The 288,358-nt window shown below is 38.7% G+C and overlaps 1 protein-coding gene across 1 annotated transcript; it reads left to right on the top strand.

Annotated features, from left to right (window-relative positions):
- The first annotated feature begins 69,329 nt into the window (after positions 1-69,329).
- XKR6 (XK related 6) lies at positions 69,330-241,989 on the top strand. Its single transcript, XM_026715947.2, has 3 exons — positions 69,330-70,051; positions 233,658-233,854; positions 239,397-241,989. The coding sequence occupies exons 1-3, from the start codon at positions 69,339-69,341 to the stop codon at positions 240,359-240,361; spliced, it is 1,875 nt and encodes a 624-aa protein (XP_026571732.1). The 5' UTR covers positions 69,330-69,338; the 3' UTR covers positions 240,362-241,989.
- The last annotated feature ends 46,369 nt before the right edge of the window (positions 241,990-288,358 follow it).

Below are 288,358 nucleotides of genomic sequence, written 5' to 3'. Positions count from 1 at the left end.
CCAGGTGGCTGGTGTGCATCCATGCACTGGGAGCTGCTCTTCCAGTTTCTGGTGCTCCCACATAGTCAAAGACCAGTTGGCCAGCGCGCTGGAACCCCAAAAAGCAATGGGCAATGGTTGGTGAGCCTGGAGAGATGACTCTGCATGCCATTTCTGGCACGCATGGCATAGGTTCACCATAACGGGTATAGTGTCTCCTGCTTGGGTGGAGGGTTGGACTAGATGACCTACAAGGTCCCTTCCAATTCTAGTAATCTGTTAAATCTGTTGTGATGTTTGTAAAGTGAGTTATCACATGAGCAACCCAATTTTATGACCTTTTTTGGTGGCATTAAGCAAATGCTGCAGTTGTTTAGCGGACCAATTGTAAATGCTGGTTTTCAACAAAAAATTATTGTAAAATATAAACATGCAAACAGCTGTCGATGTGAGCCAATTTCCAAATACCCCAAAATACAGTCATGTGACCACAGGGAGGGGAGGCATGAGAACTTTGGAACCAGATCGTAGGTAGCTTTTGTGTGTGTGTGTGTGGGGGGGGGTGTCTATGGTAACTTTGAACATTTTCTAAGTAACCATTTCAAAGTCAAGGACTACCTATGTACAGTTGAAACATGTATTGACTAAACATGTCATGAGGCCTTAACACTTCAGAATTACCTGCTATACTAGAATATTAGGAGATAGAGCTCTTTCATTCTCTCTCAGCCCAAAGAAGCAGGCAATGACAATCCACTTCCAAAAAAACCTTGTTGAAAAGCCTACAGAAAGTAACCCAAGCATTCATCAGGAGCCAAAGTGGACTTGAAGGCACACACATATAGACAAAAGACAAATGAGTAGGCTTTGAGAAAATTTTTTCCTTAGTATACAGAAGATCAGGATCTCTTCTCTATTTCCAGAGAGTACAAGGCAGATTTAAGAGAGAATTTTGAGAGAATTTTTAAAGAAATCAATGTAGTTTGCTAAAAAAAAATTCCTCTACTCACTCTTGAATCTGAGACAAGAATGATAGCCGAAGGAATAAAGGACAGAGGTAGAACTGACTGACAGATCCCTGACAAGACTTTTTAAAGATGATAATGGAGATAATTGCTCTGGACTAACTACATGGTATTCAGCGGAGACCCCACTCAAATTGTGGCCCGGGTTTTAAAGATAGCAGATGGATAGCAACTTTTCATCTGAGTCAGTAAAATTAGTAAGTTAAAAATGGTAAGAATTTTGTAGGTTTCCTCATATATTCCTAGTACCAGGACATTACATCAATGGGCAAAATAAGTGGAGAAAAAACACTTGATTCCCAGAAATCACAACCAGAGGTGGTATTCAGCAGGTTCTGACCAGTTCTGGAGAACCAGTAGCAGAAATTTTGAGTAGTTCGGAGAACCAGCGAATGCCATCTGTCTGGCCCCATCCCCATCTATTCTGGAAATTTTGCAGTAACCTTCCCCTGGCATGCCCACCAAGCCATGCCCACCAAGTCAAGACATGCCCACCAAGCCATGCCCATAGAACCGGTAGTAAAAAAAAATTGTATCCCACCACTGATCACAACCCTAATATTGACTATCCTTAAAAAAAGGATGACAGGCCCAGATCTGGAATACCCCAATTTCAGCAAAGTTTTTAACAGAGTTCCACATCACAGTCTCATTGTCATGTTGTTAAAGTATGGTTTGGACAATATTGCAGTATGTTCAGTCCACAACTCTAAGTGCACACAGATTCAGCATTAATGGTCCTACATTGAGTTGGAGAGTAGCAACCAGATGCATTCTATCAAGATCTGTCTTCAGGCCAATGTTATTCAATATTTCTATCAATGATTTCAAGAATGGATTGATGGTGTACCTATCAAAGTTGTGGATAAAACTAAATTGATAGCACTGACCAATACGCAAGATGACCGAACAAGATTTCAGTCTAATTTTGATAGGCTGGAGAGGTGACCTCAAATGAATGAAATACTGTATTCCTCAAGAGGGAGAAATGTAAGGTATTACTTTATTTTTTGTGCCTTCAAATCAGAGTTGATTCCTGGTTACTCCCTTGGCTAGTTCCAACAATTTCCTTGACAAGATTTTGAAAGTAGCCTGTCATTCATTCCTAGGGTTGAAAAAGAGACGGATGGAACCAAGATCACTGAACTGGGTTCATGCCTAAAGCAGGACTAGAACTGTCAGTCCCCACATTTCTAGCCTGGTGCATTAATCACTAATCACTACGCCAAACTAGCTTTCAAGTTTAGGGAAGAAAATTACAGGGCACATATATAAAATGGGTGATTCACGGCTCTAGCTCAGAAAAGAACAAGGGTTCAAGTCACTAGCAACAAGCTGAATATAAGCCAACAATATTTGCCAATATTTGCCAAAAGGGCCAATACAATTCTAAATTAGAAGAGGTATTTTATCAAAGATATACAGGTGACCTTTGACATAGCCAGAGTTGGAACTTTGGTCATTAAGTGATGTGGTCATTGAGTCATCATGTGAAGGGAACCAATTTTATGACCATTTTTACCAAGGTGATTAAGTGAATCATGTTTGTTAAGCAAATCACATGATTATTAAGTGAATCCAACTTCCTCAATTTACTTTGCTTGTCAGAAGCCAGGTAGCAAGCTTGCATATTGCAATCACATGACTGCAAAATTCTGCACCTGTTGTAAATGTGAATCAGTCGCCAAGCATCTGAATTGCAATCATTAAATGTGGAAATGATACGATGGTTGTGACATCATGGATGGGTCATAAGTCACTTTTTCTGAGACCATCATTACTTTGAATAATGTTAAAGAAATGTTTGTAAGTTGAGGACAACCTGGAATGAAGTTCATATGGTCCTTTACTCTGCACTCCTAAGATCACACCTGGAGTATGGTGGATGATATTGGGTGTTATATTTCTAAAAGCCCATGATAAATTAGATCAGGTTCAAAGGAAAGCAAAAAAATTGGTACAGAGATGTAAGGATATGCTGTCTATAGTTCGAGCTACAAAATGGATCATGGAACATTAAGTTGCTGCTTGTGGTCCTTCAGCCATGCATGATAGATTTATGACTTAGATTCACCGTTTGATCAGAACAGATCAACTGTAAATGGCACTGATTTATATCATAAAGAAAATGAACAAAAACTTCAGAAGGAGCCTACGAAAGTGAACTAATCTTTACAATGTAAAGGCGACATTGAAGGGTACTTTGACTAAGTGGTTCATCTGGCAATTGTCAAGCAGATACAGAACGTAGCATACAACCTGAAAGAAATGTATCAGCATTGATGAACTGTTTAGTGTAATGGAACAGATTGTCTATTAAAACAAGAAAGTTTATGTTGGCACCTGATCTCATTGTTATATTTGGATATTCAGAATGCACAAAGAGAGATGTATTATTCTGAAACTATACAATATGCATATTAAGGGATTTTAATATGTTCTCTCTAGGCTGGGAGACATGAGGCTGGATATTATCAATTTTCCTTGGATTTGTTTTCCTTGGGAAAAACTATTTCATAAAAATTGCATTCAGAAATGTGCATGATTCAAAATATAAATGACAGCAGCACATAATATCAGCATAGATTCAAAGTTTGGTATTTCAATTGCTGCATGGCTTCATAGAACTGGAAAGAGAAATTTCAGACACTCAAGTCAATCCCCTTCTCAGGGCAAAATCTTAATTAAAGTATTCATGAAAGATGGTTGTCTAACTCCTCCCATCTGAATACATCCAGTGAAGGGGAGGCCATCTAATTAGATAATTGGGTCCACTGTTAAAATACTCTGATTACTAGAAAGATTTTTTTTATACATTCAGTTAGAATTTACCTTCCTGTAACTTATAATCATTATTGTTTGTCCTGCTTTGTGGAATGAAAGACATCCTGTCTTTCTATGATGATGCAACTCAAAATTATATCTGCCTTTTTTGCAACCGTGGCTTATTGCTAATCAATTCTCAGTTTATGATCAGCAGTAATTTCAAAACAATTTAATTAATTGTCAAGCTAGATCTTTCCTATTCTAAACTTCTGCATTTCATTAATTTTTCTCTAAGTGAAGGACCGCATTTGTCCCTTTCAAATAGTTGTTTCCAGTTTTTAAAAACATTGTTATTTTTAGCCCGTGATCAAACTTCCATTTTGATTTTGTTTCTGTTGTCTAGATACACAAAATCTAGCAATAATCTAGATATAAATAATATGCTGATTATCTATTTGCTGTTATGCTGTTTAGGTTGTATTTTTAAATTGTTGTTGGCTGTTTATAGCCATAACAATGCAGCCATATACATTTAAATAAATAAACCCCTTCGATTTTATTTCACCTGCAAATTTCATAAGCAGATCCTCCAACTTATCATCCAAATTATTAAGAAAAAAATGTTAATAAGTAGAAAGGCAGGTAAAAGCACCTTCAAATTAGAGAATCTTATTTCAAGTACCAAGAATGCAATTTTTTCCCCCAATGCTTTGACTGAAGTTCTGTGCATGTGTATTTGAGAAATCCTGGAGAAAGTGAAGTAGTACATGACTAAATGATCAGAAACACTGTCCCTATTTTCAGGAAGGGGAACTACTGACAAATGAGTCTAATATTTATGAATGTGAAGATTCTGAAGAATACCATAAAGGAGTTGATCTGACACCCTGAAGATAAAGTGATAAATAGCAAATAGTTCTATAGATACAATTCATTTCCACTAACTTGAACCTGCAGCCCTACACTTTCAAATTACTCTTCGCAATGGTGGTGGGACATATATGCTACTATTGGCAGAGAGAATAGAATAGAATTTAAGTAGGTTTGAGCTTTCTTTGCTTTCGGTTAGTATTTGGTAATTTTCATTAATTACATTGATGATTCTTTCCCTTTTATTTTGAATATATATAAAGAAGTCCTGTGCTTATTGTTAGAATCCTTCATGAAACTCTGATTTTAAACCTTTTTGACACAATTTCTACACGTCTGAACTCTACCTGTAGGCATTATGCTTACTGAACTGTCTCTCTTTCTATATCTTGTATGTGCCCTTTTTTGATTTTAATATTCATTAAGCTTTTTGTGTAGCCATACTGTTTTTTTTGCTTCTGTCCTCCATTTTTCTGTTCATTGGAATTGTTTAGAATTGTGTTTTAAATATGTCCCTTTAAATAATTTATTTGAATTCATTTTTCTTTACATGATACGGAACTTTTTGAAGTCAAAGATAATATTTGACTTTAGTTTTAGTTTCCCTTAAAAAAGGATTCTAGCATTAAGTGCTCCAATGCTCCTGCTATTTCCATTTAACAGATAATGTCTTTCTTATTGGTTAGCAACAAGTCAAAGACAGCCGATGTTCCTGATCTTCCTTTCTGAAGGACAGTGTTGTCATCTACCCAGGTCAAGAATGTTCTTGAAGGAGCAACTGCTTGGCAGATCTCAGGCTAATTAATGTCTCCTATCACTATTACTCTTTGCCTCTCTGAAAGATGTACCCACTGCTCCATACCAACAGTGTAATATGTGTAGATTTATATATTTATTTAATTAATTGTTTAATTGTTTATTTAATTTTTATTAAATTTATTGGCCACCCATCTTACCACCTATCTTACCATCCTATGAATTCAGAATTCAAATATGCAAATTTCAGCTTTGGACATGAATATATAAAATATATTTATTTTTTTATAAGCATCCATTTGCAACTTTTACAAAAGTTACTTCAGAACAACACTTTCTACTGATGAGGAAATTAATTGTAAGATAATACCAAACAAAACATGAAGTGAAGGTCTAAAAAATATAGACTGAGTGACAAACCTTTGAACAAAATATCCATAGACCTTGAGTGATTACCTACCATCAGAGGCCTTCATTGTTACAGGGACTGAACTTCACAAGATGTAAGCTACCTGAGAATGTACTAGTCTTCTCTTTAGAGATCTTAATCTTGATAGGTCTACATTTTATTATTCTCTTCTGAGGTGTGTTTGACATGTTTGATTGCAAAAGTTGTAAGTGTGTCACTTATCAACCACATCTCTTTGTATCCACAGACCCGGATCTGGAAAGAGATCCAGCCTCTTGTACCAAATAATTACTACATGGAAAATGACAAGAACCAATGAACAGTTCTTGTTGGGTCAGGATGACACAATGGTGTTCAAAGACAATAGATGTACATCACACCTAGCAATCTCCTCCCAGTCAATTTATTGAACCTTCTATAAATACTGAGCTTCAGACCACACTCCTCATCTGATCTTCCAAGGATCTTTCCATTCATTGGAACATCTGATCCCAGGACTCACTAAGTGAGATCCAGACCAAGCTCATCATGAGGCTTGTGTTCCTTGCCTTGGCAGTGCTTCTTCTGGCTGCTGTGGTCTCTGCAGGTAACAGTGAATGGGAAGTTACTGACATGGTTGGGGAATTAGGGTTGAGAGCTTGATCGGTTTATCCTAAATTGATTTCTGATTTAAAAATGATATCACTGCAATTATTTTCTTGAGGAATAGTGGTTGGTTCTCCCATGGTGATATAGCCATATAGAAATGTAATGAAGGGAAGATAAAGTCCTTCTAAAATTATGGAGGAGGCAGCCTTGTTATTATATTAATGCTTTTGTGAATAGGGAAACTGTTTACAACACTGCTTGTAGATTAGAAATAGTGCTTTAAATTAACTAATGAGAAAGAACATGAAATATCAGGGTACCAGGGTGGGAATGGGTTGGCACAGCTTGCTAGATTAGAATATTATAAAATTGGAAGTTGGGTTTAATATATTGTAGAAAATCCAGCTATTATTTATTTTATTGTAAAAATCAGACCATCACGTTAAACCACACTTTGGTGCATATATAGTTGGGCCTAGCATTCTATGGGAACATAGAATTGTGCTTTGTTAACTAAAGTTTGGAGAGTGTGTGATCACAGCTTGTGTGCTTATGATTATTAACAACCAGCCTTTACCAACACCCTTAGCAAATGAATAGCTTTCTAAAATAATTTGAAGCCATATGAGGTAAAGATAGCTGAATGCTATGTTTCATTGTTCTACTTAATGGAAGTTTGTAACTGAAGAGCAAAGGCAAATCACATACATAATGTATATACTGAATAACTTTGGATGTGATGTTTACTAAAGATTGTAATTAGATTGGGGTTTCCCCCTGCAATTTAGCAAACTTTGGAATACTGAATACTAAATATGTGAAATAAATACCAGAATCACTGAGAGGTCTCAGCTATTTTCCTACATTAAGTTTGGAGGGAAAAGAAGACTTACCCTTCCCCCAGAGAGGTTCTGGCCAATAATGGAATACTGGAGACAAAGAAACTTTTCTAAGGATGTTTCTTTTTCACTTAATAGTTGAGGTGTGGAAAGGTTTTAGGCATAGTTAAAGCCAAAGGGTGACCTTCTCTGCCTTTATTTTCTCCTTACAAATTGGACTACAATTTCCATTATTTCTTGGAGGGATTGTATATGCTAACAAGGGAAACCAAAAATTGGTGCTCCATTACTCAGAAAGCAACAAATGATGAAGTTCCAAGTAGTTGGATATAAAGAATGGAGAAATGTGGAATTGTATATGGCTGGCAGAATTCTGGACATTGAATGTTGTCTTGAAGTGCTAGGGCAGTGGTGCCAATAGATTAGTTTAGCTCTGAATCCATGGGAGGTAGTTATTTGTAGCCTTAGATGCCCAAGACCCATCTAACAGAGCTCAGCTGGTGATCAAGTGGAAGAAGGAACCCCGACATCAAGGTAACACAGAGCATCAGGGATGAACTTTAGGTGAACCTGTTCATAGTTTCATCCAGGAGGAGGGACTAAAAGAGATGAGAGCCTTGAACATTGACAGTGTGCTCAAGTCTTTGCTGGAAGAATTTAGGGAGGATTTAACCACCAGATTCTCTTCCTTGACTGGCCAAGAGAGGAGAACAACTGCAAGTTTTTTGAAAATTTGAGACATCTGGGGTTTCTGTCTAGAGGCTGTGATATAAATCACTTGAAGCCAGTTTACAGATTAAAAAGAATTACCCATATTTCTTCTTGCAAGTCTTTCATAAGATTTATCACTAGCTAACTCTAGAATTTCTCTTCTACAGGCTATAAAAGCCATTGCGGCCATTGCAGTGGTGGCTGTGCAAAGCAGTGCAGATATGGTGTGGACCACGCTTCAAACTGTGCCTGTAGTGGTTCATATGGATATGTTTGCTGCTATTCACCTCCTGTACTACTGCCTCCTCCACCACCACCGCCGCCTCCTCCACCACCACCACCTCCACCTCCTCCACCACCACCTCCTCCACCTCCACCACCACCACCACCAAAATACTGGAGACCACACCACAAAAAAGGCTGAATGTCCAGAGAATTGAAGAAGAGGAGCTTCAAATGTACAACCTTTTCTTTAGATCTTGAGAAGCAAAAATCACTGGTCTCCTCTTACTAAATAAAAAAAATTGTTGAAATTTCAATCTTTGGAATGCAGTGTTGTTTTTTAAAACATACTTAATGTTATTCCTCCAAAGTTTTATACTTTGGAAATGTTGGAGTACAAGTCTTAGTATTTCCTTTCAGCGTGGCCAATAGCTAGCCTAGCTAGAATAAGTGGAGGTAGGGTCACTCATATTTAGAAACTATCCAGTTGAAAAAGTGTGATCTACATAGAACTAAGTAACCAGGGACTATATTAATGCCTTTGGGGTATCTGCGAGTTGCCTGAGCAGAATGGTAATCTACAGTCATGTGAAAAAAGGAGTACACCCTCTTTTGAGTTCCATGGTTTTAAGTATCAGGACATAATAAAAATCATCTGGTCCTTAGCAGTTCTTAAAAGTAGGTAAATACCACCTCAGATGAACAACAACACACGACATTTTACACTCTGTCACCATTTATTTTACAACAAGGTCAAAATGGAAAACCCATGTGAAACAAACTAAATACATCTTATGATTTGATAGCTTGTAGGTCCACCTTTTTGCAGCAATAATTTGAAGTAATCATTTTATTTATTTTGTATTTATTTTGTCAAGCTATTATTAGATAACAGGTATAAGCATAAACATGATTATGAATACATGAAATGAATACGAATAAGAAAAAAAAGAAACAACAGGACAGGGATGATAGGCATGTTGGTGCGCTTATGCATACCCGCTATAGACCTCTTAGGAAAGGGGTGAGGTCAATAGTAGCTAGTCTAAGGTTAAAGTTTTTGGGGTTTGGGGAAGAAACCACAGAGTCAGGTAGAGTATTCCAGACATTGACCACTCTGTTGCTGAAGTCGTATTTCCTGCAATCAAGTTTTTTGTCCTATTGTTTCCTGCAATCAAGTTTTCTGTAGGACTTTCAGTCTCTGACATTGTTGTTGAGGAATTTTGGCCCACTACTCTTTACAAAGTTGCTTCAGTTCATTGAGGTTTGTGGACATTTGTTTATGCACAGCTCTCTTGAGATTTCACCACAGCATTTCAACCAGGTTGAGGTCTGGACTTTGACTGGACCATTGCAACACCTTGATTCTTTCCTTTTTCAGCCATTCTGTTATAGATTTGCTAGTGTGCTTGGTATCGTTGTCCTATTGCATGACCCAATGTTGGCCAAGTTTTAGCTGTTGCACAGATGACTTCACACTTGACTCTAGAATACTTTGCTATACAGAGAAATCTATGGTCAACTGAATGTGAAGTGCTCAGATCCCGTGGTTGCAAAACCAGCCCAATTCATCACTCCTCCACCACCACGCTTGACAGTTAGTATGAGATGCTTGTGCTGATCTGCAGTGTTTGGTTTTCACCAAAAGTGGCACTGTACATTATGGCCAAACATCTCTACTTTGGTCTCCTCTATCCAAAAGACAATGTTCCAGAAGTCTTGTGCTTTGTTCAGATGCAACTTTGCAAACCTAATATGTGCTGCCATGTTCTTTTTAGAGAAAAGCAGCTTTTATGGCAACCCTTCCATACAAACCACATGCTACAAACCACAATCTTTTTCTAATTTTACTATCATAAACTTTAACATTTAACATTGGAGCTGAGTCTTTTTTTGCAATTTCTCTGAGCATTGCATGGTCTGACTTTGGGGTGAATTTGCTGGAACTTCCACCCTTGGGAAGATTAGCAACTGTCCTGAATATTTTCCACTTATGAATAATCTTCCTCACTGTAGAATGATGGACTTTAAATTGTTTGGAAATGACCTTACAAGCCTTCCCAAACTGATGGGCAGCAACAATTGCTACTCTAAGATCAGTGCTGAAGTCTTTACTCTTTGGCATTGTCTTAACTCATACCTCAGTGCCGGACACTAGTAGATTCCTAAAACTTTGACTTTTATAGAGGTAATCATACTTGCTGATGATCAATTGATCAAGGGCACTTGATTAGCAGCACCTGACTGCCACTTAGTATCTTCATACCTATTGATGTAGTAAGAGAGTACTTAGTTTTCACATATGGCTTCTTGTTTTTTTTTTTTTTTTGTAAAATAGATGATGACATTGTAGCAGTGTTCCAATATTTGAGGGACTGCCACAGAGAGGAAGTGGTCAAGCTATTATCTAAATCACCTGTAGGCCAGACAAGAAACAATGGATGGAAGCTGAACAAGGAGAAATTTAATTTGGAAACAAGGAGAAACTTTCTGACAGTGAGAACAATCAGCCAATGGAACAGCTTGCCCTCGGAAGTTGTGGGAGCATCATCACCTGAGAATTTCAAGAAGAAATTGGATTGCCATTTGTCAGAAATGGTGTAGGGTTTCCTACTTGGGCAGAGGTTTGGACTAGATGACTTACAAGGTCCTTTCCAACTCTGATTATCTGTTATCTGTTAATGCATCATGTGTTGTTATTCATTTGATGTGTTTACCTACTTTTATGAACTTCCAAGGACCAAATTATTTTACTATACCCTGATACACAAATCCATAAAACTCAAAGAAGATATACTTACTTTTTTGCCATGACTGTAAATGGGTGGGACTGGCCTGTTTTTTTCAGTTTCTTTCTACTTTGGGCAGAGGGCAGAAAGAAATTGAAGACAACCTACCTACTCCCATATTTAAACCTGCCTTACTGAAGGACCAGGAGGGCAATGCTGGCAGCCATGGGACATGGGACATAGTTGAAAACAATTGCCTGGGCAAATTAATGTTGTGATTAGGTGTAAATAAAGATACATCCTGAGAGTTTGGTCATGCTTGCTGGTCATAGTTACCCTGATCCTAGGCAACATTTTTCAGTTAGACTTTGCTTCCCAGCATCAGCATTCCAGAAAAACAAACTCCAACACCAAAACTCCGAGACAGGCATTTCCTCAAAGTTCCATTTTATTTGAGTTGTTATACTGGCACATCTGGGAAAACCCGAATCTGAGAGTTCCGGATTTTTCCTCAATAATTGAAAATCAAAAACCCATCCCCTGCACCCCTCAGTCCATCACATGGCCCAATCACCATCCGTCCCAACTTGAGACTTCTCTAACCACTCCTCAACCAGGTGCAGGATGACATGACCTTGACTGAAAAGAAGAATGCTATTATGTTTAACTACATCCACTCTATGAAGTCCCCCTCCCAATTTCCCAGGCACAGGAATATGGCAGTGTGGAAGCTTCTGGTGATAATATGGCTTCCAAGACTGGCACCCAGCAATGCTCTGATGGTGCTCTTTTTTAAGGAAGGGAAAAGTCTTTTCTTGCAGTGCAAAGAGGAAGACAAGTCTTCCTGACCTTCATTTTCAATTTGAAAGTATAATTTCTTCCTGGAATTTGTAGTGGTTTGTATTCCATGTTTCAAACAGTAGGAGGCTTTTTGTTTTTATTTTGTTTTGAGACTGGCTTGGGAAGGAAGGAGAAAAACATATAGGATTTATATAAACCCAGTTGGACCCAAACTCCTTGATTGTCTTCCCCACAATATTAGAAATTTTTAAGTATATGTATCTGTGTGTGGTAGATCATAGTTTTGTAAATGAATTATTTCCACCCCACTGTGTGTGTCTTAATCATGTTAAGGAAATCAACATTTCCTAATTAGGCAATAGCTTTAAGAGAATAAACTTAATTGACACAAAAGAGTGTCTTACTTCCCAGAAAGATTGTTACCTAAGTTTATTGGAGAAAAAAAAATGAAAGGAGTTTACTGTTAGTAAAGATATGCCATAAAGTATGCCATAAAAGATTTTTAAAGTATTTAAGATATAGCTTGCCAGTTCATACACTTAGTAGTGGATTAAGGCTCACTGGTGCTCTAAACACTGACAAATCTTGGTGCCCCCTCCTTTGCACACACAGTACAAATGAAGCCATGTTTTCAATTTTGGGCCTGGTGCCCTAAGCACATGCTTAGTCTGCTTAATGGTTAATACACCACTGCATGCACTCATGCATACATAAACATATCCCAATAATAAAATATAACCAAAAATCACCTACAGTTATACCCTAAAACTGCAAGACAATTTTTGAACTGAAAAATTTAGAATTTTAAACTCCTGGGGGATGATGGAAGATTTCATATAAAACTGGAAAGACCATTAAGATAAGACTGGAAAAGGTTTTTTTGCTGGGTTATTCCACTACCAACAAGCCTTCTCATTAATAGCTGTATATGTCTTTGATTTATGAATTTGATGATTGAAAAATATTTAAACAAGGGGCTGAAGAGATTCTTTTGTAACATTAAGAAGGGAGTATTAGTACTCTGTGACTTTAGAAATTTCTATTGCAAGGAAGATCAGAACTCATTTATTTCTGATTTTTGTTTCTTTTCTTTTTCTTCTTTTTCTTTCTTTTTGCACTTCTTTCTTTCTTTCTTTCTTTCTTTCTTTCTTTCTTTCTTTCTTTCTTTCTTTCTTTCTTTCTTTCTTTCTTTCTTTCTTTCTCTTTTAAAAAGTTATATATGTCTCACATGTGCCTTAAAAAGCTCCCCCCACCCCAAAAGTCACACATTTTTAGGAAGATATATCAATAATCCATTCAATCCATCCATCCAATCCCTATTTCAAATTCTCAGAAACAAAGGGGAAGGAGCACTCCTTGCGGTCAGATTGAAGCAGTCTTCATGAGCCTTTTTAAGCCATTGTTGATCTGATAGAAAACCTGTCTGTATTATACTGTAACTTTGGGGCAGCAAAGATTGGATGACTCTAGATGATGCCAAAAATCACTGGTATAGGAATGAGTAAGGACAGTCAGAAGGGTCATCTCCACAGCCACATGAATATGCTGTGCTTTGGTGCAGAAGCATTAAAAATAGGCTGCTCATACTTCCCAGCAGATGATCTGCTTTCCCCATTTTCTCTTCCCACCGTTTCTTTTTGACATAGGTGGCAGCAGAAGACAAGCAGGGGACCATAGTTCTGAGGGTCTTTGCTACTCTCTGAGCTTGGATGTTTTCTTGCAGACATTTCATTATCCAAACTAGAATAACAGCATCATGCTAGCATTGATTATGTTACTTCGTTTGGGTAATGAAACCTCTGCAAGAAAACAACCAAACTCAGAGAGCACCAAGGACCCCTTGTTCCAACCATGAGCTACAAATATTCTTCTCTATCAGAATATGAATCTTTTGTTGTCAGTTCTTCCATCTGATGGAGCCATCACCTCTGGGCCTTCTGCTACAAATAACTGGCACCAAACCAGTCATTCCCTACTGTGCATCTCTTTCTCCTGACACTTCTCATAAGGACAAAACATTTCTATTTTGATGGGCTCTCAAGAAAGAAGAGGAATCAAAAGGATGAGTAGCACATTTTATGTCACCGTTCTTTCCTGCTTGCTCCTGTACCAGAAGATAGCATTTTTAATACTGCTGGGCAGAAAATCCCCCTAATCAAAAGTAAAAATGAAGAAAGCTGCTGCCCTGCTCCACATCAATTCATACTCCTTTATACCCTCTCCCAATCTCATTTTAAAGCAACAATGCCTTGTTTGTTCTCCTGTGTAATATATGCAGGACTTGTTGAAGCCTAGGGGCAATTAGGTTTAAACTGGGGCTTGAACAATATACCTACACTATGTACTGGAGCAGCTAAAACAGCAATTAAAGATAGGAACAAGTAAGCACAATTAAAGTGAATCTTCCCTCAAACCATAGTTGTAGGTGGCGGTTTAGGTTATATGTTATTCATCTGGGCTCTATTCTCTGTCTCACACACCAAAAACTCATTCAGATTCATTGCACCCTCTCAACATCAGTCTAGAGCTCTCCCTATTGTAGATGATTGTTCCCCTCTTCTCCCTCTTGCCTCTTAATCAGGTTTCTTTTTGCCAGCTCCTATGTTTGTTTGTTTAATTCATATTGCCACCTATTCGCACATGGCAACTCAAGGCTCCTTACAGAATATAAAACTTCATTTAAAACAAAAGAACTAATAAAAAAGAATCAAATAAATTAATGATATTTTATTTATTTATTTGTTTGTTTGTTTGTCAAAAGCTTACAATACAACAGAAACAAGAATAAACATTAAGTTTAAATACAAGAAAGAGGAACTAATAATTGGGGACAAAAGGACAGGGACGGTAGGCATGATTATTTTATTTATTTATTTTATTTTTATTTATTTGATTTGTCAATTGCTTACAAGATAATAGGTATAAGTATATACATAGTTATGAATACATGAAATGGGTACATATAAGAAAAATAAAAGAAACAATAGGACAGGGACGGTAGGCACGTTGGTGTGCTTATGCACGCCTCTTAGGAATGGGGTGAGGTCAATAGAGGTTAGTTTGAGGGTAAAGGAGTCGGGGTTTGAGCAGGTGACAACAGAATCAGGTAATGAGTTCCAGACATTGACCACTCTGTTGCTGAAATCGTACTTCCTGCAACTGAGTTTGGAGTGGTTTACATTTAGTTTATATCTGTTGTGTGCTCTTGTGTTGTTGTTAACGCTGAAATATTCATTATCTGGTAAGACATTGTAACATATGATTTTATGTACTATGCTTAAGTCCAGTCTTAGTTGGCATAGTTCGAGGTTGTCTAAGCCTTTAATCTCAAGTCTGGTGCTGTAGGGTATTCTGTTGGGAACAGAGGAATGTAGTACTCATCTGATATAATACTTCTGGACTCACTCAATTGTATTTATGTCTGATATACTGTGCAGATTCCAGACAGCAGAGCTGAATTTAAGTATTGGTCTAGCAAAGGTTTTGAAGCTATGATATGATATAATAAAATCACCCCACACACCAAAGACAGCAGATCACACGAGCCATTTAATGGGCTCCATCCCATTCTGGGTTCCCCAGGCCCGCTGGCAGAACCAGGTCTTCAGTGCCTTCTGGAAGAATGTTAGAATGGGGGCCATTCTAATCTCTGGGGGAATGATGTTCCAGAGAGAGGGAGCCACCACAGAGAAGGCCCTATGGGAGCTACCATGGAGAAGGCGCAAATAGGAATGTTCCTATTTTTGCTTAACCAATTTCCAGATTTGTATAGGAATTTAAGAGCAATGCGCCCAGGTGTTTCACTCACCTGGGATGAGCCTCCCATCAAGTCAATCTTTTCCCATGATTTCAGTTGAGGAATACTGTGGTTCAATACATTTGTCAGCCCTCCATGGCTGACCATACATGGAAACCACACAAACTACTTTCATTATAAGATTACAATGACAAAACTTTGGAAGTGTACTTTCCCCATCCCTCCCTTTCTCTTAATGAGAACTAGGGAGGGTAATGCCTGAGATGCTTTCTCAAATTACGTTTCTGTTCTGCTAGGCTGTTGGTGCACATGAAAATAGAATGTTACTATCAGTAAAGTTACTGATAGTTATATATACCAGTGCTGAGTTAGAAACAGCTTATGGTAAAATGAATAGGATTAAATTGTGGGATGCCTTGTGCAAATATGGAGCTGAAGTGTGTAAAAGCAATATATAAGTTAAGCGTACATGAGAATAGAATATTGAGCAGGGAGTAGATTTATGTATATGAAATCCCTTTAATTATTTGATGCAATATTGGAGAAATATATAAGACATATTTGTTATGGTTGGAGATGCAAATGCGCATGTACTCCTTATATGCATATGAAACCTTGTTGGTTAAGCACCCAAATGATTGACATATAATGTTCATTTATATGGTCCAATGAAGAATAAGGCAAAGGGAACATTTAAAAATGGAGTGAAGAATGACAAACAGCATAGATGGCAAAAAAAACCCCACCCCTCTATAGCAAGTATATATATGTATAGTGCAGTATTGGTGCGGTGTTGGGGGGTTTTGGTTCAATTTGTGGAGGGTGAAGGATGTGTGTTTGTGTTTATTTTCATGGTCATGGTCATGATGTGCACTGAAGATAGTGTTTGATTTCATTGTATGAGGTGCAATAATAAAGTAAACTAAACTAAACTAAGTAGATAAGTTGTTGCAACTTGTTAGAACATTTACTAAGGATGGGAAAATAGACAAGAAAGATAGCAGGTAGTACTGTATATGGTTTGATGTGAGGACCTGAATGTCAAATGAATGTCAAATGAAGCTGGATTCATTTTATTATACAAAGCTACAGATAATCCTTGCTTAACGACCACAATTGGATCCAGAAAATTGGTTCATAAGTGATGTAGTTATTAAACAAGACATCAATGACCATAATGTATTAATTCACTGCCAGCTTCTCCATTAACTCTGATAGTTGGAAACTGGCTGTGAAACACAAATAGCGATCCTATAGCTATAGGATGCTATGATAGTTGTAAACGCCGGCTGGTTGCAAAATGCCCAAATGTTGATCACATGCTATGGCAATTGTAAGTATAAAGATTAGTCATCTTCTTCTTGTGCTATATCCATCATTGGATATTGGCAATCATGCTGGCGAACCTATTTTTATCAACAGTCACACAAAATAGTTCTGCTGAGTTTTGTCCAGACCAATCCCTTAGATTTTGAAGCCATGATGTTCTTCTTCTGCACGGACCTTGTTTGCTTCAATCTGGAGGATTAAGTGAAGTATGCTGTATTTTTCCAGGTGTCGCATCACATGTCCAAAATATTATAACTTTCACTTTTTAATGGTTTTGATTATTTCTCTTGGCTTTCTCAGGTGGCTTATCACCTCCTCATTTCTGATTTTGTCAACCCAACTTATATGTAACAGCTACATGTAAATCCACATTTCAAATGCTTCAGGATTAGTCATAAAGTAACTTTTTTCATGCCATCATAACTTTGAACGGTTCCTAACCAGGGCAGTTGTTAAGTAAGCTCTACCTGCATTGAGAATTTGAAAAACCAGGACAAAATGTATCCAGTAGGTTACTTAAGAAGTGAGTGCGGTGTCCAATCTTTGTTGTGATCTGACAAGGGGTTACTGCAATAAAAATAGAAATAATTAAAATTAACTTTAAAAGCATATGTGGAGGTTGAACAGTTTATAAGCAACTTTCAGCTCAATTTTTGGTGCTTAGGATGACAGAAAGCTATTGAGCACCACACAGTGGCACAAAAATGTATTTAAAAATTAAAGCAAGAACAATCACATCCCATGCCTCTTTTGTTATTTTTATAAAAGATAATGGAAAAGTCCTTTTCTGCAAATAATTTTAAAGGAATCCCTCCCATAAATATGATGATGGTAAATCATGATTGGTCACAAAGTCACCTGTTTAGATTGGATTTGGCATTTTTGTTGATCCTTTCCAAGGACCTGGGATAGGTAAAAGTTATTTGATGATGTTAAAGATTTATTACAAATAATCACTGCAACAGTGAGATGATTGGTATATAAATTTAATAAATACATAAATATTAAAACTATGAAGTCACAGCTGCCAGTTCTTTAATTACTGCTGGCCTTCACATGCATCAATTTCTTCCCAAGAAGCCATGATATCATAATGTTTCTGAATAGTATATATGTGCAGTGTGGCTTTATTGATGTGCATATTTTCTAAGCGTATCATTTTTATGTGTGGGTAATCTACAATTAAATTCATAATCTAAAACTGGTGAAAATTTAATTCAAATTCTAAGGACCTAAGAATTATTAAGGCTGCATCTAAGAATATATACAGTTCCAAGCAAGGTGGTTTTTGGTTCTTCTTAGTTTGGCTCTTTAGGTCCAATAAATTTAGCATTTTCATATATCAAGCAAGTCCTTTATGAATCACTCTGATTCCAATCCCAACTGATATAAAAAGAGATTTATTTTTCCATAAGCATTCAATTTTGATCTGCAAGTCCCAGTATTTCATTTTTTTCCAATTGTTTTTCCTCAATTCTAGCATCACCCAGAATAGCAATATCAACAACTTCCTTCTTTTCAGAAGTTATATCACTGTTATATCAGGTATATTATGAACAAGATGTCTGTCTGTTTGGATCTTAAAGTCCCATAAGATCTTAACCGGTTCATTTTCCAAAAGCTTCTCAACTTCATGGTTTCAAATCCAAACCTCTTATTCAAGTTTCCAATGAATAATTGTGGGAACTTAGTTATGGTGCTGCTTGTAATCTGTTTCTGAAATTCTACAGGAAAAAAAATGTATATTTGATTTGCAATTTGTTCCGAACTAGCAGGCTCGTAGCCTGCAAATCTGATTGGCCCGCTGATAACCGATCGTGATTGGTCACCATAGACTGATGCGATTGGCCAGTAAACAGGCTGCCGCGACTGGCCCTGCCAAGAGCGGCAAACTCAAATCGCCTTCATTGGCTGCCTAGCCGCAGCCAGCCCTATATAAGGGGCTGCTGTGGCTGGGGTTAGTTTCTCAGATCTGAAGTCACAAATAAAGAGCTGTTGTTGCTATCTGAGTCTTGCCTCCGTTCTTGAACCGTCCTCCCAGATCTAACACTGGCGACGAGGATGGGATGCGGAGGCAACGAAATCTATTGAATTGAGCTAGCCAAAGGAGCACGTGGCTGACAGAGCGCAACGATGGCGACATGGCCAGCAGAGCTATACCACCCGCACCATTCGATCCAGCTAACGAAGACTGGGACTCGTACATGGACAGATTTCAAAAGTTCCTGGAGTCCAACAACCTCAAAGATGCCACGCCCAGCAAGAAACGAGCTGTTTTTCTAACCCATTGTGGGCCAGCCGTTTTTAAGATGGCTAAAGCCTTAACAAAGCCAGCTGAAGTTAAAACCATGGATTGGGACACCCTTGCTCCCATCCTGCGCAACCATTACGCCCCAGCTGTGCCAACTCTCATTCACAGACATGAGTTCTACCAGAGGGACCAACGTGAAGGTGAGAGCGGTGGGGATTTTGTGGCAGACCTGAGGAACCTGGGCGGTTTGTGTGGCTTCGCCAACCTCGAAGAAGCCATGAGAGATCGCATCATCCTTGGCCTCAGAGACCCAACCGTCCAGAGCAAGATCATGGCCAAGGGAGACATCTCGCTTGCAGAAGCCATAGCAGACGCCACAGCAGCCGAAGCCACTCGTAAATCGGCAGCACGAATGCGGCGAACCAGCGGGACCAACCGCCAACCCACCAACGATTCTGGGAAACCTTCAGACAAGTACACATCGACCACCCATCACGAAGATTCGAGTCATCCTCAGACAGCGAGGAAGAAGAAGTCCATAGGCTCCGGTCAGAACGTGAGCAACGGGACCAGCGGGGTCGCAAATCCAACTACCAATGCGCCGGATGCGGGGGAAACCATCCCCGATCCGAATGCAGATTCTTAGACGCCATATGCTGTTTTTGCGAGAAACAGGGACACATCGCGAAGGTATGCAGAAACAAGAGAAATTCCAGCCCCAGACGGAGAGGGAGCAGCCCAAAGAGAAATGATGGCAACGCCACCACGCAGAGGGACCACCCTAGCAACCAGTGGAACCGGTACAGCAGACCCCGAAGGTTTAACGACACCCCCAGACAAGAGGAGGCTCATCAAACCATCACCATCGGCCACGCTTCATCACTTGACGCTAAAAAGATCCGAGTAGAGGTCACCATTGAAAACAAACCATGCAACATGGATGTCGACTCTGGGTCATCACTATCCATGGTATCCTGGAGAACACTCAAGCAGCTAATCCCCAACATCCGACGCCAAGACCTGAGCAGTCAGAGACTCATACTGAAAGATTATCAAGGCAACCGGATTCCAGTCGCAGGTACCCGCCATGTGCAGGTCTCATTCAAGGGACATAAGGCAATTCTACCACTCACCATCGTAGACTGAGACCGGCCAAGTCTATTGGGCCTTCAGTGGTTCGCGCCATTAGGAATCGGAATGGCTGGCATCCATCATACTGAAGACAATGACTGGGAGGCAGCTCTCGTCCACGACTTCCAAGAAGTGTTCAACGAAAGTCTAGGCAAGTACAAGGGGTCCCCTATTTCATTTAATCTTTGCCCCGACATTGCGCCCATTCGCCTAAAGCCACGCCGAGTTCCCTTTCCTCTCAAATCCAAAATTGACGAGCAACTGGACAAATTAATTGCGCAAGGCGTGTTAGAACCTATTGACCACGCCCGATGGGAGACACCAATTGTCACCCCCATAAAGCCTGACGGGTCCATAAGAATCTGCAGTGACTACAAGGCCACCCTCAATCACTCGCTACAGCAGAGCGCCTACCCAGTACCAGTTGTTCAACATCTCCTGCATTCACTTGGGGGTGGCAAAATATTCGCAAAATTAGATCTGGCCCAAGCGTATCAACAGCTGCCAGTTGATCCCGAGACTGCAGAAGCCCAAACTATAGTCACACATCATGGTGCATTCAAATGCAACAGGCTCCAGTTTGGTGTAAGCGTAGCCCCAGGCATCTTTCAAAACCTAATGGAGAGACTATTACAAGGGATAAAAGGGGTCGTGCCCTATTTTGATGACGTATTAATAGCAGCACCCACAAAAAACCAATTAGAAAAACATCTCAGAACAGTCCTACAGAGGTTCAAAAACGCTGGCCTCAAGGTTAAGAAGGAAAAGTGCCAGCTTTGCACAGAAAGGGTAGTTTCTTGACTACCTCTTTGACAAGCAAGGAATCCACCCCACAGAAAAAAAATTGGCAGCTATCAAAAACGCCCCAAGACCCAAAAACAAAACTGACCTCCAAGCCTTCCTGGGACTTATTAACTTTTATAACATCTTCCTACCCCAGAAGGCAACTGTTGCTGAGCCCTTCATAGACTACTCGATAAAAGGGCATCCTGGACTTGGGGACGTCGGGAGGAACACACTTTCCAGCAAGTAAAAGACCTCCTTACCTCAAAGGCAGTACTAATTCAGTATAACGAGACACTACCTTTGACTGTCACGTGTGATGCCTCACCATTTGGGGTGGGGGCCATCCTGAGCCACGTCCTACCAAACGGCTCAGAAGCACCAATTGCATTTTTTTCATGAACTCTATCAAAAACAGAAAGAAACTATAGCCAGTTAGATAAGGAAGCCCTTTCTATTGTCTCTGCAATAAAACGATTTCACGAATATGTTTATGGGAGACCATTTTCTATTATTTTAGATTGTTTTATGGAGTAAGACATAAGACTTCTTTAGGAGTAAGACATGCTGATTTTACAGTTTGAACTGAATCTCAGATCAACACAAAGTAGGCCATATTTATAACTTTCTTAATGTGCTACGATAAACAAAATTAAAGTATAACAGTAAAGAAAAAATGAGTTTATAAAAAATTTTCTAGGATTATAGTAGAAGGGAAATCTTTCTCATATTAGGGGGAAGATTATCAGCTCCTAAACCTGAAATGCAAATATTATGTAGTCTGCAACATCAAGATCCAAGACCATGATGATTGACATTGCTCATTTTGGTACAAAGGGCCTAAACACCTCATTCTTTTTTCACCCTGAAATCTCACAAAATGTCATGTGAGATTAGCAGAATCTCATGACAGGTCAAAATTAGAAAAATCTATTTTATTTCAGATAGGGCAGTGGGACCATGATCCCTGTCCAAAGAATTTCCATTTATTCATACCCTGATGCTAATAGCACCCCAAATCCCAATCTATATAGCTAGATATTCTGAGGATATTCTGAGGAAAGAAAAAAAAAAGGTATTAAAGAGAATCACTAATCATAATTTCTTCCTATTGGAAATGGACCATGGCCAAGAACTAAGGGCTATAATTCAGGACAATAATAATTTGGGCATATGTTTGTTTTTGTCTTCATTTCAGTTTTGAACCTCAGCTCTCTAGGAATCACAAATGCCATTGTGCCTGGTTGCTTGGTTCTTTGGCATTTCTTTCACATAATGATTTCCTTTGGCATTCACTAATTAGGATATGGGATGTACATATCTGTTGGTTTCAATCATCACAGCAAAGCTTAGTCAGACTGGATCTCAAAAGATGCAGTATACATTGGATTCTTGCATGCATGTATATATTTTATTTTATTATTTATATCCTGCTTTTTAAAAACATATGGAATTCAAGGCAGCTACCAATAAAAAACGAACAGTTAAAATATTATAAAGAGAGATAAAACCACTGCCATAACTAGCTCCATTAGTTATGGTGCAGCTGTGGTGGTGCACTGTTGAATGCAGTATTGCAGGCTAACTCACTGCTTGCTGCCAGGAGTTCGACCCTGACCAGCTCAAAGTTGACTCAGCTTTCCATTCTTCTGAGTTCAGTAAAGTGGGGACCCAGCTTGCTGGGGGCAATATGCTGACTCTGTAAACTGCTTAGAGAGGGCTGTAAAGCCCTATGAGGTGGTATATAAATAAGTACTATTGCTAGTGCTAACTCAAATTGAAAATGCTTGGTTTAAGAGGAAAATTCACCCCTTTCTTAACAACAGAATTTGCAGGGACTGAGCACAACTTTGTAGGACATGCAGTCAAAAATATGTGAGGAGGAGGCTAAGATTGGAAAAGGCCTTCTTCAGTGGGCCTAATTTAAGTTTGTTTTGTGAAAAAATGTATTCCTGATCTGATTGATATTTTGATGGGTGATTAGTATTAGGAGAAAACATAAGCCAACATAGATATGCAAACCTTCAGCATTGCACATTCTTTTGTTTCATATGAAACTTCTGTTCAGGTCCTTCTGGCTCATTGGCTTTCAAAGAGCTTAATCTTTAGTTTGATCTTTTCTGCTTTTATTCTTTTCAAGGTGTGTTTGACATTTTTGATCCCATAAACTGTTAAGACACCATTCATTTAATAGTTTCATTTTCTTAAAACTAGAGATCCGGCTTAGGAGAATAGTGAGTTCCGGCTTATGGAGGTTAGTAAAAAGAAATGGTAGCCATTCTTCCTCTGTTCAAGATATGATTGGGAGCAATGAATAGCAGTCTGTCGAGGTCAGGATGACACAAAAGAGTTCCAAGACAATAGTTCAAGCATCATCTACCTATTGTCTCCTCCTCCCCCGTTTCATCAGAACTTCCATAAATGCTGGGGCTCCTGACTATGTTCTTCATCTGACTTAGCAGGCATCTTTGCCTTCCTCAGATCATCTCTCATCAAGGAAGGGCTGAACCAGCCTCTGACTATGAGGATCATTCTCCTTGCTTTGGGTGTGCTCTTGCTTTTTGCCATAACTTCTGAAGGTAATGATATGGGAATTCAATTAAAAGTCTCTAGAGAATAGAAGGATAGGATTAGATCAGAGATGAGGAACTTTAATTCTCCTAGATGTTATGGAATTACAGTGCCCAAATTCCTAACAAGGATTATGCTGGTTAAAGCTGCTAAAAACATCTGAAGAGACAAAAGTTCCCCATCCTTGGATTAAATTATCTGGTTACCTTTTTACTCAAAGATTGTTTAATTGTATTGTTTGATAACTGTATTTCCTTTGGAGGCAGGGTTAGGGATCAGAACAAAAATATGTCTTTTCTTGGTTTCAAAGTGCTAATTCTGGAGAAAGGGGTGAGACTGACATTTAAAGAATCTGAGATAGCTCTAAAACAATTCAGCCCTGCTAAGTTAGATCCACACATGCCACTGGATGGGATGGTCCCAGTTCTAAATTAGTTGACTTGAACTTTTAGATTACTTAAATAGGCAATAGTCTTGGATACTCCTCCATGTGCAGAAAAGTTCCTACAAGAATCTCGCAAGTAATTTCATTTTGTATTCTTTTAGCTCCTTATTTGTGGGGAAATTTTCAAGTATATTCAGGAGGATTCAGAAATGAGATTTCTCAATAATGCATTATGAACGGAAATCTCATCCTTGCCTCCCAGGGGTCTCTCTCTACTCATTGATTCCACATTCTACTTTCCAATTCTTCTCTTAGCTGACAAATTATGAGTAACTTAAAAAAAGAAAGTCGCAACATGGGATGGAATTAACAAGGATCGTGAACTTGATTCCAGGACAATCCCTCTGTAAACTATGAGATTATTAGAGGAGATGTAAGAGTCTTGGGATGATATGCTGAAGCTGGGGGTTTGGTTACTATATTTTTTAAAAAATGCCCAGCTCTACCATCAGGTTCTCCAGGTTTTGCTAGAAAACAGGAGGATTGTCTCAGACTGGATCTCAAAGCAGCTCAGGGACTGAGGGACTCAGGAGAAAAACTTACCATGATCCTTCCTGCAAAAGTTCACTTTGCTGATAATTTAATGACTGAGACTATCTGAGTTACTTCATTGCCAAATGAAATGACTAACAAGTGAAATATTAATCCATTCTTTGTTTTTCCAAAACTATTTTGATTCCTAACATGTCACAGCAGGTGGCAGCACTTGGCTGCCAAAGAGAATTAGACCTCATTGATACATGGAAAGGACACACTCAAGAAAAGCCAGGGGGGTAGACTAGACCAGGAATTGATTTAAAAAACAACAACATGGTGCAATAAATCATTTCTATGTTGTGGCCAAAATAGGAACATGGATGTGTCCATATAGTCATTGGAAGTCAAGTTGAACATAAGAAGGAACTCCAATTATTGTTGTTCTTCCTAAAGAGTAGGAATTTTAAAGAGAATGGAGTGTTGAGGGCAAATTATTCATTTTATCCCAACTAGTTCCCCCCCATGTTCTTGTTGTTTTTCCATTGAGGCCAGATGAGTTTCTCTGTGTGGAAATAATTTCAAACTAATGAGATTATATTGATTAAATATAGATTATATTGATTGATCACCTGACTAAATGCTTGAATGAGAAATCCATTTGATCGCACTGAATACTGGACCAAAATTGGATATAGCCTACTTCACATAAATACAATTGCCCCAAATCCTTCCTTTTCTTTCTAATGATCCAAAACTAAGGCCTGGTTGTTTCCTTGAAGATGTTTTACTACCAAACTAGGTAACCCCATAGTTAAAACCTGAGTTACAAATATTCTCTTCTATCCAAAGCAATGTTTAGTCTAACCTCGGACTTCCTTTTTTAACAGCTTTTCCAGTGCAATGTGTTCAAGACTGCTATGGGCGATGCTTTAAAAGGTGTCCACCAAACTGGCTTCCTACATCAGGTTGTGGCTGTGCACATACAGCAAATATTTGCTGTCAACCACCTTTACCAGTAGCACCATTACTACCACCGCCGCCACCGCCGCCGCCGCCACCACCGCCACCACCACCACCACCACCTCCTGCTCCTCCTAAATGGCATTACCGACCCCCACCCCCACCTCCGCCTCCACCACCTCCGCCTCCTCCGCCTCCACCACCTCCTCCACCACCTCGTAAATGGCACCATCTACCTCCTCCTCCGCCTCCACCACCACCTCCGCCTCCTCCGCCTCCTCCACCTCCACCACCTCCACCTCCACCTCCACCACCTCCACCTCCTAAATGGCACCATCTTCCTCCTCCCCCTCCACCACCTCCACCTCCTCCACCCCCACCACCTCCTCCTCCTAAATGGCACCATCTACCTCCTCCTCCCCCTCCCCCTCCCCCTCCTCCCCCACCGCCCCCACCACCCCCTCCTCCTCCACCCCCACCTGTAAAATATCATTGGAGGACTCACTAGAAACCTGGAACTCCAGAAGACCAAAGGAAGAGTGGTGTCTTATTCAAGAGCTGGTTTTTTTAAAAAACCCTTGAAAAAAATTCTTTCCTCTTGTTGAATAAAAATATGTAAACAAGCAATCATTTTGATCTTTGGTGTTTCTTTTGCATTTTGCCCATCTAATGTTCAAGGCAGGTAGGTAAGAACCAAATAGATCTCAGTAACTGGTCTTCACCTGACTACTTATTGGCTATTATCAGCCTACCCAGGTAAACTAAGACAGTAGACACAACTAGATGAACTAATTAGGTGAGCTCTTACTGTTAGGCTACATTAAAAGAATCAGGCAAGTCTGAATGTACAAACTTCCCGTCACTACTTTTAACTTCTTGATCCATTTGGGTGGATTCTTCCTAAGTTTCTTTCTCCATTAAACCACTGGGGCTCCTGCCTCTCTTGTCTCGTTGTTTCCCAGGCAGCATGCAGCATCTCTTCCCTTCACTCCCCAAGGTCAACACCCATTCCATTACTATTATCCTCTTACTTCTGGAGTCACAAGAATAGTTTGCTTTTAGCTTCCTTGAGTTGCATGATGATTCCACAGCTATTGTTTATCAGCGTGTAGCAGAGATAGTAGACACTATGACACCTAAAGTTCAGGAGCATAAGATCATATTTTATATTTTAACTCAGAAAGCTCAAACTGCCCAAGGAGATGCTGATACAGTTCTACAGAGGAGTTATTGAGTCTATCATCTGCACCTCTATAACTGTCAGGTTTGGTTCTGCAACCCAACAAGATGGACACAGACTTCAGAGGATAATTAGGAGTGCAGAAAAAACTGCCTTCCATCAAGGACCTGAAAAAGAGGGCTGTGAAATTCATTTATACTATAAATTAACTTGCCAAAAGCAACACCAACCATAAGAACCTCCATTCTCACCCTGACTTAACCATACAGCAATGTGCCCACTCCCATGTACTCCACACAGAACTCAAAAAAGTCTAGACAATGGAGAGAAAGATCTGTATATTGACTACTGTGCTGACTGTATCAAAAGTAAGTCACACAACCTGCAACTCAGCTTTAACCTTCAACCACAATCCTACTTCAACCAAACCACCATCACCCAAGACTAGGCACACATGCCCCTAACTACCTCAATTCCAACTACAGCTGGCCTTAAATGCAAGGTACTCAATGCAAGAAGCCTTGTGAATAAAATACTTGAATTTCTCCTCTTATTAAATATGGCTAAATTCGACATCATATTTGTCTGTGAAACATGGCTCAATACTTCTCTCCCTGACTCCATTACCACAGTAAGAGACTATCATTTTTACCAATCAGATCATGAAATTCGTAGAGGAGGTGGTGTTGCTATCTTCTATAGAAAGTCCTTACATCTAAAAAACATCCAAGTTACCTAGGAGCTTGCTCTTCTTGAGACCATCATCTGTGAACTATCCTTAAATATCACATTTCGATTCTTACTATGTTACAGAGCACCTGATTATGACATCAAACATATAAACAAGGTAAATTCACTACTAACATGGGCAACATCCTGCCCGCATGCTTTTATCTTTCTTGGTGACTTCAATCTACCTCATATTAACTGAACCCTAAACGAATGTACAACTGAACCCATACATGCAACCTTCTACAATGCTGTACAAATCTGGGACTGGAACAATTAGTAACCAACAATACTAGACTTAACAACTGCCTCGATCTCATCTTCTGCAATAGTTTGAATTTAATTTATGGAATACAAACTAAAGAACCCTTTTCCAACAGTGACCACAATATGATTGACTTTTGTCTCAACTTACACCCACACAAAAATCATCACAATGACATAATCCCCAATTATAACTTCAAAAAAAGGCAACTATGATCTTATGAACAATGATCTCTCATCCCTTGATTGGCAATTTCTATTCTCTGGATGCAATACTGTAGAAGACCATTACAACATATTTTTACTTGAAGTCAAAAGAGTCATCAAACTATATGTACCAATAACAACTCCCAAAACAAAACAAAAAAACACAGATTACCCAAAACAATAAGGAAACTTCAATCCAAAAAGAGATCACTCTGGCGGAAAAACAAATCTGGTCATGTTGCCAACTTCAAAAGCCGATACAAAAATTTATACCACCAGATAAAGACTGAATGCACCAATTATCACATTAAACAAGAGGAAAACCTTCTACGCACCTATTCCAACTGCACTTTTTACAATTTTGTAAACAACAAACTAAAAGATTCAAGGTCCATCCCACCCCTGATAGGACCTAATGGTAAAGACTGCAACGACAACACCATTAAAGCCAACATCCTTAACACATTCTTTGGCTCAGTATTTGTAAACAGCAATGGATCATGCCCAGTATTTCCTAGCCGAACCACAGAAAACTATAATGATCTAATACATATCGATTTTACAGAAGACAATGTTGAAAAAGCACTACGCAATCTAAAACCATCTCTATCTATTGGACCAGATGGAATATGTGCCTACTTCTTAAAAAAGCTGTCCACTGCCATAGCAGAACCTCTAAGCATAATCTTTGAAAAATCTTTCAGGACCAGCTCCTTGTCTAACCTATGGTCACAAGCCACAGTCATCCCCATCTTCAAAAAGGGAGAGTCCAGCCTAGTTGAAAATTACAGACCAATCTCCTTATGCTGCATCACCTATAAAGTCCTGGAATCAATTATTAACCAATCCATTATCCTCCACTTACAGACAAACAACCTACTCTCTAATAAACAATTTGGTTTCAGAAAAAAAAATCCTGTAATCTGCAATTCTTACACTGCAAAAACATATGGACTAAACAGCTCGATCAGGGCAAAGCAATAGATGCAATCTACATAGACTTCTGTAAAGCTTTTGATTCAGTGGTACACGACAAACTACTACTAAAAATAAAATCTTACGGTATCTCTGGACACCTGCCTAATTGGATAGAAGCATTCCTGTCAAACAGACAACAAATGGTCAAAATTGGGAGCATCCTATCAAATTCTGTACCTGTCAATAGTGGTATCCCCCAAGGCAGTGTTCTAGGACCAACTCTCTTCATACTCTACATAAATGACCTCTGTTATCATATAAAGAGCAACTGTGTTCTCTTCGCTGATGATGTAAAGCTGTTCAATACCACAGACAATACTGCTACCCTTCAAAAAAATCTTGACTATGTATCAGAATGGTCAAACAAATTGCAACTTCAAATCTCAACAAATAAATGCTCTGTCCTACATATTGGCAAAAAAAAATCAGAAAACAAAATACAAGCTGAACAGTCAAGACCTTGTTGATGATCCAAGCTCTGTCAAGGATCTTGGAGTACTCATCTCTAATGATCTAAGTGCTACAGCCCACTGTAACTACATAGCCAAAAAGGCGTTAAGAGTTGTTAACCTAATCCTATGTAGCTTTTTCTCTGTAATATCACACTACTAACTAGAGCATACAAAACATTTGCTAGACCAATACTCGAATACAGCTCATCAGTCTGGAACCCACATTACGTATCTGATATTAACACAGTTGAGAAAGTCCAGAAATATTTCACAAGAAGAGTTCTCCACTCCTCTATTCATTGTAGAATACCTTATGCCACCAGACTTGAAATTCTAGACCTAGAAAACCTTGAATTATGCCGTCTTCGGTCTGATCTAAGTATGGTATATAAAATCATACATTGCAATGACTTACCTGTCAATGAATACTTCAGCTTCAACCATAACACACACAAGAGCAAACAATAGATACAACCTCAAGGTTAACCGCACCAAGCTTGATTGCAGGAAATACGATATCAGCAACATGTCAACATGTCTGGAATACTCTACCTGACTCTGTGGTTTCTTCCCCAAACCCCAAAAACTTTAACCTTAGACTGTCTACTATTGACCTTTCCTAAGAGGTCTCTAGGCGGTGTGCATAAGCGCACCAACGTGCCTACCGTCCCTGTCCTATTGTTTCTTTTATTTTTCTTACATGTACCCATTTCTTGTATTCATAACTATGTATATACTTATACCTGTTATCTTGTAAGCGATTGACAAATCAAAATAAATAAATAAAAATAAAATCCTGGACATCAACTATTTCAACTCCTTCCCTCAAAACAATGCTATAGAGCATTGCACCCCAGAACAACTAGACAAAAGAACAGTTTTTTCCTGAACCCCATCACTCTGCTAAACAAATAATTCCCTCAACACTGTCAAACTATTTACTAAGTCTGCATTACTATTACTATTAATCCTCCCATCTTTCCTTTCACCCTTCCCCTCCCACTTATGAGTATATGAATGTAACTTTGTTGCTTGTATCCTAATGATTTTTATTGACTGTTTCCTAGTGTGATTTGACTGCTTACTTGTACCCTATGACTATCATTAAGTGTTGTACCTTATGGTTCTTGATGAATGTATCTTTTCTTTTTATGTACACTGAGAGCATATGCATCAAAGACAAATTCCTTGTGTGTCCAATCACACTTGGCCAATAAAGAATTCTATGTGGGGGTTATTGTTGTTGTTTAATAAAGAGGAGAAGGAGATGGTTATGGACTTAACTTTCTTATCCTTACAGAAAATAGTGCATACAGATGTTCAGGTATATACTTAAGCAAAGTTCAGTTTGGGAAAAAAAACTTACAGGATTGAGACATATAGCTGGGATTAGAAAGGAGGATGCAAGAAAAGGATGGATTATGGTATTATATAACTATTGCACAGTTTTTAAAAAATCATCATGAGAAGAGAGCTTGGGAACTAAAACAGAGGCTTAACTGCACCTTGCCAAGTCTGATTCTTAGAGGTCATAAATGAACCAACACATTATGATTCCTTATGAACAAATAGATACAGTGCAGGGAAGATGTTTGATTACTTGTATAAAGAGAAAGAGAAAGGCACAAATTCAGAGACTTCTCAGAATATCAATTGTAGTGGAAGGAAAACTTAGAAATGGTGCTGAAGTCTCATTCTATTTACTAAAAAAGAGTAAAAGTAGGTGGACATAATATGACCTTAACATTCATTTGACATGTCAGGGAATATGATTGCTTATCAAGTCTTCTATTATCAAGACAGAACAATTGATGAGGATGTGAAAGCATCTGACTAACTCTATAGTACGAGCAGACAAAGATTTCTCTGATCAGAATTAAATTGTAAGAGTTACAATTCCAAAATTCTAAGAGATAAAGTTGTCTTCTGTTGATTTACACATTCCATTTTGTTTTCTGTGTTTTGACAGAATGTTGTAAAAAAAAAAAACAAGCTCTCACTTGAAGATATTGTCATTATGCTTCACAGAACTGATAGTATGTGAGAACTGTTAACTTTGCATTGGGATGGCTTTATGTTTTTCTTCTCAGGTTTGTATTTGGTGGTAAAACACAAACAACACTTTTAAAACAAATTATAGTCATCTGTGGTCTCATCTACTACAACTGTTTCTTAAAAAAAAAAAGAACAGGATACCTCTCAACAGACAAATATTAACACCAATGGAAATTGGCCTCAAAGAAAGGAGAATAACTGCCATGAAATGGTACCCAACACTCCCAGACCTCACAGGTGATTCAAAAGAATACTGAATACCAAAAGCTGCTGGGCAATCAAGAAGAAAAAGAATAGGTACACTACCCTATCTTGGCTCTATCAGCAAACATGACTATATGCCAGTGGTGGGATTCTTCTTCTTTTTTAACTACCGATTCTGTGGGCATGGCTTGGTGAGTGTGGCAGGGGAAGGATACTGTAAAATCTCCAATCAGAGGTGGTATTTGACAGTTCTCCGAACTACTCAAAATTTCTGCTACTGGTTCTCCAGAACTGGTCAGAACCTGCTGAATACCACCTCTCCTATATGCTGATTCCATGTTGTGACCTTGCCTGAAAGCCAATTGAAACAAGTCCAAATAATCTGTCTTCTCCAAGATCCTGTGAATTTGAAGCTCAGCCATATTCTCAACAACCTTCCCTAAAAAGGGAATGTTCGAGATTGGACATAAATTGTCCAGAATCATTAGGTCCAGCAATGGTCTTTTGAGGAGGTAATGTAGCACAACCTGCTTCAAGGCTGAGGAACAACATCCTTCTGAAGAAAGTAGATATTATTGATTGGACCCAATAATAGGTCACCTCCCAGGAAGTCTTGATCAACCAGGAGGGATCTGGATCAAATAGGTGTCTGAAATCTGTCCACTTCCACAGGTAATCACATCCATAACCTTGCTCCAGATAACCCTACAAGACACCTACCAGTCACCTACAGTTGGATCTAGGACAACTCACCACAGCCAACTCGGTGCAGCCAACTTGCAATGGACAATTCACTGGGGGAAAACTCACCAGGGCCAACTCGCCAAGGGACAACTCACCCCGGGGCAAAAGTTACACTAATATATATAAAAAATGGAGGAATTGTAACATTTAAAAAAGGTTGCAAAAGGAGGGGCAAAGTGAAATGTGAATGACAGAAATTAAAATATTTTTAATTATTTAAATACTTAAATTGTATTGTTGAATTATCCCACACCAAGTTATCCTGCGGTGAGTTGGCCATGATGAGTTGATTGTGCAGAGTTGGCTGCACCAAGTTGTTCCATTCCATCTCCAGTCCAACTCCAAGCAAATCTGAGTACTTTATCTGCTAGATAGCAATAACTAGCTCATAATGACCCCTAAAATGTTCATGTGGCTTGTCCCTCCCAGCAGGACATGAGTTACCTTGAACAATGTCATTGGGCAATTTTCAGTAGATTTATTTAAGGGCAAAGAAATAACGACTTTTTTCTGTTCTTATTACCATGATGTAATCCTGAATATGAGCTCTTTTTGCTCACTTTCACTTTGTCTTCCTTTACTCATGTTTTATAAATAGCTGTAAAAACTGTCATGGGGGCAGAGGCATTCTTACAAATAGAGGAAATATTGAAAATTGGCATTTTGTCTTGCAATGTATTGGCTTTCTCTTTTAAAAAAATAAATAAAATACTTTCTTCCTGCCCCTCCCATACATTCAAAAGCAGGAGAAACTAGGCAATGTGGCAGGCACTAAAGGGAATGTGTATTCATAGGTTGTGTATTCATATGATGACACTGAGCTGTCACAACATATTTATGGTGATGACTTTCACAATCTCAAGCAAAAGTCTTCCCTACTAGTTGGTATCTGACCCTTTTCAACTGGGAATGCCAGGGCTTGAATTCAGGGCCATCTGCATTCAAAGTATGTGCATTTAGCCAACTTGTGCTCCCTTATCTCTAAAAAATGAAATTTTCAAAAAATAGAACACAAACAACAAAATTTCTACAAGGAATGCTAATATTTTCGTTTAAAGATGCTTTTATTCAACTCTGCTGAATATATTAGGGGGGAAATTCTATAAGTAGTTTCTCTCGTCTCCCAAGGATACCAGCTCTGTAAAAAGCTGACTGTCAATCTTGCACCATTCATCAGGGATGCAGAGAGTGTGAGACAGCAAAGTGTTGCTTTAAACAAGTGATGTCATGAAGTCTCCATGCTACTGTATCATGGCCCTCTCTGCTGTCCAGAAATGGAAAGCTTTATCTCTGAAAATGAGTACTAAGCGTTTGGGTTCCCAAATGATACCTGCAATGTTCTGTTTATAAGGCACAGGAGGTTTTGCATTCATCTTTTTGTCTCAGGGAATCACAATGTCAAATTGCAAAGAAAAACCCCCGATGCACCTGGAAAACAACTGAGTCAACTGAGGTCAGGAGATGAGTTCCTAAGCGTGGCAGGCTTTATCATGGCCTTTCCTGCCAGAGAGATCTGCTGGCAGGCTGATAAATGGAGGGAATTTGTACTGGCTTTTTTTAAAAAAAGGATATTAAACAGCATGGTGCATTCTTTGTACATATATCTTTTTAATATTAAATCAAGCTTCAAATGTAAGCCTTTTTCCCCCACATTAGATGTTAAATTAACATGCTTTTCTACCTATCTTTGAGTCAGCAGATTACATTCTTGTGAACTTTTGCTGTCCTCATTGCTGATTCCTGTTTTTTAAATTATATTCTTATTAAGCATTTGGAGAAATGAGAAATCAAAATGATATACAAAAAGGGAAAATAGAAAAAAAAATAAAGTATTAAGTAAACGAACAGGGAATTTACAAACACCCTAGAATTAGATTGCAATTTCAGTGTTTTTTTCAGTTAGTTTTAAATAATTGACTAAACTATAGTGTTTTAAAAGCCACAAGACATTGTTAAAATTCAAGCAATATCTGAATAGCAATAGCAATGGGCAGTCCAGAAAATGTCGTAAAATGAGATAAGAATTACAGTAATTTCTATCTGAACAATTGAAGAATTTATGTCAAGAAACACTCAAACTGTGGATGTGGTACCAGCCCATATATAGTGTTACAATCTAAAAATGCTTTCAGAATTGAAGCAGCTGATTAGATGAAAAAGGGGGAAAGACAACCTTTTTTTTTAATAAAAAGTTTTTTTTGTTTTTTTTCATTTTTACATATCTCTTCAGGTGAGCAACATGTTTCCGGATTATAACAGTTGTACATAATCATACTTTCATTTCCATTTTTCTTATATAATATCATCTCATATCATTATCTATTTCTTTCATCTTTAATAAATTTTCATTTCATATTTCAATTCATTAATTCATATAAATCTCATTTCATCCATGCATAAGTTTTCAATTCTTTATCCCCTATTATTTCCATGTTCAGCTTACCACCTATTTTATTTTAGATTACATATCATTATTATCCTTAATTTTTTCTAAGCCAGTATACAATAAACAATCTAAAAAGAGTAAAAGTAAAATAAAGCCAATATATTTAGAATCCACATGGTGTTTTCCATTCCCCTACTTTAATCATAATAAAATACTCTCGTGATGCACTTCTAATATCCATTAAATAATCAACTGTATGTTTTGAAATGTATATATTTTAAACTATCCCCCCCAGTAAATCACTAAAATAACTTCTTAATATATCTTATTTTATCTTCACTTTACTTATAATCATTAATAATCATATTTTTTTTAATTCATTTCCATTCCCCTGTTTTTAATCCTCCAATAAAAGGGTTCATAACAGCATAATTTATGTAATATTCATATTCATATATATATATATAGTTATAGTTATACGATCCTAAAATATTTCCCAGCAAGTTTTAGACTAAATATCAATATACATTCCCATGTGGTATCTCCTTTATAAAATCCCTAACCCTTATCTGTAAATTTTTCAGCTTTATTATTTCCTTTAATTTTAGCTAGTTTTTCCTTTTCTAAATTTCTTTGGTCTTTTTTCTTTTTTTCTTCTGGTATTATTTTTATTCCCCACTGCCTGTCAGCCATGTTTTCTCCCACCCTTTCTAGTTCTCTTTTTGGGGGTTTCTTCTTATATAATTCCTTCTTCTTCTTCTTCTTTAGTCTTGGGAACCTTGTCTCTTTTATTTGTTGTCTCTATTATCGATATCTCTGTTTTAAATCCTTTTATATCCTTTGGCAATAGTCCTTGTTCTCCCTTATTTAACTGGGCTGTTCTTTCCCTTTTCCAATTTGCCGTCTCTGGGCTTTCTTTGTCCTTCTGCAAGCTGTAACACCATTACTTTACTAATCATAGTGTCCAGCAATTTCATTCTTTGTTTTAACATATCTCTCACAGTTTGCAGCTCTGACTTAAATTCTTTACATATTTCTTCCATTTCTTTAATTAAAGATCGAGTTTTTCTATTATAGTCCTTGCCAAATGTCTCCTCTCACTTTCTCTTTCTTCTGTTTTCTTGTCACAGTCAACCTTCAACAGTCCCAAAATATTGTATTCCTTTATATTTTACCGTAGTCCCCTCTTTTAAAAAAAACAACTTCCAGTTTTTTTTTGTTGTATTAACAATCTTTTATTCCATTTCTTCTCTCTTTCAAATATTTATATGACCAGTAATTTTCCATAAAAACATAAAAGAGAAAAATGTTTAACCGGTAGGTGGTGCTCTATATCACTTTCTTTTCAAAGTTCTTTTATTTTTGACTCTTTTTTCCATAGTATTAATATTAAATTTTATCCATTCCAAATAAGTCCAGCATTTTATCCAATGCCTAATTAATAGCCAATTGTATTAATCCAAATTTGATCTCTGATTTCATATAATTCTTTTATTTCGGGTATTTCCTTTACCTTATATTTTCCTCTTATTCCCCATTCGCCGCTACCATTCTTCCAAACAAGGACACTTTCTTTCTGCTTTTGGGTTTTTTTTTTTTTTAAAGTATTAAAAGTCTTTTATCCAGTTACACACCGCTCACCATTTCCACTCTCCAGCACAAAACTTAAATCCCGGCAGCTTCCTGTCTTCAGGGTAGCCATTAAACTGAAGCTTCTCCCTGTCTTCTAGGGGACTAAATAGCAAGCCAGGGAGAGGAGATGCAGCTCCCCTCAACCCAGCTGGTGGTCTCCCCCTCTTCCCCCCACCCCTACAAGGTGGGTCAGATGGTTCAGTCCCTCAAGGACCCCTACAACAGGGCAAGCATGGCTCAAAGCCACGCACGATTGCGGTCAGGGCTGTCTTTGACGGAAACGCCACCAGAAGTCCCGGGGAAAGCCAACCTGATACTCTACTGAGGTACCGGGACCAGGTTTAATTTTGTGGTTGAAGGCTGAACTTGGTCTAAGCCATATTTAACAGAATAACAGAGTTGGAAGGGTTATTGGAGGTCTTCTAGTCCAGCCGCCTGCTCAGGCAGGAAACCCTATGCCATTTCAGACAGATGGCTGTTCAATCTCTTCTTAAAACCTTGCGTTAAAGCATCCTCAACTTCTGGAGGCAAGTAGTTTCGCTGATTAATTGTTCTAAGTATCAGGAAATTTCTCCTTAGTTCTAGGTTGGATCTCGCCTTGATTACTTTTCATCCATTGCTTGGTCCTGCCTTCATGTGCTTTGAAGAATAGGTTGACCCTGCTCTTCTTTATGGCAGCCCCTTTGATATTAGAACACTGATATTATTTCACTCCAATTCTTCTTTACATTAAACTAGACATACACAATTCCTGCAACTCTTTTAGCCTCCAGTCCCCTAATCATCTTGATTGCCCTTCTCTGCACTCTTTCTAGAATCTCAACATCTTTTTTTAATATTGTGGTGACCAAAACTGGATGCAATATTCCAAATGTGGTCTTACCAAGGCATTATAAAGTGGTACTGACATTTCACGTGATCTTGATTCTATCCCTAAAAAAGGTTGTCCACCAGCCTTCAAAACTAACTTTTCCCAAGATATCATACACCACACATTAAAATAATAAAACCTTTCTGAAACTAAAATAATAACCAAAATGAAATATATCAGCTATATATCTCGCTGTGTGACAAGTATGCTTTTTCTTGGTCTATGTTATCTCAAAGAGTTGCGGTGGAAAAACTGCAGGAGGGAGTGATCATCTTAAGTTCCTGGAATGGTACAAATCTAACAAAAGAAAAATGGATGAGCAGGGCCGCACATCTCTCTGTGGTGCAACTCATTAAGGGGAAAAGTCATGATTTGCAGACCAAAATTTCAGCAAGTACTTTGACCAATAACTTGATAGAGATGTGGCTGAGACACTAAGTTGCCACTATGCATTACATTAGGATAAACTCTCCAGGTCTATAAGACAGAGGCACTGCCCTAATACTTCAACATTTCCTGAATTCCCTAGGATCATGGCATTAAAAATTTAAGACACTGTTTTTCACTAATTTTGGACTGGTCTGGGAAATGACCCAACAAACGAAGGAAATGTATTAATTCTCCAGAAGGCAAAAAGTTTCTGGTGACTGTGGAGATAGAACTGTGATTTGATTGACAGTATCACTGAACTCATTTGCCATTGTCTTCTGAATTGTCTCCCTTACTTGCTGTCAAGTATGGGTCAGTTGGTGTGGGGAAAAGATTCTACCCCTGCTCTAACAATAGCTTTATTAGCTCCTGTAATACTTCACTTTCAAAAAACAAAATATTAAAACTACACACACACACCACATTTTTTTTACAAAAAGGGATTCAAAGTTCACCATAAATCATACATTGTTTTGTGTTTCATGTTATTGAAAAATGTAAGAAATGCTGCTACAGAAGTGGCAAGAAATGGCAAAATAGCAGAAGACTGTGAGTACAAGTCCATCTTAGCTTGATGACTTTGGGCCAGTCATTCTTTCTCAGTCCAGCCCACCTCACAGTGGTGTTGTGGAGAAAGTAGGAGGAGGAAGGTTGTTGGATATGTTAACTGCTTTGAGTTATTTGTAAAAATAATAAATGTAGAATACAACAGAACAGGCAAATAAGATCTGTTTCTATCTGCTCCAAAGAAAGAGACTAGATTTCAGGTTAGCATCAGGAGAAATATATATTTGTAAGGATACTTTGAGAATTGAGCTAATTAGTTTTATCAATGTTGTCTCCCTCTCTCTCACCCTGTCTTCAAGTAGAAACTAGTGTCACCTATAGGGACTGCCCCAGCTTTGACTTCCTAGCTGAAACAGAGGAACTGAAGTAAATAGCAAGAAACTTCATGATTACAATTCTTGAATGACCAACAACTTGCATAATAGAGAGTACTCCTCTTCCTACACAACCTTCTCCAGCTGACTAGACAACAATCTATTTTTCAGTACTGCAAACCCCAAGCACAAAAAGGTGGCTATTGTTGAGGTATTCCTCGTTAGGAGAATGAGTGCACTCAGGGAAACATAGTGAGAGTGGTGATGAATAACACACAACCAGCACACAGATACACTGAATAGTAAAATGTAAGTTTTACTTCCTGTAAATGGGTAAACAAAGTGCAACAAGCAGTCCAAATCATACATGGTTAAAGCAGTTAGTATTCAAAATAATCAGTCCAGGGATAATCCAAAACAAAATCCTTTTCTTTACCAGTATCATAAACAAAGTTCAGTAAACGGAGTTTGCGAATAGTTGCAAGACTCACAGCACTTCAAGCAGAATGACGATCAGGCAAAAGGCAAAAGGAAAGCAAAAGAAATGCAAAAAAGAACAAACCAGGTTTCTGGCTCCATCTTACGGCCATTGGAAGAACCTCAGCCAATCACAATTACAACATTCTCTTAAAGATACAACAGTATTAAATGACTATCCTGGTTTATATATTGCCAACCCAACTGTTAGGTGACTATCATTCCTAACATTCTCCCCTTTGGGTAGGACAATATATAAAACCTTACAGTTTAAGTTCATATTCCTCACAGCAAGCCTTATGTTTTACAGTGCCTTGGGCTTTCGTAAAATGATCTGCAATGTTATTCTCTGACATGCAGTACTCCAGTTTAATCATTTTACTTTGAACACATTATCTCACATTCAGATATCGTAGATCGGTGTGTTTTGATGTTATCTTTATGTCAAGATTGGAAGCCATCTGAATTGCTGATTGGTTGACTTCATATACAACGATAGGTTCCTTTGCATAACTTCCCATGTCTATCATTAGTTGTTTATAACATACTAAGTCCATACATAATAGAGACAAATATGAGAATTCAGCCTCCACTGTTGATAAGGTTAGATATTTTTGTCGAATAGACCACCATCCAATTAACACCTTTCCTAATAAAACTACAGTACCTGACATTGATTTATGTGTAGGTAGGTCTGTAGCAAAACTTGCATCGGCATATGCAGTTAAACTTAGTTCATCCTTAGGCTCCAAATATAATGCATAATTCATTGTTTGTTAAAGATATCTCAATACATGCTTAGCAGTTTGCCAGTGCCTTTCAGTAGGCTCAGCGTTAAACCTGGCTAATTGGTTGACACAATATGCTATGTCTGGCCTAGATAAGAGAGGATAAGCTACCAATTAATGATTGATAAATGTCTTTATCAAAAACTGGACTTTGCACACCACTGTGGCTAAATTCCTGGCTCATTGGTGTCTTAGCCAGTTTACAAAGTTCCATTTTAAAGTTCTTCTGTAACTGATTAATTTTATCTGCCTGTGAGATTTTGTAGCCTCCCTTAGTTTATTCTATTTTCAAACCAAGATACTGTTTAATCTCACCTAAATGTTTGATTTTAAATTTCTTCTCTAACAGTGAAATAATTCCAGTAGCTTCTTGCTCAGTTTTAGTGATTAATGCTTTGGCATCAGTGAACAACAGCAACAATGAAATTACACCATCACTTTCCTTTTTGAATAAATATGGATCAGCCATGCCAGCTACGAAACCTATCTTTGTTAATTCCTTCACTATCCACTGGTTCCATAGCCTGATTGCTTCAAGCCATAAAGACTCCTTTTTAATCTCCAGAAATCAATTTTGTTACCAGTTTTTATCCCCAAAGGCTTCTTTAAATATATAGTATGTTGCAACGGTGCATGTAGATATGCCTTCTCAACATTTAAATGATTTATTGTGTATTTCTTCTTAGCTACCCACACTAATGCTGCTCATAATTTGGTAGCCTTCAGACTAGGTGCAAACACCTCATCGTAGTCATTGGCTGACTGATCAAACCCTTGCTCTACTAATCTGGCTTTATGGGTAACAGTCCCATCCATACCTGTCTTAATTTTATAAATCCACTTATACCCTATGGCATGGTTACCTGGTGGTAATCTGACATCTTCATATACCTCCAACCTTTATAAGGATTTCAGTTCCCTATCCATTGCTTCCTGCCAAGCAGCCTGAACCTTAGTAGGATACAGTTTCAGTTCATTATAGTTAGTAGGAACTATATTTACTTGGCATGCTATACTAGCCTGATATCTATCTGGTGGTTGTGTTACATGGGTTGAACATCTAGGCAACTCAGGGCTTACTGGTGGACTCTCATGTTCCACCTGCTCCTGTTCTTCTACCTCCTCCTGCACCTGTTCTTCCTTTTTAATGGGTATTGATGGTTTAACTATCTCATTGTTAGGGACAACATGGGTGTCAATAACAACATCATTCCTGTTCTAGATTATGCCACCCAATGTGCTCAAGAAATTTAGCACTAGCGCTACAGTAAACATTAGCTGTGCCTGGAGCCCAGAATCTAAACGATCTATGGTTGGCTTTGTAACCTACAAAAAATAATTTCCTAGCTCTATGTTGCCCTTTCAGTCTTACTTATGAGGGAATATGCACCCATGCTGGAGCTCCAAATGTGTGTAGATAACTTAAATTTGGTTTTCTGTCATGTCAACAAGTGAATGGCAATTCACCAGTTGTTGTGTTCACCACATTATTCAAAACATGGTTGGTACACATTATGGCTTCACCCCACAGTGTTTCATGCAAATCTGAATTGGATAACATAGTACGAGCCATGGCTAGTAACGTTTGCCTCCTTCGTTCTATAAACAAGTTATGTTGTGGCCTGTAAGGGGCAGAACACTTATGCTCGACACCAGCCAATTTCAACATCGTTTGGAATCTAGTGTTAATAAACTCAGTCCCATTATCTGTAACTAAGGTTACATCTGTAACCCTATGTCTCATTTTCTTTTCAGCAAATCTTAGCCAGTTAAAGAAATGTTAGAACATTTCTGTTTTGTTTTTCATTAGATAGCAGAAACCGTACCATGAGTAATGGTCCATTATACTCAAAACATAGCAGGCTGGGTGTCTTAGGACCAATTATGTCAGCAAACACAACCTCTAAAGGTTATTTGGTCTTAAACCCATTCAGTCTGTTTGCAGGAGTAACCTTGCTTTTCTCCTGATTACAGGCATTACAGTTTAAGTAGTTGCTACAGGGTTTTAATTTTATTCCCTCTGACAATTTAACAATTTGTTTCAGCATTTTGAAATTAATGTGCCCCAGACGTCTATGTAGTAAATGTATACATTCATCATGTGGCTTAACATTGTTATAAACCGAGTTAGCCATCTGCAATTGGTCATCATGTATCACATATAAATCATTCTCTAAAGTAGCAGTAACACTTTTACCCTCTTTCTCTATTATACAGTTATCCCCCCTAAAGGTTACTAGATAACCAATATTAACTAAAGCCCTTACTGATAACAAATTAAATTTCAGTTTAGATACATATAACATAGGTAAATGCTCATTTACACATGAACAATATGCAGTACCTTCACCAGATGCTTTCATCTTCCATCCATTTGCCAATGATACATGTTGCTTACTCATGGACATCTTTACAAACCTCTCTCTATTTCTAGTAATGCACTGTGATGCTCCACTATCAACTGCCCACAATCATGGTTTACAGTTGAATTGCTAGACATAGCTAAAATAACATTCTTCTTAGCCTTCTGGTGATTACTGGTATTCTGTTGTTTTCTCTTCTTACAGAATCTAGCTATATGTCCCCTAGCCCCACAAGAAAAACATGTCCTAACAGTATAGGCAGTTGAAAACAAATCCTCTTCTTGTGGTTGTTTCTCTCTCAGTTGGTCTCTATCCTGCCTTCTTCTTGCCTCTTCTAACAATCATCCGGTTATGTCAGTCAATGTCAGTTCATTTCTGGTCAGGACTTCCAGTGAAGATATGTAATCATCATAACTTTCATCCAACGAGGAAAGAATGATGTAAACCTGATGCAGCTCTGAAAAAATCAGTTCCTTTTCATGTAGCTCTTGAAAAGTTCTTTTCATAAAGTTCAAATAAGCTAACATATCTCCACCTTTCAGAAGACGTGCTCTAAACGGTTTCGTGTAAGGTGTATGTGTGCACCTACACTACCACAAACATAAATCCTCTTCAAATTCTCCCAGCACCTAGCAACAGACTCTTCTCCACAAATATGGACTAGCTGCTGGTCACTCAGTGTTAGTCCAATTATACAAAGAACTCTTTCATTGTTCCATTTAAAGTCAGCTAATTTTCTGGCATTGTCATTATCATCTGGATCCTAAGCATTTACATCCAGTGGATCCTGAACTGCAGCCCATAACACTTCCCTAGGCAGAAGTAGACTGCACTTCATAGACCAGGAAACATAGTTTGTTCCATCCAACTGGGTTATCAGTGATAGACTTGTTGATGGGTCTTGTGCCATCTTTACCAGGACAGTAACCCACAATTAAACAATAGACAGCTGTCTGTATACGGTATTGTGTATTCACACTAACTCTCAGTTATCTGAGTCTGGGCCCATAACAAGTGTTGAGGTATTCCTCGTTAGGAGAATGAGTGCACTCAGGGAAACATAGTGAGTGGTGATAAATAACACACAACCAGCACACAGATACACTGAATAGTAAAATGTAAGTTTTACTTCCTGTAAACGGGTAAACAAAGTCCAACAAACAGTCCAAATCATACACGGTTAAAGCAGTTAGTATTCAAAATAATCAGTCCAGGGATAATCCAAAAACAAAGTCCTTTTCTTTACCAGTATCATAAACAAAGTTCAGTAAACGGAGTTTGCGAAAGTTGCAAGACTCACAGCAATTCAAGCAGAATGACAACCAGGCAAAAGGCAAAAGGAAAGCAAAGGAAATGCAAAAAAGAACAAACCAGGTTTCTGGCTCCATCTTATGGCCATTGGAAGAACCTCAGCCAATCACAATTACAACATTCTCTTAAAGATACAACAGTATTAAATGACTATCCTGGTTTATATATTTCCAACCCAACTGTCAGGTGACTATCATGCCTAACAGCTATACTGTACAACAGATTGAGAAGACTTGGTATGGACTTGACCCCAATTTCTTATCTGTCCCAGTCTGCCATGTATTGTGGCCGATTTAAGCCACCAAGTTGGAGAGCCATACCTGAAAACAGCACTGTCTTTCATTTCTCTATCAAGTGCAGTGTATTCATTATACAGAAGCTAACATCAGATGTGTTGTGTTTTGACTGAAGAAATATGTTCTTACTCTGTTCTTTCAACAACAAATACTCATTGTAGCATATGGTTGTTTCCAACAGAGTTGAAAATCTACCACCACCCACAAGCCCACCCACTCTTCTGTGTGAGTTTGCTAAAAAGCATTGCTGTAGCAGGGCACTGATCCAGATTCTTGTTGAAGATGCAAATCATCCTTCTGGATGTAACATAAGCCAAAAAGAGTTTGATCACTCAAAGGACCAACAATTTGCTTATTGGACTACATCGCTAGTTAGCATTTATTCGGGGGACATGATTATCAGAGCAGGCAGTTGATGGCTGGATCATATTGTCTATTTATGCCAGTTGGGTAAAAACTTCAGCTAGTAAGCTGTGCTGTTGAGGTTTATGGCTATCTTTCTTTTGCCATTTCAATTACACCAGTTCTTTGGTTCTCCTGATCTGAAACTGCCAACATTTGTTATTCTCTCAGATCTCAGAACCTTAGCATTGTCTGCAGCTCAGTGCTACCTCCCCACATCTTTAAAATTATTCTAGTCTTCTCTTCCCGCCTACTGACCCCCATTCTCCTCTTTTATTTTTCATACTTCATCAGGATGATTGCTATTTCGGAAGAAGTAATTCACATAAGAATTTTCCACTACAATAATTCCCTGCCATCCAAAGCAAGAAGCAACAAGGGTCCTCTCTATCAGGGATTCTTCTTACAAGGTCAAGCCTTGACTCCATTTTTTCAACAGTTCATACATGAGAGTGACAACACTTCTTTATAAATAACAAATAAAAACACTAGAACAGCTTACCTATATAACAGGTACCACCACTTGACTCTTAACGTAACCATGGAAGTAAAAATAGGTGAACTCTCTTTAATATGATTTCGCTCTGAGATATTAAGCTATTATCCAAATTGGGAACTGGGTTAACAAATTTCAGATTCAATTTAAATTTGGTTTTGCTACTCAAGGTTAGTTCCTGCACCCCCCACCCCCCACCCCATGAACTGTTCCACCTCATTTATTCTAATCTACAAAGGCAGTGCTCTGTCTCTAATTCATACTTGCCTGGTGGCACTGAGTGGCAAGTGAACATGGAGTGAAGGGAACAAGTCTCATGGATCTGAATCACTCCTGGATGGAGTATTTCGAAGTCTGATAGACTGGTTTCTGAAAACTTTGAAGACCTTCAACCTTCTTTTATTTAGATTTCGTCTTAGAACAGACTCATGCTCAAGAGGCTGTATCAGACTCTTTCTTACACAGCAGCTCTTTGTGTGTGTGGAGGGGGTGTATGCCTGTGTATGAATAAACATAATGGAGAAACAGTTTCATAGAAAGAACAAAGAAAAAAAGATTGAAGAGTATTTTCTGTAAAAGATCCTCATTAACATTGTCCTGTTAACACATTCTTTGGAAAAAATGTTTTTCTAACAGAATGAATTCCATAAAAGCAAATAAACAAACAACGCCCCCCACCCCCAGTTATTTTTTCTTATCTTCTTTTATCTTCCTCTCTTAGATTTTGTTTTTTAATCAAAAGAACAGGTTGACTCCACTTCCACTTAGTAGGTGACAAGAACATATCCTACAGCTCACTCCAGTTAGCACAACATGGTCCTGTTAAAGTTGGCTTCTACACTTTTGTACGATCATTGTGGGAGAGAATAGGTGACTATAGGCTGCTCGCATAAGTTCATCAGAAGGAACTAAGACTTGTAATAAATGTCAAATTATTTTTTTTAAAAAAGTTTCTTTCAACATGTAAGAAACAAGAACAAAGTCAAAGAAATGATAGGTCCACTAATGGGGGAAGATGGCCAGGTGCATGTAGCAGTATGAAAGTGATACTGCTCAATTCGTTCTTTGAATTTGTCTTTACACAACAGGAAAAACTGGTGCAACCTATCAAATGTTGAAGACAGAATAGAAATGCATGTCTAAATAGGAAGGAAATTATAATCTAGATGGGTTCAAATCACCAGGATCAGGTGGCTTGCAGTCCAAGATTCTGGAGGAGCTGCCAGATGTGATCTCTGAACCACTGAACATCAGGGAATGACCAGAGGAATAGAAAAGAGCTGATGTGGTTCCAATCTCCAAGATAAGAAAAAATGGATCCAGGAAATTAAAGACAGACATCAGTCAGCATGACAATACCTGAGAAAATTCTGTAAAAGATGATCAAGTAACAGATTTGCAAGCACCTAGAAATGAGTAAAGTGATTACTAGAAGCCAGCATGGGTTTGTTAAAAACAGATTATACCAAACAAATCTTATTGGCTCCTTTGACAAAGTAACTAAATTATTTATTTATTTGATTTGATTTGATTTGATTTGTCAATTGTTTACAAGATAATAAGTATAAGTGTATACATAGTTATGAATACATGAAAGGGGTACATATAAGAAAAATAAAAGAAAAATAAAAGAAACAATAGGACAGGGACGGTAGGCACGTTGGTGCGCTTATGCACACCGCCTAGAGACCTCTTAGGAAAGGGGTGAGGTCAATAGTAGACAGTCTAAGGTTAAAGTTTTTGGGGTTTGGGGAAGAAACTACAGAGTCGGGTAGAGTATTCCAGACATTGATCACTCTGTTGCTGAAGTCGTATTTCCTGCAATAAAGCTTGGTGCAGTTAACCTTGAGTTTGTATCTGTTGTGTGCTCTTGTGTTGTTATGGTTGAAGCTGAAGTATTCATTGACAGGTAGGACATTGCAATGTATGATTTTATATACCATGCTTAAATCAGACCGAAGACGGCGTAATTCAAGGTTTTCTAGTTCTAGAATTTCAAATCTGGTGGCATAAGATATTCTACAACGAGTAGAGGAGTGGAGAACTCTTCTTGTGAAATATTTCTGGACTTTCTCAATTGTGCTAATATCAGATACGTAATGTGGGTTCCAGACTGATGAGCTGTATTCGAGTATTGGTCTAGCAAATGTTTTGTATGCTCTAGTTAGTAGTGTGATATTACAGAGAAAAAGCTACGTAGGGTTAGGTTAACAACTCTTAACGCCTTTTTGGCTATGTAGTTACAGTGGGCTGTAGCACTTAGATCATTAGAGATGAGTACTCCAAGATCCTTGACAGAGTTTGGATCATCAACAAGGTCTTGACTATTCAGCTTGTATTTTGTTTTCTGATTTTTTTTGCCAATATGTAAGACAGAGTATTTATTTGTTGAGATTTGAAGTTGCCATTTGTTTGACCATTCTGATACATAGTCAAGATCTTTTTGAAGGGTAGCAGTATTGTCTGTGGTATTGAACAGCTTTACATCATCTGCGAAAAGAACGCAGTTGCTCTTAATATGATCACAGAGGTCATTTATGTAGAGTATGAAGAGAGTTGGTCCTAGAACACTGCCTTGGGGGACACCACTATTGACAGGTACAGAATTTGATAGGACGCTCCCAATTTTGACCATTTGTTGTCTGTTTGACAGGAATGCTTCTATCCAGTTATGCAGTTGTCCAGAGATACCATAGGATTTTATTTTTAGTAGTAGTTTGTCGTGTACCACTGAATCAAAAGCTTTACAGAAGTCTATGTAGATTGCATCTATTGTTTTGCCCTGATCAAGTTGTGTAGTCCATATGTTTTTGCAGTGTAAGAGTTGCAGATTACAGGATAGTTTTTTATTGGAGAGTAGGTTGTTTGTCTCTAAGTGGAGGATGATGGATTGGTTAATAATTGATTCCATGACTTTACAGGTGACGCAGCATAAGAAGATTGGTCTGTAATTTTCAACTAGGCTGGGGTCTCCCTTTTTGAAGATGGGGATGACCGTGGCTTGTGACCATAGGTTAGGCAAGGAACTGGTCCTGAAAAATTTTTCAAAGATTATGCTTAGAGGTTCTGCTATGGCAGTGGGTAGCTTTTTTAAGAAATAGGCACATATTCCATCCGGTCCAATAGAAAGAGATGGTTTTAGATTGCAAAGTGCTTTTTCAACATTGTCTTCTGTAAAATCGATATGTATTAGATCATTGTAGTTATCTGTGGTTCGGCTAGGAAATACTGGGCATGATCCATTGCTGTTTACAAATACTGAGCCAAAGAATGTGTTAAAGATGTTGGCTTTAATGGTGTCGTTGTTGCAGTCTTTACCATTAGGTCCTATCAGGGGTGGGATGGACCTTGAATCTTTTAGTTTGTTGTTTACAAAATTGTAAAAAGCACTGGTGGAATTGGTGCTTAGAAGGTTTTCCTCTTGTTTAATGTGATAATTGGTGCATTCGGTCTTTATCTGGTGGCATAAATTTTTGTATCGGCTTTTGAATTTGGCAACGTGACCAGATTTGTTTTTCCGCCAGAGTGATCTCTTTTTGGATTGAAGTTTCCTTATTGTTATGGGCAATCTGTTTTTTTTGTTTTGTTTTGGGAGTTGTTGTTGGTACATATAGTTTGATGACTCTTTTGACTTCAAGTAAAAATATGTTGTAATGGTCTTCAACAGTATTGCATCCAGTGAATAGAGATTGCCAATCAAGGGATGAGATATCGTTGTCTATAAGATCATAGTCAATATGAGGCAGATTGAAATCACCAAGAAAGATAAAAGGGTATGGGCAGGATGCTGCCCATGTTAGTAGTGTATTTAGCTTGTTTACATGTTCGATGTCATAATCAGGTCCTCTGTAACATAATAAGAATCGAATTGTGATATTTAAGGATAGTTCACAGATAATGGTCTCAGGAAGAGCAAGCTCCTGGGTAACTTGGATATTTTTTAGATGTAAGGACTTTTTATAGAAGATAGCAACACCACCTCCTCTACGAATTTCACGATCTGATCAGTAAACATGATAGTCTCTTACTGTGGTAATGGAGTCGGGGAGAGATGCGTTGAGCCATGTTTCACAGACAAATATAATGTTGAATTTAGCCATATTTAGTAGGAGGAAAAATTCAGGTATTTTATTTACAAGGCTTCTTGCATTGAGTAGCTTGCATTTAAGGCCAGCAGTAGTTGGAATTGAGGTAGTTAGGGGCGTGCGTGCCTAGTCTTGGGTGATGGTGGATTGGTTGAGGTAGGGTTGTGGTTGAAGGTTAAAGCTGAGTTGCGGGATGTGTGACTTACTTTTGATACAGTCAGCATGGTAGTCAATATACAGGTCTTTCTCTCCATTGTCTAGACGTTTTTTGAGTTCAGTGCGAAGTACACGGGAGCGGGCACGTTGCTGTATGGTTAGGTCAGGGCGACAACGGAGGTTCTTATGGTTGGTGTTGGTTTTGGCGAGTGAATTTATAGTGTAAATGAATTTGTGTTTGCTTGATTCATTTTTGCAAATGACCCTGCAGAAGCGTGGGGTCACAGAGCCGTCTCTGTTTTCGAGCTCTCGGCCAATGCGGGAAATGTCAAGTATTTCATCAGGGGAGATGGTTGATGCTTGATAATCACTGATGATGTTTCAGACAGTTGTGATGTCATCATTATCATTGATGCCCTCTAGACCAAATAAGATGGTGTTTGGACGTTTCCGTTCACGCTCAGTTTCCGTTCACGCCCCAATTAGTAGATTGGGGACATGCTATATAGTTTACTTAGACTTCAATAATAAACCACAGCCTTCATCTTGGTAAGATAGAAAAATGTGGCATAAATAGCATCACCACCAGATAGATTTGCAACTGGCTGACCAACCACACTCAACATGTAGTCCTCAATGGATTTATATCTACATGGAAAGAAGCATGCAGTGGGATACCCCAAGATTCTGCTTTAGGCCCGGTACACTTCAACATCTTTATAAATGATTTAGATGAGGGGATAGAAGGAGAACTCATCAAGTTTGCAGAATAGAATAGAATAGAATAGAATAGAATAGAATAGAATAGAATAGAATAGAATAGAATAGAATAGAATAGAATAGAATAGAATAGAATTCTTTATTGGCCAAGTGTGGTTGGACACACAAGGAATTTGTCTTGATGCAAATACTGTCAGTATACATAAAAGAAAAGACATCATGTTAGGGGAACACATTAGAAGATAGACTGAAGGTTCAAAAGGCTCTTGACAGACTTGAGCATTGGGCCCTATCCAACAAGATTCAGTTCAGTGGTGAGAAAAGTAAGGTCTTGCCAAAAAAAAAAAATCAATGCACACATTTAATACCTGGTTTAACAGTAGTAACTTAGTGGTGAGTAAATCACCACTAAGAATGAACCAGCATACTTAGATGATGCAGCTGCCAAAAAAAGTCAATGCAATCCTAGGATAAATCAACAGAAGGATAGTATTAAGATCACGAGAAGTGAAAGCACACTAGTGTGCACTAGTGAGGCCACACTTGGAATATTTCATCCAGTTGTAGTCACCATAATACCAAAAATAAATAAATTCTGAAGTTCTAGAAAGAGTGCAGAGAAGAGCAACCAAGATGATGAAGGGACTGGAGGCTAAAAATATGAGGAATGGTTGCATGAACCAAGGGTCTTCAAACTTGGCAAGTTTAAGACTTGTGGACTTCAGCTCCCAGAATTCCTGAGCTAACATGACTGGAGGAAGAATTATGGGAACTGAAGTACACAAGTCTTAAAGCTGTCAAATTTGAAGACTCCTGATATAGTCTAATGAAGAGAAGGATAGACGCAACATGATAGCAGTCTTTCAGTATTTGAAGGGCTGTCACAAAATAGAAGGGTTGACCTATTCTCCAAAACACCTGAGGGCAAGACAAGAAGTAATGGATGGAAACTTATCAAAGATAGATCTAACCTAGAACTTAGGAGGAATGTCCTGACAGTGAGAACAATTAATCAATGGAATGACTTGCCTCCAGAAGTTATGGGTGCTCCATCACTGGAGGTTTTCAAGAAGAGATTGGACAACCACTTGTCTGGAATTGTGTAGTGTTCCCTGCTCAATCAGAAGGTTGGACTAAACTTCCAAGATCCCTTCCAATCCTGTTATTCTATCCCATTCTATGCTTCTCCTCCCTCACTTTATCTTTGTGTGAATTAAGGAGTGGCCTGGCATAAGACACTCAAAGTATCTTTGGGGGATGGATTCAGGTTTCACATCTCACCATTGCCTTTGAAGCAGTAATTCCCCCTGTCCTTCAGTGCCATTCCTTGTGCACTCTACAAGCTGGAGTTAAAGAAGTTAATAGCAGAGGGAAGTCTATGACAAGAAACTAGGAAGAAGCAAAGTCTTAGGAGTCTTGAGAAATGAAATTAGTAATATCTTTTGGATAAAATGCATTCCTCATGGGCGATTGCAGTTTTGTGTCATGGCTCACCCTAAAAAATGAGGAGCAAGCCAAATTAAGCAAAGTGAGAAAGGGTTTTTTCTCGTTCCAAAGTCAATTTTTCTACACAGCCAGGTTTTCAGCACTGCTTAGAGATCAGACAAGAGGAAAGGAGTCTTTCTTATACAATGAATTTGTATTGGAAGCTCCCAATATCTTCACAAAATTATACTGCTATGCTGTAGCAAGTCTCTATTTGGAGAGTTTTGTTTGTGGAAATGGGACATTACAATCAGAGACTTGTTACAGGGCCATTCATAAGTTCCTCATGAGGGCCTGCAAAAAATGCTCCATTATTTTAGCTCAAAGCTTGAGTAAGTTTCATTGAACTGATGCACAACTGATGCCTTCTATGTGATGCCTTTGTGGCTGTGTATGTGTGTGTGTGTGTGTGTGTGTGTGTGTGAGATAGAGACAGACAGACAGACAGAACATTGTCTTTCATCCATCCAATCATTGTATCTCACCTTTATTTATTTTTTTTATAAACAACTGAAAGTGTTGAACATATCTAATACTTCCTCCTCTTCCTATTTTCCCCATAACAACAAATCCATGAGGTGAGTTGGGCAGAGAGAGAAAGTGACTGGCCCAAGCCTTTTTCACCCAAGCCTTTTTCACCCAAGCCTTTTTCATGCCTAAGGCAGGACGAAAATTCAGTCTCCAGATTTTTAGCCTAGCCCAAACTGGTTGTGGCATCTATGTGATTTAAAGAATCTATTTAGGAAGGTTCATTAAACAACAGCACTTTGCACTGCTGATGGATGGATGGATGGATGGAAGGAAGGAAGGAAGGAAGGAAGGAAGGAAGGAAGGAAGGAAGGAAGGAAGGAAGGAAGGAAGGAAATTCAGAGGAGTTATGCAGAATTATGAGTACTACCATAAGAGCATTAAGATATTTTAAATTTTAGTTACATGCAGTTTTTTAATCTTTCAGATTACTGAAGGATTACATCCGTAGACTGTGGTAATCTTTGCCTGCTTACAATATACATGAGGAACTCCTGAAATGTCCAACATTTTTTCTCTTTTCTGTCCCGATCTGTCTTTGGTCTTTGATGGCCAAGACTTAAATTTTGCTGGAAACATAACAGAAGTGCAAAGCTCACATCGCATCCATTCTTCTTCCTCCTGCTCCTGCTACGTCGGCAGCTGTAAAGCTAAGATATATATTTTTTTCTGCCTAAGTGGTTTTTAAAACAAGCAAAGCAAAGCAAAGCGACACTGATTCAGGCTCTGCCGCGTCTTCTACGCTGCTAAAATCGATGCGTGAATACAAAAGATTCTCCTCCGCGCGCCTTGCGATAAACAAACCCAGATTCTTAAGAGCCGAAGACGCCCAAATTAGCAATGATGAGGCAGTCGTTTGGTGAGTGTTGACGCAGCACGAAAGCAGCCAGCCCCTATTTTTAATGAGTAGTTAATTACCAGCCGTTTTTAATTAGGGGGCGCGCGGAGCCAGGCGCGAGTTTACAAACTTGCCACCCGCTAAACAAACACATGTGCCAAGCTGAAAGCGCTCGGCTGCCTCCCTGAGTCCCGGTCCCTGATGCCAGCGGAGGAGCGGCGGGCTGCGAGTCATCTCGGGTTCGTGCCAGCCGTCTAAAGACACGCGTCTCCTGCGCCGTCCCCCAAGGGTGGTTTCTAAAGGAATAACGGGGATAAGACGGAAGAGACTAGACAGGCGGGCGATTCCTTTCTTCCCCCGAGAAACTGACTTCTCAGAACGAGTTCCCCTGGAATTAAGAGACCAACAGGGTTGGAAAGGACCTTGGAAAGGCAGCTCCACAGATATTGGAACACTGCTATCTTGTCTCCCCGATCCTTCTCTTCACTAGACTAACCCTAACCCTAACCACGCCCGGTTCCTGCAACCATTCATCATATGTTTTAGCCTCCAGTCCCCTAATCATCTTGGTTGCTGTTCTCTGCACTCTTTCTAGAATCTCAATATAAGTGAGGGAGAGGAAGGATGGAATGAGAAACAAGTCTGGAGGCAAAGAAGGGTGCTGGGAGATCCCAAAGGTGCTTTTTCAAGAGTCAAGTGAACTTCCTTGTCTTTGTTTGTTTGTTTTGGTTTCGGCTTAAAAAAAGTACCTTTGGGACCCTGAAGACTGAGAACCTCCATAGACATTTTGCTGTGCTGGGAGATGATATCCTGAACCAAGCCAGCTGCAGAACCGGTAGTTGCATTTCAACAATATACGCAGTTTGGGGTGACATCAATCTTAGTTAGACAAGGGGAATTTATTTTGTGGAATTTATTGTTCTGCAACTAGTTGATGCGGTTTAATTTTCAGTGCATTGGGCGCATCCAGAAAATTGATTAATTAAGTAACTACATTAAGTGCATTGTGTGAATGCCACCAAGGTCTAATCTTACAATGTCCTGGAGCATGGATGTCAGTTTTGGCCTGGAGACCTTTTATAATTTACACCTATCAGATGAATAAGGCTGCCCAATTCCATAAAAACTCTGAGCAGTTACAACATTAAAAACAGCAGGAACAATCAAAGACATTAACTAAGAATGTAACAACATGTGTCACCTTCGGTATTTCTACTCCATGCACTGCAAGAACATATGGAGAATGATATAGCAACAGATCTATCACTGTATGCGCATGAACGGCTTTCTTAGATGGACATGCTGATTACACAGGATTCCTAAGCATGGTGTGTTGATTACAGACTGCTTGCACATTGTATTAAACTGTGATTTACTTAATCATTGTTTACTGACTAAGATATAATTGGCTGGGCAGTGGTCACATACTCTAAGGCTTCTAAGCCATCACCATAGCTTATGAACTATGCAACATGATTTTCATGTGATGTCATGAAATCAGTTTCCTGCAACGACACTGTCCTTCCAAAATAAGATGATCTTCTCAATGTAGGGTTAAAGTGCACACCAAGTCTTCTCTTCATCCAAACCTTAATTTTACTCCATAAAACCCCCAACCATGCCCTTGGGTTACCAACTTCCTTGTTCACAACTTCAGGGCATGGTAAACAGAATGAGGAAGAGAGAGAATGAAAATGAGAAAGAGGAGCTAATTCTTTCCATGATGACTTTTTTCATCATCACATAAAAGATTTCTATTCTTGACCCAGAGTATTACTGAGGATATTATGTTCCCTGGGTGCTTTGTTTCCCTTTCCACATCTCTCTTCTGATCTTTTGTTGCAAGCTTTGTATTTCTTCTTCTCTTTTAACTTCCGTTTAGCTTCTTATTGTTTTTTTTTAAGGTTCTTTTGTTATCTACCGTGAATGTTCTTTAAGCAGAAAGCCGGGGATGGCATTTTTCTCCCTGAGTAAAAAAAAAGAGTTCATTCCTCTACTGGACTTGGGCTCAGGAACTGACTGTCTGAAAGGGCATCACCTGAAGGTACCCTCATTAGCCATGGTAGCTCTTCTAGCTCTGTGAAGTTTTTCCTCTTTGTGCTACCTAGTGGAATAGGGTACAGGTGGTCCTTGACTTACAATAGTTTGTTTAGTGACCATTCAAAGTTACAATGTGAAAAAGTAACTTATGGCCATTTTTCACCCTTAACAACTGTTTGCAGCATCACCATGGTGGCAACTGGTTCATATTTATGACAGTTGCATTGTTGCAGGGTCACGTGATCACCTTTTGCAACCTCCTGACAGGCAAAGTCAAAGGGGAAGCCAGATTCACTTAACAACTGTGTTACCAATTTAACAACGTGCAGTGATTCATATAACAACTGTGTCAAGAGAGCTCATAAAATGGAGTAAAGCTCACTTAAAACAGGAATTTTGGGCTCAATTGTGATCAGAACCTGAGGACTGCCTGTATTACGTATTTGTAAGGTAAAAGTAAATGTTCCCCACATACGTATGTTCTAGTCATTCCTGACTCTAGGTGGCAGTGCTCATCAAGCCAGCGCTGTCCGATGATGTCTCCATGGTCATGTGGCCGGCATGACTAAATGCCGAAGGTACACGGAACGCTGTTACCTTCCCACCAAAGCGGTCCTATTTTTCTACTTGCATTTTTACGTGCTTTCGAACTGCTAGGTTGGCAGAAGCTGGGACACTCCATTATGCAACACTAGGGATTTGAACCTCTGAACTGCCGACCTTTCTGATCAACAAGCTCAGTATCTTAGCCACTGAACCATTGCGTCCTGTTACATATTTGTATACTCATCCAATTTAAGGCCCTAAAATCAACAGCACTTTTGGGGGGCAATAAAGGAAGATACGATAAAACAACATGTCTTCCAAATGCACATTGGGGTAATGCCTATAGTCCTTGGACTATTTCCTTACAACTTTCAAAGGGAAGTCTGAACATGGCTGAATTAACACTATTCAAGAAACTGAATAGAATTTCTCCCCCCAAAAGGTCATAGATTTAGTTGACAGTGTTAGATTTTCAGTTTGGCTATAAGCACTTTCAGATAAGGATTCTGCACCAGTTCAGAATTTGCTCCAGGTGATTTAGACTTGGTTACTGTCAGAGTCAAGCATCCTTTCTTGTCTGATGTAGATATAAGAAAGAACTGTGGCATGGAAGAACAAGTTTCATGGCACGAGATACATTCACACTGAGAAAAAGGAGCAACATAGTCAAAAGGCTGACCAGAGTTAAAAAACAATGGAAGCAGTATTGTAGTTGGAAGAATAGGTATAAAATAGAATCAAGGAGCGGGCCAGAATCCAAACATTTGGGTAAAAAAAAAATACCCTGGTTTAAAATCTAAACATGCAAATATAAAAAGAATACTGTGAGTGATGTTGTTGCTGTCCTAACCAATATTTTTAACAGACAATAGAAAACTCCATCCAAGCTTAGTCAATATTTATTAATGCTTGAGGCAAAACATTGCTCCAAGAAATTCTGAATAAGCATTGATTTGTACCAGGGGTGGGATTCTACCAGTTCGCACCTATTCGCTAGAACTGGTTGTTAACATTCTAAGCAGTTCGGAGAACCTGTTGTTAGAAGAAATTACTGGCCTAATCCTATAAGGAAGGCAGGAAGGAAACATTCTGGTGTTGCTTACAGAAACTGCCTCTTCATTAACCCTTATTACATTCTTGGCAGGACTAGACTTCCTATCTCAGGAACTTCTCTGGACTTTTTTTCCCCTCCTTTACTGGTACTTTGCTTGTGTGGAGTGCCCATTCAAAGTTACAATGGCACTGAAAAAAGTGACTTATGACCATTTTTCACACTTACAACTGTTGCAGCATCCCCACAGTCATGAGAGGCTAGGCGAGAAGATGCGTGCCTCGATGTGAGTGATATTGAGTTGGCCACACCCAGCCAATAACATGACCACCAAGCCATGCCCACCAACTAAGCCACACCCACAGAACCGGTTGTTAAAAAAATTGAATCCCACCCCGATTGGTACATATCTATGTCACCCTTCACATCATTCTCTAGTGGTGCCATTCTTATGGATTTAATGATGTGGAACAATTTCATGATCAAATGATGGGAATCTGTGTTCTAAAGGGATAGAAAGAGACAGCTTTCTCATTAAACTTTCACTTTATTGTGAGAATTCACGGGAAAAATTGTATACCCTTGGCTTCATGAGTTCTTCTTCCTTTCTTGATGAGAACTCATCTGAGGAAACCTGCAGACCTGATTAGATGATTCTGGATTTTTCATCTGGCTCTATTATGATTATATCCCATCATGCACTATCTGAGAGGTAATTTGTCTTCTGAAAATGACCAAACCAGAAGGCCCACATTTAAAATATGAAATCCATATAAATCTGTATAAACCTCTTGCTGGATAATGGTGGGATAAGTGTGGAAGCAGAAGTATATAGGATAGAAGACAGTGCTGGACTATTGTTAAAACTAATGAAAAAAATAATCCTGTGATGCTGCATAGAGAAATATTGAGCTATTCTTGGTTCACAGCCAACAGTACCATTATTCTGTATTTTGCAGCCACCCACAGTAATGTTATGCTACAAATACACTATATTTTAGGATCCTAACCAATAGGGTATAGAAGTACCTAGTCTATTTCAACAAATAAATTGAAAAACATTGCACCAGAGTGATTGCATCAAGAAGATAGATTTGCATAATTTCAGCTGCTTCATGGTACCTTCAGCACAATGGAGAAAATCTAGGGCAGTGAATCCGGCATTAAGGTCAGCAGTCGAGATATGTATTTGGCTTTGAGTGCATTGCCAATATATAAAATCCATATTAAATTAATCATTCAATCAACCATTCAATCCATCAATCAATATGTTTCCTGGAACCAAAATATTGTTCTAAAGCTGCCCTTTGATCATGCAGAATGCTCATACTTATCTTCCTAGCTTTGAGAAAAGTCATCTAGAATTTGATGCTGCACTTTAAAGTATAGTTTGTTGGGCTAATTAATTTTTTTTTACTTATTTGGTAGCCAGTCTTTATATTAAATATAGGACATAATGACCTAAGAATAAAATATACATGCATTTAGACTGTTGTAATTAAAACAGGTTAAACATACACATATGAACTATCCTTTCTGGAAAACCAATGCTGTTGTTTGCCAATAGAGGGTCCATGGGGACGAAGCTATCTGGGCCTGCATTGTCAAGATAACTTTCATCAATTTTTCCTCATTAGTAAGGAAAAAGGAAATGCCTCTCCAGGCACTTTAAACTGAGGCAGGTCCAGGTGATAGATTGTGGTTTTCCAAACATCTAGTTCCAGAACAATAGCAGAGACTTATAGCATAACTGATAAATTGTGTGTCTTACTGCCTGTCTATCGTTAATTCACTCAATATTCATAGCTTTGGGAACCTGAAATCACTGAATATCCAGGATCCAATAATCACCCTCTAACCAAGTTATTCCAACCAAGTTATGATTATTATTGGATCTAGATCAGAATCAGATCTGAGCATCTTAGAATTTATCAAAGCTTTAAAAAAGCTAAAACAAAAAAATATCAGAAATGCTATTTGTTTTCATGTAAGGGACTTCTACTCATTTTGCCTGGTTCCTCATTCTGCCCATTGCAGCCCTCATCCTTCCCAAGAAAATCTAAATGTGCATATCCCTGCCAGCAAAGAGATGTTCACCACCAATAGAGATTAGAACAACATTCTTTTAAAAATCTGAATCAGTTTTTAAGGAAGTTTCTCAAGTTATAACATTATGGATTAGTGAGTGGTTAGGATACATCAATGTGAACTTCTCTCCACTGTCCTAGTTTCATGCATCATTTTGTAATAAATCCTAATACCATTACTTTGTGGAGGTTTTTAAGAGTGTTGAGTAGAACATTACTACTCAATCCTGTCTGGCAGTGCCAGGCATCCCATAATATTGGAGAAAACAATTATGGTAGATTATAGGAATTCAGTACAGGTAGTCCTTGAGTTACAACCACAATCGAGCCCAAAACATATGTTGCTAAGTGAAACATTTGTTAAATGAGGTTGTCCCATTTTATGACTTTTCTTGCCACCATTGTTAAGTGAATCATTGCATTTGTTCATTTAGCAACATAGTTGTTAAGTGAATCTGGATTTCCCCATTGACTTTGCTTTTCCTAAGGATCCTGGGACACTGTAACCATCATAAATATGAACCACTTGTCAAGCATTGCAGTGTGAAAAATGGTCATGTCACTTTTTTCAGTGTTGTTTTAATTTTGTATGGTCACCAAATGAACTGTTCTAACTCAAGGACTACCAGTATCCTCTAAAGTGGTGAGATAAACCTCACTCATCAGAAATAATATTCCCAACTAATATAGCAGTCATTTGTATGAACACCTTATTTTCAGAAACAGAACTCAGAAACCGGAGTATTTCAAGAGCTACTGCTGTTCCTTTTAAAACTTCACAGAATTTTTGAACTCCCTGCACACTATTTGTTAAAGGTATCTCCCCCCATTCAGTTCAGATGCTGCTTTTCATGTTTGGTGCCTTTGCACTGTTCTTTTGTCTGCCTTCTTTCAGTGCTTTTCGCCTTTCCTGGATATGACTAAATTTGAGCCACGGCTTGAATGTGGAACTTGTGTAGTTGGAGACTTTGCTAAAGATGGAAAATTTGGTCAGTAAATTAGGTGGAAATTCAAAGCTGAGATCTTTTGACTGGGATATCTTCTGTTTTAATATAATATAGAAAGCTATGTGCATTTCAGGAAAACATTCCCATTGTATTTCTAAGGTTTTGAAGAGGTGAAGATGTTCTGTTGTGATACTGATGAATAGATATGCTTCTGCCCACAACTCGCTGGTGGCCAATTGTGATGTTGCCACTACCTGCTACATTGCAGCTCAGATCATGATCTATCTATGTTAGAAGAATCAGCTATTCAAATTAGAATTACAGGAATGAAGAGCAGCATCATTCTGTTTTGATCATTATCAAAGAACAAAAGGATGTTAGGAGGCTGCTAAGTCTGATCTCTAGGAAGAAAATTACAATGTGGTAGATTAGCCAGGCCAAGATAGTATATAATATATATGTACACTATATATGTAGGTGAGTATAGGTGGGTATACACAAATTTAAGCAGAAAGAGCAGAGACTTAGTAGCTGGATTTACACAAAACATAAAATCTGGATTAACATAACTCAGTATCTATTTTTATATGCTATGTTTTAAAAACATCCCTGTTTAATCACTTTATAACATGATTTGGTTCACTTACACTATTGTGCAAGTGGCATATTGAGTGAACCCAAATAATATGTGTTAAAATCTAGTTCTCTCCAGGACAGATCTCCTCCTTTTGGCTCATTTTATTACTAGCAAAGTACAAACATGTTTTAGGTCTGTTTCCACTGGTGTTGACCTATTGCACCCACTCAGAAAGTTTGCCATTACCTGCAACACACAAGAAAAAAAAACTCTTGAGGATTGGACATCTAGAGCTTGTCATTATATTTGAAAATGATATTGTCAAGTTCAGGTAGTAATTGTACTAGTGGGTAAATTTTAGCTTCCTGAACACATATTAAGAAAATAAGAAGAGCCTTGCTGGATCTATCTATTATATCACTTGCTTCTCATTCTAGCCAACCCAATGTCACTAAAACACTCAAAACTAGGACACAAGGCAATCGTCTTTTCTTCTTTGTTTCACTAGTAGCTGTTATGTAAAAGTATAATGATAGTTCCGGAGGAAGCAGATGGCCCTCATGATTGTAACTATTGCTAAGGAGATTCATGTAAGATAAACATTTGTTGTTACCTTTTTCATATGGGTTGAACATTTGTTGAAATTACAGAGATGAAAACTTAATAAAATTGTAGAATGAAGACTGATTCTGGTGATGATGAAGCAAAGAATGAACATATAAGATCAAAGAGCTGTTCAGAAAAGTTTGGCTGCAGATTAAAAACAATTAAAATTGAGGCCATTCTGGGCCTAAGAATTTCAGAATAAGACTTTCAAACAGTGAGGGGGATATTTGTAGAAGGAATGGCTCTATAGTATCTCTTGTAATTTTTTTCATAAGGGCAACAATTAAAAATATGACTCAGATATACAAAGGTTCTCCTTGCTCAAGTTTGCTCCTGATTTGAATTGTGTTTCTGAGCTGTTGCACTCCTGCAAAAAACAAACTTCCCCTTTTCAACAGTTAAGTGGTATGTACTGATTGGCTCATGTCTATGTTATCAAGAGTAATGGGCATTCTATTTCTTTGTTGACTCCCTTCCTACCCAGAAGTTTTAATACTTATAATCTGTATCTGTCTGAGAGCAAAGACTCCCCTGGAGTTCTGTTTAAACATTTAATAGAAAAAACATTCAATACACCATTTTGTCAAGCTTGTAATGGTCACTTGCAACCAAGATAGCTACTGTAAATTCTTGCAGAGTCTCATTAGTTATATTTTTTAAGGAAAAGGAATTTAATTTCCAAATATTATGAATTAGGTGACCAGACCTTGTCTGCAAGGCCTTGTTAATCCTTCTGACATGGAAAGAATGCAAACTATTTCAGAATTCATTCCAATTATCACAAAGAAGTCAATTACACATTTGCTTCTTTGGACTGAGAGCAAACAGACACCAGATGAAAATAAACAGCAGTGAGAGTATTGTCATAACAATGCCTATTATTAGTGAAGTCAGTGAAAAGTGAGTGTGGTCAGTGAAAAAAAACGGCATTTTGGATTAGAACAAGAGACAGATCTAAGTGTCATGGGAGGTCAGCAAATGATTGTCCTCTCTCAGTCTAACCTACTCATAGAAATGTTGTTTTAGGAACAATTTGAGAAAGGAATATTATGTATATCACCTTGAGTTTCTAAAGGAAAGGAAGGCTATAAAGGATGTATATCTCATAAATAAATTAAAATAATTTCCTAGTACAAGAAGGCAAATATAAATGAGCAAATGTTACAGAGATCTGGGCAGATAACTCCAATTGGAAAAATAGCAATTAATCTATATAATTTGTTCACAAGGAACAGATGCAATAGATAGGAAGGAGGAGTTAATTGTCTCCATTCCTGCACATAAATTTGAGTGAATGGGCTTAGTTGTAATGTATAGAATATCTGGTTGATTATAAGTGAAGAAATAAATAAAAACAGTGCCATTGTTGATGACTACTATCACTCAACCAATCAAGGAAAAATGTAATGATGTATTCCAAAAACAAATTTTTGATATTTCAAAGATGCATGAAGTAGTAGTGATTAGGGAATTTGAATTATCTGAACATCTGTTGGGAGACAAACTCTGCCAGGCATGTTCATTCTAGAGGATGGAGTAAGACACACAAGAACCAGTACTGATGTAATGCTAACTAATAGGCAGGAAATTGAAGTAGTAAGAACACCAGAGTAAAATAATGCTACAGTTCTTGATTTGAAGTGAAACTAAAGTGCACTACAGACAAACATGTATTTTGCGCATTTAAAAAAGCAGATTTTAATCAATTTAGAGCAATTATAAGCAGAATCCCATGGCAGCAGAAACTAATGGGGAAAGGAGCTCAAGAAGTTTGAGAAAAGCAGTTATGAATTATTTCAATGAGAAAAAAAGAGAGGTCAGAAGAAGAACCCTGGACATGTTCAAAGCAAGCTAGTCATCTATCAAAAGTGGTTTAACCTTAGATATGGGGAAATATTGGATGAAAAGGGTGAACTTAAATTGATGCAAAATCTAGAGGAACAAGGTATAAAAATGAATTGGTTTTCATATGCACACTCAAGGTATGATGAAGATTCTAAAACAGAGGGATTTTATGATAACAGACTGATCTAGATAAGATTTTGACAGGTACTGATGAAAAGGTGATTAAAAAATTATATGGTTATTTACTGGGAATTAAGCTAGAGGACGAACAAGTTAAAGAAACTATAATTGCTTGGGGAAAGAATTTTGGATATGGGATTGATTTAGAGAAATGGCAAAAACTGTGGTCGCAAAATTATAAAATGACAATGTCAACAGCTTATAAAGAAAATCTGCACAAGATGTTTTACAGGTGGCACGTTCCCCCCACAAGGATAGCAAGAATGTTTAAGAATAAATCTGAAAAATGCTGGAAATGTCATCGGATACCTGGCTCATATTACCATATGTGGTGGACTTGTGAGGACGCTAGAAAATATTGGACTAAAATCCGCGTGTGGTTGGAAAAAATGACAAAGAAACACATAGATTTGAAACCGGAGTTTTTTTTATTGGGAATCTTACCAGATACATACAGTAAAGACTTGAAATATCTGATTGTAAATGTATTAACAGCAGCTAGGATTGTATTTGCTAAAAATTGGAAAAATGAGAAAATACCATTGCAGGAAGAAATTATTAAGAAAATATTGGAATGTGCTGAGATGAGTAGATTGACATTTGAAATCAAAGAGCAAGAGGTTAAACAATTCTATAAAATTTGGGACCTTTTCTATCAATGGTTGGATGATAAAATACAATAATAGAATATTTAGAATGTTAGATAACAAGGAATATATGAAAAGATATCTTTGTTTTTTCTTTTTCTTTTGTTATTTGACATCATATATATAAAGTGTTTTTAGGATAGATTTGGTATGATTATATGATCTGTTATAGAATAAACTACTTAAATTATAGTTATCTTATAAAGTATGAATGAATAAAATCATAGTCAAGTGATTTTCTAATAGTGATACTAGGATATATAAGTTTGGATTGATAATACGAGTTATTATGTAATGTAACTGTAATTGAGACTATGAAATGAATGCACAAAACTGATGAACCAACCGACACACTGCTTGTATATATGTATGGAAGAGAGCTGATGTTTTTATGTTCTGTTTGTTTTGTTTGTTTTTAAAAAACCAATAAAATTGTTTTCAAAAAAAAAGTGGTTTAACCTGGATCTCTGAACTGGGCAGGAGAATGGATTTGATAGCTTAAATGGCCTCTTCTAACTCTCTTATTTTATTATCCTGATTCTATTCTATAATGCAGACACAAACATTGTGATAATCTAGAATGGCCTCTTTTCTCCTTCCCATTCATGGATTTTCTTGTTGATTCTTTTAATTAAGGATTCTTAAGTCTCAGTGCTTTGTCTCTTCAGAGCACTTTTCTTTTCTTATTGTTGAAAAGAAATGAAGGATGTGAGAAAGAGTCTATCTATTGACAAATCTTTTCTCTTCTCATGAGCTTGTACTTAAGAACAATACAAGGTTAATTTGCTGGCTATTTCTGAAGAATAAACCTAGCATCCATAGGAACTGAGAGTGGAGAAGCAGCAGATGGGGAAGGTGTGTTTAATACTTTGCCCAAACACTGCCTATTTCCCTTTAAATTACCACTGTAGAGGATTAAAAAGACTCTAATTTTGAATGGCCTGATGCCTATCTGTAACTGGGAGCTGTAAATCTTGAACAGCCTGCATAGTAGCTGAGAGACTTTTAAGGATTCGTAAAACACTGCTATTGTCCCTTCCAAGGGAAGAGGCCCTGTGTGAAGCAGGTACATTAACAAAAGACACTTCATGAGCAATGCAGGCCCAGTGCCCCAAAGCCCTGGAAGAATTGGAACCAGTAAGATAAAGTTAGCACAGAAAATACAGGTTACCTTTCCAAGAGATTGTTTATTTCTCTTTACTGCTGCTTGTTCAGTTTGGTATAATTTAATATTTGGTCTAGTTTTCTCTTTCTTATTTTTTTTGTCTGTTTGCACAAACAATTTACTGAGTGCAAGTTCCGATCTGCAGGTATCAGCTTTAAAGAACAACCAGAAAGTTTGCCTTTGTAATAGCAGTGTCGTGTATGCTTCATATTACATATAAACAAAAAATAATCCCTTCTTACCTCTATGGGTTGTATGTGTCTTCCTTAATCTTGGGTCCTCTGTTGGGGGCCTGGGAATACGAGGGTGCTTCACAGTATCTTAGCTGTCCCTAGCACTGTCCTTTTCTGGACAGAGAAATCTTGGAGCTGCTCTCCTAGTTTAGAAGTAACAACCAACCTCTACCACTCTAACCACTCTGATTTCTCTTTCATGCCCTGGTACTTCTCCAACTTGTTATACTCCTTCTTCCTGGTGCTGCTGTCACTGGGCACTACTACAACTGTCACCACCACTGTTTCCTGATTCTTTTCTATTACTACCATATCTGGTTGATTGGCCAATACTTGATTGTCTGTCTGGATCTGGAAGTCTCACAGAATCTTAGCCTTCTTATTTTCTACAACTTTCTGTGGGATCTCAGATCCAGACTTGGGAGGATATAGCCCACACTTCAGATGTTTCTGTACACAATGTCAACTACTTGGTTGTGCCATTCAGTGTATGCTGTTCCTGCCTGCATCTTATACGCTGCCACTATGTGCTAGATTGTTTCTGAGGCCTCTCTGCACTGTCTGCACCTTGGGTCCTGTTTAGGGTGGCAGACCTCTGCTTCTATGGATCCGGTGCTTAATGCCTGTCTTGTGCTGCTATTTACAATGTCTCAGTGCTATTGTTTAGTCTAATGCTCACCAACCACTGGTAGGATTTCCCTGTGTCAGCCACATCAGCTATCTGTTGATGGCACATCCCAAACAGAGCATTGTCTTGCCATGGTACTTCCTCTGATTGATCTTCCTTCCATGTCTGCTGCTGCCTCAGGCACTCTCTCAGAAGCTCATCTTTCAGTGCCATCTTACTGTTGTCTTCTGGGATGTTTTGGGTTTCATCCAGGACAGTGATTTTGATATTCACCAGACTCTGTCCACCCTCTTTCTAGCTGGTGTAGTTTCTGGTTGTTGGAATTTGGGGTGGAAACCTCCATACATTGTGAGAAGTTTCTGGGTCTTCACATCAGCAGCTGCATGTCCCCCCTTTGTCCAGTTCACTGTATGACAGGGTATCTGATGATTAACAAGATGTACATATTCCTGGTGAGGATCTTGTTCTTCCCATTGAGTTGGCATTTCAGGACCTTTTGTCATGAAATATCAGCTGAATGACATGTCCTTAGGCTGGTAGGCTGGTACTGTGAGCCTTTATTTAGTAGTTCCTGGGGCTCCAGACACAGTCAGGCCCTTGTATTTTTTTTCAGTAGCTGAGTCTTAATCTCAACACCCTTCAGTTGTTCTACCAGCTGATTAACTTCTTTCTAAATTACCTCAATCTTAACTTCTAACCTCATTTTAGAGGGAGGTGGAGAGTGGTATGCACTGCTGTTCTTGATCATGTAGCCAAGTATCTCCAGGATTACAGTGACCATAGCCTATACCAGTTCATTGGTTTGGTTATGGTAGTAGTAGGATTGCTGTGTGGGCTCTATCGGCATCTTCTAATAGACTGTCTGATATACTTCTTCACTGAGCCTTAGTAACCTGTCTTGAGGGATGATTGTAGCTAGCATATCCATGATCTTACATCTCAAATCAGCTCCTATGCTCTGTAATAGAGGAGGTGGCAGTGACATTCCAGCTTCAGATGTTGGGTATATGTCTAATTGTTTTTCTGGGTCTTCTTGAGACTAGGATGCAATGCGAAGTTGGTCGATATCAAGCTGTGAGAGCAGCTATGTTTAAACATTGTTGAAATGTTTAAACATTTCACTATATTTAAACATTGGGTAATTTACCTGTTCCTCAGTTAGTGTGAATGCTAGTCTTCTGTCTACCCATAGTTTACTCATTCATTTCATATACCTCTGTTATTTGGTTTACTTTTGTAATAGCATTCCATCACTTGGGTTCCCTTGTCTCATCCATGTATGTTTGTTCTAGTAACCATTTGTCATCAGATTGCCTTGATTCCCTGACATCTGGTGTGGACCTTGGGTAACATCCAAGGTCCACACCAGATGTCAGGGAATCAAGGCAATCTTGGATTCCAAGTTCATGTCACTCTCATCTCCAAAGTGGGCAGGAAAAATGTTAGATTCTTTGTTCAAGGAGCCCTACTGATCAGATAGGTGTGAGCCAGGCCTTGCTACATTAATTCATCAGTCCAGGACAAGTGAACTTCTCAACTTACTCTGAACTTTTCAACTTACTTCTGGCAGCTAGCCAAAAGCAGTGAGAACAGTTTGATATGGTTCTGAACAATGTATATGTGACTGAATTACCACCCATACCTGTTCACATAAAAAGGAGGGGGATTGTCTTCTACCCTACCCATATTCCAGATCAGTGAGCAACTACCCATTTAAAAACAGATGGTGATAGAACTTGCCCAATAGAAACTTTTTTCTCTTGGAAGAATTACCATATTTAACAAATGCAGGTAGACAGATTGGTAATCTCATGTAACAGTCTAGCCAGCTGCTGGTAGTGTTGGTAACAGGCAACTTTCTCCACCTTTTCTATAGAGCCACCCAAACATTTTCTGCTATAATTGGTTTTTCAAATCTGTGTACAGATTTGAAATGCTACTTGCTAGGGAAAACTGCTTGGACAGGCAATTTTTGAATGAGAACTAATTTAGGGAGGAATAGTTAAGATACCTATCCCTATTGCACATTTCCTCACTATTTGCTTTTGAGCAGCTTTTTCTAAAATAGGAGGGGAAAACAAATTAACTTCGTACATAATTTATGTGCGTATGTTCTTACAAATGTTACAGATTCTTACTTGGAATTGGTTTCTAGTTAATCAGCCAGTCATATCTAGTTTAGATGACTCAGAGAGGAGCCCAGGATATGCGAGAAATGGGTGTTCTAACATGCAAAAAGCAGCCGCAATTCAGGCCAGGATCCCGGAAATGGCAGACTAGATTTCAGCACCATGGACAGAGAACAAAAGAAATGCGGGCTGATCCAGGCAAGTGGTACAAGACTAAAACTAAGGCAGAAAATGCAGCAACAGGTGATTTTGTCACAGCCAAGAGTCACAAGGGGCTTTTCATCAGCGTTATTGTTGATTTATGGACTCCACTGGTGTTTCTTTGTGACTATAGCAGTCAACCCATAAGTTGCATAAACAGAAAGTAGGAGAGCCTTCCAGAAGGCCAAGGTGTGGCTGGGACAAAGAAAGAGGTATAGTTTACACAACACTGACTGTGAGTTCCTTTACCACAATTGTTGATGGATGGTATTAGGACAGGATAAAGAATGCAAGAAAGCAAAGCAGTCAGAAAAGCAAACTATGCCCGTGGATGAGGTGGGGAATACTTCTTTGAGAGAGAAAGCAGAAATTCATTGGTGAATGAGGGCGAGGAAGAAGGTGTCTTTGGGAAACACCGGGTAGTTAATGCAAAGGAGAAACTTTCTCTTTTCACTTATCTTTCCACTCTTCTCTCTATAGGTGGACTTCTTGGGTTTCCCTTAGGACCTTGATCCCTTTTAAATTCTGGGTTGCATCCTCCATTTCTCAACTCACTCTGCCTTTCCACCTAGTCAGTCTCTCCTGGTGCTTTTTGGGCTGCATTGAAACTCCTAATAAAAGCTTGCCCTCTTCACACAAGCATCTTCTAATTGATCTGACACATCTTCCTTTTTCTTTTTCTTTTTTCTCCATTCCCCCAACCTCCTTGAAGCACTTTGGTGTGCCTTAGGCAGGGCTGGCATTTTGTGTTTGCACGACACAAAGCACCTCATTTTAATAAACACTTTAGAAATACTGTCTAGACTGGACAGTTCCAGGGAAGTACTAAACACATTTATCTGTTGTAGAGGAAAAGTGGCTGGGCTTTGGGGGGGTAGAAAAAAATAGAAATCTGGTAGCGTTCTATGAAAATGATCTAAGAATGCAAATGCAGAATTGTAGGAATGTTTCAAAAGAGCCAATAAACACTTGGGATTTGTATCTGATCCAACCAGTTTTAAACTGGGATGGTAGTTTGCAACTGGCATAGTGTGTGTGTGTGTTTGTCTGGAGAGAGAGGGGAGGAGGAAGAGGAGGAGGAGGGAGGAGGGAGGAGGAGGAGGAGGAATAAAAATAATCCAGGGGGTTGCTACTCTTGCTGCAGAAGAGCTGAGTCCCGAGAGGCTAGTATGATAAGGAGTCAGTGCAATTTTTGCCCACTAACGTCGTAGGCTGCAAGTCCGGCAAGACAAGGGCGGGCAGGCGGAGGTGTGACATAGCTCACAGGCGTGAAAGTCGCCCAGGCGCATCACCTCCAAGGGAAGCCATGGGGACATCTCAGGGAGGGGGCTTTATGCTGAGACTAAGGATGGCGGATGGCGGATAAAAAGCGGACGCGGGGCTATGTGCAAGTGGAATGGAGGTGGAAGCCAGGCAATAGAGGCTATGCTTGCAGGAAGCCTCCGGTTCGGTAGATTCCGAGCTGAACCAGCGCCTGTGTAAGCTGGAGAGGGCGTTCGGGAAGGGGCGGGGGTGAGCTGGGGATGCTGGACTTTGGCAGGGGGAGACCGGGCCGATCTGGTCCAAGCCAGCCAGCCAGCCCGGCGAGGGTGTCCCCCCACCTCCCTCAATGCCAGCCGCGGTGGCGTGGGCGGACGTGCGGGGTGGTCTCCTTCTCCTTCCCCCTCAGTGGAGCGCTGGCTCTTTCCCGGCGCTGGCACTAGGGGTCCCCCAGCCCCATCCTTCCTGTGCGGCGGCGGCGGCGGCGGCGGCGGCTGCTGCTGCTTGCGGGTCTGGAAGGAGGAGGAGGGAATGGGGGCCCCGGTTGGTCTTTAGCGCCTCCCTCCTCTCCCGGAAGCGGAGGGGAAAGGAGGAGGAGGAGGAGGAGGAAGCGGTGGGTGGTGGGGAGGGCATCCCGAGCCCTGCGGCCGGAGGGGCCCGGGTGGAGGGCGGGAGGAGGGCGGGCGGGAGGAGGGCAGGCAAGAAGGAAGGGAGGACGGACGGGAGGGCAGCTGGAAGCGGGCAGGCGGGAAGCGGGCTGCCGGGCCGGGCAGCAAGGGGGGAGCCTGGTGGTGGCGGTGGCGGCGGCGGCGGAGGCGGCGGCGGCAGGCGGCGGAGGTGATGGCGGCCAAGTCGGACGGCAGCGGCTTCTCGCAGCTGCACAACCTGGACGACCTCCCGCACCACCATGCCGCCGCAGCCGCGGCCGGCCCGGGAGGCTGCGGCGGCGCGGGGGACGAGGCCGGGGGCAGCAGCTCCATGCACATCTGCCATTGCTGCAACACGTCATCCTGCTATTGGGGCTGCCGGAGCGCCTGCCTACGGAACCTGCTGGGCCGGGCCGGGGGTTCAGCCTCGGGGGGCCCGGGTGGCGGCACCGACCCGCTGGAGCCGGCCGACGGGCAGCCGCCCTCGCCCTCGGCGGCGGTCGTGGCACTGGCGGTGGAGCGGCCGTGGCTGGACTGTCTGTGGATCGTGCTGGCGCTGCTGGTGCTGTTGGGCGATGTGGGCACCGACCTCTGGCTGGCCCTGGACCACTACGGCCGGCGGGACTACCTGTGGTGTGGCCTGACTCTGGCCTTCGTCCTCCTGCCTTCGGTCTTGGTGCAGATCCTCAGCTTCCGATGGTTCGTGCAAGACTACACCGGCGGAGGCCTGGGAGCCGTGCAGGGCCTCACCAGCCGCGGCCCTCCCATGATGGGCTCGGTCGGAGCGGGCCGTCGGGCTGGCCCGGGACATCACGCCGCCCCTCCCGGCGCACAGCGCCTCTGCAGGCTTTCCGTCTGGATCTGGCAGACTGTTATCCACCTGCTGCAGATGGGACAGGTCTGGAGGTAAGGCGGGAGGGGCAGGAAGGCAGCGAGAGTGAGAAATGGGGAAGGGGGAGGCTGCCTGGAAGGGATGAAAGGGGTACGGAGGTCTACGGCCCTGTCGCGCCCCAGGCAGGCGGAAGGGTGACCTCCAAGACTGACTGAGTACACTCAAGAAATGCATGGCTGCTCGAAAGGTGCAAGGCCCTGTCCCCAGTTTGCAATGAAGAATTGTAAGTGTGGCTGCCGGGTGGGGAGATGCCCCCTTTTCTAGATTTGGGGGGGAGGTGGAAAGTCTGCGCTTATTTTCCCCACAGAGATTTTGCTGAGGGAGGGGGAGATGGGAGGCAGGCAAATCGTTCCAGATGCCCTGTGAGGTAGGAGGATTCCTAGGAGTGTGGTACTCTCTCCAGAAAGACGAAATATGTGTATGCAGGAATGGCCAGGGAGTGGGAGAAGAACGTCTCCAGTCTCCCAAATCTCAGGCAGAGCTAGGCAATCTCATATTCTTATTCAAAAGCTTATGCCAAGTGACGTAAGGGAATGCTCAGTTGCGTGAAACAGAGCCAGCCACTGAGGCCAAGACAGGATTTCTCTTAAAATCTTTTATGTTGGGGGAGCAGCATTGCATGTGTATGCTTTCGGTACAACCACTGAAGAAATGGAACAGTGTAGTGCAATCTGGAGCTCTTTGGATTTACTGGACTTCATCCCCAGAATTCCCAGAGAACTTGGGTTTACTGGATGATCTCTCTCTCTCCCCCCACCCCTCTCCCCCTCCATCCCTCCCTCCATCCCTCTGTCTATGTGAGGGGGGAATATAATTCAATAGTCCGGTTTAGGGAAGTCTAAAATAGAGAGGAACAACTTGTAGTCACCTCCAAGAATTCAGTTGTATTGTCCCTGTTTGGGTAAAGGAAGCACAGACACATAACATGCACAAACCAGCCAACAGGGTGCTGCAGAAAAAAAGGGCCATCCAGATCTTGTCTACCCTCTTAGGAAACTAATAAGATCACCTCTTAGAATTAACTACTGCAGTTGGGATATTTGATGAAGAAACAGTGTTATGCTCTTCTACAGTATTTTTAGGTCCTAAAATATTTTTCACCCTTGTGGAAAACCTTAAGTCATCCCCTCAAAGAAAACCTGTAGAGAGAGTGCCTACAGGAAAGATATTTCAATCTGGAATAACTGAGATGCTTAAAGCATGACCAAAAAATTTTTTTTACAACACTGAGATATTTGGCCAAGGATTACATTTTAATCAGAAAAGATCCTCTGGTTATCATCTAAAATAGATTTGGTTCATCTGGTACCTTCCAGATGTCCTGGACTCCCCTCCAAATTAGAGAAGCTTTTCCCAGCCTGATATCTCCAGATGTTTTTGTTCCCCCCACTACATTCTAAAATTACCTTGTTTGTTGGCTTTGTTTGCTACAATGAATATGAGGTAGAAAATCTGAGTGTTCTTCAGACTCTGGCATGATAAGATAACAGAAAAAAAATGCATTAAGAGAATATCATTTTAAATCCTTTACAATGGAGAAATAAGAAGAACATCCTACATCTCTTCCTTAGATGATCAAGTAAGTTCTCCTAGGACTACATCTCCTAGGACAATAATCTTTCATTCTGGATCATCTTTACCAGAAATATGTATCCTACCTTTTTAAATTGTAGGTATGAATGTCCCAATGATGATGAAAACTGAGATAAGACCAAGACCTAGTGATGTAACATTTTGTAGATTGGTGTCATCCATATATGTTAGGAATGGAATTGCCATGATGGCCAGGAATTGCAATCCCAACATACATGGAAGGCATTATAAAAGAAGAAATTACCACATTTGATTAAGCTGTTGACAATCACTCATACTAGAGTATGTTGGAGAAAAGCAAGTTCTCTCTTTCCTGCTCTACCAAGAAGGCACTGTAGAGATGAGAATGCAAACTTCCTTCCTTCCTTCCTTCCTTCCTTCCTTCCTTCCTTCCTTCCTTCCTTCCTTCCTTCCTTCCTTGAGAATAAGTCCCATTGAACACAATTTGATTTGCTGAATAAATGAACACAGTAGTTAAGGATGCGAAGTATTCTTCACTGTAGAAGGCAATTCTAGGCCTCAATGCTGGAGGACAGGGATAGACAGAGAGGGGGTAGAAATGTATTTGCACTTCTAAAAATAAAAATGAAGATCAATAAGTGGAGTGAGGGGAGGGGCAGTCTTCCTCAAAAGGATCCATGAAACCTGAGGTGGCTAGATTAATTTTCTAATTTAATATAGGACCAAGTTGAAACTGAAAAGCAATTAGTTCCATAATGCATGAATAACAAAGTAAAGCCACTGATGAACTTGTTTTCCCAAAGCAATATGGTTTAATGACAGAAAAATGTATTTTCATGTGCTGTACATATAAGGACTGGCAAAAGGAATGGCTCAGGGTTGGGTCAGATACACAAGATTTATGCATCATTTTCCCCATATATATCCAGTGATGGTCAGGTTTATAAATTGATTAACTATATCATGACTATGACATTAGACTCCCTCCTCCCTTCTCTTCCACCCAGGCTTCCTGAAGGTAGAATATTGAAAAGGAGGTCGATGCCCATGCCTGGCAGAGGGGGAGCTCTAGAATAACTCTGATTTCTTTTTTCAAGAGAGGAACTATGGGAAAAGATGCAGAAGGTGTCCTGGAGAGACCTTTGCTAAGAGAAGAAGCCTTTGCAGAAACAAGGCAACTGGGAGAGCCTTTAGCTGCCTCAGAGTCTGTTTGATCTGCATGTATGTGCACCTATAAGCATGCACACATGTGCACAGACCGATCCAGAGCATTTTGCAAACGGGGTTCACAGCAGGATACCAAAATGAACGAGTATTTTACTTAAATTGTTGTGAAGCCATCAAAGTGCATAAGATGCCTTGGGGATGGCATCAATCCAAAGAGTGGATTGGCTTATATAAGCTAATCAAACAACATAATATAAAGTTTGAGAAAGGAAAGGATTTGAAGGATTTGAAGATGAAAATGTGTGTGTGTGTATGTGTGTGTGTGTGCAGCGTGCACGTGCCTTTGTACATGTATGAATAGGTACGCTTATATATGTGAAATTAACAACTGGAATAAACTGGATCTTTGCAATATGATGGGAAGGGGGGGTGTAAGAAATTAAATGGAGTGTGAAGAGATATGTTCACTTAATGAAGATCCTTTTCAGTGAAATCATGTGGGTAAAACAGGCCAGGTGGGGTTAAATTGCAGACGGGTTGGACCAGTTTCCTTCCCAAGGCATTGCTTTGATAAAAGATGATGTTCAAATGAGTTGGAAGGGTTAAAGCAGTTCCTGAGGAATTTGCTTTGAACCAATTTAAAATGGAGGCAACCTATTTGAGTAGCTGGTGGGGGGGTGGTTAAAATCCGCTTGATGCTGGTGGGGAAAAACAGTCAAGGAAAAAAATGAGATACACAGGAAAGATTAGGGAGGGGAGGAGTAAGGGAAGGAAAACACCCGCCTAAGCATGTGTGGGTAGCTTGTATGAAACTGCAACCTGGGAAATATGCCGGTGAAGTCATACACTGCAACAGAATAAATTTCTTGCTTTTTCAAAATGTCATTTGCACTGCTTTATGGCAGGCGGTCTTCTCTCTCCCCCCCTCCCTCTCCCTCTTCCTCTTGCATGTTCTAGCACAGAACATGATGTATGCAAGCAGGGCAAGGTTGTAACAAGAGATTTCAATTTTGCCTGTACCATGAAAGATGGATTTGTGCCCAAATCATTTCTCTCCCTCCTTCCCTTACACATCCAAATATCAACCATATAAGCTGAGGCAGCTGCTGGAAGGAAATGCATGTGTGCTTTGCAATTTACCCATCTCTTTTGGCAGCTGTGTATTGAGATGGGAATTAGAGTGTATTTTCTAGGGGTAGGCTGAGGGTTCTTATACTTGCTCTGTCACTAAATAAACATCTCCGGCATACTGGAAGATGCCGAATCATTGGGAAAAGTGAGAATGGAAAGAAGCAACGGATTGTACTTGAGAAATAGAACTGCACAGGTCTTATTCTGCTGAAACAGATGAAATGTAGGGTCTTGCTTAACCCTTGCCCATTTCTGAAGCTCTAAATGTTCTTTGGAGCCAAGTGGGATCTACCAAAGAAAGGGCTTTGCCAAATTGTGCTCTCTGTAATGAGGATTTGTATCTAAAATTGGAATATGTCAAAGATTTCCTTCAGGATTAGTGCAGCAACATCTGTTTGGGGGCCTCACACAGCTGTCAAAAGTCTATTGAACAAATACTTAATCACCAACAACCTTTTGTGAGAGTCATTTAATATATTATTCTTTAAAAATAAATAAATGACGCCCGTTCCTCTTGCTGTTATGGCCGTCATTTGAATTACTCCTGAATGCTATGGTGGGACTAATCCAGCAAGACAGCATGCCAGAAGCTGAATTATTGCTTGTTGGACTGGGGAAATGTTTATGTTTGGAAGGATTTATTGGAAGGGTGAAGTAACTCACTGTAAAATGGCCCATATCAAGTTGGCTTCTCTTCATAAGAATGGACATAGATGTGGATCTTATAATAAGACATTTGTGAAATATGTCCTTTGGTCAGTAAATTTTTTGAAAAGGAATCAATTTGAAGAAACAACAACAAAAAATTAATAAAGTATGTAATAGTGGTCCTAATAGGTGGCAACGTCTAGCTGACCTTGACTGATTTCAAAAGCTAAACAGAGTAAGACCTCATTAATTCTTGGGTGGAAAACCACCAAATAATACTAGACCTGTAGGCTAGAGGGAGAAGTTGAAAATGTCTGAGAATAAAATAGCAGTAAACTATATACTGTTGCCACAAAAAATTATTTGGACACATTTATTTAGTTCCCAGGGTCAAGTTTGCTCAAAAGTGTCCTTATCTAAATGACGCTAGAGAAAAACGAATGGAACCTTCCAATTTGACCTTAGTTTATTTATTGTTTCAGCACTTGTCCCCCCCAGCATAGCAAAATGGTAATAGAATTTTTCCCGATTATCTGACACTGATAAGTTAATTGCATGAGGCCAAGGAAAGACGTGGTTTTTTTAAAAAGAGGGCTTTGCATAACATGTCATATAAGGCTAAAATTAGGCTGAATAATTTGTATTTCAATATATTATGGGAAATTCAGCTATTATTTTATATTGCTATGTGAACTAGACCATCATGTAAAGTCATAATAAAGTTAATTTAGGTATAAAATGCATACACAGCAATTGTGAGCATTAAATCCAACTGAATATTTCTCACTACAGTTGAAGCATTGTGACTGCTTACTTTTGGCAAGTCATTTCATTTGGACTGGAGTGGACAAATTTATGCAAATAAAAAGATCTTGGCTACATGTCAGACAGTGTCTGGAGAAATTTGAAAATAATTACATTTTATTTTGTGAAACTAACCCTGATTGGACAAAGTGATTTTTCATAATTTTGTCAACTACTTGATTTAGTTAAAGATTTTTAAACAATTGCTTTTGGGCAACTACTAGATTGCAGCAAAGATTGTACATCTCAGATAATCCTAGCGAATAAGATGCAGGAATGAGATCTGCATGATGCTGTAATTGAGGTGTGTCTGAGACATGAAACAACTTGTCATGTCATCTATCAGTCTACTAATTGGAAGAGTTCAGTTGACTTTGGATGAAGTAATGGAAAGAGACAGCTGAGAGACAGGATGTCAACCCTGGCCTATGATGATCGTTAGGATTTTATCATTTTGTTTCATTTCCAAGAACATGCTTTGGTCACTGGCAATTGTTTCAAATAACCATATGCAAGGTTTTGCAGTTTTGTGTCCTGCTCCTCTAAGGCAAACTTCCCTTAGTAAAGATGACTTTGTATATTTATACATTGGCTGAAAAAGTGTTTTAGATACAAGTAGAAATTTTTCCCAGTTTTCTCATGAAATCCTAGCAACTGAAAATGGGATAATTTGCATAAATTTCAGCTTCTTTATTAGTGAGCTGCAGTCAATTTCAAATACAAGGAGTATATATCAAATTGAATCATCTCCTTGTTGTATAAAAATATAGTACTTCCCTAGATTGATAATCTCCAAATACATTGGCCTATAACTTCCACCATTTCCAGGGAACATGAACGTATGGATGTGGCTCAAAACTTTGCAAGATACCATATGAATGAAGATCAACCCAAATACAGTTGAAATAGCAGTCTTTCACAGCCTGAGATGGAATTCTACTAATTAAATCTGAGATCTTTTGCTTACAAAGACATGTTCAACTACAGAATACAGAACTATGACTACAATTCTTGATCCAATGTGTGTTTACATTTCAGACAAAGCTTTTAGTTTTTTGTAGTGCTGGAAGTCTTTTTTTAAAAAATCCTATAGTGGAGTACTCTGAAGATGTATTGCCTATCTTACTTGTGTACCTGATTTAAATATGTTTAAAAATGGATAGGAGAAACCCATCCAAATACTTCAGGCATTTTATAAATTAGTGCTCCAAAGTCTGGAATTGTAAGGAGTTACAAGGGAAATTCTGCTTACTTTTACTGGATTGTAAGCTAATTGGGACGTCTGTTTCTTGCTTATTGACAGTTACTTGTTGAGACCAAAAACTCTTTGGATATTCAACACCCCTGTGAAGGTTCCCCAGTCTGAGATAGAAGTAGGAGGATGAGATGCTGCACTCAGCAGAAGTTTTCTCATGTGAGATTAGATTGCAAATAATTAACAGGTTTATTTAGGCAGATGAGATTAAAATGTATCCCATACATTACACAATATTCCAGACTTTTTTTGCACCACTGTCTTTTCAAGTTTGCTTTTTGATCCAGTAATGTTCATTGTATATGGAAATGTACATATGCAAATTTAAAAAAATATTCTATTATGGAGATTTGTATTCCGCATGCTCTACCTCCATGAAGAGCAATTGAAGCATACATATGTCAAAAAATATATTACTGTATGGATGTAATTTTGTTAAAGAAACATGGAGTTAATTATGAACTAAGCAATGGGGGCAGGGAGCGAGAGAGAGAGAAGGAGGGAGGAAGTAGAACAGGGAGAGGGAGAGGAGAGGGAGAGAGGGAGAAGAAAATATTTTCTAAGAAACAAAGCTGAGCCCAATGTCTATAGAGATTCTCAGTCATCCAGGTCATGGTTGTCCCAAAGGTGTTTTTTCAAAAGCCAACTGGCCTTTCTTGTTTTCTCTTTGAAGACAAAGGGGGATGGATACAACACCACCTATCTCTTGTTTGTTAACACAATCCTTTCAGCAGTTCTAAGAAGATTCCACAGCTATTTGCACTATTCAGGTCACTGAGGGCATAGATAAACTTCCAAGTGGCCTCAATGACTCTCAGGGAGAGCGCTAACCACCTGATGAGTGCAAGGACCATAAATCCTTCCATTCTTCATCATTCAGTCAGAACCGAAGAAGTTTCTTGGATGACAAGTGAAATGTTTTCAAGGAAAAAAGAAAGTCCAATTGCTTTTTGAAAAAGCACCTTTGGGGCGAAGGTGAGCCCAATCTCTCCATGACTTTACAGATACTGTAATAATTCAGCTCTTTCAAGTGGGGCTGGGTGCAATACAGAAACCAGCATAGTTGAATCAGGATTAGTATAATCTGGTTTCTGTTAGTAATCCTTGTCAATTGATGACTTGTAACAATTGTTGCTAGCTGAAGCTCTCATACTCCCTTCAAGAAGAAAACTGCAAAGGACATGTTGCAGTAGACTAGTTGATAGAAATTCAATTTCGGAATGTCCATTTGTCCATTTCTGGCAGGTGAAGGTTAAAAGTTGTCCTATATGGCTAAATCAAGATGATGGTTGGTAGCTATAATGAGATTGGGGGAAGGTGAATGAAGCATTATGAAAAGTTTATAAAATGGATTTGAAGAGGGTGAATAAGGAAAATGATTCCTTCTTAAAATGCTGCTGTGACAGAACCAAATAAATATTTATTCCCACTTCAAATCATTAACAAATATTTTCATAACTAAAAATTATGACAGAAGTATAAAATTTTCCTATGTAGTATTTAGCATTTTTATTCATTCTTCTGTAAATTTTAATAGTATACCAATGGGCCAAGTAAGATGCATAATTAAACTGTAGGACTGCCAACAGTATGAATTGCTTTGGAAAATAATTAGGTTTCTTGGCCAGCTAGTTATACATGGATGGCTACTAGCCATCATTGGCAAAAATGCAGCCTTCATATTGAGAGGTTTTGGAGCACTGACTGCCAGATATTATTGATTAATGGGACAGTTGTCACTACCTGCACTTCCTATGAACTTTCACCTGAGTTTTGCCTGCCCATCTTGGAGACAGAAGTCTGAGTTGAGTGGACTACTAATTGTGCATGGAGAAGTCTTTTTCACAAGTAGAGTTTCGAGAATCCATCAAAAAATCTATTTGAATACTGCTTATGTGCAGAGAACATTGTCTTTCAAAGTCTCTGTAGTCTCTGTGTGTCTGTTTTGAAGCCTTATCTGAACTTCTGACTCTGCAGGTGTGTACATAGGAGGCCTTTCCACTGGGACTGTTGCCACAACAAAGTAGCTGTGTTGAGATTCAGCTCCTTGATGCTCTGAGCAACAGGTTCAGAAAAATGAACAGTTTTAACTAGTTCCTAACAACAATACCACACTGCTTCTCTGCTGGTGATCATTTCAATCTTTGGATCAAATGGGAAATTTGTCCAAGTAGCTAAAAAGGTCTCCTTCCATCTGCATTATTTGATATTAAACCCTTGAGTCCACAGTGGACATATTAGCTAATTTAATTTATTTCACTATTGGCATGAGATTCAGACTGAATTTTTTTCCACTGGCTTAAAAAAAAATCAATTTCCATTGTAGGAAAAAAAAAGAATCTGAATAATAGACTATATTGTTCTTTCTCATACTTTCTAGGGATAATCAGTAGAAAAACTTCTATTATTGTTGTTGTTGTTTTGATTTAGACATTACCCAACTTCCAAATGGCATTGAAATTACTAAATTTTCTAATAATTTTATTTACACTGAAACAAATCCATTAATGGGACTTTTCCCATTCTTTCTATCCTAATGGAAAAATTAAGTATTAAATACAAATCCAGATATATATTTTTTTACCGTATATCACAGGGTGAAAGAAGAGCAGAAAGGTCCTTGAATGGACAAATGAATAATGGAGGAAATTGCAAATTTATCTCACATAACCAACTATTGCCTGATGATTAGGGGTTGACCTGTATCATAACAAGTGTTCAGCTTAGAAGCAAAAGGTAGCTAAACATGCTTGAGAATTGTATTTCATTTGGACCTAACTTACCTGATTCACACTTAAATTCTTTTAACTTTCCATAAATGCTTTAACTATTTACATCAGGATCACATAATTTAAAATCCTAAGACTGCAAGAGACCAACAATACTTTGTATCCTAAGATATAGAATATAAATCCTGAAGATTTAAATCCTAAGCGTCTGTCCAAAATGTATTATTCATCTGTGATTTTTATGACAGAAGGGACAAATTAAGAAACATAGTGAACAATCGCATTTATTATATTTTTCCTACATGCAAATATTTTTTATAGTGAAAAACAATAGGAACAGCATATATAATCCAAAATAAATTCCAGAGGGAAACAACCAGCAGTTAAACAATTTTAAAAAAAATCCACAAGGGAATTTCCACAACCATCCATTCTGACCGAGGGACTGAGGACAGACTCAGATTTTAAAGATTAACTTAAAGAAGGCCAGGTTGGGGGACCAGGAGAATTTCTGAGTGTGATAGTATGCTAGGTAATACATGCTAGGAGGTGTGAATAACATACCTTCCTCCAATTCTTCTCTTTTTTTTCCTTCATAGAAATGGAACCCTATGAGATAGGATGGACTGAAAGTACATGGCTCAGAATCAATCACGTATCCTCCACACAAGCTGAATGCTGCCTTGAATCTAGGTCTCTTCAGTCTCAATGCAAAACTTCACTACGATACGCTTTAATTGAAATTTCATCTCTCTGTCAAATAAATCTAATATAGTTGTCACATAAACTCCTATCCCATCCACTTTGGGGAATGTAGCCCCACCATATAATTAGGATATAAGTGTAGCCTTCAGGCTGACAAATGGTGTACTTTTCTGACTTTTAGTTTTAATAAGTGAACTGAGGGTTGCTTTAACATCTGTTATCATTTCCCTTTAACAATTACATAGTAGCTTGTAAGAGTTGAAAATGTTTTTCCAGAAGCATCTCAAAATGCTTCAGGATAGTATATCGACTTGTGCCATCATAGAGGACTAGGTCAGTAGTAATATCAGTAAAACATGGTTGCCACAGTCATGTTTTAAGAGTTTCTTCCTTGGTACATTTCCATCATTGCTTTAAGACTGGATTTACTAATCTGAGTGTGTGAATGTGTGAGACACCTATCACATGTAAATTCCTTACCAGGGATATCCAGGAGTGTGATCAGAATTTATAGCATTAGGTGGAATATCCTGTTTCCCTTGTTAAAACTGTCTAGCATTCTGTGTTCAATGTAGAGACATTTTTAGATTTTGCTTTGTTTAAGGTTCTTACTTCATTACCTCACTTGTTAAACTTACATGGTTGATATATAGCTGGAATTTCACTTTCCTTCCTCTATATGTAATTGGACTTTTATACCTCTGATATAAAGAAGATACTGCAAATATAAACTGCCATTTCTTTTTAATAAATTTATTCATTTTATTTGTATTCACTTGAATTGCAGCATACCTTTTCCCTTGAAGTTCAAGCCTTTGTGCCTCTTGCCCACATTTTATCATCACACCAAGATTCTGAAATAAGTTAAGTTGACAGACGATAGCTGACTTCGATAGTTGAATGGGTTTCTCCAGTTCTGTCCAGCAAGTGGACTGGACACCTATAATTCTTATTGTAGTCCTGGACAATAAGTTAGTTCTTGTCCTGCCTACTTTTGTAGTTCTTATTGTATTCTGGATAACATGAATTAGTCTCTGTGTGCATGAGAGATGTGTGATGTGGTTTACTTTTTAAGGCACAGCTTAGAGATGGCATCAAGATACTGTATTAGTTAACACTGTCTTCCAAATTCATATGGAAAGGGGATTTGCTTTGAAAAGGGAAAATCCATGGTGAAATTAATGTTTAATAGCTTTGAAATGGCATTTTCTGAAGACTTGTTTGCTTGTCTGCCCGTTTTGTATTTGAGCCTTGTTATGTGATAGGTGATCAATTGTATTTCATTCTGATGAAGATAGCAGCCAAAACTGCAGGGAATCTGGTTACATTTAACCCAGATTATAGCATGACAGATTGAAAGTGGCCCAGGGCAGATGCTATGTGTAATGTAAAATCTGTTTAATCATACAGTAGATAGGAAGAACAAGGGTTTACAATCTTTTGCATAGAAAGCATGTGCTTTGCTTAGTTTCAACCTTTTCCTGTTGGCTAAATTGCCTGGCTGATATAGCTGTGTCCCTTTGGTCAGTCTAGACTCCTGGCAACTTCATAGACAAATCCATGCAGTTTCTTTGGCAGCACTTTTGCATGTGGTTTGTCATTGCCTTCTTCCTAAGGCTGAGTAACTGGCTCAAAGTCAGTCAGCTGGCTTCCTGCCCAAAGCAGGACTAGAACTCACTGTGTCTGGGCTTCTAGTCCAATACTGTTAACCCCTACTCAAACATGCCCATTAATTCCTATATCTGGGCAAACAGACGGTGGCTGAGGGACAATTGTTTGTTTCATGATTATATTTTCAAACAAACCACAGAAATGAATCATATTAACATGATGATCTGGTTCATGCGTTGTGCTAGGCCAGCATTTGTTTCCTCCCTTATGCTGAATGATAACATAATCCAACTCCTAGACAAAGTTTTGGAGTTTATGGACATACAGAGAATTATGAGAACACTTGCAAACTTTCACAGAACATTTGTCGAGGGAGAGAGATTCTAATTTATAAAGAGGCTATACTCACTATCCATTTATCAGAAAGCAAACTAATAGGACTAGTATAACCTCTAGCCTTCCTGCCCTCCAGATAATCTTTCTTGCCACCCAGTTTACCTCTTTTTCCCTTTCTGGTTAGTTGTTATACCTATAGTGCTTTGTACTATTGCTTTTGAAGAAGTTTAATTGTGTTCTTTGCGCCTGGAGACATTCTTGATAAAGACACTCCAAAGCCCCTGCATCTGATACTATATATTAAAGAGCCTTGGTGGTGCAGTGGTTAGAAGGCAGTACTGCAAACTATTTCTGCTGACAGCCAGCTGCCTGCAATTTGGCACATCGAATCTCACCAGGCTCAAGGTTGACTCCACCTTACATCCTTCTGAAGTGGGTAAAATGAGGAGGACCCAGATTGATGGGGGCAATATGCTGATTCTGTAAACTGCTTAGAGAGGGCTATAAAGCACTATAAAGCAGTATATAAGTTTAAGTGCTATTGCTATATCAGTTTCTACTCTCATTTCATTTCCAAGAATGTTAACAGGTTTAAAAATATCATTAGAATAGAGCAGTGAGACACTGGTTCCCAGGAATACAACACAATCTACCCCAGGGGTGGGATTCTACCTGGCAGGACAGGTTCTATAGAACTGGTTGTTACGATTCTCTGCAATTCGGAGAACTGGTAAATCGTGCCACTGGCTGGCCCTGCCCCACCCAATCACTTTTTACCTGGCATGTGCACCATCCAGCTTGCCTACATTGTGTCTTTGCCTAATTTTTGATAAGTTGCTATTTTTCTATCATTATGGATTATTCAGGGGAGGTGGGTCTTTATGTATCCAAAATATGATCATTTGAGCCTGGTCATTTGTACCTCACATGAGACTCTGGAATGATTTGTTCTAGGACTCATTTGTCTTTTCTCCTTGGCTATCCAGGGCAGCCTCAGTTTTCTCAACATGAAAGCTCAAAAGCATCAGTATTTTTTCTGTTCTGCTTTTTCAACTTTCACTTCCATTGTGTCACACAGAAAGTTCATTTCCTGCATTATTTTGATCTTTATAAGTTTATACTCAACACAACATTTTACTGTATTTTCCAAGACGTTTGTTACTATTGTACCCAGCGATGGGCTACAATGTATTTTTTTAACTACTGCTTCCTATTATTGTTGATAGTTGACCCTGAAAGGCAGAAGCTAACCTACCATTTTAGCATTTTCATTATCAGTGTTAAGCCTGGTTGCTGTACTTGTTATCATTACTTTTCTTCTTTATATAAAATCCTGGTCCTTTTTTTTCAATATGTTCCTTGACTTTGATCATTACAACTTCCAGAGCATTTTCAGATATCAGAGAATCATCAACATAGTGCAAGTTATTGATGTTTTTTCCTCATTGGCTATCATTAGCTTCAGCAGACTTTCCTCCCTTACTATGGGCAATCATCATCTGGCAGAAGACTTGAATGTGTTCTATTATAGATTTGAGAAAAGATCACCAACAATAGTCAAATCTCCTACATCTATCTGTATAACCCTCTAGGCCTCCCACCTCTGGTAATCTTAGAAAAAAATGTGCAAGGTCTGTTTCATAGGCAAAAAGATTGAAAAAGCACCAGGCCTAGATGGAGTAACTCCTTCTTGCTTGAAAACCTATGCTGATCAACTGGTTCCTATCTTCACACACATCTTTAATAAATCACTGGAGATACACTATGTCCCTTCTTTCTTCAAATGCTCTACTGTAATCCCAGTTTCCAAGAAGCCCTCTATCAAAGTGCTGAATAATTACAGACCGGTTACGCTGATCTCTATAGTTATGAAAACCTTTGAGAGGTTAGTGTTGGTCCACTTGAAAAGCATCATGGATCTGCTGTTAGATCCTTTACAGTTTGCCTATCAAATTAATAAATCGGCAGATGAGGCTATCGATATGGCACTGCACTGCACCTTGAAACATCTTGAATTCCTGGGGACTTTTTCATGGGTCCTCTTCATAGACTTCAGCTCAGCATTCAATACTGTCATTCCAGAAATTCTTCACTCCAAATTGATTCAACTAACTATTCCTGTCCATACTTATAAATGATTATTACCTTTTTGACAGAAAGGAAGCAACAGGTGAAACTAGAGGAAATCACATCAACACTCTGTCAGTTTGTACAGGCATCCTCCAGGACTGTGTGTTTTTTCCATTAGTTTTTTCTGTTTATGCCAATGACTGCATTTCTAAGGATCTGTCTGTTAAAGTACTGACATTTGCAGATAATACAATGGTCATTGGTCTCATTCAAGATGGTGATGAATCTGCATATAGATGGCCTTATGGTGTAGCCAGGAAAATCTGCAGGTGAACATACTTAAAACTGTAGAGATGAGAGTGGATTTCAGGAAGAACCCCCCCTACCCTATTGCTGCTTACTATATCTGTCAGCACAGTATCAGCAGTAAAATCCTTCAAGTTTCTGGACTCTGGAATTTGAAATAGACACTGAACATTAGAACCATCACTAAAAAAGCACAACAAAGAATGCTTTTCCTGCATCAACTTAGGATTCAGATTGCCCCAAGAGTTGATAACAGTTCTACAGAGGAATTATTTAACTGTCATCTGTATTTTGATAACTGTCTGGTTTGCTACAACAACTAAACAGGACAGGTACAGGCTCCAATCAGTAGTTAGGTCTGCAGAAAAAACAATTGCAAACAGCTTGCTTTCCATTGAGGACCTGTACATTGCACGAATCAGAAAGAGGGCTGAGGAAATATCTACAGACCCCTCACATCCTGGACATAATCTATTTCAACTACTCCCAGAATGGCGCTATACGGCATTGCATGCCAAACATCTAGATCAAGGGTCCCCAACCCCCAGTCCATGGACTGACATTGGGCTGCAGCATGCCAGAAACAAGCCTGCACAAACAAGTGAATCCCCATCTGCAGGATGCAGGCAGCACACAAACCATACCCCCTCTGGTCCAGGGAAAAACCTCTCTCCATGGAACTGGTTCCTGGTTCCCAAAAGATTGGATTTAGACACCAGTACAGTTTTTTTCCCTTGTGTCATCATTCTGCTGCTGAACACCTAATCTTCACTGGATTGTTTTATATCTAACTATATTTACCTATATTGTATCTTTTCATCTTCTCTATTACCCGCTCTTATTGGTATTATATTATGATTATTATTACTCTGTGGCTTTGCATGTACTTTGCATATACCTTCTGCATTGGAGACAAATTCCAATTGTGTGTCTATTCACACTTGGCCAATAAACTTATTCCATTCCATTCTACTCTACTCTACTCTACTCTACTCTACTCTACTCTACTCTATTCTACCCTACTCTATACTATTCCATTCTACTCTACCCTACCCTACACTACCTTACTCTACTCTACTTTTAAAACCATACTCATCCTTTTTACCTTTTACTCCTTCAATATATCGTCAGATTATAAATAGAAGAGAAAAGGAGAGAGGGTATAGCTTTGTCTCTCACTCACTCATTAGTCAGGTTTGCCATATTCTGTCTGGACTGTGGCTCCCTATCCATGTCCCCACTGATCACAAATCAGGACATGAGATGTCCTGGGATTCCCATTTTTCTGAGCACATTGCACAACATGACATGACAACATAACTGAAGGCCCATATTAAGTTTTTTCTGGAGTTCTTTGAGTTTTTAAATTAGCCACTGTGCATCAGCAATAATGTTTCTTGGTCTTTTCTAAAATCAGATTGAATACCTCCTTTTCCATAAAGAATTAATCAGTGTTGGATGATCCTAAGCATTATTTTGCTCCTACCTGAAATTAAGGAAATCCGTAATGTGCAATATTTTGCACATTGTCTTAAGTCTCTTTTCCTTATTATTGCTATGTAGACTGACTTCTTCCAGCCTGTTAATAACAGTGTCATGCTGTAGATTTGCTGGCATAGTTGGGTCAGAAGCTTTCTGATTCTTCTTCTGTTGCTTGTATATATTTATTGTGGTAACATATTTTATTAATCATTTTCTGTAAGTCCTTTGTACAGCCATTTCGCATAGAGATAGGGTATGCAGGCATTCCTGGTGGGAGTAGGAGTACTTTTACGCAGGAGTGTCTCATCCTGTTATCTGCGGGCTTAGAAGGAACAGGGAGATAGGTGATAATTCAAGGTACACAGCAGGGACTTTCGTCAGCGGGACTTTCTGTGCCTGTATGTTATTATCTTGTTGAGGTCATTTGTTTTCTGAATCTTCAATAAATACTGCTGCCTAAGTTCGCTCAGGGCTGGCATTTGCTCAGACGTTTCCCTGCGTCTCATTTCAAGTGCCAGACCACCACATTTATAGATACTCCATCAGTTTCTGCAGCCTTCCAACTTAGAAATGATTGGAGAACAGATCTAACTTTTTCTTCTAGTACTAGAAAATCTTGTAAGTAGGGAACATTTCCTAAGGCATCTTTGAAGTTGAACTCTATTACACAGAATTTCAGTGTATTCATCCATCTTTATTTCATCTTCTTTAGATCAGTTATTATTTGTGCATTAGTGTCCTTTAGCATATCAATTCGAGGTTAGAACCACCTGAATTCAGAATACTTTTGGAAGTTCTTTTCCATGTTAGTTTCCATTTTCAATGTTTTGACAGATTACATTATAATATCACTTCTTGTCTCTTCTAACAGCTCTCTGAAATCATTTGTTAAGTTCCTTCTGAGATTTTGGTCACAGTTTCTTTCAGCTTCCTGGCAATTTTCACTGTTTGTTCTGATATCCAGTTCTCTTTCTTCTATTTCTTGGCCTTTGGCAGTCTCTTTTCACATTCGTTCTGAACAACTTCATTGATTTCATTTCAGAGTTCTTCTAGTTTCTTATCTATGAGGTTCAGGATATAAAAAGAATCCTCAGTGTTCTCCCTGAAAAATGGTGGGTTCAAGATTATATTGTGGAAACTGTTGGTTTTGTTCTTCAAATTTAGCTTGATTTGGAATTTAAACATGACTAGTTCATGAGCTGTTCCACAGTCAGCCCCTGGCTATTTAGCAAAGAAGTTGTAACTGAGATCTTTTATCTCTTTGTGCCAATAATATGTTCTGTTTGATTTCTGTGTATTTCATCTTATGATTCCCATGTGATACACTGGTTGTTGGAAGTCTATGTTATCAATGAAGAAATCATGGGGCTGTTAGAATCTGATAAGTTGTTCTCCTGCTTCATTTCTTCTCCTTGGGCTTAGAAATAATCTAATCAAATTTCCTGCTTACTGCATCCAGCATTGGCATTCCAATCTCCAAATATAACAGTGTACCTCATTGCATGTTCTGTTGATTTCAAATTGAATTTGACTTTAAAACTTGTCAACCTCCTCTATGTCTACATTGATTGAAACAGGAACTTCAATAAATGTCATATTAAAGGGTTGTCTGCAAAGTCTAATTGATATAATTCTGTCATTGACTGTGTTGCATTAAAGCTCTATCTTTGTTATAGCCTTCCTGACTATGTAAGCAGTGCCATTTCTTTCTTTCTTTTCATATCTTAAGTAGTAAACAGTATGGTCTTTTGATGGTAAATGTCCAGTTCCAGTCCATTGCATTTTACTGTTGACAATGTGTGGTCAATTCATTTCACCTTTCACTGTGTTGAACTTTCCCACTTTTACTCTTTTGCATTCCATATCCCCAGTTTAATTCTGTCTTCAGATTCTCTTTTCCTGTATAGAGATAACAAAAACTAGATGTCCTTAAGAGCTTTAATCTAGTTGTGTCAAGTGCATGGAAAATCAGGCAATTCAAATTAGTGTAAGATTTATTGCAAGCTTAAGCTCTCTACAAGAATCTGGCCAACTGGCCATTAAGGGAAGATGGTGTGGGAGATAAGAAAGGCATTCATGGTGAGCTGGACTTAGATGTCTTGCAGGTGCACAGGGACTTGTGACTTATGATATGTTTGAACCCCGCCACCCTTCAGTCTCATCCTAGCCATCTCCTACAATTAGGAGTCTGAAAGATCTTCCACTTTTCCTCAGCATCATGAGTGTTATCATCCAGCACTATGTCACCAATCTTGTCTGCCCGTTTGCTTTCCTTAGTGAAATACTGGAAGGTTTCCCCATTGCCTTCTCCCATACAGCATAACATGATCTTTTCCTCATGATCAACCGCTTTCAGCATCTTCCTGGGTAATGTATCTGCCTTCCTGCTTTAGCTGGGCAGTTTGGATAACCTGCACAACTTGAGTGAACCTCCTGGGAATACATACTCTTGGTATACGCTCCTGGTATTCTTTGCTCATCTCTCCCAGGAACACACCATCATCACTTCAATGGGGCAGCATAGCATGACCTGAGGGATTATAGTTGTCTCACAGATATATATTAATAGCCTAACTATTTCTTTATGGTCTCATTGGATGTGCATGTGTTCCTCTAGGAGAAAGCACACGTGCTTAATCACATCAATTAAAGGGAATGTGTAAAGCCTGGTTGGTATTAATCATGAAAGAATCTGGCTTAACATGCTACATTAAAAGAATCTGTTTGGTTATTTTATGGTTCAATATATTGCACCCACCCACCCAATTGATTAATTCAGTAACTTTTGAGTATAGTTAATTATATACTCTCTCCCTGTCTTCTCCAACACAGTACCCTATAAATATATTGGGATGGTATAGGAATGGACCATGCCCTTCATTTAAAGTCACAGTGAAATGTACTTTGATTAACAAAAAATTGGAACACATGAGGGTTCAACATTTTGGATTTTTGAATGTGTGGGTGCATGTGTATGACTGTTTATGCCCCTGACATCCACTGCTGAGAAAAGAAAGCAATCAGATTTGCCCTCTCTAGCACCTCCATCAAGTTAGCTAGCAGTGTTAGAAACACTACCAGCCCACAAAACGGCAGCCTTACCCAGCTACGGATGTCTTTAGGCTCTGGTTGGATGCTATCCCAGTTCTTTCTGAGCCGAGGAAACACTCAACAGATTGTTTATAAACAGAAAGCTTTTGACAAAATGCACACACAGTCTGACACAAACGAAGAGGTGGGAGATGATCCAAGAATAAAGTATATAGTAACTTTGAAAAATAGAGTGGGATCCAAACTAAAATCAGTTGATATTTCAGTTCCAGATAAATTTCTAAAGAGCCACAGGATCCAACCAGCAGCCATTGTCTTGAATTGTCAAATCTAGGATGCCTTGGTGAAGGTCATGAATATGAGATCCTCTGCTTGCAAAGGGTATATCTAATGCTTGGGTGTGAATACGCATTTAAAAGCAACAATTCAAGATTCAGAGCTTTTTATTAGAGTAGAAGGGGTTTGGAGAAGTTGTGTAAGCTTTCAGTGTTACAAGAAAAGAAACAATTTAGATTATAGTTGGTACCAACTTCAATAAGGTTTGATATCACACGGAATGAAACAATTGAAATAAGATTGTTACCAAGTCCTGAAAGCTTTCAATGTGCTAAGGAAAGAAATTATTTAGATGCATTGGATTTTGAGTCTCAAAAGCTTTTGATTTTTATAAAGAAATAAACACTTTTGATATATTTAGCCCCATGAGCATTTGACAGTCATAAAGAAAGAAACTGTTGGTTTCCCTTTAGCTCTGTCTATAAATGAGGAAAGAAACAATTTGGACAGGACCAGTAACTCTTAAATACTCTGAGGAGATAAAATATTTGAAAAATGGTTGGTGTTGTATTTTCTGAACCTTCAACATTAGGCTTTGGATTGAATGTGAAGCTCCTGCATTCAATGCCCTTTCCTGTGTTTTGGGGCTTCCTGTTTTCAGCAGATATAATTTTATCTGGTCATTACATGCAGCTTCAGAAATAGTTTATAGCAGATAACAAAATTAACAAACAAACAAAGAAATTCAAATGTTTTCTATTAGGGACATGCTCACTGCATCTACAGTTCTTTCCCAGTGCCTCTCTCCAAGTTGCTGTTGACTCCTGGAGGAGGAGGGGAGAGGAGGAGGAGGAAGAGGAGGAGGAAATTGTTTCCAATAATCCATTGTAGATATTTAGGTTCATGGTGAAAAATACTTGCTTAGCTTCCTCATATCCAAAATCAACAAACTAAATATTGCACCTACCCTTGTTAGATTCTGAATCACTAGAAAATAATGATATTAAATAAAATAAAAATCCAATGCATAACTTTTTGGTAGACAATGTTTGCTTTGCAGATGCATCCATAATTACAAATAGTTGCCAATTGCCAGTAAGATAGCAATAACTCTTCAGATTTTCTGATGCAAACTATCATTTCTTAAATAAAATAACGTAATTTTTATATCAAGATTTCCAGCATGAAATTTATCAGAAAGAATTATAGCATTATTTAAGAGAAGGTTGGATTTACAAGATATTTAACTCACTCCATTACTCACTTCCATCACATTTTTAAACCATTCTGTGGTTTAGATAACTAGAGCCTGTTTTGTTTTGGAGGAGGTCTCACACACTACAAAAATTGCTAGAATAATTTTATATTAGATACATATTCAATTTGTCATTTAGATCCTGCTTTGGAAGGAAAAAGCAAGATAAAGATTTTCATGGTTGTCTCAAAGGTGCTTTTTCAAGAGGCAATTGGACTTACTGTTTTTTCTTTGAAGATGTTTTCTTTGAAGAAAAAAAATCACTTTTGGGACAACCGTGACCTGGATGACTGAGAATCTCCATGGACAAGTTTTCATGGTATTTTGCTAAGTGTTTTTCCATCTATTTCCTTCCCTCATTAGTACTATAATTAATAGTATCTCAAATTAAAAATGGAGTATACACACAGTGTGATGTAGCAGTTAGAGTACTGGATGGGTCACTTGGCTTTCAAAACATCATCAGTTATAAAAATCAAATGTTACCAATCAGTAGCTTTCAGGCTAATCGCAAAGTCTAGTGGGATTAAAATAGACATGTTTATTTGTCATGAAACTAACTAAGCAACTAAACAATCAGTTCATCAGTCAGTAAACTGTCCTGTTTTAATCTGATAGTTTGCAAAGACAGCAGATTTTATCTGAACCCACAACTGTGTCAGATGGCACGCTCACTTGCTGTCTTTTAGCCTGCTGGAAATACACTGCACTCTTCTCCAAAGCAGAATGTATGGAGGGGTTTTTCTTTGTGATCAACTTGTCCTAGCCGCTGACCAATTCTGGAGGCCTAGACAGTTGTCGTCTACACATACCCAGACCACCAGAAAGGCAATTTGTACTATTTTTCAACTACACATCAGTCATGTTTCCTGGCTATCTGAAATCAAGCAATGCCATCCATTTTGCTTGTTGAACTTCATTTCATTGCAGGAAAACTACTGCAGTCCTGTTGAGTACTGTGTGTTGCAGAAATAGTACCCTGTACTTTTAATCATTTTTCTCTGTGGCCATATTCTTTTCAAGTTCACCAGTAAAACAGTGGACCTATCTTTTTTTGTAATAAGTTCATTGATGGACCAGTAAAATGATGGACTTGTTATTAAATCCTCTTCTAGCCCATATGATAGGAAAAAATGACAAAACTGTGAACTACTTTCCTTCCTTCCTTCCTTTTTGCCAGTCTAAGAAGTGTAAATAAACAGGGGGATTCTCTTTGAATGTACTTTGTACAGAAGATTAGGACATTGTTGACACCAAAGAAGAAGGGGTGGAAATCCATGGATGTATAGGATGTATACATCCTTCTATCTCACCTGCTCAGTGTTCTCAGATAGATTGTCAAATTAGTCAACTAGTAAAAATGCTAAATATAACAAAATTTCACTGAAGTCAGAAATTGGGGGATATTAGTGAGTAGAGTTTTTGCGAATAAAGAAGCAGCTGTTTAAAAGATCCCAACTCCATGGTAGCTTTTAAGTAGAAAAAAAAAGATTTAAATGAAAGGATGTCATTTTAAGTACATTGCAACTAAGCCAGAAAGAAAGTAATTCAGTCCTAAAATACAGCTGATACTGTGCAGTCATAGAAACTAGAAGCTCTTTCTGAAATGGTGCAGACCTGTGGTTATCCTATGTACACACAGATGCATGATGAAAGGATTACAATTAAAATAAGTAAAGAAAAGATATATTTCCTGGAAAAACATATTCTGGAGTTTTACAAAATTATGAATGATTTGGACAAAATAGACCATGGGAGATGGCATGGCCATTGTATTACTCAGAAACATCTGGTTGGCCATTGCTGCAAACCAAATATGGAATAAAAAGTGACACAACATGGCTAGCAAAGCAATTCTAGATTTGCCTTGATTTGCTTATTTCTTTCTACTGATGTTTCATTTATAGCCTGTTGGGTCTTTGGTGAAAAATATTAATCTGCATACTTTTGAGCAGTTGGGAAAGCTAGTACTTTGTTTGCAGCTTGCTGATTGAAGATGGTTAACAGATAATGATGTCCAATGATTCATGTGCTTTGAATCATTTGGTTTGATAAGTATGAATATTTTTTTTTTGCATCGCTAAAGCATAAGCAAAGAAACTTAACATATCTTCATTAGAATCTATGTAGAATAATAAAGAACTAAAATACATATTTGCAATTTTTCTTCTTCTAGAAATACAATTTTAGACTTCCGAGAATGGAGCATGAATAATTGTGATATGGCTTCAATTTGAATTCATATTAAATATCTTAGGGACATCGATTGTAACCCAAGGAGTATAAAATCTATTTTCATATTTGAATCTTTTCCTTATAGTATACCTTGGCATCATCAAAAGATTTCCTAACTTGATAATAGACCATCCTTTGGGAACACCATTAATTGGATATGTGAATTAATTGTGGACTAAATTTCATTAAGCTGCCATTATCATTGCATTTATATTCTTTCTGTCCTAAATCCTTAGTGGAAACATCTGTTCATCTGCTTGAATAAACTTTATTTTTCAAGAAGCATTTTCATTGTTAAAAAAACTTGAATTCTACTATTACATATCCAGGCAGCATGATTTTTATTTATAGAGAGAGAGAGATCACCATTCCTTCTGCCATTACTTGGAGGCAGCATAATTTTGATACAGTAGGAGGGTTCAACAGCACATTCATTAGTATTAATGGTTTGTGTTAATTCAGCGGCAAGTAGAGTAATTAGGTTTTGTTGTCCAGTTACTGCTAGTCTACAACAACTTTCATGATCCATTACCATTTTGGATATGGTTGAGGATGATCCAAGAACATCTGAAGAGTGGTGGATTATTCAGCTCTAATTTTAATCAAACAAATAAATGCATGTTTTGATGCAGAGGCTAATGTTAAGGTCATACTAGTGATCAGAATACAATACACTTGTTTATTCCTTTAAAAGATATTAATCTTATGTTTTCTGAATAGTTCAACACAAATCATTATAATCATAACATAGACACATATTTTAAATTTCATACATCTTATTATGAAATTTAGGATTTCTGGGGATCTCTACTTTGTTTTAGTCCCTAATTTTTCCATTGACACACTTTTGGGGAGTATCCACAAAGTATAAAAATAATAAAGGCAACACACATAAAAAACAAAAGGATTTGATTGCACTGTCGCAACTGCCCTCTTGACTCTTCTGACCATACCCTGTAGACATCTCTATATTCTATCCTTGATTTAAAAAAAACGTTATTAGATTTACTAAAACCTTTTTAATTTAAATATATGTTGATTCAAATCCTACATTTTCAGACAAGCACAAAATGGACAATTCCAATGAAATATTCTTCATTTCTACATAAAATAAAATTCAGACCATGAAATAGACATGGTAATCTTTTGACTGCACTGATGCTATATACTGTACATAGTAGGTCAACGTGGGGTTATTTTTGAACAGAAGTCCCATTATTACTGGGTTGCAGTTTCTTTTCACCCTAGCTACTACAGCTGGGAATAATGTAACCCAACACATCTGAGGTTGATACATTATGAAGACTAATTTGTAGCATCTATCAGCAGCAGAGGTCTTTAGCAGAACATCTGGATAATTCGGGTGTCAAAGCTGGTTGGAATTTAGCATTCCACCACTAGAAAATCACACTCTCCTTTGAATACATTTTGAAGATAAACAAACCCGCAAATATCATATCAAAATAGGAAGAAAATAGCAATTTCATACAAAAATATCACATATTTTCTGCAAAATGTGCAAATAGTGTTCATACTCCTTGGGACTTCCTAAGTTTATCACTTTTTTGTAAATCTAATTTGATTTGAGAGTTTTTTAATTAATATTTTTCTTCATCACATGATCACTTTTTGCCTATCAATTACATTAGTGGATAAACAGTTTGAGAAATTGGTACCCTACCTTCCTGCCAACTGTTGCTCACGGTTGGTAATAACAGTAATGTAAATGCTATAAATAAATAAAATTACACTTAAATAAAAGACAAAATATGTATTTAAGAAAGGCAGTTAAAAATCTGTTTAAAAAAATGATGTAAAACCGGTTTACGGCCATAATCAGCAATTTGGATTATGTCTGGAAAAAGACCAGCAGGCAACGTAACTACATAAAAATAGAAATCCTGATATTTAACTTCAGTCAGTAATCTGATTTCCGTACCTCAGAACTGATGAAACTTCTAAATGTCCTTGAAAGGCTGTCACACATAATATAAATGAGATGTAACTCAAGCATGTGTCACGTTGGCCAACTCTGGTGTTTCTAGGAACAGGCACAATTTGTGCATGAGCTCTGCTTTATGTACTAATCATTCTTTAACAAGATCCCTTAACCACAAACTTTGCTGCTCACAGAACATAATGTATGTGTTGTTCACTTTTAATGTCATAGATTTTCTCATAGTTCTAATGGAAAAATGGACAGGGATAATATTGTTTACCTTGTTAAATACATCCTGATGGCATGAGATTTGAAAAAAAAATCTCATGCCATGAAAGTCATAATTTTATCTCATGACGTCCTATCCTGGATCAGAATATTTTTTACAAGTTAAGTAGGTGCATTCATTTCTATATTGTAGCATGTTTTGGTAACTGCAATATACTGTGTAGTAGCTGCCCTTGAAGACTATTCAGAGTTCAAATAATAGAAAGTAACTTGGGAGTTTGACAAGTGGGTGTGAATGTGAAGGACCTTATCCCACTTGTTATAAAAATTGCAATCCTATTTGACTAATTTTGAACAGGCTTTTAATTAGATATATTTCATTTAATTTATTTCCTATACTAAGTTAACAGTCATGCAAAGAGAAAGAATTAAATATATTTTTCTGTCTACCGTATTATGTTTCTACTTGCAGAAACAGTATCATTTTCTTTGTGGTAAAAGCATCCCCCATTCATATTTCCCTAGCCCTCTTCCCAATCCTCTAGTTTAAGAGTCCAGACTAAGAACACTTTCTTGCTTAGTTCTATTTTTTCAAGTGACTTGAAACTATTTTAGATATCTTGGTTGAAGTTGCCCCAGAATGATCTATAATGAGTTAAGCTGTCCCACTGAATAAGTGGAAATATTAATAAAAATTATTAGAAATAAAATGAATGAAGTGGGAAGCTTTAGGTCTGCAGAGACAATCACAATTGAAGCAAATCAGCTCATTTAAATTAATAATGTGGAGATTCATTGTAACAGTGCCTGATTGTTTCATTAGAACTGAAAATGCATTTTCAAGCTTGTAGTGAGTGGTTAAGAGATTCAAAATGAATAAGGTAGAGGAGTATTTTTATTGCTGTGATCTGGGACAAAACAAGGGGGCAAAGGACAGATTCCAACTCTTTCTGAAGTGCCTATTTGTACACTATTTTATTTTACAAATGCTGTCCTCATACACTATCAACTGCTGTCACTACATTATACTAACTAGGCCTTAATGTGTTGGTGCACATTATGCACACATTTGTGCAATTTTGCTTTATGCTTAGCATGTTGAGTGATCTTAGTCTGTATATGTTCACTTTTTAATAAACTTTCCTGCCTGAACTGAAAAATCTAAATAAATTTTGTTCTTTCAGTTAAAGATGTAAATAAATAAAAAACTTCAAGAATATATCAGACTTTTCTGGTTAACAACTCAAAATAAACTACTAAGGAAAGACAATTCTATTAAACAAGTTTGTTTTCTTTTTCAAAAGGTATCTTTTAAATCTCTTACGAGAATCAGAATAAATAGTTATTTAATAGGGAGATGGTCAGAAAAATCTCTACACCTTGACAGCACCAACAAAAAAGCTGCAAAATGAAAGCTTGTAATACAAACTGCAAGTGTGTGGGATCAAAATCCCCCAAACGTCCTCACAAACCCAATAATACAGGACCTCCAAAATTGGAGTAATAGCCATTACAGAAATAGCCATTACAAACCATTTATCCCAAATGACATCTCTTTCTCATCCTTTCCCCAAAGATTCCTGTGAAGGATGAATTAAATATTAGGCTGTTCACTAAGACAGATTTTCTACTTGTTTTCCTCTCACTCATATCCCATTCTTGTCCACTGTGGATTGACTTTCCCTCAGCCTCTCTTTATCTCTTCAGGATTACTCAAAGCCAAGCATAGACACTCTTGAGTTGAGTAAAAATTCATTTTTAGGACCATTTTGTCCTTTGGTTCTAATACTCAGAAATAATGCTGAAAGTGAAAAGGATGGAACAGCCAGGTACACCTTAAGAAAGGTAAATGCTCAAAAAGTCACCCTCCTTTTCAAGAATTATATAGGGATAGCTTTTCAAATGCTTTATTACAGTGAAATCCTTCCTCTCCGTTCTTCTCCTCATTCTCTGGTCCCTTCACTAAAGCTTTATCTCCAGGACCTACTTCTAATTCTGAACAATTATACTGCAGGAGATGATACATCTTCTTGTCTTACAACTACATCTAAGGGTTACCAGATTCTCCTCCATGCTGCTGCAAGAGCCCAGGATGGGTATGACTCCTCCTAATGACATCATCAAGCTGGGTCCGTCTAGTATAAAAGTAGCAGCCTGTGGGAGAACCCCCCCCAGCTTTGACTCAGCTTCTAATTCAATGACCATAAGCTGGTGTCTCTGAAAGCAGTTTAGTTAGTGGCAAAAGCGAAAGCTATCTTCATCATTGGCATAGATCCCGGGGAACCGGTGCAGCTGTCCCTCCAGGAGAATGGGGCTCCATTCTCCTGCAACGCCAAGGATTTGACGTTTCTTCATCCAAGGGAGACTGTAAGTGGGGAGCAACCCTTGATCCTCCTCCACAGTCTTCCCTCAGCGATTTCGGCTACCACGATCGTAAAGATCGCATCAGCGATAACAGCGCCTCTCAGCTTATCGTAAAAACTGCAGTTTTCACTTTATTGCTGATTTCGCCATTCAGGGCTGTTTACAGCCTAAGGAGTGATTTAACCCCTGCGTGGCCTGTAGCTCTTGCGAGCGGCCAATTTGGAGGCTTCTTCTTCAATCGCACATGGCAAGCGGCCATTTTGAAAGCTTCTTCTTCTAAAGAAAGTAGTGAGTGGCCATTTTAGGTGGCATCATCCCCCGAAGACCAGCTGAATAGGAGCCGTAAGCTCCTATTCAGGCTACTGCATAGACAACACATAGTGAGGATCACTTCCAGCACCTTTGGGCCTGTTTATGCATACTATGCATTAAGACAAGGTCCACACAGAGCCTTCAGGCCTGATCTCTCAAGGCCCCCAAGCTGGAAAAAGAAAGAGAAGGAGACAGCTTTCCCAGCCTGTTCAAAGAGAGGTGGCAGCCAAAATTAGGGCCAAAGCTTTGGGCCCTAAGAAAACACCCCAGGTTGAATTAAAGGCATAGAAACAAAAGCATGCAGCCTTAGAAAGGCAGTTCAACAAAACCTTTGAACAAATGAGGGGTGAACTACAGCAGGCTTCCCAACCAGCCAATCCTCTAGTTGTTCAGCCAGCTACTTCTAGGGAGAGGGAAGATACCTCATCTCCTCTTAGCCACCTCCAATCATGGTCCGCGAGTGACCTGAAATCCAACCAGGACCTCAAGACTTGAGCAGGTCAAGTCCCAACTTTGCCCAGACTCCTTGGAATCTTTCTTCTTCATATATCCCATCTGTGGCCCAAAGCAGCTCTCGATCAAGACCAGAGGCCACTTTTACTCCAACAGCAGCAGGTCTTCGGCCCCCGGATCCTCCATCGAGGGACAGACCTTCTGACATCAACACAGTAGTCTCCTTAGCCATCAGACAGGGTCTGGCAGAAGGGTTTCAACATATCTTCAGGCCTTCAGACAGACCTCAGCCTTCCTTCCTGGCTTTTCCTCTAGCTCAGATTCCCCAAAGGGGACTACCTCACCGTGTAGAACAAAGGGCCCATCTTACCTATGCAGAAGGAGTGGACCTCATTCAGGGATAGTATGAGGAACTATCTGAGTGCAGCCCCTCCCCTGATTCTGATCTGGAAGAGGGAGAAATCTGGGACCCCAACCTCTCGGAGGAAGAGGAAGATCTGAGGCCTGATCAGCCTTCTTCAACTTCTGTATTCAAATCCACTTTATTCAAATCTCTCCTACACAAGGCACTGGTAACAGCCCAGTTGTCAGTGGAGAAAATTGCCCCCAAGCCTCAAGTGGTAGAATCGGGGCATGGGGATTCCCTCTTCTCCAAACCCATTGTTCATTTGGAGGTCCTTCCTTCCCCCATCATCTTTCTTGACTTAGTCAAAGAACAATTTGCCTTCCCCACTGCAGGCCCCCGCCCATCGTCCCAAGATAGGTGGTGGGTCCTTCCTTAGCTACGTGGGTCCTTCCTTAGCTACGGCTCTGGCAGTTCCCCCAGTAGATGCCCCAGTTGTGGCCTCCTTCTCCTCAAGCACTCCAACTGAGCCTGAGGACGTACTAAAGCCAGAGGAAAAATGCTCCGAACAAACACTGAAGGGTAACCATCAAGCCTTGGCTTGAGCCATCCGGGCCTCTACTGCTGCATCATTTTTTACAAGGTGTCCATCTGCTGGCTGTGCCAACTTCAAGGCCACATACCTCCATCAGACTGTAGGTCGCATCAAGACCTCAATAAGATCATAGCAGCAGCAGAGTTCTCGGTGGACGCCACTCTCAATGGCGCCAAGTTCTTTTCCAGGGCCATGGCATCATCAGTGGCAGCTGGGAGACTGTTATGGCTATGAAATTGGCAAGCAGAGCCTCAACGAAAGTGGAAACTAGCTTCTGCCCATGTACTAGTGAGAAGCTGTTTGGAGATGCCCTTGACCCATTTGTTGTTGAAACAAAAGACAAAAGGAAAGTCCTTTCATCAACAGGAAAGAGGGCAGACTTCTGCCCTACCCCATACTGGCCTCCCTCATTCAGGCCCAAAAATGCTTCTCGCTTCTCCAGACCTCAGAGACCATATTCTCAGCGTCAAGATCAATGCCATGAGGCTACCGGCAGACAACAAGCTGCGGGTAAATGGCTCTTTCATGGGGGAGGGGGGTCGCTCCTTTCGTCGCTCTAAATAATCTCTCATTCTCCCCTCCCATCGGAGGTCATTTGGCCTCCTTTGCTTCCAGATGGGAGGAGTCAATGGCAGATGCCTGGGTACTCAATACAGTAAGGTTGGGGTTACAATTAGAATTTTTATCACCACACCCAGAAAAATTTCTACTCTGCCCCATTTCCTGGGACAGTTCATGAAGGGCACTTATGGAATCAGCCATTAGTCACCTGGTCAATATAAGGGCCATTCAACCAGTCCCTGAATTACAACGTGGATGTGGGCTTTATTCTCGGCTTTTCGTGGTCCCTAAGGCCTCGGGGGGTGGGGGGTGGCAAGCCATTCTCGACCTAAAATTTCTAAATGAGTTTATCCCATATAGGTGCTTCAAAATGCAGACTCTGCATTCAATTCTGGAGAACAATCTCCTCTCTTCCACTGATCTCGCGGAGGCTTATCTCCACATTCCCATCTGGCCTCATCATCACCAGTTTCTTTGTTTCTGTTACCAGAATTCCAACTTCCAGCATCAGGCCCTTCCTTTCGGGCTCTCGTCTGCCCCAAGAGTCTTCACAAAGTTAGATTGGTGGCTTCGCTCCAGTCTATTACAGTGAGGATCCAAGGCTACTTGGATGACATCTTGATCCTGTCGTCCTCTACCCACTCTGCCCATCAAGATCTTTAAACTACTCTCCATTGCCTCCAGTACCACATTTTTTCCATCAACTCCAAGAAAAGCCATCTCTTCCCAACAACCAGATTGCTCCATCTGGGAGCCATCATTGACACAACTCTGTGCCAAGTTTTTCTGTCTCCAGCCCAAGGGCAGAGCCTTATCGAGATCATTTGACTGGTCCAACATCAACACACTATCTCCCTGTCGCTGTTGTCCAAACTTTTGGGCAAAATGATCTCATGCATAGGCATCGTTCCATGGGCACGGCTACACTCACGGGCTCTACAATGGTTCCTGCTCCCCTTTCAATGAGCAGGAACCAGCCACACATCTGCCAAGGTCCTGCTCTCTCCAGAGGTCCACCGTTCCTCCAAGTGGTGGCTTTCCCCAGCCCTTTCGAAGGGTCTCCCATTCAAGGAACCAGACAGACTGATCATCACCACCGATGCAAGTCTCCTGGATGGGGGAGCCCACATGGAGGGTCTCATGGCTCAAGGGATCTGGTCCCAGTTCGACAAGACTGGGCCCATAAACTGGCTAGAACTCAGAGCCATTTATCTAGCCCTGAAACATTTCGGGACAGGATAGTGGGGTCCCATGTGCTAGTGTTGACAGACAACATGGCTGCAAAGGCGCACGTCAACCGGCAGGGGGGCATAAGGTCCAGGGCCCTCATGAGGAAAGCCAAAAGGTTGGGGAGGTGGGCAGAGAGACATCTGCTGTCTATCACAGCAGACCACATCTTGGGAGTCAACAACTCCCAGGCCGATTGGCTGAGCAGGAGCCCAGTTGACCATGCAGAATGGTCCCTTCCCCAGTCCATTTTCAGGGATCTCTCCCTCAGGTTTGGGACCCCAGGGGTAGACCTCTTTGCCTCTCCCCAAAACGCTCAAGTAAACAGATTTTTCACCAGGTTTCCTTGGCAGGGAGCGGAGGGGACCAATACACTTTGGAGCAGATGGCCCACCAGTCTCCTATACGCCTTTCCCCCTCTTCCCATCATTCTGGTGGTCATTCGGAAGATGTTGGAGGAACGGACAGAGCTGATTCTCATAGCCCCTCATTGGCCCAGGAGACCCTGGTTTGCAGATCTGGTGAACCTGTCTGTAGCCATTCCCTGGAGGATTCCAGACCACATGATTTCACTACATCGGGGGACACTACTCCACCCGGATCCCCAGTGGTTCAAATTGACCCTGTGGTGCTTAAGCAACAACTGTTAAGAGAAGCCAATCTCCCAGAGCAGGTCATCCTTACTATCCAGGCTTCTCATAAATCTTCTATGACGCATATGTACAATGCCACCTGGAGGGCTTTTTGTCATTGGTGTCACAGGGAAGGTCTCTCTCCTACAGTAGCGGGGATACCACAGGTCCTCTGTTTCCTTCAGGATGGCCTTGACAAAGTTCTGGCTCCTAACACTTTACGCCATCAAGTAGAGGGTCTTACTTCAGTCATCTCCTGGGATTCCTTTCCTTCCTTGTCCCATCATCCTTCAGTTCAGATATTCTTAAAAGGGGCTTCCAATCTCCGCCCTCCTGTGGTTCACAGGTTCCCATCCTGGGACCTTCACAAGGTCCTCCAGGCCCTAACAGAACCTCCCTTCGAACCCCTCAGAAAAGTGTCCCTTTAATTATTGACCTTCAAGGTGGTTTTCTTAATAGCCATCACTTCAACTAGAAGGGTGTCAGAGTTGGCTGCTCTATCTATATGGCAGGATCTCTGCACTTTTCATGACAATAGAGTTGTTCCTTGTTTAGACCCTACCTTTGTACCCAAAATAAATTCTGTATTCTACAGATCCCAAGACATAGTAGTTCCTGATTTTTGTTCCTGTCCACACCATGCCTTAGAGCACAAGCGGCACACCTTAGATGTTAGAAGGGCTCTTAGAATTTATATCAAATGCACTTCAACATTTAGGAAGACAGAGGCTATGTTTGTATCCTTTTCCCCTTTCCACTGGGGGAACAAGGCCTCTCCTACCACCCTAAGTAGGTGGATCAGGGCTTGCATCACACAGGCCTACCAAGCTAAAGCTCTGCCAGTACCACACGGCTTGACAGCACACTCCACTAGAAGTGCTGCAACTTCCACTGCCTGGGCACCCAGGCACCCCAAGAGGAGATTTGCAGAGCGGCTACATGGACATCCCCGTCTCCGTCCATCAGACACTACTGCCTGGATTCCTACACCTCCACAAGCACGGCTTTTGGCAGGCAGGTTCTTCAGCAAGTGGTGTCTACTTTGGAGTGGGAGACCGGACGAGGACCTTCCCAAGGACATGAAGGTTTTGGTATGTCTCATCCTGGGCTCTCGCAGCAGCATGGAGGAGAATGGGCGTTGGTAAATTTACCTGAGAATGCCCTTTCTAACTATGCTGCTAAAGAGCCCAGCCCCTCCCTTGTGGCGTCCGGATTGTAGTGAGGTATGTTTTGGTTCACGATTCTGTTTTGGCTTTCAGAGACACTCACTAAAGTCTGTCGAGTATCTTCACCAAAGCTGGGGGGTTTCTCCCATAGGCTGCTACTTTATACTAGACGGACCCAGCTTAATGATGTCATCAGGAAGAGTCATACCCATCCTGGGCTCTCTAGCAGCATATATAGAAAGGGCATTCGCAGGTAAATTTACCAATGCCCATTCCCCCAGTGTTTCGGGTCCTGAAAGGATTAACATCCTCTTCCTGTTAACTGATTTCCTTCCAGTTTCCTACCTACTCAGGACATTTGGTCCTGGACACAAAGATGCCATAACTTGGCTGTCAGAAACAGAGTTCTCCAGGTTCCTTCTGCATAGGAAGAAACAAGGCACAGTTATGACAAATTGAGAAGTGGACAGAAACAGTTGGCAGATCGCTATTTGGATCTGTTTCGGGATAGAGAATTATTACTTATTTTCTGTGTATAAGGATAGGTTGGTGAAAAAGCCTTGGTGATAAAGAGACTCTGATTACCCTTCTTCCACACACACACATACACACAGATACATATATACAGTACATACAAAGTTGTTTTGCGATTTGCTCACTGTTTTTAATCCATGTGACTAAAATATTGAACTGCCACTGAAAGTAGGCAATGAATGAAGCAAAGCTGAATAGCTGGGCTAAGGAAGAGGTAAGCCTTTTAGCTGGTGTCAGATGCTCCAGGGAGAAAGGAATGGTACTATTAACTTTCACTGCTATAACATTGGTAGTAATCTAAAAGCCAGCCAAATGAGATCAGAGGACTCATACTTACATGAACTATATCTGTTTTAATGACTTTCAGGTGTGTTAGACTTTAATTCTCAGCCTTTGGACATGCTGTCTGAGGAGTCTGAAAGATGATGCCCATGGTTTTTTGACACTGTCAGATTCAACCATATAAAACTGTTTTATTCAAAGGACTTAAATGTGCCAGATCCATAATTTGTTCAAGAATGGATGGAGGCCACGACACTAAAACTTAATTCAGGCAAGTGAACACACCTTGATTATCTAGGCAAAGTACTATAAACTGTAGTTCCTTGAAATAACTTTTATCTGACTGTTGGATTCCTTAACTCAGCCCTTTTTCTGAATGCTTAGGTGTCTATAGTTACTAAGAGTGTCTTTTATCAGTTTTAGCAGATATTACACCCTCACCTTTTCCAGCAGAGAACAAATTTAGCATCAGCTTCTGGGCTTCGGAACATGTAACAGACTTTGTATGGAGCTGGTTTTGAAGAAACGCTGGGAGTTTCAGCAAGATCTAAAATGAAGCAAGCACATTTTTATCTGACAACCTCACAGCATGTAGCTTCCATCCTAACAGAAACTCCCAATAGCATTCCATTTTGGAACAAGTCTGAAGTTTTAAAAGTTCAGTGGCTTGGGACCAGGTTACCTTAGACATAGCTTGCTTGGAAATTAAAGCTGATCTCAGCAGTCATATTTTCAAAGGTGCCTCAGAAAGTTCAGTGAGAGTCTTCTGTGTGATGCTGTCAAGAGACTAAAATGGCCTTCTGTTTTAAACTGATCAGCTTCCTTTTGGCAAGTGTTTTACTAGATTCTTATAATAGTTTAACATGTAGTTTTTCATGTATAGCATTCTTGCTTTCTAAGCTGCCCAGAGATACCTTGTAGGGTAGGTGAGCAGGATAAAAATAAAATAAAATATTATTGTTCATTTTAACATGTAACATAACAACATCTGTTTCTACTATTAATATTAGATTTAATTTTGCTTTGCTGTTGGTTGTATTTAGTTACAGCTTTAAAATATAACAATATTTCATTATATAATTTTACAATTATGTTGGGCCCAAGTTGAGGTTTTTGTCATGTTTTTTGTTTTCCTCCCTCAAATGGTTAATAAGGCTTTTTTTGTAAGATGTGATAATATCTGTTTTTTGCTTTGGCTTAAGTACTCTGTCTGCCTTTGCCAATTAAATCAGGGGTGGGATTCCACCAGTATAACAACCGGTTTGGTGATCGTGTGCTTTATTTATATATTTCCACTTAGCAATTTTATATACCCACCTATCAGTAAATGTCATTCTGGATGTGCAAAACCAACAACCAGCCATTACAAACACACATAAATAAAAACTAATATTGCTGGAGAATAATAACTACCTAAATGCAGTGTAGCCAACTTACAAGCTCTTCATGAGTCCCAAAGTTGTTAGAATATTTCAAGGACTTCCTGGAAGACTAGCACGGATGCTTATCTCACCTCAGGGGAAATGATATTCCAAAGGGTGGGAGCCATAGCAGAAAAGGCATGTTGCCTAGGTCTATCAAAGAAAACACTGTAATGGGTGTAATCTATAATACATCCCTCCTGCTGAGAAGAGGAAAGGGATAATCCTTGAAATAACCTGATGTTATGTCACGAAAGGCTTTAAAGGTCAAAACCAGCACCTTGAATTGCACCTAGAAGCAGACTGGCAGCCAATACAGTTCACAGAGCAAAGATGTAATGTATGTTCTCCTTGGGGCAGGCATAACTTTCAATGTACACTCAGACTAATTGAACCTTCTGGATGCTCTTCAAGGGCAGCCTCAGGTAGAGTGTATTACACTAATCCACTCCAGAAGCGATGCAGAGCTTGATTGGCTGGGCCCTGGGCCCTGGTAGAACCATTATAGAAAATATTACTACTCAGGGGAGGAAGAGTAAAATGTGAGAAACAGATTCACAAAATAACTCTGCCTTAATTATGCCAGGTATAAGTTGATCTGGAGAATTGCTTTGTCAAGCTCACAAAATTCTGTCACATTATATTATCCTACTAGCAATCAAGATTGTTCCAGAAATCCAAATAGTCCTTGTTTTGTGAGTTTCCCAATTTTGAAGGATATGACACACAACAACCCCCTCCCCCTATCATATTTCTATAAAAAGGTAAGAAGAGCTGTGCAAATTAGATAAAAGGTCAATCTAGTGACTAGATTGTAGTCAAATAAGATGCTTCAGGAAGCCCAGAAGCTAGGCCTAAAGGCAATAGCTGTCTACAGCTATTGCTCCCCTTCAGGTGGTATTCAGCTGCAAGCCTCCATTAGTTTAGTCCCATTTTGAACAACAAATGACTGGGGACCTAGAATTGTGGGTATATTGAGATTGGAGAACTGTCATTAAAGCCTTTGTGTATTGTACTTGGGGATTCTTGGAACAAAGGAATTTGGGATAACCTCATTAACCTAATCAATAAAAGCAAAAAGGGCAAGTGGAAGAGGAGGGTATACAAGTCTATTTTTACAAATCAGACTCCCTTAGCCTGGCAAACTATTGTGTCAATTATATTGGAGGTATAGCAGTGGTGAGTTAACAAAAAGAGGATTTAATTGCTAAGGAAAATATAACTTACATAGCATTAAGATCAACAAAAAGCAGTTCTCTAAGAGAGCAGTGCTAAATCTTATGATTCTTCCCCCATTCCCCACAACTTATGTTTAGTATACTGATCACTGAATCCTTGTTCTGGCAGGTATAAGTTTCATCCAAGTTACAACTTCTGTTACACTGCTGTTCCATGAGCTGCACTGGCTGTCGGTTTGCTTCCAGGTGCACTTCAAGGTGTTGGTTATTATCTATAAAGCCTTGCATGGCATGGATCTAGGTTGTCTGAGGAACTGTCTCATCCCAATGGAACTGGCCCATCCCACCCCCACCAGCAGAGGAGGTATGCTGCAGGTCCCATCAGTCTTGGAATTTTGGCTGGCAAAACGTAAAATCACTGAACCGGTAGTTACACTGGTCAGATCCTACCCCTGCTTCTCTGTCATGGCTCCTTCCTTTGGAATACCTTGCCCCCTGGGGTGAGATCTATTCCTACTCTCATGACCTTGATAAGGGCCTGGAAGCCTGGCTCTGACAGTTGGCTTGGGGCCCCAGTGGCAGAGAACCACACTGGAGACAATGGATGAACTAATAACAGATCCCATTTAAGCCCCTGCATACCTTGTTCCCTCCCTCCCCATCTTTCTACCTTAACTTATTATATATATATATATATATATATATATATATATATATATATATATATATATATATATATATATATATATATTGTTTATTGCTTTTAACTTTGTAAGCCATGTAGAGTTGCCTTATGGTGAAATGGGTGACAAATAAATTATTATTATTATTATTATTATTATTATTATTATTATTATTATTATTATTATTATTATTATTTGGACTTATATACCACTTCACAGTGCTTTTACAGTCCTCTCTAAGCAGTTTACAGAGTCAGAATATTGCCCCCAACAATCTGGGTCCTCATTTTACCGCCCTTGGGAGGATGGAAGGCTGGGTCAACCTTGAGCCGGTAAGACCTGAACTGCCAAATTCCAGGCAGCCAGTGATCATCAGAAGTAGCCTGCAGTACTGTATTCTAACCACTGCACCACTGCGGCTCTTTTTTTAAAAAAAATTTATTTGGGTTTTCACAAAAACATCATACAAATAAAACTTCTTTTTTTGAGAATAGCATGATCCAGGGTTATCACTTCTCCATACAGACACAAACTCAATTTCATATTTGTCTTTGTGTTCTATTTCATATCTTATTACTATTTTAACATTTTCTCCATAATTTTCCCCCTCCCTTGGTTTTCTCAACTTTATTTTCAATTATCTCATGTCTAAATTCAATTATATATCTTTTTCTAAGTTTCAATGTCTTTCTAATCCTTATATTTATACGTTTGTCTGTCCTGTTTCAATTTCATATTATCTTTTCTCATTAAACAAAATTTCTCCTGTAGTTACTAATTTTATATATATACATATACATATACATATACATACATACATATATGTTTTCTGAGGTTCTCGCGGGTATTAGTATGTGGATCTTTGGTTATTCGGGTTTTCTCCCGCGTAAGATTGGCAGTATCTAGGCAACGTTTCGATGAAGTCTCATTCATCATCTTCAGGCTTTGTCTTCGGCTCTGTGCTTCTCAGAGTGATGTGAGCTTGCAGCTGCTTCTTCCTTTTAACTGCTAGTGGGGGTGTGACTTGATTGGGTGGGGGCTTGGCTGTGTTCTGATTGAGTGGGGGTGTTCTCATTGGTAGGGGTTTGGCTGTGTTCTGATTGGTTGGGGGGTTGGCCGTGTTCTGATTGGCTGCAGGCGTGTTCTGTTCAGGTGGGGGCTTGGTTGTGCTCAGGTTAGTCTTAGTTGCTGGGGGATTTGAGTTGGTGAGCTGTGATCTTGCTGTTTGGCTTCGAGTTCGTGGTCGTGCCGCATCTTCATAGTGGGTGTCGGTTTGCTTCATGTATGGCTCGGAGGGGTTTGAAGTGGGTAGTGATACAGCTGCAGTGCGGCTTCTGGTCCGTGGTCGTGTCTCATCTTCTGTGTGGGTGTGAGTCTGTTTTCTACGTGGAAGTGTGGTGGTGCTATCTTGTGTGGCCCTCATGGGTGTGGGTCTGGTGTCATTCTTCATGTTAGATACTCATCTGTTCATGAGGGCGGGTTTCCAAATGGCTGGTAGGCGGGAGGTGTCATCTGGTTTATTCATGCTGTGTGGGCGTTTTCCTATCTCTATGGCTTCTCTGATTATTCTGCTGTTGAAGTGTTCGGTTTTGGCGATAGTTCTGGTATTTTTAAAGTCAATTTCATGTCCTGTGGCTTTGAGGTGTTGGACCAGGGAAGAGGTCAGTTCTTCTTTTTTGATTGAGTTGTTATGTTCTTCAATGCGTGCACTTATTCTTCTGTTAGTTTGTCCAATGTATGTGGTGGAGCAGGCAGTGCAAGGGATTTCGTATACTCCTTGGTTTTCTAATTCGATTTTGTCTTTGGGGTTTCTTAGGATGGTGGATATTTTTCTGTTTGTGCAGAATGCTGTTTTAATGTTGTGTTTTTGGAGGATCTTGCTGATTTTGTCTGTAGTGCCTTTTATATACAGTATATATTATACTATTATATTGTGGTATAATGCAGCAGTTGCAATAGTAGAATAATTCATAACTTGCACTACTAATTAATACTTAATAAATTGCATTAAGTGTCATAGTTGCAGGGTTAACTTATGTGTAATGTGTAAAACAATAAGAAAAAGTACAAAAAGAAAAAAGTTGTGCTGCTTTCTTCTGGGAAGAATATAGTATTTTATTTATTTATTAAATTTATATGCTGCCAATCTCACTCTGCAAATTGATTCTGGGTGGCTGAAAAGCAACATAGTATACATGATACTCTTAAGTTACTTACTTTAAATATTAATATAAAGGACATTGTGAGATAAATTAGCTTTTCCTTGTTAATGTGTTGGTTGAGCACTTCAGCTTTTTACTAAACAAAATGAAATCCTGTTGATAACAGGAGAGGGATTTTTAAATCTCTGTTTCAATAAAATTTATTTCAGAGGATTTTTAATATTTTAAAATTGTTCTCTTAAAATCATACCATTGTCTTTTTCTCTTTTTTTGCGAGCTGGGAGTTTAATAGTTATCTCCATCTACTCTTGATACTTGGGTAAAAAACAAGAGAGCAATAGACTTGCCTCAAGTTTACATTGTTTCCTATGGAATTTTTCAACTGCTCTGATGGACTATGAAACATTCAAGCTGTTTGAATGGTGCTTTGTTGCAACATTGCAACACAGGCTCCAGTAGCATTATTTTCTGAGCTCAAAACAAAATATGTTTTCCATTTTGTATACAATGTTATTATTAGCTTATCTCTGTACTGTAGAAAAGAGTCAGGGAGTCTTTACTGTCCCTTGAAGCAAAGGCAGAGAGAAGAATAAAATCCGCTTCATAAGCCACCAGTGTAATGAATTGATTAAAAAGTTGGATCTGAGCTGTCGTGGGATGGTGGAGGGTCAGTTTTCTTTCTCACATGAAACTCTTTGAATCTGAGTTTAACTCTGTTAGCCATCTAATCAGATAAAAACAAGGCTGAAACATCACTAACATCCCATTTTTACACACACACACATACACAGATGATAGAGAGAGAGATGTGTGTGTGTGAGAGAGATGATAGAGATACAAAGATAGATAGATAGATAGATAGATAGATAGATAGATAGATAGATAGATAGATAGATAGATAGATGTGTGTGTGTGGGAGAGAGAGAGAGAGAGAAAGAGAGAGAGATGATAGAAAAAGGTGAAAAGTATTTTTCCTGTTTTGTATTTTTAAAGGTCTATTCAGCTCAGATTATAATGAGGGGGGAGGTGATAGAAAAAGGAGCATAGAAAGAAGTTTAGAGATGATTGGCAGATCCCTGCAATCAGACCTGCTGCAGTTCTGTGATTGGTAGTTATCTAGTCACATACAAAAAAGGGAGAATAACAAATCTGGAGGAAACAAAATCAAGACGGCATCATTCAGCAGTGAATCAGAACAGAGCCCATAGAGGCAGAATAGGGATCAGTAAGAGGGTCAGCAAATTTTATGCTGGCATAGTTTTTGCTGACTCAGATCTTGGAGGATAGTGCTTAAACTCACCTGTAGGGAAAATCCCTGGTGGTATATCTTTTGAACTAGGTTCTTGTTGACTGATTTAGAGTTTTGTGAACAAACAAAGTGGATCCGGCAAGCCTAAAGTCCAGCCACCAGCTATTTAGGTTCCCAAACTCTTGTGTTGGTTGACTTCATGGGATTTCTTTAATTAATAAACATTTTATCTTGCAGTGAAAGAAGTAATCAAATTCTCCCAATTTCAACCATTGCTTGAAATCATTAAAAAAAATCTGAGTGCTGGGAAACCAACAATTTGCAAAGTAGAAGGACGACAAACTTGTTGAGAACAGGAATTGCCATCTTTCTCAGTTTCCCCATAACAATTGCTTGCTAGCATTTAAGAACTGAATAATATCAAGGAGTGAGCTAATCTGGACTCAGGAAGAGAGGATTCAATGATCATAAATCAGCTACTGATCAAATATGGGGCATGAATGCCAGAGAAACAGTTATTTATGAACTAACTTCATATACTTTAAAATGCACAGAAGTAATAGGAAAAATGTTTTTGCTGGTGGAAATATTTCAAGTTTGCATGGACATTTGGGAAGATTAGAGCAGTAGAACTGGAAGTATTTTAGGCAATTGACTGACTTATCTCTATGTCTAGATAATGTTTCTAAAGAAATGCTGTCTGGTGGTGGTGACCAGCACATTTGAAAGGAACTAGTCTGGGGAAAACTGATCTAATCATTTAATTCTCACAGGGTGGTGGGTTAATTGTAGGTACAGAAATATTATTATTAAAGTTAAAAGTCCTTTGCCCTCTGAGTCTGCAATAAACTACTCAGACTGCAATATTTACTTATAAGAAGGACTATATATAGGTTTAGTTTGGACACAATAATTCCAAAATCCTGGAACTCTACTCGGTTCATTTAATAACAGAGGCAGTATCAGTTTTATGGCATTCCTATGCATTCTGTATCTTGCATTCTCTCTCCCTCCCTCCCCCCACCCCCCACCCATTCTGCATTATCCAATGTATAGAATTCCTTTTTTCTTTTCTGAGTGATAGTAGTAGGATCACTACATTCTCCTTGAGAATAGAAAGCAATACCAATTAGCACAGAATAACTCTGTATGTTAAACCCTGGTAATTGTTGGAACAGAATGAATCCATCATGGTTTGATGGAGTGTAGAGTTGCCAGTTTCTCTTTTTCCACTCCAGTTTTTCTGAGCATCCAATAAATTGTTCATCAGCAGAGACTTGTAAAAATGAACAGTGATTGCCTTTTATCAGTCTGTAATGTGCTTTCATCATCCAGAAGAAATGTGTGATTCTGATATTAAGTTGGTCTCTGGAGAATTCTTGAAAGATTGCTAGTGTTTCCATATTTAGCGTGCTGAGTTTCCCCTATGAAAAGATATGAACCCCTTTGTTGAAGACACATGGGTAGCATCCTCAAAATGACATCAGTTATAATGAGCAGAATTCTTTTATTTTAAATTATTTCTCTTTGGAATTTTCATTGTGGTTATTACTGCTCAAAAATATGTTTGTGAAATTTTGAGGTAGTCTTTTAAACAGAAGAAATATTTTGATTTATTGTAATGCTACAAAATCAGGTATGAATGATTTGTAAATATATGAGTCAATAACATAGCTATCTTCAAGAATCCCATGTAAGTGATAGGACACAATTATGATGATGATGATGTATACAAAAATGACAGTATACACAGCAGATGAGATAACCATGCTGGGTTTTGTATCATAAATCACTAGTCGAACACTTCCAAAGTGTTTAGGACTGCATGATGTATCAGTGGATTATGCGAGCAGATCCCAGTAAGGTGGCCTTCTGCAGCTGACCAGTGGTGATCTTGTCAGCACCAATTGTTTTTAAGTGCTTGCCTAGGTCTTTAGGCACAGCACCCAGTGTGCCGAGTACCACTGGAACCACCTGCACTGGTTTATGCCAGAGTCTCTGCAGTTCGATTCTCAAGTCCTGATATCTGGTGACTTTTTCAAGTTGTTTCTCATCGATTCTGCTGTCACCAGGTATGGCAATGTCGACGATCCACACTTTTTTCTTCTTTACAATCGTGATATCCGGGGTGTTATGTTCCAGAACTTTGTCAGTCTGTATTCGGAAGTCCCACAGTAGTTTCACATGCTCATTTTCGACCACTTTTTCAGGCTTATGATCCCACCAGTTCTTTGCTACAGGCAGATGGTCTTTGTGACACAAGTTCTAGTGGACCATCTTAGCGACTGTGTTGTGACGTTGTTCGTAGTCAGTCTGAGCTATTGTCTTGCAACAGCTCAGTATGTGATCAATGGTTTCATCCACTTCTTTGCAGAGTCTGCATTTGGGGTCATCAGCAGATTTTTCTATTCTGGCTTTGATTACATTCATTCTGATGGCTTGTTCTTGGGCTGCAAGTATTTGGCCTTCTGTTTCTTTCTTCAGTGTTCCATTGGTCAGCCATAACCAGGTCTTTTCCTTATCTACTTTTCCTTGGATCTTTTCAAGGAACTGTCCATGCAGCACTTTGTTACACCAGCTGTCAGCCTGAGTTTGCATCGCTGTTTTCCTATATTGATTCTTGCTTTGCTGCACTTTGAGCAGTTTCCTTTTGTTGACCTCCATCAAACCTGGTTCAACACTGTCTTTCACATAATCTGCCAGAGCATGCTTCTCTTCTTCGACTGTCTGCTTCACTTGCAAAAGTCCTCTGCCGCCTGCTTTTCTGGGCAAATATAGCCTATCAACGTCACTACACAGGTGCAGCACATAGAGTAAGGCCATCAGTTTTCTTGTTTTCCTATCCAGGCTGTCCAGGTCTGCCTGTGTCCAGTTTATGATCCCAGCAGTATATCTGATGACGGGTATGGCCCGGGTATTTATAGCCTTAATGGTGTTACTGCCATTCAGTTTGCTTTTTAGAAGTTTTCTGACCCTTGTGTGTATTCTTTGCTAACCACATTTTTCACTTGCCCGTGCTTGATATTGTCCAGCTGCAGTATGCCCAGGTATTTGTAGGCTTCAGGTTGGTGGCACTTGATGGTTTGTCTATTATTATTATTATTATTATTATTATTATTATTATTATTATTATTATTATTATCTATTTTAGAACAGGGCTGTCAAATTCGCAACCCACAGGCCAGATGCGTCACATGCTGGCTACGCCTACGTCTGATTTAGTGAAGGGGAAAAAGGTCATGGTATGTCACATGACAATGCTGTGACGATGCAAGTTTGACACCCGTGTTCTAGAAGTTGACTCCAAACCAGTGAAATCAAATCTTAAAGAAAATAATCTTGCTTAACTTTAAAAAGAACTTCGTTTTCAATTAGATATTTTCAAACAGTTGGAATGGTTACCTGCCATTGAATGAACAAGGCTTAGACTAGATAACTTGGCAATTTCTCCCAACTCTGCAATTATATCCCCAAACAATCCTAGTTTATACGTTTTTTTGAAAATGCATATAATAAAATATAACATAGCAATTAGTTTGCAATGGCTATAGTTTATAATTAGATTACCAAGACCTGAATTCCTGGTTTGCTCAGCTGTTTTGCTCAGAACTTGAGTCATTTTCCATATCCCTCTGTTTCTCTACTTCCTAAGGTGGTCGGGAGAATAGAGAAGGGAAGAAACCATATGTGCTTTCCCAGGAAGAATAAAATAATAAAATATTTTATGTTATTTTATTAGAATAAAAATGGAAACATATTAAGACATCTCAGATTGTTAATAGCTTGAAAGAGAAAAGCAGGCATAGGTCAGTCAAATTGCAGTCAGGAGATATACAATTAAAAAGAAAGCCAGAAGTTGGTGAGACATGGAGGATATGAATAGTTAAATACTTCATAACATTACAAATTACATACAGTGTTCTTTGTAATTCCTTTACTTGGCACTGATAATTGTGAGGTCAACAAATATATTGTCTGGGAAACATGAAGAATTCCCACATTTATTTTTAGATTCAACATTTCAGAAGTTGTTAAAGAGATTTACTACCATTTCTCATGGATTAAGGAAGGACCAAGGTTTCTAATCACTGTATATATTAACCAGCTAACCCATGCAAGATTTTCTGTTTTGTACCAACTGTTTTTGCACAGCTACTACATAGTTGATTATCATTCTCTCAGACCTCTTTTTACCACTAGCTCCCTCCTCTCACCCAACAACAGAATATATTTACAGTATATTTCCTTCCTTAGTACTCCATTAAACTTGATGAAGGGGATAACCACAAACACTTATCTAATAAATTTATGAAACTTTAACGCAGGGCTGTCAAACTCCTGGCCCGCAGGCTGGATGTGTCACATCCTGGCTGTGATGATCTAGAGTGTGGCACAAAGGCAACGTAGTCAAATAAGCAAGAAGTGTCCCTTTAATATCTCCAACTTTGCCCCCAATGTCCAAGTTACCTTTGGCTTGAGGAAAAACTCTCCCAAGCACAGTCTTTCAGTGGAGGAAATTCATTCTGAAAACAAAGTACATACAAACTGTAAATAAAAATCCACGTAAACCACACTGCGGTAATTAACTTGACAGGGCAGGAGAAGGAATTGCAGATTTGAAAACCCAGCAAAACACACATAGTTGGGAAGATGCCAGGAACCCAGATAAGCCTCGATGATACCAGATAATTCACAATTTGCTCCCAACAACTTTGCTGTGCGCAGCCTCCCTTTTTAAACACTGTGTTCTCAGCTGCAGCTAATGAAGGGAATCGGAGCCCTTTCCTCCCCTGTAAGCCATGCAACTCACATTGCTCCCTTCTCCATTCCTCTCTGCATGCCCTAGGATGAAGAGTGGGGTGGGCCTGGGTCTTCCTCCGAATTCCCTCTTGCTTGCTCTACCTCTTCCCTGCTCTGCCCAGCTGGCCTTTGCCCTTCCCCAGTTTCTTCCACAGCCAACGGAGCCACACTCCCACTCCCTGTCAGCTGCTCAGCCTCCCCTTCCGAATCAGATTCTGACAGGGGCATGACACTGACCATGCCAACATCCAGTTTAATCAAGGGGGAGGAGTCCCGATACATCACGTGATGCTGCCATGATGACATGAGTTTGATACTCCTGCTTTAATGTATCACAAGACTGTTTATTCTTCTTGCATGGAAAATTAATGGCCTGTTAATTCCATTTCCCCACTCCTCCCAGCTTACCTGTCTATCTTACAGCTCTGGAATCTCATAGTGGATTCCTAAGCAAGTATTAGAGTTTTTCAAAGCCAGCTAAAGAAGTCAGCTGATTGTTGTATCATATCAACAGATCTTGTGAAGTTTTCTCATGACTATATTCATTTAGTAATTTGCTTCTTTTCTACCAGGTTTTGCCCCACAATCCCTGATAAATTGAGGAGGCAGTGGTGAAGCAGAATGTCCCGTGAAAATTGGGATTTACCTCCCAGAAATAAAATTATGGTATGTTCATTGGGAGGTAAATATATCTTTAAAGATGAAGCAGCTGCAGCATCTTTTTCTTCTTTTTAAACTGAAGAAGAAAAACAGCTTTATTACTTCCTTAGGTGAAGGTATTCAGCCATCTGGAGTATCCTCTTGAAATTGGAGACACAATACTGCAAGTTAACAATACTGCATCCTGAGATAGCATCATTACAAATACTATGATAAGTTACACTTTGGGCAGAAATTACACCCAATAAATAAAGTAAGAAAAGTTCTTTATTTAAAGATAGCTGTCGTACCACGAATAATATCAAGTTGTAATATAACATTATTCCCTTTAGGCGTTTTGTCCCAAATTTCAAAAGGGAGTGCTGGCAGGCTGTTGAAAGCAGTTTAAAAGGTGGCAAAGCTGTTTTATCTTGTTAAGAAAAAGAAAAAAAAAGATAATTTTATCTTTACGTTAGCCCAAATCCCCACAGAAATGGAATTCCCTGTCCTCCTTTTCACACACTCACACACACTCACACATACGCAGCCCTTGCAAAACTAACAGACAGATTTTGGATCTAGTTTGAATAGCAATAACACTTAAACTTATATACTGCTTCATAGTGCTTTATAACCCTCTCTAAGCAGTTTACAGAATCAGCATATTGCACCCATATTCAATTCTACCAAAGCTCTTAGAAATTTTTTTCTGCAAACTGAGATGTTTTTGTTAGAACGTTAGTGATGTTTTCAATGAATTTGAATTTAATAGAATGAAAGGATGGTTTTATTCAAGTTATAACAGGAAAAACAAAGATGAAAAAGAAGCGCTTATTTTCATTTTGGGGGGCAGAGTGGGGAATATGTTAAGTTTGTACAAGACTCACAGAGGTTTTACAGAATTGGCTTGCATTGAGTTTGGCCACCCTGCAAGAGATTATTAACAAACTAGTGCTGTGATTTTGGACTTCTCAATGCAGATTTCTTCAATTCTTATCAAGCAATTGTTTTTCACTAACTAAAGGTAACTACAATTTATGTTCATCTTAAGCACTTATCAGAAATAAGTGAATCTGATAGTTAAGCTCACAGGCAGATATAAAACTAGTTCTGTATTTGACATCAGCCATGTCCCTTTATGATTTTGAACTGTACCTTTGCATGATCAAATAATATTTGGCACCCTGACAAAGGCTCAGTAATTTGCCCAGTTGGAGCATGACATACTACTTTTACAAATGAGTAGAATGTTCTACCTGCCTGTGAAGAACCTCAAGGCAGTTGTCCATCTGCTAACAGTGCCCTTCTAATGATTAACATGGTCCAGAAACATCAAACATATTGCTCCATCTCTCTACAGAACAGAATAAATGGGACCTGAAGTTAACTGATGCTACATCCCTACAAGATCATTTTCCTGAACAGGAATGGTGCTTTATTTTGCTGTTACTGTTTTTCATACTTGAAATCAGAAAATAATCAAGTCCTTATATTTGCTAGCTAGTATGGATCCTGGAATGACTAATTCATGCTAGCTTCAAAGCATTCCACCCTTCCGAGGTCACTAACATGAGGACCCAGATTGTTGGGGGCAATATGCTGACTCTGTAAACTGCTTAGAGAGTGCAGTAAAGCACTAGGAGGCAGTATATAAATCTTAAGTGCTATATCTATTTGAACATGTCACAAATAGTATAAATATATCAAGTCCAAAAGGGGTAACCAAAAATCTTAAAAGGCAAAGATGCATATGATGGGATTGCTTTGCTCAAATTTGGGAATGTATGTAAGACATTCTTATGGGACTGCAAGAGATAGTTGAGGCCACAGAAAAACTCTGGAGCAACCTGTTAGAGATATTTACTTTCAGAATGATGTAGTGGAGCAGATAATAAGTCATTTGTATAGGCTGTGTCAGTGCCTTATCGTGGAACTGTAATTCGCTGCCAGCATACAATCTTTACTTGCAGGAAGTCCAATTCCTGCTGTTTCCAAGTTAAACAGGGATTTCTCATGTGGTGGGGATATATGAGGGACCTGCATTGGAGCCCCAGGAGAGCTGCTGCCAGCCAGAGTAAACAGTTCTGAGCTAGACCAACAAAACAGATGGCTTAAGTATAAGGCCATTTCCCATCTGGTTAAATGGATACAGATTAAGCAGCAAAATGGCAACTTCAGGAAATCAAGGCAGTTTCAGCTTCCAGGGAACATTCTGTTCAACCTGTTGAAGCAGCCATCCTTTGGCGGCAGCAAACATTTCAAAGAATGTCTTTAAGATACAATAAATTGTTGAGCTGGAATTCATCAGCAAATGTTTGGACTCCATAGAACTAAGAGTTTTCAATGAACAATAAGCACTTATTCTTGGTGTTAGGTTCTACTAGCTTTCTCCTATCTGGGTTATTCCAGATTTATTAGACTTTGATTCCCATCTTTGTACACATGTACCTGTGTACACACATGAACATGCATACATGTATACACACTTTTATTAAGATTCATTTTAAAATAAAAATACAGAAAAAACCAAAAGTTAGAAAACTAAGAGAAAGAAAGAGAAAAATACAAAGAGAGAGAGAGAGAGAGAGAAGTGGTAGCTTCTAGCTTTTTTTTCAGTGCAGTAAAATACAACAACAACAACAGCAACAACAACAACAATAATAATAATAAATCCTCCAACCTCAATCTTTTTCTTTACATTTTACAATAGTTCATGCCATTTCTACAATAAGAAAATTATTCTGATAATCAAAACCTAAAATCAACATTTTGGGGTCCCCCCCGCCAGTTTTGAGCAAGAAGTCCAGAAGTGGTTTCCAAGCTATCTCCACTAACTCTATCACTTTTACCAATCACTCTTCCATTGTGGGAATTAACATGTCTTTCTTTCTATGGGCATATAAGATTCTCACGCTAGACTATGACTCCTATCACCCATAACCATGCTATCTGGTTGGTTTAGTACAGGGGTGGGATTCAAATTTTTTAACCACCAGTTTTGTGGGCGTGGCTTAATTTGTCAGTGTGGCTTGGTGATCATGTGATTGGGTGGGCGTGCTTGCTGGGTGGGTGTGGCTTGGTGGTCACATGATTGGCTGGGTGTGGCTTGGTGGTAACATGAGTGGCTGTGCATGGCTTGGTGGTCACGTGGCTAGGTGGTCATATGACTGGGTGGGCATGGCTAGGTTGTCATGTGACAGGGCAGGCGTGGCCAATTTAGCAGTCCATTTTGCCAATTTAGCAATCCATTAAACAATATATAGCAGCCCCCTTTTCTATTCTTTTTAATACTGCATGAAGGTTTTTTTTTACTAGGAGGAAGAGGTTGGCAATGCCTGGAGAAGGATAGGTATGCTTTTCACAGGTCTCATGGCTATATTTAAAGGGCCAGCTAATGTCATTGGTGTTGGGAGATACATTGGTGAAGCAATAGTGACTGGATGTGTGATGTTCACTGGTGCAGTAAATGGAGTTGGTAAATTGACAGGTATGGTGAATATTAACGAAGAACTCATTGGGCTAGAAATGTTAACTGTGCTGGGCTTCTCATATTCATTGCAGCAGCCACAATGTGAGGAGCTGCTCCTTTAGTACTAAGTGAATTTTGCCCCATTTAACAATCTTTCTTGCCATGGTTAAGTAAGTCACTGCAGTTATTAAGTTAATAACACAGTTGTTAAATGAATATGTCAGAAGGTTGCAAAAGTTGATCACATGATCCCGGGACACTGCAACTGTCATAAATATGAACCAGTTGACAAGCATCTGAATTTTGATCATGAGGATGCTGCAATGACTGTAAGCTGAAAAGCAGTCATTTCAGTGCCATTATAACTTTGAATGGTCACTAAATGAACTGTTGTAAATTGAGGACTACCTGTATATGCAGAAGTTAATCCTGTTAATTTCAAGGGGCTTATTGGATTCAGCTTCCTTCTGAACATATAATTTCCAGAATAAAGTTATTGGCCTTATTGGAAAGTGGGAACAGAGGATGGAAGGAATGGTTGTTAAATGGAGGGCTACCTGTATGGACTTCAACCTCCAGAATTCCCCAGCCTTCTTTTTGCTGCAGATCCCATATCCAGTGTCAAGATGAAGAGATGAGACAGCATTTTATCAATAAAAATTTAATTTTGAATTATTCACTTTGTAAGGTCTGGCAGTACACTTAAGCCCAAAATGAACCAAAACAAAGACTTAAACGGAGGCTTGCAAATCAAAGAAAGCAGACTTTACTTTTTAATTAAAGGTAGTACAAGCTGTTTACCTTGCTGTCCCCACTTTATATCCTCATTAGTGACATTGAGTGTGATTCAAGTATATTTGTGTGAGTTGAAGAAAAGGAACCGGATCAAGAGTATTTCTGTTTGCAAACCAACTATCCAGATACTTCCAGTAAGATCAACTCATAGAGAATGCTGTGAATGATGTCACTCTTGCTGTTGATGTTCTTCCCCAACTGGTATTAGAGATATTACAATATAAACTTATAAACACTCATAGTCATGATGGCCATAATTGCTTAGAATCCTTCTTAACTCAAAGATTTCCCAGCTAATAACCATCATTACCTCTCATGGTAATGAATCCCACAATTGGACAGCTATCATTTTAATTAATTAAGTACTTTTTATTCTGCCCAATAGACATATCTGTTTAACATGGCTAAGTAAGTATGCACTTGCCAGGCCAAGAAAGCAGATTTGGCATTCAGAGGAAGCAACCAGGACTCTACTTGAGAATTTTCCAGAACTATAATTAGCACTCAGTCATTACAACTGGAGGCTGCCCTTCCTAATTCCCCAAAATAGCACTCCTATATCATTGCTTCAGAGTATCATGGGAAATTAAAATAGTGCTCCTTTAAAAATCTGAGACCTGTTATTAGAAATGTTCACAAAGCTCTCGGATTTGGCTAGTCAGCATCGACCAAACTGCAGCAGTTGCCTGGTGGTGTCACTACTATGAAATAAGGAGGGGATCCATACCTGAGTATCCTTTTCTATGGACCTTGTCTAAACTGGATCAGACCATTGTATTCCTTTGCTTCTGTACTCAGGTTTTACAAATTTGGCTTTTCTGTCTATATCCAGTTTCAGGAAACTCTATCAAGCCTGTGGCATGCTGTGTCCAATGAAAAATTGTGCCAAAACAGAATAACCCTCCAATGCTACCATAAAAGCTGCATTACAAAAACTCTGTTCTAAAGTAATAGGTTCAGCCAATAGTGACAGGGACTTGCCTGATGAACACAGAGTAGAAATAACAGTAATGGGACAGTCATCGCTTCTTTTCTCTCTTTTTTTAGATTTGGATTCCAGTATTTGTATAAGGGCTACATGGCAACCTTCCTCTCTGCTACCATCTAGCAGTGTAGACAATGCTGAGCATCATGCACCAGTAATATGACTGAGTGTCCTAAATGCTGATGGCCATAGCATTCTCCTGCCTTAAATTAAATCCCAAGCTGGCCATTCAATATTTGCTTTGAAGAAGGAGACTAGAAGATGATTTTGTTTGTTCTTGGGAAAGCAAATAAAAAAATTAAGGTCGCTGTGACCAGTTTTTTTTTTTAAGAGGAAATACTCATGCTGACATAAGCATGCTCTCTCTTAGTGGGGTCAGTTTCTGAAATTGAGCCCATTGTGACAATTGTTTTTGTTGTTGTCTGAAGCAACCAGAGAGTTCTGGCTCAAGTGAAAAGAACCAAAATAAATTTATTTATATTTAACAATGCAGCATTGTACCGATCCTTCATTCTTTTTATATCAGTAACTACAAGTATGAGTACTGTATGCAAAGGATATATATTTTATCACACAGCAAAACTTTCTAATTGCAACTGAACCCAAACTCCCATTATACAAAAAAGGGTCTTATTATTATTTGTTCCTATCTTTTATTTTAAGTGTAGGCTTCCAAAAGCTAAACTTACCTGCAATTCTGGAACAGATTGGCAAACCACAGGAGAATAGTTCTTAACTGATAGTTAATAAAATTTCTTGTAAAGTGAACATTCATTTACAATGGCCCCACTGAATTGTATTTTATGAGACTTGCTGCCAAAGAATTTATTGAACATGTCCAAAGGCTGAATTCCAAGGATTGGCATGCTTTCTTCTCTCATCTGGGCAATGTGTGACTTGATATTACTCCCTGCTCAGTCTGAAATCCATAGGAGAAAATGAAAGATGATAGGAATCGGGAATGAGTCCTATATTTTTCATCTGAGACACCAGAGGTGGTATTCAACAGGTTCTGACCAGTCCTGAAGAACCGGTAGTGGAAATTTTGAATAGTTTGGAGAACCAGCAAATACCACCTCTGACTGAGATTTTACAGTATCTTTTCCCTGCCATGCCCACCAAGCCACGCCCACAGAACTGGTAGTAAAAAAAATTGAATTCCACCACTGCGAGACACCCCTCACCCTTTCCCATACCCACCAATTCCATAACCAGGAAGGGAACCAGTCTTCATAATAAGGGAGATGGGCAGCAGAATAAATACAGACACATAAAGCATGTGGTGATTTTGAAAATAGTTTTGGATGCATTCTCTGTGCAGGCCTGGTTCCCACAACTTTGATCCCAAGTAATTTGTGAATCATTTTAAAGATTTACTATATTCTTTTATCAGTTCTCATCCAGTTCAATTCAAGATGGTTTGTTGTCTAAATTTCTTTCGAAAGACAATTTTGGTGAAATTCTGTTATATTTTTGCATTTATTTTGTTATCAGAGCCTAGATGGTGAATGTGAATATCCACCATGGCCTGTTCAAAACAAAATGTCAAGAAAATTGTGTTTCAGCTAAGCATTTCAAGAAATCTCCTACATTTATGTCAATGGAACAGATGCTGAGAGAACTTTTTCTACCAGAGCTACTTAAACCAAGGTTGAGAGTTAGCTCTCAAAGATATTATAGCTCAGTCCTACAAGGGCTACAGAGTTAATTCAGTATTTTTCTTGTATTCTTATAATAAAGAGAGGCTGAGTATGGTAGTCATGGCATCTGTGAGATTGTTGTCAAATGTTATGTTAACAGAGGCAAAATATTCTGGTTGATATGTGTGACATGTTCTGTATACATGTGTAATTAAGGCAGTCCTGAACTCCCAACTACCTTTGTTTAAGATCTTGTTTTTTTTAAAAAAAAAAAACCAATTTAACTACCAGAAAATTAGTTTTAAAAAATTCTTAAGAAAACTTATTCAAGTGTTTGGTCAGAACAAATCTATATTAATCATGTATGACCTAAAATTGGTTTTAAAATAACAAGGTTATTCATCTTTAGGATACCTAGCTGCCTGACAACTACTAATTGAACTTTGAATTGTAAATCCTATGTTGAACAAGCTTTGGAAGAAATCAGTGGCTCTCAATACATTTATTCGATTTCCAGATTAGCAGGTCTTTCTTTCTTTCTTTCTTCCTTTCTTTCTTTCTTTCTTTCTTTCTTTCTTTCTTTCTTTCTTTCTTTCTTTCTTTCTTTCTTTCTTCCTTCCTTCCTTCCTTCCTTCCTTCCTTCCTTCCTTCTTTCTTTCTTTCTTTCTTTCTTTCTTTCTTTCTTTCTTTCTTTCTTTCTTATCAATGATTTAAAAGGTCTAGGTCCACAGCTTGTCCTTTTATTAGAGTGGATGATCTCCAACAACCTTTCTACTTCTATAGCAGAAGAATTGAAAAAAACAAAATTATTTCTTTTCAATTTTGTCTGGCTTTCAGCTTTATCCTGATTACTTGGGTATTATCATTCTGTTTCTTGGGTATCATCATTCTGCTCCTTATTCTTTTTAAAGGTCTAACAAATAAATCCATTCATGTGCATATTATATGTACAGTATTTATTCATATGGCATACATTCACTTGATTATATTTTTTGCTCTCATTGTGATTCTTCTTTGTAGAATTTGAAAATGTACTATTTATTTACTCTTTTGTTTTTTATTACATTTAATGTCTTATGTGCTCTTTCAAGGTTCTTAAGGTACCAACAGTTCTTCTTATCTCATTTCATTCTAACAATATCTTTGTGATGCGGGTCAGTTTAGCAGACCAGCCAAAACCCTTTCTTTCTGCATCATAGTTGAGTATGGATATAACTCACATTTTCTCAAATTCCAACCATCGTCACTCTCACCATTGGCTGAATCTGTCTCTCTGTTAACAAATACAATATACTTCTTAGCACTTGAATAGTCAGGCAATTGTGGAGTAGCAGAAGAAATAAGGTGCAAAATTAAATCCAAGTGGGACTTACATACAGCAGCAGCTTGGTCTCTGCTTAAAATGAGCAGCTTTTCTCCACAGAAGATGATTACATGTCAAGTTTTGGCATGTTGCAACTTCAATAGCCCATACTTCCTTTAACAATTTTTGGGAAATACAGTCCAAACATCTTATTTTTATTTCAGCTTTAACCTTTGTTATCTGCCTTGTACCAGAAAGAATTATACCCCAGGAAACCATAATACTTCAAGTTTCAAGGGGATGTTATTCCTTCCCCCCTCCCCCGCCCCTTGAAGATATAAGTGTTGAACCTTGTATATCTGAATGCATGGGATATTTCATCCAGTTCTCATATGCTCATTTGAGACTCAATATTAGTCAGACCAGTAACTCAAAATCAACTCTCTTGTTTCATAAAATAGACTGCTCAAATACAAATAATGCTTATTTTTGTTGATTGTGGTGCCTTTTTAAATAGCCTTTAGCCTTAAAGTAAAATTATTTTCACAGTCCTCTAGGAAATTATTACCTGCCTTGTAATTTTCTACAATGAAACATAAAAAAATCCATTTGTTAGCAACTTGATGGCTAAACAGGATCATTTATGTGTTAAACTATATTTACCAGTCCTTTCATTCCTTCTAGCTGTAATTACCCTAAGTTTTTGTATGAGAATTCATCTAGGAGTCATTAAATATGCTTGGTGTGTATGTTTGTGTGTGTGTGTGTGTGTGTGTGTGTGCGCGCGCGCGCATCCATTTCATTCTCCCATCACAGTATAAACCTTACTTGCAAAGTGAGGTGGCCAAGATGCTTGAAGGATGCTCCCTTTGGAATAATTTCACTGTTTTCAATAAGTTGTTCTGCATGTTAAGAATAATAATGCAAGTTAATTAGACTTCAGAGGGTATAGCCCTAGCTCAGAATAGGCAAATGAAAAAGAGGAAAAGGTCAACTGAATTCCACCCTACCTTGGATGATCAGAGTTCCAAATGATTCTCTTTTGAATAATGTTTATTGGTTTGATTGAAGGGAAGAAAATAGATTGAACTGGGTTTTCTGCAGATTTTTACTCTCTCATTCCTGTTGTGCCAGGTCTCTTCCCTGGCTTTCATAGGTTGTGTTAATATTTCCAGTTTTCTAAATTAAGAATTGCTTTGAGGAATGATATAAAAAGAAGGTAAAAAGACTGTCGATGTTAAGAGGAAAGGTTGAAGATAGTGTGGAAAATTCTAACACCCTTCACAACAGTAATAGAGCTAAATCTAATAAGTGTTAAGATAGGTAGGTAGGTAGGTAGGTAGGTAGGTAGAAAGAAAGAAAGAAAGAAAGAAAGAAAGAAAGAAAGAAAGAAAGAAAGAAAGAAAGAAAGAAAGAAAGAGCAAGGATAGATTTGGTTCAAACTTATAGGACACTTCTGAATAGTAACGACAATGTAGGGATAGTCCTCCAAGTTCTTCTTAACCATACATCTATCAGGACACTAAGCAGGGCTTAAAAGGGATTGGGGGCATTTTAGTCCAAAACATTCAGAGGGTTGCAGTTCACCCTTAGATGATGAGCTCTTTTTTGCTAGAGCTGTTTGAGCAAAAATAGCTGCCGGATAGCTGCCCACTTAAAGTATCCTAACTGTGAATTCTCATTCTGAGTTGAGGAGGTATCTAGATGACCAATTGGTAAACCTTCCTGTTTTCAGTCAGGCTGAATAATATATAGAGCCTGATTCACACATCATGCTAAGTCATAAATGCCATTTCTTCTTTCTAATGAAGTATTGAGTTACATCTGTGTGTTTTGTTGGTATACATGGAGGGTATATGTGTTTACTAATCTTAGTGGCTGGGTTTATACATCATATAAATCCACAACAATATTATGACTTACACAAGATGATGATGATGATGATGATGATGATGATGATGATGATGATGATGATGTTCAAGCATGTCCATTCTTGGCAATTCTATGGAGCATCTCTCTCTGTATTTTCTGATCGTGTACAACTTCTTTCAGTTGTTTTATGCTCTGGCTGATGTTGGCTTTGATAGTATCTAGCACTGTGGTTTTAGGTGGCCTTTTACTGTTGGCCATTCCTTCCATAACAGTGTGTGAACCTCTGACTATTATATATTGATTCCAACTATGAGTTAATAACTTTGGCTTGGTGGAAGCCTCTGTGAATGGATAAGCAGTGTGAAAACTGACCCTATACTGTCCTCCTTTTATCCAGTGCTGATCATTTCATTTCTCCCGGAAGAGTCACTAGCATTTTCCAGGAAATAACTGTTGAAGATTGGACCTCCGATCTTGATTTAAAGATGCTCAGTGGTACAAAATGGCTTAGCCAAAATTAGTCAGAGGCAAGAATAGGTAATAGAGGAATATTCATCAAGTGGAGAATCCAGTTTTTTGTTTCTATAATGCCCAACTAGATAGCTGAAGACGATACTGAATATAAGCCCATGTTAAATATGAAAACAGTAGCACTTGTGCCTGCTTGAATTTCCCAGCAAGTGATATTGAAATGCAAACTATCTCCAACACTGACATAATACAGGAATTGTGATTAGTAGCCATTGATAATTTTATTCCTTACTATAATTTATCCCCTTGCCAGTAAGAAGCCAGCGCACAAAATAAAAGATTTAGGCTTTGCCTAGTTTTCTCCTTGACATGCTAGGTTAGTTTTTCCCGTCCCTGTTTTCTTTGATGGAGAATGAATAGAGGGTACCTGCAGCTTATCTCTTTATGTTCTGAAGTAATGTTGCACTGGTTTGTCACCAAGATAAGGAAAATGTAAAGAGCATAACTTCTAGAATTCCTTTCACCACTTTACCACAAGAGTCCAAAGGTGTTTCTTCTTTCTAATGAAATATTGAGTTGCATGTGTGTTTGGTTGGTATATATGGAGGGTCAGCTGCTTGGTCACACAAACACAGCTCTGGGTCACACAACCAGGAGGGACCACTAGCTGACTGCCTCTCCCATAAGGATGCATCAAGCGACATTTTTTTCTGAAATTTTTTTTTTTCATAGCCCTAGGCCAAAGTTGTCCCATTTTGAGACTCAGCGTTTTCTTTGTAGGCTTCATCGACAACATCAAATTTAGTCTCATTCTGTTTTGTTTTTGGAGAGTTACCTTTTTGGTGGACAGACTTGGCAAATCATCTTTGCAACATGTTGGATGGAATCAATAAGAAGCATTCCAAATTTTGCATTTAGAATGAATGATACAAATGACAATTGCTTAAATTGTTAATTTAATATGGTCATATTGTTATACAAGCAAATTTCATTTTCATAATTAACCAGTCATTTATCATTCTGTTTTTAAATTATAAAGCAACTATAAATATATTGTAATAAGCAATAAATAAAACATAGCTCACTCCCTCTCTCATTCTTAATATGGACACAACAGACAGCAAATATAATAAACAGCAACCTGGCTTTCCTTTGGGGAAGTTTTGGGACTTGCCAAATCTATTTTGACACATTACAATATAATATATCTAGCTAAATTAAAGGCACGTGCATGTCTAAGAAAACCTGTCCATACTGTATATTATTCTCACCAGAAAAGCAATGTTTTTATGGAATAAAATTGATTTCAAAGGATGTTTCTCCCCCTTTTTATTTTTTTCTTTATTCCTGCTAGTTACAGCCTGTAGGTGGTTTTACTGAATTTGGGCCACAGGGTAAGGGATTCCATTTTCTGTGTTTATTATTCAATGCATTTCTTCTTCTAAATATAGGCAGCACAACATATTGGGAACTTCTCCAGGGCAGCTTTTTTTTTTTTTTTTGCATTTCCCTTTCTTTAAGAATTAATGCCATGAAGCTCAGCACCCTCCAGGAGCAAGTGCTTCTTAACAAAACAATTCAATAGAAACCCTATGTTGCCATCTACCACTCCTCTTTTTCCCTTTGGAACAGATTGTCCAAATCCTTCCAAAATGGTTTAAAGGTTCTGTTAGAACTAGAAAGATATAACCATGGAAGCAGAAGATTCAAGGAGTTGAAGTCCATACATCTTAAAGTTGGTTGTGGCTGAAAAATTACCGGTATGGATAGCCTATTTCTGTTATGGGAAGTGCGGTTGTGGCTTATTGTAGTATGCTTCCGCTCAACTTGAAACTAGTTCTTAAAAGGCTTCTTTTTGGGACAAGAAACAATGGGAGCCAATGAGATGTCTGTAATCCTAATCTAATATGATCTAATGTCAGCTCCAGGAAGTACTTTTGCTACCATATTTTATACCAACAAGCTTGGGATGAGAACTTTAAATAATGGGACTCAAATTAATAAAGTTAACTGTACCAGTTCAGGATTCCAGATTGTCTTCAAGAGTAGTCACAATACAACAGCATCCCTGAGGGATGCAATTCTCAAGTTATAAAGTGTTCTAAAATTAGGATGTGGAATTAACACCAGGCAAGGAAAAGTCTATTTTGAGTCATTTTTTTTCTTTTCTTTTGCAATCTTTGAGATCAGGGACATAGATTCCCTAATTCTACAGAGCAGATTATTGAAGGTTGTAGGGAATAGAATTTTCCTTCCATTCCACTTAGCAAGATCCTAACTTCCCAGGAACTAAGCTAGAATAAATCATCATTAATTTGAGTCTCTTTGCCTAAGATTCTCATCCAGGCTTGTGCAACCCAACCAAGGTGAATAAAAATGGAACTAGGATAACTGCTGAAGTCTGACATGTGCCAAAATATTTCCTTACAAGGAAGAATACTTTGAGAATCAAATACATTGTCCTCTTGAACCCTGCCTAAGCTTCAGATTGGTTTGTGGGTTTTGTCTTCTGGGCTGGTTTACCTAGTTTTGATCCCATAACACACTGGATTAGAGATCGAGCATTTTATCATTGAGCATGTTGTAGAAACCCACTCATCACTAAGTAATGATATAATTGATTTGTTTGGTCACAGCTCATTATCTGAATACTATTTTTTTAAAATATGCATGTGTGTTGTACTTAATAATTTTATTAAAGAAATTTTCAACAGAATGAAAACCATCAAATTTTGATCTGAAAATAAAAAGAATAGAGAAAAGTAACAAGAATGTAAAAAAAAAGACACGGCAAAAGAAATAGAAAAGAAAAAGAAAAGTACAATTTCCTCCTTGTTTCTACTAAAAGTTCATAAGGGGTGTCCAGTCACTAATAAATGTAGTTGTTGCTCTTTCTCTAATCAAACTAGTTAATTTTACCATCCATGATAGTCACATCATATTTACCAACCTCTGCTATGGATATTTCCAGATTTTTTTTTTCAATGAAAGCTCAGCCTCTGTGGCTGTTAAGATAGTGCAGTGTTTTGGATTCAGTCTGGAAAAGGGCTTCAGAAGACAGGAGTATGAAGGTTGCACTTATCTATGACTCATTAAAGCAGCTTCAAACATTTTCAGGATACATGGCTGTGTGCTTTCTAAACTTTCTAAACAGTCCTAATAACTGTATTTTTATCACTCCGATCTCTAAACCTTATCCAGGACAGGATATTATATTATACATATTATTGTGGCCAGAAGTCTGTTCAATTGCTGTAGAATAACTAGATATATTCAGATGGAAATGGGCAAATGGGTATTATTTTCATTTAATATCCCTTTAAGTTGTGGTCAAGCACAAGTTTCTTCTATCCTTTTTAATAATAATTTGCATTTGCATATGTGGCTTTTGCATGGAATACCATACCATCAAATCTACTTCGAGATTAATTTCTACTATAGCTATACATAAAGCATAGTATTAACATAAAATTAGTATTTTTCTGAATATAATAAAACAGTTTTAAAGTAGGTTTAATAATTCTGAATATAATTTTCTGAATTTAATTTTAATTAAATTTCCTGAAATTGCAATAAAATAATGGTATGCAGCTTACATATGTAATATTTTGGCCAAGCTGTGGCTCCCCTATCTATACTGTAGGATTTTTCTGAGGAAAATTAGTTGTTTTTATATTCGCATTTTTCTGACCATATCCCATATCTTAAGATGGTCAATAAAATTTAAGGTCTTTTTATATCAATGAAGCACATACTGACTTCTTTGGGGAATAGATTCCCCCCATAAATGTCCCCTGTTTCTTGGCCTTTTCTAAAGTTGATCTGAATATCTCTAGTTTTAACATGCCAATGGAGTCTTTTAGCATGCCAGTTCAAGATTGGTGCCTCCTTCTGAGTTCAGAGAACTTTGGGGAAATTTTCCTTGTTTTTCCATAGTTTTTTCATGTTTTTGATATTGCTGTTGTCTCTTCTAACAGCTCTCTGAATTTTTTTTGTAAACTTCCCCCCATGTATCTCTGTCTTTCTGAGCTTTGGCTTCTCTTCTCTTGGCAATTTCCATCATCTGTTTTGACATCCAGTGGGTTTGTTTTCCCTTCTTCTTGATTTTTGGCAATCTTTTTTCATATTCAACCTTAACAATCTCTTTAAGTTCATTCCACAGTTCCTCTAGTTAGCTGTCAAGGCTGATCAGGACTTCAAAAAGATTCCTGATTTCACCTTGAAAATGTGGGATATGCGATCAAGATTGCATCACAGGCACTGGTTGGCTTCTGCTTTTTAGTTAACTTGGAACTTGCACATGAACAGTTCATTATCTGCTCCATAGTCATCTCCAAGCCATTTCTTTATCTGTTATTATAGAACTCTTTTTCCTTCTTTTAAGCAATAATTTAGACAATTAGATTTCTATGCATTCCATTTGGTGATGTGCAGGGGTGGGATTCAGTCGGTATTACTTCCGTTCAGTATTTGCGTTTGTGTCAGACATGTGCTGCGCACACATGTACTACACCATTAGCTGAGCCACTAGGACAGCTGATAAGCACTGCGCATGGGTGCGCAGCATTTCAAAAAGCACTTTTTTACTGCTTTTTCAACCTCAGCTGTGCTGCACAAAGCAGCTGAAGTTGAAAAAGCAGAAAAAAAAGGTCAGGTAAGAGCCCAGGCGGGTGGGTGGGCCAAACAACAGCAGACACAGAAATGGTTCTGTGTCTGCTGCTTTTCAGAGCTACCGGCTCTATAGAGCCAGGCAGAACTGATAGCATCCCACCCCTGTATAGGTTTTGTAGTTCTTTGAAGACTGTGTTAGCAATGAAGAAATAATTGGATTTATAGAAATTGATAAGCCATTCTCCTGCTTTATTTCAGTTTTGTAAGTAATACAGTTCAAAGACATTTTCCTTTTTAATACTAACATGGCATTGTGGTCTCCAACAACATACAGCATATCTTTCTTGTTTGTTTGGTCAATTTCAGATTAAGCTTGGTTTAGAAAAAACTCTTTAACTTACAGTATTCTTCTTCTTCATCAGTGGTTGAACCATAACCTTGGATAATTATAATATTAAAGGTTGTCCACAAAGTTTAATTTTTATTATTCTGTCATTGACTATACTACAGTTAAGTACTACTGTTACTGCTATATCCTTCCTAACTATGAAAGCAGCACCGTTATTTCTTTGATTTTCATGTCCAGGATGGTAAATATCTGACAGAAAGTGTCCAGTTCCAGTCTATCTCAATTTTCTGCTGCCTAAGATGTATGTATAGTCAATGTATAGTCAATTCATCTCATCATTTACAGCAGATGTGGTATTCAGCAGGTTCTGACCAGTTCTGGAGAACAGGTAGTGGAAATTTTTAGTGGTTCAGAGAACTGGCAAATACCACCTCTCACTGGCCCCAACCCCATCTATATTCTGCCTCCCAAGTCCCACCTGATTGACTGAGTCTTTTTTTGTTGCCCTGCATAGGAGAATAGAGCTGGAAAGCAGGTTAGTGGGGTGGGGAGGGAATGGGATTTTGCAGTAACCTCCCTGCAATGGGAAGGGAATGGATATTTTGCAGAATCCTTCCCCTGCCACACCCACCAAGCCATGCCCACCAAACCATGCCCACAGAACCAGTAGTAAAAAAGTTGAATCCGACCACTGATTCACAGAATTGGCCTTCTCCCATGTTCATGTATGTCATATTCCATGTTCCTACTGTAATTCTGTCTTAGAAACTTGTTATTTTTCTTCATCACAACACCAGCAAGTAGATATCATAAAGGGTTTAATCTATCCACATCATAAACAGTATTAGTACTCTGAAAGATACTCATATCATCCTCATTAGTATGTTGATTATTATCCAAATTGACATAGTAGTCAGCCAGCACTGTATTATCAATCATTTTGTATTTTCTACCCATGTCATTTTCTTGGTAAAACACTAGTGTGGTTTTCCAATACTTTATCCCATTCAAGATGAAATTATGCCTTTGCTGTTGTCACTAAAGGGACCTAAAACTTCTTATATTGCTGCTGTTCAATATAGGTGTCTTTTTGTTTTAGCTATGCAGCTTGGATGACAATCACATACGTCTTGGATGTTCTTGCCAGGAGTACATACCTTAGTCATACATTCCCCACATTCTTCATTCATTCCTCTCAGGAACATTATACATATACTCACATGTTCATACCAGGTTGAGGCAGCATGGCATGATTTGAGGAGGTTCCTCTTTAATTGTGTTTTAAAATCAAGGAGAGAAGCACCCTAGACCTAACAAGAAATTTCCTGACAGTTAGAAGAATTAAACAGTGGAACAACTTGCCTCCAGAAGTTGTTGTGAATGCTCCAACACTGGAAGTTTTAAAGAGGAGACTGGACAACAATTTGTCTGAAATGATATAGGGTTTCCTGCCTGAGCAGGGATTGGACTAGAAGACCTCCAGGGTCCCTTCCAACTCTGTCATTCTGTTCTTCTTCTGTTCTACCCTGTCCTACCCTACTCTATTCTAATTTTGATGCTACCTTTCAGAGGTATTCTGGGAGCCATACCTAAGGCTTTGATGGATTTTTCATGGTCAAACTACTCTGAAGATTTATTTAAATTCTCATAATTCATATTTTACAGTACTGAGGGGAAGGGTTCGTTTTTGTTTAATTCCATGATGTTAAACTTTTTGCATTCCAAGGTTTTGGTTAAATCTTTCAAGTCTTGAAGCAGGTGGATAGTTGAGCACAGCACACTCTCACCGAATCGGTTGTTACACTGGTTGAATTGCACCCCTGAATCTTTCCCTTTTGTTTATAGGACCAACAACTAAATTTACAGGTGTCAATCCTGTAGCTGCCACAGGTGACTTTGACCACAAGACCATTGTGGCACTTCATTTTGGAAATTACCTTAATATTAATTCATGAATTTGGCTTGTAACACTCCAAACTTATGGGTAATCAATGTTATACATTGGAGAGACAATCTCCTATCAAGTTCTTCACTATGCCTTCTTTTTGCTTAGGTGTAGGAACCAATTCATTCTTTGCTTGAAAAAGCATCTCTCAGTGATTATAACTAGTTTTATCTTACATATGATAGCAGGTTTTACATATTTCCATTTCCAGATTCTTTGCCATTAAAGATGACTATCCTACTATTTTCTTTTTATTAAATGTATGACAGCTGTAGTGGCAATTTCAGCTTGAGAATGGGCTATAAATATTTTAATTAAGTAAGGAAAATAAATAAATAAGGATCATGATATACCCTCAGGTAAACATCTGGCTTATTATTACTCTCTCAAGAGAATACCTTGATTATTATTTATCCTTAATTCAATCAGTGCTAAATTCACTGGGTCTTTTCATCCATACACATACACAAAAATCCATCTACTTTCCTCCCAGAGCTCCAATTCATTAGCATATGTCTGATGCAGGTGACTTTATTCCAATGGGCAGATTCAGCATCTTGTACCATTTTGATCAGTCAGGCCTTAGTATTCACCTGATTGGACATTGGGCCTCAATGATATCTATCACGTCTTTGAGAACAAGTTCCTCCTAGATGATAGATTTGTCTATACAATTTTAAATAAATTTAGATATTATCTTCTTCTTCTTCTTCTTTTTCTTCAGCGTTTGTCTCGCGCTCGGGCGAGGTCCGCTAATGTCCTTGAGTACTGCTTCCACACCTCTCTGTCTGCCACGCGTGTCGGGTCTGCCTTCGCGATCTCTAGATCGGCCTTGATCGTGTCCATCCAGCGTTGTTTAGGTCTACCACGCGGTCTCGCTCCTCCGACAGTCACCTTCATTACAGATTTGATGATGGATTCTTCCTTGGCGCGGCTCACGTGGCCGAACCATCGTAGCCGGGACTGCCTCATGACCGTGGGGATGGGCACGACGTTGAACCGTCTACGCACTTCTTCGTTCCTGACGCGATCGAGTAGGGTGAGGCCTACCGACCATCGGAGCATTCGCATCTCCATTATCTGGAGTCTGCTTTCGACTTCTTTGGTCGTCGGCCAGCACTCTGCGCCGTATATGGCCACGGGCGCACCACAGAGTTATAGATTTTCGCCTTCAGGCGCATCGGCATCTTCTTGTCACAGAGGACGCCCGTGACGGACTTCCATTTGCCCCACGCTGCATTGATCCTGGCTGCCACCTCAGTTTGTAGTAGGCCTTCTTCCCCAAGAGTAGTTCCCAGGTACTTGAAGGTGGAGGCGCGCGGTAGCTCCTGCCCGTTCACGTGGATGGAGCCTGTCATTTCATTGTCAGTGGTCAGGTATTCGGACTTCTTTAGGTTCAGCCGGAGCCCGAACTGCTCGAGGCGGTCGTGCCACTGTTGGACTCGGTGCTCGAGTTCAGCCTTGCACAGGTTGGCCAGGAACACATCATCGGCGTAGAGCAGCGTCCATGGGGCGGGCGTATACAGGTCGTGTGTAATTGTGTCCATCACCAGAATGAACAGCAGTGGTGAGAGAGCAGAGCCCTGGTGTACGCCGACGGTAATATTAAACTCCTCTGATATCCCAGCTGCCGCTTTTACACGGCTTTTGTGACATCTGTATAGGAGTTGGACCCATTGTACAAGCAGCTCAGGCACGCCGTGATCTCGCAGTGCGTACCAGATGAGATCGTGCGGGACTCGGTCGAAGGCCTTTTCCAAGTCTAGGAAGGCGGTGTGGAGCGGGATTTTCTTCTCTCTGTGAGCCTCCATCAGCATCCGCACACCGAAGATGGCGTCAGTGGTGCCGCAGTTCTTGATGAATCCAGCCTGGTTGACGCTGATGTCGACGATGTCCCGAATGCGCTTATCAAGGACGCGTTCAAAGATCTTCATAGTGTGTGACAGTAACCTGACCGGTCTGTAGTTGGAGCAGTCCGCTGGGCTGCCCTTTCCCTTCCAGATCGGAACAGTGGTGCTGCGGTACCAGTCGTGTGGCACTTTTCCCGTGGAGACGATGTTGTTGAACAGCTCGCACAGCCACAATGCCGAGCCCGGTAGTGCCTTTTTTCCAGAAGTCGGCAGGGATGTCGTCTGGTCCTGTTGCCTTACCGTTTTTCATGGCCTTGATGGCGTCGGCGACCTCGCTGGCATAAATGCCTGAGACTGGGCCTTCAACTGGGTCACCTCGCGGGGTTCGTGGGTGTGGGAACTCCTCGGTGGAGATCTTCTCGAGAAGTATTGCCGCCACCTCTCCGCAGCGTCTCTGGGGTTGACGATCAAATTTCCCCTTTCGTCGTTGATCCCATGAAACTGGTCAATGTCCAGGGTCTTCCTGTGTCTGCTTTTGGCTAGGCGGTAGATCTCATTCTCGCCTTCTCGCGTGTTCAGCTTCTCGTAGATGTCATCGTAGTGGGAGCTTCTGGCTGTCGCTACTGCTTTCTTGGCTGCCTTTTTGGCCGTCTTGTATTCGCAGAGCTTCTCGCTGGTCTTGTCCTGAAGAAAGGCCTTGTAGAGCCGTTTCTTCAGGTGTACGGCATCTTGTACTTCCGGTGTCCAGAGCCATGTATCTCGTTCGATGCGTCTCCGTCCTGGCTTGGTGCAACCAAGCTGTTGGCAGCCGGCAGTGTGAACAGTGCTCTTCAGCATGGACCACGCTTCCTGTGGCCCGTCGACCATCTGCAGGAACTGCTCCGGTTTGATGAGGGGTCCCGCCATCTTCTTCTGGTTCCACCACTTGATTCGTGGCTGGTCTGCATTCCTTTTGTCAATCCTGGTCTTGGGCTTGCTGATCCTGATCTTCGCCATCAGCGGCCTGTGCTGACTGCTCGATTCGTACGGGTACACCTTGGCGTTGAGCACGTTTTTAGCGGCTCTTCGTCGTACGATGATGTAGTCGATCTGTGTGTGGTGGCTCCCGTTTCTGCTATGGTAGGTGAGGAGTTGAGATTCTCGCCTAATGAAGCAGGTATTCGTGATGGTCATATCATGGGAGTCGGCAAAGTCCAGGATCCTCTGGCCATTCTCATTCATATCGCCTGTGCCGTGCCCACCGTGGCACTGGTGTCCGTTTTTGTCCCGCCCTACATGACCATTCAGGTCGCCCGAGATGATGATGTCATCTTCGTGTGGGATCTGCCTGAGTTGGATGTCGAGCAGTTCCCAGAAGGTATCCTTCTCCTCCTCGTGACATCCGGTCTGAGGGGCGTAGGCGGACAAGATGTGTAGGCGCTGCCTCTCGGTCGCTACGACGATTATCATCAGTCGTTCTGTGAGGCGCTTAACTTCTGCGACGGAACTTTGCCAGCTTGGACTGACAACCACAGCTACACCGCCGCGGTTTTCCTTACAGCTGGTGTATATGATCTTGTAGCCGTCTATAGTCGTAGCCTTGTTGCCCTTCCAGCGAGTTTCCTGGAGGCAGCAGATGTCCAGCTTCCTGTCCCGCATGGCCCTGACGATCTCGGTCGAGCGTCCAGTCAGCGAATCCACGTTCCAGGTGGCCACCTTGAGCGTCTGGCAGTCCTCTGTTCCCCGCTTGCGTTTTTTCACACGGATCGGGTAGTCTCTGTGCGCATCGGACCCGGACGCAGTCGCCATAGCTTTCTCACACGGTGCAGGTGCGCCGTGCTTTCCACGTGGACCATTTCGTTGATTTTTGGCGCAGGCCAATGGTCTCCTGCGCCCGTCGGTTCCCCCAAACGCGGTAGCATTGGACGTGTGTTTTGTAGTGGATGTTTCCACCATGTTGATGCGGCATTTGAGTACTCCAGCCGGCCTGTCGCGTGGGCCTGTCGTCGGAGGGTCTGCTCTCAGTTACGGTCAGCGTTTGACGGCTTCGCGCATCCAGGGGACACCACTTGGAGGTGGCAGACCGCTCGTCCCCCAATTTAGATATTATCATTGTAGATGTTATTGTTTGTTTTCATCCTGTTCTTTGTTTTATGTTACTGTGTTTCTCCAACAATACAGCCTCCACCAATAGGAAGCCCCACCATGTTTTATTGGCATAAAATCAAATTAAGCCCCTACCCCCAAATTAAGGCCCATATTAAACATGCGAAATGGGGGGGGGGAATGGCGGGGGCGGCTTGCCGTTAGGAAGTACTTTTGTTGCATGCCCGGATATGGTGCTGCCTGCATTGGTGGGGCACTTCATATCGGGAGACCTTCTGCCACCATTGCTTTCCCTTCTCCCTTGCTGCCGCAGCGTTTAGAGCAACGCCGCGGCATTTGGTGCAGCCATGCACAGCCAGCAAGGGCTCCTCCCTGCAACCGGAGCCCTGCGGAGACACTTGGCTTCAGGCCCTCCTGTCGCTGCCTTCCCTTTGCCTTCGAAGGTAAAGCCAATTCTTTTAAAAATGACACCCTACTACAACAATGCCTCCCCTGCCCGAGAGGGCAGCCCAACCCCACATGGGGAGGTGAATCTCCCGGGGCCGCAGTGCAGGATCGGCCCACCCTGGGAGAAGCACCCAGCCGCCATCCCTGCCTGGCGCCGGGCAGAGCGCGAAGAGCTCAGCAGTATTTGGGGATGCGTGGGGACGGGGACGGGCTGGGCGAGGGGTGGAAAGGACAGAGGGCTTTGGGCTTTCTCCGCCTGCCAAGGAAGCAGTGCTGCCATCACCTCGCCTCCCTGTCCACAGACGGGTGGACACTATCACTGCCTCGGGCAGCCTCTCCTGGTGGCACCTTCGGGTTCGCGCTGGAGGGACTTGGGAAGGAAGTCAAGCTCAGGTCAGCCTGGCTCTTTTGCTTGGCAGGTGGGCGCACACCCATGGCTCGCTTTCCTGGCTCTGCCCTGCCCACACGGTGGGATGAGCGGAGGGTCCGGCGGGGAGGCGCTCGCTGCCTTGGTGAGAGCTCTGCTGCCAGGAAGGAGGATCCGCCTGTCAGCTGTGCTGGGCGCCCCAGGTGAAGCTCTTCGCACTCTGCCCAGCGCCAGGCAGGGATGGTGGCTGGGCACTTCTCCCGAGGTGGGCCGATCCTGCACTTCAGCCCCGGGAGATTCGCCTCCCCACGTGGGGTTGGGCTGCCCTCTCGGGCAGGGAACGTTTTGTTGTAGTAGGGTGTCATTTTTAAAAGAATTGGCTTTACCTTCAAAGGCAAAGACAGGAGCGCCTGAGGCCAAGTGTCTCCGCAGGGCTCCAGTTGCAGGGAGGAGCCCTGACTGGCCGCACGTGGCTGTGCCAAATGCCGTGGCATTGCTCTAACACCACAGCAGCAAGGGAGAAGGGAAAGCAACGGTGGTGGAAGGTCTCCCGATATGAAGTGCCCCACCAACGCTGAGGTCAACAGCCAAGCTGTCGCCGCCCGCCCACCTGAGGATGCAAGGGGGGGAAATTAAGTCACACCCGAAAAGACAGGCTAGCCGTTTTTTCGGGGGTCAAAAAAAAATAAGGCCCGGCCTTATTTTGTGAGAAACACGGTAATTACCTAAAGACTCTAGGTGATATAGAAATGCATTCAATAAATATTTACAGCATTGAAAGCAGCCTAAAATATAATTCAATAAATTGAAAATATCAGTGAAAGTAGAAAGACTTATGTAAATCAAAAGTAGGTTTCCAATCATGACGTATCACTAACATGACCCTGAAATCACCCAAGCTTTCTCTAAAGGGAACAAATTGGAGTGAGTCACGGATGGTGGCAGCTGAGTCCTTGAATCTCCAGTACAGCCTCCAATGATTTATATTGTCCTCTTCTCCCACTGAACATTTAAGGATGATTTATCACTGAACTCCTCAAAATGAACAAACTACTTGGGTCAACAGAGACAAGGGAGATGTCTGTTTTTGATGTTAAGGCTCTACTGCTCATGGAAATTGCAACAACATGGAAATTGCAATCAGTTGAATTCTACAGGATGTGAATCATTTTGAGTCTGTTACTTACAGGAATACAGAAAACTGCCTTAGATTAGAATAATTATAGTTACTCTTTGATGGTGTCTTGGGAAAATTATAGTCCATTACTTTCTATGTAATCCCTTTAATCTGAAGTGGATTTTATGTGTTCTTCCCAGAGGATATGTTCCACCCCAAATATGTCACTGTATTTTCATAAAGTATATAAAATTCCCTCCACTGAATTCGCATGCTACCTATTCAGAATGGCAAGAACTTTCTAATGTCTTGATAGCAACAGTTTCTGGAATCATATTCAGGTTTTTCCCAGCTCCTGAATTCTTGTCATTTTCTGCAGATAACTTTAGGCAATGGTTTAGAAATGTTCTTCCAGTTGAATAAGCACTGATCTGGTGTCCATATGGGAAGTAATTGGGAGCCCTAGTGAGCTGTTCTGTAAGAGAATTACAGTTGGGGGATAAATATTAGGCTCCCTATATGAGACAAACTCTTCAGATCAAGTTTGAGATGAGTTTGAAAAACTGATATCAGATTAGAGACCCATTCTTATTTATTCTAAGCTCAGTCCTAAATTCAGCTGCTACCAAGGCCTCAGTTCTCATGAAGTTTCCCAATATACTTGGTGCTGTGTTTTTGATGGTAGGCACTGTGTTGACTTTAAAATCATCTGTGTGATGTCTCCTTTGTCAAAAACTAGAATCTGCTGAATTAAATGCTTGGGAGCCTGAAAAATATAACTTCCAGACCACTCTTTAAGGCTAGGTGTCCAGAAGCCATGTACCCATGATCTCCTAGCCCAAATCATTGAGCAGCATGTAATAGCCACACCACCTGAGATAACAAAAGGTTGGTTAATAGTACACCAGTTGATAAATATTACAGCAACTGGCAAGCACAGTTGAAGTGGTACCATTTGAACTGTGCTTGCCATTATTGAGCATAGTGTAAAGGCTATGCATGCATGTATTAGCCCTCAGTAAAAAGGTGTCATATCTATCTGACAATCTCTGGCACTGCATGTGGCAGCTTCACAGAGCCACCACACGTATCTTTTCTCTTGCATGCTGTGGAAAACCCCTTGTGCTCCAGAAAACCAGCTGAGCAGCTAAAGGTATAAGAGGGTTCCCCTCCTTCTTCTTTTAGTTGTGGTGACTTAAGAGCGCATTGCAGTTGACACAGATTTGTAGCCGTTTCCATGGTTACCAAACAGGAAAGTTGTATGTGAAGCTTGTTCATTGTTAAGTTTCTAATTTCAGAAGCGCTTGCTTGATTCTTTGATCACTCTCTGGAGAAAAAGAGCAGGAGTATTCAATCTCAGCTTTCTGCTACCTTTTTCATTTTTACATCCTCATCTGGAATCTGTCATTGAGCCAGGGGTAACAGTTCTAGAAGGACAAGTATCTGATAGTGCTTACACATAGAAAAAAAATACTCCAACCTACCAAAAGCAGCACCACAGGAGACAGAACATGAATCAAGTCAAACTAGGCAAATATAGGACAGCTCGACTTGGCCAATTTACTGAAGGACAACTTATCATGGGGTAAGGATTACAATTATATCAAATAAATGGTGGAATAGAATCATCAAAAAAGAATGCAAAAGGAGGGAACAATCTGAAATGTGAATGATAAAAAATTAAAATATTTTTAAAATTATTTTAAATACTTGAATTGTTGCAGCAAGTTGTCTGGTGATGAGTTGGCCACACCAAGTTGTCCTGCAATGAGTTGGCTATGGCAAGTTGGCCATGATGAGTTGTCCCATTCTGGATCAGATTGTTTTCATCCACGGGTTTTGAAGATGCTGACAAATGAATGAAATTTTTCAGAGCTCCTAGACCATGGTGGAAGTGTCATAGGAAAAAAGCTGATGTGTTTCCAATCTACAAAAAATGGAAAAAAATAAATCTAGGAAACCTCAAACCAATCTTGACATAATCCCCAAGAAAATATTGGAAAAGATAATCAAGCAGCAGATTTGATTATCTAGAAATGACAAAATGATTACCAGAAGCCAGCATGGGTTTGTTAAAAATAGATTATGCCAGACAAACTTTATTGCCTTCTTTGATAGAGTCACTAAATTAGTAGATCAGGGAAACACTGTAGGTGTAGTATACTTAGATTTCAGTAAGGCAATTGACAAAATAGACCACAGTCTATTCTTGGTAAGATGAAACAATGTGGGAAAGACCGTACAAACCCCAGATGGATTTGCAGTTGGCTGATCAACCACACATGTAGTTCAATGGAACTATATATACTTGGGGGGGATGCAGTGGAGCACCTTTCTGCTTTTGGGACCAGTGCTTTTCAACATCTTCATAAATGATGTAGGTGAGGGGATAGAATGGAGTTCATCAAATTTGCCTTTGATGCTAACTTGGGGGAAATTGCTAACACTTTGGAAGATGGACTCAATATTCAGAAGTTTCTCTACAGACTTGAGCATTGGACTCCACCTAAAAAGATGCAGTTCAGTGGTGAAAAAAGTAAGGTCCTACACTTAAGCAGGAAAAATCAAATGCACAGGTAAAGAATAGCAGTACCTCCCTTAACATTAGTAACTTGGTGTCCTAGTGGACCATCACTTCAATATGAGGCAGCAGTGTGTGGCAGCTGCCCAAAATCCTAGGATGCATCAACAGACAAATAGCATCAAGATCATGAGAAGTAATAGTACTGTTTTATACTTCAATGTTGAGCCACATTTGGAATATTTGGAATATTTCTGGTTAGAGTTGCCTCATAAAGTGGGCAGCAAATAAATTTGATAAATAAATATAATACTGTGTCCAATTCTGGTCGCCATGATACAGAAAAGATGCTGAGAAGAGCAACTAAGATGGTAAGGGCAGGACAAATTGTACAAGGTTAAAGGAACTAGGTATGTCTAAGCTAATGAAGAGAATAATTAGGAGTGACAAGATAGCTTTCTTCCAGCTATAGAGAGGTGGAGGTTGACTTATTCTCCAAAGCTCATCTGTATAGAACAGGACTGTCAAACTCCTGGCCTGCAGGCCAGATGCATCATGCACTGGCCCCACCCACATGTGGTTTAGTGAAGGGGAAAAAAGTCCCAATACATCAGGAGATGCCGCCATGATGACGTGAGTTTGACATCTCTGGTATAGAACAAAAACAATGGTTGGAAGCTTGTCAATGTGAGATCTCATCTGGAACGAAGGAGAACTTTCTGACAAGGAGAACAATTAACTAATTGAAAAGCTTGCCTCCCAGAACTGTGAGTGCACCATTGCTGGAGGTTTTCAAAAAAAGATTGGAAAACCATTGCTCCTGCCATGAGAAGGGATAGAACTAGAATACTTTTAAGGTCTCTTCTAGCCCTATGGTTCTATGAAAAACCCAACCATTGGGTTGTATGAATCCATCAAATGGGTTAATCCCACGAAAAAGCTAAGTATGTTGTGTAAATGCAGCTATTGAATGCCATGTCTTTTTTTGGCATTTAAGTGTCACTTATTACATGGCAAGTAAGACCACATCCCTCTATTTGTGTTTTTTAGCTTCTATCATCAAGATTTGTTTTCTTTTTAAAAAAATTCTTTGCTTAATGCTTTGCAATTCTCTGACTTCATGTGTTACAAAAGCTTTGACTTTAAATGAAATATTAAAATGAAAACAAAGGGAATCTTTCCTTAGCTGCTTCTTCTCACCTCTAGTGTTACAACTATGAATAAAATTCTGTTTGCAGGAATCCCTCTTTAAGATACTGATTAGATAGAGGTGTGTCTCATTTGGGCAACTTTGGGAGCATTGCCAAGAAATCCATATCAGAAACACTTATTAAAAAGAAAAAGAAAACACCCAAAAGCATAGAGGGATGGATATTCATAGGGAGTATCAAGCTGGATAACACAAAGACTGTTGTTTTTTCTTTACCCTTTTCTTTCTTTTTTGCAGTATATTGAACACCATGGCATCCAAATACACTGTCCACATCCCAAAGAGAAGTGTCAGTAGACTTGGGTGGTGTTTCCAAACAGTGCAATGAAAACTGGAGGGGGGGAATAATGACGGATGAGAAGAGAGATGAAATCAAATTTTGTGTAGGAAACAATGGTTAGCTAAATAACAAGACCAATATTTAGGAGTCCATATGACAGCATTTTGTTGCAGATTCCTTTGGTCTATACTACTGTAGTAGCAATTATTTTTGCATTAACAGATAATACCCCTGATTAGATTTTTGCAGTCATAAACTGACAGACATGAGTCCCTTTGCACAATTCCCTTCACTATGAAATAAAGACGACACTCGCAGCATCTTTCTTCAATACGGATGATATGGAGAGGGTTGCAATTCAGCTCTTATGTTGTCTAACCAGAGAAACACTATTGCTTTGCCACATTCTGGAATATGTCGTTAGTCTGAGAAAGCACCCAGCAGCTGAACAGGGCAGGGCAGGATAATAATTGATGAAATAATACAATATCCAGATATGTGTCCTAGGGCCACTTGGAATATGCTTAGAAAAATGATTTTTTTCATGGAATGTGACCCTCTTTAAGGTCAACTATCCCAAAAGGGCATAATTAACAATAAAATATTATTTAGCCTTGTCCAGGAAGATTCTCAATCATCCAGGTCATGTTTCTTGAGCTCAGAGCTGAAGAAGTTTCTTGGATGAGAAGCAAATTGTCTTCAAAGAAAAACAAGGAAGTCCAATTGCCTCTTGAAAAAGCACCTTTGCGACATTATTTAGCCTTATTATGTTACATGTATAACTGAGTGACTCAATGTATCAGCTGATGCTGGATCTGTGCTAGCATTGGCCAACTTTCCAGTCCCTGATGATTTATTTCTGATTTTTTCTCTCTCTCATCTGACATGGATTTTCTTCTTTCTCCGCTACAGATTTACATAGTGTAAGCTTTCATTCTTAGAGATGAACTGAGTATTCACAGTGAACTTCTAATTCAATTAATTTCACAAAGCCTCGTGGGTATACACAGTGGAATGCCGAATTCTTCTTTCACTGTTCAAACAGGATGTATTTAATGGCTGCATAGTATTAAACTAGGCTACTGGCTTTGATGGGTTAAGGAAAGGATAAGTTAGAATTTTGGATTAATTGGTTCAGCTGCTGGATTGTTGCACTTGTGTAAAGGAAATCTGATTTATTCTATGGTTTTTGTGATTGATGGGTCAGTCTCCCTGTTAAAAGTGCCCTTGTGTTCTATAGATAGAAGCTAGATATTATGCTGGGAAATCCTACTAGCAGTGACGGTTCTTTATTTTTTCATTGCATTGTTATCCTATCTTTTCCCTGGGAGTTCTAAGTTATGCTTGTGGTTCTCCAATCCCATTTAATCTTCAGAAGACTATGAGCTCAAACTGATATTATGATGTCCCCAAATACAAGTACCACATTCTACTACTATGATAAAAAGATTCTCTCTCTCTCTCTCTCTCTCTCTCTCTCTCTCCCCCCTTCCCTCCCTCCCTTCCTCCCTCCCTCCCTTCCTCCCTTCCTCCCTCTCTTTCTCTTTCTCTCACTTTTCCAGATAGCAAAAGATTCAATTCCAGGAAACAGGATTACTAAGATGAGCCCAAATCCCAAATGAGAGACACTAAGATTTCTTTATTCCATTTATCACAAGATGAGGGAAATGGAGACCAGGAGATTTTTATTTTTATTACATGTGAAAATGGATGTTTTAATTAGCTACTTATTTCATTTGAATTCCTTTAAACAGCCATGATTTGGCAGTATATAAACTTCCCTTTTGACTTTTCTAGCATCAGTGCTGCTGCCATCACTAAGGGGAAGTACTGTCCTTGTGACATTTTGGGGACTGATTTTCTTTCTCTCAAAGAAATTGTCCATCCAATTCCTCCACCCACAAATGTGATAGAACAGAACAGAAGAGAACAAAATTCTTTATTGACCAAGTGTGATTGGACACACAAGGAATTTGTCTTTGGTATGTAAGCTCTCAATCAAACAATAAAGTGATAGGTCATAGATAATAAATCATAGTTACAATCATTAATCATAAGATACAAATAACAAGTGTAAGTGTAACAAATGTATCATAAGATACCAATAGGAGACGATAGTAGGAAAGATGAGAAGGTGAGGAAAGGATGAGAAATGAGAAGAAATGAGAAGAAAGTTGAGAAGATGAGAAGGATAATAATAATACAGCCATACTACATGGGTAAATATATTTAGGCCTAAGAGTGTTGTGGGTGTTATATCTGGAAGGACGGTTCAAGAACGGAGGCAAGACTCAGATAGTAACTAAAGCTCTTTATTTGTGACTTCAGATCTGAGCAACTAACCCCAGCCGCAGCAGCCCCTTATATAGGGCTGGCTGCAGCTAGGCAGCCAATGAAGGCGATTTGAGTTTGCTGCTCTTGGCAGGACCAATCACGGCAGCCCGTTTACTGGCCAATCGCATCAGTCTATGGCGACCAATCACAATCGGCTTTCAGTGGCCCAATCAGATTTGCAGGCTATGAGCCTGCTAGTCCGGAACACCCCTCCCCTCTCGGTTCCGTTTGAGGGGTGGAGTAATGTAGTCTCGCAGGTAGGCAGGTCTTTGCACCTGTCTGCCTGACTTACACAGTTCCGCTTGACCCTGTTCAAACCTGGGTTCAGATGGACTGCTTGCTGGATCAAACAGGAACAGTGAACCGGCGTCATGGTTAGGGCTCTCCTCTGTTGCTCCTGGGGTGATGGAGTCCTCAGCCTCGCTGTTACTGCCATGGCTCCCGGGGCTCGCTGAACCTGCCTGGTTGCTGCTTCTTGGCGAAGCGTTTGACTGTCCAGTCTCAGCTGCAGCTGGTGAGTGTTGCCAACCATGGTGCGGTGATCTTGGTGTTAGCTCGGAATAAACAGGTGTTGGTTCTAATTCTGAGTTCATTGCTTCCCCTCCCCCCCAGTGTCAAAATTAGGGTCAGGTTTGGAAGATGTGGTTAGTCTGGAGCGCAGTTGGTCAATATGGTGTTTCTATGGTCTGCCATCAGTGGTGAGTAGACGGTAGGAGCGGGGACCTGTAACTTGAGTTACCTGGGCAGGAATCCAAAGGGGATCCCCAGAAAATTTTTTTGCAAATACAAGGTCTCCTACCTTGAAAACACGGTGCTTGCTGCTGGAACCCAGGGGCTTTTCCGGGGTGTAGGCAGGGTGCAAACAATCTAGAGGCGATCTGAGTTTCCTGGCCATCAGGAGTTCAGCTGGGCTCTTGTTGGTCGTGCTGTTTGGTGTGATGTGTTGCAGGAGCAGCATTCTAGTGACTTTGTCGTGGATGTTGCCTTGATCCATTTTCTGCAGGGTTTTCTTTGTAAACTGAACCATTCGTTCAGCCCGGCCATTCGCCGCAGGATGAGCCGGCGATGTGAGTGCGTGTCGGATGCCCCGTTCCGCTAAATACTGTTCAAAGGCTAAGGCAGTAAATTGGGGCCCATTGTCAGAGACCAGGACATCTGGTAACCAGTGTGTGGCGAAGAGTCTGTTCAGTTTTTTAATGACCGCCTCAGTAGTGGTTGCTTTCATTTTATTGACCTCAAGCCAGTTTGAGTAGGCATCAATAGTTATTAAGAAGGTGTGGCCTCTCGTAGGTCCTGCAAAGTCAATATGAATGCGAGACCAAGGACCCCTGGGTGTTTCCCATTCTGTTGGTGGGGCTTTAGGTGGAGCTGAGTGGTTTTCCTGGCATTTGTTACAAGAGGCGACCCAGGTTTCAATTTGTTTGTCCATACCTGGCCACCAGGCGTAACTTCTTGCCAGCGCTTTCATACGCACGATGCCCGGGTGTCCATCATGTAGCATTTGCAAGACCCTTTTTTGTAACTTAGTTGGTACAACAACTCTGTCTCCCCACAAAACGCACCCTTTTTGTGAAAAAAGTTCCATTTGTCTGTTTTTAAACGGCTTAAACAGTTCCTTAGTGTCGTAATCTGGCCATCCCCTCTCCACCCAGCCAAGAACTCGTGCCAAACAAGAGTCTCTTTTGGTTTCAAAGGCGATGTCTTGAGCCGTTAGTGGAAGTGATGGCATTGTCTCTATTTGCAGTACCGGGAGTGTGGGAGCTGGGTCTTCCTGTGGCTCGGGTAGCGGTGAGCGGCTCAAGGCATCTGCGTGGGGAATAGATTTCCCGGGGCGGTATTTTAATTGATAGTCGTAGGCGGCGAGAAATTCTGGCCATCGCATCATTCTGGGGGAGAGAATGTGTGGAGTAGGTTTGTCGCCCGCCAGGATCCCAAGTAGTGGCTTATGATCCATTATAATAGAAAACGGTCTCCCATAAACATATTCATGAAATCGTTTTATTGCAGAGACAATAGCAAGGGCTTCCTTATCTAATTGGCTATAGTTTCTTTCTGTTTTTGATAGAGTTTGTGAAAAAAATGCAATTGGTGCTTCTGAGCCGTTTGGTAGGACGTGGCTCAGGATGGCCCCTACCCCAAATGGTGAGGCATCACACGTGACAGTCAAAGGTAGTGTCTCATTATACTGAATTAGTACTGCCTTTGAGGTAAGGAGGTCTTTTACTTGCTGGAAGGCGTGTTCCTCCCAACGTCCCCAAATCCAGGATGCCCTTTTATCGAGTAGTCTATGGAGGGGCTCAGCAACAGTGGCCTTCTGGCGTAGGAAGATGTTATAAAAGTTAATAAGTCCCAGGAAGGCTTGGAAGTCGGTTTTGTTCTTGGGTCTTGGGGCGTTTTTGATAGCTGCCAATTTTTTTTCTGTGGGGTGGATTCCTTGCTTGTCAAGGAGGTAGCCAAGAAACTCCACTCTTTCTGTGCAAAGCTGGCACTTTTCCTTCTTAACCTTGAGGCCAGCATTTTTGAACCTCTGTAGGACTGTTCTGAGACGTTTTTCTAATTGGTTTTTTGTGGGTGCTGCTATTAATACGTCATCAAAATAGGGCACGACCCCTTTTATCCCTTGTAATAGTCTCTCCATCAGGCTTTGAAAGATGCCTGGGGCTACGCTTACACCAAACTGGAGCCTGTTGCATTTGAATGCACCATGATGTGTGACTATAGTTTGGGCTTCTGCAGTCTCGGGATCAACTGGCAGCTGTTGATATGCTTGGGCCAGATCTAATTTTGTGAATATTTTGCCACCCCCAAGTGAATGCAGGAGATGTTGAACAACTGGCACTGGGTAGGCGCTCTGCTGTAGCGCGTGATTGAGGGTGGCCTTGTAGTCACCGCAGATTCTTATGGACCCGTCAGGCTTTATGGGGGTGACAATTGGTGTCTCCCATCGGGCGTGGTCAATAGGTTCTAACACGCCTTGTGCAATTAATTTGTCCAGTTGCTCGTCAATTTTGGATTTAAGAGCAAAGGGAACTCGGCGTGGCTTTAGACGAATGGGTGCTACGTCGGGGCGAAGATTAAATGAAATAGGGGACCCCTTGTACTTGCCTAGGCTTTCGTTGAACACTTCTCGGAAGTCGTGGACGAGAGCCACCTCCCAGTCATTGTCTTCAGTATGATGGATGCCAGCCATTCCGATTCCTAATGGCGCGAACCACTGAAGACCCAATAGACTTGGCCGGTCTCGGTCTACGACGGTGAGTGGTAGAATTGCCTTATGTCCCTTGAACGAGACCTGCACATGGTGGGTACCTGCGACTGGAATCCGGTTGCCTTGATAGTCTTTTAGTATGAGTCTCTGACTGCTGAGGTCTTGGCGTCGGATGTTGGGGATTAGCTGCTTGAGTGTTCTCCAGGATACCATGGATAGAGATAACCCATAGTCGACTTCCATGTTGCACGGTTTGTTTTCAATCGTGACCTCTACTCGGATCTTTTTAGCATCAAGTGATGAAGCGTGGCCGATGGTGATGGTTTGATGAGCCTCCTCTCGTCTGGGGGCGTCGTTAAACCTTGGGGTCTGCTGTACTGGTTCCACTGGTTGCTAGGGCGGTCCCTCTGCGTGGTGGCGTTGCCATCGTTTCTCTTTGGGCTGCTCCCTCTCCGTCTGGGGCTGGAATTTCTCTTGTTTCTGCATACCTTCGTGATGTGTCCCCGTTTCTCGCAAAAATGGCATATGGCATCTAAGAATCTGCATTCGGATCAGGGGTGGTTTCCCCCACATCCAGCGCATTGGTAGTTGGACTTGCGACCCCGCTGGTCCCGTTGCTCACGTTCTGACCGGAGCCTATGGACTTCTTCTTCCTCGCTGTCTGAGGATGATTCGACGTCTTCATGATGGGTAGTTGATGTGTACTTGTCTGAAGGTTTCCCAGCATCGTTGGTGGGTTGGCGGTTGGTCCCGCTGGTTCGACGCATTCGTGCTGCCGATTTACGAGTGGCTTCGGCTGCTGTGGCATCTGCTATGGCATCTGCAAGCGAGATGTCCCCCTTGGCCATGATCTTGCTCTGGACGGTGGGGTCTCTGAGGCCAAGGATGATGCGATCTCTCATGGCTTCTTCGAGGTTGGCGAAGCCACACAAACCACCCAGGTTCCTCAGGTCTGCCACAAAATCCCCAATGCTCTCACCTTCATGTTGGTCCCTCTGGTAGAACTCATGCCTGCGAATGAGAGTTGGCACGGCTGGGGCGTAATGGTTGCGCAGGATGGGAGCAAGGGTATCCCAATCCATGGTTTTAACTTCAGCTGGCTTGGCTAAGGCTTTAGCCATCTTAAAAACGGCTGGTCCACAATGGGTTAGAAAAACAGCTCGTTTCTTGCTGGGCGTGGCATCTTTGAGGTTGTTGGACTCCAGGAACATTTGAAATCTGTCCATGTATGAGTCCCAATCTTCGCTAGCTGGATCGAATGGTGCGGGTGGTATAGCGCTGCTGGCCATGTCGCCGTCGTTGCGCTCTGTCAGCCACGTGCTCCTTCAGCTAGCTCAATTTCAATAGCTTTCGTTGCCTCCGCATCCCATCCTTGTCGCCAGTGTTATATCTGGGAGGACAGTTCAAGAACGGAGGCAAGACTCAGATAGTAACTAAAGCTCTTTATTTGTGACTTCAGATCTGAGCAACTAACCCCAGCCGCAGCAGCCCCTTATATAGGGCTGGCTGCAGCTAGGCAGCCAATGAAGGCGATTTGAGTTTGCTGCTCTTGGCAGGGCCAATCGCGGCAGCCCGTTTACTGGTCAATCGCATCAGTCTATGGCGACCAATCACGATCGGTTATCAGCGGGCCAATCAGATTTGCAGGCTACAAGCCTGCTAGTCCGGAACAGTGGGAATTAGGTGTTCAGCAGAATGGTGGTCTGTGGGGAGAAAACCCATCTTTGTGTCTAGTTGTTTTTGAATGCTATGTCCTATAGAGGCATCCTGAGGGGAGAAGTTAACAGTTTATGTCCAGGATGTGGGGGTTCTTTAAATATTTTCTCAGTACTCTTTTTGGTTCGTGCAGTGTGCAGATTCTCAATGGAATACAGACTGATTGTAATTGTTTTTCTGCAGTCCTAATTATCTGTTGAAGTCTGTACCTGTTCTGTTTGGTTGCTATGCCTAAAACTAGAGGTGGTATTCAGCAGGTTCTGACCAGTTCTGGAGAACTTGTAGCGGAAATTTTGAGTAGTTTGGAGAACCGGCAAATACCACCTCTGACTGGAGATTTTACAGTATCCTTCCTCTGCCACACCCACCAAGCCATGCCCAAAGAGCCAGTAGTAAAAAAAAAAATGAATCCCACCACTGCCTAAAACAAACAATTATAGAGGTACAAATGACAGATTCAATAATTCCTCATTAGAACTGTATCAGCAGATTCTGAGATTTGTGAGTTAACACAGGAAGAACATTCTTTATTGTGTCTTTTTAATGATGGTTCTAATATTAGGTGTCCATTTCAGGTCCTGGGAGATAATAAAACTTAGGAACTTGAAGATCTCTACTGTTGATACTGTGTTGCCTAATATTGAAAGAGTGGATAAAATCAGAGAGCTTCTTCTAAAATCTACTATTTGAATGTTTAAAGATTATTTGTACCCCATCTTAGACTAAAAATGCTCTGAGTCTCAGCAAGTTAGGTCTTTGGAAAATATTCAGCAGACTTAACTGACAACTTAAGGAGAACTTTTACTCAGAAAATGTCTTCACCGTTGACAGATAAAGCGTTTATCACTGTTGAAATGTGTTTGAATAGTAGTAGCTCCGTCTGGTAGTTAGGCTGTTGGTTTGAGCTCCGAGCTTGGCAGTTTGGTCAGAAACATTTAGTCACTATTGGAGGAGACATCATCAGTGTGTTTTGAATTGTTCTGAATTGCACCACGCTGACAATGTCTCCTCGAATGGTGATGAAACATTTGCAACCAAATTTCCAAGCTCGGAGCTCAGACCAACTGCCTAACTTTATCACTGGTTCTCCCAACATACACTTTTTGTGTGCATGTTTTTGATCATCAAACTATGAACATGTGAAGTTTGATATGAATACATTTTATATAAGCTATAGAGGTATCTGTTTGGAAAATGTGAATTTGAACTTATCAATACTTGAATAAATTTATCTGGGCTTGGTCATACCTGTGAAGTTATTAGGAGTCAGAGCTGATTGAGGTGTAAGAGCAAAAGTATATAGATTGGCAAACCTAAATTTGGACATAAGAACTTCTATGGTATAAATAGCTCTTATTCTGGCTTTATTTATTATCTGATTTTGAGTGAGTTATTTTTTACTGGTTTAACCTTTGCCTATCACATAGAATTCTTATTTGGGTAGAATGGAGAAGGATAAAACTGGATGAAAAATACTCGTAAATCAAGTAGATTAAATTAAAAAAATTTTGTTATCTGCAGAAGACAAGGTATTGAAAACAGAGTAGGTGAAGTACAGCTTGTTTAGTTTTTCAGCTATAAAATATAAAGAGTAATAGAGATTAGCCATTGATTATTCCCTAGCCACCACATTATTGTACATTATTTCAACTTACTATAGTGATGAATTGAGAAATGGCTAGTGTCTAAAAAATTCTCAGCTTTCTTCTGATAGTTTATAATCTTTCAGAGGATACCACTGAGAATCTGTTAAAACCCTGGAAGTACTATTGGATTTTGTGAGCCCAATTCTCCCTGTCTCCTTGCTTAGCAATAGCAATAGTACTTAGACTTATATACTGCTTCACAGTGCTTTACAGCCCTCTTTAAGCAGTTTAAAGAGTCTGCATATTGCCCCCAACAATTTTGGGTCCCTCATTTTACTCACCTCGGAAGGATGGAAGGCTGAGTCAACCGTTGATGCTTGAATTATTTATTCTGCTTTTAATTCTATAGTATGACATTAATTTAAATAGATATGTAACAGGGGATGGGTGGATACTCTTAAGTATTTTATAAAGAATAATATGGTATAGAAATTGTTTTTTAAAAAAGGTCAGCAAGGAGCAAGAGAGATATAATTATATCTGATGTAAAGAAGGAGGTATTTATGCCCCTTTCAAAATAGCAGAAGCTGGGGTCATCCTGCAAAGTTGAATGGCAGGAGATTCATGATGGACAAAAAAAAGTACTACACCATACTTTCTACAAATATATATGTGTGTGTGTGTATGTGTTTTCTTAAGTTTTTGCGGATACTTACATGTATGGTATTCAGCTTTGTTTGGGTATTTTTCCACGTCATTATAGTTGTGCTTTTAAAGTTGTAGCAATGTTTCGGCAGAATCTCATCTGCTATCATCAGGCTTCTGTATTGTGTTCGTCTGTGAGTCAGACTTTCACAGCCATTTCAGTTTTAAATTTGGGGCTAGCCTACTGATGTGCCAGAATGGTTTTTTTCTTCATCCTGATTGGTTGGGAGTCTTGGTCTGTGTTTATTGGTATTGGAGTTTGCTGTGTTCTGCTTGATTGGTGTTTCTAATATCTTCTGTCTGTTTTGTGGCTTTTTTTGTCTTGATTGGCTGGCAACATTGTGTTCCTGTATTGGAGGCTATTAGTGCGGCTTGGCTCCGAGTAAATGGATGGCTATCATTTATTAGGAAGCTAGGTTTCATCTGGGTGCCTGGTTGGGGTGTGTTTGAGCTGAACACACACACACACACACACACATACACATACACACACATACACATATATATGTAGGTCTAGGTGTGTTTGGATCTTTTCCCGTGTAAGATTAAAAGTATCTTGGCGACATTTAGGCGAGGTCCCACTCGCCATCCTCAGGCTGGTGCTTTCAGCTTCATGCCAGTGCAAGCCTAGACCTACATACCTGTACACGTGAAAATCTACGAAAACACACACACACACACACACACACATTTATATGTATATAGTTTTATTATAGAGAAAAAACAGTAAAACGAACAGACAAAATGAAACAAAACAAAAACATACATTCAACCCTAACAACAACAATTTGTGTACAAAAAAGGAGGAAAAAGTCAATTAAATTTAACTGGCTGAGTGCTGAAAGAAAAGAAAAAGCAATAAATTCACTCATTTTCAAATCTCTCTGTTAATCATCTGTCATTATATTTAGGACATAGAAAGTCCACCAAAGGTTTCCAGTCTCTTATCTAACTGTCTAGTCCATTATTTCTAATAACAGCAGTTAATTTTGCCATCTCTGCTAATTCAGTCAATTTCAAAATCCATTCTTCAACAGTCTGCATCTCTTTTTCATTCCAGTGTTTGGCAAGTACAATCCTGGCAGCCGTCACCATGTGGAGGAATAATAGCATCCCAAACTGTTTTTCAATTGACTTCTCCATAATACCTAAAAGAAAAGCTTCAGGTTTCATTAATGTTTGTATTTTAAATACTTTTTGCATTGACATTGTTATGTTTATCCAGTATGTTTTCACCTATTTGCAAGATCACCATGTATGATAAAATAAACCTGGATTTTGACTACATTTTCAGCCCTTATTAGAAATCCCTTTATACATTTTCGCTAATCTATCTGGGGTCAAGTATCAATGATACATCATTTTATAAAATTCTTTCAAACTATAATTTAATGTAAATTTTAGACCTTTCATCCCTATATTCTCCCATCTATCTAGCATTATATTATACCCCCCCGCAATTGCCCATTTTACCATACACCCTTTAACATCTTCTAGTTTCATCTTGAGTAACATTTTATATAGTTTAGAAATCAAGTGGTCACCTCCAGAATATAATGTCCAATTCAGATTTAGTACCTGTGAAAACAAAACTTTTTTTATCGAGATTTATTAAATCTTTCAAAAATTCTATAATAATTAAACCAATCATAAACAAATCCTTCACTTGCTAGTTGATCTCTTGTCTTTATCTTAAATCCTTCTTTTTCAAACATCAATATCATCCATTTACATTCCAAAAACATCTATGTTCTTTGTAGTGCTTCATGAGGTGATAGCCAAAATGGCACTTTTAATCTTCTTTTATCCTTCCACTATACACTGTGCAATCGATTGCCTAAGAGCATGAATCTTAAAAGCCAGGGTTAACTTTTACTTCATCATATCACAGATACTCTGGTTTCCCTTCAGATCGTATAAATCTTTCACCTTTTACATCACACGTGTGCTTCCAAGCCATTGTTGACTCTCTTCGTTACTGGTTCAACAACACCCTGCAGTTTTCTTTGAAAGATTTCAGAGGTGATTTCTTATTGACTAATTCAATATGAGAAAGTGACTGGCCCAAGCACAACCTGTTAGGATGAGTGCCTAAGATGGGACTGAAATTTACCAGTTTCTATGCTGGTGGGAACTGTGGAATTTACTACCATTTAGTGTTCACTGATTCTTGGTGCAGCCTTTAAAGGCAATTAGAGAAATCTATGAAGATAAAAGTTATCAGTGGTTCTTACTTATGGTGCCTTTCCATTACAATCAACATCAGAGACCAGTTGCTTTGGGGGACATCAAAGTAGCTCCTGCTACTCCAATCATATCTTATTTAGAGGGTTTCCAGTAATAACTTGCTGGAAACTCTGGGAACAACATATTGCTAGGCCAGGACAGTGCCTGTGGCCATTCACTTTTTCCCAGATTATCCCCTTGGCTTCTTTTCGGCTCTTTGCTTTGCCCAACTAGTTGAAGTGGTTCAGAGATGCCTTTTGGGTATTTAGTGATTGATCACTCCCATATAACAGAGCAGCCAGCATTTCTCCCATAATAGTCTCTGGGTGTGAGTGAGTATGATTTGGTTTCAAAATGCCAAATGCATCCAAGAATGCATTCCCCTCTCTGTCTTAGGTGGCCTTTTGATTCATCTAGCATCTATTAGTGGTCCCAGTGTGAATTCTGCCTTCAAAGTATCTTCTTTGGGAAACTCCTTGTCACCAATGTGTCAGTTGAATGTCAGGTGCAAACAAAAAATCCCCAGGATTTAGAGTGCAGTTCTGTAATGTACGTGGGAGTATGTCCCATTTGAAGTCTGTTGCGTAAAACTGTAATCATGTTTTAATACTAGTTGGAAAATATATTTTCCCTGCAGTAGGAGTCTGCTGTTTTTATATATTACCTTGTTTTAATGCTAGGTGTTTATTTTTCTTGTAAGTATTTAGCACTGATGCTTCAGGGTATAAACTTCAATGAAATAAAGCAATAATAGACCCATTCATAGTATTAAACTAAGGAATATTATGGGAAGGTTGATAAGTTATTAAGTGGAAGAAATACTTATAATTGAAAATATTCACTGGCTCTTTTTTTGCATCTTCTGAGCAGATTGTTTCAAGAGCCAGAATTGCTAACCCCTGCCCCTTTAAAACCAAGACTGTGAGAGCTTTGCATCTATGTTGGTGGCCCTTGACACACTATTAAAAATGCTAATTGTATGGCAGTTAATCCACCACACACTTTAAATAGATTCTTTTCATTTATGTTCACTATCCCCAAGCACTCTACAATCCAAAGAAGTGAAATTAAAAATAAAAACAGGAAAATGTATATTACGGTACAATCACAGTTCAGTAGTGGCATTCACACTTTGCAAGCAATACGCTGCTAATCCTCAATTTCTATTTTTTGCAATATCTTGAAAAAATACGTTTCTCTTCATCTACATTTCAAAATCACAAAAGTGTAGATTCATAGAATTGTGGAGTTGGAAGGGAACACAGTGTTCATCTAGTCCAGGGGTGTCAAACTCAATTTTATTTAGGGCCACATCAGGGTTTGGCCTTGGAGAGCTGGGGGTGGCGGCATGGCCAGGGTGACTGTGGCCAGCTTGATGTCATTCATGTTGGTGGCTCCTGTGGTGGCTTAAGTACTCTGTGGGCCAGTCCTTTGCTGTTTGCAGGGTGGTCCCATGGGCCAGATCTAAGCACCCCATGCGCCAGATTCAGCCCACGGATCTGAGTTAGACACCCCTGATCTAGTCCAACCTTCTGCAGAACACAGGTAAATCAATTAAATCCCCCTCAAAAGAAAACTGTGCAACCTCCTCTGGTTCATGTATTTGCAAACTAGTAGATAGTGCCTTTCCTCGTTTATAAGGACATTTGACAGAACCTTTAGCAGCCTATAAGCTCAGGAAATCAATAAATTATGAATCAGGAATCACAAGGGGCAGAAGCAAACTGGGTGAGTAGGAAGTGGCAAGGTTGGGAGAGGTCACTCTGGGTATAGAAGTTAGATAAATTTATGGAGACAGATGAAAAATGTCTCGTGGACATTGATTCTCCCTAAGATTCTCCTTTTTTACTGCTTACCTTTTAGTATAATCATGTCAGTGTTAAGTGTGGATTTCCTGAAGTCTGAAATTTTCTGCTTCCATCATGAGTGTGAACATTCTTTTACACAAAACAAGAGGATATCCTTTTTGATGAAGGATGAATAGCCAGCCAGCTGTAGTGAGACTAGATTTCTCTTTAATAATAGGCCTGTGAGTCATTTTGCAGGTTGGTGGGAGATGACTGCTGATCATTGTTCATATTTCATAAGAGAAGTTAAAAGGGTTTTCTCTACTCTGATGGAATGCCCAGCCCATCTCTTCTGAGGTTATAGTAACTTTGTAAGAGCAATAGTAAAGCTCATGGAGAACATTTCTCTTTTGTGGAAATTGAGTGGAGGAAAGAGGAAAAGCTACTGTTTTTATTAAGTTGCATCTTCTGCCCAGTTGTCATCATCATATCAAGGCAAGAGAATGACCGGTTGTTCAATGACCGTTTGTAACAATTCTGTTGGGCTTTTTGCCAATGTTGTACCTGAAGTAAAGAGATTTTCTGATTCTCAATTTAGGCTGTTCACTTCTTTAATATAATTGCTGTGGGAGTAAAATCTTCAGACTCATCAGTTCATGTTGAATGCTTCCACATAAGACCTTCCTTGTGCATGTTCTGCTATAATGAAGTATGTTTTGTTTTTGTTGTATCTTTTTAGATTCAGCCCTATTTTTGTATTTTAGAAAAATTTGGGCTTTCCCACACCTTTGTCACTTGTGCAAAGATTGTGGCTCTATAAAGATTTGCCCTTGAGAATAAACACAATAAATACAAAGGGAATTAGATGGAATCGTACATCATACATTGGCAGTAAGCTTTGGATCTCAGTGCTAAATTCATTACAGCCCCTTTAAAGTGTTAAAACCCAAATTACCCAGATATATCAGCACAGCCATGAGTGATAATGAGTCTTAATGCTTGAAAGATGTTGAGAGAAAAATGCCTATCATTGCCTAGAAGTGAATAATAGGTCTTCAAAATTGTATTTAGATTTCTGTATAGTTATACATATTGATGTAGCAGTACATTGTCACCGTGGTTTATCATTGTCTGGCTTCTAATAAAGTATCAGAAGGAGGAGAGGTATTTGTCTGAATTAATTATTTTACTCTTGAAGAAAGCTTATGACATCACAAATACTTTTGACTGAACAAGGCTCAGAAACAATTTTCTTCAATAGATAGTCATGGGTAATAACTTCTGTGCTTAAGAGAAGGCCAGAATTCATGGTCTCCCGGTTTTTAGTCAAGCATCATAACCATTTTATCTAATTGGCTCCTGAATGGACTTCCCAGATGACTAACTCCATCAGAATTGGGCAAAGGACAACCCAACTCAGATACCAAATTGGTGTGTTCTGCAGCCCAAGAGACCCACATTGAGTAGTTTAGGATGGGCTTTGGAGGTTAAATTGTTATTATTATGGCAGAATTTAAACTTTCCATGTTGGTCTCAGATATTCTTTCCTTAGTATCCTTTTTAAGTATCTCAGTTAAAAAATAATAGTAAGTATAAGCAATATGTGACATTACATATGTTGCTGTAGTCCAGCTCCCACAGCCTTAAAAAAATAGCAGGGCACTATAATTCCATATAAGACCATCCCAAAATGATTTAGAGAGCAGATTTTCTCTCCCTTGTAAATTCATAGGCTCTGCTCTAAGGAAAGTGCTATTTCTAAGATAGATCTATTGAAAATGCATTGAGAAGATGCTCAAATATACTTTTAGTTTATGATAGAACTAGGAACGATCTCAAGGTTACACCATCTACTTGTTTTCTTATTAGAAGTCAATAGCGTTTGAAATGTTGACTTATTAGAAGTCAAACGTTCTATCAAGGAAAAAAGTGGTATAAGATTTGGTCTGGAGACAGGAGCAAAATGATAATTCAGAAAGTGGGACTACTTCCCTATTTTGCCCTACAAATTGCATGGAGTAACCTGGATGAAGAACCAAAAATCTTTATTTGTCTTAGTCAATGCTAGTTGGAGAATTTGGGGAGTTGTAGTCCATCTTAAAGTTGATGACAGTGAGAAACACTGACATAAACTATATAGCTCAAATGACAGCCAGCAGAATCATCTGGGCAAAGACAATAATGGAATTCATTGAGGAATACCGAGGCTGAGGAATGTGACTAGCCAGGCATGTCAAAGAAAGTTGTTTTCTTTGTAATTTGACTTATTCTTGTGAAATGGTTGGGAATGAGAAACCCTTGTTGATGTACTGCAAGTCGCGCAGTAGTCGACCATTAATGTCAACCCATCTTCAGCCAATTCATCCCTTATACATATTGCAAGACCCTGGAAATCCATAGCAAGTCCAGGTTTTGTGTGCATGTTGAACACAACATTTCAAAAGCTACTGACTATTTAAATTTATTTCAATTATTAATAGAGCCATGCAGGAAATCCTGTAGTTCAGAGGACATTAGTCCTAAAAGAATATGCTTCCCCCCACCCCAGATCCCTCATTAGTGTCTCATGGTCTGCTCCACTGAAAGCGTCTGTGTTTCGACTATCACAGACCGTGCAGTTTTGTAAACAGTTATTTAAGTGGGTGTTTTTAGCAGTCTGGCAGATGGTTAATACAGCTGCCTCCTCCCCCTTCCCCCAATTACATACCTCCTCTACAATTACAACTTGTCATTATTTTTCTCAGTTGCTTTTGTTTCTGTGACTCTTTTTTTAATTCATAAAAGGATATATTAAAGGAATAAGTAGCCAGCAATTGGCAATAATCAATACTCTACAGGAGAATGAGGCAATGAGCCCTCAATCCAGTGACTTAAATCCATTCATTACCATGGCCAATCTGAACCTTTGCTGTGGTGTTTTTAATTAATTGTGTATTCATGGTAAGTGCATCAGCCATAAGCACCCTAGCAGCTTTCTGATGCAACAACTGTTCTTGGACTGCACTATTGCATTTTGACTTCCTACAGTTTTGAAATGAGGAGAAAATAAAAAAAACTAAACCTAAAATAAGTAATGTGGCTTTTTAAGACTCCCACATTCCAAAAGGAAAATCCAAGTTCAATAAGCATATATGTAATAACTCTATCCATTTATGTTATTGGCTGTTGGCCTCCCTGAAATCCATTGGCTGTGGCCTGTGGTTTACAGGCAGTTATTTAATTTATGTCATGCTTTTCAATGAGGATACACAAGTCTAACAAGACTGATATTTTATAAAGACATAATCACTAGAGTAAGAACCTTAAGGAATATGCCCTGAATTATTTTGCAACTGGATATTGTGAACTGAACCAATGGTTCCCCATTTATTGATGATTACTGATATTCCATAAGGTGACTGCAAGTGGGGCCTGGCTCAAAAATAATACCAAAAACCACAAAATAAAGTAACCAAAATCTCATGAGATTGCTGAATTCTGCAAGAAAACTTCCTTCCTTCTTCCTTGGTGCCTGGAAGGATGTAAGAATAGAAAGATTTCCGAGATTCCCAGTCAAGGATTTTCAAGTAATTTTCAAGTGATGTGAAGAAGAAAAAAAGAAAGATTTCTCTTTCTCCTCTTCATTACTCCCATCATTACCAAATAAAAGCAGATTGGAAGTGAGAGGGTTGGCTTTTCTCTAGCTTTGATTGCAATGTAGAGTATTTTGTCTATTTTGATTCTGTATGTACCTATGGCCAATGCCATGCTAGGGTTTATTAGGAAACTGGGTAAAAAGTATAACTGAAAACTATAACATCCTTATATACTATATTATATGTCTGAGTATAGCTACAGTTCTGTCTATGGAGATTTTCAGTCAGCCAGGTAATTGTTATTCCAAAGGTCCTTTTTCAAAAGTCAACTGGACTTTCTTAGTGTTTCCTTCAGTTCCGAAAAAGCTTCTAGGATGAGAAGTGAAACATCTTCAAGGAACAACAAAGGAAGTCCAGTTGCCTTTTGAAAAAGCACCTTTGGGGACAGCTACAGTTCTGGTTTGACGTATTTGAAAAAATATGTGTAATTGAGCTGGGAAAAGGGGATAGATAATGATTGGAGGCTAAAACACCTTCTGTCTCAGAAAAGGTTAGATTGCTTTGAAAAAAAAAATATTCCAAATTTGCTTTGGAAAAAAGTGACTAAGATGTCATAGCTGAAGTGTATAAAATTATATATAACATGGAGAAAGGGGGAAGGGAGAAGCTCTTCATCTCTTAAAACACTGGGATATCCAATGAAGCTGATTGGAAAGTGGTTTAGAATAGATAAAAGAAGGGAATTCATCACAGAACCTTCATTAACCTGTTGAATGCATTTCTACAAGATGTATTTGGTTTTTTTATTTAATTTTAGTCCAACTTAGTTGATTCTTGGGGGAATTACAGTTAGTAATTTGTAATTAAATATCCATTTTATGGGAAGAGATGTCATCACAAAGATGGATGGGTTTAAAGAGAGATCGGATCAATTAATGAAAGACAAGTCTATTAAGTGCTATAGTCTTATAGACTCAGTGTTACCACAGTTGGGGTCCAGAAATGAAATATCATTTGCTGGGAAACAAAAGGAGAAGGGGATTCTGTTTCCATCTCCTGCTTATGAGCACCCAAAAGGAAATTGGTTGGCTGCTGTGAGAAACAAATATTGGAATATGTTGCACAGCCTGATCTAACAGGATTTTCTTATTTTATAGCTTTTGTATAGTGTTACTTATCCACTCTTGTATCATGCCATGAGTTCAAATAATTAAAAATAAATGTTAAAAAGTGACCAACATTTCATAAAATTGCTTATTCTCAGTCATGATATCCTGCACAATTTCATGTAAAAATTGTTCTTATCTAAAACCTCATGAAATTTCATGCCTACATCCTGAAAGATCTGAAATTCTTACAAAATTTTGGTTCTTTTAAAAATGTAAGAATAGAATTTTATGACTTGTCAGCAGAATGATTCCCAACACTTGCCAGAATCTATTCTTGATAAAGTTTTTACTTTCTAGGGTGGGTTAAATCATAAATCGCTCATGTTGAGGGCTCGTGTTGATTTTATTAAAAGGAAAAATGTATGGTCTAATTCTTGCCCCCCAAAAATCCATTATCTGATGTGGAGAAGAAAGATTCTCACTTAGGGAAAGAGTCTTAAGAATTTAAGGAAGTTGGAGCTGCTTGTCTTACTGAAGATGGGGTGATACTGAAACCAGACAATGAATGTTAAGATTTTTTTTTGTACAAGAACAAAAATAATGTCCTGGCATAATGGGGTCTGCATTGAGTTCACATGCATCCTTATCATCAGTCAATACAGAGTTAGGGCAGTCTTAGGGGACTGCAACTCAGCCTCCTACTCATCCAGAAGTCTGCAGGAAGTTGTCTGATAACATGCTGACAGCATAGAAAGGATGGAAGTGAATTTTGGACGCTATTTTGGTGAGGGGCGGGGATTTGAAGGATCAGAATGTAAACCATTATCTCACAAGTTCTCCAAAATATTTTGTTTTCAGGAAATTTTCTGTATTTTGTAGAAGTTTTAAGTGTTCCTGTGCTACCTTTATTTTGGAGGGGAAATGAAAATTCAGAATATTGATTATGCATTTTGCCACTAAATTTTGGCAGTATGATATCAGGACCATAAACTGATTTGTTCATTTATTTCACAATATATCTTAAACACCAGCACTGGGTAACCAACACCAACAAAGTGTGTGGTCATTAAATACAAAGTCATGTGACTTCCTGGCTTATGACATCAGTTCCAGCTGCAGTTGTTAATCATGATGTCATGTGACCCCAATTTGTTACTTCCTGCCAGCTTCCCCATCAACTTTTTGGTCAGAATTTGGGTGTGAAGGTTGCAAATAGCAATCGTGATCACAAGATGCTGTGATGGCCACAACATCAAGGATCCAACATAAGCCTCCTGTTTCTGCACTTTTGTAACTGAGCAGTCTGAATAAATGGTTGGTAAGAGAGGACTATCTGTATTTGATTTCAGCTTAAGTGGAGGTGGTTAGGATGGTGGTTAGGATTTGTGAAAAGCTAATAGTACAGTGTCCAATCTTTCTGGCAACAGGGACTGATTTCAGAAGAATAAATTGTCTTCCACAGACCTGAGTGGTTGGGTGGGTGATTGTTTGATGCAGAACCTGATCCCGCGCATGTGCAAATGAAACTTTGCTCACTTGCACACCTCTTGTGTGGCCTGGTTCCTAACAGGCCCTGGACCAGGACCAGTCCACAGCCCAGGGGTTGAGACCCCTGCTGTAGTACTCATACCAGGTAAAAAACATAGTGGGTAAAGACAATGTGTTGGTACACATTTTGAATGAATACTACAGATGAGAACGTTTAATATTTTTCACAATAACAGAGCTGAGTTCAGAATCCTCACTGAAAACATCCACTCACCTTCTACCCAGAGTTTCTTGATTTCAGCAGCCTAATTTATGTAAGAAAAAGGAGCAGGAAGAGGCTTTTGTATATTTCCAGCAATTAGTTGCGAGAAATTCTTTCCAATTGCTAATACATCTCCCTCTGGCTATCCTGTTGCGTCTCATCTGAAAGTATTGTCTTCCCCAGACCTGAAGTGCAAGGACTTTTTAACTGGAGAGGCTGAGAATCACACCTGGGGCCTTTTGCGTGCAAAGCAGGTGTTTCATCATTGAGCTACAGCCCCTCCAGGTTCCTGCCTGGATAACCAAGAGCTTTGTCTGATCACCAGAGACTAGCTTGGATTCTGTTTTCTGGCCTGCTGCCTAGTTGATTTCTTTTTCCCCAGCTCCGCTTTCTATGAATGAACCAAACAGATTTGGCTGAGTGCCTAAAAGCTTTTATCAATGGAATCAACAGTTTGTCAGATCAGCAGCAATGATGAGTCATGGAAAGATCCTGTTACCTCTTGTGAATGCCTTGGATTGCAGCAGTCACATGGCACAGAGATTGCCAATCTCTTTGACTAGATTCAGGAAAAAAATGGTAAAGCCGCAGCACATCTACACGTTTGCTTGATAATGGTAACTTTGGTCAGTCTGTCTGTGGGTCTTACTGTGTTCTCCAATTGTAGAGATTCTCAGTCATCCAGATCATGGTTGTCCCAATGGTGCTTTTTCAGGAGACAACTGGACTTTCTTGTTTTCCCTTTTGAAGACCTTTCACTTCTCATCCAAGAAGCTTCTCCAGCACCTTTGAAAAAGCACCTTTCGGATAACCATGACCTGGATGACTGAATGTTTGAGAATCTCTACAAACTTTTAGCTATACAATTTGGGATGAACACCTTTTGAATGGTGTGGGAGTAGGAATGGATTTTCAGAGGAAAAAATTGCAGACTACAGGAACCAGGAGCACTACTCAGGTGATCCTGAGGACACAGATAAATCTCCAAGTGCTTCAACAACCCTCTAAAAGGATGCAAATGACCAGTTGTCTGCAAGGAATATAAATCTTTCCATTCCCCACTATCCAGTCAGAGCTGAAGAAGCTTCTCGCATGAGAAGTGAAAGAATCTTCAAAGAAAAAACAAGGAAGTCCAATTGCCTCCTATAAGCCCTTTCTTTGGTTTCTCTTTTCAATTTTTAAAACTTTGAAGGAAAGTTCCAGTTTCCAACTACCAGTCTCATTTCTCCATCACAGTGAAACTGCGACTGATTCATTAATCAGTTTGTTGTTGTTTTCATTACTCCCATCACAACTAACTTGGCCTTAAGGAGGAAATTTAAAAAATCTGCTACTATTACAAGTCTTTACCAATAAATTATTGGTAAATTATGAAATATCTGGGACTAGAGAAACCAACATATTTTTCTTCTCATCTAAATAGAACATGCTCAGTGCAAGAAGAGGAAAATAATGTTATACACCTGGGTTCATTAAATAGTAAAAGTTGCCATGAAAAGGTTTATATTTGAAGAATATTTCAAAATTTGGAGTCATATTATGGGTACTGTTCAGAAATGGGTATGGCCACTCTTAAAATACTCATTTACCACATTTCCAAACTAAAAGACTTTTAAAATGTTTATTTTCTAAGAATGCCTTCAGAGTTTATGCAAAGCCCAAAGCATTTTTAGACATCAATAACTGGGTTGTGTAATGATTCTGATTTAAAGGAGAAAAGCTGATTTGGAATGTGGGCAGTCATGTGTGTAGCACCTGTCAGTACAGATAGTCCTTGATTTAAGACCACAATTGAACCCTAAAATTTCTGTTGCTAAGTGCGATGTTTATTAAGTGAGTTTTGCACCATTTTACAACCTTACCTACCGCAGTTGTTAAGTGAATTATTGCAGTTGTTAAATTAGTAACACAGTTGTTAAGTGAATCTGGTTTCCTCATTGATTTTTCTTGCCAAAAGATTGCAAAAGGGGATCATTTGAACTTGGGACATAGCAACCGTCGTAAGTATGAACCAGTTGCCAAACATCTGAATTTTGATCACATAATCATGAGGATGCTACAAAAGTCATAAGGGTGGAAAATGGTCATGTCACTTTTTTCAGTGCCATTGTAACTTGGATCAGTCACTAAATGAATTGTTGTAATTCGAGAACTACCTGTACAAGGCACCTGTGGTTATATACTTCCAGCTGCCAACTTTGACTTTTTTTGACACTTATCTCCCCCATGGAACCCTCAAACACACATTTTCCTGATGTTGCACACTGCAGTTGCAAAGGGCAGTTGTGTGAGGCCCGGAATGTATGCAGCTTATTTCAGGATTCATTAGGAGGGTGTGACATGAGTGGCATCTTGTGCACCAAATAACTTTTTCTCCTTTGAATCAGAATGACATCCTAAGACCTGGCATGTTGGAAGCTAGTGTTAATGAATTATAGTGCACTAACCTTCTATTTTCTTTTAATTCCCCCCCCACCCAATAAAAAGATGATCAGGCAGATCGGAGAGATTTCTAGGCACAGAAGTGCATATAGCAATAGCACTTAGACTTATAAACTGCTTCACAGTGCTTTACAGCCCTCTCTAAGCGGTTTACAGAATCAGCATATTGCTCCCCCCACCAACAATGTGCGTTTAACCACATTTAACCCACCTCGGAAGGATGGAAGCAGTGGAGGGATTCATCCAGTTTGCACTGAGTCAGGCGAACCAATTGTTAAATTACTCCATCCCATCCCACCATAAAATGGATCCTGGGCACTGCGCTGCACTGCAATGGAGAAATGGGCAATGGAACAGCTGGCATGAGGGAGGGAGAAGGCCGCTTTCCTTCTTTCTTCTCCCTGCTCCTCTTCCTTACCTCGTGCCGGCCATTCCATTTTCTGTTTCTCCATTGCAGCACAGCACTTTGATAGCAGGGGGAGGGGAAATTTAACAACTGGTGTGATGACCCATAATCTCTCAAAATAACCCAAAACCCAAAACATATATTAAAGTCCGGTAAAGCCTTCAACTTAACTTCACTGTTTTATTAGGCGCAGTTTAAAGTCACAAAAGTAAATAAGGAGGCAAACAGAAAACCAAAACAAACTGCATTGATGAGAGTTCTGAAGCAAGCCGAGATAACTAATTATAAACTCCAGGAAAATAGCCGAGAAAAGTCCATGGGAAGAATGCCAGCAAAGATAAGCCTCTTTCAAGGTGAACACTAACTGACTTCAGCAATTCTAACTGCGCAGTTGGAAACTTACATACATAGCTCCCACCTGCAAGCCACGAGGAGGATCATGGTAATCTCCTCTTGAGTAGACCTCACTTTTCCCTGTTCCTCTCCTCCCTGCATGACCTAGGATGGATAGGGGATGGGCCTGGATCCTCCTCTGACTGCTCAGCCGGCCTCTGCCCTTCCCCAGCCTCCTCCACCACCTCTGGAGCCACACTCCCACTCCCTTTTGGCTGTTCCTCCTCTTCCTCAGAGTCAGACTCCACCAGGGGCATGACAACTAGCTCACCCAGGTTCAAGTTGGCCGTCGCAGGATGCTTGTTCCACAGGTGCAGCAGAGCTGGAGGAAGGGGGTAGCCACACCTCCCACAACAGCCAACCTGACCCTAAGAGAACTGGTTGTTAAATTATTTGAATCCCACCACTGGATTTAAGGCTGAGTCGACCTTGAGCCTGTGAGATTCAAACTGCCAAACTGAAGGCAGACAGCAGTCAGCAGAAGTAGCCTGCAGTACTGCATTCTAACCACTGCACCACCATGGTTCAGTATTGAAGTCATTTTTAGGGTCATTCTGATTAATCATTCTAATTTTGACACAATATAGTTTTTTTAAAAAACACATGTATGCCTATAATTTCAACTCTAAGCTTAGGTGGACATATAACACCAATACAGTTCCTTTCTCTTCTGTCTCACACCATGGAACGTATGTCTAGTATGATTTAAATTGCATTGATGCATAATATTCTATTAAATACTGTTCAAATGTTAAAGAATGTCTAGAGTATTACGATACCTTGCTAACATCTTTTTTCAAAAACAATGCAGGATGGGCTAAAACTGCAGGGAAGTGTGACTAGCAGAGAAGAAGGGATAAAACAGTTCTCAGCCAGAATTGATCATTTGTGCAAAGTGAGAAATTCAGCTCCTGTGGGGTTTTACCTCTGATAGTCTGAGTGAGAGATACTGTTTATACAGTGTTAACATGAATAGAAAAAGAAAAGACTGGCCTTGTCTCCTGTACTGCATAAAACTGAGAACAAAGCACAGTGAAGTTCTCACCACAGGGCTATCCTCCTTAAATACTATTTGAAGATTACTCCTGATCTAGAATATGTCTTTCGGGTTTGTAGTAGATTATAGCTACTATAATATAAAAATACCAATGATTTCACAACTACACTTTTTGGTGCATTGTTGTTTTTAGAACACAATGCAAACTCTTCAGATCAACTGCTTTAAAGAACCTATGATCAACTTATGTCAACACTATGTTGGATGTTCTTCCCCAAAGTCTTGGATGCTAAATTTTTTAAAGGCAGTTTTGATTGCAGGAAAAAAAGATAGAGGAGTGTATTAATTATCACTCAGATGCTACTTGGCAAGCTGGTTATCTATACACGTAGTCCTCAACTTATGACCATAATTGAGCCCAAAATGTCTGTTGCTAAGTGAAACATTTGTTAAGTGAGTTTTGTCCCATTTTATGACTTTTCTTGCCATAGTTGTTAATCACTGCAGTTGATTAATTAGTAACACGGTTGTTAAGTAAAACTGGTTTCCCCATTGACTTTGCTTATCAGAAGGTTGCAAAAGATAATCACATGACCCCTGGACACCACAACAGTCATAAATATGAGTCAATTGCCAAGCATCTGAATTTTGATGATGTGACCATGGAGATGCTACAGTGGTCGTGTGAAAAATGGTCATAAGCAGAGGTGGTATTCAGCAGGTTCTGACCAGTTCTGGAGAACCAGTAGTGGAACTTTTGAGTAGTTTGGAGAACCAGCAAATACCACCTCTGACTGGGGATTTTACAGTATCCTTCCCCTGCCATGCCCACCAAGCCATGCCCACAGAACCGGTAGTAAAAAAAATCGAATCCTATCACTGGTCATAAGTCACTTTTTCCAGTGACACTGTAGCATTGAACAATCACTCAATGAACTGTTGTACGTCAAGGACTACTTATATTGATATTCCTATGTTTAGGAAAATCAAATTCCTTGGTGCTTCTCTACCTTTCTCATTAAGTGAATGGTTGTGTTAATCTTTTCTTCTCTTTCCTTTTGTTTTCTCTTAGTGAAACAAAAAAGGGCATAAAGGCCTGAATAAATTAATCCTTGGTAGGTTATCTGTAATTATCATCTGTCAGACACAATTTTAGTTTATAATAGCAATAGTACTTAGACTTATACACCACTACAGTGCTTTACAGCTCTCTCTAAGTGGTTTACAGAGTCAGTATATGGCACCCAAAAATCTGGGTCCTCATTTTACCCACCTCAGAAGGATGGAAGGCTGAGTCAACCTTGAGCCTGGTGAGATTTGAACTGCCAAATTGCAGGCAACAGCAGGCAGCAGAAATAGCCTGCAGTACTGCACTCTAACCACTGTGCCACCATGGATAATATTTTTATATTTTCCACATATTGATATGTGGCACACTGTATTTAGAATTGTGGATCACAGTTCATTTGTTAGATGTAAATAGATCTGTTGGAACTACATCTCCCAGAATTCCACATATATCTAGAAGGCAACAGGTTGGAAAAGGTTATCTCAATGTGTAGAAAGAATGGTAGTGGCTAGGCTTATCCAGAAAATATTTTTAAAGGCTTATTTGCTGGGGCTGCAATGCAATACTCAGCTCAAAGTTTTCTATGGTAGCTTCTGCAGAGTGATTATGGTATTTAAGCTGGTGTTGGAAGAAAACTTTCATTGGGAGAAATCCAAGTTAGGAACATAGATGTTCCATACATCATTGTCATACCACTTCTTACATTTTTCCCCCAAACTACACTCTCTTTCTTAAGCAAGGACTAGCAGTTGTCTTTTGTGTTCTCGTTCATTTTGTTGTCACCCTTACAAGAAATCTTTCCAGTCCATCCTTGCTTTAGAAAAAATAAAATGTAAGTTACAGAAAGCATGAAGTGTAAAAGATGGTTTCTGGATTTTTCATCTCAACCCCTTCATAGCAGTCATGTGACTGAAAAAGAAGAGAGAGGATGGCTTCAAATAGAACAGTTGCCAATATTCCCAGCAGGTGCCGAGTTGCCCTTCTCATAAAGATACATTGGGAGGGGGTTTCTCTGCCCCACCTCGCAGCTGGATACAGTCCATTTTTTTTCTCAATTTTTCTTTTCCCCACTTCTCCTCCTACACCAAATTTGGTCATATTCTGTTCAGTTTGCAGAGAGTTACCACTCTGACAGATAGACAGAATCATGTGCCATTCACATACTTTTTTCTAACATTTTATTGAGTTAGAGGGTATTAAAAACAATAAAACCACGGCTCAGAAGAAGCCCATTGAGCCATGGTGGCACAGTGGTTCGAATGTAGTACTGCAGGCTACTTCTGCTGACTGCTGTCTGTCTGTAATTTGGCAGTTCAAATCTCACCAGGCTCAAGGGGTTGATTTAGCCTTCCATCCTTCAATATGCAATATGCTGACTCTGTAAACTGCTTAACGAGGGCTATAAAGCACTGTAAAGCGGTATATAAGTCAAAGTGTTGTTGCTATTTCTATTTAGGCAAACCTTCTTACTCCACTAAGCAAGTTTCTTTCTTGTATTCAAATAATACAGAACGCTACTGGATGACTTTGTGAGTCTCCTTTTACCCCCATTTGTTAAAAAAATATACAATGTTAACACTTTCCAAATTCCACAAAATAAAGCACCCTACACACCCAGGCTGCTGCTTCACCAATGGGCTGATTATTTTTGCAAACTGTGCGAATGGGCTTTTGTGGCAAGCTATTACATCACCCAAAACAGGGATGCTAATTAGATTAACATATCACTGTGCCAGCATTAAGACTTGAGTTCTATAACCCCTCCCACTCACACTATTACAGCCTAGCAATCCCGTCATTATCTGTATTATGAGGCATCTCTCCTGAGGCAAAGAAATTTCATTACTTAATAAAGAAGATTTGAAACTGGTGTCAAAGGAAGGCCTTAAAGGGGAAAAATGAGTTGGAGTGATATTATGGAGGCTTTTTATTTGCATTATAAGTTTCCCAAACCTCACAGAATAAGCTCACACATATTGGGTAGTCAGAGAAGAAAACAGGAATCAGATAGCCTAGCATTTACGATATTTATTTAGTTCTACAATCAAGGGATTCCATGCAAAACGTCTTGAGTGAATTTTTAGAATTATTGAACCTTGTTATTAAATTGTAATGTTGATTGTGTCAGAAAGGGAAAATTATTAACTGCATGGAAGGAAAATATTCTACTGTCTAGGGGAAGGAATAGCAGTGCCTGGGGACAGAGTGAAAAGAAGGATCAGCCTAGAATCCCTACGTATCCACAAATGAACTAAGTCCAACCGCCCTTGAGTGCCATTGACCCTTATCTGATTGTAACTAGTTGAGAAGATTCCTGGGCATAGGCTTTTAGCAATAAATCAGCTTAATTGAACCATCATATAGGGACCTAATATTTCATGCCTGATAACTATGATAATCATATTAAACAGCCAGGATTGATCCATTCCAGTTGAAGTATCTGATATTTTCATTATATTTAAAACCCACCTTTCCTATAGAAGAGATAAAGACAGACCCCAAATCACCATGACCCTTTAGACTTGAACTGTGTCTTCCAATTCTGTTAGCTTTTGCACTACACTGGCTATAGTGTAGCATTAGATTTTTATGGGGGATGCTATAAAGTTTTGATTTAGAATCAAGTTAAAATTTTGGTTGGTGGGTGGGTGGGTTGGTTGGCTGGCTGGCTGGCTGGCTTGGTTAGTTAGTTAGTTAGTTAGTTAGTTAGTTAGTTAGTTAGTTAGTTAGTTAAAAACATTTATGTAGCCAACTGTCTTATAGCAAACTCTGGGTGATTGCCATTCAAGATGTAAATAGGTTCTTTTGGACCCATCCATTCTCACCTCTATCCCTGTCCAAGTAGCACTGATATTTTTCTCCTCCATCCTCATTTTTCAGAAAACAAACTGCCTTGTGTTTGGCTTTGGTTTTGCTTGGAAAGAAGCTAAGGGATTGCCCAGTTGCATCACAGCTATTCTCATTTCATCCCCTTTGCAAGGAAATGTTATTTTCCTCATTTTTCACATGTGGAAAACAGCAAAGCTGTTAAGGAAGCTGTAATTCTGACTTAACTGACAGCACAAGGCTGGAGAGGCTTATCTTGTCTCACATATTAGAGTGTGTGGAAGACAATGGGAAATGTCTCCCAACAAGCCAAATCCTACCATGTTCAATAGTGTTTTTCAAATTAATTCAAGTAGACTAATCTGGAGAGGACTCATGATGCTCCATAAATGGCTTTGGATTCTTGTCCCAATATTACTGGCCTTCAGATCCTGTAGCTGAAAATAGTTTGCCAATGCAGCCAAAGCCCGGAGCTATCACTGTGTTTTTAGCACAAGTCTATATGCGATACATAATTGATAATAGTTATTCCTGTTATACCCGTCTTTGTCATGCAATTTTAATGAGGATGAAGAAAAAGAGGTGAGGTCTTTATTTTACATCTCCCTCTCTATAAATATGCTGCATTATTAAATGCAGACATTTCCTGCTTTCCCTGCACTTGGCTCTGATCAAGGGCATGAGTTGGGTTTTTCAATAAACTCACCTGGATTGCAGCATCTGAAGCTGTTGGTGCAGCACAGAGCTATTAATGATCCTACCCATAGAGCCATTGGGATAGGCTGATACCTGTTCTCCTACGGCCATACAGAGATCTTAACTACTGACAGAGAAGAGGCTTCTTGGAAGTGACTGAGATGAAGACCTAAAAGAAATGGTAATAGAGAAAAGGTAGAAACATCACATCCTACTGAGGACATATCTACATCCTCCCTGTTCTCAGCAGCCTTTCCTTATTTTGCTGATCTCACAAGGAGCCCTTGAGGCTTATGTTCATTTCTTGTTCTATGCTAAATTTCTTATTCTATGCTAAGTTTCCCAAAGTTGTGCTAAGTCATTCTTTTTATGGGTGAAAATTTAAAATTAAATAGTATTTGACAATGTACAAAAATAACATTTTGTCAGTTTGGATGGGATTTAAATCCTGTGAACGATGTGAAGGTGTTGAGTATTGGTGGAAGGGTAGAATCAGTGCCTTCCTCTTTTTCCATTTCATTGGGGCATGAAATGGTAGTTGCCAACAGCACCTTCTAATCTCTATGTGCTGCAACATAGTCTACATTTGCCACCCCCAAATCATGTTTTAGAAACGTATTTGGAAATGTACAGGTAGTCCTCGATTTACGACCACAATTGAGCCCAAAACGTATGTTGCTAAGCAAAACATTTGTTAAGTGAGTTTTGCTCCATTTTATGACTTTCCTTGCCATTGTTGTTAAGTGAATCATTGCAATGGTTAAGTTAGTAACATGGTTTTTAAGTGAGTCTGGCTTCCCCATTGACTTTGCTTGTCAGAAAGTTGCAAAATTTAACCAATAAAAGAATACTATTTCTAGAAGGCCATGATTTACAAAGGGGGTGGCACGCCTATCTATGCGACGTAGGGAAAACCAATCAAAAATATTTCCATAGACATTTAATTAGAGATGCACTATTAACAATTTGGAGGAAAATAAGGAAAAAACATTATACAAAAGTACCAGTATGGATTTCAACAATGGAGGCAATGATTCACCCAAACAATTTGGAGCTTACCAAAATGATTAAATACAAAGACTTATTCGACCCACAAGGAAATTTGAAACCGAGGCCGGATCTTCAGGAGCCAGGACATAAAATTGATCAATGGGTTTATCTCCAGATTCAAAGCAGATACAAAGAAGACAAAAAAGAATTTGGAATTAATAACCAACTGCAACAATTAGATAAAATTTTATTAGGATCCAATAAAAAAACATAACAAAATTTTATAACTACTTATTAGAAACAGAACTAGAAGAAGAAATTGTAAAAGGAAATATGATTGCTTGGAGTAAGAACGTAGGGCGCAGCATCACATTAGTGGAATGGGAGAAAGTTTGGGGTAGAAACAATAAGATTACCAAATCGGCAACATACAAGGAAAATCTTTATAAAATGTTTTATAGATGGCATCTCCCCCCTTCAAGGTTAGCGAAGATGCACCCCAACACGAGTCCGCATTGCTGGAAATGTAGGAAAAAAGAAGGAACCTTTTTCCATATGTGGTGGTCTTGTGCAGAAACCCAAAAGTATTGGAAGAAAATTAAAACTTGGTTGGAAGAAATCACTAAAGAGCAGATCGAATACAAACCAGAGTCCTTCCTACTAGGGATTTTTGATAAGCAAATCTCCAGAAAAGCCAAATACATAACAATACACATTTTAACAGCGGCCAGATTAGCCTTCGCTCAACAGTGGAAACAACATCAAATTCCATCAGAAGAAATGATTATTGAAAAAATCTCAAAATGTGCGGAAATGGATAAATTGACTTTGGCGCTAAAAAACAAAGACACTTCACTATACTACGATAGCTGGAATTGTTGGTATAATTGGATTGATCAAAGATAAATTATATATCATAAGGCATGAAAGAAAAGTATCAACCTATAATAACAAGGTAGCGATATAAGTTAAAAACAGGTGTGGTTATATGACACAAGTTAAGGTTATGAAAACGAAAGAAGATCTTGCAAACTGTTAAAATAAGAATACTTTTTACTTTGTAATCTCTTTCTTTCTTTCTTCCCCCTTTCTTTTTCTTTCTTTTCTCAAAATTCTTTCCCTCTCTTCCTCTCCTCTCTTCTTTCTTTTTTTTCTTTGGCTTATTTGTGTATGTATTGTGATTGGTTTTAATTGTAAAAATTAATAAACTATATTTATAAAAAAAAAGTTGCAAAAGATGATTACACGAACCAGGACAATGCAACCATCATAAATATGAATCAGTTGCCAAGCATCTAAATTTTGATTGTGGGACCATAGAGATGCTGCAATGGTCATAAATGTGAAAAATGGTCATAAATCCCTTGCCACTGTAACTTTGAACAGTCACTAAATGAACTGTTGTAAGTCAAGGACTGCCTACATTGAGATGACAGGTTTCCATAGCTCCCTGTTGATGTGATATTCCATACCACTGAGGGGTTCCGGGTTGGAAAAGGTCATTTCAAATAATACTCTGGATTCACATTCTCCATTATGAGTGAGAGATCAGAAACTGTCTTATTTCAGCCATGGATTAAACAGGTTATGATATCAACTGAAATGGCTGTGTCAGTACACCTAAAAAATGGAGGAAAAGGAGTTAGGTGGACTAAGAAACAATAAACATAATTCCTGTTTAGCACAGATCCTTAGTTATAGTCCAATAGATCCAGAGGGCATCACATTGAAGAACACTGTCCCAAAGGTGCTTTTTCAGGAGGCAATTGGACTTTCTTGTTTTTTCTTTGAAGATCTTTTGCTTCTCATCCAAGAAGCTTCTTCAGCTCTGACTGGATAGTGGGGAATGGAAGGATTTATATTCCTTGCAGACAGCTGGTCATTTGTATCCTTTTAGAGGGTCATTGAAGCACTTGGAGATTTGTGTCCTAAAGGTCACCTGCGTAATGCTCCTGGTTCCTGTAGTCTGCATTTTTATCTTCTTCTCTGAAAATCCATTCCTACTCCCATACCATCCAAAGGGTGTTCATCCCAAATTGTATAGCTAAAAGTCTGTAGAGATTCTCAGTCATCCAGGTCATGGTTGTCTCAAAGGTGCTTTTTCAGGAGACAACTGTCATCCAACTTCTTGGATGAGAAGTGAAACATCTTCTGAAAGAAAAAAGAAAAAGAAAGAAAGCCTCCTGAAAAATCACCTTTGGGACAACCATGACCTGGATGACTGAGAATCTCTATAGAATAGAGGCTAAAGTCACCCATCCAAGGAGCGTTCAGTGCTTTTTTTTCCTCTCTCTTTCTACCTCAACACCTTGTACCCTCAATTTATACTCCTATAGCATCCCCAATTTAGCCAGAGCAGAGGATTACAGAGAAGAAATGACATTTACTCTGCAGCATGATATTGTTCCACTGGCAAGTTGGCACAGTGGGATACCAGCTAAAGAGACCAATATTATGATTCTGTTAAGTTATGGCATGAAATTTATATTATTGTGTTTGCATTGATCTCTAATTGGTTTCTAAACATATAGGCTTGTTTAGAAAAATGAAATAAGATTAAACAAAATAGAAAACAGGGGAAGCAAGATCAGCTTTGTGGAAGTTTCTTACACCTACCCTTGTGGATTAGTCTCTCTGTTTCAAGTTTTAATCTCTTCCTATAGAGAGAGAAACTGGGTCCCCTAAGTATTAAGGTCATGCTTTATCCTTGATAAACTGGTGATGCTTCTCCTGCCTATTCATTTCCCCAATCCTATAGGTGTGTATGTGGGATGCTTGCTGTCTTTGAGCCTTAGACCTTTGTGATCAAATGCCATCTCTTCAGAAGATGTCAGGCTCTCACGTTGAGATACTACAGAACACTGCAAAAGGTTCCCTTGATCTGCTTTTGGGCTGGATGCAGAGGAATATTTTGCATTGTGGAGGCCTACATAGAGCATTGATTGCCATGGCAACCGTACAACCATTAAGGGAGGATGCAAGAGTGTTGTGCTGTGCCTGGGGGTGGGAAATCATTTATTCTCTGCCATATTTTATCTGTAGTACCACCAAGTGACGGCTACAGGTTTTTGAGTCTTCCTTTCCTCTTTTGGCACTTCATGAAGTGATCCTGACTCCTGCCCTCTAGAAGAAGCTGTGCAACCCATATTAGTGCTCCAAAAAAAGGCTAATTCTATGCTCAAACTCTAATCCAAACATTTACAGTAGCCTGCTCACAATGTGAATGCTTTCAGAAAATGGATTTCTTTAGCAGAGATAGAGGGAGATAATAGTGTCTCTTCCAATGCAAATTAGAAATGTAGGGTCTTTCTTATTATAAAAAGACATTTTATAAATATATTTACTAAAAATATGTTATTATAAATAAATATTTTTATTATAAATATTTTTATGAATATTATCTATATTATAAAAAGATATAGAGACTCCGGAAAGAGGGCAGAAAAGAGCAACAAACATGATTAGGGGACTGGAGCTAATACGTTTTAAGAATGGTTGCAGGAATTGGATATGTCTAGTCTAGAGGGAAAAAAAGGGATGGGAGGTGACATGATAGCAGTGTTCGAATATTTGAGGAGCTGCCACAAAGAAGAGGGGGGTCAACCTATTCTCCAAAGCACCTGAAGGCAGAACAAGAAGCAAAGGATGGAAACTAATCAAGGAGAGAAGCAGTCTAGAACTAAGAAGTAATTTCCCAACAGCGAGAACAATTTACTAGTGGAATGGTTTGTCTTCAAAAGTTGTGGGTGCTCCATCACTGGAGGCTTTTAAGAAGAGACTGGACAGCCACTTGTCTGGAATGGTGAAGGGTCTCCAGCTTGTGCAGGGAGTAGGACTAGAAGACCTCCAAGGTCCCTTCCAACTCTGTTATATTCTTTTTTTAAAAAAAAGCATCTCAGGAAATATATGTCCTCCCAGACCATAAATTAGCTTTCATCTGTAGAAAAGTTTACAAGAAGATGAGAAACATTCAGATTCACTTACATAGGATTGCACTCTTGTATTTCTGCTCCACATTCCTCCAAAACATGTCATACCAGGATTATGATGTCACCGGCAACAACTGATGTGTTTTTGGTGGCAGGGTCCAGAGGGATATTTCAGGGTGACATCATTCCCAGAAAATGAATGAAAGGCTACTTTGATACCTTGTTTGATTGACTTTCTGACATTGGAAAAATCCTGACAAAGTCAGCTTTGTAGATAGTCGTTAAAGTGGTTAAGATTGTGATGGGTGAAATATGGGCAGAAAAAAGAACAAAGCTCTTTGGAGGAGGTACATATTCATATTTCCTAGACATTAAAATATTGGATTAGAACCAAGACCAAATAAGGCCATGTTTAACCCTCAGCCACAGACAATCACTGGGTGGTTTTAGTAAATAGAACATGTTTACATATTTATTTATGTGTTTGTTAGATTTATAACTGACTTTTCTCCAGATATTCAAGGCAGTGTGTATGCTACCTTCTTCCCACTTTCTCCTATAACAGAAACCTCCAGAGACTGGGATTCATGTTCTATTTACTAAAACCACCCAGTGATTGTCTGTGGCTGACGGTTAAACCTGGGCTTATTTGGTCTTGGTTCTAATCCAATATTTTAACTTCTCTTTTGCATTGGTTCAAATTTCAATAAAATCTGAAATACCTAGCTTTACTTTTCCCCTTGTACTTCCTTCCATCAGTAAGCATTATTTTATACAGGAATAAGTGAAGGTGATACTCAATTTATTGGCAGCAAGGTAAGGGTCCTAATAATTGAGAATCAAAGCCATGTATGGTTCCACCTTTCCTCGGCATAACTCCACCTACCATGTTCTATTTTTGCAGTCAGGTGGAAGATTGGCTGAGGGAGAGAATTGCAAGTTGCTGTTACCTCAAAATTATTCAATATAGTTTCATAGCACTTGCTGAAGAATTGGGTATCTAGGCTTATCTCACAGGGGCTTCAGAGGAACAGACTCATAAGCTATATGCTCTCTTGACATGAAGGCATCCCATGGAACCAAGGAGAATGCAGCATAATGCAGACATGGTCAATAATGCTCTTAGTAATGGAGACCCATCATTTTAATCTTTGAAGCAGATTGTGCTTGGGCTGCAGAATGCATGCTGTAACCGCAGCAAGGAAGTTAGTTCAATGTGTCCAACATTCCCAGGCATTTACCTGGTAGGTTTCTCCCAGTGCCCAAGAGAAAATCCAACTATTTAAAGTTTTGCTAAAGCCAACAAAGTCAGGACCATCTGAAATCCAGGGGGTAGGAATCTGCTATTCCAAATTGTAGGTGCTGCAACAAAGAAAGCACACCTCCTGGGTCTTGTTGCAGGCATGCAACAAGATGTTGCCTGTTCATAAGAGTGACCTGACACACACTCTTCCTCCTGTCCTTCAAGGCCATACTTTTTGCCTTTTACAATGACCAAGCTATGAGGAACTGTAAGCAGGATCTCCTGATCCAGAAATGGATACAACTAGTATACAAGATGGACTTGTGCAAAGGGCTTCTTAGACACAGTGTTCTGGCACAGTTCACAAACACGACAAATCCTTTGTAATTAACTAAATGTTCCCTTTATTAGAAGCAGCAGCAGCTCCAGTAAAAACTCTCTCTCTCTCTCTCTCTCTCTCTCTCACACACACACACACACACACAGCAGGCTAACAGGTCCGTCCATCTGGAAGATGAATAGTTGTCTGTCACATCTATTCATCTCCGCCCCCTGCCTTTTATACCCAGAGCTAGGATGGGGCTTCACTAGCAGCGATGGCTCTTCTGTCCCAAGGATCAGCCCATAGGTTTCCACTGCTCTCTTCTCATTTGCCTTCTGCGCATCCATGCATCAGGCTCCAGCCCATGTGTTCCTCCTATTCCACATCAACCACCTCCAGACCTGGAGGCTGTTGACTCTCCATCTGAGGGCTGATGACAATCCAGGTTCTGCCTCTGTCTCTATCTCTGACAGCTCCATTGCCTCCTCCCTCTTGGAGCTTCCTTCTCGGATTGCCTTGATGCTGGCCTTGACTTCTACACCACCTCCTCATCTAATTCAGCTGCTTGAGGGCCGGCAGCTGACAGGCCATGACACACAGCTACTACCTGCTCTAGCAGCTTCAAAAGCAGAAGCGGTTGAAGAGGAGGCCTCAAATTGTGTAGCAGGCCTTGTATGGAAGAATGCCATCCCATCAAGAACTAAAGATGGAAAATCTCCCCAAATGGGGTTTGCAACTTCAGCTTCGGTTGATCTGGTCAAGATTCTCTAGATTCTCACAGACTCCAGATACAAAGAAAGACTAATGGTATTATTTGATCAACCAGGCTACAGATGTATAGCTGTGTATGCTTAGCTTTTATTATGAGTTTTTAAATTTTCAGGCTGCAATTTCTCATACTTATAAATTTTACAAATCTAATAAAGGATAAGGTTTAGTTTTCTGAATGGATTGGCTAGAGAAGAGGCTATTAAGATAGATAAGAGTAACCTCCATCTTCAGTGGGAATTAACGTTGAATAAGAATTGTTTGGGGTGGGGAACACACACAAAAAGCTATTGATTTTATGCAGTGGTGGGATTCAAATAATTTAACAGGGTACTCTGCCCTAATGATTTCTTCTAACAACCAGTTCACCAAACTGCTTAGAAAGTTAACAACCAGTTCTCCTGAAGTGGTGCGAACTGGCTGAATCCCACCACTGATTTTATGTCCTAAGTAGCTTCTGAGACTCTTCAGAAGTATCTGGTTGTTCATTATGAGAGGATGAATACTGGACTCGATCAACACTTATGTTGATTGAGTAATTACATCATCTTTGCTGTGTGATTGTTATTTTAACATTTATTTATTGAGACTGAGAACTGATAGATAAATTTAAATCTTCCAATAACTCTGGGCACTTTATGTTATAAATTAGTATAAGCATAAAAGAAGAAAGGGAAGTCCTCTGGAACAGCTCCTGAGGACTCTAGTTATGAATTTTATTTTGTAGGCTGAAAATAAATCAGCCTGGTTCTCCTCCCACCAAGACAGAGAACAAAGGGCAAGGAAATGTAAATCATTACTATATGTGCAAATATATAATTGCCTTGTTAAAATTAAGGAATTTGTTTATTTTTATATGCTCTACTGCAACAGAAACTGTAACAAAACCCAAGTGTTGCTGACATTGAAATGGACTAGGTTTGAATTTTTGACCAAGCAGAACTTTCATAATTCCTTGAGCAGATGGAAAAGATAGAAAGTTAAATCCTGGGACTAGAAATGTCAAGAGAATGGACATGTAAACCTTATAGCCTTTCTTTCCATTCCTTTTCTCTTCTTTTAGGTTAAGTAAGCTAATTGGGCACAAGGAGACTTTTAAAAATAGGAACGTAATAACATTGCTAAAACAAAGAACAGACTGTTGATGTCGGTCCTTTGTCAATATTTGAGTTTATTCTTCTTCAACAGAGAGGGAAGGAAAAGGTTTTCCAAACTAGTTCATTAATTTTTCTTTAGATATTTAGTCAATTATTATATACTTTCAAAGGTCCCCCTTGTTCCATGCTTCAATTATATATTTCATGAGAGACATTCAGAGGTGGAAAGGAAAGGAAAGGAAGGGAAGGGAAGGGAAGGGAAAAGGAAAAGTGATGACTGCCAATTGTGAGATTGAAATTCTTTTTGAGATGTGGCCTATTATGTCATGCAAAGATCATAAAAAGAGGGCAAGGCTTTCATCACATGATTGTGGTAACCATTTTGTCATTTCTGACACACCAACCTAATCGCTGGATTTTCATAACATGGTGAACTAAGAGGAAGTAGGGTTGGGTTGTTAGTGGTTCAATGTGTTCAAATCCAGCATTTGTTTTAGCAGGTTAAATGAACCAAATCATTATACACCAAAATCACACAATCTTTGTGAACTGAGGTGTATATTTGGCATGTTATGCCCATGAACACAAAAGGAATAGTGTGTCCAATTATAAGACACTCGGTTATCAGAAAGCAACCAAAACATTGAATTTTTATACCATGTTTGCTTTTGCCCTACAGGGCTCTTCAGAACTAGGTTGTTTGCTTGGTGGCTCTTATGGAAGATCTCTGCAGGACATTAAAAAACTGCCTTTGGTTCTCTGGGGATTTTCTGCTTACCCTGACATATATAGTTTTATTACTTCCATAAGTATGGAGTAACATTGAATACTTCTGTAATATTGCAACAAAACTAGACATTGCATTATTTCAGTAATGTAACTGCAGATTGGTTAAAAGAGATTTGCTAATCAATCACGTGTTCTACCTTGAAAGCATTTTCAGTGCATCCCAATTGCCAAATACCTTTCTCCCACAAGCAGGAGAAAGGTATTTGGCCAAAGGTAAGTTCAACCCCTTGCTCGGCAATGAAGCAGGAGACAGAACAGACAGTCATTTTCTCCAGCTAAAATGTGAATGATAGGATAACAAGTGGAAGCTCATGTCATTTGCCTCTGGGCGGGAAGAAACCTTGGTCTCTCAGGAGTTATTGGGGGTTGGAATGTCTTGTGTGAAAGGCACTCTAGCCATCAGATGGACTGCAGCCATCAGAAACCTTATACTCCTGTCCTGGAGTGGATAAATAGGGGTAATTGAGATAAAGGTGGAACATCAGAGAATGTTCAGTCTCTGTTATCTCCAAGGTAAAAGATTATCTGATAGTAAGATTAGGAAAGGGCCTTCTAAACTGCAGCCAGTCCAGATGGTTAACTTCAAGAGATAAAACTAGCTGGGTTTTCTAATGCTGATTTTCATTTGCATAACTGCAACTGTATTTGGAGGGTAGGTACAGATGATATCACTGACTACTCATAACCTCCCTCTCAAGGCAAATATAACTATTATGTTAATCTTAATCACAATAACACCAAAATAATGAAATATGTATCATGATGTCTGTCTTTTTATTCATGCATCATGGTATTGCAAGTACTTAAGGGCAGCGTCTGCCTTATGATGTTACAATTCATGTTTCATCTCTTGCCCCAGAAATGTCTATGGTTCATCCTTCTACCCTCTATGGTACTCTGCCATTCCAGCTAGTGAAGATCAATGAGGAAATATCATGTCTTCATCGTGAAAGATTGAATTTCTTATTTCGGGACTGGCATCAATCTGTGCCACCTTTTGGATAGTTTTGAGACCCTGGCATGCTGGAAGACCACTAACATCACAACTGCCTTAGTGTAATGCCAAGATGTCAGGCCTGCAAGCCAGCAGCTTATCTTTATCTGTCCTCACTGATCTTCTGAGACATTTTGGTTTGAAATCTACCAAGGTATTCTCGTGCCTTTTCCTTGGGCAACACAGTAGCAAGGATATCGCTGGAATGGTAGCTCTGAGAATTGACCAGGAAATATAAAATTGTGCAGGAGACAAATGAGAAGGCAGTTTGTAGATGTTCTTCTGTTTATCTGGAGCCTCCTCTCTTTAAGTTGTATAGTAGACACAATTTGCAACAAGCGTTTACTGGTCAAGTGGTGTTAGTGACAGGCAGCATGTGTAAAACAAATATAAAAAGTGTAGCATGGAAATAAATAGCATAAGTAAGGTCTTGTTTGTAACAACAATAAAGGAATCCCAAAGGTGCTTTTTCTCCACCATTCAGTCAGAACCGAAGAAGCTTCTTGGATGAGAAGTTAAACATCTTTGAAGAAAAACAAAGAAAATCCAGTTGCCTTTTGAAAAATCACCTTTGGGACAACCATGACCTGGATGACTGAGAATCCCCATAGACATACAACAATAAGAGAACATGTGGCTGGATAGGAGAAAGGCTCTAGTTAGCAAGCGTTGCTGCCATAACATGTCATTACAGCCCATCCCACTTGTGTGCATCTTTATTTTGTCCTCTGCATTATTGGAAAACGCTCTGATGTGATACACTCTGGTTGTTTTTGCCATTCTTTATTTTTTGTTATAGAAAAATAATCATTAGGATCAGGAAAAGAAAAGCAACACATTCTCTTTACCCATCCTCAAACAGGTGTCCTTCTTTTCCCAAGAACTGTCAAATCTTTGATTGTATTTCTAGAAATAGTCTTTGCTTATTAAGCTGGTTAGGCTGGTAAAAAGGTATCCAGTGTGACCATAATAAAAAATATTGCAGCTTGTGGTTGGCTTAGGGGCATAAAGCCAGAAAATTGCTCAAATGACAATTTCCAAACTAGTGCAGCTTGTCCTTACAATAGCAACCATCCTCTTCATTTTCTCTCTCTTCCCTTTTATCATCTACAGTCCAATCCTAATTTTTAAAAAATTGTTATTTAGGACCAAGACTTGTTTGCTTCAATGGAAATTACATAAAGCATGTTTAAGCTACTCTAGGAACGTTTTTAGAATATGGCTGTTCTCCTTCTCTTTTCCAATATACATACCTACTCTAATACACCAAATGTTCCTAAAGGCTTCCTTGACATGAAATCCATTTCCCAATTACCTAGATGTCTCTAATCCAGAAATAAACAACTGTTATGTGGTCCGATATAAATTAACGCTTCCAAAATTTAGCAGCAAGATGGCTAAATTAGGAAACTTTGATTTTTTCAGGTTTTAGGAAGAAGAAAAAGGGAAAAAGTATTTTTCTTTAGGAAGTATTCTGCTCCCTAATCCCTCAATCCATCCAAAAAGTCAAAACATGCATAAAAATTTCAGCATCCCCTTGCAATGATGTTCACCACCCCCTGTAATGATGGCCACCATATGTCATCTGTAGAAGACATTTTTGGGGCTTTCAGAAAACTTTAAAGCTTCAAACATTGTCTTTCCTGCTCTAGGGAAGGATGCTTTCATAGATAAAGCCAAGGTCATTAGGGAACAAGCATGGAAGATTCACTTCTAATTTTGATTTTCTACTGAGATACAGTTCTTCTACACATTTTTTTTCAAATACACAAACTTTTTGCTAGGTATGAGGGACAGTTGTCTATTTGTAAGCAGCCTTTTTCATGTTTCTGCTATTCCTAATCTTGAGAGCCATCGTGGGGTCTATGTCAGACTAGGTCTGGGGAAAACTAGGTTCCCAATCATCTATGATGGTCACTAGTGACTTTGGACTAGAATTTCTCTCATTTATGCTATCAGCTTAATCTATGTGCAGAATTGTTGTGAATGGTGATCTCACTCCATTGTCTGGTTTTGATTTTATTTTCTCTTGCTGCATTGTTCTCTTTCAAAGTCACCGATTGTGAATACCATTGTAGACACAGTTCAAAATGCTTTTTGAGTCACCGAAAAGTGGAAATATTCCTTATTTTATTGCTTAAGTTTATAAGCTAATCAATCATTTCACAGAACTTTTAAAAGAAAATTGAACCTATTAGGGGGACAATGGACAAAAATCATTTCACAGATTGAGACACCAGGGAAGACCCCCCAAAAAAAACCCCACCACATTTTTCCCTCGCTTTTTTTTTGACCACTGTACCAAGACTCATCCACTTTGCCCTTGTCTAAGAAAAAGACAAAAATTCATCTGGTTCACACTAAATAAAAAATTCCCAAATAGGCATTCCCGACATTGTGGAAGTCAATAACAAACTATTTCCTTATTGTTGCCAAGAAGACAACTGAACAAGTTTATTAATTCACCAACAATTGAGATGGACAAGAAGGAGACTTCAACAAATGTGAAAAGTGGGCCTTGTGCGTAACCAGAATTTTAACAACAGGGTCTTGTCCTATGCCAACTACAGTTCTGTTTTTCTTCTCTGCTGTTTTATTTATTTTTATCATATTTATACTGCCAACTCCTCAAGGACTCTGTGTGTGCAAAAAAAAACCCAAACAAACCCTGAAATATAAAATCAATTAAAACAGCAAAACAACTCGCTTCCCCCACCCCCAGCATTCATGTCATAAGCAACTCCCCAATTAATTGTAATAAATTAAAAGCCCTGCAAAAAGTGTCCAATTGGATTGCCTTTTGAAATATTACTGGGAGAGCGCCACCTACAGTTTGGGAGGTGAATTGTTCCATAATAATGGAACCACCTCAGAGAACTAGGTTAATAGATGTTAAGTCCCTTCCAACTCTGTTATTCTGTTATTGAATAGCTTGCACTTGCTCCCTTCTCCTACTCCCTTGATCTCACAAGGAGAGAATTCTCAGAAGCCCAATTTGAAAGTTAACAATCCTGCAGGTAAATGGGAGCACTAAGGCTTTATGTATAATAATAATTTCTAGCATGAGAAAGGAATAGGTCTCGGGATCTGGCATAGAAAAAAAATCTAGAGGCAGCTCTCAATTCTCCTGAATTTATTGCCATCAGTGAGTGGATTGTTCCAGTTTATAATGTTCAGTCCTTCACTCTAATAAACCAACAGTTTGGGAGAACAAAAATCCTTCATGTAATACTATAAACTACACAAGTGATTTAGTGCACCTATTTTCTATTAAATTAAAGCTTAATAAATTCTCACTCTCCTTTTAACACGTGAGTTCTACTCACTTTATTCCATTGGTTCAAACCACACCAATCTGCCCAAGTGAATTTTCAGTCTCAGCAAAATTACACAGAATGTTACGGTGGATTCCTGAATCTTCAAGTATCTGGCTTTTTAAAAAGGCTTATAAATTAATGAGTAACATTAAATGTTGCTAATACTCATGTATTTATTAAGCTATCTCCAAGGATCATTAGACAGGCACACCAGGTAATTAACTGTCTCTCTCTCTCTCTCTTTTTTTTTTTACATACTAGTTCTAAAGAGTTTGCTTACAAGATAATGTACCTCATTGCTTTGGAAATCACTGGAACAAGTGCCATGATAGAAGCAGGATAGATAGAAATTTCTCCATGGAAAAATGCTGGCACAAATATGAGTAGCAAATCGGTGATATTTGGGTTACCAAAACAACTGGTGGATGCATGTAAAATTCTTGTCTGTGGTAATAACTTTTCCCCCTTTTTGCCTGTTAATGCTGTTTTTTTCACAGCATAAAACTTATTTGTTTCTTCCTATAGTAATGATATATTTTACTCAGGGGAATGTGTAGGATAAGAAATTTGGATACCAGTGGAAGGAATTGGAGATAGCCACCATTTGCTCACAGTGCCTCAAGAAAACCAACCTGAATTCACATAATCCACTTTTAACTTTGTTAACTTTTTCACTTTGACTTTTACTTTTAATTTGTACATTTTAACTATATTTTTAGCTGTGCTTTTTAATCACTTTTTTAAATTTTATGATGCTGTTTGTAAATCATACAAAGTCACTTAGGTGAGATGGGCAGTGTACAAATTTGATAAATAAAACAATTATTCAATTAATTGTGCTATTGATGATTTCATGAGCCTTTTAGGCACTAGATCTCTATGTCTTTATGACCATAAAGGTATTTTGGAGCCTGGATTTGATATCCTGCTTGCTCACTGATACTCTCTAGTTTCTGCTCCAAGTAAGCCAGGATTGTCAAACTTGTGGCCCGCAGGCTGGATGCATAACACATTGGCCATACCCATGTCCAGTTTAGCAAAGGGAGAAAAGTATGACAACGGGAGTTTGACACCCCTGAAGTAAGCCATTCAAACTTTAAAAGGTCTTACTAGAATTTCTCAGAAATACACTTTCCTCAATTCACCTTCCTTTTTGTGGATTCCAACGTGGAAGGACTCATCTCACTATTTTTCCCATATTATATCTTCATCATTGTGGTGGCACAGTGATTAAAATGCAGTATTGCAGGTTGACTCTGCCTGCTGCCAGGAGTTCAATTCTGACTAACTCAAAGTTGACTCAGCCTTCCATCCTCCTGAGGTCAGTAAAATGAGGAACCAGATTATGGGGGGCAATATGTGGACTCTGTAAACCCCATAGAGAGTGCTGCAAAGCACTATGAAGCAGTATATAAGTCTAAGTGCTATTGCTATTGTATGTATGTTTGGGGTTTTTTCCTTATTTTTATTAATTAAAAAACAAGAAATAAATAAAAAGGGGTTCCCATCTGAATGTGAAGCAACATAATAGAATTCTATGTTGCACATAATAATCCTAGGCCCACCCATGATCACTAATCCCTGGATATTGATTACCCCAAATTGGAATTAAAATCCACTTGAGAAGAAGCTTATAGCAGTCTTCTCATAAATCTGAGTTCTACTTTTGATAGATGGGTGTTGGGGACATTGGATCCAAAGAATGTCTTACTTTGTGAAATCTCACTTGTGCTGAAAATAACCATATCCCAGTGTCAAATTCATAAACTGGGTGAAAAACATAATTTAGGAAAGGCTCTGCAGGACAAAGTGTTTGCAAACTTCTTTTTCAGCTATGTAACATATCGTAATAATAGTCTGACTTGCTTATTTGGCAGAAAGGTTTTCCCTAAGGAGAACATAGCAAAATGATAGGAATATACACTATGTTCTTTGACCTTTGCTTTTCCTTAAGCAGATGGCTGACTCCAAAACTGCTTCTGAGAATGAATCCATGGAAATCCATTATATTTGAGAGTGGGGAAGTCTGTTTCAGAACCATAGCTAGCTCAAAGACTAGGAGTCTGCAAATAACTGGGGCACCCTTCTTGTTTGAACCAGCCTGAGCCATGTTATTTAACTAGAAAAAAAATTGGAGAGATGGAGGAAGTTGGGGAGCCTAGCTCTATGTATAGAGGTTTGGTTGTTTGACCCAGTTCCCTTCTTCTTCCAATGCCACAGCTAAAGCTCGGCATGCTTCACATTCACAATCTTGAGATCCTTAACTTCTTCCTAAAAAATCAAAATACTCTAGAAAACATAGTCAGCTGTAACATCAAGTAAGATAACACATCAGAAATAAAAAATTAGGGAGCAACCGAGAGAAAAGGGGGAACGTTGACTTTCCAAATAGATCCAGCTAAAGCTGAACTTTGGGGACTCCTCGGTCATAGGTTTCAGATGCTGATTACAGTCTCCAAATTCATCAAAAGTTGTTTAGAAAGAGTTTGGCACTGAATCACATTCTTCGTATAATGATTTCCTTCCTGGCATTGTCTGTTGACAGGATTAATGGAGGGAAAAACCTCCTTCCTGCCTGAAACCCTGGGCAGTGGCTGGCAGATCACACAGACTCGAGGTGTGCTTTGACCCACCTCTTTCTCTAGACTTGAGGTAATGCATGCCCTGAACCCGCTTGCAAGAGCCATTCCTTGCACCTTGGTGTGCAATGAAGATGCATTCAAGAGAAGCAGGGAGCTTAAATAAAGAAGCAGCACTTGAGGTTTGGCTGTGCTATTGCCCTGCTGTGCTCATGCGGCTGCTACCTTGGCAATCTGCCCTTTGCAAAGCTGCCATTCAGACAGTGGCTCAGTGCCAAGGAAACACTTGATGCAGGGCAATTCCAATTCCGCCCCTCCCCCACCTTCCCCATATGCATCTGTTTCCAAAATGCTCATGGCTGAGTAAGGAAATTGGATGAAGAGTCTTTCTCTCTTTCCCCCTCTCTTCCCGTGCGCCTGCACTGATAGTAGACTTACCAGCATGTGGATCCTCTTGTGTGCATTGACATTTTCAGCCAGCTGCAGAATTGCCACTTAGAAATGGATTGTTTCACTTCATGGATTCCATTACTAGCTGCTCTGCCTGTAATATTTCAGGTATGTTACAAGTCTTAAGCAATGTGGGTACATTTAAAACATTCACACACATTAGTAAGTACAGCATATATCGTAGGATACTAAGCTTTCAAAATTTAAAGCAGCCAAACATCAGCTCATACCAGCAGAAAATTTTACTATCCCCCAATCTTTCAGTAAATTTTCAGAGAAAGGATAACTTATCCTAAAACTGCAACTGAGCAAAGCTCATGCGAAAACCTAGCTTACACTGAAGGCATGAAAGCAACTATAAATATAAAGAGCAGTGGTGGCGCATTGGTTAAAATGCAGTATTGCAGGCTAATTTTACCAACTGCCAGAAGTTCAAGTCTCACTGGCTCACGTTTGACTCAGCCTTCCATCCTTCCAAAGTCAGTAAAATGAGGACCCAGATTGTTGGGGGCAATGTGCTGACTCTGTACATTGCTTAGAGAGGGCTTTAAAGTACTATTAAATGGTATATAAGTCTAAGTGCTATTGCTATTTTCTATAGCGGTTTATTCCAGGGGTGGGATTCAAATTTTTTAACAAATGGTTCTGTGGGTGTGGCTTAGTTGGTGAGCGTGGCTTGGTGATCATGTTATTGGCTGGGCGTGGCCAACTCAATATCACTCACATCAAGGCACCATCTCCTCACCTGGCCTCTCATGACTGTGGGGATGCTGCAACAGTCGTAAGTGTGAAAAGAGGTCATAAGTCACTTTTTTCAGTGCCATTGAAACTTTGAATGGTCACTCCACACAAGCAAAGTACCAGTAAAGGAGTGGGAAAAAAACTCCAGAGAAGTTCCAGGGACAGGAAGTCTAGTCCTGCCAAGAATGTAATAAGGGTTAATGGAGAGGCAGCAACAGCAGAATGTTTCCTTCCTGCCCCCCTTACAGGATTAGGCCAGTAATTTCTTCTAACAACCGGTTCTCTGAACTGCTTAGAATGTTAACAACCAGTTCTAGAGAATAGGAGCAAACTGGTAGAATCCCACCCCTGGTTTATTCCCAAGGTGTAGTATCCAAAAAACATGGCTTCTGAACATGGGTTTTCTTTTTAGGTTTGCCTTTATCTAGTTGTTTCTCCTTCTGTGATTGTAGCCATACTGTTGGACTACTACAAAGTCACACATTGGGATCATGTGAAAGGCCTTGTTCCATAATCATTCTTTCACTTTGATCAACAGGATGCCCTTGGGAAACCTTCAGACAGGACTTGCATTCAATGTTACATTATCTCTAAAGGTACACTGAAGTTGTTGTTCCACACTATATGTGTGTAACCCAGTTAAGGTGGTAGCCACCATCATCTCACATCAGTGATGAGTTTTCAGTTGTTTCCTTTAATTCATTCTCATACAATGGAAATCCAAACACATCTTCTGCTGTGCAATGCTTTTAAAATATGCCCATTGTTTCATTTATGCTTGCCTCCTGACTGTTCTTCATGCAGAAGGAAGCAGAAGGAAGGGGCTTAAACAAAGAAGAATTCACTGCAAAGGAAAACCCCAGTTTTATGCACACCTTTATTTCCAACAATGCATTTGGCCTTGCATACAAAAGCACTCTAAGCACACAAAAACGGTAGAGCGTTGTACTTCAGTGCTTTGTTTTGAAGTGTGCCCACTCTCCTGACAAAAGGCAGAGCTGAGAGCTTCTTAGCTGGCTGAAAGGTATTGAGGAGCAAACCAATATCTTTACTTTCTGAAACACCTACATCAACTTCTCATAAGTCCAGCTGCTCCTGCTGTCCCTAGAAGATTGGAGACATCTAACTAATTTAAAGCACTGGCCTATGCCCAGAAGAGGCTGGCCTCTGGGTATGAGAGAAATAGAATAGAAACAGTTTTTTCTCCCCTGTTTCATAATTGTCAAGATCTGCCTACAGAGCATCTCCACTAAGAACAGATGATTGCCATGCAACCAGTGAAATGGAAGGGCAAGAACAGTATTTTTAAGACTCTGCTAAACAACTAATTCCCACAATACTGTCAAACTACTTAGTAGAACTGTATTACTATTATCCTTCTCATCTTTTCTATTACCTATTTCGTTCTCTTCTTATGACTATGACTTTATTGCTTGTTTCTTATGACTTATATGAATTGTTTTATTTAGTATCCTAGTATGATTTATGTTGATTGTTTATTTAATATCCTATGACTATCACTGAGTGTTGTATCTTATGATTTATGAAGAATGTATTTTATGATTATGATCATGATTTATCACTTATTGTTTGTATGTACACTGAGAGCTTAAGCACCTGAGACAAATTTCTTCTTTGTCCAATCACACTTGGCCAATAAAGAATTCTAATTCTAAAATAGTACATTCCTGCTTATGTTCCTCTGCAACGGATAATTCAAAATGTGGTACCTCTTAATTCATGAGGCAGTGCATGTAGTCCATCTGCAATCATTAATAATATTTTCTTCTATTAGACTGTGAATGTCACTATGTGCAATTGAGGCAAAATTGCTAGTTTCTCTATGCCTTCTCTGAAAAATCAAGTTGCTCTGGCCTATATTTTCTATAACTCTCTTATATGAGATAATTCCAGTTTCTGTTTCTTTAGCTACTTGCTCTACACCAATATAAGTGTTTATATCTCTTTCATATCCTTTCTTCCTTGCCTTTTCTTCCTAAGCTAAAAAGCCCAAACCATTCCTAAAGGGGAGTAGACAAACAAAGGACCAAAATGTAAAGGAGGACATGTGTCAGAGTTCCAAGTAATACTCCCATAGCAAACATAACTCCGAAGCAGGTAGATTCCTCAAAGAATAGCTTTATTTGGATATATCATTATTGGCACAGTCTGGTGAAATCTGACCCTGAATGTTCCTGTGGTTTTCATCTAATTAAACTAAAACTTTTCTCCCTCCCAAAAACAATCAATCACATGGTTCAATCAAGGTGTTGTCTGGTTGCCTGGTAACTTCACTCCTCCCTTCTCCAACCACCTGTGGGAATGTCCTTGGTTCCCAGAAGAAACTATTTTGTTTTGGCTACAAACCCCAGCTATCTTTATTCCCCCCTCCCTATCCCCTAGTTCCAGTGTGGCAACACTGAAGCCTCAAAATGGCCTTGGTCAGGTCAGCTTCAGGGTTGATAACATGTGGAGGTGAATTATGATAAAAGAGAATTGGCATCCTTTTCCTCATTTGCCTTTTTCTCCAACTCCCCTTCTCAAACACATAGCCATGTAGAAAGGTGATGGTAGTGATGTTGATGATGCTTTCTTAATAGACAGAATTTGAAGCATATGTTTGCATGGTCCAATAAAATTGAGAGTTGGGAGAAGAGAGCTGTAGGGAGAAAGAAAGTGTAACTGATCAATTGTACTTCATATGGGCTTTACTTAAGGATATCAATTGTAGCTAAATAAAGTAAGTGGACTGCTAACGGGTTCATAATATTGAGTGTATTACATCTGTGCTTGAGAAATTTGCAATAGCTGTCCATTTATTCTTGGCATACAGTACTTTAAAGTATGCTTTTTTAATTTTCAAAAACCATAAACAGATTTAAGCTTGGTTGTTTGATGGAAGTTTGATCCCCATATGAGTATATAGAAACATTCAGCTCAGCAGCAAAATCCCCATTTTGGAATCTAATTGTTCAAGGTCCATCTATCACATACATAGCAGAGAGTTTTCTCTTATGATATTCTCAAGAATATGTTCTTTCACGTTATAAAAATAAAAAACATTAAAAAAAAGAATATGCTCTTTCAGGAGTTATGCTCAGGTCACAAACTCTCTTTTTAGGAAAAGAGTTTCTTCTTTAGCTAGGTCTTTTGACATTTTAATTAACTTAATAGTGATTTTACCTGCTTTTAATGACATTTTAAAATATTAAAACAAGTTAGTTTTATCCATATTGAATGCCTTGTGGGAATAAATTGTGGGTATGTATGTAATTAAAGCCTCTTTCCCTTACTGTTACTTTTTGTGAAACGGCTCCTCGTTTTGGTTCTTTTGGAAAGATTTGGACTTTAAAAAGTCCCAATTCAGCCCTAAAGGTTCTTCGTGTTCTGCAAGCAGGAGAAAAAAAAAATCCAACTTTCTGTTCCACTCCAGTCCCTGTCATTCCCCCTGTCAGCTGTTTACTGCCTGTTCACAGCATGGATTCGGGCAGCTAATTGTGTAATAGATGATCTTGTTTGTTGGGCTTATTGTCAGCCTTGTTAACCTCCCATCAGGGGTTTCTCTCATTTCTCCCTAACTGCACTGTGCCTCTGGTTTAGCTATCCTAGCTTGGGGCCTTTCCTACATAGTCATTTATTTGCTCAAAGAGGCTTCTTCTTAATTCTCTTTTGTGGTGCCCAATTTACCAGGTCTGTCTTCAGCCTTCCTCAGCAACACCTACCAGAGTGTGAGACTATGACTCTTATCATTCACAGCCAAGCTTTTCCCATGCCACTTTTATATGCAAGTCCAAAGCAATTGCCGCCTGAAATCTGTTTGGGCAGCACAGGTCACAATTTGAATTCTTTTAATTGGACAGTGAGCATAAAGGAGCCTGTTAGTATTTAGGCAACTGCTAGTCCAGGATCCTGTTTTAAAAGTGAGAATCACAATTTCTTTGAAGCTGAACATCGGCGTAAAGCGCTTCTACCATAATTTGTCTAATATTCTGGAAACATACTGATTCTGAATTAGGAATATCAATGAATTTTGCCATTTTTAAGCAGATCGTCCAAATGTTCATATCTTGAACTACTTTGCAGATTGGGACTCTGGATTTTGTTATTTCACTCTCCACTGAAATATTAAAATATAAATACAAAAAAGTATGTGTGTTTGGTTATGCACACGCATACTCTTTCACTTCACCAAAACAGAGTTGCTTGCTTCAAAAAGGCTCCAGGTTTGTTTCTGGCATATTTATTTAAAACCTTCTCAGGATGTCACATCTAGAAAGAAGTGTTTGCTACCTAAATGCTGTACTTGTCTTCAGTGTAAAATAATTTCAGAAGGGAAGAATTTGTACTTCTTCTCTATATGTTGTTGAGATTCCCAATTTCCCTCATTTTTGCCAGGCTGATGGTTATCAGAGGTAATAGAAACTGAGTATTTGGAGGTATACTAATTCTTCATTCCATTGCCTTGCAGAGAACCCTTCCCAAATAAGTGTCCTAATAACACCATAATCAGAAGGTTTTGTAAAGAGCAGCTTTTCTACAGTTTTTTTTTAAACTTTTCCTCTATAACAGGTATTTGTGTATAGTGTGTATATAAAGTCAAATGAGGGCACTGTAGCATAAAAAGATTGGAAGATCAGGTTACATAAAATCCAGGAATGAGCCAAGAGTTTCATGATTAAAAAAATAAAGCTTGGCAGGAAATATTCCAGTTTAAATCATTGACTACTCCTGTTGATTGTTTATTCTAATGTTCCCCAATATTTTTCCTTTCAACCGACAATGCTGCCAGTTGAAGCTGAGCTGTGCTGAATTATAGCACCAGTTTACTAATGCTGAGAGAGGCAAGCATGACTTTAAAATATGATTAAGTCTGGAGGGTCTTCTCTCAATATTTTCTAACTGCATTGTTGCTTTTAAGAGAGGGTAACCAGAACTATGATAGTTATTCCTACAAATGGCCTTCAGGGAACAGCTGCAGATCAATAAATTCAGGGACTGATGCTTCAATATAGGATTTTGTGGTTCATATCTTAAGACATCTTAGCATCTAGGCTATGAAATCAGAGGTGTTTTTTTTTTTACTGTACCACACTGTATAAACCATCTAGTTTTATTAAGTTAAAGGCTTTCTGGGGGAGCTATTATATCTGGACTGCAAAAAACCAGGTGACCACCAGGTGACATCAAAGAGTTATTCTACCTGGGAAAAACCAGAGATGGAACTATTCAGCTACAGTGATAACTGACATTCCATGTGCCTGGATACAGTGCAATGTCACAGAGATTCAGCATTATCATCATGACCATAAAATGTTTCAAGTCTGCCAGATCATATATTACATTTCCATTTACAGTATCAACTGTGTTCTTTAGGAAAGTTGAGGCTATTTCTAGCTACAGCAGGACCCTCAAGAAAAGAAAAACCCTGAAGGGCAGCAAATACATCTCTCTTTATAGTTGTCAGCTTACTATGTAGACCAGACTAGGAAATCAACTTCACATTAAGGTTAAATTTATTTTATTGAGATTGGCTATAATCAGGGGTGGAATTCTACCGGTTCAGACCGGATCGGTAGAAGCGGTTGTTATGATTCTCCGTAGTTCAGAGAACTGGTAAATCAGTTCTGGCTGGCCCACCCCTCTCCACCTGCTTCTCTGCTGCCTGCCCATCAGTCCTTATCACGCATGCGTGACATTGCACACATGCACAACACTGCTGCCTGCAACCTGCTTTTGCGTGCCTGCCAGGCCGGCCATTGCTGCCTGCCTTCCATTGCGGCCCTGCCTTTACTGATCTTCCTAGGTGAGTGAGTCTCTGCAAGCCCCAGTTGCCTTCCCCCGCACTTGCCTTTTGCTGCCGCTGCCGGTCACCTTCCCCCCCACTTGCCTTTTGCCACCGCCGGTGGTTGCCTTTCCCCCACCACGTGTCTTCTGCTGGGGAACATGTGGAGAGGTTCATATAGGCTCCAGCCAGATAAGTGGCTGCTTCTCTCATCTGCTGCTGCACAGCGGAAAGCTTCCAAGTCCCCCTCCCATTATAAACAGCTGTCAGGCAAGCAGAGAAGCAAGCCAGGTTGAATCCTGCTTCTCTCTGCTTACCCAGGAGCCATTTCTGATGGGAGGGAGACTTGGAAGCTTTCCGCTGTTCTGAGAAACCCTTGCTCTCCCCAAACAGCAGCAGGAAAGAACACATGGAGAGGCTCATGTCAGTAAGGTGCCCCTTCATCGAGTCCAGGACAGCTGACAGCGGCTGCAGGGAGCAGAGGCTAGAAGCCCTGATGCAGCACATGTGTGGCTACATGGATGGTGGGGGTGACTGGTCCTGGAAGCCCCAACGCCGCCAGAATTGCCATTGCTACCTCGCTGCATTCCCCACCCCCTGCAGGTATGGTGAGCGTGACCCTGGGATGGGTGACCGACTGCCTCAACTGCTGCTCCCACTGACTTTTTTCCATGACAAGAGTGGAGGAGAGAGAGAGAGAGAGAGCAGCCCTTTTGGTATGGAGAAAAGTCATGTGTCTCCCCATATTCCTCTCTCTGCAAGCAGCCTCTCGCAGCACCTTTAAATTTAGTGTGCTTCACAAATGAGGAGGAAGGGACGAGGCTTCTCATGGAGAAAGGAATATGGGGAGATGCACAACTTTTCTCCACGCTGAGCTGCTCTTGCCGGTGACTCCAGACTGTTTTGCCCAGCTAAGACTAGATCAGGAGTCCCCAAACTTGGCAACTTTAAGGCTTGTAGGCCAGCTTTGCTGGCTGGAGAATTCTGGGTGTTGAAGTCCAAAAGTCTTAAAGTTGTCGTGTTTGGGGACCTCTGGACTAGATTAACAAGGAAGAGAGTAACATGAAGCAGATGCCTAGCAAAATTGAGTAATACTGCAGATTGGCTGTTTACATAAAATCAAGTGCAAGATAGTGATGGTAGGTAAATTATTGGGCAATTTAGGTATTTATTTGATAGGCTGATTTTAGAAAGGATCAGACCTGGTAAGCACTTGGCTGGGAAGCCAACACAAAATAGGGTGTGGGGAGGAATGGGGTTGCGAAGGAAAGAAGGAAGATAGGATAACTTTTATTGTCATTTTTTTTTACTGTAAGTACACTGGCACACATTAAAAGTGAAATATATATACATATCTGTTGTGGCTCTGATTCCCGAGCCTGGGCTGTTAGAGGAAGAGGACTGAGAAGATGAGGAGGAGGAACTGGGAATGCCTTCCTCCACAGGACCTTCCTCTCTGGCAATGCCTTCCTCCCTGATAATGCCTCAGGTTTCATCAGACAACCGAGAGGAACAGCCTGAGATTAATCAGGAGGAAGGCATATCGGAACAGCCCCTGACAGGGGGTCAAGAGGAAGAATGTTCGCTTGATCCTAGACAGCGTCATAGGGAGAAACGTGAGCAGCAATGTAGGAGGCGTGGGAGGGTCAGAGAGTGAGCTGAGTCATTGAGCCACACCCCACAGGGGATAAAAGTGGGTGTGTTGTCGGCTGGAACTTTGTACGGGACAAAGTTTGATCTTACTTCAGGTTTTCTTTGTGGACGATTTTTGTGGTCTTCCTTGTAATTTTCTGGAAGTAGCTTTTTACTTGTTATCAGTTTGGACTTGGCAGGCAGAGCATGTTGGAATGCCAAGGACATTATCAGTTCCAAAGACTTAACTCTGTGAAGTCCGAGTCAGCTTGCCTGCCTGTGTTTGTGTGAGTTTGTACTCTTTCATCTTTTGAGAAAGAAGAAAAGTGAGACAGAACACATATCCATACACATACACAACACACATATATACATGCTACACACACACACACACACACACACACTCACACAAAAATCATTACCCATTTTGAATACATAGCGGAAAGGAAGAAAAAATATTATGTGTATATATATATATATATATATATATATATATATATATATATATATATATATATATATATACACACACATACATACATACATACATACATACATACATACATACATACATACAATTGTGTGTGAAAAAACCTGCAAAGAAATAGGATTATAAAAAAAAAACAGCTTCCAATCTTAGAAGTTATAGATGAGAGAGAGAAAGAGAAATGAGAAACAGAGAGAGGGAGAAAGAGAGGTGAGGAAGAAAAAGGAAGAGACGGGAGAGAGATGAGAAAGAGAGAGGGAGAAAGAAAGACAGAGACAGAGATACTTGTTTAAAAGAAAATAGAAAAATAAATCTTTGAGCGTTTAAAGTTGCAGACCCCTGGGTTAGGCAAACACCATGGTTATTAAGTGAACCTTGTGGTCATTAAGCAAACACTGGTTGTTAAACAAGTCTATTTTCCCCAATAGGCATTTTTAACCGGAAACCAGAAGGAATTGTTGGAAACTGGAAAAAAAATACAGAAAACCTCAGTCACAAGACTGTGTGGGATGTTGTAACTGGTCATAAGTGTGTGTTTGTATGTATGGCTATCAAAACACCAAAAACAGGTCAAGTAGCTCCGGGGAGGTCAATCATAAATTAGAACACTTGCTAAGCAACTGGCCATTAAGTGAGGACCACTTGTATTTGGTTTGCCAGTCACATGGCCACCTAGCTATGTCCATCTCAGTCACATGACCACCTAGCCATGCCCACCCAGTCACATGATCACCAAGCCACACCCACAAATTAGGCCATGCCCACAGAACTGGTTGTTAAGAAATTTGATTCCTACCCCTGGCTATAATAATAGAATCTTGCAAATCTGATTACACTGTATCACCTCTACCTTGTTATGCTCCAGTAAATTTAGAGAGGTGTCTGTCTGAGCTGCTTCCAAATGTTATCTCATTCTGAACTTTCAAAATGTTTCATCCCCTTTTATCTATGAAACAGTTCCTGTCTATTTCCATCAAAGTCATCTTCCTTACTCTACAATAGCAAAGTTCAGATACCTCTTAGAACAAAATTCCTAGGCTATTCCAATGAAAAAAATGCTTTATTTTTAGCACAACCAATGTTCAAGAATTTTGGGGTCATTCCAAGTTCTCAGTGATAGCTATAGAAAAACCAAGAAGGGTTGTCTCGCAGTGAAATGGGTGGGGAAGGAAGGAAGGGAGGGAGGGAGGGAGGGAGGGAGGGAGGGAGGAAGGAAGGAAGGAAGGAAGGAAGGAAGGAAGGAAGACTTTAATTATGAAAGAGAGAGGACAACAGGATAGACAACATGAACTGTTTAAAAATGGATGAGCAGAAGAAACAAAAGCTTTGAACATCTGCTTATGTCAATTCACCAAGAGCTGTCAGGGTACCAGACAAGCTGGTAATTACAATTTTATCTATATTTCTAAGCTTCTTTTAAGGTAAAAAGCCTCCTAAGGCAGCTAGCAAAAATAAACTATATACATTGCTTTTAACAAAAATCCACAAATAGCAGTGATTAAAATTATATTCCACAATATCAAATCAGATATGGCTATACTGAAAATCCAGAAGAAAGCAGTTCCAACCCATTCAGGGGAAGGCTTGAGATACTAAATTGCCTGTAGAGCTTTCCTGAAACCTGGCAGTGGTGCATCCTGACAGATCCCTAATGGGCCATTCATAAGTGAGGCTGTGGCAGAAAAGTTTCCTCCTAGTTTAATCAAATTTCAAATTTGCACAGGTAAAAGGGCCTTCCATTCTTATTTAGGTGACCTTTAATGATTGCCTGCTAGAAAGTTTGTATTTCAAAATAACTTCAGGAATTGAGCATAATTACTGAAAGAGAGTTTTGGAACTGTGTTGGTTGACATATTTAGGTGTCTATCATTTCCTCTTCCCCATCATCTGATAGCTAGAAGTTTTTATTGGTCACAGAGTTTGGCAGAAAAAAAACCCAAACCGATACTGACCAAGAACATCAAGCAGACTTCTGCACAGATGTCAGAGGCTCAATCAGAGTCTTTATTTATTTGTTTGTTTGTTTGTTTATATTTGTCAATTGCTTACAAGATAATAGGTATAAGTAAAAACATAGTTATGAATACATGGATACATATAAGAAAAATTTAAAAAATATAAAAGAAACAATAGGACAGGGACGGTAGGCACGTTGGTGCGCTTATGCACACCCCCTACAGACCTCTTAGGAAAGGGGTGAGGTCTATAGTAGACGGTCTAAGGTTAAAGTTTTTGGGGTTTGGGGAAAAAACCACAGAGAGTATTCCAGACATTGACCACTCTGTTGTTGAAGTCGTATTTCCTGAAATCAAGTTTGGTGCGATTAACCTTGAGTTTGTATCTATTGTTTGCTCTGGTGTTGTTATGGTTGAAGCTGAAGTATTCATTGACAGGTAGGACATTGCAATGTATGATTTTATATACTATACTTAGATTGGACGAAAGGCGGCATAGTTCTAGGTTTTCTAGGTCTAGAATTTCGAGTCTGTGGCATAAGGTATTCTGCAACGAGTAGAGGAGTGGAGAACTCTTCTTGTGAAATATTTCTGGACTTTCTCAACTGTGTTAATATCAGATACGTAATGTGGGTACCAGACTGATGAGCTGTATTCAAGTATTGGTCTAGCAAATGTTTTGCATGCTCTAGTTATTAGTGTAATATTACCAGAGAAAAAGCTACATAAGATTAGGTTAACAACTCTTAACGCCTTTTTGGCTATGTAGGCCAAAAAGTGGGCTCTAGCACTTAGGTCATTTGAGATGAGTACTCCAAGATCCTTGACAGAGTTTGGATGCTCAACAAGGTCTTGACTATTCAGCCTGTATTTTATTTTCTGATTATTATTTTTTTGCCAATATGTAGGACAGAGCATTTATTTGTTGAGATTTGAAGTTGCCATTTGCTTGGCCATTCTGATACATAGTCAAGGTCTTTTTGAAGGGTAGCAGTATTGTCTGTGGTGTTGAATAGCTTTACATCATCAGCGAAGAGAATACAGTTGCTCTTGATATGATCACAGAGGTCATTTATGTAGAGTATGAAAAGAACACTGCCTTGGGGGACACCTCTGTTGACAGGTACAGAATTTGATAGGACGCTCCCAATTTTGACCATTTGTTGTCTGTTTGACAAGAATGCAAGTGTCCAGAGATACCGTAAGATTCTTTACTCAAATTCTTTACTCAAATTCTTTACACAATTAAATTTAAATTCTTTACTCAAATCACACACTATCTGACCAAGACATGGGCTATCCTCTACAAGCTCTAGACTGCAAGTTCTCTATAAGCTCTAAACATTTCAGAGGTGGACAGCATGTAGGATTTATGGAGGCCACAATGTCCATGATTTATATCATTAACCTTTCTAACTGATAATTTTAGGCTGCATATCTTTTTTTTAAAGGAACTAAATCTCAAGTTGATGTAATGCATCTGAATTTTAAAACAAACAGACAACTCATCCATACCCCAAAATGAACACTTCAGTCCTATCCGGTATGACTGTGTCATCAAATCATAGCCAAAAGGATGACAAAAGAAGTTGCTTACACTTGTCCTATCTGAAAACCAAACTGTCATTGAAAAGTCAGAACCAGAGTTCTGGATGAGGAAGCCTGAAGAGTGCAGAATTGCAGCCCTTGCTATTGTCTCAAGACTCCAGACAGTAACTTCTCCGCATGTGGTTGGTTCAGTTTCCATCCAATTAACTTGTTTAATGCTCAGCTTAACTCTATTGAATAGAATTTGTGGGAAATGTTGACTGGATCATCTCCTTTGTAATGTAGTGTACCAAATGCCAGGTCTCAATAGATTCCTTTGAATTCTTTTCTCCCTTGTATTTTTTTATGTCAAAAACCACTCGGAATTGTCTCTTCCTTTCTCCTTTTCTCTGATTTGTGGTATCAAATAGAATATGGTATATCCCTTTGACTCATTAGAAAGCAATGCTCAAAAAAAATTCACGGGAGTTCTATTTTATTAGAGCTGTATCAGTTTTGTGTTTTTTTTCTTAACCAAAATTGTATTATTATGATTGATCCCTCCAGTATACAGTAAGCCTTTGTGGTATCTGTTGTTTATTATTATGTGTGGATAATCTACAATTAGATTCACAGTGTAAGACTGGTGGAAAGTTAATAATTCAAATCTAACCAAAGAGCTAAGAATTGTTAAGTTAGCATCAAAGGATATAGACATTCCCAAGCTGGGTGTTTTTCTGTATAGTTAGGGGGTTCAGGACAGATCAATTCAATATTTCTAGATATTGAGGGAATATTTTAGGTATGGTTCCATGGGCTCCAATCACAATTGGTATAGCAACAGATTGCTTTTTTCCATAAGTGTTCAAATTCAGTCTACATGTCCTGGTATTGGTATGTCCTGGTTTTTTCCAATTGTTCTTCCACAATCATAGCATCATCTGGTATAGCAACATCAATGAATCAGACTTTTTTCATTTCAAAAACTGTTATGTCAGGAGTGTTATTAACAAGATGCTTGACTTTTGGGATCCTAGTCCTATAGGATCTTAACCTGCTCATTTTCTAAAATCTTCTCAACTTGATGATCCCAGTTGTTTTTGCTGTGCTCAAATTTAAAGTTCTAAGAAAGTTTCCAATGAATAATTCTAGCAACTTAATCATGACACTGTTTTTATGAGTTTGTGAAAATTTGCTGCAGCCATTGATTACATAGTCAATTATTTCATCCTTTTCACTTCAAATGTGATGTTTGCTGTTGTTTGTGAAATGTTGGGATCTTTGCCTTCATGCAGTTAGTTGGCATAGTTTGTTTTGACACTCTAAAATAAAACTTTCAGTTCCTTTCTTTAACAATACAGAGCTTAACTAACTTCATGTGAGGGTTTTTTTTATCAGCTTTTCCTTCTTTATTTTTCAAGTTTTGACCATGCATTGGCTTGTTCTTCCAATTAACAAACTGGTTTCCAATTGTTTCTTTTCTATATTCAGCTTTTCTTTGTTGTTTTCAAGAGCTTCAGCAAACTTTCTTGGTTTTTCTTAATGTAGTCAATAGGCTATACTTTTCTTCCTCCATGGTTGTTTCACGTGTAAGAGTCCTTACCCCTTTTGGCTCTTGGCAAATATAAATTTTAGGGTGCAAAGTATGTGCATTATTATTAGTTTAGTTTTGTCTTTGGATCCAAGTTATCAAATTCTACCTGGGTTCAGTCAGCTATACTTGCTGTATGATCAATAATAGGAATTGCCCAGATATCAGTTGCTTTAATTATGTTACCACCACTTAACTTTGATTTCAAGATTTTCTACACCCATTTCATATATTTGGTAGAAACATTTTCTTGGATTTTAATCTGTGCTAAATTGGAACCTTTCACAATTCCCAAACATTTGTAACTTTCTTTTCCTAACTCAGTAGAACAGACTTATATGAGTAATGATGGACATTCTTTCATTGGAAGTCCTTAAGCAGAGACTCAAAACGTGGCCATCTGTCAAGGATACTCATTTGCAAGACCCTACAGTAAGTAGAGGGCTAGAGTGTGTGTGAGACCTCCAAAATAGTTTTTCTCTTGAAAATTCTGTGATAATTCATACTATTTTGTTTACCTGTTAAAAAATTCTTCAGATTTTTACAAATTAATATTTTTGTTCAAATGGACAAGTATGCAGTGGCTTGAAGATACATTGTGTGCTGTGCGTTTGATTTATGCCTATGGACAAATACCACTCAAACTCATCTGGTTCTATATATCCAAAAATAATAGAATTATAGATTTGGAGGAATTAAACAGAATGTGGAATAACTTTGATATCACCATAGATTGGCAAATGCTATTATCCTTGTTCTTGCCCCAATCAAACAGAATTCTATTTGTTTGACATATTTTCAGCTGGGCAACAAACAAGGCTTACTTCATTGTATCATTTGAACAACTCTGAGATAGGTAGGCTGAATATAAATGACTTACCAAAGGCTCCATAGTAGACTTGATGATAGTTAAGGGTGTTTAAGTGAGAAGAGCCCTAAAGCTACTGTTATTATTTCAAAAGCAACTTCAACTTCAGTAGGAGACAGATTGGATATAAAAAAGGGAAAAGAGGAAATAAAAGACTCTCCTGAAGATTTACCACAGTTAATATTGGTGACAATACTGAAAATAGTTTGTTTTATAAAAGGTTGGGTAGGGAACTTATGTCTCTTCAAATCAGAGGTGGTATTCAGCAGGTTCTGACCAATTCTGGAGAACCGATAGTGGAAATTTTGAGTAGTTTGGAGAACCAGTAGTGGAAATTTTGAGTAGTTCAGAACGGCACCCATGACTGGCCCTGCCCCCATCTATTCTCTGCCTCCCAAGTTCCAACTGATCAGCTGGGTCTTCTTTTGTTGCCTTGCAGAGGAGAACAGAGCTGAAAAGCAGGTTAGTGGGGTGGGGAAAGAATGGGGATTTTACAGTATCCTTCCCCTGGAGTAGGGTGGGAATGGAGATTTTATAGTATCCTTCCCTTGCCATGCCCACCAAGCCAAACCATGCCCACCAAGCTACGCCCACAGAACTGGTAGTAAAAAATTTGAATCCCACCACTGCTTCAAATATATCTGAATTATAACTCTCCTGCTCTGAGATTTTAATAAAAAGGGAAAAACGTTTTTAATAAATTAAAAATAAACTAAATGTCCATCCCTGGTGAAGTTAGCTGGTCTATAGAAAGTTGTTGTACAACTTTCCCACCTATGTTGTAAATCAAAAAAATTAAGCTGCTTTTGAATATAAATTCCATTTTCTGGATCAAGATGAAACTGTTCTGGATTCTTTGTGTTTAAAACATCAGTGTGTGTATCTTTGAGTAGAACAAGGACCTGTTTATAACATTAATAATTATGACTCAGTATTTGAATTGTGTTCCATGTACTTAAAGAATCTTTCTGATGACAGTAAGGGAGTGTGTTTTTTGGACCTGCCCTTGTTCTCTGCCACTGGAAGAAATTATTATTGATAAGTATGATGCTATAAAACCTCAGCTGATTAAAATGGTTTCTTAATTATTAGGCTGTTTAAATAATTTGATAAGGCACTCTAAGATTAGCATGGCTGCTTTGAGGCCTTCTTGAAGTCTTCTAGGCATGCATGTTCACCAAATGGCATTGAAAACATTCTCTCAAAAACATGACCAGATTTTGGGAAGTCATTGAAGCACCTGCATAGAACCTTTGGAAGGTATGGTCACTGTGATTTCAGGGAATAAATTTAGGAAGCACTGGAGAAGACAACTGAATCTGGAAAGTGGAAGGTGGGAGATCTAAAGCTTCTCTTCCAGAAGTCATTGTAGGTCTTCACACCGCCTCATCTTCTGTTTTGGACAATGTTTTAAAGTAGTATCTTTATCTATCTTCTAGACTTGTTAGCTAACCTGTTTCTCCTTATGCCAGTGTTTGAAAGAGAGATGCTATCACAATCTATCTAGCAATCTATCTAGCAATTAAAACATGAACATGCAGAAAGTGAATTAGTTTCTATAATGCCACATTCTAGCCATGTAGCATAGAAACTAAAGGATTGAGAAATAAACAAAACTTACAAAAGTTAAAGAAAATAAACTTTATTTTAAAACAAAATAATCTTTTGTAAAATACCAAAATGTATGGTTAATGGTAAATGAGGTCAATACCAAGCAGTTCAGATCACAGACAATTTAAAAAAGGAGGGCATTCTGCTGTAAATGACTGCTTTCTGGTAGGATTTTAGAAGAAATTCTGCAAACATTATTATTCCACATCATAACATTAAGATTTTAATTTTATGCTGATGTCTGATTTGTGCATAAAAGAAAGTTTACATAAAATTCCAGCTTTGTATCTTACACAGAAAATTAAAGAGAATGAAATAATAATGAGACAGTAACAGAAAAACAAAAGAGAAAAACAAAAATTAAAATCCTAACACAAACTCTTTGTTAGACTTGTTATCATAATAGAATCACCTTGAAACAGATGTTCAGCTTGTAATGATCACCAGAGCTTCTCAGTTTTAATCAAATGTTATGAGGAGATGATAACCCCAACTCTTTTATCCATACCATTATTCCAGGGTGGCCCTTTTAAAGTGTTTCTCTTTCTAGCAGAGAATTATTTGACTCTACATGAAAAACATGTCTAACTCATAGGAATGTGTAGATCTGCACCTATGGGAATGGGTGTTAGTATCTGAGCTGGTTGCTTCAAATCTTCTGAATCATAATTCTGAAAATGGATGGAAATTAATCAAGGAGAAAAGCAACCTAGAACTAAGAAGAAATTTCCTGACAGTTAAAACAATTAATCAGTGGAACAACTTGCCTCCAGAAGTTGTGAATGCTCCAACATTGGAAGTTTTTAAAGAAAAGATTGAATAATCATTTGTCTGAAGTGGTGTAGGGTTTCCTGCTTAAGCAGGGGGTTGGACTAGAAGACCTCCAAGGTCCCTTCCAATTCTGTTATTCTATTCTATTCTGAATGTGATAATAGAAAAATTAAATTAAAAAAATATTTTATTGTTAACAGCCCAAAGTCACTTAGATGATATGGGTGATGTCAAAATGGGATGAATAAATAAATAAAGGATTATCAGACATTTTGCCTTGATTGCATAATCCTAGTAAATACAAAACAGAATAGCATTATTTATAAGAAAATATATGCACATATGTGTTTGCATGTGTGTGTGCCTTTTTGACAAAAGTGCTTAGACTCAAAGAACACTATTTATCAATGCTTTATTCTTTATAATTGCCCTCCCCAACCAGGTCCTTGTGAATGTGTGGAGTTACAACTCCCTTTATTGAAAATCAAAATGCCCAATATAATCTCTTAGCTTGACAAACTTGGAAATTTAGAGAAGTTGGAAAGCTGCTTGTTTGTGAAATTTTGACGGGTCTAATTAAGATGTAGATTTGGCTTTTTTGTTTTTCTCCAGCATGGATAAATTGGGTGGCAAAGCATCAGTTTAAATAGCTTTTCATAAATGTATTCTATTTCTTTTTCAATCTTTAACACAAAACGGCTGTCAGCCACCTTTGCACTTGGTACTCCCACTTAGCACTTGAAGCTCTCCTGTAAGAAGTGGTTCACAGCATCCCCTTTGTTTGCCAACTGCTGGATGGTGTGAAATCCAAGTGCCTGCTCTCTTTCCCAGCCCCTCCTTTTCACAACATTTCTATTCACAACCCGTGACTGCTAAGAAAACATCGGCCTCTGTGATGTATTTCCCGAAGCAGCTGGCAAGAAATGAACACATGTCACTACAAAAATGGAGGTAAACGTTAGAGATTCTCTTCTTTTCTTTAAAGCCAGTATTGTTGAAGCTTTTGGCTTTCCTTGTACTATTCTGTTAAATAGGTGATTGAAGTGGAGGCCCACAGCTATTTCTATCTAGCTAATAGTTTGTGCTGATATTTATTTATACTTGCAGCCCACTTTCATTCTGGAACTCAAGGCAGCATACATAGGGCTCCATCCTCCTAGTTCCATACAAAACAATCCTGTAAGGTAGACTAGACCGAGAGAATGACATGTCCATAGTACATCCAGTGTACTTCTAAAACTGAGGGTAAGCTAAAACCTGGATCTCACCATTCCTAGTCCAGCACTTTCACTGCTGCCGTATATTGACTCTCTTGTGTACATATCTCCTGAAGTGCAGAAATATCAAAGTGATGTTTTTGCAGCATTTAGGAAGGCTTGAAGGAGTTCAGAATTACACAACAGAGAGTAGAGAACACAGAGAACATCCCAACATAATAACTCACACCAATAGGTAGCCACTCCTCCCCCCTCTTTTTTGTTTGTTTTTTAGTGATTTTATTATATACAAGCAGGCAACATTAGCTATTGGATCAGAAATGTTTTCAATTCTTTGTATTTTACCATCCTCTGTCTGCAATTTTTCTTAGAGTCACGCTTGTCAAACAAAATTGTACTGCATTCAGTGACTACCTCCCAGTGCTACAGGCAAACTAAAAGTAAAATAAGTGTTTATGAGTGTGCCTGAAGGGCAGGGGAGTAAAAATACAAGTTGCAGTGTGCAACTTACAACTTATTCTTGCTTGTGCCTGCTCCACTGTGGGAGATGAAAATGCCAGTGTGTATACATTGAAGTTAGTCCTCATGATTTTGTCCCATGTGAATGCAATTCTTTTATAGTGTTTCCAGATTTTTATTTTGCAATCATCTTGCCTCATTAGTGGGATTTCACAGGAATTCATAGCTAGTCAAATTCCACCCATGTTTTTTCACTACTTCCTTTTTTTCCCCTCCACAAATAAATCATTAGGAAAAAAAAACACAATATAGCTGCATAACTAGCTACAGAAAATTTTAAATTTTAATATGACAAAAGAGTTAAAGAGGAAGTCAAGAAAGGATATAATCTAAGGAAAACTGCATACTCTAGAGCTGCCATCATGATTCAGATGTTTTGCATGCTCTATGCCATTTCCCAGATGTCTGGGAACAACTCCCATTATTCCAAACCTTAGTGTACTATTCAGGCACCAGTTTCCTCCATCTGCTTTCATAATACTGCCTTGACTGCATAAATGGTAGCTCTCATCTCACCCTGTTCCCCTTGATACCTTGTCTGGTTTTACTTTGTAATTCTATGATAATCAGTTTGAGTGAATGAAATACTGTTTCACAAGTCTTTATGTTTTTTAAACTCTACATTGCTTCCCTCCAACCCTGCATGAGCTGGTCACAAGCTAGCATTTGACTCAAGTTACCATTTATTGGGGTTCAACTCTACCATTGTGTGTTTTGATCAAGGCGGCAGGAGTTCTGGAGGAAAGAGAAAAGTTCCCCCATGAATAGGAGAGTTTCATCTCAACTCTCCTGTGCCAAAAATAAATTCTACAAGCTGCTCATTAAAGTGAGACTGGAAAGTGGAACTTGCTAATGACTCCTGGCTATAGCGTAGAGGTGCTTTGCGCTTTTGTATTTTGTATTGTTAGACAAAAAAAATGAGTTCACCTTTGATACTTCATGTTTAAAAAAAAAGGAATCCCAGAAGCGAAGATAAAAAGAAGAGAAGGGAAGGAAGAGATTTGATTCTACTAGAAAGAGGAAAGTGGCAGACCGTTTTTCTTTTGATTTTTGATATGTTAGTTATTGGAAACAAGGCCTGTTGTTAGTTATTGGAAAAAGTGATATTTTGATCTTTGCCCTAGGCATCAAACAGAGTTTATGGGGCAAATAACAACCCCCTGATGAAATTATACTACCCTGCAGGACTTACAGCTGAGCCTGTCAGATGGAGAGCTAAGAGCCTGGGTTCGAGACCCGAGTTCCGCATGATAGGGTGAGCGCCCGTTACTTACCCCAGCTCCTTCCCATCTAGCAGTTCAAAAGCATGCAAATGCAAATAGAGAAGTAGGTACCACTTTGGTGGGAAGGTAACAACATTCCATGTGCCTTTGGCATATAGCCATGCTGGCTACATGACAATGGAAATTGTCTTTAGACAATGGTGGCTTCTTCCCTTGGCCATGAAACAGAAATGAGCACCATGCCCTAAAGTCAGACACAACTGACAGGGAAACCTTTATCTTTACATTTTATAGGGATTACTAGACTCTTAACAGCTTCTAAAGATGGTGGACATCTCAACATCTTTTTTGTAATGTGGTGTAATACTGGATGCAGTATTCCAGGTGTGGCCTTACTAAGATTTTACAAAGCTGTACTAATACATGGTTCTTTTCTTTCCATATCCCCCCTGTACAATTAGTAAATCCATTATTTCCCCAATTCATTTTTTTACATCTCAACAAAAGTCCATAAGAGGTTTCTAATCTTTTATAATAACAATACTGTTTGTCTTATCCCTAATCAAACAGGTCAATTTTGCCATTTCCCAAGTTCTGCCATCTTCATGATCCACTTGCCCCTTGTAGGTATTTCACTATTTTCCATCTGTTCTTTATTGGGGAGCCTTTGGCCCATTTATAATTCATGTTAGACATTTGAAATCTCTAGTTGTGTTCGTCTAGAAAAGTCTATGGTACCAATAAAGGAGAATTTGTGTAGCTCAGGGTTGAAATGAGAGGTCCTTGATTCTCTTTCAGCTTAGTTGTTTGCTTGCAGACATTTCATTACCCAAACTAGATAACATCATCGGTGTTAGTAGTATATATTTTTGGTGTCCAACATAATAGTCTCTTCTTTAGTTTCTCTGTGCTTGTTGAACAGCTCCTCTTTTTTTAAACCGCTTGCATTTCCTCCTATTCCTCTTTAAACTTTTTGAAGAAGTCATTTGAACTGAGTTAAATCAGAACCTCTGCCATTTTAAAGTTTAAATCACTCTTTCAGGTTTATCCCAATGAAATGATGTTTAGATTTGTCAGTCAAAAAGATACATTATTTTATCTTATGCAGAATTCTGATAGGTATTTCTATGAGCACAATTACCTCTTTTGTATATCCTGTGTTAATTCTGTATATCTTGGTCCTTCTGTATCCATATTTTGTCATTCAATTCCAAACATATTGTTAGAGATCCTGTCCCTGATATCTTCACCAGGTTCCCCTGGGACTGCTCTTAAATTTAAACATTTTTTTTCATTTTTCTGTTATGACTGTCTTCTTTTCAAAAATATACATTTTTTAAAAAATTATTTAACCTCTCCATTCATCTGTATAATGGGTTGGTTGAGTTTTTTTATTTATCTTCCCTTCTATTGAAGTATCTTTTAATTGAGACAATCTGGTGGGCAATTGCAGCCTTAGTCACTGATGTCACTGGTACTATGACATTCTTTTCCATTTCTTCAAAAATCTTTTTGTAAAATTTCTGGCATAATTTCTCTCTCTGTCATTTGCTCTGTTAATGACCCTTTCCTCCCTTGAAAATTTTGCTGCTTTCCTAGTCGTAGCCATTCCTTTTTAATCTGAAATACAGAACAGGGAAGTAAATATAAAAAAGAGTATTTTGCCTTCTTTCTCTGTAATATTAACTGTTCATTTGGCACCTTGTAGTTTAATAGTTGCATGGTCTTTCCTTTATCTTGTTGTTTAGCAAAGCCAACCAATCATCCCTTCAGCAAACTGAAATACTTCTCTTTCTCAAGAAGGTATGTATTATTTAATTAATTCCAAGTACTTAAAATGAATTATATTTCTAATGCACCTGTCCTCTTACTTCATTTTAAATTTCCTTAGTTCAAATTGTTGGCAAGCTTTTTGCTTTTAAGTATTTTTATATCTTTCTAATTGTCTTTTTATTTTTAACTTTAATCTATGTTAAAGGATCATTGACCAGGTGGCTTGATCACTTTACTGCTGGGAAGATCTCTATGACTTTCAATTTTTTTCAGACTCTAATGTGCATTAGAAAGTAAAGTGGGTGAACTCAGTGTACTTTAAGTAGGTTCCACGTGAAGCTGTGAGCTTGATCTTTCTTCCTCAGCTCCTGGTGTTGAACTCACAAGTAAACCCACAATCTTGTGGGTTCACTTGCAAAGATCTGCCTTCTGGAGCATAGATGAGAGTTCCATTGCTTCTCCTTGTCCACAAGAGATTTGCAGGTTCAAGTCTGTCATCCACCTCCTAATCTCCATCTCAACATTATCCCTGCAGTGTGAAGAAGTGTTAATCTGCCCTTCTCTCCATCAGTAAGACCACACCTGCATCCAGTTCTGGTCACCCCATAAAAAAGATGTTGAGGCTCTAGAAAAAGTGCAGAGAAGAGCAACCAGGATGATTAGGGGACCGGAGATTAAGACATATGAAGAACAGTTACAGGAACTGGGTTTGGCTAGTCTAGTGAAGAGAAGGACCAGAGGAGACATGATCGCAGTGTTCCAATATTTGAGGGGTTACCACAAAGAGGAAAGAGTCAAGCTATTTTCCAAAGCACCTGAAAGCCAGACAAGGAATAATGAATGGAAACTGAGCAAGAAAAGATTTAACCAGAAAATAAGGAGAAATTTTCTGACAGTGAAAACAATCAACCAGTGGAACAGCTTGCCCTCGGAAATTGTGGGAGTGCCATCACTTGAGACTTTCAAGAGGAGATAGGACTGCCATTTGTCAGAAATGGTGTAGGGTCTCCTGCTTGGGCAGGGGACTGGACTAGATGACCTTCAAGATCCTTTCCAATTCTGTTAATCTGTAATCTGGATGCCATCTTTCTTTCCAACTGTCTTTATTGCTCCTTTGCTTGTTTAGATAGTTTGGTAACCTTAACAGGAGAGACTTCTCATACTAGCAACTTTTCTTACTCAGGGTTGGAAATGGATTTCCAATCGGTGTCTCCTTAGCGTTGAGAACTAGGGGTAAGGAATACAGGTCAAGATAGTCAAAGATTTGGTAAGAAGACACCTATCTGCTTTGGACAAGTTCAGATCTCTGGGACCTGGTGATTTATATCCCAGGATACTACAAGTTGGCAGATGTGATCTCATAATCATTGAATGAAATCTTTCAGAGCTCCTGGATCATGGGGAAACTGTCAGAAAGAGTTCACGTGGTTCTAATCTTCAAAAAATGGAGGGGAGGAGAGGAAATCTAGGAAATCCATATCTGTGGAAATGATCACTGGAGCTGGAGCTTTTCAAGAAAAGATTAGACAACCTTTTGTCCAGGATGTGCAGTGGGTTACACTAGAAGACCTCCAACATCCTGCCAGCCCTATGATAGGGGTGATGAAAATCTGGCAGAATGGGGCAGAAGTTGGTGAAGGTAAACATGTTTTTACTCCAAATATTGCTGCCTCATAAATTTAAATTCACTACTGAAATGATCTAATCCTTTCTACGCACAAGTAAATGTACTATTTATTACATTTGCACCCTGACATAAAACAGCTTAAGGAGTTGTTTCCTCCTATATGAATCATTTTTAAAGTCCAAATATAAAGCCTGTTTGCAGCATCTAAGGCAAGCGTCTTCAAACTTGGCAAGTCTAAGACTTGTGGGCTTCAACTCCCAGAATTCCTGAGCAAACATGACTGGAGAAGGAATTCTGGGAGTTGAAGTCCACAAATCTTAAAGCTGTCAAGTTTGATCTAAAGTATATGTGGACAGCCAGATTAGTATTGTGGTTAAGGCACCAGGCTAAAACCAGAAGACTTGAGTTCTAATCCTATCTTAAGTATAAGCCAGCCAGGTGATTTTGAGCCATTCCATCCCACTCAGCTCCAGAAAGAAAGCAATGGCAAACCACTTCTGAAAAATCTTACCATGAAAACTTTAGGGACTTATATCCAAGCAATCTCTGAGAATTGGACATGATTGAACAGAAAAAAAAATATTTCTTGCACAATGCCAAAACTCATATGCTTGTGATAAAAATAATAATTCTCACTTATCCTACAGAATCTGTAGTCATTCACAAGTCTGAGCACTTTGCTGCTCTTCAAATGAGGGCTCTATGACAAAATAATAGCAGTTTGCCTTCATACTTCTTTAACAAGGATATTTCTGCTCAGTCTTCTAGCGGTAAATCAAATCCCTTTCAAAATATTTTTGAATTATAATATAAACTTGAATTGCTATGTAATGAAAAAGTATGAATTGCTATAGCTAGGCTATCCTTGGCAAGAAAGGATATACAGTATTTGATCTAATGGAAAACTGGTAATTGGCAGTTCTGATAAGATTTCTGGTAAACCCCCTTCCCCATAGGTATATATTGATTTACTTAATGGCTGCTGTGTTTATTCAACAACCAACAAAAACAATAGTAAAATTGGGTCCAAGCATGTGTGACAACTTTCATGACTTACAACCATCAAGAGCTAACATGGAAATTCCTTGCTCCATTATGATTCTACCATTATGATTTAGAACAGAAAAATTATCTAATTCTCAAATCTAGGAGCCACCATCCCACAATGATTGCCACAAATCAGTTTTAGTTCATTTGTCCTCTTCTATCCCATCACTGCATCCAGGCACTGGTTGGGAATATGCACAGCATCTCCCGATTCAAACATGACAGAAAAGTAGAGATACGTGTCAATTTCATATCAGTGACACCAACTCCAGAGGTTTCATAAGTGTTCAATAGCTCTATGAACAAAATAGTGCCTTGTGGTACCTCACAACACACCTAGTACCTTGTAGAAATATAGTCAGCTATTACTACTTATTGAGACCATCCTGACAAGTAAGATTGGAACCACTGTAATAAGTGCCACTGAATCTCAATTCACAGAGATGATCCAATGAAGTACTGTGGCCAAAGGAAATGAAAGCCACTGGAGATCCCACAGAATCATAGAATGAGAGGGAGAGGGAGGGGGAGGGGGGGAGGAGGATGAGGATTGGAAAGTCTTCTAGGCCAACCCTAGAGTTGTTAATCCTCTCTCTTTTCCATGCAAGAATGCATCTATCAGAATTAATGTGGCTGATTCTGAATGAGATATCTGACATTACACATATTACATATTTATTGAAGGATTGATTGTTTAATTGATTGACTGATTAGATGCTATCACGTTGTTGTTGACTATTAGCCACCAAGATAGGCAAGATCAAGGAAAAGACACAGCAGAGATCCCAAGTTCTTGAAAACCTGTCTGAGTTCATCGTCCCATCTTATACTAAAAAAACCCCAACAACATGGGATTTTTTAAAATATTTTTTTCTCAGGCTTTTCTCCTAGGACTATGTAATCTTTGCTCAAAGTCCCAGTTTGCTTATTCCCCCCTCATTCCCAAGGCCATCCTTTACACTGGTCCAGGTTAAAGTTTTGATCATAAGGCCCAAACAACTTGGAATCACAAATCCTAACAAATTCCCCTTCCTCATTTTAGATCCAGATGGGAGATCCTGGAACACATAATAAATACTGCTGAATGGCTGCTTGCAGATGACATTTCTTAATGCCAAAGGCATGTTCTAGAACAGTAAAGATGAACCTATGACATGTGTGTCAAAACTGATACACTGTGATGTTTTGGGTGACAACCCTGCATTTATGGCCAGCATTCACCAACACTTGACAGCTATTCTAGAAGGTATGCCCCATTCTCATGTGATTCAGGGAGGCTGCAGAGACTCCATGTAAATGAAGGGTGTTCTTGTGCAACCTCTGGATCCTCCAGTACTCATGTGAGAGGGCAGCCCTTGTGCAGCCTCTGGAGCCTCCAAAAACCATATAAGAATGGGGCATGTTTTCACACAATTTTCAGAGGCTATGGGAGAGCATTTTTTTAAAGCTGCTTCACAAAGATGGCATCATGAGACCCAGACCAGCCTCAGGTAGGCTGTTAAAAGAAAGAGAAAACCATCAGAAGGTAAGTGGTGCATGGCAGATCCTGTGGACCACTAGGCTACAGGGCAATTGGGCCATTCCCCAAAACTCATGCACTTTGCGGAATGGCACATGGTGGCCTTTTTGTGTGGTAGCAGTAATGCTAGGGCTAAAGTCAGAATCAGAACAGAGTTGGAAGGGACCTCGGAGGTCTTCTAGTCCATCTGCCTGCTCAAGCAGGAGATCCTATATCATTTCAGACAAGTGACTGTCCAGTCTCTTGTTAAAAACCTCCAGTGATGAAACACCCACAAGCTATTCCACTTGCTCTTGCCCTCACTGTTTGGAAGTTTCTCCTCAATTCCAGATTGCTTCTCTCCTTGATTAATTTCCATCCATTGTTTCTTGTCCTGCCCTCAGTTGCTTTGGAAAATAACTTGACCTCCTTCTCTTTGTGGCAGCCTGAGATTCAACCTGGAAATTAAGGTGAAATTTTCCGACAGTGAGAGCAATCAACTAATGGAACAGCTTGACTTCAGAAGTTGTGGGAGCTTCATCACTGGAGGCTTTCAAGAAGAGATTGGACTATCATTTGTCAGAAATGGTGGAGGATCTCCTGCTTGGGTGAAGGGTTGGACTAGACAACCTACAAGGTCCCTTCCAACTCTGTTAATCTGTTAAAATACTGGAATACTACTGTCATGTCCCCCCTAGTCCCTCTTTTCTCCAGAGTAGCCAAACCCTGACCCCTGGACCTCTGCTTCAGGCCCATTCTCAGTATTGCTGCCAAGTGTTGCTGTTCGAGGTGGCCCAGTTGGGAGAGAGATAAAGAACTGTTTTCCCTCACCTCTCTCTCCCTCCCACCCTCCCTCCCTCCATGTGTGTGTGTGTGTGTGTTTGTGTGTGTGTGTGAGAGAGAGAGAGAGAGAGAGAGCAGCAAAGTCTCATATTCTTTGTCTTTACCTGATACATAGTACTAATGATGGAGATGGAGGGCAGGAGGTGTTGGGCTATGTCAAGATGATGAAAAAAACATTAATTACAAATACAGAGGCACTCTCTTCAACAGTATTGTGAGAAACAACAAAAGAAGAAAACCTTGGGGCATAGGATTGTTTCAGCCCCTTCAACGATGAATGCTATGTTTCTCTCTCTCTATAGTATATACATACACAGCACCAATAAGACATCATTTCTAAGTTTTAGTCAGTCTTTAAATGTGCTGGTAGGTTTGCACCAAGATCTAAGCTACAAAGGTTACAACCCACCCATCCCCAATTCTGTTGCACCATGTAGACATCATCTCATCTGCCTCCTCCCCGCGCAGCTATGTTTTAAAATGCAGCCAGGGGAACAAATGGAGATGGGGAAAAAGGATCTCTTTTTTGCCTCTCTAGAAATGATGGTCTTTGATGCCGGTGTGCACTGCACTCGCTGTGTTTAGAAGGAAGATGGCCCCTTGCTAAGAGATGCAGTGCTCCTGAACTAAAAATAGCAGCTATCTCAGGCTGCACTGTCCAGATTTCACACAGTTACTTCCCTGGCAGTTATTTTTGTACCTAGGGAAGAATTAATTTTAATGGCATAGGGAGGGATACAACTGCAGAAATGATTTCTTGTTTGGAAACCCCATTCCTCTGTTTAAAATGGACAGCAATTGTACATCCCTGTTTCTTTGCTTGATCACCACAACCTGTAAAGCAGATAATTCATCCTCCCCCTCCCCTCCTTTGAGAAACCCAGTTCAGAACTGCCCTCTTGGGAATTCAGTCACTTTGGGAAATAGAAGTCTGCCCTCTCTTTGAACACCACCATTCCAGTTTAAAAACAAACAAATCTATCCCCATACAAATGGAAAATATTTGTTTCTCACACCATCCTTGATTTTCACATGTAGGGCCACTAAACTCTATTGCTGGCCTCTTAGAAAAACACAGCCATCTGAATGCCCTTGAACAAGTCTGAAAATAACCAGAAGCGATTCTCAGAAAAGGGAATTTGTCAAATCATCTTTTCCCCTTGAAGGCACCTAATTGAGAAATGTGAGGAGCATTTCTTAACCAGGGAAATGGCTCAAGTAAATGTGTCCAGAGGTACAGAGTCCCTCTTTCCCCCTAAAACTGTTAACCTTGTAGCCGTTTCAAACACATCATGGCTTAGTTAAAAATAAACTGATTGATTTGCCAAACAGGAACTTCTTGGGATTATTGGGATATACAGCTGATCCTAGGGCCCTTCCACTTTCTTCTCTTTGTTTAACTTTTCAACCAAATTGCCTTTTAGGCCAATAAAAAAGCTCGATTATCCTGCATTTTGGATGGACTCAGACCACCATGTTCTCAAGCTTAGCAGAGTTAGCTTGGGTTGCCTGCATTCATTTGTCATTCAAAGGGCAGGATTTCTGTGATTCCCTTCATCTGTAGAATCTTCTTAATAATACAGAGTGTATGGCTTGGAATGGACTAATAGGCTATCTGATCAACCTCCTGTTCTCTGCTGAAATCCACTAAAGCAATGGCAATGGTGGTTCTTCTGTCCCTACTGAAAACTTCAAGTAAGGGGAATCTGGTATTGCTTTGGGAAGAACTCTTCCGTTGTGATAGTTCATATTGTTCAGAAATTCCTCTGAATATTCAGCTGAGATCTCCTTTGTTTTAATTTCAGAATAACAGAGTTGGAAGGGACCTTGGAGGTCTTTTCTTCCAACCCCCTGCTCAAGCAGGAAATTTTAAATCTTACACCATTTCAGACCAAAGCCTTATCTCATTCTTGGTTTCAATGGGGCAGGTCAAACCTGTTGGAGGGTTAGAGTTAAGTTAGTAGAAAGCTATCATATCACCCTTTAGTTTTCTCTTTTAGAAGCTAAACTTGCCCCACTCTCTTAACTGTTCTCCTACTGCTTGATTTCTGGACAACCTATCATTTTGGTAGCTTTCCTGCTCCGTATCCTATACATCTTTCAAAGTGCAGTGCCAGAACTAGAACAAGATACAGTAGTGAAAAGATGGTCTAAATAGCATAGAGTACAATGGAGTAATTATTTTGTTTAATCTGAAAGCAGTGCTTTTGTTAATGCAGCCAAAGATTGCATTGACTTTTTAAGTTGCTGCATCACACTACCTATTCATGTTCAGCTGGTGGTGCAGCAGTATTCCAAATTATATGCAGGGCCAGTATGACGCATGACAGATTTCTTCAACCTGGTATCTGTACATTTGATTTTTACAAATGAGGTGGAGAACACCATACCCGACAAAGTTCCAAACAACTTTGATAGATTTGGTTCAATCATCAAGCCTGTTGAGGCTATTTTTAATTGTGAATTTGTTCTCTAAAATATATTACTCAATCCCTCTAACATGATATCATCTGAAAATTTGATACTTACGTTTTCCATTCCATAAGAAGTTAAATAGCATTAGGCCAAGAATGGAACCTTAAGAATGCCATTTGATTCTTCCCACCAGGTTGACTCAACTACTTATGAGCAATTTTTAGTATGATTACTCAGCTAGCTGTAAATCTAACAGAGTACTGTAACATCCAATCTATTTTTATCCATCTAGTCCGTAAGAGTATTTTATGAGACTTTGTCCAATACTTTGCTAAGATCAAGATATAATAAATCCATATCTAGTCGTTCTGTCATAAAAAGAACCACGCTTAGTCTACCAGCATTTTCTGAACACACCTAAGTTTGCTCCTGGTACCATTCTTTTTAAAAGTTCACAAACTTAATACTAGACAATCTAGTCTAGAACCTTGCATAGCAGAGTTGTTAATCTAATAGATGAATTAGTTAGATTCTAGTAAGACTGTAGTTTCTAAGATTAACCCTCTTTCCCTTTTTGAATATTGGACTTATGTTGTCTGTTTTCCAGTCTTCAGCACCTTACTAGTTTCCTGTACTTATAAAAAATATTGTCAGTTACTCTGAGATTATGTCTGTCAGTTCCTTTACTATTTCAGAAATAAGTCATCAGGCCCTTGAGACTTGAATTAATGTAAGATAATAAAGTAAGTCTGTACTAAGCTATATTTCTCCCCATTGTTCCTTGTGTTAGGAATGTTTTCCCCTACTCTTCTGAAAGAAGACAGATAAACAAATCAGTTCCATTTTCCTTCTCCATCTCCATCTCCATTTTTACTTCTTTAACTTCACAAGGCAGCACACCAACAGCATTTGATTTTTAATTATGACTTATCTCCCCACAACAAATCTTATTTTTCCTTTTTTTATTTCTTATTTTAAAAAATCCATTGAGAATTTTTAGCTGCCTCTCTCCTTACATACTTGGCTACCAATTTTATACCATCCTTTTCTTAGTTGTCAGTACTGTACCTGCTTCTGTTTCAAATCTCTTTTTCGTGGTTCTTAATGAGCCAAGTCACTGGAATAATTTATATTTTTGCTTTCAATGTCTCATTTTTATAATATTTTATCTTTGTAGTATCTGTTTATCCTTTAAGATTTTAAATTATAATAGAATGCCTAGTACCTTTCACCTAAGTTCAATAAGACCTTCTTTGTAATGTCTTATTTACAAAATTAATTTATCACATTATTGTTTTTGCTTTTCCCTAGTTGCCTTGAAATCTAAAATGGCATAGTTTCCCTCAAGGAATTAACAACTACAGCTCATTAACCAATGCCTCCTGATTGATAATGCCTCTTAATTGGTCAAAATGAGATGAAGGAAACCTGACTTTGTTTCCTCTTCTGCCTTCTGGGGAAAAAAATCATCAAGTTCAGAAATTTGGATGTTTCTAGCTATGTTATTTTTTTCAACTGACATTAATCTTCAATTACTATTATAACCTGCCTTCTTGAGAACCTAGACTTAGAATAACTTTTAGAATAGTTTTACTGTTACTTTGAATGTATACTAATTGGCATACATTAAAATGAAATTTCATTGCATACAACTCTCAAAGGGTCACCACCTCCAATAAACACTATGTAAACATGACAAAATAAATAAATATAAAATTATGCATATACCCACATACATTATACATACAACACAGTCTAGTTCGGATGTATACATGTACACACTGAGTAAAAGGAATCGTGTGAGTTTACCAGGCGGATGGCATAGGGAACAAAGGTATTACAGAATCTGGAAGTCCTGCTAGAAATACTTTGAAACCTCTTCCCAGATGGGAGCAACAGAAACAAACCATAAAATAGGTGTGTGGGGACTCTAACAATGCTTTGAGCTCTAAGCACATAGTGCTTATACGCAGTATCCTGAATAACAAGCATCCTGAATAACAGGAAGCAACCTTCCTATAATCTTTTTGGCTGTCCTTACTACTCTGAATGGACTTTCTATCTGAGGCACTGCTGCCATCAAACCAAACAGTGATGCAGTTTGTTAAAACGCCATCAATTGTGCCTCTGTAAAAGGTGGTCAGGACAGAAGGAGAAAGTTGTAAGCCTCATCTGAAAGGAGAAGAAAGAAAGGAGAGCCTCATCTGATACACGAAATGCAGGCGCTGGTTTGCATGTTTCACTAAGGATGATGTGTGGAGAGACCAGTTCAGATTGTTAGTTATCCCCACCCCCAGATACTTACTACTGCATCCTTGATACTGAGTGGAGTATGAGTATGCTGTCTCTTTCTAAAATCTTGATGAACTTGATGAGTTTGGAAAGGTATCGTTCACATCTGCTTTTGTTTGTTCCTCATAGTTTATTCATTGGTATACAAAGCCTGGAGATGTCAGGGTTAATTGGTCTACCTACATCTATGTGATTCCCAAATAACTTTTCCTGCTTCCTCCACAGCTATAGGTGCCATCTTTCTCAATGGCATCATCTTCTTTCAACTTGTTCTCATCCTGGATACTACTTGTCCTTCTTGTTCACTGATTAGGGATAGAAAATGCACACAAACATTACTTTCACCCGCAGCTCCAAATTAATCCAATATTAACTACTCCCACTGGAATGCCTTCTGCCTCTCTAGGCCTTTCTTTATGGCTTTTCTGCTGCTTCTGGACAATTTCCTCCATCCTTGGGGATCTCATTCTGCTGGCTTTAATGGAGAGGTCTCTGTGCAATATCTGTGTGTTCTTCACTTTCCCTAAAGAGTTTTAAAGAAGAAAGAGTAGCCTGCAGCAAAGAAGGACATCTGCATTGTCAGCAGGCATAATTAGCTACGTACTCAGCGCCCATCCTTTTGGCAGAGCCTAAGGCTGTCATGTTCCCCTCACACAATTCCCTGTTGACCTGCACTGGTTGCTCACTATCTTCTTTTTTTTTTTTTCAGGACTAGGTGATAGCTGTGGAATAACACCCCCCCGCCCCCATTAGCTGATCACCTTATCAAGAAGTCAGCTGTGACTTTAATCCTCTTCCCTTCAGACTGACAATCGGTGCAACAATAAATCAGTGCCAACAATAAAAAAAATGCCCTTGGCCAAAAGAAGCTGCACAGCCTTCTCCCAAATTGTCCATATCACTCCATAACTCACCAGCTCCCCCCACAAAATCTCCTCAGTTTCTTCTTGCTCTTCTGTTTTCTCACTCTGGTTTGGTTGTGATTTCACAGTTGCTTCTCCTCTTTCTGAAGTCTGTTTGTCATTCTCCTCCCTTATGTTTCTGAACATAGTGAACATCTCTTTTCCTGAAAAAAAGACTGGCTGTCTCTAATATTAAACTCTCTGGGACCTAAAACATTCACAGGGATCAAATTGTTCCTTGAACCTCCCCCACATCATGTTCTGCAACTCTGAATGTTAACAAACTGTAAAATTTGGTACCACTGAACATTAATAAAAAGAAAAACAACGATTGGTTCTTCTTGGGTAGCCTATCCGAAACCCTTAGTGAGTATGACATCCTCATTTATGTTTACTTATTTTTGCATGGATTGCTCAATGTTTTTTTTATATATGGCTGTACCTAAATAACGTCCACACAAATCTTCAATGAATTCTATATGAATAAATGATTTCAACTTCCCATAGACATTTCATGTAGCATTGCCCAAATGTTCCTTTCTCTCTCATTCTTTTTTGTCCTATAATTTGTTTATTATTTATATTCTTATTTTTTCCCTATGGGGATAAGAATAGTCAATGTGGCTTCTGAATATTGACATCAGAATACAGCGATGGAAGGACTTTGGAAGTCTTGTAGTTCAACTCCCCACTCAAGCAGAAGACCCTATAAGGTTGGACAAATGGCTGTCCAGTCTCTTCTTAAAAACCTCCAGTGATGAAGCAGCCACAACTTCTGTAGGCAAGCAGTTCCGCTGATTAATTGTTCTCACTGACAGAAATTACTCCTTAATTCTAGGTTGGATTTCTCTTTCTCTTTCTGTCTGTTCCTTCTTGTCATGCCCTAAGATGTTTTGGAGAATAGGTTGACCCCTTCCTCTCCATGACAGCCCCCTCAAATATTGGAAGTCTGCTATCATGTCACCCCCTGTTAGATTAGACATTCCCTAGGACTCCTAGATCCCTTTCACAGCTACTATTGTTGAGCTAGGTACCACTTATTCTATACCTTTGCATTTGGTTTTTTCTTGCCTAAGTGAAAACCTTACTTTTCTCACAACTGAATTGCATTTTGGTGGATTTGGCTGAGAGTTCAAGTCTGCCCAAATCATTCTGAGCCTGATCTTGAGCCTATCTTCTATTCCCCCCTAGCTTTGTGTTGTCTGCAAATTTGTTGACTTCCCTTTCTATCCTTTCATTTAAATCATCAGAAGATGTTGAAAAGTACTGGGCCTGAGACAAAATCTTGGGGCATCCCACTCCATGGTTCCCTGTAATTCTATTGAGGACTGCATGTTAAGTGCAGAAGGTTGGACTGGAAGACTTCCAAGGTCCCTTCCAGCTCTGCTATTCTATTATCTTAGCATATGAATTAGGCTATCAGCATCTTAAGCAATGAAATTGGGGAGGAAATTATATGCAAGCACAGTGCTTGTCTTTGCCTGAGTTACAGTTTTAAACAACTTTTAATTGTAAATTATTATTGTGGGTGTTGTTTGAATGTTTACTAGATTTTAATGAGGGATAGGGTGATAGGATAATGATCACGGGAAGTATTAACACAATTTTATAATGCCTTGGTAAGGCCACCCTTGGAATACTGCATCCAGTTTTGGTCATCACGATGTAAAAAAGATGTTGAGACACTAGCAAGCATGCAGAGAAGAGCAACAAAGATGATTAGCGGACTGGAGAATAAAGCATATAAAGAATGGTTGCTGGAATTGGGTATGTCTAGTTTAATGAAAAGAAGGACGGGGGATAAGATGATAGCAGTGTTCTGATATCTCAGGGGCTGCCACAAAGAAGAGGGAGTCAAGCTATTCTTCAAAGCACCTGAGGACAAGACAAGAAGCAATGGGTAGAAACCAATCAAGGAGAGAAGCAACTTAGAACTAAGAAGAAATTTCCTGACAGTTAAAACAATTAATCAGTGGAATAAATGCCTCCAGAAGTTGTGAATTGTCCAACACTGGAAGTTTTTAAGAAGTCATTGGACAGCTATTTGTCTGAAATGGTATAGGGTTTCCTGCCTAAGCAGCGGGTTGGACTAGAAGACCTCCAAGGTCCCTTTCAACTCTGTTATTCTATTCTATTCTAATGTTTGTAAGCTGCTGAAAGTCAATTCTAGACAGGATGGGCGGCACACAATAAATAAATAAACTCAATCAGTGTTTTACTGACACTGAAAAAAGTATAATACCTTTTTATCACATCACAAAATCCTTACTAATACTGATTTTAAATTTAAGTACAGTTTTAAGAATAAGTTCAAAATTTGCTGGAGAAATTTTTAAAAAGTCTTAACCTGATAATGGAAAGATTATAAAATTAGCAGCAGTTGAGTTTCTTTAGTATAAATGGCCAAACCTGTCCTTTGTTATTTTGCTTTACTTCTTTTTTTAAAGCATTGTTTATTTCATCCTATAACTATTTCACTTTGCAGGGTTTTAAATGTCCATGTAGCTTTAATATGCACATTTATGCAGGCACTTTTCCCTACTAGGCATTTTTGTGCTTAATTTTCCTAATTTATATATTTCCTGCTCACAGTCTGTCCTTAATATAATGCATTTTGTATGCATTTTAAAATACAGGAATGTATTATCACTGCATTCTGGTTTGCACATAGAATGAGATATATAATTTGAGTAAATTACACAACCAAATTCTCTGCGGTCTGCGACCCAGTGACAAGGGGTTGCCACTAGAAAAATACATTCCTCAGAAGAAAGGATCTCTGAGAATAACCTCATGATCCAGTATCCAGGGAGCTCTATGCAGTAGAAGGTCATCTGGTCCCAAAATTGCATTCTTCTAAATCCACTGTTGATCTACTTTGTGGCAGGGTATTTTCAGCACCAATATCTATGACTTGGTATACCATTCATCAATGCACTGTGCTTGTTATTTGAACTCTGAGGTTACTGTTTCTTCCATCCCTGTTGGTAGAAGCCACCATGGGAACCTGAAGAAGAAAGATGATAAATAATTCTAGTGCCCTCTAGTGGATTTCAAACAAACTGATTCTAGTAGATTCAGTGGTATTTTTTTCCCCCTTTCTCAAAGGAAGCTGATCTACGCATCCTACAGATGGATATCTTTTCTAGTGCATCTCTAACACGCTTTGTTAGCTGTTGGGATTAATATTGCTGTTTTTGGAACAGGAACTCAGACAAAAAGGAAAGAAGGAGGCTAAGTTAAGGCAAAACATTCAAGCTGACAGAAACATAAATAAAATATCCAAAATGTTTTTCTCTTTACAATTGTTGTGAGATAGGGTAACTTCCAATTCTAATAAAATAAAAATAAAAATTAGTTCCTTAAAGTAATCAGAGGACTGAACAGGTGATTCAGCAAAGAAAAAAAGAATAAGAATTTGTGATTTTCTTAAATATATTTTTAATAAATGTATAAGGAAAATCTACCCTAATATTCTATCAATGTATCTGCACCTTTTTATGTAGTTAGTGCTATGTTGCTGGCTGACCATATGAATGGTGTATAGTAAATAGCACAGGTGATAGAGTATATGATGCAAGAAGGAGTAGGGATTCAAAAAATAATGTATCCTAGACAAAGTTAGACAAGGAAAATAGACTGAATTATTGCAAGATATACGTGCATAGTAAAATACTAATGCAAATACATGACACCATATATATGGACAGACTATTAAAAAGGGGAACAGATGGACAGGCTTTAAGATATACAACTACTAGTTAAAAAGTAGTGGGTAGTATATGGCCGGTTATTTATTATGAGGAATGAAGGTTTGTCAATAGAAGCCAAAGTGACTTTCTATACAAATGTACTTCAGGCTACTTTTATTACAGGAGAATCAGAGTTGAAATTGTCAGAGAGAAAACAAATTGAATGCAGTTGGAATTAAAAGGTGTGCAGATGTAGTTAAATAAGAAGACATAGCTCAAGAAAGAATGATGAATGACAGTGGATTGAATACAAAATTAAAGAAAAAGCCAATAGATTAAATGATTTAGGGATGTAATGAAAGAAAGGATAATTTGCAAGGATAGAAAGCCTAAAATTAGCTACCTTTCTTTTAATTCATTCTTTAATTTCTTTTGCTTTTTATTGTTTAATCTCTTTCTGCATTTTTGTAACACTGTTTATGCTGAAATGGAATATCATGATAGGAGGTATGTGTGTATGTATGTATGTATGTAATTTGTTTGGCTACCCAGCTCAACAAGTGACTCTGGGCAGCAAGCAAAATTTTAAAAAATTAAAACAATTATAATAATGCAAAAATTAAAATACACAAGCAGTTAAGAATAAGTCATTCACTATAATCACTAAACTGTCCAAGAAATAGGTCCCTGCACATACTTTCTGTTGTGGTTTGCCAGCAGCTGGTGCGGATGGCAGAGGTATCGGACAGTGAGGATGAAAGGGAACCAATCAGGGAGTCTGGCGAGGACTTGGACGAGGGTCCTGCATCCAATGCAGGACCATCTGAGAGTGGGGTGCTGCCTTCGGAGCTTTCACAGTCTGGCAGCAGTGAAGCAGAGGACTCCAGGGAGCCTGTTCCCGGTGCTCGTGTGTGCAGAGCTGCTAGAAGGCGAGAGCAGCTGAAGCAGAAGGGGCAACTCAGGAGTAAGGCTGGGAGGTGATTGCCCCTCCCATAAGGGATAAAAGTCAGTCCTCAATGAGAAGAGCTTTGCAGGAAGCAAAGCAGTTCAGTAATCTGCAAGTCCTTCGTGAAGCTCTGGTTGGTTTTTTCTAGCTTTTTGGGTTGGTTTATGTGAGCCTTAATTGAACTTCTGTTTCTTGCCAGCATTCGATAGCACTGAAAAGTGTGCTCTTATCTGGAGGAACTGTGTCTAATGAGTTTTGGCTGGGAATACAAGTAATTCCCAGCATTGAATTTAAAAAAAGGTTTTACTTTTAAATTCAGTTTGTGTTTTATTAAGTTTGACGAAGCCTGGGTCAGAACACTTTCCTCTTTTTTAACAAATAAAATAAATTGATGAACCAATTAAACAGTATAGTAGAGTTGTGGGATGAAATTCTTCCTACTTCTAGATTGCTAAATCTCTTTGAAATCACCTATCATTAACAAGATTTACTTTTTGCCAGGAAGTATAGTAACTATACCTTCCTTCTATTGCTGGTTTGATATTTCTCAACTGATTTCCCCAATCAACTTTTCAAATCTAAGAAAGGCACTCCAGTTTGACTCTTGTGAAGAGGGAGAAGAATTTTACATATGCTCAGAGAAATTCAGAACTAGATGCCACACTTTCAGTAAATAACGGCAGCTACATTAGCTGGAAGCATTGATACAGCTTTGTCAGAATTGCATTTAGCTTCCTGCATACTGGACAAGAGTTCTCTTTCTCCTCATTGCCTTACTTGAAACTCTCGTGCAGTTTTGTCTCTTGCATTGAATGTGAACCAATCCACTTGAGTTTACAGATACATTTGTCAAGCCAAGTCGAGACATTCGGCAAACATTTGTTCCGGGACACAAACATTTGCCATTTACTGCAAACTGCTGAGGAACAAGGTTAGCTAACATTTAGAATCACATTAGCTAAACTCAAGTTAACCACCCATTAATTAATCCAAATGCAAACGGAGACAGAATAAAAACCTGCTTAAAAAAACCCTAAATAAGGGAATAACACATGGAATAGGAAAAGAAGGGAATCTATTGATACATTCAAGCAGAGTAGGACCATACCACTTCTAGCCAAAACAACAAACATTCCGGCCTAGCTCTTTCTATGCTATATACAATTACAAAACTTTAACAATTATGTGAAATATCAGGTGTTTTAACTCTTTTTCCTTTTTATCCTTTCTTCATTTTCTGACCATCCATAATTCTACTTTTATTTGAAAGGTGCTGTAGTCACTAAGGAACTGATGGTGGGGAAATGTTTGAATGGTTTGTACAGGATTTAGCTCAAGATTTCTGAACTCGAATGTCCTTGGCCAAAAATCACAGAGAAACCTCTCTGAAAAAATCATAGAAAGTAGAAAGCAGGAAAAATACCTGTCCAGGTTTATTTTTATTTCTGAAGCAAATGCAACATTTATTAAAAGAAGGAATTGGCATTAATTGGGGCTTACTGAGTCAAGGGAAAAGAGAAACATTTGCCCTATGTGCAGTTTTTTATTTCCTTTTTTCCCTTGATGAGAAAATCCTCCTTTCAGTTTTTAATCAATGAAGTCATAAGAATGATTCACAAAACCACAATTTTAATTTTACAAAATATTACTTTGAAGATTTATAAACTTTTGGAAATGATGGCTAAAGTAACTGGAAATGCTTTCAACACTCAAAGGTGTTTTAGGCCAGTAGTTTCCCATGTGTTTAGCAAGTTTAAGATGTATGGACTTCAGCTCTCAGAAATCCCCAACCAGGATCGTTTAAAATTCACACATCTTAATGTTCCTAGAGTTAAGAAACACTAGTTCAGATGAAAAATAATGATTTCCCTCCCCCTATATACCTGCCATGCTCAAAATCTGTTCCTTCTTGCCTGCTCCATTCACCTGGACGTAACTAGTTTTGGTTTGAGCTCATTCTACCAACTGTTTTCCATTTCAGAGCTGGCCCAGATGTAAATTAGGGCACAAGTTATTCTATATATTTTTTCTATTAAATCCCATTCAGTTTGACAAAAGAGAAATGTAAGAAATTCATTCAGATAATAACATTATACAGAAATTTTTAGGGGTGGAATATGGTATTCTTGCACTTAGTTACAAGATATATTGTTCTCTGATTAAAATATTCTCTGTTCATCTTTGATCTGGCAAAAAACTCATTGGGAAATTTACTGTTTCTGTTGCCATATCTGTTTTGCTTGTTTCAGATTACTTCAATCATTTGACTTCAGGTTTTAAGATTTTGCGTTTAGAGGATGTCAGAGAAAGAGGGAGACTGCTTCAATCCTAGGGCAGCTAAAGATGACTTAACTCTATCTCGTTCATGGACTGGAGATGAGAGAATAGCAACATGGAAAAAAATGATGCCATGGTTAGGTTCAAGTAGGGATAGGCCCTCTGCTCTGTCATTAATTGTAATTAAACTCCAGGGAAACACATCATGGGTGAACATTTACCAAGGTTCTGTTTTTCATAGTGATGCTATTATCTACACTTAGAGGGAACTCTATCTGTGAGATAGTATTGGAAAATGCATTCATCTAGTGCAGGGGTGTCAAACTGGATTTCTTGAAGTGCCGGATCAGCATTGTAGTTCTCTGCGGGCCGGCTGGGGGAGGGGGAGACAGGACAGACCCCTCCTGCAGCACCCTGCCAGCCAAAACAGGGTGCAGGGGGACTTGCACAGCCCCCCTGTGCCCCATTTTCAGCTTGGACGGCCTCCTGCACCACCCTGCCGGCCAAAATGGAGGGCGGGGTTCTCATGCAGCCCCCCCATGTCCCATTTTGGGTGGCAGAGTGGTGCAGGAGGCCATCCAGGCTGAAAATAGGGTACGTGGGGCCATTCATGCCCCCCTGCACCCCCTTTTGGCTGCCAGAGCATCACAGGCCAGTCCTTTGCTATTTCTAAGCTACCCCGCGGGCCAGATTTAAGCACACCTTGAGTTTGACACCCCTAATCTAGTGTTTTTCTTGACAAACATGGTGAGTTTTCAAACAAATGTTTGGGCAGTGACCACTTGCACTTTGTGCAATGTTTTCATTTTATAGTGGACCATCCAATGCTGAAGAGTAATAAAACTAAAGTAGCTATGTTATTCTCCAATGTTCCTCCTGTTCCCCTCCTTTTATTCCTTCAGACTTCATGTTGCTATACACATTCCTGAGTCAGTTTAGGACTTCGGTTTTCTACTGAAGGTTTCCAAGTATCTCTGCCCACTCATTCTGTTCACAGGCTTCCACCTTCTTTCTCCATATGTCTCCTGACATCTCTGTTCCAGCTTTTTAACTCAGATGCTGCTTGCAGTTCACCATCTCTAGATCTACTCTCCTAGCTACATGTTTTTTCCATTGTTCCTTCAAGCTCTGGACCAGCCTTTTTAGCTCAATTCAAACTTTGTCATCACACTTCCAGATACTTTTTGTTCCCTAACTATATCTTCCTATGGAGAAAGGTTCTCTAGAAGATGAAGAGTGGTCTTGTTTCCTATTTCTGTTCAGGCAACCATGTTGCCCCCAGCAGTTGAAGCCATCAAACGTGGTTGATAGCTCTGCAAATATCAGTGTCTTTATCCAGTTTAATTTATACTTCAGCTGCCCCAAGAGAGAGTCAAATGAATTTGTTCAGAGGTGTAAATCTGGCATTCATTGGCATGTATTTACTATATCAGAGACCTGTGACTATGGAACATAGAGAGCTGGAACTACATGCTGAGAAACCCACTAGAAAATAGTTTTGCTACTTTTTTGGCAATATTTTGCACTCTTCCACAACTATCAACTACAATCTCCCCCCACCCACCCCCATCCAAGTAATCAAGGCAATGTTTTGCTTGCTTGCTTGCTTGTTCAATCTTGTATGCTACCATATTTTAGAATAACTCCTGGTGTTTAGCAACAGAACAATACAATAAAACATCCACAATAAATTAATAATTAAGTAATTAAATTAAAACATCTACAATAATAGTAATAATAATTAAAACCATAAATAAAAGCAGGAGCATTATAATACAACAAGCAACAATATCTTCTCGGTCCCTGAAGCTTCAATGAAAAAGATTTGTCTTTATCAACTTCCAGAAGAATGGATCAAGAATGGAGCAGGCTGTTCCACAATATCGAGACTGTAATGGAGGAACCTCCGGGTCTCATGAAAATGAGGAAACATCAAGTTTCTCTTAGGGTATGATATTGGATGAGAGTCCGTTGGTCTAGTGCAGTGATTCCCAAAGTGGGCGGTACTGCCCCCTGTGGGGCAGTGGGATGCCTTAGGGGGCGCTAAGAGGCAAGGGGGCTGGCAGGGGGGCACTAAGAGGTGGCAGGGGGGCCTTCGAGGCGCCAGCCTCGCAGGCTCACTGGCTGCCAGCTATGCAGCCCATTGACTGTTTCATCACTCCATAGCCGGGGCCTCGAATGCAGAACCCACGCGCGGTGAGCCTTGTCAAGTCTGAGGGGTAGAGAGAAGTGGGAGGTGGTGGAAAGGGGGCACCTTAGCTTGCAGGCTGCCCTCTACGGTGGAAGCAGCGGAGGTGCACCAGAAGGCCTGAAAGCAAAACCGTCCCAAGGCAAGCAGTGGAAGGGGTGGGTGGTCCGGCATTAGTGCCCCCTTCCCCAGAGAACAAGGGAGTGTGCAGAGCCCACCCGGCCTCCACCTCTCCAGCCAGTCGGGCTTGTGCGTAGGATGAGGGTAGGTGCAGCTGCAGCTCTCCAAGGCGTGTGGCTCAGTTCGGTTCAGCTCTACATGGTCATCCTGGACCTAGAACCTAGCCTCCCTCTGCAGCCCGGTTCTTCCAACCGAGCCCTGCACTTGCTTGTTTGCTTGCTTAGTTTCCAAGTGATCGTTCCCTCTGCCGGTCTGGGGTGCTTCTGCATGCCTTCCTCCTCCCAGGTGGAGCGTAAAGATGGGCGGAACGCTTCCCTGAAGTTGGGAGTCTCTGAGCGTGTGCAGAGTACCTCCCCTTGCTTGGCCCGATGGAAGTGGACCTTGGGTTCAAGCAAAGAGGGTGAAGTCAGCTGCATCGCTGCCCCAGGGAGGTTGGCATTGCAAAATTGGATGCCAAAGAAAGAACTGGGGCAGGAGGGTGGAGAAGGGGCAGAGTGGCAGCTGCATTAAGGAGCAGGAAGATCTTAGCCATGGTTTATTGACTAAGCTGGAATCAAACAGCATGCTACACTCTAAAACAGAATGGTTGATTTGATATATTCAGCCCATGTTTCTCAACCTTGGCAACTTGTGTGGACTTCAATTCCCACTCTGGCTTTGCTCTACTTTCCCAAAGTGCCACCACTGTCGCATTCTTTCCATCTGTCTGTCTGTCTGTCCGTCCACACACACACACACACACACACACACACACACACACCTGCCTACCTGCCTGCCTGCCTACCTATCTATCTATCTACCAATATAGATCTGTCTGTCTGTCTGTCTATCCATACATCCATCCAAAAGGTCTGTCTGCCTGCCTATCTGCCTGCCTACCTGCCTTTCTGTCTACCTACCTACCTACCAATATAGATCTACCTACCTACCTACTTATCTACCAATCAATCTACCTACCTACCTATCCATATATTCATCCAAAAGGTCTGCCTGCCTGCCCGCCTACCTTTCTATCTACCTACCTACCTGTCTGTCTGTCTATCTATCTATCTATCTATCTATCTATCTATCTATCTATCTATCCATACATACATACATACATACATACATACATACATACATACATGTTCGAAGCGCCAGCCCCACAGGCACATTGGGAAAGAAGAGCAAAGCCAGTCTGGGAGGGAGGAAGGGGAAGAGAGAGAGAGAGAGATCTGATCCATCAGATTGAAATGAGGCCTAGTTTAGACCGAGGCCCTTTTCCACATTGAAACATCTTTGCCAGCACATTGAAACATCTTTGGCTTCTTTTAAAGGTTTTGTGGACGAAACATGGTCAAGACTATCAGGAAGCTCTCACATTTTGTTGAGGCTTTAAACAGGATCCATTGGACCAGATCTCCACCCTAAAAATTACTTTTCCCCAATGTATTACAGTGCCAATTCTGAAGAAGGCAAAACCAAAAAGTACTGGTAAATTACAAGAACACACACACATACACACACACACATTCCCTTTTAACCCTGCCGGAGGAAGTGATTGAACTAGAATAGATATCTCATTATCTTTCTCCTCCCTCCCTCCATCCCTCCTTCTTTATTTCTTTTTCTTTCTGTCCCTTCCTTCCATCCCCGCTCTTGTTTGTCTCTTTTTCTTTGTTTCCCTTTTCTCTTTCTTTCTTCCTTCTCTCTTTCTCTCTCTCTCTTTTCTCTCTCTCTCTTTCCCTCTCAGGCTTACCCCATTGACTTGACTTGCTTGGGCAGGTCCCTCCAGTGCAGTGGGCTCAATGGGGTGGACCTGCAGGGCCAGCACCTAGAACGCGGCAGTGGCGGCATGTTTGAAAAGTAGAGCAAAGCCAGAGGTCGGTAATTTTTGCTGCAAAGAATCGCAAAACTTGATATTGATTTATTAAATATGTTATTAAACTTCTATGCTGCCTAACTCTGGGCAGCTCACAACAATAAAACAAAAGAAATTACAATTAAAAAAATAAAGGGGAAAAACCCTAAAGTCATAGCCTTTCTTTGCCTTCAGTGATGTCACTGAGGTAGATGAGATAATATGCACTGTAATGAAATTATGATCACAATGTCAACTTGGATTCACAAAGACTGTTATGTGAAAAGAGGATTTCAAGATTTTTTTAAAATATTTTTTTCTGCAAAGTCTAGGAGCAATTGCTTTTTTACACAAAGAATAAAAAGAAGTGGGAATTGTAGCTGAGGGTTGAAATAAGGGATCCTTGGTGTTCTCTGAGCTTGATTGTTTTCTTGAAAACATTCCATTACCCAAACTAGGTAATATCATCAGTGCTAGCACAGACTTTGGATAATGAAAAGTCTGCAAGAAAACAACCAAGATCAGAGAGCATCACAGACCTTTCAGAAGTGGGAATTCTTCTGATATTTCCTCCTGCTCCCACTGCTACATGTACAGTGAAATCAATTTTTTAAAAATACAACGTGAAAGTGGAATGGAAAGTAGAATCCTTTTTTTTTGTCCAAGGCATGAGTTTACAGCCTAAATATCAAATTTTGTATAATTAGAGCATATTGCCACCTAGTGTCAAACCTGAGTCACTTCTTGCTCATTCTTTTACAAAAAAAACAAGTTTTCCAGGCCATCCTGCTTCACTCAGAGTTGACCTTGTTTTGCTGCTATTACTACACCTATTATACAAGTCAGGAGGAAATGTTTGAGCTTCACCAAAACCATCTTATTATACATGAAGGACACTCTCCATCCTTTTCACAGATGAAAATAAGAACATAATAATTTGCCTTTAATAGGATCTCTGTCCATTTATATCACCGTTATTCAACTCTGCTTGATGTTGGTCTCTGGAAGATAATGCAAAACATACTCTATCATAGAACAATAACCCCTCCTGAAGTTCTGGTAGTGGGACACAGTAGCTCTATCCCAGTTCTATAATCAAGTTATCTGCTTTTTAATTTTTTAAAATTTATTAAGGCCACATAAGCCAAAAAAACTCTGGCTGAACGGATACCAATCCTCACATTGTACATTGAAGAAAGCTTTTAGGTATTACTTTCATTCATTCTGCAATCATTTATTTTCTGAAGTAAGAGGCATTGGTTTACTAATCAGAATTTTTCTTGTATTCATTTATGCACAGCACATTTTTCCATTCTTAACTTATGCATGATTTATGGAATTAATACCATCTCCTAAGAAAATGAAGACACACGAACCTTGAACTAATAAGACAACCCAATTGTTTAGGGCAATACACGGGCTAAAGTACACATTATCAGTGTGTTTGAACTTTGGTGTTAGAGAATTTTTTTAAGAATACTGCTTTGGATGCTGACAGCAGAGTAACAAGCTGTAAGAACTTGAAATCCATCAAGTTTGTAAGAAAGAAATGAAGATGATGGTATTGGGGTATATGTAATTGCTAGACATATTAAATAATTGAAAATGTTATAGTGCTAACTTTATGTATATAAGTCAGCCAACAATATTCATAGTACAGTCTTATATACTGTATGTATACCCAAACATGCTCCACTTAGAATAGAGACTTACTTCAAGTAAGACTATGTAGATTTGCCTTCATTGTTACTATGACAGTCCGTTTGAAAGATTTTGATAAGATAAGCAACTGCTTCTCTTTAATTGACCTACAAGAATTATTCCTCATATTAAAAAAAGTACTTGTAATTTTTTTTCCATTTTAGAGAAGGAACTCCAATTCTGATCATTAGAGAACAAGATACACTGCTTTAAATTGATTCTTTGTTGCAATACATAACCTGCACCCTCCCCAAACAAGGAACAATGCTAAATGTTTTTTCATTTAAGAAAATTTATTACGTTGAGAAAAAAAGTAATATCTCTGAATGTACAGTTTAGAAGAATGGTAAACCACAATGAAAAATATGGGGGCTAGGAGGAGAGACAATGAAATAATAGGGAAGAAGGAATTACCTTTCACCTGATTCCCTCATCATTTCATATTTTGTCCATACTTTCTTCCCATCTCCAGGTATATCCGAACCATGTATCTGGGGATCCAAAGCCAGAGGCAAAAAGAACACCAGCGGCGCTTTTACTGGGCTATGATGTACGAGTATGCAGATGTCAACATGCTGCGCCTCTTAGAGACCTTTCTCGAGAGCGCCCCACAATTGGTGCTACAACTCTGCATAATGATCCAAAAGAACCGTGCAGAAGCTTTACCGTGTAAGTGATCTGACTGGTGTTCCTTGTTTTGGAAAAAAATGGGACATGTTTGGATTTCTCACCCAGATGGAAAGTTCAGTGGTTGATATGGTCCTTCACATTAGTCAAGAGCAATTCCCCCAAGTGAGGAGAATACTTTATGGTACTTTAGGGTAGAATTGTGGGATCCTTGGTGCTCTCTGAGCTTGGTTGATTGCTTGCAGACATTTCATTATCCAACTAGGAAACATCACCAGGTGCATGACCCTGATGATTAGTTGTGTAATGGAATGTCTGCAAACAAACAAGCAAACTCAGAAAGCACCAAGAATTCTAGAATTCCCCCAACCCTGTACTATACTTCCTTAACATTAAAGAAGGTGTAGCTCAGAATTTCTGAAAGCTAAAAGGTGTTTCCTCTAAGAAGGTCTGTGAGAAGGCTTCCAGTTCTGCTTTTGCAGAATTTCAGTCTACTTTCCCCTACCTGTCTTGCAGTGAACATTCTTGTGGAACATTAGAAAGGAAGGCAGGTGTATAGCATTTGTTTTTTCATTATTATATATTGATTTTACAAGAAGGAAGCCATAGAGTTATGTAACAATAAAAGTGCCATTTCAACAATGGATTTTTTTTTTGCACATAAATTATTGTGTATAAATTTGGAGAAAGGTAATCATCTAAAGTAAACAGAATCTGAAAGTTTGTAACCTGATACAGTACAACAAGAAAGAAAAAAATTGCAGTGAATGTTGGCTATTAATAATGGTTGGTAAAATACAATCTCTCTTGCCCATAATTTGCCTTGGCATAAATAAGTGATCATCAGTTCAGTCCCCTGGCAAGAGCAGCCCAGCACTTGCTGGATAAAGAGATGAGGGGAAAGGTGGGAGGGAGGACAGGAGGCAGAAGAGAAAAAGAAAGAGAAGAAAAGTATTGGAAAGAGGATATAAAATATTCTAAAACCCTATCCTTAGCTTCAGCCTCTGACTGATTAACTCCGAAGGAATGCGAACTCAGCAATTTACTGCTTCTAGCATAACACATCCCATTCCCATGATTTTCTTTATAAAATAAGTCTTGGCAGAGAACAGGATTTAACCCCATTCCGTTAATCCTGGACTTTCTTTTACAAACTCATGGAAAATTCTGATTCCGAAATAACTGCTGATAGGGCACAACTATTTTTCCCCCTATGTTTTGAAAGGACTTGGAGACCTCACAAACTCCAAAGTACTGTGAGCTAAGCTAGCTTCTAGCCCAGTGGTGGCTAACCTTTTTGGGCTCCTGTGGCAAAAATTGTGCTGGTGCTGGTGCTCTTGCGCTTGCGTGCCAGCACTCAAAAGGCAATGCGCCCCCCCCCCATGCCCCCTGCGCATGCGGTATTACAGGAAGTGACTAAATGGGCCTATTATTCAACCTGCAAAGCCTGCAGAGGCTTTTTTCAAGCCTCCAGGAGGCCAAAAAAGGCTTCAAACCAGCCATAAATCAACTATGAGGCGTGCGCATGCACAGTGAGGTAAGTTTGCCTGCGGCTTGCATGCTGGCACAAATGGCTCTGCATGCCACCTGTGGCACGCGTGCCATAGGTTCACTATCACGGTTCTAGCCACAGACCCCGAGGTCTTTGATTTAGGCAGAAAGGAAATTTCTGACAAGTTCTTATTTTCCATTTTTTGCAATGGATATCGAATTAAATGTTTTTAAATTTTCTGGGTTTAGATCACTATTTCTCAAACTTGGTAAGTTTAAGGTGGGTGGACCACAACTCTCAGAATTCCCGAAGCAGTGCTGGTTGCGGAAGTTGACACATCTTAAAGTTGAGAAGCACTTGTCTAGATCAGGGGTCTCCAACCTTGGCAACTTTAAGACTTGCGGACTTCAACTCCCAGAATTCCTCAGCCAGCAAAGCTGAGGAAGACCCCTGATCTAGATAGTGCCAGCAAGCATAGAATGAAATTATGTTTGTTTTCTTTCTCTCCTTACCTCTCTTCTCTTTCTTTCTCAGTCACACACACACACACACACACATACACACACAAGCATATAATAGGAGAACAAGTTTATCTGCTATTTCAATTTCTTATTATTGTTCTAAACTGGAGAAACAACAATATTATTTCATACAGGACCATTTCACATAAGCTTTCTAATGTCCTTAGACCTAAGACATATTAAGAGCCCTCAGGGTCTTTATTTCTGCTTTATCCACCCTTTGAAGAGAATTAACTCAGCAGCAATTTCATCTTCCCTAATAATTCCTACAGTACCCAGAAACACTCAGTCGACCAGGGCATTTGCAGAGGGGAGATGAAAGTGTTAAAGTGGCATCTAAAAAGATCATCACAATTGCCATTTTGATTTTTTTTTTTTTTTGAGGGGGAGGACACCCATCCACCATAAAAGATGCCCCTCCAATAAACAATAGGAAGGCAATATACTGTAGTTACTCATATGTGATAGCAATTTGTGAGTTGTCTGACAAATAAGAGATTGAAATGTGTCATCTCTTCAAGATAGACTAAACTTGGATGCCAGAGTCACACTACAAATGCTAATGCCACTTTATTATATGGTTACAGTAACAAAATCTTCCATTCCTTTACTTTCCCTTCCAAGTTATTACTACTGCCCATTACAGAACGCAAGAAGGGGCTCTCTGTAAATAATATTTTTGAGTCTCCAGGTGGCAGCTGCGATGAAACCAGCAAAACAATTCAAACAACAACTTATGGAAAAGGTTCAAAATGCTAGTCCATTAGCTACATGTGGCTTACCAACTGTTGTTTTTGAAGTAGATGAGCCCAAATATACTGTATAAACCTTATTATGTATTGTGGGGGCGGGGGCTCAAGATTTTAAGGAACTTTGCAGGTATTTAAGGAGTTATCTTCAAAATTCCTGAAATCCCTTTCAAAATCAGTGGATCAGTGGATTACTGATTCCATCCCCTTTTGGAGTGCAGCACTCAATATGTCATCTACAGTTTGATGTGGCTTTTAAACTGTTTTACATGATAAGAGTGAAAACTCTGCCTTTTCTTTTATTTGTTCAGTTTATAACCCTTCCATTTCATGTGACTCAACTGTTTTACATTTACCAAGGCAGTAAATCTAAGCATAAAGTGTATTAATTCAGATGCAGAGTAGCAAAACAGAAAGGTGCCTGCATTCATGAAAAGTTTTTTCACATAGAAAACTACATATTAAAATATGGCTGCCATATCTGGGCTGCAAGCATCTGAACAATTATTAGATGGAAGCACAAAACTCGTATCCTAAAGGTGTTTTTTTTCTGGAGGCAACTGGAATTTCTTGGGTTTTTTTTTTAAAGATATTTCACTTCTCAACCAAGAAGCTTCGTCAGCTCTGACAGGATAGTGGGGAATGGAAGAATTTATATTCCTTGCAGACAGTTGGTCATTTGCATCCTTTTAGGGGGTCTTTGAAGCACTTGGAGATTTATCTGTGTCCTCGGGATCTCCAGAGTAGTTTCTGCAGTCTGCAATTTTTTTCCTCTGGAAATCCATTCCTACTCCCATACCATTCAAGGGTGTTCATCCCACATTGTATGGCAAAAAAGTCTGTAGAGATTCTCAGTCACCCAGGTCATGGTTGTCCCAAAGGTGCTTTTTCAGGAGACAACACAAAACTGATGGCTTCTCTATCTCTGTGCCACTATTTTGGTTGGTTTTTTGAAGTTTCACCACCCCGATATAGTAGTCTTAGTTAGGGGAAAAAATTAGTTAGTGTTGGGCTTTAGGATTTAGTGTCCATGGTCTAAACCCAGGGGTCTCCAACCTTGGCAACTTTAAGCCTGGTGGACTTCAACTCCCAGAGGTCCCTAGCCAGCTTTGCTTAGCTTTGCTTTGCTGGCTGGGGAATTCTGGGAGTTGAAGTCTGCCAGGCTTAAAGTTGCCAAGGTTGAAGACCCCTGTTATAGCCCATATGCAGGATGATATCTGTAAAAGACTAGACTAGAGAAGTGGAGAGGTCTTTAAGAGACCAACTACATGCTTGTTGTGAAAAGGCCATAACTCAGCTGTAGAGCATTAAAACTGGATAGATTAATGACCTAAACTCTGAAATTTACCCACTTTGTTGTGGAGAGATCTCAATAGAATAGCACTCTGTATATGTTCATGATTCTTTAATTACTTTTTTAAAATAAACTTTTGTAACCTGTGGCTATTGGACAAAATTACACTAGTGCCATTTTCAAAGATTTCTTATCATGCCTGAATCAGAATATAAACTAAGCTGAGACACATATCTGAGAGCACGTGTAATGGCAGAATAGACAAAAGATTCTGGGCCTATTTTGTGCAGAGCTGAATTCAACAAATGTCCCTCAATGGCATGATTTCAAATAAGAGTGGGAAAAAGTTCACAATTCACTTTTTTTCCTGGACAACTTTAATTCAGGAAGTTAGAAATCAGAGTCACTTAGACCATTATTGAACAAAATGAAATCCAATATAGAGAAAAGCAAGGTTTTACATTTAGGCAAGAAAAATCAAATGTACTGTACAGATTAAATGAAATCTCACTCAAAAGCAGTAACTGTGACAGGGATCTTGGAGTCCTAGCGGACAATCACTGAAATATGAGCCAGAGCTGTGCAACAGCAGCCAAAAAAGTCAATGCAATCCTGGATGCATTAATAGAGAGACAGAATGAAGATTATGTGAAGTATAGTACCGCTTAGTAAGACCACACTTAGAATATTTGCATCTGGTTTTGATCACGGTATTATAAAAAAGAAGTAACAACTCCGGAAAGAGTACAGAAAAGAGCAACAAAGGGGATTAGGGAGCTGGGGGATAAAACATATAAGAACAGTTGCAGGAATTGAGTTTGTCTGGTCTAGTGAATAGCAGTCTTCCAATATTTGAGGGGCTGCAACAAAGAAGAGGGGGTCAACCTATTTCCCAAAGCACCAGCCGGCAAAAGAAGAAACAATGGATGGAAACTAATCAAGGAATGAAGCAACCTACAATTAAGGAGAAATTTCCTAACAGTAAGAACAATTAAGTACTGGAACGACTTGCCTTCAGAAGTTGTGGATGCTCCATCACTGGAGGCTTTTAAGAAGAGACTGGACAGCCACTTGTCTGGAATGGTACTTGAGCAGGGGACTGGACTACAAGACCTCCAAGGTCCCATCCAACTCTGTGATTCTTTTATTCGTTATTTTCTTACTTGCGATGTCACAGAGGATATTAGCAATTTGAGAATCACAACCTTTTATTGATAAGCAATGACAGCCATCATCATAAACCATAACTGCATATAAATTACAGTTGCTGCTTCTGTAGGTGATAAAATTATGCAAATGGTAGTCAGCATTTATTACAGGTGGGATCATGTTTATGCTTATTTCTCTCTCTCTCTCTCTCTTTCTCTCTCTCTTTCTCTCTCTTCCTCCTCTAGATCTTTTTCGCTAACCTGACTCGCATTATAATCATGTTTCACACCTGCCCCTCAAGAGGATGATGTAAGCAACTGCGTCCTTTCTCCTGTGTCTCCAGTTTAACTCTGTGGATTTGTGTGTGTTCTCCCGGCAGGTGTATCCTCTGTGGCCTCCCTGATGTCCCTGGCTTGGGTGCTAGCCTCCTATCACAAGCTTCTCCGGGACTCTAGGGATGATAAGAAGAGCATGAGTTATAGAGGAGCCCTTATCCATCTCTTCTGGCGTCTCTTCACCATCTCATCCAGAGTTATCTCTTTTGCCCTCTTTGCTTCCATCTTCCAGCTCTATTTTGGGATCTTTGTCGTGGTCCACTGGTGCGCCATGGCCTTCTGGATCATCCATGGTGGGACAGATTTCTGCATGTCTAAATGGGAAGAGATTCTCTTCAACATGGTGGTAGGGATTGTGTACATTTTTTGCTGGTTTAATGTCAAGGAAGGGCGGACCCGATACCGAATGTTTGCCTATTACACCATAGTCTTGACAGAGAATGCTGCCTTGACGCTCCTTTGGTATTGTTACCGAGATCCCAACACTACTGACTCATATGCTGTGCCAGCGCTTTGTTGTGTCTTTCTTAGCTTTGCTGCTGGGATAGCGCTGATGCTCTTATATTACGGCGTCCTGCATCCCATGGGGCCAAGAGCTAAGATTTTTGCCAGCTCCTGTTGCGCCGAGCTGCTCTGGGGCATTCCTTTGCCCCCTGACATTGAACCCATGGCTCCTCAAACCCCTGGGTATAGGGTGGCCCAGGCTACGCCACCCAGAGCGGCCACGGAGCAACAGGAGGAACTCACAGCTGACACATGCTTACCAGTTTTCCAAGTGAGAGCTATGGTGCCATCAACTCCGTCAGGGAGACCATTCCACCCAGAAGGCCCTCTCATTAAGATAGACATCCCAAGAAAGAGATACCCAGCTTGGGATGCTCATTTTGTAGACCGAAGGTTGAGAAGGACTATAAACATTCTCCAGTACGTCACCCCCACCGCTGTAGGCATTAGGTATAGAGATGGACCTCTCTTGTATGAATTGCTACAGTATGAATCTTCACTTTAAAAGCTCCTTTAAATGCAAATGCCCCTACACACACACACAAACACCCAGACACATACACCCAGACATGCACACTATTGCAAATAAACACCCACCTATTAAAAGAGGGATTTCATGGGGGGAGGGAGAGAGAGGTGGGTTAACTGTTTATGGTCAAGACAGTTCTGAAATAACCTTCCAATAAGTTTTCTTTCTGGTTGCTGTATGTATTTAAAGGAAAGAGAGATCCTCTATGTTTTATAAGTAAAAATGAAATGAAAGGTTTTCTTTTGTTTTTTACACACAGGAGAAAACAAGAACAACAACACAAACCAACCAGTATTGCAAACTTCCACGATTCAGAGGTTGGAGAAAAATTAATTACTTCACCTCTGAGTTTTATATCTTACACCAAGTGTAGGACATTATTATAGGGATTGGTGCTGATTGAAAATAATAATACTACTAATAAAAAAACAAACAAACAAAAAACCTACAACTGCCTTATGCCCTTAGGTGCTGAGTTTCATTACGTACTGTCACCTTCCTCATGCAAAATGTTTTGATTATTTTAATGACATATAGATAGATAGATAGATAGATAGATAGATAGATAGATAGATAGATAGATAAATAGATATAGTGACACATGCACACATAGGTGTGTGTATGTGTTTATATATAATATGAAATTGTACAAAAGAATCAGGTAAAAAGGAAATGCCATTGGTTTTGTTAGATTGGCACAAGACAGGTGAAAATGATTACCCTCCCACCAACCCCCAGTAAAGGAAATGCCAGGCTAAGTTTAAAGAGCAATCATGGCTGTGTTTTGATTGGCATAAAAGTTACTTTAATTTGATATATTTAAGTTCCACTTCCACATGTCATTTTAAATGGGACTGTACATTAACTGCATCCCTGCTATAGGAAAAAAAAAAGGGGGGGGGGCTTTATGATTCATTGTTTTAAACTTGAATCTCAGGGTATAATCCTCTTTTTTCCCCAAAAAAATCAATGAAAAACCCAGATTTTGACTTGCATCTGTTGTATAATGACCAAACAATTAGCATAGGCTCAGAAGCACAAAAATGTCCCTTCTGGCACAGAGTCTAACCAGTTCATTGAAACTGGAGATATTTTTTAAAAAGTTCATGCACAAAACTGTTTATTTCTTTGAATTGAATAGGGGAAGCATTACATCCATTTACATCTCTCCTTGTCTGAAAAAGTTGAACCAAGGTGCAAGTCTCCAAAAGCAAGTGATTTCATTGGTTTTCAATTCAATCGTCATTGGTATCTTTAAACTTCAAAGCGTAACTGGCCTATTTGATTTCTGAGAACACATTTTAGATAGCCTTTAATTTTAAATTAAGTACCAAAAACAAGCATGAGAGAAAAGTAGTATTTGAAGGAGTTTATAAAGTATTTTAAAATTCCATAACAATTTCTCTCCTCCCCTCTCCCAATCATTTTCAGTCTTAATAAAACTCAGCATAGTAGCAAAAAGAAAGTCCATTTAAAGGAATATGCTTTGATTGGAAATTGGGCTTCTGACTACAGGCATCATTTTAAGGCTACGAAGAGGGATATATGAATTGAATTTGCAACCATGCAGCTTGTTTTTGTGTGAGCCTTAAAGTGATCTTATGGCATTCTCTGGTTTGTTTATGTTTTTCTATTTTCTAAGGAAAAAAGGAAAACAAAAAAATGAAAATGGAGGATTGAATCTCTGTATGGAAATAACCATTACTGATGTGTTTCTGGTGAAAATTTGGTGCTTAATATTTCTATTGTTTCTATAGTTGTCATGATTTAGCCAAGAATCATTTGACTCTAATAGCATTTCTGGGGAACTACAAACACAGACTTGTTCTGATGGTGTCCTCCGCTGAATGTATGTAGAAAAGAAACCACCATCCAAACAACAACAGGACAGATTAGTATAGAATTTCAACCTCAACGTTTCAGATACCTGCTCACAGGAAATCTCTACAGCTAGACTCTGCAAGTTTGCATAAACCATATTTGATGTCTGAAGGTTAACATTTTGCTTATTTTCTTCTTTGGCTCTCAGCTGGAACAGCAGACTGTGTACAATATTTCCATTCAGAAATCACTTTGTTAAAATTATTTTTCTCTTGTCTAGGGCATCTAAGGTTTCAGTCTCTTGTCATCAAAACCGAGGGGCAAAAGGGAAACAAGTGAACCATCCGAAACCAATGCCAGTTTTGGGATATGGGTGAAATTTTTAAAAACATGCATAATGATCTAAGCCAAATAGATATCTTCAGAACAGAAATCCAACAAGAGAGAATGGGTTCAATGATGGAGACTTTATAAAATAAACTGGTGGAAGCATTTGAAGAAAAAAAATCATACTAATTGTATATTGTTACGCTGAAAGTTCTTTTCACCTGAATATACCTGACAGAAACAGATTTTGCAGTGATGCAGGCATTATTATCCTTATTACAAATATGCTTCAGAAAAGAGTTGAAGATTTATTAGGGTAAACTCCAAATGCACAAAAGTCTTATTATTTTTAAAAAAAGCCAAATGTTTACTAGTCTCAGGGCAATTAATAATTCTTTTAGACTTAGCAACTCTGGGCTTCTTATTGAAATTTGTCATGTGGCCATCCTTTTATCCATAGTCATTGTTTTCATTTGTTCCCCCATTTACTGAGGATATTCTTATTTCAAACCTCTTACTTTTAATAAAACAGTGTATTCATTTTTTTTAATTGGAGGGCAGGCACATATTAAAATTAAAATTTCATGCCCCTACCCAGAACCCTGGATATTTAAATATATGTAACAGATACTCGCTTGTATTTATTTGTTTAAGAAAACTTGTATGGCTGCTTGCTCACTCACTCTCAGTGACTCTCAAAAAATAGAGAAAATATTTTCACACAATGGAAAAAATGCAAAAAATTCCAAATGTTTGGGTCAACATAATAACTCTATCCTTATTAGCAATCTTAATTTAATAGAGAACATGGTCTCCTTTTTCTGACTTTTTCCCTGTAGAAATGAAAAATGGTAGACTGACACAATATTTTACCTGTAGTGATTAAAAATGAAGGCTTTTGGTAGAAGTACTCATTATGTGTAAAGAATTCTACAAATGATTAGTCTCTGACAAAATGCTGCCACCATTCTATTTTTAAATTTCCCCTCCATTACCTCTATATCCAAATAATAAATAGCAAATAAGACTGACAAAATTTGCCATGTTTGATCTGCAACTGTAAGCAGTTCTGAGCTAAAGTGGCTATTCCTTATTTTCTTACTTGGGAGTAACATCCCGGATATGTATTGGGATTCTTAATTATTATTTTATTTTAATAAACCTATTTATTAAGGCAGTTTTGGGATTTAGTATTGAAGAAAAAATAAAGGAAACAGAAGAAAGTGGAAATATGTCTTAAATATGCATCAGGCTTCAATTTTCAAATACAGTAGTGTAGAATATATGTTTATATCAAACAGTTATAATGTAATTCATTTTATTCATGCCATCAACCATAATAGTACAATCTTCTACATAAAGATGAATCACTCTATTAATTGACTAATTTATCATAATAAAAGTGATTCAGCCTTTTCATAGTTATTATGGGACTGTGCTTTGTTAGACTTGGAGTTAGATAGCAGCTACTATCTGAAACCAGCTAAACATTAAAAAAAAATGAAAAGAAATTCAATGGATAGAAAAATCTTCATATCATGGACTTCAACCATCTACTACTAAAGGTAATGCATCATATTAAGAAAAGTCTGCATGTCATAACAATTATTGATCTAGAAGGCTTCAGGTAATTTTCTCTCTGTACTTTTCTCCTTTTTGCACATTTTTTAATTATCTTCCCCCATCCCAAGACAAATACTTCTAAACTGAAAATAGTATAGGAGAGTAAGTCACTCATGTGGTTATTTTCTGGCTGCAGGGAGGTAGTTAAAACTCCTTATTAATTGTAGTTTAGGGCCTTTCATTACTGCTCACTTAAAAGTACGGAGAGAGAGAGAGAGAGAGAGAGAGAGAGAGAGAGAGAAAATTCTGTGTACTTTTGCTGGCAGAAAACTATTAGCATAACGTGCTGTCCCCATAGCAGATCTCTATCCTGTCTGTTTTATGCCACTGCAGTCACTTGATGTTCCTTAAATATTGATGGCCATTCCTCCCTCAAGAAACCAGGGTAGCTTTCCAAATATTAGTTAATGTAACAAAGAAGAAACATTTGATGACTAATAAAAATAAAGTAACACTTCCAAAGTTGTTTCTAGGGAAGTTGTAAAGTTTGATTAAAGCACAAACCTATGCTGCACAAATCTAAGTAACCCTTACTTATTCTCAAGTAATGCTATAGAATTTCAGGCTGAAAGGAAGAATGTTTACAACAACCAAAGTGGAAGAGAAGCGTCTAGTTTATTATTATTGATGTTATTCTATAAAATTATTAGCACTATATCAAACTTTATGTGTCATCCAGTATGCAAGAGCTCCCAAGCTACCTTTAAGTGATGACAATTATGCACCCAGTAAGTCATTCAAATGGAGGAGTCTCATACCTACAGGCAGCAGTTTGCAGTTGAAGACATTTTCCTCAGTGCCCAATGCTCTCTGGGCAACTGGCTCATTTGTTTTCCTTTAGGATTAGCATGAAGGGGGAAGCTAGCATGCTACAAGGCAAAACATTCAGCAGGGTATATCATCTTTATTTGGTGCTACAGAGACTTGAAGACTTTCTTGCCAGAATACAAGGGACAGAGAGGTCTCTTCAGTATTCAGTTTCAAAATGAGCCTCTGGTCCAAAGGAACCTACTTTAGCTTCATCAGTTAAGCTGGGCATTGATGGAGAGTAAACATTGTATATCTGAAATACTTCAGTTTCTGCGCAGAGACATTTTACTCTCCATTCTCTTTTTATTTATGGCTGCAATAGCTATTGGCATTGTTTTCAGTGTGTTCAAAATGTTACTCTTTTAATTTTACTCCCAACAATGCTATGGGAAAGGACAGGCATGCAGACTGTATTGAATAAGTCACAGCTATCAAATATAACTGATGACCAAACAGAGATCTGGATCTGCTCTTCTATACCCAAAAACTTAATTTTGAGCTGATTATCGCTTTTGCAGACCTCTACCTCACCATTTTATCAAAGAATACTGAATCCTATACAGGATTCAACTTTCATAGTAAATAACAAGAGAAGGCTATGAATAAAATGTGGGGGCTTCATAAACACATATTTGCATATAATTTGTCTGCAGATTCCCCCACTCCTACAACTTTTTAATCTCATACTTGATCAGTTAGGAAAAGAATGATCCTCGGTTGTAATGTGGACTCTGACCCAAACACTTAAGCAAAATTATGATGCCTGTGCCTTATGTCCATGTACGCTATCCTTCCCTTCAAATGTATAAGGTTTTCTGGGGTGGGAGAGAAATCGTGTCTTGGACTGAGATCAATTTTGGCACAATTTTTGTGGAAGGTTGATGTCTTAATTCCAATTCCAAATGTCAAAAGTTGGGTAACTACTTGTTTCCTTCCACCAAAACCTATGTAGACAGTATCTACCCTATAAACGTGAAATATTAAATATGGTTCATTATATCACATATAGCAGAAAATCCTCAGTTAGCATTATCCATAAAAGAAGTAGGGAAAGTTTAAAAATTTGGTGCTAAAGCAACATTTATGTCCTGGCATATTTCAACAGAATCCCAGAGGTGCTTGGAGTAAAAAGAAATCTCAAGGCTGCAAGCGCCAAGGCATGGCTACCATCCGTACACCTGCGTATTTACTTTGGAGTTGGTGATTTGCTAGTTTGCAACCTATTCTACTACAAAAGCCTTTTTGTGCCTGTTTTGCTGTGCCATTTTTTGGCACAAGGCCTCAGACTTTTATCAGTGAGTCAGTAAAAAAAAATTACATACTGCTGATTCTGCACATGTACCCCAATTCCAATATTTTACAAAATTAAACCATGGTAGCCTACTTGGAACATTTCACACAAAGAGAAGGAAAACATTTCTGTTTCAGAAAATTGTGGGAAATGTTTCCATATTTGTCTGCTGCCTTAGACATTTTCAGGATGGCCTTGACTGTTCAGTGAATGGAGGCTGAAGGAAAGATCAGTATTTATCTTTGTATCTCAGGTATATTCTGGTGCAGGGAAACTCAGCTAATAGGTCATCTCAAGGCTACCCCCAAAGCAATGTGGGCAAATGTTTCATTGAGGCATTCTGCCACAAACTGTTTCAGTATTGACAGATCTAAATAAAAGTTTACAATACAACCACTGATTTCTTCTAGAAGCAGGGTTTTTAAAAAAAAAACAGTGAAGAACCCTCCTTCAGAATCACCAGTAAATATTAACCAGACACCAAAGTACTATTTTGTACTAGAAGATTATGTGAGCTCCAACAAGAAATTTAGGAAATGGAGATGACAAGTGGATCTTCTTTGAACCACAGGCTAATTTACTCACAGAGGTCTCTTAATGGCCATGTGATTCATTACAGTGGGAGAATCAAAGCTGAATGTGGGAGAAGATTCCACTGAAAAGCATTGTGTTGATATGAATGTTGGCTATATGAAAAGGCACTTACATTCATGTGCAAGAAGTATGTCATCATTTGGTGCTGTAATCTTCAAATGATGGTCTGCATATATGAAGCAGTCTGTGGAGTTGAATAATTATAGCATGTGGGAAAGAAACATCTATGGGCTGAAAGCAATCTAGCCATGAAATCATCTTTGTTACCCCATGTATGTTGTGAATGGTGAAAGAAAAGGTGTACGTGGGAAAGAGAAAGAAAGGAGGGGTGGATGAATTTAACACCAAGGATAATTTTGTATTTTCCAACAGTTTTATTATGCCATTGTATTTTTTGAACACAAAAAGGACTAACTGCTTTGATATATATATATATATCTATCTATATGAAATATACATATACATATGTATGTGTGTGTGTATATGTATATGTGTGTGTGTGTATATATATATATATATATATATATATATATATATATATATATATATGTATTGTATATTTCAGGTTTTGTTTGATACCAGTGATGATATTGGGGTTGTGATGTTGGGGCTGTGATGAAGACTTTTCATTGGAAACTTGTGGTTTCTATTTCTGTTGTAGAGTCTTTGAACAATGTGAAATCTCTCAGTAATAGGTTTTGTTGTGTCTTCAACTTATCTATTTGTAAATTATTTGTGATTATCTTGACCTACCTCACAGGGATGTTGTGAGGCCCAGCTAACCATCTCAGAAGCTGATGGACAAAAAGTGCTAAATATGTGTTAATCAATTTATAGTTTAGTTTTATATTATCACTAGCTGTGAGAGTGTTTAGTTAATCTGAAAGAGCAAATGTTCTCTGCTAATAATAGAGGACAATCTCTTCATAAATGGTCTGAAAAATAGCTTATTCCTCTGCACAAAGTTGAGGCACATGTGTGTCATGAGGCTGGTTCACGCACATATATAAGTAATTCTGACTGACCTGATGACTTTCATCTGATTGTGTGAACAGGCTTCAGTAAAAAGCCTTATGGTGAGCAAATACAATTTCATTTGTGATATTTGATAGCATGTTCACATACACAGACCATTCCCTCCTTCACTCCTAGTGATAAAATTGCATGTGTGAACCAACCTTTTATTGACCCTCAACTTTTACCAGTTCTTACTATCTGATAAACCTGAGCAATGTCCTAACCAGTATGATAACAGTGGTGTGATTCTTAATGCTAGCAATCTTCTTGTTAAATCAGTGAAATGCTTGCTCATACTTTGGGGGAAAGCCTTGATTTAATGAGGGAAACAGCCGACAGTTGTATACTACAGAAAAAATTATCTTTGCTTGAGTCAAATGGGTTCATTTGGTTGCCTTTGAGTTTCCCTGACTGCATAACCTATAAATCACAAATGGAATATGTTACTTAGGTTTTTTTCCCAGTGTGTGCAACAGTTATACGTTCTTACTGTTATTTTAACTGCATGATGTTATGCAAAGATTGCTGGCAGTGGTGACAATGGAAGATTGAAAGAAATATCAAAACTCATCAAAGATTTTCAGCTATTCAAATGCAGCAGTTCCTCCCAAGACCTTGAGAATGACCCAGCAAACTGCAATTAACAGGACTCGGGGTTGGGGGACAAAGTGTTCTGTGATATATCAGCAGGTCCACCTTTTTCATCAAGCAGTATTCGTGTCAACGTTCAGAGGTGTCTTTAACCAAATGGAGACAAAGAACAGTGATCTTACATTAGAAATCCAGTGGATAATCGTAGTTTGATCTATTGAAATAAGTACAGCCCAGGGTAGCAGTGGAATAACTCTTATCTCTGTGATTAATTTGGTTAATGGCTGCCCTTTATAGTTGTTTAAAATCTGCTATGACAATACTGGTATACAATGACAAATAAGATGGGAGGGGAACAGGAAATGAACAAAAAGTATTTCCAACTCCTTTATTTTTCCCTTTTCTTCTAGATTGTATTTCTCCCATCTAGCTAACATTGTTTATATAGCACTATTCTGGAAATTAATGAGGAGAAATAATTAATCTTTGAATATTGGAAAAGGAAGATATTGGATGTTCTTGATTCTTGCAAGTTTAATTCAAAGAAGCATTAGCTGTCCAAAGAATAATGTGATCACATTTAACCATGCACAGGACATGTCAAACATTTAGAATTGTATACAGTAATCAGATCAATGGTTTTACATTGATCCAATGTACATCTAACAGGAAGTAGTTTTGTATGTAAGATTTTCTTTTCAGGGAATCACTAAGGATCACATTGACATAATATATAATTTATCACAGTGTATTATAGAACATTGAATAGGGTCCATTAAGATTTAGATTCAAATTGTTGCCTAAACATAAAATTCCCCTGGTCACCTGGGGCCATTCATTATCTTTTAGTGAATGTCACCCTTTTAAAGCAAGAAAAATAACCATACCCTCCTTAAAAGAAGGATTGGACTTAAAATATTAAGTAATTCTGAAATAAAGGAAAAGGAATTCTGGTTTTCCTTGCCAAGGGTAAGAAAAATGGTGCCTTCCAAATTTCCTTATATTAGGATTATTTTTAAAGCCTTGTTTAACAGGGATGGGCAACCCATAGGCCCCTTGGAACCCTTTGGGTTTGATGCGCCCTTAAAACCCATGAAATTGCATCCCCTAAAAAAATCCCCAAACTGGACCAATGTTTCCCTCAGGAAGTGTTACAAAACAAAAAAGTAATTAAACATTAAATAATTATTTTGCTATTTGAACCATCCCCCCCACAAAAAAAAACACAAAAATGGATCCAAAATTGTTAACCTCTTCAATGACATCACAGCATCAATGTCCAAATTCTTACAACCTCAGAGAGAGCAACTTGTTGATCTGTCACAAGTAGCTCTTATGCCTGGAAGGGTTGCTCTCCCCTGACTTACAAGGATCCAGTCATGGAAACAGTGATACTCTTAAGAGCACCTATTTTTTATGCAAGAACTTGATTACTAGAGTTCAAATATGGTTGCCATGGTGAAATTGTCTTTTCATCTATTTGCTCAGTTTAAAGTCTCTAAAATTTTCCGATAGTGTAAGGTCATAATTTCATTGTGGCAGAAATAAATCAGGAGAAATCATCCTTATAGACTCTGAAAACTGAAACTCTCCGTATTAGACATAAATGGTATTTTTATGAATACAGCCATCATGTCTCTTACTCTCTATTTTCTTCCAGAATTTCCTGATATTTTCAGGTCCCTCATTAGGTTTGTGTCTGACACTAGGATAGGTTTGTGTTCCTTTTTTGCCCACCCAAAAAGTTTTGTCCAATTGGTTATGTCCATTTATTTTGTCTTGCTCGTGGGGGTCCCGCCCTCCCCCCCATCAAATGGGTTTGGTTTAGGCTTCTTGATCAATGGTTGACAGTTACCTTTGTGTATCTGCTCTTTAATCCCAACAAGGATATTGTATCCATCAATTACACAGCCAGCAAAAACATTTAGACGTTAAATTTTAACACTAACGGAGGACCAAAAAGGAACCAAGACTCCCAAAATATTAAAATTGAATATTTCCAAATGTTGAATACTATGAGAATTTATGAAATTACATCTAATCTCCTAAGTCTATGGTGGTACCCTAATTCAATGTTTTCATAAAAAGAAACTACTCCTGGTTCACCAAGCATTATCTTGAACAGTACAGTGTTGAAGATCCCACAGTGTACCTGATTGCATACAAAATATCAATGTTTTAATTATAATAATAGTTGTAACTTTTTCTGCCTGTAGTACCTGTTGCATAACTTGGCTGCACTTTCAATATGTTATCAATCCATCTTAGTGTCACGTTATACAAAATGGGCTTGTATATCAATATTATTGCAGAATCCAATCTGAGTGAGTTAGCGGGACCAAAGGTTTGTTCTTCCAAGCTTTTCGGACTTTCAGATGGGCTGGAGATTGAGAAGGTCCCTGAGGATGGGCTCCAGCACAATTCTGAAAGCTTGGAAAAAGATAACAGATAACAGATAATCAGAGTTGGAAGTGACCTTGTAGGTCATCTAGTCCAACCCTCCCGCCCAAGCAGGAGACCTCTGTTCCTGGTGACCGACTCAGACTGAATCCTGCAATGTTATGTAGGGACATGTACATTTGCCTTCATTCGTAATCAATATTATTGAAATTACAACCTGATTAATAACCAGGCCCATTTTCATGCTTAAAAGTGAGTTAGCGGAATCCTTGTTCCAACATGCAAATTACTGTCTGATTGCTGTTGTTAAATAGTGGCACCATTAAAAAGCATGGCCTTGCCTGAGCAATTTTAAGGTGTAGGCTGAATAATGAAATGGTGCTTAGCAGGTATAAACTAAAGAAAACCTACCCATTTCTAGATGTAAATATTCTTGAGAGAATAGTCTTCTGGTCTAGCTTGATTTAATAGTCCTCAGTTAAAAAAACCTCTTGCACCAAGAAAACTAGCATGACAAAAAAAAGCTAAGGTAAAATCTTAATTCTGTCTTGATAGTGTTTTCTGTGGTTGGAGCGTTTCATATTGAGGAAAATATAGTTATGTATGTTTCTATTCCTGCAGTCAGAAATATTGCAGCCCAGTCTCAAACTTGTCACCTTGTGTTTTAAATTAAAGTTGAAAACTACCAGTACAGAAATTCTATGAGCTGGTCCTTTATGGATGCTTGCTGTGGTTATTAGAAAAATCATAGCCTAGAGAAGTCAAGGATGATAAGCTACAGAATTGCAAATGAAGGAAATAAATGAATGGCAGCATAGTTTAAATAAATAGTATTTCATCCCAGGAGGCTATGTATCACTTTTCCTCTCTGAACTCCAAAGTAAGTATAGTAGCCCCACATTGAGGTTTCTGGTCAGTCATTCTAATTGTATTGTACAGATGAGCATTTTCTTGTTTATAGTTTCTTATGATCATACTAAAGGTTGATTCAGTGGTGGGATTCAAAAAAATTTACTACTGGTTCTGTGGCCATGGCTTGGTGGGCATGTTGTGGCTTGGTGGGCGTGGCAGGGGAAGGATACTGCAAAATCTCCATTCCCAACCTACTCCTTGGGGAAGGTTACTGCAAAATGCCATTCCATCCCCACCCACTAACCTGCTTTCCAGCTCTGTTCTCCTGTACAGGGTAACAAAAAAAAGATCCAGCCTATCAGCTGGGACTTGGGAGGCAAAGAATGGATGGGAGCGGGGCCAATCAGAGGTGGTATTTGCCAGTTCTCTGAACTACTCAAAATTTCCTCTACTGGTTCTCCAGAACAGGTCAGTACCTGCTGAATACCACCTCTGGGTTGATTGGAAGGCCTGTTTGGAAAGTCTTTTCAGCATGCAGTGGAAACAAACTATTTTTTATTCTTATTAGGTATCATCAAAATGTGCACTGAAATGGCCACTGATTCCATGTCTCTCTTTCCATAACCACAAATGAAGAAGCACTGCTCTGGGAGATTATAAAATAAAAGGAACAATTTGAAAAATTTAGTAATAAGTTTGTACTATTTCCTGTCAGTTCACATCAGTTTAAATAGCATGGGGCAACTGCAGAATGAAGGAGAGACCATTTTGTTATCATTCTTCTTAGGCAGTTTCTGGGACTTCAGTAGATTCTACTCCTTCTTTCTCAGCTGCCATCTTCAAATAAGCTGGAAAGGGGCTTTGGTTTAGATACCAATGTTGTGCCAAATCTCAAACTAAATCTCTTTGGGAAGAAGGAAGGGGGAGTGCATTATATACACTTGAGAGTACAATTTACCTCTAATTTTCTGTGTGAACTAATTAGAAAAAAATATTAACTCTAGACAACAGTTTGCTTATACATAGAAAATAACCCCTTCCCCACCACTATACACTCACTCAAATCATAGGACTCATTGCCTATTGTTTGCGTGTATCAAGGGAGGCAGTGTAGAAGAACTATAATGGAATTGCCAATAAGAATTTTAATATATTTCAAATGGCAAGATCAAGAGTTCCAAATATTCCAAACAGAAATTATTCATCATTGTTTCCTAACTTTATCCCTTTATACTTTGATAGCATGGAAATAATTGAAATGTTGAATAATCTGCTATCAAAGTGTACCTTAGTTATTTGGAAATAAGTCCTATTATATTCAATGAGACTTATTCCAAGTGAAAATTACTATTTCCATACAGTAGCATTGCCATACAGTATACTGTAGAGGAGCTCAACTAGATACTAAGCACTTTGTGGGTTGATATATAAAAATTCTTCCCAAAGGTGTTTTTTTTTTTCAAAAGGCAACTGGACTTTCTTGTTTTGCTTGAAGAAAGTCCAGTTGCCTTTTGAAAGAAAGCACCTTTGAGATAACCATGACCTGGATAACTGAGAATCTCCATAGACATAAAAGATCTTCCTTATTTTACTCTGAAGTCATAATGAAACTTCTATACATGGGGAAATTATTCCATATATGTCTCTTCCATAAGAGAGACCCTGCACGGTCCTTTGTAGTGAGTGCACATATGTTTTAGATAATGAGAAGCTCCAAATTGATGATAAGCTCCAACAAAGTACAATTATTTACTGCCTATGCAAAAATTTATTTTAAAATGTGTTTATACAGCATTTCTGTGCAAAAGCCATACACAGATTTTTGAAAAAATATACAAATTAATACAATCTAAATAGATTGAACAAAATAAATAAATCAAGCTAATTCATATATCTATAATAAAGGAGTAGAATTTATTCCAAATACAGATGATTTTGCCATTTTAAAAAAATGAGGCCAAACCAAACTCTTACTGTAGAAATTTTCCCATCATTGGGTCATTAAGAGATGAATCTGCTTCTATGGACATTAGAATGAGGTTCACTAACAATATTAACGCTGGATATGGAAGATTTCATAGATGGCAATGCAAACTACATATGAAATTAAATTATAACCATGTATTCATACAATATATACAATTTTCTACTGACATATTCATATAGCTAATTCATCATGCAAATATAGCTTTATGAAGTTTTCTACTTTATATTTCATTGCACAGCATATATTCACATTTAGTTCCAGTTTAATCATTTCCATACTTCATTAAAGTGTATGACTGGAAAAAGAGATAAAATTTGAGGCAGAAATGGAAGATAAGTACAACTCATGAAACTAGGCAAATTCTAAAACTCCATCTCAGTCATTACCGTGTTGACTTATTTAGATCCAAATTCTTTTTTAAAATTATGTATAATATTGGTGCTTATTTGTAGATTGAAACAATAATAAATTTGATTGATTTTTGAGGTTATCTAGACAATGATTTCAATCACTGAAAATGATGATGGTCACTGAAAATAGAATAAATCTGTAAAAGAAATATGCCCTTAATCTGAGCCAAAATTGTTGAAGTTTAAGTTTGAGGAATAACAAACACCAAACAATAGGTGCTATCTCTTAGTTTAATAAGACTTATAACTTTTACTTTTTTTAAAAAGATGCAAAATATTTTGAAAGCTATTTTTACACATCTTACAATAATTATTAGTTTTATATTTTCACTGCAGGATACTGAATGCATTCTCTGTGTTATTAAATTGAGTCTGATATGCTACCTAATCCTAGGTACATAAACTCAAATAAGTCCACTGAATTTAGCAGGGTGAGTTTCTTTGTAAATGATCAAAAAATGGGCTATTCCTTTCCAGCAGTATTGTACATCTTCTAGATATTGTGATATTAAGCCTGTCCTCCATACGGATACATTGGCACAACAATGGCTGGATACGGAAAACACTATCAATCACTAGTAAGGATCCTGTGTAGGGAAGGAGGGGGAGGGAGGGAGGGAGGGAGGGAAAGGAAGGAAGGAAGGAAGGAAGGAAGGAAGGAAGGAAGGAAGGAAGGAAGGAAGGAAACATTTCTGAAATATCATTTTAATTAATTTTACTAGTTGTTATCAGCCACCAATCTTTGTACAATTACTCAAAAAGAATAGATACTTCTTTAACATACAGCATGATTTGGCCCTGATGTACTTTGATCTAATTCTAGAATGTTCTAATTCCTATTTACCAGGTTTCCAATTCATTCCTAATTATAGATTGCTAATGCTTGATTTAAAAAATATATATCATAGGAAGCAATTCTGCTTGTCTAGTATAAAATTAAAAGGAAAATCATTGTTCAATGACTTTGAACAGATTTTCTTTATTTTTGAACTAAAGATACATAAAAGAAAGCTTAATACACAAAAGCTGTAGCTGCCTGCATGATCAACTATAGTTATTGAACTTGGAGGCAGAAAGTGGGATTGCAAAGACAACTTCAGGTTTCTGTTTATAAACTGTCTGCTTGATTTACAATCTGTGTAGAACATACAGTGAATAAGTAGGAAATTCACTTCTGAATTTCTTTCCCTGCACATTTAATATTCCTTTTTAGTAAACAGAAATCCATTTCCTAACTGCTGAGAAGCAAACCACAGAGAGTGTATAGTATCTATTGTATAAATTGGCATGACATTCAAATGATCACTGCATAGGATCATTATACACTATAAAGGAGGGCAGGAAAAAAGTAATTATCTCATATAATAGGGAAAAGAGAAAGTGAGACACTCAGTAGAGGTAAGATTAACAGGACCATAATAGAAATTGAAGGATCCTAAAGTTCCTTTTGAACCCTAGTAGTTTCTTTTGGGGTTTCTTTTCATGGGTCATTTACCATTTATAAACAACCATAGAAGGACTACAATAACCCCAACTTTTTTGTAGTCTCCCTCTGGATATCCTGCCAGATTTCAGCATTGTACTATCAATTGTGTCTATGATCCAAAAATCAGAGTGAGTTGCAGCTCATAAAGGTTTATGATTTTTAATAGCATTTGTTAATCAAAATAATGCTCCTATTGATTTTTGCCACCATTAATTAACATAGCTCTTTTCCTATAAATTGCAAATGAAAACTGGCTCTTGCATTTTATTCTCTCTTCCTCCCTCTGTGTCCCAACTCCTCACAAACGTTGAATTTCATCCCTTTCCTCAGTGATACTAAGTGGTATTTTTGAGTTTTTCCTGGTCGTAACAATTTTTTCCCATGGGTAACAACTGGAATACACTGTCCAAAGCTTAAAACCATATCTATTCAATGATAAAGATAAAGGTTCCAGATCTGTTTATGAATGTTCAGAGGTAACTATTTTGATGATCAACATGGACTTGTACATTTGAAAATCCTTCCTCCCTCCCTCCCTCCCTTTCTTCCTTCCTAAAAAGGTTCTAGGCATCTTACAGGGTTAAATATTACTTTAAAGGACAAAATTATAAAACCCAAATAAGCAGAATTACATAATGAAATTACCATAATGAAAGATGTTTAAAATAAAACATGGGACACTTAAGAAAAACATTTCTCAGAAATAAATATATTTATATACTGAATTCTTCCATATTATCTGTTTTCTGATGTTTACAGAATTAATTTGAAAATAGGGGCATTCAGCAAATTTAGCATTTTAATTATAGATATAGATTGACATAATTCTCTTTTCTCAAGGAAACATGGAAACAGTAGTTCATTGAGTGGAAGAGCATAATTATTCTAACCCATAATTTTCCTTGTTGATTGAATAATTCCATGGAGATAGCTATGATAAACTGTTAATAGTACTATATTTGGTATAATTTTAGCTCTTCCTGAACTATCCTTACAGGTCTTCAATTCCTTTGGTTCATTTTGCCTAAGCACAAGAGCAGGATGAAAAAAGTAATGCAAAGGCAAGTCATCTCCCCATTCACATAGCAATAGCCACAGTTATGGCAGTAATTCTTTAATGCAGTATGTGTCAATGATAGACCATAGATAGATGATTGATAGGATAGCTAGATAGATAGATAGAATTTCTCTATCAACCCTAGTTTCACCTTTAGGATACCAGTCAGTTCCATGCCATCAATTTGTGAGTAAGTTTTTTTTCCTTCATCCTCCTGCCATTGCACAAGAAATGGAAAGGAAAAAAAGAAAAGCGCAGATTTGCCCAAGCTGGTTGGTGATGTTGGTGATATATGATCTGGAAAACTTAGGTTGGTGGAAGCAGAAGTACAGCAGTCAGGAATAATAAGCTTTCTGAGTTGTTGCAGTTGTGTTCTCTTTTGTTTTGGTGGTTCTCCCAAATATTGGCTATGTGGGAAACTATTATCCATTGTGATTATGTTTAAACAGAATGCTCTTCTTTTCAAAATATATGCATGTATACCCTCCGAGAGGAAAATGTCAGTACGAAAGTAAATGTCAGAAGAATCATTAATCCTATAATGTATGGGAATGAGTATACATTATAGAATGGAGCTCCATTACCAATTTACCTTTCACCACTCATACATTTCTTTATATTGTTTTCCTTTTAAAATTATTCAGAAACCCTTTCATTCCAAAAATGTTCCTAAAATATTAAAACAGTATTAAATTTCTGTGAAGCAGTGGAGATTCTTCCAGATCTTTTCTCACTTTAAAGAAAGTCATTTCTGCCCTCATCTCCTGTATGCTCAGTAGTTAAACTAACAGCATTTCTCCTGTAGATCTGCTCTTAAAAACATTGGGATCAGAGAAAAATTGACATATTTCCACAGATTATTGCATAAGAAATGTGGTTTCTACTGTTATGTATCTCCTTTGTTCCCACCAGGTGTAAATTAGTCAAATCAATACCCAATTAATTTTAACAACAAAAAAATCTACTTTTTAGTACTTTTGATTCTAATAATACTTTCTTCACCATGTATACTTCATAATAATTCTGTGAGGTAGACTGACCCACGGCAACATTGAGCCAACAAGCAAGGTGCAATTTGAATGCTGGTCATTCAAGTACAGATACCAAGAATAGCTCTTCTCTGACAACAGAATTCATAAGACTGTGATGAAATGTATTTCACTGTTAGACTAATATGGGATGTGTTTATGGTGAGCAGGCAGATAATCAGTGGCCTTGATCTGTTGGCTTTGTATTTTTATCCAAGCCATAGATTGCAGCTCTTTCAACATTAGATCTATTCTGAAACCTCAAATATTGTGTTCTATTTCCTTATTGAGAAACAAATATTTTGGTCCTCTGAAAAAGTAAAGCCAGACATCTTATCTTCAAACAAATGACAATATTATATGGCCAAGGTTAATTTTTCCAACCTGTTTTAAGCAGCCTACACTACATTTTTTTAAAGAGTTATTATACTGACATATCAAATGAAATGGAGTTTGAGAGAGTTGGTGAGCTGAATTTTATACTAAATGGAGACACATCCATAATTATTCTATATAAAAGGTGCTAGAATAATTTTATATACTTTGGTTCATAGAAACAACAAAAATTACACAGAATTCTTCCCATATAGCCTTACTATAGATAGTTATAAATATTTATCCAAAAATTAACAAATATATATATATATATATATATATTTTTGAAAGCAAAAATTTGAAAAGAGCCCCTGTGAAGATTTAACATATAACAAAAAGGAGAACGTGCTTCCTACAGAAATGTAAGTGATTGGACTAATACATAAAACTATTTCAGGCAGGCAGCAAGACAAGAATATTCTGAAAGTATTTTTTTAAATCCAGGAATTGTTCTTTATTTTCACATAGGATTGTGGGGGGAGTGTGTGTGTGTGTGTGTGTTTGTGTGTGTGGTATTCAGCTTTGTTCGGGTATTTTCCCCAGCGAGGGTAGAAGTGAGAATGGAGGAACAGTCTGGGAGGTTTTTGTGGGGAACGGAGGAAACTTTCCTGTTTATGAGTATGCAAAGCTGTTAAATTGTTCTGCTTTAATAACTCAGTCCGATTAAAAGCCTGGGTGTTTCAACATTTCACTCTTATTTCAACAAAGCTTGCACTTTTAAACTTTTTTTTCCCCCAAACGCCCATTTCTGTTTGTGTGTTTGTTTTCAACATAGCCATGGATGAGCAGGGGGGCGAGGGTGGGAAACAAACCTTTTGAAGTATCACAATGACACCAAAACATGTTGGTGCTTACTCTGACCTTTCCCTGACATATATTTCTTATTTCTGTGATGTTGCTAAAAATCAACATTACGTAAGATGTCTGAGATATATCTATATATATATTTTCTTCAAGTCTTGCAGAATATGAAATAAAATATATTTAAAAATACAGATTTGCATGGGGTTGGGGCGGGGTGAAATCCCAAGGTGGAACATATAAGAATGGCTGTTATCAGTGTCAAATGTTAATTAATGAGCATGTGTGAGGATATATGGTATGTGTGGATATGTGCTGTAAATATATTTTCATGTGTGACATGTAGCAGCGGATTGAAAAATATATAGATATATAGATATACTGTGTATGTATATGGAACCGAACAATGACAAAAAAAATCGGATACTATTTTATCAGAAGATGCACTTTTTTCACCTTGATGAAAAGCCACTGTTCGCAACTATGCAATCTTTCCAGATGTCTTTTCTTTCTCCAACTTTAACTGTCCAAATAATTTTCTGTATTAAAAAAAAAAACCACACACACACATTGGGAGAAAGGGCTCCCCACCCCACCCCTTTTTTTACCCAGAAAACACAAAAGAGTTCCAGACATTGGTTCAAGGTGAGAGTGCTACAGTGACTTTTCTCAAATTATAAGAGCTAACAAATAAACAGATAAAACAAAAAGGGTTTAATTTCTGTTAGATGTTTTTAAGTAGGAAAATATGAGATTTGAAATGCTTCTCTTTATATTCTGCTTAATGTCTCAATTTTCTGTTGTGTGTGTTTAATATACATTGTTTTGTATCATTCATTTGTATCCATAGGTTTCATTTTAATTTCTGAAAATATATTTTTCAACTACAACCATCAGATTTTGCATCGTAGATATTGGGGATGGGACAAAATCTGGCTTAACTTTAAAATCTATATAATGTTCACGTTTTTCAGTAGACAGTAATATATTACATCCATCAAGATGCACTTTATAGCTCACATTTTTTAAAATGTCATAAAATATACCTCCCTATAGTTATGTTAATTAAACTTCACAGTTTTGTTAAGTAAAAACTTTAGGTAATTGCTGTTCCACCCTGAATCCACCATGTATGAATTGATATTTTAGTCTAAAGCAATTCCCAGCATTCCCTAGCCAGGAATTGAGAAGCACTAATCTAAAGCCCCTTCTCTGTTCCTATGCATGTTCTGGACTAACATAGAATAATAGAGTTGGAAGGGAAGTTGGAGGTCTTCTAGTCCAATCGCGGTTCACGCAGGAGACTCTCTACCATTTCAGATAAATGGTTGTCCAGTCTCTTCTTGAAAGCCACCAGCAAACCCCAGCCTCTGAAGGAAAGCTGTTCCATTGGCTGATTGCTCTCACCATTAGGAATTTTCTCCTTGATGCTAGGTTGCTTCTCTCCTTGGTTAGTTTCCATTCATTGTTTTTTGTCTTGTCTTCCAATGCTTTGGAAAATAGTTTGACCTCCTTGTCTTTCTAGGAGCATCTCAAATATTAGTACACTGATATCAGGTCTTCCCTAGTTCTTATTTTCATTAGACATACACCATTTCTGTAACGGTTTTTCCTATGTTTTTAGCTTCCAGCCCCCAGCTTTTGTTGCTCTTCTCTGCACTCTTTCCAGAGTCCCATGTGGAGACTCTGGAAATTGACTCATTTGCATTTAAAGGGTCTCATTCACTCCAGTGGAAGATGACAACTCTGTGGGCTCCATTAAAGTGAACAGATGTGCTTTTCCTGGAAAGGGAACTCCTTTTTTCTCACTGGAACTCTAATAACCACACAAAATAAGAGCCAAAAAGAGCAACAATACATGTTGTGTGATGCAGTCTTTACAGCATCCATTTTGTCAAGTCCCAATCAACCACTGAGCTTTCAGACCCAAGGAAAGGACTCATCTGAGTGCTCATGGTCTTTAAACAAACCTCTGAATGGGAAATGACTTACCACTGCAAGTATGGGGCTGTCTCCATCCATGTACTTCCAGCATCAATCTATCATAAGCCTGCAATTTGATTAAATTCTGTCTGGTTATTTTTGCCACAACCTAGTGTTAATATCAACATAATTATTGTCATTTATATTTACTATGTGCTTTCCTGAGAGTTTCCTTTTTAAAACATGTAAGCTTGAATTTTGTTTTTCTTTGTATTTTCTTCAAATTTTCTGTTTTCTTCCTTCTCCTACCAAGCTGCCTTCTATTGATTTGTTCCTTGAGGCTCAATTTGGCTCCTAACCTAAAATGTCAAGGTCAGTTAGCAACAAATATGGATACAGTATTTAGAGCAGAAGAAACCAGCCTTTTGTGCTACTGCATTTTCAGCAAAATAAACTGGTTCAGCAGCCATACTTCCAACAAAGCACAAGGCAGCAGAAACAGAATCTATGCTTTGTACCCATATTGTTATCTGTCCATATGCAATCCTAATTTGCAAAATGGGGCATTTTTGAATGTATTATGAAAAATGTGGGTCCATCCATTCAATCACTCAACTCTGCCTTCTGGTCAGGGAGATCACATATCTCTTTTTGATGGTTCCTTGGTGCTCTCTTATTTTCATTATCCAAACTAGGTAACATCAGTGCTAGATCTCTTTTTGTTCAGGCAAGATAGTTGTGAGATGGTTAGAGTTGCTTTCAAAGTTATCTTCTTCCCCTATGATTAAAAACCATAGGTACCACTACAGAATGAAGGAACAAATGCAATAATATACTGTGGAAGAATGGCTCAGGAAGAGATATGGACAATTTTGGCGGGAGCTACTTCTGTAAGTAGCACACCAAAATTCCCATGCATTAAGGCATACACATATACATACACACAGAGACACATACACAATAGCAGGTAAAGACATTGTGCAATGGAAAGGGGAAAAGAGCCTGTACTTCTAGAGAGTTACCAGATAGTTCAATCTCTCCATGCCAAAAGCTGCCCAGAATATTAGGAAATCATATGGCTATTCTGATTGCTTCAGCCACTTTACACCTGTCAAGACCAACCTCAGTTGATATAGCTTGCACACTGTACTGTATCATATTTTATGAATTCCAGTAAGAAATAAGGCTTTGACTGGAAATGCATAGCCTTAAAACAGATACAAAGCTGCTTGTTCTTGGTTTGATATAAGTTAATATAACTAGGACATCCTGTCTAGGAAATTGCAATACCGCTGTTAAAGTAAAAAAATTATACTAGTTAATTTTTAACTTAAAGTTGCCTTGTGGTTGAGTCAAACTACTAGTACAGACAGTATTGTTTATTGTAATGGATAGCAGCTATTTCTGCATTTATGCTGCAGAACTACTCAGAGATTACTGCAGTAAAATAATACCCCTAATAAGCAGGCGGAGCATTGCACTATTGTTACAATTTCTATTACAAATTTTAAAAGATACCAATGGAAAAGATTATTAAAGGAAGGAAGGAAGGAAGGAAGGAAGGAATTATATCAGATATTCATAACTTGAAGATACTGAGCCATATACTGCTCTCAAAGCCTCAGCCCCAAACATAAACATCATCAATCAATACATCCTCCATTTTTCCCACCCAGAACGAATCAATGAAAATAATTATTAGGTTATTTTAGAGGAGAAAAATAACTGTTCTCAATTCTTTCTTGTCCCTGGTAGCTTGAACAGAAAGACATGGAAATGTTCTTATATTCCATATAAATTCACATGTCCAAATTTAAAAGATTTTTCCTGGATTATTGAAGTCTGAAGTTTAAACTTTGGCACTGCAGACTAATTGTAATTGTTTATACCTCATGCATAGTAAAGTAAATAAGTAGAAATAATAAAATTATAAACTTTATCAATGGAGGGGAGATTTTTGCATCTGTACATTGAATGTTTACATTGCAATACAATGGAAGGAGCCTTTTTCACATTTATAGCCACACAGCAGCATAGAAGTACACCAATCAATTAAAGCCCTCCAAAACATTTTATGTAAATCAAAAGACCCAGTAGCCCAAGAAAAAAACAGGAGACATCTACAATATACAGTATAAGGATTGTAAGAGCCACTATATAGAACAAAATGGCAGAAGAGTAGCAGAGTGTATTCATAACAGTCAGAAAACTTAATGAAAAGTACTTAATCTCATGACAGACTTAACCATAGTTTCAATTTGGAAATTGTAAGCATTCTAGACCAAACTAAATCCAAAATCACTAAAGGATTCTTGGAAGTTTGGCATTCAGACAAATAAACCATCAATAGACACACAGAGATAAGCCAATAAAGACCATTCAAAAGAGAATAGAAGAACTAAGAAGGAAACAAAGACTACAACATATACTCTCCAGCAAGGATAACATCCAGATAAAAAAGGATTAACACCAGGCAAATGGGCAAACAGAAAGCATTACCCTACTCAAGAAGAAGAACCAAGCAGACAACCACACTCTTCCCAATATCAGCAGGTCAAGCTACTGTATGTAAACAGAGAGCAAACCCCACACTCATTAGTATTGATGATGTTTCCTAGTTTGGTAATGAAATGTCTGCAAGCCAACAACCAAACTCAGAGAACACAAAGGATTCCAACTTTGAGCTACATATATTTTCTTCTGTTGGAATCATGTTTCTGTTGAAAGGAAGATATGAATAGTAAAGTAATATATGAGAGAGCATAATAGGCACAGAGTGATTTTTTATACATTCATAACAAAGGATTTATCTCAATGCAGGAAATTGTATGGGGAAAAAAGAGAAGCAGAGCAGAAGCCACTTTTGTCCAAAGGAGTAACAGTTCCCACTTCTTTAATTCAGTTTGCATAATATAATGATCAGTATTTAAATTAGCTAGGCAACAATATATTTTAAATTTCTAAGAATTTTTTCACATATCTTAGAAATGCTCTATTAATAATAGAAAGTTGCCAGGTAAATGAAATAATGTTAACCTGATGTATTTCTCTTCTGAGTGTGATAGTTGTTCACAGGTTTAAATTATGGTTAGCCAAATTGAGTTCAAAGGAATATTTCAGTTTCTCCCTGAAATATCCATTTCCTTACATTAATAGCAGCCAACTATTAACCATTTTTCCTTGAAGTAAAACAAAGAAAATGCTGAGTATGTCCTAGAAATTCAATTCAGGCCAGGCCATAATTACAGGCTTAAGTTTATGTATCCTCCGTGTAAACAGCTAGCCTGAGAAGATATTCCACAAGCCTTTCAAATCTTCAAACATTTTATCATTTCTTATTGATGTCCATCAAATAAACTCCTACAAACACATCCTATCAAGAAACATAGGATAAAGAATTTGGTATCCACACACATAAGCTGTAGTCACAAATTTTCTTCCTCTTAAATACATAAAATCCCACTTACGTTAAGCCAAATTTTGTGTCATAAAGTTCATTGGCATCCCAATCTTTTGTATCTACCTCAGTATGATTTATTTTGTTTGTGATTTTATGTGGTGTAAAATGTTAGAGGTAACCTGTAGATGATATTATACACATAGAGAGATATATTTTTGTTTTGCAATAAAACTCAAAGCTATAACACAGAAATATTCATCAGATGTTATAAATTTTAATGTCATGATGTCCTATTTCGTTGTAAAAAGTTAACATTTTATACCTATATATCACCATTATTCTCTTTTTTTCATTCTGTCAACATAACTCATTCCTTTGTCAAAAGGATACTGCATTTAAGGATTTAGTTTTAGACAGACACTATAATTTTAGCATTATGGGGAAGGGAATTGGTGCAAAGTTCAAATTAATAATTTTTCATTTCATGCCATGAACAAAAGTTGTGAAACTGAAAGGAATAATTTTGCAGTCCTTAAAGCCTACTAGCTATTGGAATCTAATAAACAACCCAATTAAATGAGAAGGAAGGAAGGAAGGAAGGAAGGAAGGAAGGAAGGAAGGAAGGAAGGAAGGAAGGAAGGAAGGAAGGAAGGAAGGAAGGAAGGAAATCTAATGTGATTTCCATTAAATTGTTTGACCATGTGCTAAATGCATTTTCAGGGCTGTTATCAGAGTGACTAATTTCCAGGGAACGATTGTAACATGTTCAGAAAAAGATATGTTCCAGCCTTCCCAAACCTATAACAAAAAAGGAGGACACCGTATTAGAGGAATATAATATAGAGGCTCTCCAATTTCCTAAAATGGTTATTGTATTCAGTTCTAAATTTTTGAGGATATCCCTTATTTTTATCTGGAAGCCAAATAGCCCCTGAATGATTATAATCTGTAAATAGCCCTGGTTTTCTTGGAAGTAAATTCCATTAAAAACTAAAGTGGTAATATCAATGATATGTATTCAGAGCATTTGCATAGTTGAAAATGACCCAAGTGGCAATCTATTAATTACACTGAAGAGGGAAGCAGATTTTTTGTCACCATAATCCCCAAATAGCTACTCTGTCATACATAATAAGTATTAGAGACTTTCTGTTTGGAGAATAATGTAAGTTGAGGACTCATACAGCTGCTGGTTTAATGGCAAGATCTTGAATGGCATGATGATTAGTAGGATATCCAAAGATCATCCAAGATGATTAGTAGGATATCCAAAGCTTATCTCAATGTTTTTTGAGGAGGGCTATTTGTGTTTGTTCTTGTTTTTATAGAAAAAAATGTTTACAGGAAAATTGATTATTAGCTCAAAATCCTATATTTCTTGAACTCTTGGCCAAGTGTAGACTTAAACCTTTGAAACTCCTTATCACTGATATCCAAAGGGCTTTACAAACTTCCATTTTCTTTGCCCTCACAACAAACTTGCAAAGATAAATGCTGTTGAAGGCTAAAAATACCTAAAAATTTCATATGATACATGGAAAATTCATGCTAGAGGTGGGACTTGAAGACCTCAACCCAATTTGCATTTGTGGAATTAAATAAAAAGGAAAACAAAATCCAATATGAAAGATTATAGGATTTAGATAAGAGGACCACTACTGAATTATCAATTATTCTGTAACACGTACACCAGGACTGCATTATTTTAGACTCAATTTCACAGGGTTAATTAACTTGGACAATTAACATTCTTTTATTATATAGGTTTAATCCCAGGCAGTTTTAAGGTTATTTAAGTCTTATTTCATAAGATTGGTTTAAGCAGCCTGATTGCAGGATTGTAACCATGGTGCCTAAAAGTATATTAAACGCTTTACAAAATATTAATGGGAAAAATAACTATTTTGTCCATAAAGTGGCATATACTGTTGAAAAAATAATTACTTTGCAATGTATGCAGTGATTCAGCATAGGTAGAACTACCTTACTGCATATTTTGATCCAATAGCTGTGAAATCTGGCTTGATTTATTATTTTTGCTTATACCCTTTCCCCAAAAGAATGGTATTTTTGCTTCTGGTCTAATGGATTAAAATGTGGAAACTATATTTGATTGATATAAGTTATTATCTGTTTTAGGTTGGGAATGGATTTCAAGAGCCAAAGTATTATTTAAAAGATGACAAGGGGGGGGGGGAGTTTTGCCAAGAATTGTATTTGAATTTGAAGGTTTTGTCAATTCACCAAGTTTTCTGGGGATATTTTTATTGGGGTGGGGTGTTTCAAATAACTAAAACAACCTTCTCTTTCATGAATTTCAATTCAATTTTATTGGGATACATCTGACTGACTTTTTCAAAACATATCTTCACTACAATTTGATACCAGTTCCAGCTCTGCTTAACTATGTTTTATCATACCAGTTGAAATGTAGATCTGGAAAGCAAAAAAAATCAGGCTCTATAGATGGTCATTTGGCACAATACTACTTTGTAACATTTCAGATTGCAGGTGAGGACTCAAATATTTGAAGGCTTCACCATATATAGGAAGAATAGCATTAATTGAAAACAAGGTTAGTGGTATTTATCTTTTGTGCAGGGACATTTCAACACGTTAGGACAATTTTAAACAATTTATTTCTCATCTATAATCTGAAATGACACAGGTGAACAATAGATATGTTAGCAGGAGGTCATGTAATAACAAATTTTAGAAGCAATCCAATAGATTCATTCCATATTTCAGAACATCCATTGCATCACTTGGATTATGAAAAGGAGAGAGAAAACTGTTAACATGATTATGTCTTATAACCCTAACCCCTTCTTGTAACCACTCCCAGTTTCAAATATAGTTATTTATATAAGTATGAATATACATTTTAAAGGGCCTAGATCTTACCTAAATTGACTTAAATGTGCCTACTGGAGACTTCTAGTTCTTTTCTCTTATAAATTTAGATTCTCAAGACTGGGTCAAACTTAAGAAGAATGGGACAGTTGTCCTTTACACGGTTCAGCTCCCATCTGTGTTAAGGAAGAACTGGAAATATTGATGCTAAATAACTTCACTTTCTAATCATTACTGGATCAGTTTGGGAGAGATGAGCATAGTTAAGGCTAGACGTAAGGATATAAACTTAAGAAAGAATTAAAGAGCTGAGATATCCAGATTTAAGTCTAGGTCCTACCAAACTGGTCCTTGGGTAACTAACAGATCATTGCTCATACTAGATATGATTAGTATGCAGAAGATCCCAGATACAATCCCCAGCATCTGATAGGCCTGGGAAAGACTCTACCTGAACTTGCAGCAGTTCATTCCTTGGTCATTTTAAACAATGTTGAATTAGGAGGATCAATCATCTGATGTAATAGGCATTTCTGCAATCTGAATCAAATGACAGAGCCAAAGAACACAGAGGAATATACCAGAACTAGAAAAGGCACCATTATTCATTCATGGGCACAATGCATACAAAGCTTTTTAAAAGCCCCTCTCCTTTTGGAAGGTCCAGTTTCTATCCTGGTTTGGCAAAGTCAATTCAGTATGAAAATATATCATTATCAAGCAACTTTTTTTTTACCAAGCTATAGTTCTAATAGTTCACAGGCCAGTTACTCAGCCTGAACAGTTCTCAATTTTTTTATTTAGAACTCCCTAGCAGGTCTTTGTATGACAATACATGATCCTGGTTCTGTGTTTCAGTTAAATAAATTCCAATATTATTTCTTTTAGATGCTGAGTGAGTTGTTATGATGTTAATATAAATAAGGATTTGAACTAGCTGACCTCAAAGAAAACTGAAATTCCATCATCTTTTACAGAGTATTGAATCAGTTCACAGATCACTAGAGCATCCAATGCATCATGATTCAAGCTGCCCACACAATTTAATTAATACTAAATAGTGGTGTGAATATTCTGTCTAGGGTGATTGAGGTACACTAGTCATAGATTTTAATTTGACTGCCTCTTGTCTCTCCTTTTGAAAGTTAACAATTTAATATTATTTATCTTTCTACCTCTGAGAGTAGCATCTTGAAGACAAACATGTCGTTATATGATAGAAATATTCTTGATTTCTAAACTAAATGTTAAGGGAGAAGACTCATCCAAAATCCTTTCCTTCCCATTTCTTAAAGATACAGTATATTTAAGGTGTCATTTTCCCCCCATTGGGAACTAAGTTTTCAGCAGTGCATCTATCCTGTCTTCAGGCTAAAGCTGTCAATTTGTTTTTAGGCTATTTGCCTTTAAAATCCTGTATATAGCATTGTTCCAAAATGGCTTTTATTCCATAATAATCTCTCTGATCATGGAAGTTTAGTTATATCTTTAGCTACTTTTAGAGATTAGAAAAAATTCCTCACCTGTAATTTAGAAAGTTTTCTGGCATCTGGTAGCCACCATTGTGTCACTATAAAGCCTGTTTTCATTATTGGTCCATCAGTCTAACTAAAAGACATTACAAATCACAAATGCCAAAACAAACTAATTTGTCTCTGAAGGCTGGTATAACAAACCTGCTATAGTTCTGCATTTGTGGAACACATCTATAATAGGTAGTGTTGGTTATTTAAAGGGATAGTTTCCATTTTAAGTAGTGTTTACCCATTAAACATGAAAGAGTGGTTGGGTTCGTATTTTCCCCCAGTGTTGGTTTTTAAAAATTAAACAAATTATTTTGGCTCTGAAAAATATGTATGTGTGTGTGTATGTGCGTGTGGATATACACATATATGTCCATCTCCACATGCATACTACATATCTTTTTTTAAAAGATAGTCTAACAACAATTTAACACAAGCAGTAGGTAGAGATTGACTTCATATAACATTGTCATAAGGAGGGCTATGGGGGTGTTGGTTTAGTTTCACATGTGAACTTAGCTGTGATTTATGCAGTAAAGTATAACTAAACAGACTAGGACTTAGCATGCAATTTGAAATCTAAAGGTTTCAATAAAAATCTAAAGGTTCATTTTTGCATCTCTCTCTTCCTTAATTTAGTCCTATTGAAAGTATTGCTTGCATTATTTCCACTCAAACTGTTCGTCATTCATTTCCTTCAAAATTTTCAGAAATATCTTCTTGGATTATCATCTCTTCACCTAACAGCAAAATTTCTTCTTTCCAATCTTGTATGTAATATTTTCCTCACTTAAACTATCTTGTGCTTTCAACATTTCACTGTATACTGTTGGAGCTTTAAAATATCCCTTAGTGAAAGCAATGTCAACAATGGAAGTATCTGAGTTACATCACATAATACTTAATTGATTGAACAAAAAACCAACCATGTGGCCTTGGTATAAATTGATATTATTAATGGCATGGTAATAAAATCCAAACTGCAAGAGCGGATCATAATCTCAGAATCAAGAAAAATGTATATATCCCTCTCTTTAAGATGTTTATGTTTATATTCTTTTTGTAATAGTTATTCAGAAAATAACTCACACTCAGTCATAAAACACAGATACCCAAAGCAAACAAATAAAACTCTGCTATTAAATCTATGGGGCCTAAATTAATCCTATGCATTGTTACTTGTTAATCAGATCCATTAATCCAATGGTAATGGTTAATTCTGACTTTGAATTAAAAATGCCAACAAACTTCATGTTGACATTTAAATTGGTAGTGGAATCACCTAATTCAGTTCTTAGAGCCTAAGAAGGTCCATCAATTGCCTGGGTGCTCAGTAGAGGGCATAATTGCTTCTGCTCTAAAAAGTCTTGGTGCTGTGCTCCTTCTTCGCTAGATGTTCCTATTAACAATTATGCTAAGCTCTAGAAGAATTTAGAGTTTGGCAGTGGAGCATATATTGCATTTTGATTCCTAATCAATTGGTGCCTCATTCGAGCAAGTGCCCCATAAACATAAACATGCCGTATATTGCTTACAAAGTGGTGCTTAATAATTTTCAAGGAATCTGGTGGAATGGCAAAGCTCTTGAATCAAATTACATAAAAGACCATGTCCTCATATCCTTCCAACTTATTTCTTTCTGTGTTAAAATTTTAAAAAGGAAAAAATATGCTTTTTATTACGGCAAAACAATGTGCTTGTGAATTTGTGATATTGCTGTTATTTTGTAAATGTTTAAGAAAAAATGTAAAGTTGGATACCCATTCTGTGCTGGGTTTTTATCTCTGACTGGTGCATACACTCTAAACATCAGGGACCTACTGTACATAAAAAACAAACAGCTACAATCTACAGTTACTGTAAACCTAGAATACACCTTTTACTGTAATAAAAAAAACCTTGCACTGTAATGGTTATTCTTTAAAAAACTATTGTCAGAAATGATTTTGTATCTTTGATTATATCTGAAATTTTAACATATTTGTATATTTGCCATGATAAATGGGAGGGGGGAAAGCATTTGACACAATTGATTTTTCTTTGTCCAATGTAATGCATGCATTATTTTCAGATATGGGTGGGTGGGAGATTGGCAAAGACACTCATTTAAAGGTTATCTAACAGACCAGTTAAAAAGAAAATGTATAAAAAAAAACCAATCAAGCCACAGGCTTGTTCAAGCAAACTACATCTGAAGGAGAAAAAAACCCAATCATAATAAAGACGTATTATATTTTCAGCTCCCTAACAAAGTGGTGTTGTCCAGCTACATTTCACGATAGTCCATCATGGGTACAAATAAGAGAAGTTTGAAATTATATATAACTACAAATCAATTTTCCTTGTCTTCCCAACCCAATTTTGGTTTTTGAATAAAATGAACTTGGAATCATTATAAAGTCCCAGTTCTTCCTGATTTTCAAGGCCAATACACTCTACATCCAAACATCTTGTTGTACTGAAGAGAATTATTGACATGGAAATATTTTTTAAAAAAATATTAGTGGTAGTCCTATTATGATTTATAAATTATTTTCACATAGTGTTTCTTATTTGGTGGAAGATATTGTTTTTCCTTTCTCGGCCTGCTTCCCTCCTTCCTCATGTCATTCCATATTTTTTACAAAGAATATATATATATATATATAAAATAAAGGAAAATACTCTTTTTCTTTTCTCTCTGTCTTTCTCTCTATCTCTCTCTCACACACACACTCTTTCTCTCTCTCTTTCTAGGATGTGTAATGTTGTGTTGTCCAGATTCTGTATAAAAACAAAAAATATGTATATGATGATGTATCTGATATTTGGCAGCTTCTGACTGCAACTTTAACCAATATAATTAACAAAGAAATGCATAATGTTGGTGTTTTAAAAAGTTTTAAAAACCTAGTTAAGATGTTTGTGTAAAATTGCATGGTTTAAAATGTACTTAGTGCATTGAGAAATGTTGTTGAGTTCCTCGGTGAAGGATGGTTTGCTTTTTGATTCTAATGGTGATTGGTTTGTTGACCAGAGTATCCCCTATAATGTATGTCTTGCTTTATTTTACATCTTCCCCCTTTATTTAGTTTTGTTTCCCTCAAGACTAGCATAATGTTATCTATTATATATATATATGTAATACTGTTCCTTAAAACCAGGTTGTGGAAACGTTTCGTCTGGGAAAATAATGTTTCACGTCATGGTTTGCATTCATTTTTTTTTCTTGCTATAGAAATTAAGGTCTGAAGCATCTAGCTATTTTAATAAGATCCATTAAATCATTGTAGATTCCTAAGCTGAGTTTTTTGAAAGTATATGTAGATTCATAATATAATTGCAAAATATTTTGGAAAATCTCTAGTCCAGGAACTGATCAGGTATAGCTTTCCTATAAGATAGCTATTCAGGCTCTCCTTAAATAACCCCAACAAAGAATGAATCTACCATTTCCTAAGAAAGTCTTACATTGTTAAACTTTTATCATCAGAAATTCTACCCTCGTATTTAATTGCAACCTGCTTCTTTGCAATTTACACTCATTAATTCTCGCCTTTCCCTCTGTTCTTCTTCTGCAGAATAGCCTTTCCTGTATTGGAAAACAACTATCATGCTTCTTCCTGTCTTTTTCATTTCTCCAGGCTAAATACACCCAGTTCTTTTCATGCTGCTCTTCATGCAATCTGCAGCAGAATCTCTAAATATAGGCATACATGGCTGAAGGAGGTGACATCATCACAGATCATAAAGCAATCAATGCAGGACTTCCTGATTTTAAGAGAAACTCAAGCATGTACATTTTGGACTTAACCAGCAGGCATTAATACATTCAGAGCAATGAATTCCAGGACAGAAAAGCTCAATATGCATGAGAGAGTCTAAAACGGAAGATACTGAAAGCATAATTGGAGAGAGAAAAATTGATATCAGAAGGGGTTGATGTGACTACACGAAAATTTAAGTGAGGGACAGGGAAAGCTAAAGGGAGTTCAATGGGTAGATAAGAGTGACCAGAGAAACTGAGGGACCATGAATGCAGATACGACAGATGAAAGATCATTAAAATAGCTGCTGATTGAAAGGAATATATCTGGACTGAGTGCCTATATATATCTGAAGGACTGAGTGCCTATTGCAGGAGACCACTTCTTGCTGAAGAAACAATAAACATAAGGCAGTGTAAGTCTGAGGAGTTTATTTAACAAGTGAATAGGGACTGCTAATAGATGCTTGGTGGGAATTCAGCAAGGGATCTTAAGAGGGCCTCCATATCAAATTTTCCCTCTAAGGTAAGATAATCCTTGACTTATGACCACAACTGAGCCCAAAATTTCCATTGCTAAACACAACAGTTGTTAAGTGAGTTTTGCCCCATTTTATCACCTTTCTTGCAAAGTTGTTAAGTGAATCACTGCAGTTGTTAAATTAGTAGCACTGCCGTTAGGTGAATCTGGCTTCTCCATTGACTTTGCTTGTCAGAAAGTTGCAAAATATGATCGCATGTGCCCAGGATACTGGAACCATCATAAATACAAGCCAGTTGTCAAGCATCAGAGTTTTCATCACTTGATCGTGGGGATTCAACAATTAGTCATAAGTCACTTTTTTCAGTGCTGTTGTAACTTTGAACAGTCACTAAACAAATGGTTTTAAGGCAAGGACTACCTGTATCTGGCTAATGTGAGTGCCTGAGTAAGGAATAAGAAGAAAATAAAGCTTTTGATTGGTAGTACTCTAAGACGAAAATGTAATAATAAATTAATAGGAATCTGGTAATTTTTATGCTACAGTTCTCTTCCTGCCTAAAAATAACCTGGGTTAAATAACAGCAAATGGAAATTAAGATGAAGGGTGGAAAACAAAGGTTGGACCACTGCGAAAGCACAAAAATTTCTCAATTGTCAAGTATCCATAAGGAAAACAATCAGAGGAGCAACTGTAGTGGATGAAAGTAACAACCAAATCAATAATTGGAGAATGTATTCTGCACCACTAAAGCTCAAAAGCAGATTTTACACTATCATTGATTAAGCATGCTTTAAGAGACAGCACAGAATTGGAGATAGGACGATAGATGCCTAAAAGCAGAAAAAATGTAACTTTCTGAAAAATGAAGCTGGGGAGATAGGAACGAATGACTCTCAGGCTTATGAAAAGCAATATGCCAATAAATCTTAGTTGCTTTTCTCCTGAGGCTTTTAAAAGAACAAGAAACTACTCATCGATGTGGAAAGGTAGAAGGAAAAAGCTTAGAATTTCTACCTTGTAGTGAAGATCTAAATAGAGGCTTCAATTTCTGTGAACTGTAGTAACTTCCATTCTAGATAGTGTCTTTCTAGTCTGTAATAAAATAACTAAACTATTCAATTTGACTTATGTCCATGAGCCTTCCATAGAGTAAGCAACATTTAAATAATACATCCAGAATCTGAAGGGCCTAGATGTACAGCTATGACAGGAGAAAAATCTTATAAAGGCTAATGTATAAAAGACAAACAGAAGAGCCTTGGTAGCTGGTGATTAATTTCTGTGAGGAACTGAAACAAAGGTATGTTATTGGATCTATCAATTCATAAAATATGTTGTTTGCCAGATCAAGGACATTGCAGAATAAGTGCCAAGACTTATCAAGTCCAAAGATAATATATACCTTCCTGTCGATGATTCTGCAAAACATCTACAACCATATCGCCATAGATTGAAGGCCCTGGGCTCAAATAGTATTCTCATCCATACTATAAGACAGTGAGGAAGGAGGGGGGCAGAATAACAAAAGCATTGTCTCAGTATTATTATTCAAGCCCCTCTCCTTTTGTATGTGTATTATGATATTATATGCAAGCACAAAAGCAGTAAGATTTAAAGCAAAGTGCTGCTTTCATCATTTTGATGAAAGCAGCAAGGTCCTGTAGATACCCATTCCTCAAGTCCATGGAATTAGTGATTGCCTGCATAAATACATTTGGTTTCAGGAGTTATGTTTTTGAGGTATCTAGGCAGTGTTTTTCAGCCTTGGTGATTTTAAAATATGTAGACCTCAACCCCCAGAATTTCTCAGCCACACCCTAAAGTTGCCAGCATTGAAAAACACTGGTCTAGATCAGGGGTGTCAAACTCGCCCCCCCAATTTTAGTGAAGGGGGAAAAAGTCCCGATACATCACATGATGCTGCCGTGATGATGTGAGTTTGACTCTCCTGGTCTAGATGCTGGTGGGACTACAATTTACAAGGACTAGTAAATATGTATTAAGCCAAAGCATGAGAAAAAAAATGACCAAGAAGCATTTAAGTTAGGTATTGTGGAAGGTCATATCAAAAATACTAAACCAAATACCTCACTTAAAAACTTGTTCATTGTAAAAAGTAAAACTGTTACTTAAACGGGGCCTTTTAAGCAAGTCAGATAAAAACAAGGACCATTAGCTGATTAGCCTTCACTATGTACACATTAATGCTTAGAAGTGTGGATAATAATACAATGAGCTTCAGCAATTAGCACAAAAAAATTAAAATAAATTAAAAATTAAAAATTAAAATATGATCCTTATGAATAGAACAAAGCAGTTGAAGAATATAATTTGTTCAAAGGTAACAGGAGATATAGAAAAGATGTTCCAGTGTTAGTTAAAAACAACATAAAAACTGCTCAGAAATCTAATGAATTAACTTGGCAATGCTATACAGAGCATCTGATTAAAATAAGGAGAGGAATAAATAAAAGCAGCATTTTTGCTGGTTTTTGTTATCATCTTCCCAATCAAAGATTGGATGTGGTGATGCCCTCTTCCCCGAAATAAGGATTTTTTTTTTAAAGGCTTGAAGTTGTAGTTATGGGAGACTTCTATTACTTCTTCTGTTAAGAGACAAACTCTGCCAAGCATGGCCTTTCCAGGAAATTCCTGATTTGTCTTGATGACTACTTTCTCCAGGATTTGGAGAAATGCACAAGAGGATGCTACCTTGACTTTAATTATTGAATAGGGAAGATTTAGATGAGGAAGTGGAACATTGGGGGAAATGACCATATAATGTATTTTTTATTATTATTTTAAGGGAAACTAAAACTAAAAATAATCAAACAGGTCCCTTGGAATTCAAAAAGTATATTTTAATAAACTCAGAGAATGACAGGTAGGATACTATGTCAGGAGAAAATTAAGATGGGTAGGAGTTTCTGAATCACAACATAATAAAAGCACAAGTCCAATAAGGAGTTAAAATGGAAAATAATAAAAGAACTTACCCTTTGCTTAACTTTGTTAAAAGAAGTTGGCTACACAAAAACCTTAGTGAAAATGTAAAAAACAAAAAAACACATTAAAAAGAAAGAAAAGATGGCCCAGTTAACCAATATGCAGCAATTACAGATAACCTAGAATTATAGATAGGGTGTCAGGAAAGTGAAGTTTAGATTGTGCTGATGTTGGCAAAGGATACTAAAATACAGAAAGTGCTGTGGACATATATAAAATAAATATAAGAGAGAATTATCAGTATATGGCTGCTCAATTACATTGGCAAAACTCTAATGGGTAACAAAAACAAATGTTGACATGCTCAATTCCTTCATTCTTTTCCAACAAAGTCTGTTTCACCAGAAAATTGTGAAGAGCAGGATGAAGAGGTAGGGTATAAACTTGAAATTAATAGAAAGATGATCAAGGAATTTATATTTACCTTAAGCCTGTTTAAATTTCTGTTCAGAAGTCCACATGAAAAAAAAAGTTTGTCTGAATAACTTACTATAGTAGATTGATTTCAGCACAGCATTTTATAAGGTAATTCGTGGCATTTTGATAAGCAAACTAAAGTATTAAGTGGCTGACATGAAATTCAACAGCTACTTAGCTGACTTGAAAATTAGATTTATAGTGCACGCATCAAAATTGGAGAGAGGTACTGAGCAGAATCTCTATAAGATTTAATCCTGGGCCTTCTACTTTCAAAAGTGTAAATAATAATAAAGATGTTGACTATTTAGGATTTTTTTCTGGGTGGCAAAAAAAATAGGTGGATCTTGATAAACTAGAGAAATAAGCTAAGATAACAAACAAAATGTAGAGTTCTTAATTTAGGAAATAAATTACAAAGCACAATAGGAAAGCAGATATAATATCAATTCTGGGTTCCCGTTTGGTCTAGTGGTTAAACCAGGTAACTGTGAATGCTTGTTTACTTTAGGCAAGAAAGCAGTGTGGGAGACTTTGGCCAATCATCTTCTCAGCCCATGACATGAGGCTTGGGAAAGAAGCTGGCTGGTCAATTACTATCACAACCAATAGATCAATACTGGGGGGGAAAGTGAACCTTGCACTTATAGAAAAATACTAGAAAAAAATTTCAGATTTAGCAATGGTACTTGAAATAAAGTTTTTAGAATAGTAGTTGATTACATACTGAATGTGAGTCAGCAGTGTGATGTGTGTACAAGGAAGCCAATATCATTTAGGCTGCTTTAACAAAAGCACCATTTTCAAATCAGGTGAAATAATCTATTCCCTTTATTCTTCCTTGGTCAGGTCCCACCTTGAGTATTGTGTCTAATTATGGCCAATTGACTTTAAGATACATTTTAAAATAAAAATTTAAGGGCAGCAAGGATGATCAGATAAGTAGAAACAAAACAACCTATTTAAAAAGTGAGGCATCTTTGAGAGGAGAATACTGACAAACAATATGGGAGAATTCTTCAGATAACTGAAAGAATGCCATGCATAAAATGTCTAATACTTGTTCTCTGTTGTTCCAGAACAGAGGGCACAAAATAACAAATTAAGCCACGGACCTGCCTGAAAATACTCCTTACAATAAAAGCAGTTGATAAGTGGCATCAATTGTCCCTGTAAGGTTCTCCTTCACTTGATGTGTTGAAGTAGAGGCTATAGCTAGCTGTCCTGGATGATTTAATTTAGACTCCTACACTGAACAAGGACTAGGGCTTAGATCAGGGGTCCCCAATCGCCAGGTCAGGGACAGGTACCAGTCTGTCATGGCCTGTCAGGAACTAGCCATGAAAGTGGAGGGCGAGCAAATTTCATCTGTGCATGCGAGGGATCTGGGTTGCGTGTGAAACCATCCCCCACTCCCCCCCCCAAGTCCATGGAAAAATTGTCTTCCAGGAAACCAGTCCCTGATGCCAATAAGGTTGGGGACTACTGACTTAGATGGCTTTTTCTAACTCTGTGACCTTAGAATTTTCCATGAAACTCCTAGATTTTGAATTGCACTGGACCTGGTACAAATTTATTCTGAGTATACATCAGTCCTATGTGATCTGAAATGAGTCCCCAATCCAATTATTAGGTATTTTCAGAGTAACCCAGCAATTCTCTTTGGAACTTAACTGAAAACATTTTACATAAAGCTATAAGCAGCTTTTTCTAAGCTAAGCTTTAAATGAGATAATGAAAAGTCATGATCTTCTTCCTCTCCCTAGAGAATATATAATTATTTGAGGATCTTTTGATTAAAAGATTAAAAATAACATAGGAAAAAGACCCTTCTTGAATTTCCCTAGGATTTCTTTGATTTTCAAAAGTGGCTAAGCTTAGCAGCTCAGATATGAATTGATTTTATTATTGATTACAAAGTTATAAAAATATTTGGACAAGAGTGATTAATTTTCTCATTTTCACTCATGTTTGCATGATTAAGGTGGACAGATTGTTCACTTGGAACAGAATCCTGTTACTAATATGAATAATTTTCAAATTACTTTACTTGTTTAAAACCATATAGGTGTCATGTTTAATAAAATATTACCAGAGCAACATACCAATGATACAGGACACAATAATTGAAACATCTGGTAAAAACAGGATAACCATTGTAGATAAAACTGGAAGCTTAAAAGTCTGGAAAATAAAAATGTCTTTTTTGGAAAAGATATTAGAGGAATTATCAGCCAAACCCCTGGAGAAAGCATTCCACAAATGCTTCTACTGGTGATAAATTTACATTAGCATTCATTCCAAAAATTTATCTCAATATTTACTGGAATCCGTAATTATTTTTTATTGCTACAGACCAAAAAAAAATGGGTTGGACCCATTTATTTAAGCAATCTTAGGAGAGCAAGCCATTTAACACAGTTAGATCCATTTAAAACCACAGGTTGCTCACCTATTAATAGCCTATGTATATCAAAAAAAACCAAAATGAATTTGAAAACTCTGTGTATAGAAGCTCAAAGAAAAGATTTCATAAATAGTTGTGAATCAGAGGCTTGCACTATGCAATGATCTCTTCTTTCTGGCCATTGAAGAGAAAATGTAAGCATATCTGCATTTCCATAACTGGCAAGCCTCCTTTGCTCTTGAAGAACTAAATCTCTGAAAAAATAGTTTACTTACCAGAATCATTACCATTCACTTACCAGAATCATGCAGATAGTTACACAAAATTTCTCTACATTAATCACTTTCACTCATTATAAACATCTAGACAATTTATTTCTAAATTAATATTGAAAAGGTGAGACATCTGGTTTATCTTCTTGGAGATGCTATTAACCAAAAGGCTACCTGTCAATAGCTTCATAAAACTTATAAAACCTAGGAATTAACTTTCTAGAACAGACTGAAGGCTTTGTAAAATCATTATCTTGTGTATTAAAATTCAGAGTCCCCTTTAAACATCATGATTCCTCTTCCTTTTCCTTTATTTCATCTTCTTTTTACAAGCTTTGCTAGTGCAAGATAATATCAAGAATATGGAAATGTTCACTTTGTCCAGGCCCAGTAATTTCTTTATGCTGTATTACCTTTTAATGTAATTTTATTTGGGCAGGCAGGGAGTTTTGGAGATGTGTACATTTAATTAATACAAATAAAGAACTATACAGATATAAAGCAATGCCTGTTTGTATAGGTAACAGCAATAGCCATCTTCAGAGAATTACCAGCTTCCAGGTAATCAATGATGTACTCCCATCTTCTGCTGCAAATAGAAAAGAGTTAAATTATAGTGTGTGAACCAATTTCAGGCTTTCTTTCTCACTGAAATATGCAGGAATAGGATAAAAACTTGTTAAGGGGTATGCATTGAACAAGGATTAGTAGAAGAGAGAACTTGTTGAAACTCTGTATTGAGTTCATACTCTGTAGAAAAACAAGTTGTGTTCAACAGTATTGTATAACCAAACCTACTGTAAATTCACTCAGAATAAAGCCATTTTCATGGTCTTGATGGAGATTAGCATGGAAATTCTTCTACACATATATAAATAATCCTCAGAGGATTATTGAATTGGCTGTAAAATAAATTAGTTGAATTTATAGTAGTGAAACTTAAGAGTGGTGTTGACTATATAGTAGTTAAATTGCAATGATTTCAATAAGAAGTTGTCTTAATTTGGGTCCTTCCTGTTTCCAGTAGTATATGCTTAAAATCAGAATCTCAACTCAATCAATTGAGATTTTCCTCTATTTGGTTTTTGAAATATCCATGCCTTTATGTGGCAATAGCTTTTTGCTTCAGACCTAATTTTGCTGATAATTACTCTTTCCCTATTTCACATGTAATCTTGTTTCCTTTGTTCAATTTTTCTGCAGTGCTGAGGCTGATTTTTTTTATTAAAAAGGTATGCATTGTTCCTGTCAAGTTGCATAATGTTCATTTATTGTCATTTTTTCCTCCACCAAGCTATTTGCAATGAAAGTCAGTGGCTGTCTTCCCTTGGACACTAATGAATGTATATATTGTTAAGCGCAGAAAACATAGAAGAGTGGCTGAGTTAAGGATAAGAGGGGGTTTTGTAAAGCCTGTTTATTTTTTTAAAATGAGTTGAAGTATTTAATATTTTTACCACCATTTACGTGGTTTTGGGGAACCCAAATTATGTCACAATCTCATGCCAAAACTAGCCAAATTTGTTTGAGTTGAGTGTCTTTCTTCCACAAACCATATTTTGTTGATACTTTAAATGTCATTTTAAATGTTTTACTGAAACATGTATTGATGAAAAGAAACAAAAAAAACCACAAAAACACAAAAACAAAATGTCATCTTGACAAAAGATTTATACATGACTCAGAAAGTATTTATTTCAATTTTGTACCTTTCCATTTTAATACATTATACTGTATTGACTCAACTGAGATAATATAAACAGTCCATTTTAATAATAATGGTTGTGTGTTGTTGATTATTGTTCCCTGCCAGATTCTTTGCACAACTTTATGAACTTCAGCAGTTCCACTTAGAAACCAGTCACAAAGGTACTAATTATTTATTAGGCACATTTCATAAACATATGTATTAAATAATCAATCAATTTAATTAATTAAACCCATGCTTAATTAAACTTCATCTACAATTATTTAGAGCAACTGAATTTCAGCCTGGAACCGCTGAAATCTTCTGTTTATCCAAAAGCCATGTTTCCAAGCTAAACCAAGCTTCAAATGGTTGTGGTAGAATATAATAACAATACTTCATAATGTTTCACTACAATTGCAAGATAAAATATATAGGCCAGCTAAGAGAACTAGATCACTCCCATTTATATGAAAAGAAAGCACACAATCTTTTGTTATTATTTGTGATTATCCGCAGTATGATATTTTTCTTTAACTTCATTCTAATGATAATTTTCTGGGAAAGGACAACAGCTCATGTCCTTAAATAGGTTTCTCTAAAATGACATCTTTCTAAATATGTTCCATAATTCTTTGCAATTATGGTCAAAGATCCCAGATTCAGGGAAGGTATATACCAGTGGTCGGGGAACAGGGGTAAATTACCCCAAATGGGGTAAAAGTGAAAATCTGGGGGTAATGAGGAGGTTGCGCTGGCCTATCGGCATAGCAGCAGTTATTAAAACACCCTTGAGGCAAATTTATCCCCTCCACCCCACCCTTGTTTCCTGGGTCGGAAATGACTCCAGGCTAGATTCTGCAAGAGCCGCGCCGCCCGTTTTTTAGGGGAAGGCGAGCTTCTGGCATAGGGCAGAGCATTTTGGGAAAAGGGACGCTTTCCCCGCGCTGCGATGACCGCACGCTTTTCGCAGGCGCAGTTTGTGTCACCGTGGCTCCCAAATATCATCCTCCCTTCCCGCTTCCTCACCCCCAGGCCCTGCCTGCCTGCCAACTAGCCAGCCAGCGCGGCTCCCTCCCCGAAGCCTCTCATCACTGCCAGACACACAGGAAGCGAAGAGGCACCTGCAACTGCCGCCTTGGCCCCAAGAAAATTCCCAGAAGCCCTCGGGAAGCCTGGTGACATTTCATTCCCTGGAGCGAGCTATCCCGCCTTCTTCCCAGCCGCGGGGGGGGGGGAGGGCACCTCCTCCCGCCTCGACCTCCAAATTATGTGTCAGCAGCCTGAGGTGGCCGGGGAGGGGGAGAGGCCGGGAGGGGTAACGTCTGCGTTTATAAATTTTTTGGGGGGTAAGAGGTAAAAAAGTTCCCTGACCCCTGGTATATACAGTCTTCATGTGCACACAATATGCACATTAATTGCTTATAAGAATACATATTGCTAGATTTCATACATATATAATGGTATTAACTAAAAACTGCTTAGAATGGTACACTTATTCAAAAAAAAGGAATACTGCTGAATTCTAATAGTCTTGTCAAATTTTTGGAGAAAAGTAAATTTAAGATAGTTATCTTTAAAACTAAGGTTCCATCTTACATCTAATATTAGATCTTTAATGTAGGCCAAATCAGAAAATAGCCACACAAGAACACTATTATTATAGCATTTAATACTGTAACAGAATCTTGAAAAGCTAACAGCTTTTCTTTCCTTTTTTCTTACAAAAAAAAATCAAGATATAACCATTTTGATTTTCTTCCTTGGCTCCTCCTGCCTTATACGGCTAAGCCAATGTTTTCTTAATAGCTATTACATACCTCCAAGTTTATCCCTGTGTTCCTCTACATTTGCAATGAATATATTAATGTTTATTTCATTTATATCTTGCCTTTCTACTCAAGACATACAATAAAACAGTTGAATATATAAAGTTAAAAATAGATAACTTCCTTTGACAATTAAATTGATTGACTTCCTTAGAACATCTATAGAGCTGTATCTTTGCCATCAATTCTTTATGGTTATTTGTTTTAAGCACAGCTGATGTTAGCAATTGAAGATCTAACAAGTGACGAAGATCAATTGACAAAGATGTATCTTTACAGATTTTCTAATGTAGAAAATGGAGGCCAACTGTCATTCTTAACAGGAGCAAGATATTAGAAAGCCCATTCTCACTTTCCAGAAAGATAGATGGGGACTCTTCAAATTGGGAATCTCCTGCAGATCTTAACACATTTGCAACTGGTTAAAAAAAATTCCTAACCTGTTAAAGGGATAATATGAGTGCCTTTAAGTGTTCCTGGCAATCCACTTACAACTTTGCAGATCTTTCAGTAGAAACATAGGGTCTCTATACTTGGTTCCATTTTCTGTTAATTGCAATTGCCTACACTCTTTTCAAGATTAGTGTACTGCGGTAGTCAAAATGAAATGTAAATAATCTAAACATTATCTAGCACACAGGTATCAAGCTAAATCATGTCACATGATGTATTGTGATGTAGAGACTTTTTTGCCTTTGCAGAGTTGGGGTGGGTGTGACCTACACAGGCTGCCACTTTAACACCCCTGAGCAGTTTAAGAAATCAGTTACTGGTCCTTGATGTAATTATGCAAAGGTATTCCTCATAAACAACTATCACCTGCAAATCCAATCATAATTGGAATCAAGGAACACTTTCAAAATCTCTTTCAGAAAGCAATGCAATCCCATTCAAAACAGATTCAACAACCCTTCCAGAGTCCTACATACCATTGAAACCTCTATATTGTCTGGCTTTAGTTAAAGCTTGTTTCACTAATTGCTGATTTGGACTTGGACATCAGGAAGCAGCAGAGCAGTTTCATGTACATGTTGATAGCATAGAAGATGAGATAGAAGCTTGCCGAAGGCCGGAATATATATATATTTTAAAAAGATTCCTTGGAACATCTTCAGATTTAGACCTAACTAGAAGGACAGATACCACTAGGCCAAACCCTACCAGATAATCCAAAAAAATACAGTGGTTAATGGTTTTAAAAGACAAGATCCCGGTTCAAAAGCTTCACTGAAATGGATTCAGAAAATCAGTTCATTCAGATGCACCTAGAGTTATGAAGTGACTACCTCCTTAGTTATATTTGATATTATAGAGAGCCTTCTAATTGTTTAAATACAACAATTCAAGAGAAGAGTTTTTTTACTACAAGTCTTACTGCAGCCTCTGTTGGGCAAGAGGGAACACATGTTACAAAGAGCCATTTGCTCTCAATTCCCTATTTAATCAACCCTTTTTAAAGCAATGTTGCTTTTTTTAAGATATCAAATTGAAAAAGGCAATTCGGTGATAAGCTACATCATGAATGGAACCAGGTATTTGAATTCAGAAGTCATTTTTCCAAAAAAGTGAAGCTTTCTCTCTTCATATATAAAGCAAGTTGGGTCTCTGAAAGAAAGAGGAATAAAGTGGTTCAAGAAAGATTATAGAGTTTCTAATCCAGGGAATACAGATTAGGGACCAAAATAGAGAGTAGTGTAATACTGGGAAAAGATTGCAAAAAAAGTCCATTGGCTATTTTGCATTAAATTTAGAATTAAATTCACAAATATACTGATGTCCCAAGTTCTTTCCCTGAAAAATAATATACATCCCTCAAACTCATATTTAATAATCCCGGGTTGCACTGCTGAAGCCTATGTTATACCTCTAAATTATACTGCTTGAAAGTGAATGGGAAGAAGATTAGTGAAGTCATTAATTTTCACAAATGTAATTTTTAATAATTTTTCATTCAAATGTGGAAAGCTGCACCTATTTTGCCTTTAAAAAAACAACACAAAAAAACCTCAAAATCTTTGGGTTATCCCCTGCTGTATCATCATGCTATTGAAAATACCCATTGCAATTCTCAATAGCCTAATGAACAAAACAAACAAATAAAACTTCCTAGGTAGAAAATAAAAACAGAAACATTGCCCATCCCAAAGTTGTAGGTTTTAGGGTAAAGAGTACATGACATATTGACTCTAAAGGCTGGACTCTGGTTGAGATAGAATAGAATTAGGTAGCTACTTGAATGACTTAATTAGTGAACAATATTAAAGCCATGTCCTGGAGAATAAAAAGATATTGTCATTTGTTTTTTTCAAAGTGTAAAGTATCATGATGAGTGTACTAAGTAGAACTTTGGTCAAATGTTTTCTTGTGAGAGTGGGACTGTTTCACAATTGGGCAACTTTTTTCTACTAGTGTTCTAAATTGGCCAAGTTACATATATTTAGCTAGAGTCAAGTAGTGCCTTGACAGGCAGTTAAACATTCATTCACTTTCATTCATTCATTTCTATCTACAATTTTAAGGTGGCAGATCACAGCATGCACAGTACATGTTGTAAGAAACCATGGGGTTCATCTGCTTCAATCCATTGCCCAGTGCAGGAATCATTTACTGTAGCATCTTCAAACATTATTAGGATTTCATAAGAAAGTTGTCAGTTGAAATTAAGGCAGTATGTCCTTTGTATTTCCAAGGTCAATTTAAATGTACCATCAGAAAAAGAGAATAGGTTACTTAGGCATAACTTCTTTTTGATGGCTTCTGCTGCACAATATATTCTTTTCTAGATGCTCATGAACTAGTTGCTTAATAAATTTGCTCAATTTTTGCCAAGTAGTGATGTCAAGCTGACCATTGTTATCTGTTTCTTTCTCCTACCTTTTTGAAGATAGAAAAAAATATTTGCTCTGGCACTACTCTCTATTCTCCATGAAATATAAAAAGGGTTCCAATATGAGTTCTGCAATTTTCTTCATGTCTCATTGATGTAATTGATGTGATTTAGGAGACACGGCCTTTTTCATGGCAGCCAAGTGCTCCCTAAAAATCTCTTTCCTTAAGTTGCCACTCCCTTCTTGTGTTGGTACTTCTGCTTATGTCCAGCTGAACTATGGAGAAAACCAAAGCACAGTAAGTTGGAAGACTTTTCCTATCATCATCCTATTGTCTTCTCCAAGCACTGGGGCTATACAATCCTTTTTCCTTTTACCTCTAACATAATCCAAATGCCCTTTTGTTGCTTTTAGCATCCCTAGAGTATAAATTCATTTCAGCTTTTCTGAATTTCTTTTTGCAGATAATAGCTACTTGCAAATACATATTTTGGTGGCACATATCTACTATTTTCTATATATGTTTAACTCTTGGTTCAGTCAAATTATCCCTATTGCAATTATAATAGTTTCATAACATCCCTCCACTTCTTTTAATTTGGAGAACTTGCAGTGTTGGCTGAACTGCTTTTTCAACAGATGTCCAGGTAATTGAAGTTTCCCTTACCTCTCCTTTCTGAAAAATTTGTAATTTGGTCCAGGAGCATTATTTAGGTCTTCTGCCTGGCTTGGCAGTATACACATCTCCCACAATAATATTATGATTGCTTTTTCTTACTTGTATTACTTGTATTTTTATCGAAATAATTTTGACTGGATTCTCATGCTCAAATTCTTGGTTCTGTACACATATCCACTCCACCTCTTTTTTTTTAGCCTATACCTTTCGAATCAGTTGTATCCTTCAGTCTTAGCATTCCATTCAAGTACTTTATTTCTCTTCTCCCCAAGTTTTTGTTATACTACCATATCATATTTGCCTTCCTATATTTAGACTTCTAATTCTACCAGTTTGTTAGCTACATTCATATAGACACTAAAAACTTATGGTCATATAGCAGGACTGATTTTTCCTGTTTTTATAAGTTCATTGCTGAGTGCCTCCACATCCTGTGTATCAGTCCCAATGCCAGTCTCAATCCTTGGCATTTAAGTATTTCTTTTTCTCTTCCCAAGGTTCAGTTTAAACTCTTCTAGATCAGATTTACAAGGTGCCTTTCAAATACATTCTTCTCAGTTCTTACATAATACACCCCATATCTTGCAAGTGTGTTCTTTCATCATGGAAACACATCCCATTGTTGAAGATTACAAACCATCTACCATCTGAAGCCATTTGTATAGCCAGTTGATTTCTTCCAGTATTTTTCTTTTCTTCGTGGGCCACATCGAACTGGAAATGTGAAGAAAACATTACCTGTGCCCCAACTTCTTTATCCTCTCTCCAGTGTTACAGTGCCTCTGGCAATGTCTTCAAGATGTGTCCAGATATGTCATTTGTTCTTACACTGTTCAATAGAAAAATATATTTTTCATTTGATTTCAAGAGTCTTTGGAGTCATTTACATCCAGAATATGAGCCCTGGAATCATCATGACAGGTATGTGGCCAAAATTATCTTGTGCTAAGTACACCAAGAATGTTATTGGATAGTTGGGAGTTATACTGAAAAACAACTGGGAAGAAAGATGGAATTGTCTACTCTGGTGGTTGGCAGACTGAAAACCTGAACAAGAACACTGAACTATGTTGCAGACCCTTCTTGTGTAAAATGAAATTAAAACTATGATTATTGTTGTCCTATAAGAAGGTCTGTAACTTTGGACAAAGGTATATGTAACAATAGGGGCCAAATGGGTGGGTGAATTACCACTCAAAAGATGGAGAGCACTGATTCAACATTTCTCTCCTTAATGGTTTTTTTTTAAACCCTTCTGTTGTTGTAAGATAAAAAGATGGAGAAAACAGTGAGAAAATAAATTGAAAACAATTTTGTCTGAAGAGCCCCATAAAGTTCTTCAGATGAAGCACGACAATTGTACAATAAAAAGCTTCATCTGGAAGCATTCATAGCTCATTCCCCAAGTAATGGCTCTGACTTGATACTTTCTCTCCATATGGCAACAAAATACAAGTTGAGTCTCAAAATATTTTATACCAAAATCCATACTAGGACAGTTAGAATAGAGCCATCTTTTTTGTTACATCTCCCTCCCCCTGCCTTTAATGTAAATAAATGGTTGTTCACGCTAGAAATTTCTATATTTAATTGACTGAATGGAAACTGCAAACATTCTGAGACTGAGAATAAAACATGTTGAAAGATTTATATAGTTTATTTATTCAAATGCCAGCATGGAACTGTTACTGGGAGTTATTGTAAATTCCTATTAACTTTTTCTGGCTGAAGTACTCTCATATTTTCCTTTTTATTCTTAATTTCGTCTCTTCCTTATTCCCTCCCCATTGTATATACTGGGAACATTACTTAACTTAGCCATTTGATGTAAGAGCAGAAAATATAATGGTGATGGCCTTTATTAGTGAGCTTTATTAAATCTATCTTATTTAACAATTGTCTAACTGATGAGAAAAAAGAGAAGTAAATCCTTACATGGAGCATTACATGAAATTCAAAGATTTCCCATCTCATCCTGTCCTCTCTTCCATCTCTAGCGTAACAAGGATTTCCAAGAGAATCATAGGATTTGGTGAAAGACACAGTACAAAAGCAATTATTTTGGATTTTTATTTATTAAAAACATATATCAAATCTAACAGTATCAGTTCATTTCATTTTTTCCCAGATCAGCTCTGCAAGCAGAATTTACATTAACAAATGCCCACTACTTCTTCTCTTCACCTCCTGAAATGACGGCTGCTTAACTTTTTAAGGGTCTGTAGAAAGTACTTTTTATCCTCTCTCTCTTTTCCTATGGAATATCATAACTGTAGATGTCTCTAACTGCACATATATTTGCAAGCTGAATTGTTGCTTTAACATGTATATATCTATGGTTATTTCTAATTAATCTAAAATCTATTCATATCCTACTTTAGTGATAAGGAAAAGGCTAGAGGTGTATTTGGTGTCTTCTCCCCAGAAAAGAAACCCTCCAAACACAAAA

Source organism: Pseudonaja textilis, chromosome 1 (assembly GCF_049901715.1).
Source record: "Pseudonaja textilis isolate UNSWEBS1 chromosome 1, rPseTex1.2, whole genome shotgun sequence".
Classification (NCBI taxonomy): domain Eukaryota; kingdom Metazoa; phylum Chordata; class Lepidosauria; order Squamata; family Elapidae; genus Pseudonaja; species Pseudonaja textilis.
This window is presented reverse-complemented; position numbering and strand designations above follow the sequence as displayed.

Excerpts from the sequence above, each read along its gene's own strand:
- XKR6 (XM_026715947.2), top strand. The coding sequence starts at position 69,339 with ATGGCGGCCAAGTCGGACGGCAGCGGCTTCTCGCAGCTGCACAACCTG. Across the intron at positions 70,052-233,657 it reads CAGATGGGACAGGTCTGGAG|GTATATCCGAACCATGTATC; the intron begins GTAAGGCGGGAG and ends TCCCATCTCCAG. Across the intron at positions 233,855-239,396 it reads CCGTGCAGAAGCTTTACCGT|GTGTATCCTCTGTGGCCTCC; the intron begins GTAAGTGATCTG and ends TTCTCCCGGCAG.